The sequence below is a fragment of the Cimex lectularius genome, unplaced genomic scaffold, assembly GCF_000648675.2.
Source record: "Cimex lectularius strain Harlan isolate CLEC.00 unplaced genomic scaffold, Clec_2.1 scaffold47, whole genome shotgun sequence".
NCBI lineage: Eukaryota > Metazoa > Arthropoda > Insecta > Hemiptera > Cimicidae > Cimex > Cimex lectularius.
The window spans coordinates 2,069,212-2,279,046 of NW_019392686.1; the positions used below are offsets into that span (position 1 = coordinate 2,069,212).

Below are 209,835 nucleotides of genomic sequence, written 5' to 3' on the forward strand. Positions count from 1 at the left end.
TGTGAAACTGGGAGAAAAAAAACGCATACGCACAAATTTGTAAAACGGATTTTCATATGTACAAGCTACAAATTAACTTTTTTTTTTTTTAAATAAACAATCTTATCCCCATTGGCGACCATATCATTGGGTCGTGGTTAACAAAAACTAAATCATGCCCATGCTAAATAAAATCAATATAAAACATTTAATATAAAAATAAGGTTTTACATCATGTTGTTCTGGTAATAAAAATATATACATGCTTAACACAATCAATAATAATAATCACCTTTATTATTTGTATGTACTGTACAAAATCAGCTAACGCTGAGACTTATTTGGCATGCATTATTATATTTAATTTCCTTGAACCTAATTGCACACGTATTTATTTTTGAACGAATAATTTACTTTAGATTGTGAGATTTTTCTGCGTTGTCTGCGAGATGATGAACCTGAAATTTAGTCATTACCGATCATTTTGGCCTGCTTATCCACAGTGGATTGACTGTGATGCTTCCTCACTGAAGACAGCGAAACGCCGAAACGCTTCTGACCGACCAACCAAATTGAACGGTGACGACCAAATTTCTAACGTCATTTACCACAGTCGTCTTCGATAAACCTCCTGTTATTTCTGCACCTTGCCTGACAAAATCTGTAGAAAAGATATACATACAGTGAAACATTCAGACGAATCACTGAATAAAAAACCAGTATTTTTAAATGTAACATTCTGACCACAGACTGGTTTCCATGTTGTCTGCGGTAACCTGCAATTCGGTCGTTACCTATCATTTCGGTTTGCCTACTGTCTCCGGGATTACATTTTACTCAATGTCCAATATAACATCTACACACCGCAATATTCTTTGCACCACAATTCACCCAGCACTGTTGACATTCTTTTCCACTCTTTCCTGTCAGGTTGTTCCTCCACGCAGCTCGTTCATCTCCTCGTATCCATTCAATAATTCGTTTATACCATCGCTCGACACCTCTCTATATGACCTGCCCAATTCCATTTTCTTTAAGCTGAATCCTGAACGGAGTCTGCTTCTTGTCCACACGTTCGTTTTGCTCTCTTTTCTTGTCGTACCTTGTACCGCCCCACGTCCCTAACCGTGACGATTTATGTTTGTTTTTCCAAGTTCCGTGCCTTGCAGCTAGCAGTATCATAGTCCAGGCTTTGACAGAACGCCTACCACTGTATAGTTTTTGACACTAGGCAATTCATCGTCGGCGAATTCCAATTGGTTTAGCCATACCCTAACCACCTTAAAACCGCTACATACCAAGTCTAACAATAATAGCAATAAATAGTATCCATACTAAACATCATTAATATAAAACTTATTTTAGATAAAACATTCATTTTTTAAAATCTTATGTCATGGTAGCAAAAGTTAAACCATGTCAGTACAGAAGTTATTTGAGAAGTAAAACATACCATTTTTTTCAAGCTTATCTGGAACACATAACAAGGAACTTTCATTTCTAAGCTCATTTATTACATGGTGGGGGGAGGGGGTGTTGAGAGATTCATCTCAACGTTGGGTTTCTCTTCCAAAAGCCGTTCTAAGGAACTGAGAGATTTGCACAAAGTGGTATTTCTCCCCACGTCGGCAATTACAAGACGAACATTCCTCCCGTTCAACCTGCTGTAAGATTTAGAATTTAAACAAAGCCATCTCACCATCTCAGCTTGAAAAACCACAGTTAGAAAAAACAAAAACAAATTCGGTTTTTTGTCTTTAATAATTCGGTAGATTGTGAACATGGTAAGAAATAGGTCTTCTAGGCGAGGTTAAAACAATATTTAATTTGTATCAGTAAATAATCAAAATTAGAGACAGCTGTTATTTTTAATAACTTCACTAGTTTTCGTGGTCCGCTTGACCAATTAATACCTTTCAATTAATTAAGGTTTTTAGTTGAGATAAAAAAGTCAGTGTCACAAGCGGGATTCGAACCCACGACCTTCGGCTAAATACGCCGCTGCTCTACCACTTGATCTACCGTGACTTCGATCAACTCGGGCACTAACTTTCCATCTCAACCCCACCTTTTGAATTTTCCCTCCTTTTTGCCATTTTTCAAATATCGTGTAATCTATTTGATTCTCGGCGACGAATGAAATGGCCACGGAGAGCTTTAATGAAGATATACTTCGCTTAGCTTATTAAGTCACTAGTTTTCGTGATCCGCTTGACCAATTAATATCTTTCAATTAATTAAGGTTTTTAGTTGAGATAAAAAAGTCAGTGTCACGAGTGGGATTCGAACCCACGATCTTCGGCTAGATACGCCGCTGCTCTACCACTTGAGCTATCGTGACCTCGATCCTCTCGAACTCTAACTTCCCATCTCAAACCCACCTTTCGGATTTTTATCTCAGCCAATGCCTTACATAAAGATTAACTAATTGAAAGATGGTTTTTGGTCAATCGGACCACGAAATCTAATGGATTTAATAAGTTAAATGAAGTATATCTTCACTAAAAGCTCTCCGTAGCCATTTCATTTGTCGCCGAGAATCAAATAGATTACACGACATTTCAAAAATGGCAAAAATGAGGGAAAATGCGAAAGGTGGGGCTGAGACGAGAAGTTAGTGTCCGAGTGGATCGAAGTCACGATAGCTCAAGTGGAAGAGCAGCGGCGTATATAGCTGAAGGTCGTGGGTTCGAATCCCGCTCGTGACACTGACTTTTTTATCTCAACTAAAAACCTTAATTAATTGAAAGATTTTTATAACGCTTGAGCATTACTAAGCGAAAAGTCAGTTAAATTTGATAAGGTTCAACGATAAAAAAGTTTTGTCCACTAGCGTGTACCTAATCCAAGGTAGCTTAAGTTTAAATAGATCTAATCGCAATAAACTAACAATTTCCTGTTGGCTAGCTGTAACAAATTAAGGCAATGATAGCTGAGTTATATATTTTGAACGTTAAACAGCACAGTTCATTCATGTTCCGACACATTTAAGCATTTAGACAACTGGCCTATGTAGATTTTGCCACTTGGCCAACCTATAAAAACGACGTATAAACTGGCAGACGCACAAACCACTAAAGACTACTAAATCACCAGCTAAAATAATCCATAAATACGCGTTTGACAACACCAGCGAGAACGTGCAGGTTGATGTTTGTAAACGATCACCTCCAGACTTTTCATAAACCCAATAGAAAAATTTGAATGATTTATAATAGAAAGAACGTCCAGCCAACATAATAACAATACTAAACCATGGCAAAGCTAATCATAATGAACAAAATTCTTAATGTAAGCCTGTAATGGAATCTTAAATAATATTTAAACAGCTATCCCAAACCAAAAGCAAATATATTTAAAACTTAAATTAACAAATCTAGAAGCTCGAATGCGTAACAAGCAACCAAGTTCCAAACTATTAGGATGGTTTAAATAGTGGCATAGCCAGATTATTATACAATGATGATCAGACACTAAGATCAATGATGAAGAAATTATATATATTTTGCACATTTATAAATGCCGAATTATTATTTCAGTCGTCAGTTATTTCAGGCCGGTTGGACTCCCTGAAATATGAATAAAACATTAAAAAACTAATGTCGAACAGGCCCTGGGGTGCTTATTGGGTTCGTCCACACTCACGAGTGTGTTGAAGTGTTGAATTACTCAAAGGCGTTTCGGCATTGTTCCATCTTCAGTGAGAAACTGTTCCATTCATCGGTGATTTTCCAGTGTTTATGTCCTTTTCTAATGGTTCTAATGGTCAAACAAAACCCATAGTTTTTAATATGGTTTCGCAACATCCTGAGGGCATATGTTCTTTGCTGTTGATATACTCAAGGGAAACAGACTATTTAATGTATCAACAGCGTCTAAAAGAAAAAACAGATCCAATATGCATGGAATTTTAATAAACGAATAATCCATTACAGTTCGTTGTCCAGATTGACCAATTAACTTTTTTCAATTGATTAATCTTTATAAAAGGTAATGGTCGAGATAAGTCAGTGTCAAGAGCGGGATTCGAACCCACGATCTTCGGCTAAATACGCCGTTCCTCTACCATTTGAGCTATGGTGACTTCGGTCGACTTTCTACACCAATACTTTTCATAAAGATTACTTAATTGAAAAAGTTAATTGGTCAATCGGACCACGAACTGTAATAGATTTAATAATTAAACTGAAGTATATCTTCACGAAAGTTCTCCGTGACCAATTCATTTTCGCCGAGAATCAAATAGATTACGCGGCATTTGAAAAATAGCAAAAAGGATGTAAAGTTCGAGAGATGAGGTTGAGATGGGATGTTAGCGTCCAATTGAAGTCACGATAGCTCAAGTGGTAGAGCAGCCGAGTTTAGCCGAAGATCGTGGGTTCGAATCCCGCTCGTGACACTGAATTTTTTATCTCGACCAATACCTTTCATAAAGATTAATTGATTGAAAAAAACTAATAAATTTTGTTAGACCTTATTTCTTCTTAAGGGTGGCTAGCATTTTTAACTTGTAGACTGATAGTCTCCCTCATCCTGGTCCGCCTAATATCGCTGGTTTTGTCGGTCAGATGTGTTTCGCCGTTGTTAGTGGTTGGTTTGTAATTTTTCCCAGTCGATCATTTGATCGATTCCTATGCTCAATTAAAACCTTAACGCATTAAAGTCTGGTCTTCCTAATCTCATGATGTTCCCGTTTAAACATTTTCTGAATGGTTAGCCAATGCCGAATCGATAGTTTTCATACATTGAAACGTTGATTGTCCAAATTGAACGGTTGGTCTGTGCATTTTCTCTAGAGCAAGTCCTGTTCATAGGTTTAAAGCCACGGGGATCTCGCGCGTTTTCTCTGTCAGACTAGAATATCACTAGAGTGATATTTGGTGGTTGATTTGTGCTCTTCCACGTGGTTATGTCCTTTTTTGTTCAAATGATCAAGCAACAACTTCCCTCTTTAAAGATTCTGCATATTCTTGTTGGAGGAGCCTTTCTCTAGAACGTACTCACTAGGAAAACGCACAGGCCATCCACTGAATGTAGGAAACAGATGGAATAAGTCTGTAGTTTCAATATAGTTTTTGGTTTCTTAGATGCCCGTATAGCTAGTATACCTGTAGTTGATGGTCCCAGCTTACTCTGATCTGCCTTATGGTTTTATCTGTCATACGTGCGTGTCATTTTCCATGTGATTATGTAATATGTAAGCTTCACTCTTTAAAGTTTCTGTATATCCTCGCTGTTGTTGCCTTTTGGACCTTAGTGATATTTATTGGTTGATTTGTGCTTTGCCACGTGATTGTGTCCTTTTTTTTATTTAAATAGTCAAGCAAATCCTTCACTCTTTAAAGTCTGTATCTTCTCGATGATGTGGTCTTTCGCTAAGACATACTCACGAGGGAACGCACAGACTATCCACTGAATGTAAAAAAAACATACCTAAACGCGTCTTGGGGAAAACAGAACATGTTTGGAGTATCCACCAACATTTGTGGTCGGTTTATTATTATGTGAGAGACCGACTACTAAAGGAAAGATATCGAAACGGTTTAGACAAAACCAGTGAGGACGGGTTAATCAAACTATGAAGTGTTAAAAGACTAAAGATTATTTTCGGTTAAAATAGCTTTATTCTGCAGGTCAGCTTTTCTTGAAATATTGTAGATACTGTTTAAGCTCGTCATTTTTTATTTAATCGTTACAATTGCTCGAAAATCGTTTAAGTCAACCTCTTGCCAGGGGAAAAAACGTTTGTTCAGGACTTAAACAAGTTGGACTCGTTGAAGAGGCACTTAAGTAGCAGGGAGGCGCCAGGTATTCTTTGCCCAAGACACGAGTCATCACGGTCACGAAGATTCCCCAGCAGAGCAGTTATGGCCGCGTGTCGATCCGGCTCGGCGGAGGGCCATTTATAAATATTTGGGGTGTTAAATGGCCCGAGAAATAAACAAGTGCTTCGTGGGAAAGACGACCAGATTTACAAATGAGGGTTTGATTGAAAATTATGACTTATGGGCGAGAGGCACCCTGCGAAAACGGGGGCTCGGATCCCTTGCGGGTCTTTGTCGACTCATCGTTTGAATTAACCGACAAAAAGGGGAACTAATTTGATAATAGTCGTATTCAATGGCTCGAGATTAATCCGGCCTTACCAAGCTATCAATTATTGTTTTATCCATTTAAATAAAAAACCTCCAAACAAAACTGCAATGACTACACTACAACAAATTGATCTAGTGTTGATAGCCCAGCATCTTTAGCTGCATTAAATTAAAAATTAATTTTTCTTTAATATAGAAACATGCTGAAAAATAATCTTCAAGCTCGACAAAAATTCTAAATCGAGAGGGACACGAAAAGAAATTCATAGAGAAACCCACTCGCAAAACTTACGGGTAACAGAACTCCAGCTGCTATAGATTAATTAGTGAAGGCAGCTGGAACCATAAGGGAATAATATAGGTCACTCGAAAATTCTACATTTATTGAGTAAGGTCAACAACCAACTACTGGGCGTTAGCGATAAAACGGTGAAAACACCTTTAGGGAAAAAGCACTTTCAGGTAGTTACTCCCTGTGATTACAACTATAGTGCGGATGATGACCATCGTAGCCTAGACTGCTTCACCGATGACTCACTCATTAAGGAAAAGGGAAGCGGTGCTGGAATACACATACATAAATTAGGGATCAGCATCTCCTCCCCTCTTGGTAATAACACCTCAGTCTTTCAGGCGGAGGTCTGGGCCATCAATGTTTGCTGCAGAACACTCATGGATAACAAGATTAAGGGAAAAGATATTAGAATTTTTTCCGACAGTCAGGTCAGTCTTAAGTCATTACAAAAAGAGTTATCAACATCTAGGCTGGTAGAGGAAACCGTTGAACTTATTAATAGGATTACTACCAGGTACGAGAATAGGGTAACCCTCATATGGATACCAGCTCATAAGGGGCACTATGGCAATGAAGAGGGGGACAACCTGGCCAAAGAAGGCTCAAATACCGCGTTTGTCGGGCCACAACCGGTATTACCCCACTCTATAAGCACAGCGAAAGATAGTTGCTGGGGCATGAAACAATTCCTGAAAGAATGGAATCTGTCCCCCGGACATAGGCAATCGAAGGAGTTTCTGAAGGAAATCAAACCAAAAGAACCGAAATGGTTATTCTTTAACTCAAGGAGGGGAATTAGGAGGCTGATAGGTATCCTAACGGGCCATTGCCCCTTGAGAAGACACCTCTTCTTAATGGGTATTCTACCAGACCCCTTTTGCCGCTTCTGTGAAATAAAAGAAGAAACGGCTCAACACTACCTCGCAGAATGTGATAGGTATGCCAGGAATAGATTTGAAACTTTTGAAGGAGAGAACATTGACAAATCACTCCCCAAGATAAAATGGTCCAAAATCTTGGGGTTTGTAAACAGGTCCAAGAGGTTTATGCAGGGCTCGTGAGCCGACCAAGTCCCGGACCTTTTAGGGATGGGGTACGGGCCTACCTAGGCTTTTAACCCTATATATATATATATATATATACTGGTAACAGAAATAAAACTGGAAAGTCTCCAGATTGGACACTGAGATGACAAATGTACCAGATATGATGTACTGTCAGAAGAAACGTTGTGTAGATTTCTGCCACTAGGAGAGGAAAACATGCAAGCAGTCTCAAGTAAACCACTAGCCAAGCTATGGAACGTGATTAACAACCTAAAGCTTAATTTCAATTAATTATTCTTTTTATGTAAGGTCTTGGTTGAAATGAAAAAGTTAGCGTCACGTGCTGGATTCGAACCCATGAACTTCGGCTCAATACGCCACTTGAGCTGTCGTGACAATGGTTAGAGCAGCGACGTATTAAGTCGAAGGTCGAGGGTTCGAATCCCGTTCGTGACGCTAACTTTTTCATCTCAATAAATAATTAGTATGGTCAATTAGACCACTAAACATAAATGGATTAATATACTAAAGCTGAATATTGAGCTCTAACAAAAGTAGACGAGCACAATAGATTTATTTAGTGGAAGTGCAATAAGCTCTGTGGCCACCTCAAGGAGACATGACTTCATTACTAAAGATTTTTCACATTATAAGGAAGCACTTGAAATGAAATTAAAAATAACTTCAAGCTGGGCCTCGGGTCGACCCAAGCTGGAAAGCTTTCCGAATTGAAGTTTTACAATTCAGGACTCCTGTGTGTCTATTCGAAGCGCAATAATGATGGAAATCATTACGAAATAATTGGTGGATACGAAACATCATACGAAAAAACACCAAACTACTAGTTGGCAGTTAAGTGAGCGGAATACTTCGAGAGGCTTCGTAAAATGTGCTGGTCAAAAACTACTTTTCGACTGACTTTTGGTTTATGGAACTGGATCCGAATGAATAACGTATTAAGAAATAAGGTACATGAAAAAATAACATGCACACGTTAGCTGTACTTCAAGACTTTAAGTAATCAATGGGTTCATGTACAAAAATAGTACATCGTGAAACATGTTAGTGAGGTCTGCAATATACATGAAATTATCCTGTTTGCCAATTTTCTCCGTTTTGTGTCAGAAGCGTTTCGGCATTTTATTACCATTTACATTCAATCAGAAAGACATATCCACTGATAAATGCATAGAATAACCACTGAAAATGCCGAAACGAGACTGACAGATTTGGTGTCAGATCCTCATCAGTGCCAAAACTACCGATGTATGCGCTAAGTTACTCTAAAATTCTAAATATAATCGTTTTTTAAGTAGTAACTATTACAAATAACGAAAACTGGATAAGCAGTCCTGAAATAGTACGACCCTCTTGCCACGCCCTGTTTATAACCCTGACGTTGCGCTATATTTTTTTTTTTTTTCCTATCCGCCGGTATTTTGAGGTTATTTCAGATTGTACGGCTGTTGTCTCTGAGCTAAATAATCAACAGTTCAATAGCGTAAATAATTGTAAAACGAGAGGGAAAAGCAGGTGTGAAACAGCACGACCATCTTGCCACTCCCTGTTTATATCCCTGACGTTACGCTATTTTCCTGCAGAATTGTCCTTCCGCCGGTATTTTGAGGTTATTTGAGATTGTACGGCTGTTGACTCTGACTTGAATAATCAACAGTTCAATAACGTAAATAAATTTAAAACGAGAGGAAAAAGCAGTGGTGAAACAGCACGACCATTTCGCCACGCCCTGTTTATAACCCTGACATTGCGATAATTGATCCGGCAGCGGTATTTTAAGGTTATTTCAGATTGCTAGGTTGTTGATTCTGAGCTGAATATTCAACAGCTTAATTGTGTGTATGGAAATTAAAAGACAGTTCCACGACAGCACGAACTTCTCACCACACCCTGCTTATAACCCAAACGTCTCTCTATTTGGCCATATTATTTTCCTATTTCTCTTATTTTCCTATTGAAAAGTCTCCACATTATAAAGAATAAAAATGTGATATTACAATATTTTATCTCTTAAGAATTTTTGTAATAACCAAGGCACAATTATCCAGTACGGAAATAAAGTGGCTGCCGTTTGGGAAATCAAGTAGTGAACGCAGTTAATCATTGCTGGACCATCTCACGTAAACTTTTACGTTTCAGACTTTAACAGCTTTACCGAAATGGTGTTTTAAAAGTTGACTTGAAAGTAGAGAAGAGTTTAAATAGTGAGATTTAAGAGTTGATGAAGGTTGATGACCGTGGAAGAGTTTAGGTGAAGTTGGGCGTGAGTGGCGGCTCAAAGGGTGGCTCTATTAGGGGGTGAGTGTGGTCATTCGAGTGGCCCTCAACTAGGCGGATAGTTAGGCAGGTGATATCACACGCTCTACCGTATTATTGATAAATTGCTTAAAGGAAACCCTTTTCAACTATCTTCCGGGCGACCGGTCACCATTTTTTGCTAGTCAGTTTCAAAAAACAAAAATTCACGGAGCACGAACGGAAAAATTACGCCGCGAAATGTCTAAAATAGACATTCGTTGTTAAATAGACACGGCAAAGGATAAAAAGTCTGCTGACAGCTTGATCCTTTCCTATCATCGTCTATTCTCAATGACATTTTGTGGGCATTTCCCAGTGTGTACATACTTATTGTCTGTAAATTTTAAGTATGTGCAATGCCCGTCCTTTTTGCTCGTCTTGGAATTCATGGATGTTCTGTGTAAGGTATTTGACTTTTTTCTGCCTGTCTGACCGATGTATTGGCATATCCATACATCTTCATTCTTATAGTTTTCTGTGTCGTTTGGATTGTTTGGTTCAGCATGTATTATGGAATCTGTTGCTGTTGATTAAATCCGTATGTTAAATTTCGATTTTTTGACGGTTTTGATAATGGTTAGGTGAGAACACTATCCCAAGGGGCAATTTTAACAAAACAAAAGAACAAAAGAAAACAAAAGGCCGGAGGAATTAAAAACAACAACCTCGTCGGATATAAAGTCCTGAGCAGTTTGGGATTTCATCAGGGCTCTGTCATTGGGGATAACAACAAAATTATCCTTGAGGTCTTACTCCTGGGAGAGGAAAAGCCCAGGTCTAGAGGATACTCACGACAGCCTTATGCTTAACGAATACCTCTATGCAATAACGGAGATTGGACAATAGACCAATATTGGTCGCGGTGAGTAATGGTCCTAAAAAGGCAGCTCTCCTTAACCTTAGGTGACAAGGTGCATGCTATTATTTTTATGCAAATCAGGTCTGCTAGTACATTATATTTAGTATATCAACTTTTTTGGTGAATGTTGTCTCACGATCTCACTGAAGAGGTTTCCTCCAAAATTTTATGAGAATATCAATGGATAGTGCGTCTTTGCGTGTTTTTATCTTAGTCTGTTGTCCGACTGTGACCATGATACTTAAAGCAGACCTACCAGAAACTAACAAGCAACAAATTGTCTACGTGCATTTGAAATTCCAACTGCGACCAAGAAGCTTCAAGTAGCAGATGATCCATGGTTACAGTCTACGGGGGATGACCTGAGACTATCAAGCTTCAACTAGCCGACGTACAGTTGTGAACGACATACTTAAAGCAGTACACAATCCGGGCTTAAGTGTAGATCCATTCATCACCACCGACCTCCGAAATGCTTCCAATATTGTCCTCGACATTGAAGTGCGTTTCGGGCATCTAGACTACTTCAGTGGCTGATCTTTCCCAATGTTTTGCCGTTGGATAGGTTTAAAATGCCAAAACCAACGAAAATAAAAAGACCAAGATGACTGGAAAGTATCTCAGCAGATGGTCCCGGCTAACAGTCGAGAATAATTCAGCACCATTGATCTGTGAAAGGCTTCCAGTAGTGTGCTCAACATTGAAATGTTTGTGCGTTTCGGACATTTGCATGGAGTGGTATGTGTGTTTCCCAGTGTATTGGTCCTCTCGATAGGTTTTAAAATGCCTAAATCAATGAAAATAAACAGACCACGATGTCCGGAGGTATCAAGCTACCAACTGGCGGGGTACAACTGTTGCCGAGAGCATTAAAGTGGATGGAACTTGCTTACACTCTCGATTTATTCAGCATCATCGAACTCTGAAAGGATTTCCAATGTGTCATCCGCACTGAAATGCCAAAAACATACAGCTTTCGGACATTTAGACATCCCTATTGGTTGGTTTGTGTGTTCCGCAATGTGTTTGTCCTTTTTATAGGTTTTAATGCCAAACCTAGGGAGAATAAACAGGACAGGATGATCGAATACTATATGTTGACGTTTGAAGTACAGCTATGACCGAGATGCTTAAAGCAGCAGACAATCCGGGCTTGCATTCTTGATTAATGAAAGGCGAGAGGTATTGAAAAGTTGTATTCTTAGCATTGAAACGTCTGCGTCTTTAAGGCATTCACACATCTTCTGAGAATGGTATGTGTGTTTGTTTCCCAGTGCTTTTGACCTTTTTATAAATTGTAAAGCCAAAACCAGCGAGGTTATGCAGACAAGAATCACGAGAGATAGTGACGTTCTCTGACATTTAACAGTACATCTGAGTCCGATGAAGACAAAACGTCAGCATTAAAGATATGTACTGGGGGCGTCGGTTTAGCGTTGAAACGGCGCTCATCACTGTAAGGTAAAGGTCGGGTTCGAATCCAGCAGCCTGCATTCGAACGACATACCGACATACTTACAAATGGGCTTTCTTTCAAAAACCCGAGGGTTGATATAACCTCTGCTGTCGGGGATCCTCGTTAAAAAAGACATGAACTGCGACTTTTCAATTGTGTTCCTAGCATTGAAACGTTTTAATCAAAGCACACAAAAATTTTGAACATCCATAAACGGCTGGAAATAATCAATTACATAAAACTAATATTTGACTATGATTGGATATAGTTGACAATCACATGGGCGTTTGTGGAACATGTCTGAGAGTTGATTACCTGTACCTTGTTAGTTAATGAACACCATGAACTTCTTTCTCAGCCGTTTGGCAGTTTCGTCTAGGCATTCTACCATCTCCAAAGCATGGTCTGAGCATTTCCTCGTGTGTAGAGCAATTAATTAAAATAATACTAAGAAATCAAGGAGAAAAACTACGTATGTGCGCTAACCAAGTGAAAAACAGAATATAAACCTGGTTTCACTGAAGATAACTGAAAGTTTCTAACCCAGTCTGACAGAAAAATATAGTGGAAGTAGACGGACAAACTGAAGTAGAATACCCTGTGTGATTTATTCTTCTTCTCTCAAATATAATGCGTAGTTTACTCGTCCCCAATCATCGTGATCTGTCAATTCTCATTTATCTTGTTTGACAGACTCCTTTCGTAATTGTTCCATCTTCAGTGGTGGGAAGAAATTTTAGAACGAAAGTCAGCTTAATCCGAATTATGAAATTACTTTATCTACTTATCAAGCTATTATTTAATTAGTGTAATAAATGGCTGTCTGGCGGGCTTAATTTTCAACTGCCCAAATGGGATTTCGCTTGGTGACTAGGAAGATTCGCCCCGTTATCAATCAACTCTTTTCACCCTCAGGGGCCACTTTCCCGACATGGCTAAGCTTTCTTTCCCAGGGGCTTTTCGCGCTGGCAAACAGGCTTAATTCCGTTACGTCGCCTACGGATGAGAGGAAAAATGCATGGTCGGATGCATTTTTGAAAACCGGCGGAGCGTTCGGGTAAATTTTTATCCGGCCGAGTTTTTCGTCGTTTTTTTTTCACTTTTTTACGCAGTGATGCAACAGTGCATGACAGTCTGAATGCACCGGGACTCTACTTTGATTGAGTTTTTTTTTTAATTTTATTTATTTTCAAACGGGTTCAGATTTTTTATTTGTTTTATACTCCACCTCCCACGGTTTTAGAAGCACTGAAGTGAAAGCAACGTGAAACAAGTGGAGGTAGAAATTGTTAACAATATTTACCTTCCGATTTGAGTTTTTAAAGAAATATGCTTGTACAACTTAAAACTTAATTACAACAAAGTTTTCTTCTGTGCTGGATAGCTCATCAATGGAAGGTCTGGGGCGGGATCGGATCTCAGGATCTTGAATTTGATCCCGACCCCATTCAAAAATGAGTTTCTTCGAGGGAAGAACAACGGCACACTAAGGTCTCAATTCACACATGCGTTGCGACCCCCAGAAATGGAGCCAGGAAGAAATACAATAAGCTATAAAGAGCTGCAGGAGCTGCAGTGCTCAGAGGGACTCCTCCCACACAACCACACTATTTTTTAAAAAAGATTTAATTTAAAAAATGTTAAACTACAATAGAATACAGTTTTAATGGTAATATGGTGCGACGTTCGTAGTAAAAAATATACAACTTCACTGATTTTAGCGGGGAACATACTTACCCGATGCAACGCTATGCGACGCTACCTGATGCTACCCGACGCCTTGCCACGTTTTGGTGGGGTGTGCACATCTATGCGACGTCAATCGCCACGTACAGTCACACAGCATGTATCACAACAATCAGTATCGCAATCGCAACGCCTCTTTTGTTCTTAATACATTATTTTGAGAAAAACCATGTAACAATGGAATAAATTGTTTGTCAAACTTAATTATCTTAAATATACAATCAATTAAGGTTTTTAGTTGAGATGAAAAAAGTTAATGGCGCGAGCGGGATTCGAACCCACGATCTTCGGCTAGATACGTCGCTGCTCTACCACTTGAGCTATCGTGACCTCGATCCACTCGGACATCAACTTCCTATCTCAACATTTGAAAAATGGCAAAAAGGAGGGAAAACTCATAAGGTGGGGTTGAGATAGGAAGTTGATGTCCGAGTAGATCGAGGTCACGATAGCTCAAGTGGTAGAGCAGCGGCGTATCTAGCCGAAGATCGTGGGTTCGAATCCCGCTCGTGCCATTAACTTTTTTTCATCTCAACTAAACGCCTTAATTAATTGTAATGATTTAATTGGTCAAGCAGACCACGAAATTAGTGAATTGTCTTAAATATAGTTATTGCGGTGTTTTGTTTCTTTTTTTCAAATTTTCTTCCTAACCGTCATAATTAAATTTTTATAAAAACATGAATATTTGATCTCGATTCCATTAAATTAGGAATGTTGTAATTAATATAACGACAAAATTACATATACTTAGTTTGAAATATACTACAAAAATATGAGTGTCCAGTACTCGACGAAAATGGCGTAATTTTATGAGCCAAAGCATGAAATAAATTGTTAGTTAAATTTTACGAGCAAAACCATGAAATAAATTGTTAGTTAAATTTTATGAGCAAAACCATGAAATACATTGTTAGTTAAATTTTATGAGCAAAACCATGAAATAAATTGTTAGTTAAATTTTATGAGCAAAACCGTGTAATAAATTGTTAGTTAAATTCATTACATCAAAAAATGTTATTCCGGTGTTTGATCAATTTTCTACCAAACCATTTTAAAAAAAAAAATTGAAATAAAATCTAATGAATTTTTGATCTCGGTTGATTTGGTTTATATTAAAATAAGTATGTTGTAATTAATATAACGACAATAATACAAGTAGTTTGAATAAAAATATAAGTATCCAGTTCTTTTTGTCTTCGACTGTACTCGATGCTACCCGACGAAAATCTGGACAGTGGGGATCGCAGAGCGTAGAGTAGGGTAGCGTCGCATAGCATCGGGCAGATGTGCATGGGGGTAATGCAATCTTATGGAAAATTGGACTTTGGATTTTCGTCGGGTACAGTCGCGTGTATCACAAATCAGTATCGCAATGGCAACGCCTCTTTTGTTCTTAATGTGTCATTTTGAGCAAAACCATCTAATAAGTTGTTTGTTAACTTTTATGAGCAAAACCATGTAATAAATTGGGTAGCGTCGCATAGCGTTGCATCTGGTAAGTGTGTTCCCGGCTTAAGTGTTGAAAGTGTGCAAGGTTCTAAACTATAAAATAAACAAAAAAGACAGAAACACATCTATGATTGTTTATCAAGAAATATGAATAATTCAATAATAAATAAAATGTGAAAACATAAGATTTATTTACAGGAACTTCATTCTCAGTCATCCGTGCTGGTAAGGCTGGACAATAGCTTACAATTAAGGAGCCTAGTTCAGTCTTTTGTTGCGTTTCAAACACGAAACTTTCAACAACAAAGTTCACCTTGCCTCATTAAATTAATGGTAATAAAACTATCGCTAGAATCTAAAAATATTCATATAATACAAATTTATCATCGTCCTTTATTATCGTGCCGCACAGTGGGACCAAAACGCAAAAAGCGGGAAAAAATCAGTAGTACCCAAGCTATTTGAGTAAGTTCCCAAAAATTTGTACGTTTAGGTTTTTTGAATCCAATTTAAATTTAAACTTTTTCGAATCGATTGGACCACAGCCAACAGTCCAAAATTGTGGTCCAAAATCCAAAAGTAGAACAACTATCACCAATAATCATCATGGGTATCGTTTTCTATGTTTTTCTACACGGTGAATTCAACGAAACTATTCTCGAATCGATTGGACCATAGCAAGACGTCCAAAAATTGTGGACGGCAGACTGGTAGAATAGATGGTAGAAATAACTGCTACAAGTTGCAAAAAAATAATCTGGCGTATTGACTCAGATGGACTTACTCACAATAATTGTATCTGAATAACTATTATTTACACTGTTGAAACACAAACTGTAAAAAAAGATAAGAACAAATTCTCTCACAAAAAAACCTCTATTTTAATAGGAAATTAAACGCTGATCACGAATATAACCATGAAAAAGACATTAAGTCAAAAATCCCCTTTTGAAATAACCATTTCTGACTAAAAATCGTAAAATTGCGTTTAAAATAAAAGCTCTGCTTAAGAGCTTTCCAATGGTTATCTTTTTAATTGTTTTTACTATTTCTGTTAGAGTAGTAAATTGGCTTTTTTAGGTTTTTTAGGCATAGTGTCAGTTATTGTAAAAAATAGTTCAGGCCAAACCATGTATTCGATATTTGGCTAACCGTTAGAACCTATGAATAGGACATTTACATAGAAAAACGCACAGACCAATCCCCGAAGATGGCGAAATGGCAAAATGATTCTGATAGACAAACTAGGAACTCGGCATTTGGCTATCAGAACCTATGATATGACCAACTCTTAATTACCAAAACGCACCTGAAGTCTAGCACAACAAGGATAGGCAGACTAGGATGACGAACAACTACAAGGCTACAACAAGAAATATCACAATCATTACAATAATGAGAAATTCACTAATTCCGTGGTCCGCTTGACTAATTAATATCATCCAATTAATTAAGGTTTTTAGTTGAGATAAAAAAGTCAATGGCACGAGCAGGATTCCAACCCACGATCTTCGGATTGATACGCCGCTGCTCTACCACTTGAGCTATCGTGACCTCGATCCACTCGGAAACCAATTTCCCATCTCAATCGCAACTTTTGAATTTTCCCTCCTTTTTGCCATTTTTCAAATGTCGTGTACCATGTTGTGTCCTTGAAAAATGGCAAAAAGGAGGGGAAATTCAAAAGGTGTGGTTGAGATGGGAAGTTGGGGTCCGAGAGGATCGAGGTCACGATAGCTCAAGTGGTAGAGCAGCGGCGTATCTAGCCGAAGATCGTGGGTTCGAATCCCGCTCGTGCCATTGACTAATAATGAGAAATGTTAGTATTTTAATGAGTATACCCTCTGCCCTAAGGTTATCAGGACTCATTTTTCACATATTCGAAATTGTTTTTGAACCACGTTAAGAAACCACAATTTGTATCTGTTATTTCCTAGGATGTCAAAAAAATAAGAAAGATCAAAGATTATTAAGTTAAGCAATTACTTTCCAATCGAAATTTGGTCCATTAACGATCCTATTTTCGAGTTATTAAATAACGTTCCGTTTGTTATTTAGTAGACCCTTTCCCAAATGTGACACGTGGATTGTTACAGTCGTCTGCTAGTGCGAGTTATACTGATAGCACGTGGCCCGGTTCCAATTAGGGCCCACCCGCCGGCACCGCCACGCCACCCTGCATCTCGCTCATCCCTACGACTCTAATCCCGAGTTCTAATCAAATTTGTGCGTTTACAGGTCTGGTTCCAGAACCGAAGGGCCAAGTGGAGGAAGACTGAAAAGTGCTGGGGGAGGAGCACCATCATGGCAGAGTACGGCCTCTACGGTGCCATGGTCAGGCACTCGCTTCCCCTACCGGAGACCATCCTCAAAAGTGCTAAGGAGAACGAATGCGTGGCTCCCTGGCTCTTAGGTACTATATCTTCACATTTTAAACTATTTTTATTTCAATCGAAACTCAGAGAAAGAGAAGTAAAACAAAAACCATTAACGATGAGCAAGGAACTGACCATAAAACCTATCATAAAGATTGTAAAGTTTTGCTGAGTTTCTAGTGATTTACAATTTAACCTGAAGGTTAGAAAATCGATTTTCTTTTTAAATGTGGTCTAAGGAATAAATCTGGTCAGTCAGACGTGTTTCCGTCTATCGTCATATGAGACGATCTAGTTACACATTGACGCGTAATGGTTTCGTGTGAACTTTGAAGCCATTGAAAAGGAATAGCCCAAAACAACCACTAAAGACGGTGAAAATTGACTGACAGACAAAGCCTGCGAGATTGGGCAGACCAGGATGACTAAGGACTAGGAAAGATGGAAACAATCCAGCTACTAGTACATCACCTACAGGAAATTTTAAGCTTCTATAACTAGGCAACTATACCTTTTATTATAATATATTTTCGAGCAATTGTAACGAATAAATACACAAATTAGTTAGTTTCTCACTCGGCAATTGAACTAATAAAAAAGAACTTAATTCAGCGATATTGGGCGGACTATGATGAACTAGTAACATATTGACGCGTAATGGTTTTGTTTGAACTTTGAAGCCAACGAAAAGGAATAACACAAACCAACCACCAAAGATGGTGAAAACTGACTGACATACAAAACCTGCGAGATAGGGCAGACTAGAATGACCGGAGACGATCCAGGTCCATCACCCAAAGGGACATCTAAGAAACAACAGCTATATTAAAAGTTCATACATATTGTATCTATTTTTTTCATTCCCCATTTACCATACACACGTAGAAAAGAGCAGACTAACCATTATATCACTAAAGTCTGACAGACAAAACCTCAGAGATTGGGCAGACCTGGAAGACTGGCGCCGATCAAGTGACAGGTCCATCACCCACAATTAAAAGTTCATATATATTGTGTCTGTGTATTATTTCGACGTGTTCAGTCATTTTCCTATATACAGTGAATGATCGATCATTTCCTCGTGAGAATACCTGGCGACAGACATCAGCGAGAATATGCAAAATCTTAAAAGAGTGCTGTTTTGTTTGACCGTTGAAACTAAAATATAAGCACATAATTCCGTGGAATAGTACAAACCGACCACTAAAAATAACGAAAGGTTTCTGGCAGACAAAACCAAAAAGATTAGGAAGTCCAGGATGACCGGAAAAGATCCAGCTACTGGTACAGCAGCTACAAAGAAATCTAAGAAACAACTATATTGTATCCCCAAACATATTCTGTCTGCTTGGTCTTTCCGGTACTTTTGAACGTTTTCCTACATTCAGTGAATGCTCTGTGCGTTTTCTACATGAGTATGTCCTGGCGATAGACAACAACAGCGAGACAACAACTCTTTTACCAACTCAAATCATCATATCAAAGAGTGATGGTTTGTTTGTCCATCAAAACCTATAAAGTAACACTAAATATCACTAAATTCTAATCAGCGAGATTCTTCTGGCTATTAAACTTATGAACAAGACATAAACACAATAAATCATTTGATGTTGCGAAATACCAATGCCCTTCAGTCTGAAAACATTGTCGATTCGGCATTTGCTAACCATTAGAACCAAGAAACAGTCTAAGCACTTGGAAACGCTCAGACATTCACTGAAGATGACTTCACGTCTAAACTCTTCTCACAGAAGTACAGGAATTTTTTAAATTAGGTACATCAAGAAAGTAGTTGTTCCTTGTCAGGAACATATCCAATAAAGTTCTTAAGTTATTTCTTTTTTTTTTTTTTTTTTTTTTTTTCAAAAAGAAAGGAGCCCGGGATCATTAAACATCCCGAAACACGACCGCCTATTGCTAAATTAATTAAAAAGAGCAAGATTATTTTGCAGTTTCCTTCTATGTGTTGGTATGTCGAAGGGGTGGTTTTCGGCGGGTCGGTGAGCTTCTAGTATGAAGAAGTAGGGGTAATTCACCCCCTAGGCAAGGACTCTTTAATTAAGACCCCCCCTTTCTTTATCTCGGCACCCCGTCAACCATTCCATTGGCCTGGAGAATGGGGAGCACTTAGAACTTTTCCTTCGAAATAAGGGTCCCTTCGGGAAAATGGCCGTCACACCTTAATTTCAATCATTTGGAGATTTTTTCTGTATTAATTAATAATTAGTAATAATGTTAATACAGAAAAAAAATCCTGATAACGAGAAAATTAATAGAAACAAGATGATGTCCATTAAAGTATAAAATGTGCAGTAAAACTATTTTTAAGTTTTGCACAATCACGTTTCGACCTCAGTCAACTGCCCCATCATCTGTGGAAGATTGGAATTCTGGAGAATTGGGAATATGACCGTGGCAGTGGCTTGACCAGGAACATGTGATACTTCGTGTCCCCAAAGGTCGGGAGGAGAATTTTTCAAAAATTTTGTGCATAAACAAAAAACATTCAGCACTCGATAGTTAAGTTGCATGCATAAGGTCAAACAATATCCAAATTTAAAGCCGAAGGTAAAAAAAAAATGGTTCTCATTTTTGAGCCAAGAAGAACCAACAAATAAATAAAACTCACACCGCGACTTAGTCCCCACGGACTCTCACACGAGTTATGGCAAACCCACACGTTTTGCACAACCTAAGACCACAAAATAGATCATAGTTCTCATGAGTTAAAAAATTGACTACAGCTTAAACCATTTTAATTAAATATTTTGTTAATATAATTCAAGCATAGCTAGATCACGTCCGAACGTTTCAGCATTCACGTTCACTGGTTGGCCTGTGCGTTTTCCCGGGTTTATGTCTTTTTATACGTTTTACTTTATTTTGAAACTAGCTGACAAAGTTAACCAGAAAGAATATAACATAATATTGGCATTTAACCATCCAATATTTTTAAAACTTAATATGTCGAAACGGGCACATTAGAAATTATTTTAATTAAATTTTGTTTAATTTTTCTCTGCAAACTTTCATTTTGTATATATAGGTTGTCACCAGTATATTCGGGATGTTATTGGTTTAAAAAGTAAGTAAAATAGCATTTAAGATTTATAAAAATTAGAGGTACAATTAAGAAGTTCTAAGCTTAATTTTCGCCATTTTTTAGGGTACTTTTTTCTTATTGGGAAAAATGGATCGAAACGAATTAAAATGGCTTTTTTTATTTTAAAAAAAGCGGTGTGCTTTGATATACTTGTACTTTGTAATAAAGGTACTCCCTGAGTATCAGCTATGATATTTAAAAATCGCCAAAGGGGCAAAAATCTAGTAATATTTCTTTTGTATTTTCCATGTGCGGTATCGTAGCTGCCAAAACTCAGGGACACCTTTTCGATGACGGTACGTAGGACTTAATTTACATAATAACGAGTTCTCGCTTCTGCCAAATAATCGTAAATATCAAAATCGATTTAAAAAAAAAATTGGAATGCACGGGCTTAGCAAGAGTCAAAGGCTGGCTTTTTTAATTACTAATAAATCCACGGTCATTTTGAATAATTATTTTAAACCGTCAATTTGTAGTAGGTGCAATTATTATATTGTATAGTAATAAAATTGATTTTTTGTTTATATTTAAGGTGAGGATTTCATTTTTAAAAATGGCATTTCATTAATTTCCAGGTATGCACAGAAAGTCATTAGAGGCGGCGGACACGCTGAAGGAGGACACGATGACTTCCGGCGGAGGGTCTGAGCGAGACGAAGAGTCCGAAGGTTGCGGAGGCGGCGGAGGCGGGAGCGAAGACCCAGAACAGTTCAGGAACAAGAGCATAGCCTGCCTAAGGGCGAAAGCCCAAGAGCACTCGGCCAAAATCCTAGGCCTCGGGAGCGGGGGAGATTCCGGAGGCGGAGGCGAAGTTATGAGGCACCAGCAACAGCAGCAGCAGCAACAGCAGCAACAACAACCGCCCGACTCCAACGGCAACACAGTGCAGCACCACATATACTAAAAGCGAGGTTCATCCGACACCGTTCTGAAAACCGGGGTTTTTTTTGGTCTAGTCGCGTATATATCAATAAAAAGAACACACTTCGATTTTTATATAGTGTTTCAAGGCATCATTTCTTAATAATTCTCCCCAAAAGATTTTTTACTCAAATTTACGTACTTAACCATTTTCTTTTATAAATTTAACAATAGTTTTTGGTGTTTCTAGTATGATGTATGATGGGTCCGTCTAATTTCGCTGGTCCTCTCTCAAATCGGTCTAGACATGCATCGATGTAGCCTGAAACACTCTGTATTAATAGAAGTCGTGAATTCTCGCCGCCCTGGATTATTTTATGGAAACCGCGACCCCAGATTTTCAAAAAGGTGTTGCCCGATACCGCCTTGAGCAACAAAAGGTCAGCGATAGCAAAAAGTGCTCAAAATTTTATCCGACAGTGTTACCGAAGACGCCGATCATCAACATCGAACCCAGCAGTTCCGACAACGAAAACAACTCATGTGTACCTGTCAGTGTCCGCTCTAGAGACCTTTTGATCCTCAAGAACATAGAAATAAATAAATGTGGGTGGGAGGCAGTGTACAATTGTATATTTAAACAAAACACACACATAAAAAAATATAATTAATAATTTTTCAATGTGCAATATTTATATAATAATGTAAGACTACAAAAAAGAATTTTAAATATGTAAAAAAAATAATAATAAACATTGTTTTTATATTATTTTTTCGTCCGTTTTAAATGAGATTATTAATAATATTTGACAAATATTACCAATTTTTCTAAATTAAAAAAAATCCTTTAGGTCTGAGAGCTGTATGTAAAGTTTAGTGATAAGAATTTATTCATTATGAGTGATATAATGCTACTTTGTATAAACGTTGATTTTTGTATATATTTTGTAGAGCCGACAACGATGTGGGTGTTGGTAAAATATGTGACTCGTTATTTGTCTATTTTTTTTTTTTTTTCCATTCAGGGGAAGCCTCAGAATTATTTGGTGCTTTGATGGGCGGGCATGCTTTTTTTCAAATTGTAGACTTTCCCATTGGTCAAATTCATTATTAGGACGAACGTGCAATAAAATGGAGTCAAATTGTGATTAATGGGTACTTAAAAAAAAAATTGTAAATTGGACTAAAGTATATTGAAAATAAACTAGGGCCTTTCGATCCACTTTTTTGTTTTCTTTTTTGTAAATAGCGCTAAAAATTGACAAATTTGTACGAATGAGGAAAAATTGTTTAGTGAGCTTAAAGTATATTTAAAAAGAAAAAAATTATTGTAAATACTGTTTCTCCCAAAGAATTGTATAAAAGCAAACTGAAGAAAATGAATTTTTTTCCTTTTGAGAGAATAAACGTTTTGTATTTTTTAATTTTGAAATTTCCCTTTAATAATATTAAAAGAAAATTTTCGAGAAAAAAACGTAATGTATAATGTATTGTTTATGTCACTTTAACATAGATGTTTACCATTTGGGCAGATAAACAAAAATATAAAAAATACTATATAAACGAGAATCATGTTTACTTTTTCCATGGTTGTGTTTTTTAATCATTTTCTTTCTTTCAGAATAATAATTCACCGTTGTATTCAATAATGGATAAAAGGCAATAAGTGAAATTAAAAGCGTAGGAACATAAAACTTTAATATAGGGGGGTGATTCACGAATAATATATCAAATTTCAGGGGGGGTTTCTACACCCAAAAATCAACAAGAAAGTTTCTCTCCCTATCTGATTTTAAATAATAAGGGTGATATTTCTTATTTTGAATTTTTACAGGAAAACTCGTATTTCTACATAAAAATTCATATATTCTGAACCCTTGTTTCAATTTGAACACGCTTTGGAAAGGACTGACTAAATTTCCATTAAGAAAACATACCCAACTAGGTTCGATACATAGCAGAGACACTTAGCATATCTCATACAAGCGTTTCAATGCATCTGGGAAAATTCGTCGGAACGATTCATGGGTTCCGGACATGTTGACTGAGAAGAGAGGAAAATCCAGTGAAAAACGCAGCGACCCACCTTTAACAACTCCAAAAGCTGTATTTCATCCCAAGAAGGTTGTGCATTTGATGAGATTGGAAGAAGGTGTTTTATTTTGAGCTTTTCTGGCCAAATCGTTAATTGCACTGTAAACTGCACACAATTGGTGCGATTATAGCCAGCAATTAACAAACAAAAATCCGAGATGTGCCAGAAATCGTTGGAGCTTGGTGGTAGTATTTAGCCCCTTCTTATTTTCTTCTGAAGAAACATTGGCCAATGAGCCATTCCCCTAATATATTTTTGGTGACGAAGCATTCCCTCTTTTGCCCTCTTCCATACCCCAAAAGAGAGTTGAACGATAGAAAAGAATTTTCGACTTAGTAAAGAAAAATTTTGGAATGCGCCTTCATCATGCTCACATTAAAATTTCGAAATTTTTAAACGTCCAATCACTCGTAACGAGGAGTTGCAGCTTGCATCCTACATAAATTCTTTCCTTCCTGTGATAATGTACCATTGATGCTAGATGTTAAGGTTAAAAAGGAGTCGGCACCTTCACGGCCTTACCCGCCGCGACCAATATTGGTCAATCGAGCAATTTCCATTAAGTTTAAAGCGCCAAAACTTTATTAAGAGTTCCCGTGAGGTGGAATCTCAACCTGCATTTTGCACCAACAGAGGACATGTTCTGCCGTTTCTTCTTCTCCTGTAAATATCCTCACAGATTTGTTTCTGCTGCTCCGAGTCCTTATAGCCTCTACAGTCTGCAGTGTCCAGTCAGCAACCAACTATCATTTTACCACGTTCTACGTTTAGTATTTTGTCCGTTGGTTTCTGCGATAGTTCTTTGATGGACTTTTTCCTTGAATACAATCCTATTGAGCTGATGACCTATTCTTAATTGCCTCCTGGATCTACGTTTTTGGCAGTTTGGTATGCGGCAAATTGGTTCAGAATTTGCCTTGACAAATTTATTGTCCCTATTCCCTGGGTGCCCTGGTGCCCAAATAAGGGTTATTTTGTTGTGGTCCCCAATGTCGGAGGGCCTTGATGGAATCCAACGCTCTGAACTTTATTACCAATGAGGCTATCCGAGTGGATAGCAATTATTTTGTTGTAACACCCAGCCTTTTCATCTTCCTGGCACAGTATCCAACAGCCTGCTCTCCGCCTGAAAAAAAAGTGATATTTGCCCAAGGCTTATAGAATTCTAGTCCGTGGCTTACCATCTCCTGGCCCATGCTCGGTCTTAAAGCCATATCAGATATAGTCGGCATTAACCGGGATCCTTACAAGGAAACTTGTCTTCGGTTCACAGAGATTCTATTCAAGGAAGGAGGCATTTGAAGTTTATTCAGAGTCTATCTCACAGAAGTTAAGGGGAGAACTACTAAACCTAGGCTGGGTGGTCTAGAACAAAGCTGTCTGCTGGCTTGATACCACAGATTCCGAACGCTTATGTAAAACATAGAAGTAGCAAAAACAAGCCTGTACAGATATTGTCATGAAGAAGAAGGAACAGGGGAACATGTCCTCTGTTGAAGCAAAGACCCATGCAGTCTGAGAGTCCTACTCTTGGAAGAGGAAAAGCCAAGGCCTTAATAAAGTTTTTGGATCTTTAAAAAGCTTTAAGCTTAACGAAAAGCTATAGACAAAGAGTGCACAATAGAACAATACTGGTTGCGGTGCTTAAAGTCGTAAAGAGGTTAACTCCCTATTCATCCAAACCTAGTTTACATGAAGAAATTCCAGCTTTTACAAATTTTGCAAATGTTTGATTTCATGTGAGCGCTAGGACTGATGGAACAAAACTTTACAATTTGCTTGTTAATTAGTGGTTAAAGTTTGGTGGGAATTTTTGGTCATCAAGCAATCCAATTGAGGGTAAGTAAAACAATTCCTGTCATACAGGCTTTAACCCTTTATTGCCCAATGTTGTCTTAGAGGGAAATCCCATAAATTTGGTAACAGATGGTTCTCATCGAGATTGGCGCCAAATAAATCAGTGTTGCCGATACACGAGAAGAAGCAGAACAGGGACAAGACAGCGCCCGCCCTAAACTCACGGGATTTCCTGTTCACCTTAACGAAACTCCTAAAATTGGCATTTTTCTGAAGCAACTTTGAGCAAGAAAGGGTTAAGGTCCAACTCGCTGTTGAGAACCATGTTCGAAGGGTCAAGTAGTCAAATAGTCGTTTTATGATACATCTTATTTTTAATTAAAAAGACATGGGATGTCAGGAATAGAACCCAGAACCGCTACCGTGGGAAATACGACCGGACCCCTAACAACCGGCTTCCAACTGAAAATTGGCTTTTAGCACTAGGTATGTAGATTCATTACTGTTTTTCACTTTTTGAAAAGGGTGGACAACTTCATTATTTTTTTTTAATGGATTCGTTTTTTTTTTTTTTCTTTTTTACTGAAATTATTCGAACATTTGGCAGCTTTTGTAGGGGATGGACCTTAATTTTTGTTTAATAATTGGTTTTTGGTTGTTTCTAAGGGTCAGCTCTTCTACAAACTGAAAATTTTATTAACTTTCACGGACAACTATGCCTGTAGATTCTTGAAAATCTACATTTCTATGTGGTGTCCTCTGGACCAGTACTAAACTGTTAGGATCAACAAAGAATTTTTTAAGATTTGGAAGCCTTCCTAGATTATGGATGCCTCTGAAGAAAAAAAATACAATTTTTGCTTGTTGTACCAGTTCTTCTTCCAACTGAAAATTGACTTTTAGCACACTATGCCTTAAGATTCATTACTTTTTTTTTACTTTTTGAAAAGGATGGACAACTTTATTATATTTTAGAAGATTCATTATGTTCAGAGTTTGTTTCAAAGTTTCTTTCCCCGTATTTTGAATGTTCCTTAGCAAATTTTTATTTTACTTTTTTTAGAATTTCTTTAACGCATGTACTGAAAGATTGGTAATTTTATTAATTTAATTTTTAAATAGCTTAAAGAAGAAATGCATATTTGAGACAGTGAATGGTCCTTAGCTATGGGCCTGTGCGTTTTCACCATGTGTATGTTCTTTTTAAAGCTCCCAATGGTCAGCGATATGATGAAAAGAAGCTGTACAGTGAGTTATGCTAAATATGCCTTCAATTTCATATCTGGAAGATACATTTGTCAAATTTTCTCTCTGAAGTCACTGCCGTACTTATTTACTTTATGATTTTTTATATGCTTTTCTTGTGGAAATATTGGAGATCTGATGTTAAACTACTTGTCTTGATAACAAAATTTCAAATTCAAAACCTCAGTTCAGCGGATGTCAGTAGGAGAATAAAAATATAAGTAAATCATCCGACATTCCCAAACCACTCAATTCAGCAGATGTTTTCCAGTAATCGTACTGGAATTCGTTTCCCCCTTCACATTAAAGTTGGCCATTTTGTTCTTGAACTCTTAAACCATGAGAGCAAAAACCCACCATATTAACGGCATAGCATAAATTAACAACATGAGTTGAGAAAAATAAAATTTCATACTGGATTATTAGGAAAAGTGTAAAATACAGTTTCCTACTTCGCGCAGTAATACATGTCAGTGTGACGGTCAAACTATGCGAGCATGTATGTAAATGTGTGCACGTGTATATGAGAAGTATCGTGCTTGTTTTCTCATAAACCAGGACCAAATGGTTATCCTAATCAGCCCATAATTCCGAAACCCATTCTTGGATCTTTACGCCGGGAACATATTTACCCGATGCAACGCTACCCGATCTACCCGATGCTACCCGACGCAAATCCATGCACAACTGCCCGATGCTATGCGACGCTACCCTACTCTACGCTCTGCGATCCCCACTGTCCAGATTTTCGTCGGGTAGCATCGAGTACACTCGAAGACAAAAAGAACCAGACACTTATATTTTTATTCAAACTACGTGTATTATCGTCGTTATGTTAATTACAACATACTTATTTTAATATGAACCAAATTAACCGAGATCAAAAATTCATTAGTTTTTATTTCAAAAAAATTTTAATGGTTTGGTAGAAAATTGATCAAAACACCGGAATAACATTTGTTGATATAATGAATTTAACTAACAATTTATTTCATGGTTTTGCCGTTAAAATTACACCATTTTCGTCGAGCAGCGTCAGAACTGGACTCTCATATTTTTTGTAGTTTATTTCAAACTAAGTATATGTAATTTTGTTATATTGATTATAACTCACTACTTTCGTGGTCCGCTTGACCAATTAATACATGACAATTAATTAAGGTTTTTAGTTGAGATGAAAAAACGTTAATGGCACGAGCGGGATTCGAACCCACGATCTTCGGCTAGATACGCCGCTGCTCTACCACTTGAGCTATCGTGGCCTCGATCCACTCGGACATCAACTTCCTATCTCAACCCCACCTTATGAGTTTTCCCTCCTTTTTGCCATTTTTCAAATGTCGTGTAATCGGTTTTGATTCTCGACGACAATTGAAATGGCGACGGAGAGCTTTAGTGAAGTGTACTTCATTTTTTTAAATCATTAATTCACTACTTTCGTGGTCCGCTTGACCAATTAATACATGACAATTAATTAAGGTTATAATTAATTATAACATACTTATTTTAATATAAACCAAATTAACCGAGTTCAAAAATTCATTAGTTTTTTGTTTTTTTCATTAATTAATGATTTGGTATACAATTGTTCAAAAACACTGGAATACCATTTTTTGATATAATGAATTTAACTAACAATTTATTTCATGGTTTTGCTCACAAAATTACACCATTTACGTCGAGTAGCTTCAGAACAGGACACTCATATTTTTTGTAGTTTATTTCAAACTAACCAAATGTAATTTTATCGTTATATTAACTACAACATTCGTATTTTAATATAAACCAAATTAAACGAGATCAAAAATTCATGAGTTTTTATAAAAATTATTTAATTAAGAAGAGTAGGAAGAAAATTTATCAAAACACCGGATAACTTCACTTAAAACAATTAAATTCAACAAACATTTATTACATGGTTTTGCTCATAAAAGTTAACAAACAACTTATTAGATGGCTTTGCTCAAAATGATGCATTAAGAACAAAAGAGGCGTTGCCATTGCGATACTGATTTGTGATACACGCGACTGTACCCGACGAAAATCCAAAGTCCAATTTTCCATAAGATTGCATTACCCCCGTGCACATCTGCCCGATGCTATGCGACGCTACCCTACTCTACACTCTGCGATCCCCACTGTCCAGATTTACGTCGGGTAGCATCGAGTACAGTCGGAGGCAAAAAGAACTGGATACTTATATTTTTATTCAAACTACATGCATTATTGTCGTTATATTAATTACAACATACTTATTTTAATAAAAACCAAATCAACCGAGATCAAAAATTCATTAGATTTTATTTCAAAAAATTTGTTTAATGGTTTGGTAGAAAATTAATCAAAACACCGGAATACCATTTTTTGATATAATCAATTTAACTAACAATTTATTACACGGTTTTGCTCGTAAAATTTAACTAACAATTTATTTCATGGTTTGGCTCGTAAAATTTAAATAACAATTTATTTCATGCTTTGGCTCATAAAATTACGCCATTTTCGTCGAGTACTGGACCCTCATATTTTTTGTAGTTTATTTCAAACTAAGCAAATATTTTGGGGTTATATTAATTACAAAATTCCTATTTTAATGTAAACCAAATTAAACGAGATCAAAAATTCATGATTTTTTATAAAAATTATTTAATTATGATGGTTAGGCAGACAATTTATCAAAACACCGGATTAACTTTATTTACAACAATTAAATTAAGCGAACAATTTATTACATGGTTTTGCTCAAAATAATGCATTAAGAACAAAAGAGGCGTTGTGATTGCGATTCGCACAGGTACACTGACGTCGCATAGATGTGCACACCCTACCAAAACGTGACAAGACGTCGAGTAGAATCGAGTAGCGTTGCATCGGGTGTGTTCCCGGCTTTACTATTTTCCGTGTTTCTAAATGACCTTCCATTAGTTCTTAATTTGTCCCAATTTCATCGTTATGCCGATGACACTCAGTTTGACATTCAATGTCCTACAAGCAACATCTCTGAAGCTATCTCTCTGCTCAACCGTGATCTTCATAAGAAAGAAAAGAAAACAGGATTCTTTTAAACAAATCCCAATCCTTATTAATCTCGAATAAACCCATTACAGATTGCCTATCCCCTCATCATATCAACAGCTACCCTATTTTTGTCCTTAAGTTAAAAATCTCAGCGTTATTTTTAACTCAAAACTTACATGGCATGACCGTGTGAGCTCTATTATTAAAAAGATCTCGAGTCTCCATTCTCTTCGACGCCTTAGTTTTAGCCTCATAGGAAAAACTAGATTTCTTCTTATTAAATCCCTAAAATTCCTTTATTCTCATCCTGTAGCGCTATTTTGCCACTTTTTTTAGACTTTCAATCTGCTCATCGCCTTCAATTATCATTCCTGCATTAGATACTGTTATGACCTTAAACCAAGAGTTCTTCCTATATTAACCTTAACAACCTTAACATTCTGAGGCTGCTTCCTAGCTGGCATGTTTCAGGTTCATGGCATCTGAGTTTTTAAAAAGGACGAACCCATCTCCTTTTCTTCCCTCTTCACATCCTACAATTGTAAAATTTAAACAATGTTTATAAATCCCAGGCCCTGATGATGATCTCAATAAAGATCGAAACGTTGGCACGATAAAGAAAATGTTTTTCTAAAACCTACGTCACACTTGATCGCATCTCCAAATAATCATTCTAAGCACTCATAAACTTAGAGTTTTAATATATATAATTAAAATTTAATCAAATAAATGACCTCAATTTCTATCAACTTTTTCCCTCATCACATAACACTCCATTAAACCTTAAGCCTGGGGGCCTCGGTAGCCGAGTGGTTAAGGCGTCAGACTCTCGGCTAGTAGATCCCGCGATCGTGGGTTCGATCCCCACCGTCGCCTCTGGAATTTTTCTGACGCCTAAGGGGACCGGTGGGCGCAATTGAAAGAAATTGAAACAGCACTCATCAATGGAAGGAGCGAGATCAAAAAAAAAATTAGCCTTATAGCATTATAAGCCTTATATAGCATACAATTAATCAAGGTTTTAAGTTGAGATAAAAAAGTCAGTGTCACGAGCGGGATTCGAACCCACGACCTTCGGCTTGATACGCCGCTACTCTACCACTTGAGCATTCCTGACTTCGATCCCCTCGGGCACTAACTTCCCATCTCAGCCGCACCTTTTGAATTTTCCCTCCTTTTTGCCATTTTTCAAATGTCGTGTAATCGGATTGGATTCTCGACAATCAAATGAGATGGCCACGGAGAGCATTTGTGAAGTATACTTCATTTTAATTCATTAAGTTCAAGTTAAAAAGAAGTATACTTCACTATAGCTCTCCGTTGCTATTTCACTTGTCGCCGATAATCAAATAGATTACACATTTGAAAAATGGCAAAAAGGAGGGAAAATTCAAAAAGGTGCGGTTGAGATGGGAAGTTAGTGCCCGAGAGGATCGAAGTCACGATAGCTCAAGTGGAAGAGTAGCGGCGTATCAAGCCGAAGGTCGTGGGTTCGAATCCCCCTCGTGACACTGACTTTTTTATCTCAACTTAAAACCTTGATTAATTGTATGATATTAATTGGTCAAGCGGACCACGAAAAATAGTGAACCTATAAATAGCCTCATACTTCAAAATTGCAGGGTGAATTCTACGAACTTCTGCTTCCTAGCTGGCTTGTTTTAGGTCCTTGGCATCTGAGTTTTTAAAAATGACGAACCCATCTCTTTTTCTTCCCCCTTCCTTTTCTTTTCCCGTTTCCTTTTGTCTCTTTCCGATTTTCAAAAATTGTAGTTTTTTCGTGTTTCAAGTACATGTGGATATAGAACCAATTATGGCTTTATTTTCGCTGTTTTTTCAGGCAAAATCGTCAATGATTTCTTTCAGGATAGGCTGAAATTATTTTAACATTGACTCGATTTTTTTGGTTCGAAGTCGTTTATCCCCGTTTCAAGGGGGTTGAAATTTATTGCCCCGGCTCCGTAAAGCTGGGCGGAGATGAAAATTGGACATAGGGGGTGCCGTTCCGTCTGGGCGGGGCGGAAAGATGGGAAATAAAGACAAACAGCCCTCCTTCAGGAAAGACGGAAACCTCGGTTCCACGCAATTACCGGGCCGGGCATAAACCAGGAGTCCTGGCAGATAAATTGACAATTATGGCCTTGTTTCCCTCCGGCCCATACACCGCCCTGGCTCGGAGTTAAATGCGTCGGAAATCGGGAGTTACGGCCTTGAATTCTTCTTTATTTTCTTTATTTGTCTTTCTACTTTATTCTTTATTCTCTCTTTCTTTCGCCACGGCGAGACCAAGAGCCGGACCAATAAGACGCCAAGACACGACTGAAAAACAACCCCCTTCACCACTATTAACAGAATTGAAAAATACAACTTGCCCGCAAATTGAATTACTCGCCCTTTTTCCTTTAATTTTTCCCCTTTAGGATTTATTACTCTGCCAGTCTCAGCAGTAAAATCCTCTCTGTAATTCTCAATTTACATATTCTCGTACCCCCTTGCCCTGCAAATAAAATATAAAATCGAAGTCTACATAAAAATGCAAATAAATTATGTCAAAACACAAAATCTAGTTTGGTTTTTACTATTCTGGCCTATTGCCAAACATTCCCTGAAAAATTCTTGATCATTATAAATTTTCATAAATTTTTTAGACAAATATCGTCAATTTCTTAGCTTATAAACTTAGAAGAAATTTTAACCCTCATAAAATAAAAAATTTTCCTTTATTAATAAAACAAGAAGGGTTAAAAGAAAATAATTTATTATAACCCAACCCTAAAACAGAATGTTAATGATAAAAACAATGAAAAATCAGACACTCACCAAAACCAACCGTGAACTGTTAAAAACGGAAAGATATGGTCGCACTATGTTGAGCCAAAAAACTGAAAAAAATTTCATTTTGAACAGGATCTTTTTATTTCTTTATTTTTATTACAATGAGATAACCTGGAATTAAACAAATTTTACTGAAAGGAAAGATCTGGTGAACATTCTAACTTTAATGTAACGGTATACAGTGGTTACCTGAAATTTCATTGTCACCGGCCATTTTGTTCTGCCTGTCTTAGCTTTGCGCCATATTAAAAGATTGGTCTGCATGCTATTTTGTCCATCCTGTCCACAAATCCATCACTGAAGGAGGCATCTGAAAAATTAAAACAAGGATATTAGACAAGTATTGAAGACAATTCATGAAGATTATTAACGCCGCAAGAATCATGCAAAGAATAATATTTGAGCAGCTAAGGCCATAAGATTTTTTAAAATATAAAGTGGACCGATGTAGGTATAAATGTTAGCTTTCTAATCCTGGTCTACGGTCTACTTATTGTTGCGAATTTTTCGTTGTCAGATGTATTTTGGTGATTGTATGAGGGATGTTGGCTTGTGTATCTGTATTACAACCCAGGAAGTCTTACTCTCATATTTGCCATGTTAGCGGTTCTGGGTATAAATAACGGCATACACTTAGAATTTACTCTGGAGAAAAATTTACTTTCATAAAATTAAAATTTTTTGTATTAATAAAGCAAGAAGAGATATAGGAAAAAAATTTATTACAGCACAACATAAAACAGAATGTTAACGATGAAAACATTGAAAATCAGCTAATCACCAAAACAATTACTAACAATGAAAAGATATGATCACACTACAGGAAGACCAGAAAACTAAAACATTTTCATTTTAATCAAGAGCTTTTTATTGCTTAATTCTTATTACAAGAAGATAATCTGGACAACACATTCTGGATTAGTGTATCAAAAGATCTGTTGAACATTCAAATTTTTGAGATTGTGATTATATGTGGAGGTTATGAACATGTAAGTTTGTCATTACTCATCATTTTGTTCTTCCTGTACGTTCTGGTCTGTCTGACCATTTTATATGCCCGGTCCACAAACCGACACTGAAGAAGTTAAAAAGTTAAAACACATCTGGCAGGAAAAAACAGATAATTGTTGTGCTGTTATTGCTGTGCCAATGGTGCCTAGTATTGAGTAATAATAATAATTACAATTAATTAAGGTTTTTAGTTGAGATGAAAAAAAGCTAATGGCACGAGAGGGATTCGAACCCATGACCTTCGGCTTGATACGCCGCTGCTCTACCACCTGAGCTATCGTGACCTCGATCCACTCGGACATCAACTCCCCATCTCAACCCCACCTTATGAGTTTTCCCTTCTTAATTAATTAATTGTAATGTATTAATTGGTCAAGCGGACCATGAAATTAGTGAATTTAATAATAATAATTATGTGAACAACATAACAGCCAAGGTTGTAGGATTTTTCAATAAATAAAGCCAACTGATGTATTTATATATATATTAGCTTGATCATCCTGGCCTACGTATCCTTGTTTGTTTTCGTTATCAGATGTATTTCGGTCTTTAGATGCACGTGTTGGTGCGTACATTCACACTAGAACATAAGGGAATGCTGTGATTGAGTAATTGCAGAGTCTGACTCTAAAGTTAGTGGTTCTAGGTTCGAGACAAGCTTAGCCCTTGGAATTTTATTGGAGAAAAATTTGACAAAAGTATTGCAAAGTAATCAGACCCCTTATCCATAACACCCAAAGGCAATTGGATTGTACAACAGAAACTTTTTTACCTTTACTAATGAAGGGACCTAGAGGTACAGACCAACGTGGTGAAATGCATCTCACCGATGATAATATGCAGAATAGAATAGAAAAGGATATTTAATTTAAGACAATTAAGCTACATAATAATAATTTTATAGCATGGTTGTTTATTAAATTTTGGTCTGCCCATCTTTATTGTTCTGGTTTGTCAGGCAGCTTTTCGACATCATCTGTCATGTGCCTGTGTCTTTTCTAATGCCTATGTCTTACTGATAAGTTCTAACAATTCTAAATTGCTATTAAAAGTCATAAAAAGACTGGTTAAAAACTCAGACCAGTCACTACATCGACAACGTTTAAAATAAAATAAAAAATCGTATTTGACAAGAATCAATTCTTTCACAAGATAGAATATTTGAAGATGTGTTTCCCAATCAAAATAAGCATTTCAACAACTGTCAAAAAAAAAAATTTGAACTGTTGGGACTTTATCTAAGACAGCACATAGTGAAATCAGAACTGCAGCTATGAGAATGTCAGGCCAGAAAGCTGGACCGCATTTGAAATACCAAAACGGCGATAGGCAGACTAAAATGAACCACACCAAACCGTTTTACAGTTCTACATAAAGTCAAAAATATTGATCAGTTTATTAAAGTAAGTTAAATGAAACAAAACAATTTCAATAGGCATAGTAGATGGGTGAATATATCTATTCACTTTTTTTAAATGACGGTTCTAATTGCATATTAGTTGTTAGCAACTACAGTTGCTAACAACAAATCTGTGATTAGGGCCATCCTTTACGCACAAAAAAAATCAATTCCGCCTCTTTTACCCTGATTCTGTCAGTTAAAGATCACAAAATGTAAATAAAGTTCAGAGATTTCCTATTTTAGGGTTTTTTTTTGCTTTTCATTACTCAGTCACTTTTATATTTAAAGAAACAACATCGAAACATTGAAACATTGAAAAACGAACAATAATACTGCTTATTTAATTTAAAGCCTTATCTCACATCACTTGATGTATTGGTTTAATTAGAACGAATCAAATCAATACTATTAGTCTGCATGCTGGTATTGTCAAAAAGGGTAAGAAACTTTTTTTTGTTTTTACTTTGGATGTACAATTTACAAAAATGTATTCTATTTTATTGTTTGATTGTAATAAAATAACTGAAATTTTTTTTTAATCTCACAGGTTTTATTCTGTCTTAAATATCTCAATAAGCCAAGTTTTGACGACTTATAAAGGTTTATTTATACATAATTAATTTATAAAATTTATTGCAATGTATGCGTACTAAAATATATCTTTAAGGAGATGACAAAATTAGATAAAAAGTTTGGCCTTGTTATCTTGGCATTTCAATTAGCCATGATTATATGCTTTGCTAAAATAACAACTTACAATGATGATGATGAAGCTAAAAATTGCACTACACCAAATTATCAAAACAAAATGAACCACTATTACTCGAGTAAGCTCATATTGAATAAATCGATTTTACAGAAGAAAAAAATTTAGAAAAATTTTTAAAGTGTTTCAGGATGTGCAAATCATGATCCTGGTAGGGTTCGGCATGCTTATGACTTTTCTTAAGAAGTATTGCTACTCCGGCGTCAGCCTCAATTTTCTCATTTCTGCCGTTACATTCCAATACGCTATTATATGCTCGCGGATTGAAGGCCCAGTCAAGATTAATATAGAAACGTTGGATCTTTCAGTACCAATCTTTTATGTTTTGTCGGATCGAACCTTTTTGAATTTTTTTTATTTTACTTTGGTCGATGCTGATGTTTTGACAGCTGCAATTCTCATTTCACTAGGCGCCGTCTTAGGTAAAGTCACACCGCTTCAAATTCTTCTTATGGTAATCGTTGAAACGCCTATTTTGGTTGGGAACAAATACTTCTCTAATCTTCTTCAGGTATTCTAATTTTTGATCAAATTGATTTGTGTTAAATACAACTTTTTTATTTTAAAGGTTGTTGATGTAGGAGGGTCGATTACAATACATACTTTTGGAACTTACTTTGGACTTGCAGTTAGTAGAATAATAAGCAAACCAAAAAACACTAAATTAGAACTGTCTTCATATAACTCCGATATGTTTTCAATCATTGGTATGTTTAAAAATATTATTTTTTATGTTATTATACTCATGATTTTTACATTTAGGAGCATTGTTTCTATGGGTTTTTTGGCCTAGCTTCAACAGTATCTCAAGCAGCAGTGATAAAGCTTATGAACGGGCAATTTTAAACACTTACCTTTCTCTAACCGCATCGTGTATAATCTGTTTTGCTTTGTCCTCATTGACCGACGTCAAATACAAGTTCAACATGGTATTTAAGTAATGATTAATAAAATAATTACGGAAATGACGAATTGATAATTAATTTTAGAACCATGTACAAAATGCAACCCTGGCTGGGGGTGTAGCTATCGGCACAGTTGCAGATCTGAAAATACCTCCTTGGACATCAATTCTGATTGGTAGCATCGCCGGAGCTATTTGTGTAATCGGTTTCGTTTATATTCAGGTATATTTATTCATAATTAAAAAAGATTTGTAGCTTGATCGTTATGATCATCCTGGTCTGGCTATTCTCACAATTTACACAATAGGCACAAACTGAACCATTAAAGAGGGCAATAATAGACCAAGTTTCTTCTGTTTATAATTTTATAGGCAATTGTTATTATTGTGAGATTCTTTTTGAGGTTGTTTCTAATTGTTTTGGCCTACCTAACCTCCTATGTTTTCATAAGTCAGTTGTGATTCAGCATTTTATCTCTGAAATGGTCAGTGATCAGCCTTCAACATTATAATTTTATATTCAAAAACATTCAGAGGTGAGACCAATTAAAAAGACAAAATACTCAGTTCCTTTATTTTTAGCATTTTGCCATCTTCATTGGTTTGTTTTAACCTGTCTTTTTGTTGCTTTTAATGAAATGTTAAAATGGTTAGAACATATCAGAACATTATAAGAAAAATCAAAGTATTAAATAATGTGTGGTGATTAATGACCATTAATCGATGATTATTCAGAAATCATGAGATAGAATAGAATAAGATAAATATGAAGCCTGGTGACATTCATGTTACATACTAATTATTTAATACAATTATTCAGAAATTGTGAGATGTGGTCTGGTGTGATGTAGGTTTCAGAAAAACATTTTCTTTATTGTGTCGTTTCGATCTTTATTGAGATCATCTTCAGGGCCAGGAAAACAGCAATATCTGACTGGCCCTCTCAACACGACACGCAAGAATGGTACAATTACTCAGAAAACAAACGCTTTGAGTGAGTAGAAATACTTTGATTGAATATAAAAAATCTATTTTGCATTGTATAAATTCACTTTTTCCCACATCCTACATGTATTTGTAAAATTTAAACAATGTTTGTAAATCCCAGGCCCTGAAGATGATCTCAATAAAGATCGAAACATGGGCATGATAAAGAAAATATTCTTCTGAAACCTACATCACACCAGACCACATCTCACAATTTCTGAATAATTGTATTAAATAATTAGTATGTAACATGAATGTCACCAGGCTTCATATTTATCTTATTCTATTCTATCATTGTTGTATGTTTCATTGGTCAAATGCATTTCAACATTTCAACATTTTCAGTGTTTGGTCTATGCGTTTCTTTGTACTCTTTCATTAGATATAAGTAAAGTAATTCCACATACAGGAATGTTTAAAGTAAGTGGTCTGAATACTTTAAAATAATTTTGTCAAATTATTCGCAAATAAAATTCCAAGGGGTATGCCAGGATTTGAACCCAAAACTGCTAACCTAAGAGTTGGACTGCCTAATGTTAACCACCACAGTCGCTTAGGTTCTAATGTAGACTCACAACAACCCCTTATCTGAAGATCAAAATACATCTGACAACCAAAACAAGCTAATAACGGTCAAGCTAATATATACATACATTCGTCAATTTTGTTGAAAAATCTTCCAGCCTTGACTGCACAGATATTGTTTTTTGCGTGATTCCTGTGGTGTTAATAATTTACATACCTCAATACCAGGCACCATTGTCACACAAATCAGTACAACAATCTGCCAGATGTGTTTTAGCTTGGTGACTTCTTCAGTGTCGGGTTTGTGGACAGGACATACAAAATAACATGCAGACCAATCAATAAACATCGTAAAAAGTGTCTGACAGACCAAAATAGCACATTAAAAAATGACCAGTAATGACCAATTGCAGGTTCATTATCCCCGCACACAATTATAACCTTAAAAAATTTGAATGTTCAACTGTACTTTTGATGCAGTAATCCATATTAATAAAAATTGAGCAAAAAAGCCCCTGATTAAAATTAAACTTTTTTCCGTTTGTTTGGCCCCCCATAATGTGACCATATATTTTAATTTTTAAGAATTCACAGTTGGTTTTGGTGAGTAGTTCTTTTTTTCATTGTTTTCATCGTTAACATTCTATTTTACTGTAAGGCTCTAACGGATTATTTTCTTCTGTCATTCTTGCTTTATTAACAAAGAAAAATGTTTATTTATGAGTCAATTCCAAGAGTTGTGCCATGATTCGAACCCAGAAGCGCTAATGCACCAAACATGCGGTGAAATAAAAACATAACCAAAATACATCTGACAGCCAAAACGCACAGATTGATAAAAAGTAGACCAGGATGATCAAGCGAAATATGTTTTCTTTGGTTATTCAACTAAATAATTTTTTTATTCAAAAATCTTCCAGCCTTGGCTGCTCAAATATTGTTCTTTGCATGATACTTGTGGCATTAATAATCTACATGGAATGACCTCAATACTAGCCGCCGTTGTCGCAGCAATTACAGCAGGGCAAGCTTCAAAAGAACTTTACGGAGACGAGTAAAAAAAAAAAATTAATAATGCTTAAAGTAATTTAAAACAGTTCATGCCAATAATAAAACAGGTTTGAAGTATTATTTCCTGCAATGGGCTCCCATGGGAACAATGGCATTCTGGACGCTACGAACAGAACTGCCGGAATGCAGGCAGCGTATCAAATACTCGTCCTTGTTCTGACATTGATGATCGCCATTACAGGAGGGAGCATTGCTGGTGATTCTGGATTGAAATCATATTCTGTGCCAGTTTTCGGCTAATAGAAATAAATTTTCAGGTATTTTGATCAAACTTGGGACACAAGTCGTTGGATATGTTCCAGATGAGTTCATTTACGACGACAATTTCTTGTTCAGTGATGTTGACGACAATGAATCTTCCTTTAATAAAAGAATTTCAGCAGTAAACATCATCAGTGAAAGTATAAATTAAAAAACTACCAATAGTAGTCTAGTATATATTTTAGATATATTTTTAACCATTTAGCATTTTACAAACTGTAGAGTTAAAGGAAAATATATGTTTTATGCATAGAAGAATTATTCCTCACGTTTTTTTTTTTTTTTTTGTTAATTTTAGAGGATTTAAAAAGGTGGGTTTGAATGTAATAAAAAAAAAGCCATTAGCCTTTGGCCAGTTATGATAATATTTCATACTAATCAATTTCACAAATATATAATATTTTATTTTATTTATAAAATAAGAAAAGAGAAAATCTGATATATGAACAACAATACCAAAGTATTTGAACCTTAAAAATCAATGTGTCATTTTCTAGAAACACTTTCAATATAAAAAGAGTTGGTGGAAGTAAAAAACAAAGAGAAAAAAATTCGGAAAGACCGATTTAAGAATAATAGTTGTACCCTCCCCAGCTTTGGTTGCTGTTGTTGTAATTTGACTGAGAGTAATAATTTTGGTAAGAATTCTGGTCAGAAGCGCTGTAGCTGCTATTTTGACTGGGCTGGTTGTAGCTCTGCTGCGAGTACTGGCCGCTACCTTGGTATGAGGATGAGTAAGTTGTGGGAGGGTTGCTGTACGTGGACGAGCTGTAGCTGTTTGAGCTTAACTGGCTGTCTTTTTTCTTCTCGTCGGATTTTGCTTTGTCGTCGGACTTTTTGTGCCGCCTCGCCTCCTTGAGTTGTTTCATTATGCTGAAGTATTCAGTCTGTGCCTTCTGTACCGACTCGATGTCGAAACCGAAATCCTCGAGGAACTCGATCCGCCGTTGTGCAAATATTAGTTTGTCTTCGATATCGACGCTCTCCCGTTCTATGATCCTGTCAAACACCTTTATGCATTCGTTCTCATCAGAATTCGGCTCGAGCATAAGCAAGTCTAAGAGTTGTACATAAAGCCGTATGTCATCGGGGTTTTTGTCTATGGCTCTTTTCAAAACATCGACCCCTTTACTCGGATCGTTCAATATTTTCCAGCAGAACCTAGAATATTTAACTGATAGTGTGACAAAGACAGACCTGCTTTTTGTATTGGCTAAGTAATATTCGTAGAGTTGACCCGCCTCTTCTAAATTTCCTGAACGCCTTTCTAAGTTGATCCTCCTCAGATGGACTAACATCATGCTAGGGACTTCTTTTTCAATTTGAATCAAAACTCTTCTAGCACCTTCGACATTTTTATGGCATTCTTCAAAAGAAGCCCAATTGAGCGCCAGATACGGTTTCTTCGGGTGATGGATCAGACAAGCCCTCTGATAAACTTTGCGTATCTCTTCCTCTCGATTGCCAGGCAGGCTTTCCAGATATTTAATATACTTGACCCAAAACTCCTCGTAAAGAGCGCAAGCAATTAAACACCTTTCAAAAAGAACGACTGTCCTTTTTTCTGAGCCTACTCCAATTTCATAATCTAAATATTCTCTCCATGTGTTTAGCTGGCACCTTTCAAGCGGTTTGACATGAAAATAGGGCCGTTTTATTCCCTCTTCATAGTTCCACCTTGTAATTACTTCAGAAATAGTGTCTTTGAAAATTTTCTTGCCTATTGAAATAATTTTATCTCTCATGAGAGCAGTCTCTTCATCTGTGTGAGCGGATTTCGGTTCCTCCTCGCCGTCGCTTTCGTCTCCAGGAGGAGCTGCAGTCGGTTCCAGAATAGGAAGTCCTTTTTCTTTGATTTTCTGAACCACTTCAGATCTCAGTTCAAGAAACTCATCGACTTTGAGAATTTTATTAGGATGGTGTGACCGGACAAAATCCTCGTAAGATTCAAAATGTGTCTTGTATCCTTGTGTTGGAGTAGCTAAAAGACGGTGGTACAGTGCATAAGCATTCTGATAGTTTTTAACCTCCATTTCCCATTTGATGTAACAGTCCCAGAGCCTGTCGGATCGGAATTCGAGGCCGCATTGTTCAATCGCCCTCTCAAACTCAGCCCTGAGCTTCTCCTCATCGTCCTTCATCAGAGATTTGCAGAAGTTTAGGTAGTGGAGCCAAAGGTCCACACTGAGCGGGATGGCGTTGAGACCGCGCTCGAAAACCTTCTCACATCTGGTCAACTCCCCGCCTTTTCTCTTCTCGTAATCGGCGTACTTCCTCCAGTAGCCATAGCAGTACGGATAATGCTGGAGAAACTTGTCGTAGGCCTCACGGGCCGCATCGACATCATTCTCTTGATCCACATATTGCAGGAGGTATGTCCAACCTGTGAAGTCAGAAGGATCTTCTTTCACCGCCTTCCAATACTTATCAAGCTCGGGTAGCATCCTACTACTGGACAAGGAGCGTTCCTTTTCCTTCCTTGAAACAGGACTTTCACTGTCTCTGCTTCTCTTACTAGAATCTGGAATTTCAAAACTTAATGAAATACAACCAGACGTTCAAGATATAATTAATTTTTAAAAAATAAAATGTATTTCCTAATAGAATTAAAAAAATGTTACATTCACCTTTGTCCTTTTCTGGCTTAACTCGTTTGTCAGAATCGGAAGAGTGCCTTCGGTGTTTGCGCTTCTTCTTCACAGGTGGGAGTTCGTCCTCAGAAACGGCTTCAGTATCGAGCAGTTCAGCCTGTGTAGGCCCGGGCAGTTCCTCGTCAGAGACCGCCTCCGTATCAAGAGGTGCTTTCGGACCGTCTGACGGGAGCTCATCCTCAGAAACCATTTCCGTATCATGATGCTCAAGCATATCGTTCACCTCGCCCTCTTCAGAGTCAGGTTTATCACCACTTGGTCTTTCCTCTGAGACTTCCTGAAAGAAAACAGCAAACAAAATTAATCTCGTAGGTTAATTAATGTGAATAATTGTTGAATCGATTATATTTCAACATGAAATCAATTGAAAATAATTTTATAAATACACTTTTAGATATTTTTCTTTGTTAAGATGTTCGTTGCTACACTGAATATGAGAATTATATCCCAAATAAATGAGGAATTACAGCTTCTTGAAGTTATTCAGCATGCTTGAATACAAACCTTGATAATCTTTGTTTGGCATCTTAGTTTTGTTTACCTTTTTCAAATTATTTCAAAGCAACTATGAATAACTCTTGCCCTGTTTACAGTCTGTATTTGGCTTTTATTGTCAGAAGTTCTGTCTTTTTAAAAATGTATTCATGGATGACCAAGCATTGGAAAAAAGCAGCTATTTGGAGTGTTTCGAAAACTTACAAGATTAAAAGTTTTAGCAGTCTTGTTCCGAGGGTTATGACTAATCATGGCAAAAAGAATGTCTAGTAAATATGGAATTATTGTTGGATAATCCAGATTTCTTGCAAAAAAAAACACTGTGGACTGATGGGTGCAAATTTACAAATAATGGGATTATCAACCAATGGAATTTTGGTACATGAGCAGAGGAAAATCCTAGAATGGAATAACCCACCTCCAAACTTTTTCGTTAATATTTGGTATGCTTTGATTTATAATTAATCAATTGGTCCTTATTTTTAAGGAGCTCCAGACATGCGGTATTCGCCGAATGTTGATTGCCACCGAACATTTGCCAAGTCTCAAGATGCTAATCTTGGTATTCGCCAAATAAAGCGCTTATGTATACACACATTCAGGTTTTGTATATATATTATACAGGGTGAGTGACCAAGACCTGAGAGGTTAAATGCCTGGGTAGACTCGTACCCCATCCTTAAAAGGAGGACTTGGTCGGCTCGTGTGTCCTGCATAAATCTCTTGGACCTGTTCACAAACCCCAAGATTTTGGACCATTTTATCTCAGGGAGTGATTTGGTGATGTCCGCTCCTTCAAAGATTTCAAATCTGGACCTAGCATACCTATCACACTCTGTGAGGTAGTGCCTTGCCGTTTCTTCTTTTATTTCGCAAAAACGGCAAAAAGGATTTTGTGGAATACCCATTATGGAGAGATGTCTTCCCAGTGGGCAGTGGCCCATGAGAATACCTATCAGCCTCCTAATTCCCTTCCTTGAGTTAGAGAATAGCCATTTCGATTCTGCTAGTTTAATCACCTTAACGAACTCTTTCGATTGCTTGTGTCCGGGGGATAAATTCCACTCCCTAAGGAATTGTTTCATGCCCCAGTTGTTAATACTCTCTTTCGCTGTGCTCATAGAGTGAGGTCATACCGGTTGTGGCCCAACACAACTTGATAGCAAACATACGTCAGACTCAAGAAAGTGCCATGTACATGCACGAGAAATACAGAAAATTAAGCATGCCACGGAATACGGCAAATTGAACTCAGCACAACCAACTAGGCGTGAGCAAGCCCTAACTATGCAAATTGAAACTGAAAGTGCCATAATTACAACACCAATAAATGATGAACTCTGCACTAATTAACCAACACCACCTAACAGTGATGAATAATAAAGTGTCAGTATAAGTGTTCGTGTGTCAATCTAAGTGACAGCGCAATCAAAACAAATGAAAATACATTAACGACATATTAAATTTAATTGTACGTTAACATATTGTAAACATATATGTAGTTTATTGTATATGTGATAGTACGTACGAGGGATGCCCTTTCTCTCCTGGGCGGGGTTCAGTGTATGGGAAGATTAGGCACCCCTCATTAGCACATAAGAGTATTGTAAGCTGCAACCCTCATCGTATCCCAACCAGGCACCTCCCCGTGGTCCATCCTGGGCACGGCTGCAGCCGTGGCTAACGCCTGGTGAGGGTTGGGCCTTCAGGGGTATATGGTTGCACAACCATCCTGTGTAAGTCCGGAAACAGACATAGGTACAGGCAGCCTTAGACCTTTGAAGGTTTTGGCCCAACAAACGCAGTATTAGAATCTTTGGCCAGGCTATCCACTTCTTCATTGCCATGGTGTCCTTTATGTGCTGGTATCCAAATAAGGGTTACCTTGTTCTCAAACCTGGAAGAGATCCTATTGATAAGATCTACAGTTTCCTCCACCAGTCGTGAGGTTGACAAATCTTTTTGTAATGACCTAAGACTAGCCTGACTGTCAGAAAAAATTCTAATATCTTTTCCCTTGTTATATTTTCCATAAGTGTTCTACAACTACAATTCGGAGTTTGTACAACCACTCAGTTTGTACAGAAATAGCAAATATGTATTTGCCAAGAGCCATGAGAGTCCTCAACTTACTACCGATTGTGATGGACAACAGTGAAACTGTCACTCTGCAGCTGTCGCTACTGTTTTGTGTAGTGGTCAAATCAGTCACTGTGATTCGGAAGAGAAGCATTCCAAATTATTGGTTCAGCTTGGTACAGATGAAGTAACTCCCAGACTGATTGTTGGGCCAATCCAACAACTATTCCTAACCAACAGAAACAACCCTACATTCTTTCATTAATGAATCAGTGCTAATTAGTTATTGTTTATTATTGAAAAAGAAATACTGACTATTGATTGATTATTACAGTTGATATACAGTTCCCTAATGTCTGGAAGATTTGAGTTCAGTTAATTCACGAACACTTGTGCACTCACAAGAGGGCAAGAAAACTGACAATTAGCCAAACAAGGCTAGCACCGAATATTGTTGCATAAATCATGCGGCTTTAAACGATCTTTTGGGGCATCGGTGGTGATTAACACAGTGCTCATCACTGTAAGGTAAAGGTCACGGGTTCGAATCCAGCGGCCCTGAATTCAAACCCGACATACTTACGAATGGGCTTTTTTCCAAAACACTGGCACCCTGAGGGTTTATAAGACCTCTGCTGTTGCGAATCCTCGTTAAAAAAAAAATAATGGTCTTTCCTTGTCCGAGCACCAAAATTCTGGAACCCTCCTTCTAACTATCTGCAAAGCCGGGTTAAAGCAGTGGCGTATTGAGCTGAAAGTCGTGAGTTCGAATCCCTTCTTTTCATCTCAACCAAGACCTTATGTCCAAAATAATAATTGAAATTGGTATTAAAAGTAAAGTGAAAAGGAAAACTTGTATTTATTTTGCATCAACCTAAAACAGCTAGAATACGTTGCATTCAAACTGAAAAATCATGTAAAAACTTTACTTCTTTTTAATTTAGTTAAATTAATTAAGTGAGGAATGTACTAAATATAAAAAGCAAAATTAAGATTTAAAAAAACCTTTGTTTGGTTTGTGTCTGAAGTGAAGTGAGCTTCGTTGGGTCGGTCCTTTGCCGCCTGTGCAAGCATTTGAACATCGTCGGTGTCAGTGGGTTCCGGCATAGGTCCTTGAACGGGTTCCTCTTGAGTCGGTTCGTCCCGCATGGGGTCTTCTCCAAGAAAATCTTTTTCATTCATGCCAAGCCTTTCGGTCTCCATGGGGCCGAAGTCTTCTTGTAGGGGCTCCTCTTCTTCCGGTTCTTCTTCGACCGTGGCCTTCCGCTTGCTGCGGCCCCTTTTCGGCTTTCGGCCCCTCGGCAACTTCTTCTTCACCGGCTCATCTTCATCGTCGTCTTTGTGCTCATCTGCCGGCCGGCCTCTCCTCCCGCTACGGCGCAGGGCCGGCGCCTCGTCCTCGGCCCTTTCGACTTCGGCGTCCATCGTCTCGGTCGCTTCCTCTTCGCTCATCATGACAACTTTCTCGACGGTGATACGACGAAGAAGAGATGCCGAAACAAAACAAACCTTTGCCGCTGGAGGTTACTTTGCTGCATGGATCGAACGCTCTCCACCTAGCGCTGCCGTGAGCGAAGTATCCTCGGCCCTGTCATGCATCACCAAAGTCGACAGTTCATACTTATAATAATATATATTTTTCCAGAATTAATCCAATTTACAAAAAATGTTTAAATATAGAAATATAAATATAACAATATAAAAGAAAAAATAAAAACCACAGGAAAAATTACTTAAATATTAAACAATATGTCTATCTACATAATTCACTTGAATAGAATAAATTTTTATTTGTACATGTGCACAACAATATATACAATAATTTTAGAATGTAGGGAAAGTGAAAGTAACAGGGCACACAAAGAGCCTGATAAATTAGCCAAGGAAAGTTCGACGAGGACACCTATTGGCCCTGAACCCGTTTGTGGCATATCAAACTGCCAAAAACGCAGATCTTGCTAGGATCTATAGGATCTAGACTAATAGTTGTACTGCTGACTGGACACTACAGACTCCGTAGGCATATGTATACACTTGGAGTGGCAGAAACAAGCCTGGTTTTTTTTTTATATTTACCAGGAGATGGCACTTGTCCACCGCAACTGATGAAAGACATTATGGAACACAGCAAGTCTAAACACCTAGAACTAATCATAGGATGTAATGCGAATGCCCACCATATAGTATGGGGCAGTAAGATCATCATTACGAGAGGTGAATGCCTTTTTTCTTTACTGGAGAGGGTTTAGAAATAGCCAACCGTGGCTCAGAATTTTCCTTCGTCAACCGTAATAGGGAGGAAGTACTTGATGGTACACTAAGCAGTTGACGCGGTGACATACATTACGAATGGGCATGTGTCAAATGTGCCATCTTGCTCTGACCATAGACACTTAAGATTTGATCTTACTATTCCCCCTCTAATACTTGCAGCATACCATAATCCTAGAGAAACCAATTGAGTGGGCTATATAAAATCCCTCAAACACTCTCTTAGGGATGCTAAGGTTAAAATTTGAGGTAGGACCTTGACCTAGCAGTTTAGGAAGAAAATGATGGAATTCTGCAAGCTTTTGAAAGCAATTGCTCTGAAATGACAAGGAATAACAGAACCAAAACCATCTGGTGGAGCAAGAATCTGGAAAAAATGAGATGACAGGTAAGATGGCTGGAGAGGCAGAAGGCATTCTTGGAGGAAGTTCTGTCAGGAGGTCAGAAAAGCTCCTGACTGCACCAGAATTCATAGAGCGTTGCCCAAAGAAGGTACTGGAGACAGTTAGGCTTCATTCGAAGACCAAATGGAACTTTTTCAGAGACAACAGAAGAAATTCTATCCATGTTAATTAGTCAACACTTGCCAGGGTAAATAATAATATCCGGAGAGAAGCAGCCCACTAGTTCTCCAAAGAGGGCTGGAAGAATGCACCTAAAATAGTAATAGCCATATACTCAGACAGCCAGGCGGCACTGAAGGCAATTGCCGCAATGACGGTAAAGTCCAGAGTCGTTTGGAACTGCATTAGAGCCCTGTCAGACGTTGGACAAAATAACAAAATTACCCTTGTCTGGGTGCCAGGGCAAACATGGTAACGAAAAGGCCGATAAATTGGCCAAGAAAAAGAAGACACCTATTGGTCCTGAACCCTTTTGTGGCTTACCAAACTGGCAAAAGCTCGGATCTATTATACACTTGATTACTAGTAAGTCTTTCGCTCAATGGAAATGTAGCCCAGGACAGAGGCATGCGAAAAAATCATATCAATGGACCATTGCTGAACTACTTAATCTAGGACATGCTAGGACTAGAATAATAGTTGTACAACTGACTGGACACTGCAGACTCCGGAGGCATATGTATACACTCGGAGTGGCAGAAACAACCTGTGCAGATATTGCCAAGAAGAAGAAACAGCCAAACATGCCCTCTGTTGGCACAAAGGCCTATATAGGCTGAAAATCATAATGCTGGGAATAGAAAAGCCAGGGCCTGAAGGATGGGGGGTCTGGTAAAAAGCCGTAAGCTTAATGAGGAGCTCTAGATAAAAAAAATAGTGGAGATGCTCAATGGATCAATACTGGTCACAGTGCACAGGTCATAAAGAGAGCCGGCTCTACATTATCTAATCTATTAGGTATCGATGAGATCTTGCCTTCCTCTATGATCTTGAAGAGTTTTTAAATTTAGAAATTTAAGTCAGTCGATGGCTTTAATTTTTTTGGACGTTTTGGTGAACTGCAAGTTTAATGTATTTTTGAAAATAGGGGCTCCAAATACTGCTTGCAAACTCTGGTATGTGCTGAACGTAGGAATTTCAGGAGAAGGGACAGAAATGTGCATTCAACTTGGCAAGCTTTTTTTTTACAATGTCCAGGGTATGTTTATTTCACTTTGTCTTCTGATATTGTCATCCCCAAGTCTTACTGAAATGTAGAAGCCAAAGAAGCACCATGAAGTTTGTAAAATTTATAAGATCTAGATTTTCGAATTTTATTGTAAGGGTCTTTTTTTTGGGGTAAAAACCCGTCCATTTTTGGTCAAAAAATACTAAAAACAGTCCATTTCTCTTTATACGTTCTGAAACACTGTAAAATGAATTGAAAAAAGACCACTGGATAAGATAGAGAAGTCATAGGTCAGGAAGGATCTAGCAAGCCCCCTCCACAACTTTGGTCTCCCTCCACTGACCAATACGACTACAAAAGCTAAACAGCTTCTTCATTTTGTCTCTTCCTCGCTACGTTCAAAAATGCTGACCAGGGGTGCCTTTATCGTCGCCGTCTGCCTCGCCTTTGTGGCAGCAGAACAAGTCCAATTTCAATATTGTTCAACCAGGGGTGAGTTTAATCTATATATAATTTTGTTTAGTTTCCAATTTTTAAAAATTTAGTACATCTCGGGTTTTTCGACATTTTAAGTCGCTACCGCATGTAGTATATATCTCGAATGAAATCTCTGTATTTATATTATAAATAATCTGCATTTTTAAAAAAATCTACAGTCTGATCATTACTGTACGCAATTCTAAGGCAGTAAGTTTATTAATTCTGCTTAAATATTAACATATACAATATTTTTAAAAAGCCCGTTGATTAAGTTTTAGTAAATCCCTAAAAGAACATACGAAAACGAATGGAGTTCAAGCAATAAAAGGCTGATTTAAGAATTGGCGTCATTTTGAACAGCCATCCCTCCTCTTTCTTTCATTCCCACTCTCGAAAATACTTAATTCTAAAAAACACTACAACGTATTTGTACTTTGTTTTCTACAAATAAATTCTGTACGAAATGGTCTATTTTTAAACGGGCGAATTGTTTCGTCACTTTATTCTATGAAGGAATAGAGGGCATTTCGAAGGGACAAAATCGTTCGTGCTTCAAACACTTCGTGGTAGTTTTAACTGTTAACAGTCTTGGACAAATAAGCAGCACGGCTGCCATGGATCTGATTTATGCTTTTATTTACTGTTTCCTGCTTTGCATACTTTAAAAAAAAATCTAGATATGCCCTTTAATCCATTTACAAAGTAATGATGGCCCAGAGGAATATTTCACATAGATTCTCATATTATTTACAAATATCATCGATCCTTTGCCCAATTTATTCATATTAAACTGCGTTATTGTATGATGATTTAAGTCTTTATTAGCCTCCTGTGATTTACAGTAAACGATTTTGTCAATTTTGTTATTAAGGTTGTATTATTATTATTATTATTATCTGTTTTGTGAACATTTGATATTCTAAAAAATAAATTCTGTACAAAATGGTGTATTTTATAAATTTAATTGTTTCGTCACTTTCTTCTGTAAATTCTCGATGATACAGGCAGGTTCGAATTTTAAACACCTGTGACCAATTCAAGATAATTTTAAAAGAAAATTCATATCTTTTAATAATTTTTTTTTATATATTGTGGTTTACTCATGAAGGAATCGAAGGAATCGTATTTTTTTTTTTTTTAGATTTTCTGAGCTTCTGTTGCTTTGTCTATTGAATTTGTTTAAATTTACTACATGATTTCATGGTTTATATTTTTATGACTTTTCTGAGTTCCTAAGACTAGTTCAGGGTGGATTTGCCCATTTTTCTTGTTTTTTTATTTATCGAGCCCCTTTTAACTGACTTTGCTCATATTTTTTATATGATTTCTTCTCGATTTTCTGAGGAAAATCATTTATATTTTTTGTTTGTTTGTTTTTATTGTTGAGCTCCTGTTATTTCGTTAATTTAACTTCCCTATAATTATTATATTTATATCATTTCATTTCATTTCAATTTTCAAAGGATTGTTCATATACGTTAATAATTTTTTTTTTATATATTGTGGTTTACTCATGAAGGAATCGTAAATTTTTATAGATTTTCTGAGCTCATGTGAACTATGACCTGTTTTGGGTTGATTGTTTGCTAAGTTCCTGTGTCTTTGTTAATTTAATTTGATAATAATTATTATTAAATCCATTATATTTTTTGGTCTGATTGACTAAATAACTTCTTTCAATTAATTAATCTTTTTATGTAAGGTATTGGTTGAAATGAAAACCTAGTGTCACGAACAGGATTCGAACACACGACCTTCGTTGTTCTTATTTTCTGTTGTTCTTATTCTTAATGTTCTTATTTCTTAATATTTTTTTTCTTTTATGGTTTACTTATAATTTTTTTTCGGATTTTTTAACAGATTTTCTCAGCTCCTGTGACAAATTCAATTTCACCCATTTTTGTTCATATTTGATTATTGAGCTGTCCAATAATCAAATTATATTTCGATTTTCTATGTCTGGTACATTATATTTGTTAATGATTTTTTTTTTTTAATGTGTGGTGTTTAGTGACCGTTAGTTAATGATTATATGGAGATCGTGAGATGCGGTCTGGTGTGACGTAGTTTTAAGAAAAACATTTTCTTTATAGTGCCAACGTTTCGATCTTTATTGAGATCATCTTCAGGGCTCAAAGTTCGTTTTCCGTTTAGATGTCTCATTCTTCTGTGTCGTGTTGAGAGTGCCCAATGACACATCTACACGGAAAACACACTGAGCCCTGAAGATGTTCTCAATAAAGATCGAAACGTTGGCACGATAAAGAAAATGTTTTTCTAAAACCTACGTCGCACCAGACCGCATCTCACGATCTCCATACAATGTTTTTTTTTTAAATTTTGGTTCATTCCTAAAGATAACAACTCGCCAGTTTAATTTTCCGAGCTGGTGTGAATTGTGACCAGTTTTCTGGACTCCTGTTGCTATGTCAATTGAAGTTTATTAGATGATTTCGTTTAGATTTTCTGTATCTGGTCCATATTAGTTAATTTTTTTATTTTTTGTTTTGTGGTGTATTCGTGAAAGAATGGTCTATTTTTTAGATTTTCCGATTGGCTCGAAGGTTTAAGATGCTTTTGCCCATTTTTGTTCATTTTTAAACTTCCGTCAATTAAATTTGTTTATATTTATAAGAAAATTTTCAATTTGATTTTCTGCGTACGATCAATATTTATCTTAGCTCATGTGACCAGTTATCAAGAAATTTAAGTGATTTTGAGACCAATCACCAAATTCAACAATTTTGTTGTTTTCGTTCGTAGTTTTATAAAACGCTTGGGAAACAGATTTCTCAAGCTTGTCACATCCATTTTCTGACCTGTTTTTCTTCAAAAGAAGAAAGGTACCTGTACCTGCTTTTGGGTCTTCCTTTTGAAAAGGGACCCTCGCCATTGTTATCAGAACCTAGCCTTTTTACTTTTTGTGCATTTCTCAAGTTGTAAATCTTAATGGACACACCGTTTTCCTTTTCGTCGGAAAAAAATGTCTGGTTCATTATTTTCACGGATGAGGTCGAAATTGCGTTTCGCACAAACACTATCAGTCGAATTGTTAGATATAGCTAATTATCAAATGATTTAATCTCATCTCCGGTCTACACTCGGTTAGAAAACAATCTGACGGGAAAAATTTATGATTCTAAAAATCTTTATCGCCCTCGGCCCGCAGGAACGATTGTAGACAAACGGATCTTTTGTCCCGCCAGTTGACTCAATGGACACATCTTCCTTTTTTTTTTTGTCTGACCTTAGCACTTCCCCATTTATGATTTATCTCATGGGGGTCAAAAGCTAACACTCGCGTAGCGCATGAATTGCCATATTCTATTCAAAGACAGCCAAGAGCACAGACGTCATTTTTACAAGTTGATTTACAATCTATAATCGACTATTAAAGGAAAACGACCAGTTTTTAAAATTTAAAAACGTTTAAGATATTTATTACAAAAAGAATCTAAACCAATGTTCTGAGAGTACCAATTAACCTCAATCATAGCTTGAGACGTGTTGAGTATCTACATTTAAACAAGACCATATTTAAACCTAGGTTTTCTTGTGGAATGAATTTTTTTTTAGAATGAAAGTGCTATACCACCTACCATTTACTGATAATAAATTAATGATTTTATTAAAACAATGTCTCCATTTGGTCTAGGGACAAAACAATTTAGGTTAGGTATAAGTTTGGCTGATACATTGGCCAAAGAAAGTTCAGTCAGGACACTATTACCCCTGAACCTTTTTTGCACCGTACCAAATCGTCAAAAATGTACATCCATCAGACAATGCTTTAAGCAGTCATTGGTTCGATATAAATTCCAGAAGAGGCATGTATGTTCCGTGAAGGATCGTTGCAGAAACTAATGGCAGAACTATTAAACTTAGGACGTGTTAGAACTAGAGGAATATGTCCTCTATTCGTGCAAATGTTTATGTAGGCTGAGATTTGCTCTCCTTGGAAAGGAAAACCTAAGCCTGAAGAATACGCAAAGGATTGTGTCGACAACATAAAAATCGTTTCTTCAGGCTAAGAAGCTGAACATAGTTTCTTTGTTTAAAATCTTATATTTCTAAAATGCACAAATTTTATAGTTTACATTCTATTGTAGACATGAAGGAAACAACCCTATTATGGATTTTATGAGATCCTGCGACTAGTTCAGGATTCGTCAATGTTCGAATATTCATTAAGCTTCTCTGACTTTGTCAGTTAAATTTGTTTATTCATTATGAAATTTCAATTCAATTTTATGCAGATGGTCTATGCTTATTATTATTTTTTATATTGCGATTTACTCATGAACACATTTTCAGATCTTATGAGCTCCTGTAAGCTGTTAGTTCAGGATTGATTGGTTATTATTTGATTGTTTCCTGAGCTCCTGTGATTTGTCAATTGTGTTTACTAAACGATTTTCTGAATCTTGTCCAAATTTGCTAATAATTTTGGTTCTTTTATGGTTTACTCTTGGAGAAAATAACCAATTTGAGATTTTTCCTTCTCTTTTTGTGGGCTATTTCTCATCTGTATTATATAAGCTTTTCCTTTTTTTTTTTTTTTTTAAATTTTTGCTAGATGCTTTTCGAGGCTTCCTCTTCAGTACATTTTTATTTTGAGTTTCAACAGACAACTCTGACCTTTCACATTTATATATTCTAAGAACCCGTGAGTTGTGACCAGTTCAGGATTGATTGGTCAATGTTTCATCTTTTGCTAAGCTCCTTGTGACTAAGTTATTTACTGAATTTATTATAAGATTTCTTGACACTTTTTTTATTTAGATGACTTTCTGAGTATGAAGAAAAATTTAGGACGAATTGGTCTTTTTGTTATTCTTGAGCTCCTGTCACTTTCTTGCAATCAAATCAGTTTTTCTCAAGGATTTTAAGCTTATCATTTATTCAGGATTCATCTTTTTTTAAAGAGATTTTGAATTTCCTGTGATATTATGTTATGGTGATAAGTTAATCTTCAGTTTGCAAAGCAATAACAATACAAAGCAATAATTTTTTTTAGGTCAGGAACAATGTGAAATCAGCGATGTGCACATTGACCCTTGTGCAGAAGCTGAAAAAAATGAGCCGTGCAAACTCAAGCTTGGCAAGTCAGCGGGTATTTCATTCAAGTACAAGGCGAACTGGGATCAGGGCGAAAACGACCTGAAGACTCGTGCTTACTGGGCTTCCGTTCTTGACATTCCATTCTTAGGGATGAAGACCGATGGGTGTAGCATGACCAGCTGCCCGGTCAAAAAGGACCAGCTCGGACAGTACAACTTTACGCTCGACATCTCTGACAAGTTCCTCCCTGTAAGTGGCGAAAAGATAAAATTTATAAGTGCGTATATCTGAATTTTATTTTATCTAATTTTTTCCCCATGCAGAAACGGTACAACGTCAAGTTCAAGCTGTGGGAAGACAATGTTGAGGATCATGCTTGCTGCCTTTTGGTCAAGTTGAAATTGGTTTAAGGAAATGTGAATTTTTATGTTTTATTTAAAAATTATGTTTCACAAAATTGATTTTTGTAATGAAATATACGACAAAATGATTTTTTATAATAAAATGTGTACAAAAGTTTTTATGCTATTTGCCTAATGTGCCTAACAATCTAACTGTTCGTCGGTACAAAAAAATAAATAAATAAAAACAAAACTAACCGAATAAAATAATAATATTATCAATAAATTAAACACCATTATTCAACAATCAACAAAGGCTGTTACCAATCATTTTGGTCTGTCTATCCTGGTTGGTTTGATCGTTGATGTATTTAGACTTTTCACAGTCTTCACACACCCTGATTATCCCAGCAATGATAGGCAGGTGAATGATCAGTAATGACCAAATTGTAATCAATTAAAAAGAAAAATACAGGTATTCACTTAGAATTTTTGTTACCTGCAATAAAAATAAATTTATTGTTTTACTAGTTTACTTTTTCCAAGGATCAATTCATTGTTTATAATTAACCATCAGGTTATTTTCTGGACAATAATCTTAACAATTGTTCTTCGCAGGCATATTCTCACTGCTTTTGTCGGTCATGTTCCTACGTTTAATCATAATCTGAGGCTATTTTTTGTTTTTACCCTATGGATATTCTTTTTGTAGGCTATTGTTTAAAATTGTGGCAAGGTCTGAGATGTACAGGTTAGATCATCTCCGATCATCCTGGTCAGCCTTAGGTTGTATTGTGGTATTTCTAAATTTCACGCTATATTATTGGTTCTAACTTTTTGTGAAATGCCTACTGAAGCTATGCCATTGTTAAGATTGTGACAAGGTCTGTGAGATGAACAGGTTAGATCATCCTAGTCTGCCTTATTTTCACTTTTGTCCATTGTGTGTCTGCATTTTACCATATTTTGGTTTGGTCATGCTTTTTATTAGTTCTTTGAAAGAAACTGTCAAAAATGCAAGCCACGGTTAACTGACAGCATTCTTTAACTAATTTGTACTTATCATAATTATAATTACAGAAATGGTACGGTCTTCAAAGCACATTTATAAACAGTCAAAATGAAATTTTGATCTTATATCAGAATTAAAAGGTATCCCATTGTCAGATTCCAACCTTCCATATTTCTAAATAATTTATATGACAGGATGTCAATTCAGACAGATCCAAGATCAGTGATGTTGGGGCGTCGGTGGCAGCAACGGTTTAGGCATTGATACGGTGCTCATCACTGTAAGATGAAGGTCCGGGTTCGAATCCAGCGGCCCTGCATTTGAACCCGACATACTTACAAATGGGCTTTTTTTCAAAAACACCGGCACCCCGAGGGTTGATATAACCTAGATATATAGGGTTGTTGAGAACCCTCGTTAAAAAAAGAAATAAAATAAGATTGGTGAGGGTGAGGCCTGCGCCATGTTTAGTAAAGGTGCTCCTGCCACAATACAGTGTACATGATTTGCCAAGAGTTTGGGGTGAGTCAAGATGAGAAGGTCTCTTTGTCTACCTTGTTTGCACCAACTCCCTACCTGCTGGCATTAATCAAGCAATAAAGAATATGGTTTTAAAAAGTAATGGTGTCGGAAAACGAATCGGCAGAGCAGCTCCCACAATTCAAGACCAAGGTCGATATATGTTCCTCAGAGTATATTAATCGTAGAAGGATCATCCTAACCTGATCAAGAAAAGGACATGCTAGACTCTTACTTCCTTGGCTCCATACAGAGAGCATGCAGGAATACCATTATGAGAATTGTGTTTGAACACAACACCAAGCCGTTGGATCCCCTGTTCTAATTTTTGTAGTTAATAGGACTATTTTGATGTTTGTATTGGTAGATATCTCGTTTTCTGACTCTTTTGAGATTGAATGTATTTATTAGTGTGAATATATAGTGTAAGAGTTACAATTAATTAAGGTTTTTTGTTGAGATGAAAAAAAGTTAATGGCACAAGAGGGATTCGAACCCACGACCTTCGGCTAGATACGCCGCTGCTCTACCACCTGAGCTATCGTGACCTCGATCCACTCGGGCATCAACTACCCATCTCAACCCCACCTTATGAGTTTTCCCTCCTTTTGCCATTTATCAAATGTCGTGTAATCGGTTTGGATTTTCGACGACAATTGAAATGGCGACGGAGAGCTTTAGTGAAGTATACTTCATTTAATTCATCAAATTCACTAATTTCGTGGTCCGCTTGACCAATTGATACATTACAATTAATTAAGGTTTTTTGTTTAGATGAAAAAAAGTTAATGGCACGAGAGGGATTCGAACCCGCAACCTTCGGCTAGATACGCCGCTCCTCTACCACCTGAGCTATCGTGACCTCGATCCACTCGGACATCAAGTGTGTAGGTTCAATAGTGAAATTTTGAGAACCTCCACAATCTTATGTGACTGAATGGTATGTCAATAGGAAATAATCTCTTTGGGAATGAGTGAGTGCATATTTAAATATTCATGCTTTGGAGGCTGAAATGACCTAGTTATTAACCCTAACTTTGGAGGCTGAAATGACCTAGTTATTAACCCTAACTTTGGTGGCTGAACTTAAGACGAGGTATGCCCCCGACTGCCAAAACCTGAAGTACATGATCTCATATCTTGCCAAGAGAAGTCACAAGCTCTATTCTACAAAAATTTGTATGAATATTCAACCAGTAAAATGAAAATAGCATGGCTAAACAGGTGTAAAATATTTGTTGGACTGGTCAAAAAGCTTTTATCAAAAATTTGTAGAAATCACTCCTCGTAGTTCATCGTCATATTGACAAATCTAATCTATGTATGAATTGTACTTTTTTTTAATTGATTATTTTCTTATTCCTTTTTTTGTATATTTAGAAGAAATTGATAACGTATCAGTGGTTGCGTGATTACTCGATGCCAGGGATGACTTGCTATTATGATCAAACCAATTAAAACCTGAAATGTTCAATTACACAATTATTTTAATGTATTGATATATATTATTAAATAGTAGACTCTATTAGTAATAAATTATAAATAAATATAATATATTAATCAATTATTTTATAATAATTAATAAATTATATATAATATAATTTATAGATTATAAACTCTATTAATAACAGAACAATAAAATAAACTTATTCAACGTCAACAATTTTATTTGAATTAATGAGAAAAAAGATGTACAGTTCAACAAGAAAAAAAACGCACAAAATCATGTGTAAAAATAATGTGCTCTGTAAAAATGGTATAAAAATTAATGAGCTGGAACATATAAAATAAAGTAAACCAAACAAAACAAATATAAAGTCTGTCAAAAAAATTTACAGAATATATTGTAAAAGTCAAAGAAAACTCATCTAGAAAAAAAGACTAAGGTATGTACAGAAATACACTGTATAAAATGCTTCTTTTGAGCATTCATTTCCACTTTACAAATATAAGGATAAAATCATATTTTAAAAAACAACATTCTTAACTATTTTGTACAATATAATAATCATTGTATTAAAATCACAGCATTGAGAATGTCGCAAGAAGCGGGAAATGGTCTGATGGAGAAATGCGATTAGGCATTGGTTGGACAAAATTCTTACATTCGTCTACTGTCGGTAGTCGGAGCCTCGACAAAAGTCTGAGATTTCTGTAATTGATTTTTTTATTAAATTAATTTTTAAAAATTAAAAAAAAATATTTAAGAACACTTACGAGTAGAACATGTAATCAACTGTAACCCATTTATCATGGTGTGTCGTGGCAGTTCCATATTTCTCATCCTCTGTGAGATTGTAGACAGAGGAAAAGTTAAAATTATGACTTAACACTCCCCTGGAATCCAATTTAGTTGTAAAAAAGTCGGAGCTGTCGAAAAGTGCATACTTACGCTTCTAGCATTGCGTTTTTGTGAAGGGCCTCCCCAGGGCACTGGTCGAATTTTTTGACAAACGAAGGTGAGGCACGACAATTTGGTTGTTCGTTTGTTTTTTGGTGAAACGTATAGTCACTGTTATACAACTTAGGAAAAAAAAAAGATTTAAAAAAAGAAAAAAATGGGTAAATTTGTTTTGAAATATTCACCTTACTTTCTCCCAAGTGTGTGCAGTTGTTGAGAATGCCTAGGCTGAGTGGAAGCAGCTGGTCGTAGACGCGGACGAAACCAGATTCCAAAAAGCGTACAACAGGCGATCCCGGCCTTGAATTGAGGTCTCCCATTAAAAGAAGAGCGGGTGATGATGTTTTCGCCATCCTACAACAAAAAACGTTCAGACATTTCAAACTATAAAACAAAACCGTATTCGTTTACTTGATGATCCTGTGGAGTTCGGTGAGTAAAATTTGCGTCTGCGCCAAGCGTACTTTCCACCGTTTCGGATTGTAAAGAAGGTGAGTGTTGGCTAAAAACAATTCACCATTGCCTTGCCTGAGTTTCAGCCTCACGATCAAGCCAACATTTGGCCTAAAGTCAAAACCATCATCCTGATAATCACACAATTTTTATTTTTATTTGATTTATAATATACCTGTTCAGATATTCTATGCCAGGTTGATAATATTCAACAGAAGTCCAAAAGACCAAATCAAAAACATCAGTCTTATAATAAACAGCGACACCATCGGTGTTATTTTCTGTCCGCCGTTTAAAAACTCCCTTGTAACCTGCAAATATATTAAATGATATGAATGTTATAAATAAAATTACTGTTTAAAAAATTACCAATTTTCTCTAAGTCATTGTAAAACAACGGTATGTGCGATTGCTGGACCTCTTGCATTGCTAGAATCTATCAATATTTTTTTTTTTTTAATTTAAACCGGCAAATTGGAAAAAAAACATTACAAAATAAATTACATCTGGGTTTTGAGTTTTAATTTCGCCTATTAGCTTTTTCTTTCTGTTTTCCCACTTCAAGTCCTCAGGGTCTTGAGTCGGATAAAGACCCCTGTGATTCTCGATTAAATCTTGAGCAAGGACGTTGTAACTCATCACAGTGAACTTTTGCTCCCCTATAACAAAAGTCAGTTAAGCTAAACATAACAAATTTCATCGAACTTTACACCATAACATATAATTAGTACATAATACGTGTGTATTTTTTTAATATTGTGAAACATTTTTCTTGAACATCCCTGCAGTTTTTATTTGAGCAAAAAATATTTAAATAAATAAATCGGACACATTTAAATCAATGATATACCTGGTGTAATTTTATTTTTGTTGGTATAGGTCTCATTCGGTCTTCTTTCCGTTGCGAAAGGTCTGTTCGAACGGTGGAATTGGCTTTCCCATTTCCTTTCGAACATGATTATCCTTCGTTTTTTTCTCTTAGACCTTTTTCGCAATCTTTCTCGTTTCTGTTGTCTCCGTTGCTTTTTCTCCTTCTCCGACCTTTTGGGTGTCATTGTTTGCAATTCTAGCACAATGTTTTTCTTTCTTTTTCTTTTGGATAATTGTACTTTTTCATAGAATTGCCGAGTTTTATGTTTATGTTCTTCTAATGGTAATTTGTATTATAGCCTAAAAGTAAATTCCTAAACAAAATAATGTTATTACCAACTATTTAATGTGACTTGCGTTAAAGATTTTAAAGAAATAGACAAGACTGTCGTAAAGTAGCTTTCCACTTTACTTCCAAAGAGACAAATAAAAATTATTGTTATTATTACCACTATTCTATAGAACACTGTGACTTCAGCTTCACCTAACATACACATTATCATTTAAAAAAAATAAAAATAAAATATATAACTGTGGTTCCAGTGAAAACTGTTTTAAGTTCCAAAACCCTAACTTTCAGGAATTCAAGTTTAAGGTTTAATTAATCTTTATGGAAGGTATTAAAAACCAAATGAACTTTTCCTGTCATCTGCTAATAATAAAAATTCATGTGATAATGAGACTGCTCGATAGTCAGAAAGAGTTCCTGGAAGTTAAAAATATTTTTTCTGTGCAACAATGTTTTATTTGATGTTTCGTTTTGGAAGTTGTTGGTTTGTTTCACTGTTTCGTCATCTTTAGTGTGTCTGTATGTTTTATTATTAGTTCATTTCTAATTCATAAATTTGTAGTATGTACTGATATTTTTTTTTATCCTACATATTTTACTAAATTTATAAAGACAACATCATGAAAAAAGAGTCAAGCCCATTTTGTATTTTTCTGTTTTTCAAAGATACGAATAACAACCACTTAAAGAAGCTAACACTGACAGAATGGTAAAAGCCATATTCATGGGAAATTTTATCCACAACTTGATTTTTGGGAAAAACTTAAACCTTAAATTCATTAGATTTCGTGGTCAGATTGACCAAATAACATCTTTCAATTAATTAATCTTTATGGAAGGTATTAAAAACCAAATGAACTTTTCCTGTCATCTGCTAATAATAAAAATTCATGTGATAATGAGACTGCTCGATAGTCAGAAAGAGTTCCTGGAAGTTAAAAATATATTTTCTGTGCAACAATGTTTTATTTGATGTTCGGTTTTGGAAGTTGTTGGTTTGTTTCACTGTTTCGCCATCTTTAGTGTCTGTATGTTTTATTATTAGTTCATTTCTAATTCACATAAATATAATGTTAGCAGTTTGTAGTATGTACTGATATTAATGTTTTTTTTATTCTACTAAATTTATAAAGACAACATCAGGAAAAATGAGTCAAGCACATTTTGTATTTTTTTTTCTCCAAAGTTACAAGAATGGAATAACAACCACTTAAAGAAGCTAACACTGACAGAATCGTAAAAGCCATATTCATGGGAAATTTTATCCACTACTTGATTTTTGCTAAACACTTAAACTTTAAATTCATTAGATTTTGTGGTCAGATTGACCAAATAACATCTTTCAATTAATTAATCTTTATGTAAGGTATTGGTTGAGATAAAAAAGCCAGTGTCATGAGTAGTAAGTAATATAATAATACTAATTTAAAAAAAAATGGAAAAGGACTATTGATCATAACTGAATTCCCTAATTAGATCATGACGATACGACCAAGCCTGTCGTGCAAATCTGATCAATTGCAGACTGTTCCTGCCATTAAGGAATTCAATTATCTGGGCTCTGCTGAACCTGCTGTGACCTGTATGGGGATATATAAATTCTGAGAGGATGGGACATACACCCAAGAAATGGATCACATCCTCCCTTTCTCTAAGGTAACAAAGAGCACAGAGGGATTTCTTTCTCACCATGGAGTGTAGTTAAGATAGAGCAACTTGCCTCTTAATTTAAAAAAACCAGCTCAGCGGTAGGTACACAAGGTTATTACTGGGTTCCAGGACAAACAGGAATTGTGGGGAATGAAAAAGCAGATGTCCTTGTTAGAAAAGGGGCTGCTATCCTGCTAATAATTCTGAGCCTTATTGTGACATAGGGATCCACACTATCGATGAACATCTTAAACAAGAAGACAAGATGAAAATAAGGAAACAAATAACAAGATCTGGGAAAAAAGAGATAAGAGAATGTCTGTAGAGTTTCAATCTTCGTAGAGGACATTAGACAGGTGAAGAAAGAAGAAGACTAATTGTTGGATTCACCAAGCTTTTGGCAACTTATGGTGCCATCACCAGGGCATATTTATTAAAAATTAAAATAAATAATATACAATTGACAGTTATTATTTATTTTACTTTTTAATAAATAGGCCCTGATGATGGCACTATAAGTTGCCGAAAGCTTGGTGAACCCAACATTTAGTCTTCTTCTTTCTTCACTTGTCTAATGACCTCTACGAAGATTGAGACTCTACATAGATTATCTTCAGGTCGATCAACAAACATCATATCATCAGCAGTATACAAATCAGAATGGATTTTTACATCTTACATTTTAATGTAAATTGTAAATCACTGCTCGAAGTTGGTATCTGTAGGTTTCAGGAGCTATGACAAAATTAAGATTTGATGATATGGCAATTTTTATTTATTTATTTTTTTGTTTTTGTAACCAGTTGTTTAATAATTTGTTGGTGCCATGAGGAGTGGTCAAGAATGATTTATTATTTTGAAGATGGGGGACAACTTTTTTTTATTTTAACGGTACAATATCTTTTTATTTTAGTTGCTTCAATCGCTGACTCCGTATAGTATCATTTTGTCAGAAATATTTTAATTTTTTCCCCGCTTCTGCAAATGAATTGCGTTGCCAACTCCACCCTCCAACCACTACTAATATTTTTATTATATAAATACAATAAATTGGCATAATAAAAATGTGTTTTATTCCTACAACCTAGATCACCTTAACATTACAGCCTGAATCAGTTTATTAAATTGTTTTATAATATAATTAACTTTTGTAATTCTCAGCAAAATCAAGCAAAGAAGTGGCATGTACTAGTTTTTTCCAATTTGAAAAATATGTACCGGTTTTTAATTTTTTTAATCAGGCTTCCTGGAATCTGCACCAATTAACAGGCAGAATTTCCCACTTTTGTTAAATATAAATAATTTTTAAAAAAAGTTGGGTTGTTACGTTTTTTTTCCCGTTTTACCTATGCAACCATTCATGTTGGACTAGAAGGCACAACTGCTTGAAGGTTAAAGCACAATTTAACATATAGTCTGGTCGTTTTTCAACCTTTTATCCCAGCAGACCCAACAGAAAATGACAAAAATCTGTAAAGTATCTGGCAGATCTGCCCATTAAAGATAGGCGGACCAAAATGATCAGAAACGAATCGACTACAGGTTCATTACTCTGCAGGCTCCAATTTATTAATGTCTTCAAAAACGTTCACAGTTGGGATGAAGAAAACCTATATTCTTATATGTACATCTGCATACTAAATTCTAAGTTTATCATGGATTAATTTTCAACATGGCTAAAAAGTGTGATAGTGCGAATGGGTTTGGGTTTAGACAGCAATTGCATTTGGGGCTGAAACGACTTAGCTGTTGGTTGCCCCCTGGAGTCCTCGATGGCTGGACTGATAAGACCGAGGACTGCCAACACCCGGGGTGGGTGATTCTCAAGGTCTACAGGAAATTCATTGTAGAGTACAAAAGTTGGAATCATAGTGGTAAGCTCAACTCTGCACATATGTGTATGTGCTTATATAATCAGTAGTATAAATCAGTAGTTAATAATAGGTTTAAACCTATTTTAAGTTGTACAATTAAAAAAAAAAAAATAGTTCAATGATGCCGTTGAAAACACTAGTGTTGCCACAACTTTACAATTTTGCTGAATTTAAAGTTGAACGTGTAAAATACCTGCAGGTATTGGTGTTTTGTGCAGTTCTTCCACCTTTCGAATCTCTTGGAGTACGATGTTTGAGAACTGAGCTGAAACAAAGAGAAAAAAGAAAAATTTTCAGTATGCGTTTGTTGAATGATGATGATGGATGAATTTCTCATAGGACAAGTCAACGGAGCAGGGCGAGTCTTGGCGCTTGTACCTGCAAAGATCTGTCGCAGCTCTTCGACAATAGCCTGCTCCCTTCGGCCAATTTTACCGTGCATGTTACAACGGAAAAACTGGCCGTACTGCCTTCTCGTGATGACTGTTAATATGAATGAGCCGGATGTCGCTCGGAGCAAGCTGGCGAGCATTTTCAGACTTCATGGACAGGCGGGGGACAATGGGGCCTCTGAAAGTCCCATGATATCGCCTTTTTTTTTTTTTTTTTCAAAATTTCTTTTATCAAAATGATTTACCAATTACTGTTTGAAGAAGTGCAAAACAAAGCCAGTCCAACATCCTGACAAGGCTGTCAGGAGTCTTGAAAACAACTAAGACTGTCAACTATAATTCAGCACTGATGTGACCGACTAACTTATTACTTTACTATATTCTATAAATTCTACAAAACAAAAAGAAACTTTAATGGACTATTTTTTTTTTCTACCTTGGGTAACAGTACCTACCACCTAATATATACACGAAAGATTCCCTTTCATAATAATGACGTAATTTTTGGAGAAAAAATTCGAAAAGAATTATGTTTAATCTTCTTTACATAATCTGTATAAAATGTTTACAAACTTAAAAACATAATTTATAAACAATTAATGTGTAACTATTAAATGCCCATGGTGACTAAGCCATGACCTTTCTTTGAACGTTTTAGACAGATTTTTAGAACTTTGTGAATGATATAAACTTTACAATATTTAAAATTATAACTTTGTTAATTAATAAAATACACAATACACGAATATTGCAGTACAAAAAAAAAACAAAGAAGAAAGTGTTATAAACTAATCATTTATCATCTGCCATAGACAATATTTTTATTATAAACCAATTTTTAGCCAAATTAACAAGTCAATAGTTTTCCTTATGGACTTTTGTAGAGCCAAGTTCATAAGCTACAATTTGGTCGTTACAGATCATTTTGGCCTGCCATTCCTGGTTGTGTTCTGTTGGATGCGTTTTAGCAATTTGCCATCTTTAGGATTGCATCTGTATCCCATAGATAATATATAGACCTGAATCCCAGCTATGAACAATTTTGTAAGTCGTAATTACTTGTGGTCTTTCTTCAGATCACCATGGTTTGGTTTGCAGAATAATGAACCTGTAGCCTGGTCATTTCTAATCGTTTTGGTCTGCATTCCAAGTGACATTGGTCAATCAAATGTGTTTCAGCATTTCACCTCCTTTGGGATTGCAATGATATAGTATATAGCCATGTATTCTGGCTGTGAACAATTTTGTAAGTCATAATTAGTTGTGATCTTTCTTCAGATCACCATGTTTTGGTCTGGAGAATAATAAACCTGCAGCCTGGTCATTTTTTATTGTTTTGGTCTGCCATTCCTGGTCACATTGGTCAATCAAATGCATTTCACCTACTTTGGGTGGCATCTGTGTAATGTAATAGTTCTGATTCCAGCTGTGAACAATTGTGTAAGTCATAATTAGTTGTGATCTTTCTTCAGATCACCATGTTTTCGTCTGCTGAATAATAAACCTGCAGCCTGTTCATTTCTGATCATTTTGGTCTTCATTCCAAGTCACATTGGGCAGTCAAATGTGTTTCACCATTTCACCACCTTTGAGGTTACGTCTGTAAAATATATAGCCCTGTATCCAAGCAGTGAACAATTATTTATGTTATAATAAATTGTGACCTTTCTTCTTGGGGTCTGTAGGGTAATGAACCTGTAGTCAGGTCATAGACAGGCATTTTAGCGTTTCACCATCTTTAGGGTTGCAGTATGTCTTGCATGATTGAGAGTTTTGGGGTTTTAAAATATTTTTAAAAAAATGAAAACAGCACCATTTGCAAGTACAAGGATGATTCACATTTTCATTCAGTTAAACCAAAAAGCTAGCATTCCAATCACCTCTTTCGTCCCTTTCTCTGACTATCAGGGAGGTTCTCAATTTTCTATTTTAGCTTTATTACTTCTAAAGATTTGACCTTGCTGAGGTCACTAACCACCTCTTTGGCAGACCTTCTGTTACTCTCTGGATTTTTTATTATAATTATTTTAAGCAATCTTGCCAATGATAGGTGAAGTAATGTGTGAAATCCTGACTTCTATTTTAGGTTTATTCCTTTAAGATATAAGGCCCTACTGAATTCACCCAACCACCTCATTCTCAGCCTCTTTTTTAATCTCCTCATAACTATTTTTCGTTTGCTTTGGTCATTATCCTTTTAGATGTTCTTTTATTAGTCATGGACAGGAGTTCTTTGCATTTAGCACTTAACCTAACAAATGAAATAACATTGTGGTTCTAACTCTTCTATTTTAACTTTATTCGTTCCAGAGATCTTTGTGTTTGTAGCTAACGACCTCTTTGTACATTTCTCTGTAACTCTCTTCTCACCTAGCTTTCTGAATATAATCAATTTAAGCAATTTTGCCAATAACATTCTATGCACTTGAGTTATTTTCATTCAGTACTTTGCCTGACAGACAAAATAGTACATGAGAATCTGACTTTTCTATTATGACTTTATTCTAGAGATTTTGCTTTGCTAAAGTCACCCAGGCAAGTCAATCTCGTCCACTTTTTAAATATTTCTCACCTATTTGGTGATCATCTTTTTAAGCAATGTTGTCCCAGATATGCATATGAGTTGTTTTTTTTGTCAATTTAGTTAACATCTTGGTACTGTCTGTTCAGTCTTAAGACCTCAACTCCTCAGTGCAGGTCATCATACTCACAATTCTCCTGCAGTATTGTAGCACTGAAAATGAATATACTTTTGCTGTTCTTGTTATGGTTCCAAGTTTATTGTTGCTATGTACCTTGTAGTTTAAAATTCATGAAAATGCCATCATCGCAATTATGATACCCTTTTCTATTCAGTTCAATTTAGAAAGCCAACAATCACGAGAGCACAAATCCCCTCTTTCAACTCTTTCTCAGCTAATCAATTAGGTTTGGCTGTATTCCTTTCAGAAATAAGGCCTTGCAAAGGTCCTCAAACCTCATACATATGCACATGAGTTTTTTCGTTTAGTTAACATCTTGGTACTGTCTCTTCAGACTTGAGATTTCTACACCTCAGTGCACACCAAGGGTAGGTCTACATCACACCCTACCTCCTGCAGTACTGTAGCTTTGAAAACGAATGTACTTTTGCTGTTCTTGCTATGGCTCCAATTTTATTGTTATTATGTGCCTTGAAGTTTAAAATTTAGGAAAATACCATCATCGCACGTATGATACACTTTTTCCAGTTAGACCTAGGAAGCCAGCATTCATGAGGTCACCAATCACCTCTTTCCACTCTTTCTCAATCAATTCGTTAGGTTTAGCTTTATTCCTTCATTATGTGCCTTGAAGTTTAAAATTTATGAAAATGCCATCATTGCAAATATAATACACTTTTTTATCAAGTAAGACCTAGAAAACCAATAATCGTGAGATCAATACCCTCTTTCAACTCATCTCAATCAATTTGTTAGGTTTAGTCTTCCAGAAATAAGACTGTAAAGGTCCTCAAACCTCTTATGCATATGAGTTCTCTTCATTTAGTTAAATCTTGGTCCTGTCTCTTCAGGTTTGAGACCTCAACATCTCAGGCACGCCGAGAACAGGTCTGCAGGTTTCACATACTATGCTTCTGTAACATTTTGGCACTGAAAATCGATGTATTGTTGCTGTTCTTGCTACCAAGTTTATTGCTGCTGTGTACTTCGAAGTTTAAAATTGACGAAAATGGCGCCATATCAAATACAAGGATATTGCGCTTCTTTTTCCAGTCACTCCCAGAAAGAACAATGGGCCAGTTCTGGTTTAAGCAATCGTAGTTCTTCCCATCCTGTGAGGTCATGATACAGTCGCGGTAGCCTAACCATCACAAATGGCATACAGAGTTACGGACCGTTGTTTATCGATTGATAAGAAGTGACAGCCGAGTGGCAGGGAGTCGAGACTCGGAAAGGTGGCCGACGCCAGTCGTCAGTCGTGACTCGTCAGTCGTCAGTCGTGACCGGGAACATGGCGGCCGGCGACCCTGAGGGAGGATCCCGCGTCGAAACCCAATTCGACAGGCTCAGCATAGCGTCGGACGACTGCTCATTCAGGGCCGAGCAAGAGTGCTCATCGAAATACGACGAAGACTTCAACAGGAAGTGGGGCTTCAGGCTCAAAGAACTCTACTCCCTCGCTCTCACCTTCTACAAAGGTTACTCCCCCTTTACATCTTTACAAATTTAAATAACTATATTTTCTACCTGTATAACACTTCCAGTCTAGTTTTCTCCCATAATTTAAAACAAAGACGATAAGAATATGACCTTCAGTCATGGACATTAACAGGACAGAAAGTTTTCCAAATAGACATGGATTAACATTTCCATTTGATATAACAGTCTAAATTACTTAATAGCTCTTTTATTACTATAGTTCTATCATTTCCAAAAAAATCTGATTATCTTTGGTTTGACTAAAACAGAATAAATGATAGGTTCATCGCCCTACAGACTCTAAGAGTAAATCTATAGATAATTTTAATTAATTATTCTTTTAATCTAAGTACTTGGTCAAGATGAAAAAGCAAGTGTATTGAAAGGGATTCGAACCCACGACCTGTTCTACCACTTGAGCACTGTGACTTCTACGAAGTATTGAGCCGAAGGTCGTGGTTTCATGGAAGTCACGGTGCTCAAGAGATTAGAACAGGTTGTGGGTTCAAATCCTGCTCTTGACACTTCCTTTTTCATCTAAACCTATAGATCTAAATCTATAGATAATTTTAATTAATTATTCTTTTAATCTAAATACTTGGTGAAGATGAAAGAGCAAGTGTATTGAGCGGGATTTGAACCCACGACCTATTCTACCACTTGAGCTCTGTGACTTATAGGACGTATTGAGCCGAAGGTTGTGGTTTCATGGAAGTCAAGGTGCTCAAGTGATTAGAACAGGTTGTGGGTTCAAATCCTGCTTATGACACTTGCTTTTTTTATCTAAACCAAGTACTTAGATTGAAAGTATAATTAATAAAATAATTAATATGTTCAATTATGGCTGCTAAATACATGTTTGAATCTGTGGATAATGCTAAAACGGTAAAAAGAAATATGAATAAAGGCTTAACTCCGACAGCCTGTCAGTTATCATATATGAGTGCTAAATTGTAACTTAATTAATAAAATGTGAAGTCCTAAGATTTCAAGTTGAATCTGCAAGGTGAATTGTAACCTGATCTGATTGTCAAGTATCTTGGCTGGCAGGAAGAATCAATGGTAATCTTGATTTCTGTTGGTTTGGCATCGGATGAAGTACATATCAAAAAGAAATACCTGGTGTTTAGTACAAAACACATTGGATTAGTCAAAACAGCCTGAGGCTGACCCAGGCTGTTTGAAGAGAACGTGGATGACCAGTTAGGTTCAAGTGTGGTTAAAACAAGTTGAACGTTTTGTTTGCTTCAGTCTGCCCCTGGCACAATCAATCATTGCCTGTTGTTGTTTCATGAGTCCTAGTTTGCTTCAAACATTACATAACAAAAGTAGCATAATTACACCTCTATTTTTCAAGAAACGACCTGCTGCTGCTATGGACTGATTCATTTTCAGAACAAAGCCAAAGGAGACAGAAAATCTGGCATTGATTTTTTTTTAAGTTTAATTACAGGCAAAGATAAATTGTCAGATGTGAGGAAACGAAAATTTAAACAGACCGAGGACGCACCACGCATTCAACATTGCAGTACTGAATGTTGTTTATCCTGGAGCAGCCGATCTTTCAGAGGGATGTGCATGACGTGCCACTGCTATCATCCACATACCTCCCAGATCAGGGGTATATAAGCAGTATATAAGCAATTGGAAGAGCAAGAAATGTATGATGTGACCCTTCCAATGAAAAGCAACAGTTTATCAAAATATATTTGGTACATGATATATATTGTAATTTGTCACATAATCACACTGTACACTGAACAGGCGCCTTCACTACCATGGTTCATGAACGACTAAACTTGTTTTCATATTGAACCGGCACACGGGCACTACTGGGTCTGTCTTCACTCGCAGGTTTTTTGTTATTCAAACACGTTTCGGCATTACGCGATTTTCATTGAAAAACTAACAGATGGCCAGTAGTGCCCATGTGCCAGTTCAACATGAGTTCACCAACTCGCAGACCAAACCCCATCATCTACTATAAACTTGTTTTATCTGCAGTGTTAATTGACGTCGTCAGTCACAATCAAACATTTTGTTTCAATTTGCTTCGACCAAATTGACTAATCCACTGTTTTGAGCCTTAGCAAGTGTCGTAAAGACTCGGTGAAATGACTGAAGATGACATGCCAAAATGAATCTGAAATAACCAAGCCTTATAAGTAGACTAAGATGATCAGAAACAATCAAACTAAAATCCTTGATGTTTTTAATCTAATGAGCATAATCGCTTGGAGGATTTGATAGTTTCCAGCTTTTTTCACCCAACAATTAACTAAATTGATCAATGAAGGTCAAGATGACAAATTAGTCATAAGTGGGACTCCAAGCCACATCTGGATAGAAATTCCTGTGCTCTACCACTGAGCTACTGAGACCAACTCATCATCTCGACCTACAACTATATAAATTCCTCTTTTCTTAATATTAAACACTGCAATGCTTGAATAATTGTCTTGAGCGTAAAGAAAAACCAGCTACTGTCTTGAAGGGTAACTGGGGCGAATAGTGATTTAACAAGAAAACATGAAAGGATCATTTATGAAGATACTAGTGTACAATTTTTGAAATTTATTCAAGAACAATTGAACAGGCTAAACAGACCTGTGAGGGCAAGCAAATCAGAATGAAATGAGCAAATATTAAGTTGTGAGAAGTCTGCGAAGTGAATTGTAACTTCATCGCTTGTGATTATCCTGGCCCGTTTATACAAGTTGATTTTACTTACAAGAACCTGTCAAAAAGACAGACTTGCTGATAAAAACTGTCATGCACAAACACATGAACGAAGATGACTAAATGTCAAAATGAATATGCAAGATCAAAGCAGGCAGGGTTGACAGAACAAGTTGGTTAGAAATGAAGTCCTTTTTTTTTCAATCTAATTAACCTGATCGTTTCAAGCATCGAGATAGCTGCCAGCTTTTCTCATCCAATAATTAACACAGCAATATTTGATTATTTGCCTTGCACCTAGAGCAACAGGTTTTCAAATTAAACCATTTATCCAAGAGGAAATGCTCAGACTAAATAAAGCAGTGAGGATAAGTAAACCAGAATGATCAGAAACAAGCAGACTTAAACAAAATGATGGAGCGATGAAAATACAAGTCTTTGATCGTCCTGGTCTGACTATTCAACTGGCTTTGGGTCAGTCAAGGGCCAACGATCAAAAGAAAAAGACAGACTCACTGTTTGAAAATGTCATACAGACTCAGTGAAAATGCATAAACTCTTGCCAAAATGTCAAGCAAAAATAACAAGGCCGATCTAGATGATGAGGAACATCCAAACTGAAAATCCTTGATTTTTTTTTTTTACCTAATCAACTTAATCCTTGGGAGCATCAAGATAGCCAGCTTCTAGCACAACCAGTCGTGTTGAAAGTGATTGGCAAATGAATTACAGAAAGATAAAAGGATCATTTATCTGCCTACTCAAGCTGCTTTTGCATCAGATGAAGAACCTATAAAAAAAAACCACTGCTAGAAACTGTCTTAAAGGCTTAGAGAAAAATACACAAATCCATCGCTGAAGATGAAATTCCAGTGAATTGGAAAGACCAAACCAAGAAAGATGAGCAGACCAAAATGATCCTGAAAACAATAAAACTATAAAACCTTAGTGTTTTTAATCTATTCAGCTGAATCGTTGGGAGCTGCTGCCTTTTTTCATCCAGTAATTAAGTCCTTAAGTTTGCATATTTGCTTTGAACCTAGAGGAAAACCAGAATTGTTTTGAAGGGAACCGTGTGAACCATGAATTACAGAGGATCTAAAGGATCTTTCCTGAAGATTTTAGCAATTCACCTAACAGGAAATGTACAGACCCACCATTGAAGATGTTGAGAAACCGAAACATTCATGACACACAATGTGTAAATATTGAAATGATGAATGGTGGAGTGAGGGTGGTGTTCAATCCTTTTAAAAAGATAGTTTGTTACTTAGGTTTGGATGTCCGATTTGTATTTGTCACACTAGTGGTTCTGGGTTCGAATCCAGGCAGAGCCTTAGAATCAACAGAAACAGGGGACTGCGGTGGCCAAGTGGTTTGGATGTCCGATTTGTATTTGTCACACTAGTGGTTCTGGGTTCGAATCCAGGCAGAGCCTTAGAATTTTAATTGTGACTAATTATTGTAAAGTGGTTTGACCCCTCGTCTACAACACCCAGTGGGTTGGTCATATTATAAAGGATTATTTATGTGGCTTTTCGCAAAATTCGGCTACCTCTATCATATGGTCATGATTTTAGCATATGGTCCCTAAATCAAATACAACGAACTCATAAAATTAAAACATCGAACTTATTCAGCCCCAACAGAACATTAAAAAAATAAATAAATAAAAAGCTTTTCAAACAGCATTGAATTCAAAACTGATCAAATGAAGATTAGATTCTGCTGATGTAGTTTTGCTCATTGTTTCACATTGTGGTACAGTATGTGACTGGCCACTCCTGACCTTTTTTCAATTTTGGCTGAAATTTCTTTAAATCAGCATACCAGGTAAATACAGCTACAAATACGATATTGAACACAATAAACATTTTTAAAGATTTTTTTACTAATTAGCTATGTTTGGCTAAAACAGCTCGATTTTTCTCTTTCTTACCAATTCTCAAACAGATTGCAGTTAAAAATAGCAACTTCGCAAGTTGTTTCTAAACTAAAATTACAATACAAAATCTAAATATGAATTGTTACCTTAAAACTTCACTTTTCATTTATTTTCAAAATTTTGAATTCCCCTTACATAAAATTGGCAAAAATAACTGCATCGAAGTCATCAGGAATAAGATCGCCTGGTATGCCCAATTGCTTAGTCTGAGCTCAGTCCTCGCTTAACTTTTCCTTATTCAAAAGACTACCAATCTACAAAAGACACCCCCACACCTTATTTAATCTACAGAGAGAGAACCTTAATTCTCTTAGTCTTTCAAACTTAAGATGGCTACTAAAAACCTGTTGCGAGGCCCTTAACTTGAACTCTGCGCTTTGGTTGAGGGGCAAGGAGGGGTTATGTGCCCTTTGTAATTCTCAATCTGTGGAAACACTGCATTTTATGGCCGAATGTACAATATTGGGCGAGATAAGGTTTTGCACTGGGGATCTTTTACCCTCTCTAGAGGCACTCTCTTAAATCTGTTGGATGGCCCAGATCCATGGGTGCTCATGCAGTACGTCTGCCACACCTGGAAATATAGATTAGACCTAATTATGGAATTCAGTTTCTGACCCCTCCAATTCATTCACTCTATTTCCTTTATTTATTATATCCGATTTTTTGTCCCTTTACCATTAAGACTATTCTCCTTTGTTTCTTTTCTATTAGAAGTAGTTTTACTATTATGTTTAATCTTTTTTGATGGTGTACTAGCATGTAGCAAATAATGTTATAACCTCGCTTTAATTCTTATTTTATTTTTTTTTCCCCCGTTTATTCTTTTTCTCTTAACAACGACCTCCGGCAGACGGATTGTGATCCATGCCTGTATTATGCTTTGCTAATAATCATTGTTATACTCGTAGAAATAAAAAGCATATAAAATGTTACCTATTGAAGTGTAATATTTTTGGCTTTGATTTGCAGAAAAGGAAGGGAAAGCTGTGAGTCTTTGCTACCAGGACAGACTGAAGCTGGTCGCACTTACTAAACAAATAACAATTGGGAAATTCAATCTAAGCAATGCGCCACCTCTTGGAGTGTTAGATGTCATCGGCCGAGACAGGAGGTGACTCATCTTGAGTACAAATTTTCCGATATGATTATTTATTAAATAATTTTCAGACTGGCCTGGCAAGCCTTGGGTGACATGAGCGCAGAAGATGCCATGATTGAATTTGTAGAGCTTATCGATAACCGGTGCCCCATGTTTAGACCGTACGCTCAGGCACATAAGGCTGACAGAGAGAGTAGACTGTTGTTACAGTAAGGATTTATTGACTGTCTGCTATTAATTTTATTTGCAACTTTTTTAATGTATATTTAAGGAAACAAGAAGCTGAGAAGAAGGCAAAGGAAGCAGAAGCATCAAAGGAAAGCAATGGGCACCAAGAAGACCCAAAAAAGGAAGAAGAGGCGAATGGGCAGAGTTTGGAATTGCAAAAGCAGAACATCATGGAAGCCCTTAATCGTCAGACATACACGCAATTTAAAACCTACGTGGAACGGCATTTCCCAGGAAACATTGAACGGGTAATTTATCTCTTTTGTAATGGGGGGACAGGATGTGTCAAACTTTCTAACAATAGATTTGGGATAATTGATGAGTGGCTTTTGTTTGCTTTATAATTATTATTTTGATAAGAGACCGGAAACACTGTTATTTGACGAATTAAGGCTTCTTTTAATTCGTCGAGTTTTTCTTTTGTAGCAAGAAGTGCTGATGAAACAACTTCAAGAGCAGCATTACTATCAGTACATGGAACAGCTAATGTCACGCATCAAAACTGTTGGAGACCAGACGCAAGATTTATCATCGCCCAACGGCCACGTTATGAATGAACAAACCGAAAGTGATGAAGAAAGTTAGTATTATTTTATCAACCTTTTTATTTTAGAAGTAGAATGTTATTACAATGCCACATTTAGTGGAGAGTCGCTCCAATTCACACATGTATTTACATACATGCAAACATGTGCCAAGTTGAGCCTATTCATTTCTTATCGGGCAAGTCCAGCTTTTGCCATTAATAATCTACTCGCCAAGTCCATAGTCATCCAGATATCCACTAAACTTATAACGATGTAACAAACCGTCAAACTACTTTATTTTTTTAAAAGGCACAGAAGATGACCGAAATGTGTCTGACGAAATAAACGCCTATTGTGGAAAAGACAATTCATTTCTTACCAATCAAATTAAACTGCCGTCAGACTCTAGAATCCACCCAGTCTGGTCTTACCCGCCCAGCCACTGAGGTCAGGCTCTGGCTAATTGAGGGTTGATGGGGTACTCGATATTCCCCATCGATCCTCACTTCTTGCATTCATGCTAATAAATACATTCACTCACAAAACAAGCTAGGTATACACAACTATTATTACTATATTCAATGGAACAACCCTGATTCCTCCAGGACCTTAATACTCCCCATACTAAGCACAATTCTCAAATCGGGTGATATTCCTGCTCTATATGTAGACAAGGAATTGCACCCTTCAATTACGTGGACACTTTGAGCGACCTTACATGCGGGCTTTTGTCTAAAAATAAGTGTCCGTGTGTCAACCTCACATAGCCTATTCTTAATTGGGTGTGGATGACCCTTCTAAAAGTCAGATCCTCCACCCATTGCCTGATATGTGAGAGCTTCTCTATTGACCCAGCCCATTGATGCTGCCACCTTCTTTTAATCATGTTTTTGTTGCATTCTTAACATCAGAGGACCGGATCACAGTGGTTGAGTCCGGAGGTTGGGATGATCTTAGCATTAGCCGCCTCGTCTGACTTCATTACCCTCCAGACCAATGTGTCCAGATTTTGCCAAGACACTCAAGTTTGAGGTATCCCTCCAACCACACACTGAGACCCGTGCACGGACAGCAGTAACTGTGCTGAGGGAGTTGGTGCAGAGGTAGACAGAGCCACCATCATCTCAAATCATCCCAAGCGCATACAGTACAAAATCACATACAATACTGTCACATAAACGCCACATTGTGACAGGAGCAACCGCAAGTGCACCACCTTCGTCAGTCTTAAACCTGTCTGTAAAAAAAAAGCCAAAACCCAGCTTACCTCAATCTAAGCTCCAAGAACTTAGCTCAGTAAAGGTACAGCAGAGTATACAAAAACTAGAGAGATTGTATTCATACGCATTTATTGCTAACTTCTTTGAACGGTCTCAAAATTTATAATATTGTATATATTTATCTTTCGACTTTTCTACCAATGACTTCACTCAACTCCCCCTGGACTCAACATTCCTCTTCAGTTGACTCTCCTTACATTGGTACTCTCCTTGATAGTAAACTTCTACTTCGTGCTCTCGACTGCCTCTCTTGTGTCATGCCTATCCTCTTCTACCTTTCTCCTTGACTATTCACCATCTCATTACTTTTCCAATCCTCCCCTTTTATATTGATTCACAAAACAAGAGCGGAGGGAAGGACAAGCACATTCTTGAGACCTGACAGTCAACACTCTTTTTGTGAGGCTTGTTCATAATGACCTGGTTAGGGATGGTTAGGGTGTGGGTATGACCTGGTTATGGATGGTTAGGGTGTGGGTATGACCTGGTTAGGGATGGTTAGGGTGTGGGTATGACCTGGTTATGGATGGTTAGGGTTTGGGTATGACCTGGTTAGGGATGGTTAGGGTTTCAGATTTAATTTTTGATATTTTATTTTTTTAAAACATTCTGACATATAATTATTTTGGATTGTTTCTTAAAGAGGAAAATTCTAGATTACACGTTTCATAGTTGTGATTTTTTGAGAGAATCGGAGTATTGGTCCGATCCTGATGTTTCTAGTGTTGAAAGGTTTATATTTACAACTGATCCGATGTCAGATGCAACACTAGGTCATTTGGTCTTATCTGAATCATTGTTGGCTTCGAAGAACCTAATAGTTATCACACCCGACCGCATCTCACGATATCTGAATAACTATCGATTAACGGTCACTAATCTCTACACATTTCTAATAGTTTCTATATTACTTTCTTCTTTCCATTTCTTTGTTTTTCTTATTAAAAAAACCTATCAACCAGTTTAGTATATTTTTTAATGTATTTTTTATTCTAATTTTCTTCTGGTTGTCTCATCAGGCTTCTTTTGCAGTTAATATTGTAACTTTATATAATAGTTTGTCATTCAGACATTAATTTTGTTTTTTAAATTTAGAATTAATCAAAAAGATAAATACAAATTTAAATTTTTCTTCCAAATCCTTTAGCGATTCCAACAATGGCAGTCACTTCCGCTTCTCTTTGGACGAGGACGGATGTCAAAGAGTTCAAAGAATCTATCCGAAAGGAAGGCAGGGATGCTGTAATCAAAGTGGGCCATGGGGAAACAGTCACTGTAAGCAATATAACATTTTATTTTATTATTATTTTTATTAAAATATTCAATTCTAAATCAGGTGAGAGTGCCGACGAATGATGAAGGTACGTGTATATTTTGGGAGTTCGCCACTGATTATTACGACATAGGGTTTGGAGTATTTTTCGAATGGGCGAAATCACCGACGAACCAGGTGTCTGTACATATCTCAGAAAGCGAAGACGACGATGATTATGTCAATGATGAAGAAGACGATGACGATGATGATGAAGGTATTTGATTAATTATATTAAGCTTTTTTTTTTGTTATAATAAGTAAATTTTCCAGAGTTTGAAGGAATCAGAGTAGGCGATGTTGAAAGAGGGCTCAGAAAAGTGTCAGGAGTGGACCCGTGCAGGCCACCTACGAGCGAGATCGTCCCAGTTAGGAGGAGAGACTGCATGCAGCAAGTCTACGCCGGCTCTCACGTTTATCCAGGAACAGGTGTCTATCTCCTAAAGTTCGACAATACCTACTCAATCTGGCGGTCAAAAACACTCTACTACAAGGTCTTTTATGCGAGATAAACCTTGTAATTTGTAACCTTGTGTTTGTTTCTGTAACACGACTAACAAATTCTTTTTTTTTTTTTTTTAATTGATTAAAAATGTAACTTCCTGTTTCTCAAATGGCTGTCGATCCTGCTGTTTTTAGATTAAATTTATTTTTACTCTGTGTTTGTCAAATAAAAAGCTTCCTTCACCAATGGGAAAAAATGTTGGAGATTATATTATGTACAGTGTTTATAATGTAAAAATCTTATATATCTATTGGATATGTTGTTATTAAAAGCAACTGGTTGTATGCAATTATTTATTGTGAAAATAAATTATTCTTCCCAGTTTAAAGAATTTTACTTCTTATTTCCTCATTCTTTTTCTCACTAACTATATCAAACTCATAATATAATATGCAGGCAGTTTAACCATTTTAACTTGTTAATCCATAACACCGTTCTTTTTTTTTTCTTTTTTTTCCCCTGGGGGCTTCCAACGATAAAGGATCCTCTGTTCTGACTTTTGGAAGAAACAGTGTTGTTTTATATAGTTAATTTCACATTGTTTCCTTTTGTTTATAGATAGTGAATGTATTTATTAGAGTGAAGGTGTAGATTGTAGTGTGAAAGGGCCGATGGTGGAATATTGAGCCCCATTAACCTTCATTAGTTTCAATATCATTAATAGATCAGTAATTTTAAAAAATCAATTGGGAAAATTAAAGTTTATAAGCAAATATGTTTCAAGAGCACGGCCATGCGAGGTTGATACATAGACACTTCTAGTCCAAAGCCCACGTACATGTCCGACATGTAAAGTTGCTCAAGATGTCTTAATTGAAAGGTGCAGTTCCTTGGCTCCATATAGAGAGCACGTAGGAATACCAGCTGAAAAAAGAATTGTGTTTGAGTACGGCAGTGAGCATTTTGATCCACTGTTCTAATTTTTGGAGGAAATAGGGCTGTTCTATTGAATACAGTAATGACAGATATCTTATTTTGTGCTTATTGATTTTGAATGTATTGATTAGAGTGAATGTGTAGTAGTCCATTTTCTGCTCCTAAAGATAAACAATTTTTTATATGTGACAGTTCATTATGATGATGCATTATTTTGATTTTTAAATTTTTAAGCAGTTGATCATTTTTGCCTAGCTTGATTGTTTATAATCATCTTAAATAGCTTATTCATGCTGTACACAGATGTTTGGGGTACAATGGTTCTGGTCAGCGAGTCAGAATTTCGACTGGTAGACCTTACAATTATAGGTTCAATTCCCGTCGCCCCTGGTATTTTTTTTTCTTTTTTTCATGCACCCTTTCTCAAAAAATATAATGATTCAGTTAAGTAAGGATAAAAAACAAGGATAAAATAAAAAACAAAAAAAGTAGATTTTAAGAAGTTTTAGAAAAGTAGAAAGTAGATTTAGTAATGTATTTATTTTGGGATGGATTGAAAATGTTAACCAAACCACATTTCCAGGGAAAACCAAATTTAATTAAATACATTAAATAAATAAAAACTTTTATTACTTAACAATTTAAACATTTCATTCAAATGTACATAAAGGAACATATATTGTTTATCACTTATCACACTACAGAAAATAACATCACACAAACATAAACGCAAAGCATCATAGTCCCGAAGAGTGAAATGCTGATGTGAACAACTTGCCTGGCACTCAAAAGTGGAAGTCTTTTCGAGAGCGTGAGCTCAATTAGGGCTTTGATGATGTGCTCGCCGTCAAAAAAGAAACACGGTATTATGTTGAGAACGGCGAGCCCCGATGAGAATATCGTTAGAAACTGGCACAGTTTCGTGATGGCATCGGGTATCGCAGATGGGAAATAATCGGACAGGCTGATAAAATCGGATATCTGTACCGAATGGTAGATTTCGGCGGGGTTGCCGAGGAAGAGTACGTCGTCGCCCTTTTCCCGTTTGATGTGAACGAGTTTTGTTGAATTCTCGAGCGAAGGGCGAAAGCAGTGGTAAAAGTACGGACACTCTTTCGCTTTTACACAAGTCTTGAGCGATAATTGTATCACCCTTCGGGCAAAAAGGCAGGTATGCTGAGGAAGAGGCAGAGGTTCATCGTCAGAGCCGATGTACTCGAAACAAAGATGCCTTGGATTGTTGACTCCACAACACTCAATCACACTTTCTGATATGTGTTTAGCTGAAATAAAAATTAAACCAATTCTTTATTATTCCAAACTGTTATGCTAAGAATTTTTATACAAAAAGTAAATAATTGTGTTTTTGTTTAACACTGTTGTTACAGGTGTCATATTAGAATGACAAACTGTGACTCAAGTCATCAAGTCAATTATCATGATTCCAAAACCAAAATAAACCAAATCCAACATAGAGAAGTGTAGGCCTAGTAGCCTGCTACCTATATTAGGCAAACTACTTAAAAAGTGGATTAAAAAAAAAAGTACTCGTATGCAGAGGTCACATACTCACAGATTGGGTTTAAGGCTAAAACTAATGGTCAGACAAGGGGCGAAAAATCAGAAACACAATAGGGTTGTTGGTAAGGAAGGGTACAAGAAGCTATATGAATTAGTATCTTTCAATTAATTAAGGTTTTTAGTTGAGATAAAAAAATCAGTGCACGAGTAGGATTCGAACCACAACCTTCGGTTAAATATGGCACTGCTCTACCACTTGAGCAATCGTGACCTCGATCCACTCGGACACTAACTTCCCATCTCAATGAAATCTTTTGAATTTTCCCTCCTTTTTGTCATTTTTTAACGACTCGTGACACTGACTTTTTATCTCAACTAAAAGCCTTAATTAATTCAAAGATATTAGTGAATTTAAAAAGTTAAAATGAAGTATACCTTCACTAAAGCTCTCTGTGGCCATTTCATTTGTCACCGAGAATCAAATAGATTACATGACATTTGAAAAATGGCAAAAAGGAGGGAAAATTTGAGAGTTGAGGTTAAGATGGGAAGTTAGTGTCTGAGCGGATCGAAGTCACGATAGCACAAGTGGTAGAGCAGCGGTGTATCTAGCCGAAGATCGTGGGTTCAAATCCCACTCATAACACTGACTTTTTTATCTCAACTAAAAACCATAATTAATTGAAAGATATTAATTGGTCAAGTGGACCATGAAAACTAGTGAATTTATATGAATTAGGCTGAAGGACTTTTGTGTGAATGTGGCTACATTTGGTTCCTTTTGGGGGTCGCGTAGTCTTCAAAAGGACCATGAGGTTCTTTAGCATCTGCACCTAGTACAGCCTAATTTATCAGATGTTTAGTTTCTCAAGATAGGAGTGACGCACCTCCGCATACGACTGGATCTGTGTTATTCTCGTAAGGTTCAGTGTAGAAGCCACCCTGGGCTCTAATGACTAAGTTAACTTCTCCCACTTGCCCCTTCCGAGGGGGTTGGTCGTGTACTATTAGCATTGGACAACTAGTCACTAGGGTCTGAAAGGCATCGGCTAGGCTATACTCCTTAGAAAGAGATGGTAACTATCCCCCTGAGTGTGGGGGGCTCCGCCAGCATAAAAATTTTCAGATCCACTCTAGCAGCAGTTTTGCTTAAAGTGGAATTTCTACCCCTAGAGAAATCTGCCTTCAGGGGGAAGCCAACAACAGCTCCACTGAATAACAGGCCCAGTGAAATATCCTTCAATGCAGCAAGTATTGTGACCTATGTGGCTGCAAAAGACTAATGAGCAGCACACTACTATGGATGCACTCTGAAGAGCTATCCACACCAAAAGTTGTTTTACAACAAGGCCTCTCATCAAAGGCATCATGAGAAGTAAAAACTGATGAACAAAAAAATTAATATCTCACCCTGGACCATCCTAGTTCATGTTCAAAGTTCCGGTGGGGGCAGAGATGAACCATTAAACAAGAACAACAAGCCCTCTGGAATAACCCATTAGGTCCAGGGAGCAGAGAAGAAAAATGTGTCAGTTGGAAAGTAGGTAATTTCCAGTGAGATCATGGGCAAATGATTTTCCAGAAAAAGGAATGTCGCAATTTTTGTAAGCGAGAGAAACCAGATGGTGAACAGAAGAGGGAGAAAAGACTGGTTAGTTGGTAATGAAGATGGGAAGGGAAGAATGTGGGAGGTCTCCATTCACTACCAAACAAAGTGTCTACATATTGGATAAACCTCAGCTTGATAGATGCCATGAGTGGACACTCAGTTCCAACTAGGGTTACCAAAAGGGCATAAAAAAATCACGAGGATGAGATATACGAGCCCCAAAAATGTTAAAATCTACAACTTGATCATATATTTTAATAGGTGGAAACATTTTCCTTCAATGATTTTCATCCAGGAAACACACAGATTAGCCATTGAAGATAGCTAACTCCAAAAACGAACCTGATAGAAACCCGACCAATAGGGTCAGAAAGAATAAAACTTTACCTGGGATACTTTCATCATGTTCCCTTATAAAACTGTCTTGCAGGCAGAATCCGCTATGCGGTTCATGGAGCACACGTAATAAGCATTCCTGCCAGCTTGTGCTTCCTTGTACAGGACAGCCACTGAGATGTGTGATTTTGTCTCCTACGAGCAGACCACCTTCACCGGAAATGGAAGATCCCTTTAAGACAAAAAAGATTCAAACAAATCCATTGTGTAAATAAAAGAATCAAAATAATCACCAATTTGACAGATTGGACTTGAACGCCAGTACCAAAATTGAAGAAAGGATAAAAAAACCAAGGCAGAGTCGTAGCGATTACGGCTGCGACCAACGCCAGGAATATATTGTGCCATACACCTGCGCATAAAACACGGAGCTGTTTCAATGGTTGCAGGGAGTCCAGATTCTCCAAGTGTGTCATGACAACAGGGATGACAAAAAAAATCGTCATGCCGAATCCTCCCAAGTGAATACCTTCCCTAAAAATTTAGTATAAAGTTGATAATTAAACAAAAAAAATTCTGTTTTTCTAATATTTACCTCACAGCAGCCATTGCATGACCCATTTCATGAATCATGCTTGATATAAAAAGTGTCAAAAGATAATAACCAAAATCAGAGGAAGGCAAATTCCAACCCGGAACCTATAAAAAACAAAAAATTAAACAAAAAACCAATTAAAATATTAAAGCTTAAAACATCCTATAGAAATTACCAGAGGCTCAACGATCAGCATATTCCTCTCGACGTAATAAGAACTCCTCATTGTAACGTAAGTTGTATACATTATGAGGAGGAACGCCATGGGCATTATACAAATGGAAACCCAAGTGCCTGCCGTGAACCAAGCCGTTTGAAGCTTCGGGCGTTTCGAACTCCATTTCTGTATCTGTCGGTTGAAAGCCGTTGTAAACCAGTTTATCCTAAACGGCAGTATTTGTATGCCTGTCTTGGATAAAAAGTACAGGTACGGATAATGAGAGCAGCTCTAAAAAAAAGATAATTAACATTAGTAAATTACGAAGAAAAAATCTCCATTGTCAAACTGATGTGATAAAATTTATTATTTAAGATCAATGTACGATAAAAATCTACTTAATAAGTTAATTGATGTCAATTAAAAAACAGTTCTATGATGGAGCAATAAAATCAGGATTAAAAGGACGCGGTAGCTTTGGTGGGCCGGATCAACAAAGAGGCTCTCACAAATCAAGAGCATGGGTGGAATCAAAGAAGAGATGATTTCATCTATTTTCAACTCAACCAAGACCTTACATAAAAATAATAATTAATTGAAATAATTAATACGATCAATTGTAGCTACTAAACATAAATGGATTAATATAATAAGTAAAGAAATAATCACTTCACTAACAGCTCGCCGTGGCCATTTTCGTAAGACACTGAGAATTGAATCCTGATTACACGACATTTGAAAAATGGCAAAAAGAGGGAAAATTCTAACAGTTGTAGGTTGAGATGGAGAGTTGGTGTCTGAGAGGATCGAAGTCACAATAGCTCAAATGGTAGAACAGCGGCATTTTGAGCCAAAGATCGTCGGTTCAAATACTAACTTTTTCATCTCAACCAAGATCATATTTAAAATGAATAATTAATTGAATTAATTAATATGGTCAATTATGACCACTAAACATAAATGTTAGTTGTGTTACACACCCGAATAAGAATAGGCAATACTAGGTTAGCGCACAGGTACTTTTTACGCAAAGCTCATGTATGCATCCTTCTTAAAGATTGCTCAATGTGGCCCCTATAATTGAATGGTGACATTCCTTGGCTCCTTATAGAGAGCGTGTAGGAATGCTACCCGATACGAGAATTGCCCTTAAGCATGGCATCAAGAATTTTGGCCTCATGTTTTGAATTTTGGAGGAAACAGGGATGTTTTATTGTAATGTATACAGTAATTGATAGATATCGCCAGACAAGTAAGGAAGGGAACCAAAAAGCGAATGAGGTGGCTAAGGCCAGGGTCGTCTCAACCTATGGCCCTCTGATAATTGCATCACAATTGTATGTATTGTAGCCCAGTGGGAGGAATCATCAGAGCAGCTCCTACATTTCAACAACACGGTCAATCGATAACCCTCAGTAGATCTGATTCGTGGAAAAGAGATGATCCTTACCTGATTAAGAATAGGCATTTTTATTACATTATTTCGTATTTACATACCATTTACTCAAGTAGGGTGGTGAAGAACTAGATATTCCACCATCACTCTTTGCACATACTTTCTTTATCTAACTAATTTATTTGAGGTTCGATGGTGTATTCAATATTCCGGTACTGGCCATCTCGCACTACACATTCTTGCTAATAAATACATTTACTCTCAATACACACACAAGTAACACAAAACGGGATGTCAGTACTATTTACAATAAAACAGCCCAGTTTCAGAACGTAGGACTCAAATACTCACTTCCAAACTCACGGACAATTCTCATATCAGGTGGCATTCCTACACGCTCTCTATATGGAGCCAAGAATGCTATTTAATTATGGAACAATTTATCTCTACATGAAGGACACATGCGCGAGCTTTGTCCCAGAAGTATGTTCTGTGTCATAGTCATGTCAGATAGTATGTGCAAAGAGTGATGGTGGAATATCTAGTTCTCCACCACCCTATTTGAGTAAATGGTATGTAAATACGAAATAATGTAATAAAAATGGGTAAGAGTGTCTAGGTTTAAACTCCGCATGCATTGAGTCAGCCTTCAATGCATGCTGAGTTTGCAGCCAATGACCTAGCTGTTCACAGCCCCTAGAGCTTAACTTCAGCAGCAGTACATACTGAGGTTTGACCCCGGACACCAAAACATTGAAGCATGTCATAAACTCAATTCTGTTATATTAAGCAAAATTGAGCTTATATAAATCAATCGATCAATCATTCTACAATGGTTATGATCAAGCCACACATTCTCCTAACAAAAAATAATCATCAAAAACCCATATTTTAATATCTTCACACAAAAATTATGTACAGTTTAGGGTCAAACTGGGAAAGTGCATATTGATCATTCTTGATCATCATAGAAACATACATAGATAAACAGGTATGACAAGTTCAAGAGATATCAAATGTCATGTTTTGGTTATTTTGCATAAGTTTATGGTCTGTATACCCGTTTTTGGGAATAAAAGAATGAATTACCTTCAAATAACTTCAGATCACATGAAAGACAAGCAATGACCACATAAATGCAACAATTTTTAAAATTTGTCCAAAAAATTTAGCATTGTTTTTTTACATTTTTTTATAACAACCCACCTTGAAGACGACGTCGAAAAACAACAGGGATAAGTGCACGATCAGGGCAGCGATGAGGAAAACGAACAACTCATCCATGATCAATCATTTTACGACGATTTACATTTCAAAAGGGTCGGCAGTTGGAAAGCACTGATTGACTGACCGGCAAACAGCAACAGACGAGGTTTGCTGCTGATAAGACTGACGGCAAAGACAATCACTCAGCAACACGTGCGCTGTTGAGTTTAAAGCGGAGACGATTTTAAACAATAATTGGTGTTCCATTTTAAAGGGTGTTAATTATTTTTTAAACAATTACTCTAAGTTAATTAATCTAAAGTTAAGCTAAGTTTTGTAATCCTTCAAATAAAATTGCATTTGCAACAAAAACAGCATGTATCAAAGTGATCTTAATATTTTAATTTATTGTATTTGCATCTCTATTTTCTTCTTTAAGTTGTTCATTCAAGCAACCATTAATTAATCGTAAAAATAAATGGTTGATATTGTTTCCACTTGTTTAACTAGTCTGACCACCAATTAAATTATTGTATTATTCTGGAATTTTAGGTATATTATAACATTTGTAAAAACAAATTTTTTGATGTTCTTGCTTTGGGGTGACTTAGTAAAAAAAAGCCCTCAAAGTCCTTGGAAAATGATGACAAACTAATTTTGCAATCAGAATTTACGAACAACACTGCCATAAAAATTTAGCAAATTGGCAACTAAAAAAAAAAAATTATACTTTTATTTTATTTTTTAAATTTATTTATTTAAACGAGCGATGCCTAAAATACAGAAAAATTTGTCCATACTAAAAATTTAGAACTTAAATTAGACACTTGTAATAAACTACACATTTTGAAAAAGGTTAAACAAAAAGTAATTATTAAAAACATATTTATAGAGTGTAAACATCAACGTAAAAATTAGTCTGACCACCAATTAATTTATTGTATTATTCTTGAATTTTAGGTACATTTTAATGTTTGTAAAAGCAATTTTTTTGATGTTCAAGCATTGGCATGATGCGAGGTGATGTGATATCCTTGATTTTGTAAAACAAAGCCCTCAATGTCCTTTTGCTCAAACACTGACAAAGTAATATAGCAATTTGAGAATTTATGAGCAACACATCCGTAAAAATTTAGCAAATTGGCAACCAAAGAAAATTGTATCCTTTTATTTTATTTTTTAATTTATTTATTTTGTTTATGTTGAAAAAAATGATGGACTGATTAATTGGTCAAGCGGACCACGAAATCAGTGAAATTATGAACTGAGATAATTCAAAAGTAGAAGGGTTTATAATTTGAACAAAAAAATTATTGTCAATGCATGATGAGGAATTATGGTATATTCTAATTTGATGGTTTAAAAGACTTGTAATCCAAATATTGACAGGTCATATGTAGACCCTCTTGTCATGATCTTGTTAGTGAAATCTTTTTAATTAGAGCGCCTCAAAACTGTGGTGGTTGTCCTGGTCCCCGCACACACAGGTCTGGAGCTTGGCGAATAAGAAGACTAGTTAAGGCTGGGGCGGCACAAACTTCATGCTGACCACTGTCATCCTGACCATTTAAAAGGACATGGTAGCATCAATGGGCATATTGGCAGAAAAATACTCACTTATCAAGAGCACGGTCAACAGAAGGTCCTCAGTAGCTCTGAATCGTAGAAGAGGGATCATCCCCATCCGATTAAAAGAATAGGCCATGAGAAGATAGCACAGAACATACTTCTGGGCCAAAGTTCGCATGTGTGTCCTTCTTGTAGAGATAAATTGTTCCATAATTAAATGGCGTTCTTGGCTCCATATAGAGAGCGTGTAGGAATGCCACTTGATATGAGAATTGTGCTTGAATTTGGAAAGGAGTATTTGAGTCCTACGTTCAAATTTTTGGAGGAAACAGGGCTGTTTTATTGTAAATAGTACTAATAACCCGTTTGTGTTACTTGTGTGTGCATTGAAAGTAAATGTATTTATTAGCAAGAATGTGTAGTGTGAGATGGCCAGTACTAAAATATTGCCCCATCGACCCTCAAATAAATTAGTTAGATACAGATAGTATGTGCAAAGAGTGATATCTATCTCCACCACCCTACCTGAGTGAATGGTAGTAAATACGAAATAATGTAATTAAAATGGGTAAGTGTGTCTAGGTATAAAATCTGCATGCGTTGAGTCAGCCCTCAATGCTTGCAGTTTTCAGTCAGATTTCAGCCAATGACCTGCTGTTCAACACACGGTTGTTCAACACAAACATTAGATGTGTTCCGGTGTTTCTTCTTCCTCTTGGCAGTATCATCAAAGGCCACTCCGAGTCTATACTTATGGACTATGAAAAGTGATGGATACAACAGTATGTGTTGGGGTGATCTGCCATCCAGGTTTATGATGCAATGAGTCTTTATTTTTGTTCTTTAAGTTTTAACATGTCTATGCTACTTTTCATTGTATATATGTTTTTAATTTTAAATTGGATTTGACCAAAACAAAATGGCGTCTTTTGACAATTTCACTCTTGACTTGAGTAAATTTACACTTCGCCTGCAGACGAGGCCACATGGTGTCTTCGACCTTGAAAAAAAACAAGAAAACAAAGTCCCCGTTAAGTCCTTGCAAGTACGTACAACAACAAAACGAGGTTCTTTACAAAAAAAAAACCCTTTCCCCTATATCAATGTCCTGTGCTTACTTAGGATAAACACCTCGATATGAGCTCACACCGACGTCGAACCCGTTATCAATCCTCGTTACGAAACAGACGAGAGAATTAATCCCGCTAACCTTGTCATTTGACCCTGTTAAGAAGTGGGATAGAGTAAATATAATTAATCCGGCCATTATTTCGCAATTGCACAACCGGGAGGTAAAAAGGAAGGAGATGTCCTTTGTCCCCGATGACATCTCACGCAATGAACTCGAGAGCGCTCAACCTGCTTAGGTCCTTAACTAGAACCAATCAACTCAGATTCAGAAGAAGCGTGACTTCCCAAGTGAGTAAAATCGATTTAGTAAAAAAAATCAAAACATTTCTCCAAACCTGGATCGACGTTTTAGCATCCATTAACTCTTTTTTTTAATGAATGTAAATGTGTTTTAAGTTCCCAACATAGTCCCTCTTTATTTGTTTTTTAACTATACATAAATCGACAATTTAGAAAATGTTCTTTTTTGATGATATCATTGGTTAACATAAAATTAATTCAATTTTTTTTTTCAAAGTTTTGTTTAAGCCTCAAAACTGTGCATATTAATGTTAATGGTACAATTTTAGTTCTAAAGTAGGCTTTAGAGTTCAAAATGGCGGTTCTTTTGATACCAAGTTTTTGGACAAAAGTAAATCATTGGTTATGAATGTACTTTTCGATTAACAATCAAAATAATTATATTTTTATCTTTTAAAAACTGTAAATATTCAAACCGTGAACTGTCATTAAAAAATATTTTCTTAACTTTTTTTAAATTCACAAATAGACGTCCACTGATTATAATGGTCTTAAGCCTGAATTTAAAAAAAAAAAAATTTTTATTTTACAGGTCAAAAACCCATTTCTTAAAAAAAAATATATATACAAAAGTAAGGAGAAAAAAATATATACAATACAATGCTTATAACTAACTTAACATTAATAAAGAATAAAACACTAAACATGAATGAAAAAGACAATAAAATCCTTATAAAATAAAACAACATAAAGATTTAATTAAATACCCTATATATATAATTAATACGATTAGGAATAATCTCTATATATTAGAAACAATAGATATCTTTTCGAATCCCACACTATGTTTTACAGATGGCTCAAAAAATGATGTAGGGACAGATGCTGCTTTTTTCATTTATAATAATAATGCACAATATATGTTTACCCTACCACCTATATGTAGCAGCTACACCGCTGAGATTATAGCAATAGCAAAGTGCTTAACTACATTAGCCCCATCCAGGGAAACGATTGTCATCTTTACTGATTCTTTGTCGGCGCTGTTGGCTCTTAAAAACAACTTTTCTGTACATCCATTGATAAAAGACATCCTATTTACCATTGAAACTCTGCAAAATCAGGGAAATAGAGTAGTATTCATGTGGATTCCTGGACACTGCGGAATATTTGGTAATGAGAAGGTGGACCATTTGAAAAAGCAGGCTGACCTTAATGGAGTTAAAATTACAAAAACCCCAAAATCCGATGTGTCATGACAGCTTGGCATAAAAGAAAGTCTTGGCAGTTATGGCAAAGAGAATGGGAAACAACTTCTAATGTCAAACTTAGGGAGATAAAAAAACTGAGTAAAACCTTGGGCCTCACCTCGTACAGGTTACAGGCACGAAGAAGTTGTCCTTGCTAGGCTCAGAATTGGTCATTGTAGGCTTACTCGTTCTTATCTCATGGCAAAAAAAGGGACTCTGCTTTGTGATGTTTGTACAGAAAGAATAGCAGTGAAACACATTTTGACAAATTGCAAAAAATATGAAGGAGAAAGACATCGGCTGGAAATTCCAACCAACATCAAAGACTCGCTTGGTGATGACTCCGACCAAATAGACAAACTAGTAACTTTCCTTAAAAAAAACTAAACTAATTTCGGAAATATGAAGATAAAATGACAATAATTTAATACAAAAGAATATTCATTTTATGCGATAATCTGTATTTTACTCAATAGTTATTCAGATATCGTGAGATGCGGTCGGGTGTGATGTAGGTTTCAGAAAAACATTTTCTTTATCGTGCCAACGTTTCGATCTTTTATTGAGATCATCTTCAGGGCTCAAAGTGTTTGTCTTCTGTGTAATTGTGCCATCCTTGCATGTCGGGTTGAGAGTGCCACTCTGAGGGGGCACTCTCAACATGACACGCAAGGATGGCACAATTACACAGAAGACAAACACTTTGAGCCCTGAAGATGATCTCAATAAAAGATCGAAACGTTGGCACGATAAAGAAAATGTTTTTCTGAAACCTACATCACACCCGACCGCATTTCACGATATCTGAATAACTATCGATTAACGGTCACTAATCTGTACACATTTTACTCAATGTTGGGATGCAGTTTGGGTGCCTGTGATACTGCCAGGGCTTTGGTTTCCGCTGTCGGGGGGTTCCTGGGCTGTGACCCACTCACCACCCAGCTTGAAAGCTTTTAAGGCAGAAAATGACCCAATGCAGTTGATCGCTTTTTATAATAATAATAATAATAATGATTAGGAATTATAAAAAAGTATATATATATAAATAATTTAATAAAGCATTATAACAATATACATAGTACATTATTACCTTTTGTTAACTAAGTAAAATTATTATGCTTTAATAAATATTAATCATTTATATTAAGTAATCTAATTGGCTAAATTACTTATTTCAATTAATTATTCTTTTTATGTAAGGATTTGGGTGAGATGAAAATGTTAGTGTCATGAGCGGGATTCAAACCCACGATCTTCGGCTGTCACGTTGGCACAAGTAGTTTGAGCAGCGGCGTATTGAGCCGAAGGTCTTGGGTTCGAATCCCACTTGTGACACTAACTTTTTCATCTCAACCAAGACCTTACATAAAAAAGAATAATTAATTGAAATCATGCTTTAATAACTAACGTTTTAATGAGGAAACAGAAGTATTAAATAAATCAACAGTATTGCATATGTTGTCACATATCATCATGCGATGCATCGGGGAATGTTGTTAAAAAATTTTCCCTTTATATTCAATAAAAAATATTTTCTGATTTCTGAGATTGCAATGAGGTATATAAAATTGTTGTTTACCAAGGATTTCTGGGGAATCTGTACAATTTTTATTTAATTTGAAAATAAAAATAATCTCAAAATACTTTTGTCTGTGCTAAGATCAGGTATATTGAAGTAAGATTTAATGAGGGCATGAGAGGATTTATCGTTGTGACAGTTTAATTTCAAATGTAAGGTATTTATTTTGAACAGTTTGAAGTTTTATATTAGCATAGTAGTGCGAATTCCAGATGATTGAGACATATTCAAGATTAGATTGAACAAGTGAATTATATAGATGGACACAGCAAGAAGGATTTTTAAACTGTTTTAAACTGATAGGTACATCGGATGATGAAGCTAAGCATTTTAAAGGAGCCATTTTTGATTTCTTGTAAAAATATAATATTTATATATTGTGGTCAATTTATTACACTGGTAGAAAAATTTAACGCACCACTCAATTTATTTAGCTTAAAATTAAATCCATTATCTTTTTATATTAGTACACTGTCAATGGAGATATTATTTAGGAAGTCATGAAAATTTCTGATCTCGGTGTTATTTTCAACTGCAACGGTGATTTCCGAGAACACTTTGAAGCCATCACAAAAAAAGTCTATATGAATCTTGGCTACAGACTTCACCAATCCCTTCGCAATCCAATTCTTCTATCAGTCCCTTGATAGAAAAAATTTGGAGTAGGTCTGTATAGTTTGGTTTCCTGTGATGTGGATAGAGTTATGAGATTGCAACAAAGCGGTGCAATTTTAGTGTTCAAATCTGACAATCTTAGATCTTGTCTTACTGCGATAAACTTAAAGCTGTTGGACTGGATACTCTAAACCTGTATAGAGTGCTGGTTCGCTCATTTTTTTTCCCGGGGAGTTCTTAATGGTGTAACTGATGTGAATAAACTGTAAAGTATACAATGTTGGATTGATAAAATTTATATAAATGATTAATTTATTGTTGGTTAACACATTCAGCAGGTCAAGTTGGTTAAATTTACTTTTATGCCTAATTTTTAAACTTTTAATTTTTTTTCTATGCTTTAATGGCTGTCCTATTTTTGAGAATATATCCTCCCTGGACTTTGTATAAATAAATAAATTTGTGTTTATAAAGTTTCGTTTGATACGTAAAATAGAGCATCAAGGATTTTTTGTAAGATTAAGGATTGGGCAGTTTGGATGTGGTTCAGATGGTGAAATACAAATGACAAAGAAAAACCTGTTTGAATAGAATTATACTTTATACATTTTTAATCTTTTCTAATTGCAGGAAAATGTTATCCCAGAAGTCCAGGAGAATTTGCAAAATGACTACCTGACTGATAGTTTCGGACGTCGGCACACATACCTTCGGATATCACTCACAGAACGGTGCAATTTAAGATGTACAGATACAGTTTATTCATATTTACCATAACATAATCAAATGATTTACAAAAAACCCCTCTAATTTCAGGTCAATATTGCATGCCGGAGGAAGGTGTGAAACTGACCAAAAAATTAAAACTTCTGACAACCGATGAGATTCTACGACTCGCTGAACTGTTTGTTAAGCAAGGTGTTACAAAGATAAGATTGACTGGGGGAGAGCCTACTGTTCATAAAGATTTAATAACAATTATAAGTGAGTTTTTCTGTTTATAAGGCTTAGTTTTACTTTAAAAATAATTTTCTCTGTTTTTATTTAGGCTCTTTGAAAAGTATGCCAGGTCTGGAATCGGTTGCGATAACGACCAATGGGCTCACTCTGACCAGGCAGCTTGTCAGCATGCAGAAAGCAGGGCTTGATATCATCAACATAAGTCTTGATACGCTGAAAGAGGAAAAATATGAAAAAATAACAAGACGGAAGGGCTATCCGAGGGTCATCGCAGGCATAGACCTTGCCGTACAGCTCGGCTACTCCCCCGTGAAAGTCAACGTTGTAGCTATGAGGGGTTTCAACGATGATGAAATACTCGATTTCGTCGAGTTTACCAAGGATAGGAACGTCGATGTCAGATTTATTGAATACATGCCTTTTACAGGGAACAAGTGGGATACGGAAAAAATGGTGCCTTTTAACGAAATGAAAAAAGTTATAAAAGAGAAGTACCCTGACTTCGCACCTTTACCTAACAACCCAAACGATACATCAAAGGTGAATTAAAAATAAATAAATAAATTTTATAAGCGCTGTTTCAAGGTATTAAAAGATATTTTTAAAGGCATTTCATGTGCCTGGGTATAAAGGCCAGTTGGGGTTCATTACGTCGATGACACAGCATTTTTGCGGTTCGTGCAACAGGCTGCGTCTGATGGCTGATGGAAGTTTAAAGGTGTGCCTCTTCGGCAACGCAGAAATATCTTTAAGGGACGCAATACGAAGCGGCTGCAGTGAGGATGACCTGTTGGCCATGATCGGCGCTGCTGTCATGCGAAAAAAGAAACAGCACGCTGGTAACGAAACAAATTTTTCCCCGCCTAAATAAGAACAAACTTTACAAAAACAAATTTTTCAGGGATGCTCAATCTAGCGCAGATGCCCAACCGGCCGATGATTCTGATCGGTGGGTGACTCTTTAAGCAACACATATTAGGTAGCTTAAATGTCTGAATTTTTTTATAAACCAAGTGGGGCTAGATGTCATTTTGTCCGTCTAACATCGCCACATCAAATCATATAATTGCATGATGGGCATATGTGAGTCACTGCTTTTGATAATTGGCTTGATATAACATGAAAGTGTTTTGCATGCTACTTATTTGGATAAAATAAAAAACAAAGGGAAATAATGATCAATTAAAACAATTACCTTGATTACTTTATTCAGATTTTAAGGCTGCTTCATAAAATTATTATTATTATTAAATTCACATTTTGTGGTCCACTTGACCAATTAATTTCTTACAATTAATTAAGGTTTTCAGTTGAGATAAAAAAGTCAATGCCACGAGCGGGATTCAAAACCCACGATCTTCGGCTTGATACGCCGCTGCTCTACCACTTGAGCTATCGTGACCTCGATCCTCTCGGACACTAATTTCCCATTTCAACCACACCTTTTGAATTTTCCCTCCTTTTTGCCATTTTTCAAATGTTGTGTAATCTATTTGATTCTCCGCGACAAATGAAATGGCCACAGAGAGCTTTAGTGAAGGTATACTTCATTGTAAACTTATTAAATTCATTAGTTCGTGGTCCGCTTGACGAATTAATATCTTACAATTAATTAAGGTTTTCAGTTGAGATAAAAAGAGATGGGAAGTGTCCGAGTGGATCAAGATCACGATAGCTCAAGTGGTAGAGCAGCGGTGTGTCAAGCAGAAGATCATGGGTTCGAATCCCGCTTGTGCCTTTGAATTTTTTTATCTCAACTGAAACCTTAATTAATTGTAATTATTATTAAAACACAGTAACAAAAAAATAAGCCTTGAGTTATCCACATAACCCAAAACCGAGAGTAAATAGAAGTTTTGTTGGAAAACAGAATAACCTGAATGGACCATCATGTCATAAGACAGGTTTCTACTGGTGACCGTTATCCTACCATAATTATAAGTGTGGAAAGGGCGTTTTTCCACAAAACTAAGCATTTTCCTTGGTACTTTATTAAAAAGTCTTGAAAAGGTGATTTGGTTAAGTTTCAAAGTGGCATAACGGAGGCAACCGTGGAGTTGGTTTGGAAAAGCTTTTGGAAAACAATTTTTTGTTGAAATCTTGAGGAGCAGTAAGAATGAAAAAAAAAATTTGGATAACTCAATCTGTTCGTTTTTGTCAGGCAACAATATTAACAATTGACACTCTAAAAAATAGTCAAGTTTGTTAAGTCGGTCCTGCCATAATGACTGTACTAAACTGCTTCACAAAAAAAGTGGTGCACTGTGAAATTACGTTATTTTTTTATATCCTTGCCTTTTCAGTAATATTAACACCAATATTTTTATTTAAATTCAGGTATTTATTAAAAGATTTGGTTAGTGGGAAAATAAAAATATCAGAAATTAAATAGTTAAAAAACGATGAAATCACTTTTGTGTATGAACACAAAACATTATAAAACAAACTTAACCATCTTTAATAGGGTGGATTAAATGGTCCTGCCATAATGACTGTACTAAACTGCTTCACAAAAAAAGTGGTGCACTGTGAAATTACGTTATTTTTTTATATCCTTGCCTTTTCAGTAATATTAACACCAATATTTTTATTTAAATTCAGGTATTTATTAAAAGATTTGGTTAGTGGGAAAATAAAAATATCAGAAATTAAATAGTTAAAAAACGATGAAATCACTTTTGTGTATGAACATAAAACATTATAAAACAAACTTAACAATCTTTAATAGGGTGGATTATCTCCTCTTGCTCTTATTATATACTGTAAACTTCTCATCATGCTCTTAATTAAGTCTTTAACCACTTCTTGATAAATTTCATCCCAAATCTCAACTAACGTAACTTTTACCTGAGCTAAGGCTGAAGGAGGGTTATTTGTTCATACCAACGTCCGAGCTCATCCCAAAAATACTCAGTGGGGTTCAAATCAAGAATACAGGCTGGGCGTCTTAGGATGTCTTCATAACACTGGTGGCGACAGTTGGTCTTGCGTAAAAAAAATTGCTCGCCAATAAACGGAGTGAATGGCACAACATATTCCTCGAGAATTTCTGCATTATGTGACGTCCTATTAAAAATGTGTAACTACATTTTTACCTCTAAAGAAATTCCACTCCACATAGTAATTGAACCACCGGGGGCTGCGGTAGCTGAGTGGTTAAGGCTTCAGACTCTCGGCTAGTAGATCCCACGGTCGTAGGTTCGATCCTCACCGTCACCTCTGGACTTTTTCTGACACCTAAGGGAACCAGTGGCCTCAATTGAAAGAAATTGACACGGCATTCATCAATGGAAGGAGCAGGATCAGATCTCAGCGACCCTGAATTTGGTCCCAACCCCCTTCAAAAATGAGTTTCTTCGATGGAAGAACACCGGCACACCGGGGGTTCAAATTCACACTTGTGTTGCGAGCCCCCAAAAAAGGGAGCCAGGGATAAAGTACGATAACCTGTACAATAAAGCTGCAGTTATCAGGAGGGAACTCCTCCTGTTCCTGGTATCCATTGTAGAAAAAAAAAAATTGAACCACCGAATGACCCACATTTCTGGATTTCTGGCAATGTTGCATTGCTACCTGATAAACTTGAAGATGTCCTTCTAGTGAATGAAGAGAAAACTGGGATTCGTCTAAAAACAACATTCCTTCATTACTGTTTCCACTCAATGTCGGTGTCCCTTGCAAACTCTAAGCAGTCCCAACGATGGTCTCTGATAAGTGCTGGACCCGTTGGGATGTAGACTGACTTCAGCAAGCCTCCTTCTTACTGTTTCAGCACTATCAGACACCTCCCGCATATTTCAAGGTCTTTGAGACGTTTTAGAAGCAATGGAAAAGTGAAATATAATAAATTGGTCATCAGCTGGTCCTTTGGCTCTTGGGCGTCCCGATCCTGGTCTCTGAGCACACCTTGCCATTTCCTCGTACCACTGAATACACATCAATATCGTTTTAAACACTTGCAGCATAACGCTGCTTTCTTCCATCCTCAACAAGTGCAATGGCACGGGCAACTTGCTCGTTATTATGGGCATTTTTGTAATTGTTTTGTTTTGTGCCACCAATACAAATTGGATAAAGGGATTTTTAAAGGATTAAATGTCCTTGTTGATGATTTACATTGTGGAGATTTGTGTGGTGATTAGTGACCGTTAATCGATAATCATTCAGAAATCGTGAGATGCAGTATGGTGTGATGTAGGTTTCAGAAAAACATTTTCTTTATCGTGCCAACGTTTCGATCTTTATTGAGATCATCTTCAGGGCTCAAAGTGTTTGCTTTCTATGTAATTGTGCCATTCTTGCATGTCGTGTTGAGAGTATTTTGCTGTTTTATGTTTATATACGTTGGATTTACGTTGGCAAAACATTGGTACGATAAAGAAAATGTTTTTCTGAAACCTACATCACACCAGACCGCATCTCACGATTTCTCAATAATTATTGTGGAGATTTTAAATTAAATTATAAATAAAGCAGTTTTGCCTCTCTATCAGCAACAAAATAAGTACTTTCCGTCTAATTATGATTATTAAATCATTTTTAAAGTAGTAAAACAAAAAATATGGCCAAAACATTGTCAAATTAAAAAAGAAATTTCATAGTGCGCCACTTTTTTTTGTAAGGAAATAGTAGCGACCAGTGGTGACGGAGGAATTGAACCCACATCTGTGGGTCAACAGGTCATGGAAATATCATGCTGATCACTCGGCTACTGAGGTACCTCTCTCCCGCCTCCCAAAAGAATAAAATTTTAAAAAAATTCACAATGCTTTTGTGTTTTGTAGTTTGAAATTAGTGCATCAAGGCCATTTCATTACAAATTGTTGTTTGCATGAGGAAAATTAAATTAATAAACCAACAGTTATAAAACCATTCATAACACATAATAATTAACAAAGATTGTGGATGTATTGCATGATGTTTATTTCATTAAAAAAAAAAAAAAATGTCATTTGTAAGTTCATGAAATTTGAATGCATCCAGTTCATTATTTCATTAATCTCTTTATTATTGATTTTCAGATTTAGCGAACAAAGCCATATCAATTTTGCATAATAATTTAAAATTGGCCCACATGATAGGTGTGAGACGAAACAGATTAAATTTTTTTGATTTACAAACGCGCTTTAAGAGCACATTAACCCATGTCGACGAGAAAGGGAAAGCCGCCATGGTTGATGTCGGCCACAAGTCAAACACAGACAGGACAGCGGTGGCAAGAGGGATCGTGTATGTTGGCGGAGAAATCACCAATTTGATCAAGGAGAATCAAGTCAAAAAGGGCGATGTGCTAACCATGGCACAAATCGCCGGGATCATGGGAGCCAAGCAGACTCCCAGGCTTATACCACTCTGCCATGACATACTCCTCAACCACATCAATGTTGAGGCACAACTCGACGAAAAATCTGAATCTGTGGTTATAACGTGCACGGTGAAATGCAATGGAAAGACTGGCGTTGAGATGGAAGCCCTCACTGGTGTCGCAGTCGCAGCGCTTACTGTCTACGACATGTGCAAGGCTGTCACCCACAAAATGATCGTGAAAGAAATCCTGCTTGTAAAGAAGACTGGCGGCTATAGAGGGGTATATGATATAGATGATGAAGCACTATAAAACTTTGGCGCAGCGTAAATCAATTGTTAATCATATTTTAATAAAATATTGTTTTAATTTTGATATTTAGTATTTCATTTAATTTACAAACACTTTTTTCCTTAATAACAAAAAAATTTTAATTCTAATTTTTAGGAAATATAACGTAATAAAATTTTTCATGAAACAGCACAATTATTGCCATCTTCTGATGATAGCGACATCGTGAAATGGCCACCTTTTAGCACATTATTGACAATGGCTCTGGCAAAATAGCCTAGCGTAGTGGCTTCAGTTTCGGAAAAGAAGATCTTTACATCGTTACAATTTTCCCTGTTTGTATCCTAAAAATAAAATTTGCTTTTAACGTTTCCACTGAAAAGGTTGAACTTGTCACTAACTTTGCAGTATATGGCGAATGCTTCCATCACCAGATCGTCAAGATTGAGTTCGTTGTTGAAAGTCAATTCTGGATTTCTTTGCAAAATCGTGGAAACTATGCAAAGCAGCTGGAACAAAAGGAAATAATTTTTACCAATTTGTTTTTAAAAATTTATTTAATTTCATTTCCCCAAATAAAAAAAAAAGGTACTCAGTAATGTCCTGTTTGTCCAAACTGATTTGGATCAGGTCCTATTTGGATTAGCAAAAATTCAGATCCAACTAATACAGAAATAAACAGTAAAACAGGTCGAGTAAACACACTGGACCAGGCAGCAAATGCGTTCAATGAAAAATAGGTTGGAAGTTTTGAAAAAGCAGGATAAGAATGATAGTGTAGTTATCGTTTTTGATCATTTCCATGGTTTGCCAGGTCCAATTTGGCTTCTCACCAATAATAATTTTGGTTAAAACCAGGGATCGTAATAGCCAAGTGGTCAGCGTGATAGACTCTCAGCTCGTAGACCTCAGGATCGTAGGTTCGTTTCCCACAGTTGCCAAAAAAATGGCCAGCCATTTTTTTCACACAGCCCTTCCCCCCAACTATATATGATGAAATAATCAACAGAATCATACTATGGCTAATATGCAAGGTCATAAGCGGAAAAACAAAAAAACTGAAAATGATAACAAATCAAAACATGTCTGACAGACTAAAACATGAAGATAAGCAAAGGCAGACTAAAATGGCAAGTACCAAACTACAAGTTCATCACCACGCAGACTTCACAATTTTTAGATAAAAGTGCAGAAAAAAAATCGGCAGTACAGTTTAGAGTGGGGAAAGCTAAAATAAATATATTTTTAACAATAAAATTTACTACAGTTCAGATTAGATATAAATTCGTATTAACAGGACTGCACTATAAGACACTATATGTGGTGATTAGTGACCGTTAGTCGATGATTATTCAGAAATCGTAAGACTTTTTTTTCTTTTTGACGGGCTTCCGATTTAGGTCATTTCAGCCCCCAACTAAGTCTATATTCTATGTACCCTTTCAAACACTACATTCATACAAATAAATACATTCATACACTTAAATATATCCATACAGTACACTCATTCCGTTTGGTCGGTGGAGTACTTGATATTCCTCCACCAACCTATACACTAATAACTAATCTAGATTGGGGTCGATGGAGTACTTTTATAAATATTCCACCATCTACCCCGAACACACACTCTTACGCTCTCAACATTCAAGGGGCGATGATGACGTTATATTTCACCTTCACCCCTCGCCATTCACGCTAATAAATACATGCACTCAGACAAAACATAAAGACACAACACATAATACATATTATATACAATAAAAAACCCCAATTTCCCCTAAAAAGCGTAACAGGGGACTCTGAAACTCGCTATCGTGTTCGAGAACTCTTCTTAACTCCGGCGGCATGCCTACAAGCTCTATGTATGGAGCCAAGGCATGACACGCCTCTATTATGTGGGACACATCGAGCAACCTTTCTCTGCATCTGGGGCATCTACCTGCGCGGGCTTTGGCCCAAAAGCAGGTGCTCATGTGTCAACCGTTTATGGCCAATCCTCAGTCGGGTGAGGACGATCCCCCGTCTCCTGTTCAGGTTCTCTGAGGCCCATCTACCGGTCGTGCTCGCATAAGACACTATTATGAGCCTTACACTTTTTTTTCCTTTTTAAATATAATTTGCTTTGCATAATGTTTTTTTTAATAGAAATTCAATAACAAAAAGCTAAAAAATGAAATCAGCTTACTTCTACAATGATTTGCCTGTATTCTGGTTCTTGAATTTTGTTGAGAGCTTGCTCAATTAGAAGGGAGAACCTTAATTCCGAGCTCGTCATGTCGGAGAGCTCAGGCTGGTGAGGAAGTACGCAGCCCTTAACTTTGACACCCTGCAATGTCCTCGAAAGGATGCACCATACCCTCTGGTAAAACTTTTTTGGAACACGACACAGACATCCTTCAAGCCGCCTTCTTGCCAACGGGCACAATCTTAAAATAAACTTTCATTTAAAAAATTGAAGAAAATTAAAAAAAAAACTTACTGTTCTTTCGAAGCCCACTCACTCACAGATAGAATTTTAGAAAGAAGCTGTCTAACTTGGAACGGGCTTAAATTTTCAAGGGTCTCTTCATTCTGAGAAATTTCTAAGTAAATTTTCATAGCCTCGACAACCCATCTAAACAAGATTTATTGCACATAATAAAAATATACATTAAAATGATAAACCAGCTTTTTTTAAGTTTTAGAATATAAACTATATTGAACTGGCACTGGGTCTGTCTACGCCATCTTCAGTGAGGAACTAGGTGGTTCAAAGCTGAAACACACTTGACTAACATAAAAAAACCAACAGGTTTAGATGGACTTAGTGACTACTTGCCAGTTCAAAGATTAACGCCTCACCCAACTCTGATTTTGAGAATCCCTCTAAAGAGATGTGGACTAGTTGCTATGAGCCTGCCGCAATATAGAACAATCTCCTGCTGCAAAACCGCCTCGATGACACTGTGCGGGTGGATTGTTGAATAAATTATCGATTGGAACTCAGCAGGGGTCAACGGCTTTTCGAATACAGTCTCTTCCTGGCTGATTACACCAATAGTCAACTGTTTACCACTGACGAGAACAGCGGTGATAAAAGGGCCAATGCTGTCCACCGTGTGGTTCAACAAGCTACTGCAATACCGAACCACAGCCCAGTAATGATGACAACCTGCTTTACTGTGAAGGTCCTCCAAATGTTTTGTCACTGAACAAAATCATTAGTTTAAAGGTTAAAGTTTAAACTCAATGTTAAAATTTTGTTAAATGATTACCTGTCTTTCCTTGTACTTCGTAATTCGCTCCACATTTGTTCAAAAGATGGCCTAGAAGCTGTGCTTGGCTAAACATTCCTGGTGAGCTTCTCAATGCATCAATAATATCTGGGATCGATTTGTATTGGTAAGCCTGCATTAGTTAATTTAATTACCACAAGAAATATAGTTAGGCTAAGATACGCATTTAATTACTTTATAATCGACAAATTTTTCGTTATAACAAGTTGCCAATGGAATATCGGTCAAGCTTTGATATCCGATGTATTCGTGTTCTAATTGGTCAAACTGTTGAAAAGTGGTTTCACTCGGGTCCAGCATATTCACGAAATCCAAATGTTCTAAAATGGAAACATGTTAAAATTAACATTATAAAAAATATGTAAAAAAGTAATTCCTGTGCCACTAACATCCAACTACACATTAGGTGTCGGAACTTAGGATCAGAACGACTTTACAATACTTTTTTCTTATTATTCAAAATTGCAAAGCAAAAAATGACATTCTCTTAAAGTTCCTTCTGCACAAAACTTAAGTACTATTAAAATTTTCAACTGCTAATTCTCAAATACTATCCAAAACTTTAGGGTGTCTGTTAACATTGCTGTAAGGTAAAAGTCCCGGGTTTGAATGCAGGGCTGCTGGACATGCTTATAAATGGGCTTTTTCAAAAACCCTGGCACCCTGAGGGTTTGTTTAACCTCGTAATTGAAATATCTTCGTTTAAAAAAATTTTAAAAAAATCTTTTGGAAGACATCAAAAGTCATATTTCTAAAGAAAGCAAGGAAATCCCATGGTGCCCCATCAAGCCATCATTCTCTTAAGCTCCAGGCTAAACATTTTAATAAGTTCTTCTAACGAGCATGGAATATCACCCAATCTGTGAAAGAGAACAGTTCACCAATTTTTTTTACAACAGATACCAGGTACTGGAGGAGGAGGTCCCCCTGAGCTCTGCAGCTGTACAGCTTATTGTACTTTATTCCTGGCTCCATTTTTTGGGAGCTCGCAACAGTGAATTGAGCCCCCGGTGTGCCAGTGTTCTTCACCGAGACCAAATTCAGGGTCAGTGAGATCCGATCCTGCCCCAGACCTTCCATTGATGAGTGTCGTGTCAATTTCTTTCAATCGCAGCCACCGGTCCCCTTAGGCGTCAGAAAAAAAATTCAGAGGTGACGGTGGGGATCGAACCCACAACTGTGGGATTTACTAGCCAAGAGTCTGAGTCTTAACCACTTGGCTACCATTCCCCACAGTCATCACCCAATCTGGGAAAGAGCAACTCAGCACTCAGGGACAGTTTACCACTACTTGAAACTGTTTGGCACGAAGAAGCCATATACTTATTAATAAAATATAACTTTCCTGTTTATCAAATAAAAGTTATTCAGTCGTACAAAAACCAAAGATTTTCGTGTTTCACATATGACTCTCTGCTTCTCACATTGACGGCTGAAATTTCCCAAGGATGAATCCTGGACCCTGTTTTATTTATCATGTTCCTTAATGTCTTATCCCTACCCAAGAAGTGCAGAATGGTCTTCTATACTAATGACAGCATTGTTCTACACCATAAAGGCCAAGTGTTATAATCAAGAGACAACTAAAACGGGCAGTCGAAATGGGAAGTTTATGGCATGGGCGATCGAAGTCACAGTAGCTCAAGTGGTAGAGCAGCGGTGTATTTAGCCGAAAGTTGTGGGTTCGAATCCTACCTGTGACACAAATTTTTCATTTCGAAAAAATTGGGTATAATTAATTGAGCTTCTGAACTCAGATTTTTCCCATTGTGACAATAAACCATATATGATTAAAACGCATTTTTTCCTCCATTTTAAGTTAGCAAACACCTCATAGAAATAGAGATATTGAACAAAAACGAGTGTGTAAACGATAATGACTAAATAAAAATTGCATCAAAACAAAAAAGGGATTGTCAATTTAACTTTTTATATTCTTCTTCCCCCAAAAGGATGTTCATTCGAACAGACTTGTAATATTGTATAATAATAATTAATAATATCGCTTGTAAAATAGGAAGCATTTTACAAGCAATATTACAAGTCTGTTCGAGTGAACATCCTTTTGGGGGAAGAAGAATATTAAAGTTAACTTGACAGATTTCCTCTTGCGGCCTACGGGCTGATGAACTTGTAATTTGATCATTAGCGATCATTTTTATCTGCCTATTTTCACTGGTTGGTCTGTCTGACACAACATAACAAGCACATAACAATCAAATTGCAAGAATATAAAGTTCTTAAATACATTTTACAAACCAACACATGAAGATGAGATTAAATTTTGAAGCCTTCCAGTGCGCACTTTGATGCCCTCACAACAACCTTTCTTCAGCATTGCCATCAAGTCTAGCATCTCTTTAAACTGCGGATCTCTTAAAAAAATACAAAAATAAAAAGACGTAAGAACAATTTATATTGAAAAGATACCTCATGTGATCTTCTCGTATAAGAAGGCAAAACGTAGGCCGACCTGAGAGTCTCCAGTATCTAGATACAAACTGCAGCTCGGTTTTAATGTCTTCGATCAGTAATGCCATGTCTCTGTAGAGATAGAATTCAGAAACTTCAAATATAAGAGGGTAGCACAAGACAGTCGTTCCTGCCACTCTGTAGAACTGATACCTTAAGTTCATTTTAAATGAAATTTAAAAACAAAAAATTACCACCTTGCTCGTGCCGAGGGCACCGACTGGTCTAGGTGGTCTTCCTTTTAATCTAAGTTTCGAGTTGACGCCAAGGTTCTCATAGACTTTCACGAGTTGGTTTGAAGACCAGATCTGGATCGGCTCGACCTCATGCGGTGTCTGTGTCTGTATGCCGTAAGTGGCCATCATTGCTTGCAGGCGCATTGACTCAGCTATCAATACAATCTGGACTACTAAGTCTGTAGCAGTCCCCTAAAAAAAAAGCCAAAAATTTGAGAAACAAGCACATATTGAATCAATTCATTTAATGATAATCCAACTTTCTTGAAAGTAAAATCATGTGCTACCTGAAAAGCCGAATAGCGTCCATTCTTCCTTGGCCGCGAGAAGGATGGTAAGTGCCGCTTAACTGGATCAAGTTCATTGATATGAAGCAGTCCAGATGTGAGCAACTGAGAAATGACAAAAACGGCTTGATTCCACAGGAAAAGTGGGTTCTTATCACCTGAGCCTTCGACACTTGAAACCCTTTCCTGGCTTCCTGGGTTAGCCTTCTCTTCGGCAAGGTTTTCATTTTTTACATAAAAGTACATCGGGATTACTGGATCTAAAAATAATAAAAAGAAAGAATGTAACCCTTATTTTATTTATTTATTTTTTTATATGCTTTAAGAAACAGACCGAAGGAAAGAGAAACTTGGTACTTTCGACAAATATTAAGACATATAAAAAGGACATAGTCTAATGACTAAAGCTATGGAAAGTAATTCCTTTTAACACCCAACTACTTGGGTGTTGTGGATGAGCGGTCAAACCACTTTACGATAAATTTTTCATCCCATTATCAATTAAAAAGCAACCAGCTTTAGGATTCAAACCTAGAACCGATAGTGTGGCAGAGACGAGTCAGATGCCCTAACCGCTCAGCAACTATGGTCCTCCAACTAAAGTTATCTGAGTAGCAATACCAGCATGAATTGCATTATGGGGCACAGATGATGAAGGTAATGGTCGATAACCTTCAGACCTTGACGCACTATTTCAAAAGAGTTATAGAGGACCTCAGCATGTAGCATGAGATCTGAAATTGTTGTCCTGGGTGTATGTCTCCTTATCTTACATAGGAGACATACACCCAGGACAACTTTAGATAGTAAAAGGCTGAAACGAGATATACAAAACCAGCAGTAGACCAGGATGAACAAAGATAAGGTAGCTATCGATTGTTCACACTGCAGACCTCGTGTTCAGATTCTCTTGTGTCAGCCTACACTGCCTGTCACTGACTCCATCTCAGCTGTCACTGCACATGGCCTCAGCATCTGACTCCATCTCCACGATACTCATTCAGGTTCTGACTCTGAATGTCACTGACTTTCTCCGAGTAATGGCCTGTCTTATACCCTAGCTCAGCTTCAGATTAAGAACCTTGGATAGCGCGACTTTGGAGTGCATGGACCCCAGGACCTTGCTAATGAAGTTGTGACCTCAGATGGCAAAACTTCATAATATTAGCCTTGGATGATGTGTCTATTTATGAAGCTGTGGATGAGGGAGTAGACCCCTTGTCGGGTAGGCTTTGGATATGATGTGACAATATACCTTAGGACCTTGCCTAACAAATCTGATCTGATTGTACTAACTATGAATAATAATTGTAAAAAACCACACTGTACTACTTGTAAAAATAAGTATTTGATGAAGTTGAAGTTATCAACCTGCATCAATTAATCTTCAGGAGGTCAAATGACGCTGGATGCCTTATCTCCTGTTGCTCAACACCTTGCTCAAGCAATCATAACTTATATGGTTTATGTAAATTCGTCTTTCTTGGGGATGTAGGTATTCTAATGAATAATTTATGCTATTTTTTGTTCCTTATCAATTGTAATTTTGGATACTTATTTTACAAAATTGTATTATATTGTCAAAAAATTTATATGTACTGTTTTAATAAATCTAGGCCCTCAGGATATAAGTCACTGAAAGCTCGGATGAACCCGGAAGCTGTTATTTTTCTATTTGTTTCATCCGTCATTTGACCTCCCGAAGATCCAACTCGTAACATTAACAAGTACTCATTACAAAATAATTAAAAGGAAATGAAGTTATTGATGCCAGACCTATAATCGTAAATTATAGATGTTTGACATGTGCATAGATGTGAAGACCTCTTTAATTGTTTTACTAATAAAATACGTTATAAAATAAATAAATGTTTAAACCACTTACCACCATTACTGTCTTTTCGGAGGATTGACTTCAAAGTAGTTTGATATTCTTTAATCTGTTTATTATCTCCATGGTATACGCCATCGATAATCATGAACATTAGGAACAAAGGCCATTCACTTTCTATATTTTCAAATTCCTAAATAGATCTGTTGTTTAAAAAACTAATGGTCGAATAGTTATAAAAGAGGAATTACCTTGCTTTCGCTGACTTTGTAAAAGCGCCTTGAAGGGTCCTCAAGAACAGATTTGTAACCGTCTCGTATGAACCGTTTGAATCCGTATTTTCCTTTGAGCGAATGCAAATGTTTTTTGGTCTCTACGACCAAGGAGACCTCGTGCGTGGCGAAAGCCGGGAAGGAGACTGTCATTAACAGAGATGCATCTTCCGCCTTGGTGCTCGACTCCCTAGGAAGCAGGGTTTCAAATATGCTTCTGTTCCTGTTGTGTGCGTCGATGTCGACGTAGATAACAGACCAGGAGGCGCCCTTCTCACCAAACAGGTTGCAGCCGTTGATGGACTCCAGAGCGCTTTTTGCCATACCAATCGAACTGATGGATGAGACTTTGAGTTTATTTATGTTTTACAATACAATCAGGCTAATGTTAATCACCTCGCATGAATTTCTGGTGTACCGTCATTGTATTTTGTCCCTCTTTCCCACATTCCGAAGTCGGGCGTTCTGTACGCTCTTTCAACGTAGTAAACCAAATTTTGCACAAATGCAACCTCGTCTTGTGTATATATTATTTGCAGTCCTGATGAAATCATTTGGACTAAGAATATCAAATAAAGGGATACGTTGTCAATCTGGAAGTATATGGTGTAAGAACAATTTGAAAACTGATTGTTTGAATTTTAAAAAAATAAAAAACCTGGAGGTGGTTGTAGTCGCTGTCTTTTAGAATCTCATCGCCTGTTGTCAAGTTAAACTTGGAGTGTAGAGAAAATTTAAAATTTTGATTTCGTTTGAACTCCTCAACTCGGTCAGCTTGCTTGATCCAACATTGCAAAATGCCACGCATGCATTTCACCGCTGACTGGCCCAACTCATACGATTTTCCTCGGTCATCGTCAATCCGTCTGGATAAAGCAAGTCACATAAAACACAAATTCAAGTAAAACTGTCACAGATTGGAAATAACGATTTTACCATGACACGGTATTAACGAACAAAGAATAAATTATAATTTCAGAGCAATAAAGACAAAAGGATGTAATTTATTAGAGTTTTATCATTCCTCCTCTAGAGAAATAATCTTATCATTTCATGCTACTCATATATGAACAAGAGCTATACCAGTAGATGGTAAAATATAAATCTTAGGCATGCATTAAAAAATAACTAGCAGCCAAATGCAGCTCTCTGGGTCGCCAGGTCACATTTTCATGTACATTAACAAACAAAATACAGATACTGTACACACAGTCAAACAGCACCAAGGAACAAGGCTAAGGGCATCTTCCAGCATGACAAGGGTTTGTCATTGACTATAAAAATCATTACCATCAAATTGAATTTTAAAAAATCAGAACTTCAAAGAATATGAAAAAAGAATCATGAAAAAACTAATTTAATGAATTGAATTTGATTATAGTGAACCAAAATTTTAAACATAGTTTTGAATATGTTGTGCCAGTTAATATTTTTATTTGGCATATGGACAAGTTTTGTTTATGTTTAATTATTATATTTTTCTTCCTTTTCTACAGGAAACTATGTAAATTTGTTCAAAATCTGAATTTTTTTAATTCTTAGAAGGACAAACTGGAGGGAGAAGAAGGCAAGGGCTTTAATCCAAAGTGGACGAAAGTGGAGAACTTGCACCAGAGAATAGAACTTAAAATGATAGAATCTACGATGACAGAAAACTGCATCGTTCTTCAATAATTGTCTGCACAACCTGTTCAGACACACTGGTACTCACAACCTTCATGCACGCTGGAAATATCACAGAGTCAAAAATATCCTTCAGAAAGCCCAGCCAAGGAGACAACCTTAGACAAACAACTCCAACTGTGATATTTGTGATATTATATGTATATATGATTTTGATTTGATTTATTTAATTTTTCAACATTGCGATTCTGCTTCAGTAATGTGCTCATTTAAAAAATTTGTTCTATCAAACTTAGTGGTTTTCTTTTGTTAGTTATTTCCCTGTGATTGGCATGAAGGCCTCCTGTACAAAATAAAGCACATCCTATCAAATGCCCTCTACCTAACCAAACCTTCAGAATCTACGAAGTATCAGCCTACTCTGACTATTGACCTCTAGTGAGTACCTCAGGGCAGAATACTTAGACCGATCCTTTAACTCCTCTACACCGCAGACATCCCAACTTCACCCTCCACCTGCTGATGACATAGCTGCGCTATCCTTTCATTCCTACCCCATAATTGCTTCAGAGGAGCTCCTGAAAAACAGCCAAATGAAGAAAACATGACGGAAAAGCTTAATGAAAACAAAAGCACACATCTTTGAAAGAAAACCCCTCATACAATATTCCTCAATACACTCTCATCTCAAAAACAGACTGCGTCCGCCACCTTGGGTTCCATCTAGACTCAAGGCTAACCTGTAACCAACCCACAGGGCTAAAATATGGCAATAAACCAATGTGACATGACTACTCTACAGACTGTTGAGCAAATCTAACATTTCAATGAAAAACAAACTGACAATCTACATACAATACTAAAACCAATCTGGACATACGTACGAGAACTGTGGGGCACCGCCAAACTTTCCAACATCAAAAGAATATAGCCCTTACAATCCAAAGTGCTCAGAAACATAGTCAATGCTCCTTATGCTCCTTACTACACCTCTAACAACACCCTTTACACTCCTTTAGGGTCATCAGTGAGTGCAAACAGTTTAAGCGTTGACACGGAGCTCATCACTGTAAGGTAAAGGTCCCGGGTTCGAATCCAGCGACATACTTCCAAAGTTTTTTTTTTGCTTTTTTTCAAAAACACCGGCACCCTGAGGGTTTATATGACCTATGATGTTGTGAACCCTCATTTAAAAAATTTAAAAAAAATAAAAATTTTCACTTTCCATACTAAACTATCCTCTTACCCCAATCAAGTCGCCCAATCTTTGTCCTAGGAGTATTAGTCCTTGTGTATAGCGGTTGTTAACCCCCCTTCATGGTCCATGTCAATTGTAAATTTAACTCATTACATGTTGTAAATAATGTAACGATGAAACTAGATTATCAACCTGCTGGATACAAGAAGTCTTTTCAGAGGATCTTCGGAAGAGGTCAAAACAGAGAAAACTCCTTACGGTTTTCGCCGAGCTTTCGACAGTTTTATACTGTCATCTTCAGGGCATGTTTTATTATGATATAAACAAACAATTAAAACATGAAAAAACAATAATTACAATAATAATTGAATATCTTACTTTAAAACCTTAATAGGAAATTAAACAACATGGTGTTTTGGGCACAGAAGTACATTATGTTTTTTGGGGCTCAGCATCGAAACATTAATTTAAATTGAATACATTAATAATTAAAAATTATAGCTAAAATTACAGTAAAAATAAAAATTAAAAACGTGGTCGAGAAAGGTTACCTCATATAAGTCTAAAAAACAATAAAATCCTCCTTTTTTTTATTTTTCAGGTACATGTGATCACAGTATGTTTCTTAAATATATATGTACATATACAATTAACTTATTTTAAAATTTAAATAACAATAAAGTAGGATCACAGATCAAATCAATAAAAACCTTTCTCGACCACGTTTTTAATTTTTATTTTTACTGTAATTTTAGCTATAATTTTTAATTATTAATGTATTCAATTTAAATTAATGTTTCGATGCTGAGCCCCAAAAAACATAATGTACTTCTGTGCCCAAAACACCATGTTGTTTAATTTCCTATTAAGGTTTTAAAGTAAGATATTCAATTATTATTGTAATTATTGTTTTTTCATGTTTTAATTGTTTGTTTATATCATAATAAAACATGCCCTGAAGATGACAGTATAAAACTGTCGAAAGCTCGGCGAAAACCGTAAGGAGTTTTCTCTGTTTTGACCTCTTCCGAAGATCCTTTGAAAAGACTTGTTGTAAATAATGTTACAGATTGTAATAAATATATTAAATTTAAAAAAAAAAGGTTTTTCCCTGTCAAACGGATTTCCGACAAATAATTCTGTTAAATACTTTTATGAAATATGTACATTTGATAATTAATAAATAAATAACTCAACCAAATCAGGCAAAAAATGGAAATGTTATAATATTACTGATTAATTAGTGGACATAGATGACAAAAACTGGCAAAGAAAAAAAGATTCTTTTTATGTGATCGAGAGGTAGCGCAAACATCATCAGCTCAAAGGGCATAACGTAAAGTCAATAGATGATAAAATAGGGTACAATAAACCAAATAGGGAAATTAAGTAAACATAAGACTTGTAATAAATCAGTAAATGATTTCACAATGCAGAAAGAACAAAAACGAATAAAGAAACACTGAAATCCTCGACTATATCGGAAAACCGTGGCGCCAATGCACTGTTTAAAAAAGAATTTTTCATGCTTTTTAATTATTAAATCATGCAATTTTAACTTTTAAAAAACCATGATCGCACCAAAGTAAGCAAATTTAACAAAACATTGTAAGATTCAACGCTAAGTATATTTTTTAAAATTACATTTATGAACTACCAAATCTAATAACTGCACTAAATTTTCTATCAGTTCTCTGGTTATTTTTGTAAACCCACACCTATTGTTATTATTATTTTAGTTGAGTCAATTACTGATATGCTTGGTAAAGACTCCATATCGCCTTGGTGCAGTACAGGCTGTCTCGCACACTCCCTACGATCTTGTCGTCTGACAAGACTGGAAAAAGGCCTGATATGTAGTTCTGGTAGCGAAGCAGTTGCCTTTTGACTAAAAAAGTTTTATTACAAATTAATATAAAACTATCTTTCGCTTGATTTACCTATGCCGTAGAACAAATCCAGGCGGTAAACGGTATCTTTGTAATTTTCTATTTTGACATTGTGTTCTTCATCAGCCAACTCCTTTGATGGGTCCATCTTTTCCTTTTGACTGGTCTCAACTGGAAACCATTTGGCTTGGTACTCCTTGGTAATCTTGGTAATCTTGAGGTTACAAAGTGGTTCAAGGAGGTTTGGATGGGTCAGGGTGATGACAGAAAGACCCTGACCCTGGAATTCCTTGGTGAATGATAAAAGTGTTCACAAATATGAAGAACAAATAAATAAGATCATAAGATCACTATTAAATAAGAACAAAAATAACAAATAAAGTACTACATGTATGTTTATGAATTTATTTGGACTTTGTAATTTCATACTAATCTAAAAGCACTTTTTTGTAAATTACGGTTCTACTCAAAGATTTGTTTTTACAAGAAAGCGAGTCAACATACTCACCACACCTTTATTAATTTCTAATAATCTAACAGCATTTTTTACAAAAATAAAATATATTTACTATAAACAATTGTTATTTCAAGATAAGAAATTATATTGATATAGATTATAAAGTGTAAACAATTTTCTAAAAGATAATTTTTCAAAACAAGAAATATTTTACATTGAATTTTACTTTTGTAACTTTTATTAATGGTTGGTTAGTTTGAAAATATAATAAAATATAAAAAAATTAAATAATTTAAATGAAATGAGTGTTGTGGCAGTCAAGGGTCAGATTCAGTTTCTTCTTTTAATATACAAATCCAGCTTATCAATTTGATTTTGTGGAACACCACTCAACATGTCACCAAATATGTAAAATAAATGAAATCATAGCGATTTGAGGATAAAAGTCTCACAGTAGCTGCTTTTATTGACATTGATCTTCTAAAATCATCTTCACTGGCACACCACAAGGATCTGTCCCACCTCCCATCCTATTTAATATCTTCCTCTATGTTTTCCCAAATTCTGGAGAGCATGGCTGCTTATGCTGATGATTGATATATGCTACTGCAAAAATCACCAGAAAAGGTCAAATCTGCGTTCAGGTGGCCTTAGAGAAACGATCAACTTATACTGCTCAGACTGAAGACTCCACATAACCCCATTAAATGAGAAAGTAAGATTTTTACTCTACAAAGGACCCCAAACCATCGTGAACTAAATATTGAAGGAATAAACATCGCTTGGACAAAGACAGCCCAGTCGAGTATCAGGGAGTTTACCAAAAGTTTAAAAGCTGACTTGGAATACACATATAAACAAAAAGGAAAATGAAGGATATGTTTGACTAGGTATGCTTTACACCCTGATCAACAGGAAGTTTAAACTGAAGCCAGCAGTGACTCTTCTAATTTATAAAGCGCCTATCAGGCAACTAGTACTCTACAGGTGCAAAGTATGGGGTCTGCCTCTACCTCCAAAATAAGGTGACTCAAGGTACTGCAAAATAAGGTGCTGAGAATTGCTGTCAATGCTGAGTGGTATGTGCACAACTCTCAGTTACATTGGGAGCTGAATATACCTACCGTTAGGGAAATCATTGATCAAAGATTCTTTAAGTTCCACTCCAAACTCCCTTTGGTTAAGGAGCATCCACAAACTATGCAGGATAAGCAGGATATTGGTTGAAGTGGTCACAGTGATGAGGCTAAGGTTAAGATGTCCCATCCACCAAACCTATCACAGCCCTCTGATGCAAAAAATGTAATCAAAAATATGATCAAAAGGAAAGAGCAGCATCAGTGGGCCGAATCTGAAGTGAAGCCCCATTATCATGCAGTAGTCCGTACTCTGTCGTTCTCTCATACTTTGTCATCATGCTAATAAAAACACTCAACCCAATAGTAAATTTAACACAAAATACTATAAATTTATTATAATTTTAGCAAAGTCGAGAAGGCAGATTAAGCAGCTAATCCCAGGACGTCCCAACCTCCTGATGCTAAAAATACAATAAAAACTAAGTTTTAAAAAATGGCAGTATCAGTTGGTTGTATCTGAAGACAATCTCCTATGTATCAAGAGCACAGTCAATGCCTGAACCCAGGATGATCTGAGTCAGAAAAAAGATACTAAACTAAATTGTAATATTGGGTGGTATCGCTACTTGTTCTTTATATGGAGCCAAGAAGTGACCCCTTTCAATTATGTGGTACAGATCAAGTAACCTTTCTCTAAAAGTAAATGGCCATATTTCAATAATAATCCTCCATCATCTTGTACTCAATATTCAGTCATATTTCTTTCAAACTATTCTCCCATGCTAATAAATATACTCAACCCAATAATAGATTTAACTTAAAATAATTGCCTACAATTTTAGCTAAATAGAGAAAGCTCCAAGCCAGGACACTTAACCTCCTGACTTAACCATCATGGTTCACCCCCTCACATGCTAAAAATTATAAAATGGAAATAGCTACATCAATGGGTTGGATATGAAAAGAAGCTTCTATGTATCAAGAACATAGTAAATGGGTGGCTCTCAGAGGCCCTGAATGTTAGAATAGGAATCATCCTCATCTGATTAAGAAGAGGTCATGTGAGGATGACACATATATATTTACTTTTCATAGGCCAAAATTAACTATGTATGGCATGTAGAGAATTGTAATCATAATTGACGGGTGTCCTTGGCTCCATATAGGGAGCTTGTAGGAATACCAACTGACATAAGATTGTGCCTGAGCACGGTAGTGAGTATTTGGTTCTTCTGATCAGATGTTTGGATAGAACAAGACAGTTTGATTGTATAGTACTTGGTAGGTATCTCAAATATGGTTTAAGAGTGAATGTATTTATTAGAGTGAATATGGACTATTAGGGGCTGATGATGGAATGTTGTATACCCCATTAAGTCTCAATTAGGGGGACCGCGGTAACCAAGTGGTTAGCATGAGAGACTCTCACGCCGCAGTCGTGGGTTCGATTCCCACCGCCGCCTCTGGCCCTTTTTTCCCGATAACCCCCAATTTGAACAACATATATATAAGAATTCGTCATGGCTAATATGCAAAGATCATAAGGCAAAAAAAAAAAAGAAAAGTCAATTAGTTTTAATGGTGCTATTCAGTGAACAGTAATAAAAAAATATTAATTCAGATATCTGAAAAGCAGAAGGGCTTATAATTTAAACAAAAAATAATTATCAATGCAATCATGGCATATTATAGTTGTATGATCCATAAGATATTGTAATCCAAATATCGACAAGTTCATGACCCTCTAGTTGTGCTGTTATTAGTGAGATAAACTCATCTGTATCGTTTCTAATGGGTGGTGGTTGTTCTTACAATTGTTCTGGGGGGGTAATGAAAAAGCAGACAAGGTAGCTAATTCCGGGACATCTCAATGTATGGACCAAACCAATGCCATCCAGTCTTCTGATGCTAAAAATACAATAGGAACAAAGGAGATGGTAGCATCAAAGGTACACATTGGTAGAGAAGCTCTTGTTTTGTTTCCTCAGTAGATTTTTTTTTTAAGAAAAATTAATTTATTCTGGGACTGGTGCCCCCTAAGAATAATTTACATGAAATAAATAAAGGAAGTTCCTTCTATGAAATTAAGAGTAAAAACGATAGAAATCTTGGCACAATGTATACCAGTAAGGCAGGCCAGAAGAGAAAATTACAAGAATATTAAACAAAAATATAAAATGTTAACGTGAGGTCTATGCTTGGAGGGAGAGGAGGTGATTATACAGGTGGGATTTAAAGGAGGAAAAGGAGGCAGCATGACGAATAGAAAGGGGGAGGGAGTTGCAGAGTTTAGGGCCTCGGATCAGATAGGATCTTTCGAAGGTATGGGTTGTATGTTGCGGAAGGATAAGGTCGATTGGGGATGAGAGGGTGTTACGAGTGTGATGTGAGGAGTTGAAATGGAGGGATTGGGTGATGGAAGGTGGCCGCTGAATGTGGATGGACTGGACAAGAAAGCAACCTAGGAAATACTGTGCACGGAAGGAGGGGAATAGCCAGGAACGTTGGGAATACAACCCCGACACCTGGGATCCCTGTGGGGTGCCGTACAAAAATCTTAAGCAACAATTCATAATACGCTTCAATCGTGTGTTCCCCTCCTCTGAGAGACCACCATATGCCACACAGGTTGTAAGAGAAGGATCGTTCTCACTCAATTAAGTATAGACCATGTGAGGTTGACACACGGACAGTGACTTTTGGGATAAAACTGCTATGTGGCATGTAGAGAAAGATTGCTCAAAGTGTATCATTCTTTGGCTCTATATAAAGCAATTCCCGTCTTACAGGAGGGCTTAACGTCCAACTACCCATTGCATCCCATGGATGAGATACCTTAAAATACATTTTTCATACTATTTTCAATTAAAAAACCTTGGGTTACACCAGGACCACTAGCATGACAAAAACAAGTCAGTCACCCTAACAACTCAGCCACTGAGGTCCCCTACATTCCTTGGTTCCACAGAGAGCATGTAGGAATGCCATCCAATACAAGAATTCTGCATGAGCACAATAGAGATTAGTTTTGTCCTTTGTTTCAATTTTTGGAGGAATCATATTGTATATAAATAGTACTTGGTTATCTCATTTTGTGTTTATTGAGAGTGAATGTATTTATTAGCATGAATGTGGCAGAATATTGAGAACACCATCAACCCTCAGAGCAGAAGTTCGATTCTGTAGACTTGTGAATGTATGTATATGTATGTGAGTTGAGCTTTTATAAAAATCATAATTCTTAGTAGTTTTGGGAGTAAAATGCAATTCAAAAGTGAGAGATATAATAAGATTTTAAAAAAATAGTTGGTCTAATTTTTTAAGAATAGATATATTTACACAAAATTTACAAATTATTGATTTTTCAATGTACACGTCCAATTGCTTCATCGTGTTGTTTTAAGATTAATGTCGACTTTGGTCCTGTTTGCCATATGGCCCCTGTTTCATCAACTACGGCAGCTGTGACAGTCACAGTCGCTTGCACGCTACCAGAGCCGAGAGAGACAAGAAACTGCGCAGAGAAGAAATCTCTATGTGGCACCACAGTTTGTGTAAACATCAAGTTCATTTCTGGTGTCTGAAAAATCAAGAATCAGAAGCTTATTTAAGAAGCTAGCGAGTTTCAAAAATATCACCTTATCATTCGCATTAACGCGAGCAGTTCCCTGGCAGTTAAGCGTAACCATGACCTTTTCAACAGATCGAAATAACCCGGGTTTAGACGCGTGCTGTATCACGCCCTCGACCTTTACAGCGAGCTGTGTACCACTCGTCGCTATTATCCACTCCCCGCTGACCTTCGGCTGAGGAGAGACTGCCAACTAGAGACATAAATTTTAACCAATAAATAACTAAGCTTGTAAAAACACATTGAAATCACCTTAACGCTCGTCGATTGTAAAACTTGAAAGAAGAATCTCGGTAGGCAAAATGGGCTTGCAATGAGCAACTCGACTTGCTGAAGAAGACACTCTATATGCTATAACGTAACATAAAATATAAAATTATGGAATTAAAATATTGCAGATAGATAAAAACCTGATGTGTTATTGCTTTGACAGAATTATCGAATGTTTTATGAAGCAGGCTTGCAGCTTTGCAAGCATTCAACATCACTTGTGTCTCCAAACTGCTGTATTGATGACTGCAAAAATAGTAAAGTCTGTTATGCTACCAATTTTGGTCAAAATTTCTTTACAATTTTATCTCTAGTAAATGAGTTTTATATTTTTTAAAATAGCTATAATTACGAGAAATCCAAAGCCGGCTCTTCTCCTTGATAATTTAGCGTAGAGATAGATTCAATGCTGTAGGTCATCACCATGCACATATGCTGTAATCTATTGTTTAAAAATTAAGTTCATAATTTTTATACTGAGTATTTTAATTGTGAAGAATTATTTTTAGTTTTGACATAAACAAAAGCATACATTTGAATATTTGTGAGCGAAATTGGGTCAGCATCGAAAGCAGATTGATACAGTTTCCAAAACGCTTCGCCACAAGATCGAAACTCTTTTGCACATTTCCTCAACTGGTTTGTAATGTGGCCCGAGCATTGCAGATCATCACGGCTCGCGGTTACGATTGTCGCAGCTATCGCAGGCGGCGGGGAGAAACATAGGCTATGACAAGCGACGACCAATTGGTGAAAGCACTGCAGCAATTCACTTCTCAGTAGAGCATATTCGCACTGGAAGGACATATTGTGCGAAGGAATGCTTCCAGCCTAAAATAACAAAGCTGTACGAACAGGAATTTTCACTTTATTTTATCAAGATTATACCCTTAGTGAAGCGATTGCAGTGTTGTAATGAGCTATGGCTTGTCCGAGCCTTTCTGTGAGAGGGGCGTTTCCGACAAGCGCGGCCTCACCGTTGCTCAGATGTTCCAAAGCAATAATCCAAAAATGATGGTGCTCTGAGGAAACCTTACCCTTCAGTTTCAATATAATATCTCTGCAGATTCCAAAATGGCCGTATCTGGAATAATAATGTACAAAACGTATTGAAAATATTGGTTCTTGGATTAAAAAAAAAAAAAATACCTTGCAGCTGCACGTGCTATTTTATAATTTGCCCAAAGATCGGTATTTTCAATAATTGATGTGATTGCTTCTTGGTGAGTTGAATCCCAATCAGAAGGTCTAACTGTTTGAAAAACTAAAGTGCATAGCATACACTACACAAAAAATGACTTAATCACAATTAACAAATTAAGTTCATGTAACTACAGAATACAATCCAGACCAGACTTCTCAAAAATTTACCTTTGTTTTTATTTTTTCCGTTTGATTCGAATTTAATACTACTTCTTTTATCTTTTCTAAAATTTCTGGAAGGTATGCTTCCAAGGCTTGAGGTTCGAGGCCGCCTATTCCTGCCAACGCTTCGCATATCATGAAACAACTCTCTGGAAAATTTAAATAAAACAATGAATATGCCTTACGAGTAAAATGACGAGGAAAACATTACCTTTAGAGTAGGCCAATTGTGTGGCGACAAGGTCGATAAAACGGTCGGCCCAAGAGCGGTACAGTTTGCAGATTGTTATGGCGCATTGATAATTGCTCCTGTTAGTCTTGAGTATGAGCAGTGCCATCTCGACAAGGCTGATGTACTTTTCGACATCCGTGATAGGTTGGCCTTCCTCATAACTTAAAAAAAAAAAAAAAAATTGATGGATATTACATTTTAAAAAATTAGATCAGCGATGAGCAAAAAAATTACCAAAATTTGACCATGTGGGTTATTATTTTAACAGACTTTGCTGGGATCACCTCACTATGAGAAAAACATGTTGCTTGGCAAAGCTGCATCAATTCAGAATCTATGAGACAAAATATATTTCATAATAAAATAATATTTCGAATGCGTTAAATAAATACAACCAATACCTGATTCTACATATTCTTTGCAGATCACGGAAGATTGTGTCAGAACGATAAATATATCAAGAGCGAGCATGACGACCCCTTGACTTTTCGAATTTCTAGCCACTTGAATCGTTTCGGTCACGCATTTCTGCGGCCATAAGTGAGGGCCGACTTTGGCGAGTTGGTGTAGGCCCAGAAGTGAAGCCTTTTTCACCGGCCACCGCCGGTCCTTTGTTAAGTAGTGGAGTAACAGCTCTACCTGAAAAAAATCTATGTTCAATAATACTTCGAGAAAATATACAACCGACAAACCTGATTTGGAATGTCGACTAAAGTCGCCGCAGCAAGTTTTGTCAATGTGTTCAGTGTCGTTACAACGAAATCCTTCGCTGGGTATTTTGGTAAAAGATCCGTACAAACTTTTCGTACCTAGTAAACAATTTAGTTAAATTACAAAAAAAAAGTTTGTTATTGATAAAAACAAACCATGGCGGCTGAAGATGTGTCATGGTGCATGTACTGAAGAATTGGTATTAAAAGGAGTTTAAGATGTGCCGGTGTAGCTATTCCTTGGATCATATCCGATATCTTGTCACACATGCCAAGAGCGAATGACTTCGACTGGGCGGCAAACTGCATAGCGGCGTAGATTGCCGCTTCTACTTCAACGCTATCGTGAGAATCAAGGCATCGCCGGATATTGTGATGGACCTGCTGCCTGTTTGGAATCACACCGGCGATGCTGCCCAGTGTCTGCAACGTAAGCGCCCTCGCTACCTGAAATTTGTCCAACAATGAGATTCTGTCCTATTATCAAATTTAAGTATGTTTACTGGATCGTTGGAATGGATAACGCTGAAAATCCTCTTTACGAATTCATCGACGTTGAGTATTTTGTCAAGGTGTTTCTCACTCTGTTGGCACACCCTCAGAACCCACAGCCTCAAAAAATTATTACTAAAAATAATTTAATATATATATTTTAAATGGTTAAAAATAATATTGATATATAAAAGATCGTTTACCCGACTCGGAAGACATCTGCCAATTTAAGAAACGATGAATTTATAAGAATTGGAAATGGATATTTTTCAAAAAGGCGAGGAAACCTTACAATTGCTTCACACTGTTCTCCTACTTTACCAGACCTTAAGCCTGAAAAAAAAAATTTTATAAATGTTTTAGACAGATTTCTTTCCCTCCTAATTTTTGCCTAATTTGGAGAAAATTACCCACAAATTTTCAGATTTTTAAAGTTTAGAAAGTTTATATCCCTAATAAAAACCTAGATTATAAATGTGTGATGGTTAGTGAGTATTAATCGATAATTATTCAGAAATCATCTGGTGTGATGTAGGTTTCAGAAAAACATTTTCTTTATCGTGCCAACATTTCGATCTTTATTGAGATCATCTTCAGGGCTCAAAGTATTTGTCTTCTGTGTAATTGTGCCATTCTTGCGTGTCGTGTTGGGCAAGACAAACACTTTGAGCCCTGAAGATGATCTCAATAAAGATTGAAACGTTGGCACGATAATGAAAATGTTTTTCTGAAACCTACATCACATCAGACAGCATCTCACGATTTCTGAATAATTCTAGATTTTAAAGATTTATATATAAAATTACTGTTGGTTAAATTAATTAAAATTAAAAGGCAAGTGCCACATTGAAACAATTTAATTAATTTATTCAATACAAACAAAATAAATAGAATTGTTAGTAGAGTATGAACTTCGAAATAAGGGGACCGCGGTAGCCGAGTGGTTAGCATGAGAGACTCTCACGCCGCGGTCGTGGGTTCGATTCCCACCGTCGCCTCTGGCCCTTTTTTCCCGATAACCCTCAATATGATCACACAAGAATTCGTACTATGGCTAATATGCAAGATCATAAGGGCAATTTAAAAAAAAAAAAAAAACAGAAATGGTCAACATAATGTGGTAATTCAGAAAATATGAAGTAATTAAATTGAAATGTACAGCGACGATTTATTTGCACTTTCAGGTTTAAAATTACTTCAACATATTGGATACATGGTATGAACTTATTATGGAATGTGCAGAACTGCAACGATTAAAAGCAAGATGACAAAATAATGATCTGATATTTTCTTACAAACTCTTAAATAATATGATCGACTGTCCACAATTAATCAATTTTCATTCACTAATTTCGTTGTCCGCTTGACAAATTAATACATTACAATTAATTAATTGAAAAAATTTCAAAAAGGAGGGAAAATTCAAAAGGTGGGGTTGAGATGGGAAGTTAGTGTCTGAGTGGATCGAGGTCACGATAGCTCAAGTGGTAGAGCAGCGGCGTATCTAGCTGAAGATCGTGGGTTCGAATCCCGCTCGTGCCATTGACTTTTTAATCTCAACTAAAAACCTTAATTAATTGTAATTAATCAATTTGCTAAATTTCCATGTTCCACAGTGTAGCACCATTATAATACAAATTATTTAAAATTTAGTCCGATCCTCGACTTATGGAAACGAGTAATAAACTTCCTTTACATTGTGACACTTTTTACCTTTTCTTAAGTCGATTTAAAGAATTTTTTTTTGGGGGGGGGGCATGAGTGGCCACAATGGTTTAGGCATTGATGCGGTGCTCATCACTATAAGGTAAAGTCCTGGGTTTGAATCCAGTGGGCCTGCATTCAAACCCGATATACTTACATTTTTTTTTCAAAAACACCGGCACCCTGAGGGTTCAAATAATCTTGTAGTTGAAATATTCTCACAAAAAATTATTTTTAGATTTGGCTGCACGTGCATTGTTGGTGTGCAGATGGATAACAGGTACAAACTGGGTTTTTTTAGACCAGATATTCTGCTCCACATTTACATCATGATGGTGATACCGATCCTCATGTACGGTGAAATTACCTGGGCTAATAAAGTCAATAAAACTACAAATCAAATAGAACTAACAAAAATTCATTAAGATGTGCCAGTGTCACTATTCCTTGGATCATATCTGATATATTGTCACACATGCCAAGAGGGAATGACTTGGAAGGGTAGCAAACTGCATAGCGGCATAGATCGCCTAAACTTCAATGTATAATCATATGATAATAATGTATTATCACTGCACCGATGCGAACAAGTCCCATGGCTAATATGACAAAAAAATATTGAGTCTAATCCCCCACCTTGAGGACACCCCGAGAGTTCAAATATCCTCGTAGTTGAAAGACCCTCATTAAAAATATAAATAAAAAATTAATTAATTAATTTAAAAAATTACATATTGATAATGACCATTGTATTTAATTTGTTTATATATTTCTGTTGTTTAATTAAATTTTTATCATTCCTTCTCACTTCTTTTATATTTTAAAACATATGGGTGTTATGACAATACTTAAATATTTTATTTGCTATAATTAATTAAGGCTTTTAGTTGAGATAAAAAGTCAATGGCACGAGCGGGATTCGAACCCAAGATCTTCGGCTTGAAAAATGGCAAAAAGGAGGGAAAATTCAAAAGGTGCCGTTGAGATGGGAAGTTGGTGTCCGAGTGGATCCAGGTCTCGATAGCTCAAGTGGTAGAGCACCGGCGTATCAAGCCAAAGATCATGGGTTAGAATCCCGCTCGTGCCATTGAATTTTTTATCTCAACTAAAAACCTTAATTAATTGTAATATATTAATTAGTCAAGCGGACCACGAAATTAGTGTATTTTATTTGTGTTTGTTACATTGAATATGTTCATATTTTTAATTATTGTTATATAGATTTTTTTAAATTAATTAATTAATTTTTTTTTTAATGGCGGCCTGCCGACGGTGAAGTCATATCAGCCAATTCCCTGTGAAGACCAATGGGTACTTGATATTCCACCATCAGGCCTCTTCCTTGAATGAGCAACCATAAAACAACTTTATGACTATATACACAAATAAACAAATTTATATACAAATGAATACACTGTACAGCTACAAAATAATATTATATATTATATTTACAATATTTACAGATTAAGAAACACCCCCGCTTTCTTTAAAAATCTGAAAAGGATACCCAACAACCCACTCTCGTGTCCAATGTATGTCGGGTGCCATGCCTACTCGCTCCCTGTAAGGAGCCAAGGAGCAGCACTCCTCAAACCTTTCTCTGCAAGTGGGACACTGCACAGGGTTTGCCCCAAAAGCAGGTGTCCATGTATCAATTGAGTATGTCCTATACTCAAACAGGTGAGCTCGATGCCTTCCTTGCACTTCAGATCCTCGGTGGGCCATCACCCAAGTAGCAAGAGCTTCTTGGATGATCCAGCCCATTAGTATTTAAATTATTATTTATGTTTCAATTATTCATTATTACTTATATATTGTTAATTGTTATTATTACTTATATATTGTTGTTATATAGTAGTTTAAACTCTTAAAGAGCTTGTGATTGGGTACATTTACCCGTATAAATAAATTAATTAATTAAACGCATATTATTAGACAGCAAATAATAAAATTCAAATTGAAGGAGAAAACTTCAAACTTCTTCTCCGTGGGAATCTTCACTTCTTATTTTGGATGGTAAATGACAATTTTTTTATTGGTCAGACGACTCCTTTTCAGGATTTTAGGGTCACCACCCAGATCAACCCAACAGCTTCTGGATACATCCCACAGACTCTGGCTAAAGGCCATTTCAGTACAGGCAACCATTCATCTTTTAACAGAATGTGCTGTCCAATTTGCAGATTATGACTTTCGTTTAACATCTTTGTACACAACTGAAGATTGGGCAAGTATTCATGTGCCCATCCTTTCCAAAACGATAGGAACATTTACTGCATTTGTATGCACATTTATGACATCTTGGGAGTGTTGACTTGTTGGCTTCTTGATGATCTTCTTCAGCCCTATCAAGAAGTGAGCAAAAGTGAGACGTACCACGGTCTAGATGTGTTGAGATTTCTGTCGCCTTGCATAATCTAAACGAACAGCAGTTGATTTCAACTTTTCACAGATGCCTGTTTAGTCTTCAGACCTGTTAAAAGATTCTGAGTCTCTTCTGCTTCCTTTCTTAGTAGTTTCTTTCCTTTTAAATCTCGCAAGGATCTTCGAATTAAAATCCTCGTGCAAGGTGACAATACTCTATAAGGCCTGTCCATAGCTGTGATGATGCAGCCAGCTGGATAAAAACTTTTATAGACTCATAAGTCTGACATGCTGAAGCCGGACTCATGTTTCAGCATAAAAACTTTTATTGTGACTTAGATTTTGCTTTGGCCCAGTCTTTTGAACAACTTAAGAAAAGTTTTGATCAACAGTTAGTGCATTAACCGTGTAAAAAATTAAATAAATAAACCAATATTATATCAGATATCAACACAACAAATTTAATTATTGCTTAATTATACTTATTTCTTAATTAAGTCAAAAATGTAGAAAGAACCTTTGTCCAGTTCGGTCAACGCTGAATTGGCGTCCTGGTCCGGCTCGGTGGCATTCTCTGTGAATGAGGAAAATTTGAAAGTCGACATCACAAATTTTGCAGCCAGTTGCTGCACCAAAGTTGGAAGTCAACCGGCGAAATCGTTGTTTACGGTCAGGTTACTTCGTGGTTACCGTACTTAAGTTCAAAGCGCTCATTGGCACGTGGCTCATACCATGAGCAGTTAGGCTCAAAGGTGTGCTTTTTAAATAAAACAACTTTTTTTTTTTTTTTAATTAAAGAAAGTCTTCTATTCTGCTTTACTTCATCCTTTGTTTTCCACTCAAAACTGGTCAAGTTGTTGTTGAATTGGTGGAAAAATTTATAGATGAATGAAAAGTTTAAAATGTTTCATCGGGCAAAAAGAGATGCTAGGATTAATATTAATAATATGCAAAATACCAAGAGTTCCAAGTCTGTTTAATTATATTAAGTAAAGATTATCCCAGGCTTGAATTTATTTTGAAAGAAACTTATAAATTATACATTTCAGTCTACTGTTCAATAATGGAATTAATTAAGAGAAAAAAAATAGTACAAATAAGCTGGTAATCATTTAAGTATTGCAAGTTTTAGAAAATTCAGATGAATTATTGACTTTATAAAACCAAATTTTAGCTAGATTCTTATCTAAATTTGAACTGCACAAAGGACAATGTGTTTCGTCCAATTTCATAACAGTCTAAAGTTCCATAGATTATTTTTAAAAGTCAATAATTCAATGTAGTTTAATTTTTTGCTTATTAATACTGTACAATGTATATTTAGTCTGTTAGAGATCTGGAAATATAATAATTAATAAAAATTATACAGTGCATTAACATTAAAACTAAAAAAACGAAACAAAGATTTTTTTTAAATTTCTTCATCTATCTATTCCATTATGAAATATTTTTTATTACGTATACCTTTTTTTTAGTATATAAATCATTTACAATGCAAATATTTGAACAAATCTTCTGTGATTGTTGTTTCATCCGGCCTCATTATTGAAAAGAAAATAGAAAAGAAATGGACTATAATACTCACCACAAGAAATATAGATAGATTTTCAAAATAAATAGACATAAGAAGAGGTTAATAATGTAGCCCTGAATGACGAATAAAGAAATGTGGTTGACTGGCAAGATAAATAAGAATCAAATAATGTAGATAGATTGTTAATAAAAAAACTGGAGACAAGAAGAGGGCTAAGAGTGCATCCCGGTCTAACACCGAGATCGAATAATGTAGATAGTTTGTTAATAAAAAAATAGGGAATAGAAATAGGCTAGTAATTCATCCTTACCTATTTTCCAAGATAGAATAATTGGATAAATTATTAATGAAAAATAGAGAAAAGAAGTGGGATAAGAGTGTCCCGTAACACCAGAATCAAGAAATGTATGTAGATCCTCATGAAAAATAGGGAAAAGCAATAGGCTAATAATTTATCCTTGCCTAACACTAAGATCGAAAATGGATAGATTGTTAATAAAATATAGAGAAAAGAAGAGGGCTAAGGGTGCATCCTTGTCTAACACCAAGATTGAATAATGTACATAGTTTGTTAATAAAAAAATAGGGAGTAGTAATAGGCTAGTAATTCATCCTTACCTATTTACCTAGATAGAATAATTGCAGAATGTTAATGGAAAATAGAGAAAAGACGTGGGCTAAGAGTGCATCCCTGTCTAACACCAAGATCGGATAATGTAGACAAATTGTTAATAAAAAATAGGGAGTAGTAATAGGCTAGTAATTCATTCTTACCTATTTACCAAGATAGAATAATTTGATAGATTGTTAATGAAAAATAGAGAAAAGAAGTGGGCTATGAGTATCCCACAAACCCGGGATCAAGAAATGTATGTAGATCCTCATTAAAAATAGAGAAAAGAAATAGGCTTATAATTCATCCTTGCCTGAACCAAGACCAAATAAGATTGTTAATAAAAATTGGTCAAAGAAATTAGCTAATAATTCATCTTTGCCTAACACCAATATTGAATAATGTAAATAGAATGTTAATAAAAACTAGGAAAAGAAATAGGCTAAAAATTCATCCATGCCTTACAACAAGATCGATAATGTAGATAGATTGTTAATAACAAATAGGGAAAAGAAGTGGCTAAGAGTATCCCCACAACACCAGGGTCAAGAAAAATAGGGAAAAGAAATAAGCCCCTGATTTACACTAGGATGAAATAATATTGATTCATTTTTAATAACAAAATAGAGAAAACAAGAAGGCTAAGTGTATTATAGGCAAACTTGTGACTGCCTATGTTCTAAATTAAATGTTGCCCATTTTTAATCATGATTGGAAGCTCGGTGGGCCCAATTTAGAGCATCACCCCGAGTTCTGTGGTCTTGACAGGGGTAAGTCCAAAAACATTGAAAATGGACTTAAATCAGTGTTCAATTTTGACCATCAGTTCTTCTAAATCAAGTGGCACTAGTCCAGCTTCTTTCAAACTGATAATCGTGAGGAAAAATTTGTGTGCATTCTTAATTTTAATGAGGTTAAAAAATTGTCTCACTTAGAACAATACATCTAAAAGATCATAATTATAACAATACTATTTTCCCTTGACTTTTTTTTTTGTCAGGATCCAAATTTTAAATTTTCTATCCTTCTAAAAATTAGCATTTTGGACATAGGCCATTTGTGAACCAAATGTATCAAATACATATGATGAAATTATATTTAAAAAAAAATAATAATAAGGCCAGGCGGTAATCCAAAAACACATGATCAAATTCCAAATCTTTGTATTGTTTTCTTAGAGTAACACTTCGTTAATGTTGTTTTTCTTGTTGCTTTTGGAGAGTGTGGAGGTGTATTACATCCTAAAAAATAACAAGGCAGTAAGAGTAAGAAAGAATAAAAAAGAAAATCGTGCTGTAAAGAAACCCAAGGGCAAGAATAAATGATAGCACTGCAAGTTTATTGCTCAGCGAGGAGTAACTCCTCCAAAAAATATATTACAATGCAGGAGCCATAGGATTTTCACAATGGAAGGAAATACATTCGAGATACATCTAAAACAAGCAGCTGATGTTCTATAAAAAAAAATAAAAAATAAAAAAAAATAACTTTATTATGCATTCAGAATTAAACTTTGGGTAACAGAATGACTATTTTTTGTTCGATCTTTAATTAGTCAAAGACAAAGCTTCGTAAAGCTGACTTCAATGATAACGTCTTTACACTAAGGTAAAAATAATATAATGTTATTTTGAAAAGATCCCATTGTTCTTTTCCATAGAGTAGAAGCTTCGACGTCCTGGACACTATTTTCTTTCTATTATCTTCATAGATACATCGTATGCAATGGCGTGACATTATTAAAAATGACGACATTCTGAAAAAAAAATTCAAAAGTTAAATAATTTTTTTAAAAATTTTATGAAGAAAATTCTCATATTTAAAGTTTAATGGTAGATTGTTTACTATTCCAAGCTCCTCGCATTTAAAAGTTCACAATGAAAGTCCCACCCTTGATTTGATAATTTCAAAGAGATTATTGAGAACAAGAAGAAATTGGAAAACACGTGCTCTGGTGGCTTGGAAATTTAAGATAGGATCTCATTTAGCACCATTAATTTAATATGTGGTGTTTACTGACCGTTAGTCAATGATCACTTGAGATCGTCCACCAGACCACATCTCACCATCTTTGAATAACCATTTATTCATTTCAAAAATAAATACTAATAACAAAGTAAAATTACATACTACGATTTCATTTTGGCATTTTTGTAGCGGTAGTTTTGGTTTATCACAAACTTTATTTTTCCCCTACATGATAATTTCCCTGTTAACTGATAGTTGTGGCGATGAACTAGATTATCGACCTGCTGGAAACATGAAGTCTTTTCAGAGGATCTTCGGAAGAGGTCAAACAGAGAAAACTTCCTTACGGTTTTCGCCGAGCTTTCGACAGTTTTATATTGTCATCTTCAGGGCCTGTTTTATTATTAAGGTTTAAAGTAAGATATTCAATTTTTGTTGTAATTATTGTTTTTTCATGTTTTAATTGTTTGTTTATATGATAATAAAACAGGCCCTGTAGATGACAGTATAAAACTGTCGAAAGCTCGGTGAAAACTGTAAGGAAGTTTTCTCTGTTTGACCTCTTCCGAAGATCCTCTGAAAAGACTTGATAGTTGTGGGTGGGTTCGAGTCCCACTCGTCCACTAATTTTCATGTCAACCTTCTCTACATCATATTAAAGACTAGTTTAGATAACTAATAAATAAATAATGAAAATTTATTAGTTCACGATTCATTTACATAGTTATTTAATGTTTTTTTACCACAAAGGGAAAAGTGCTAGGAAAATTTTAGATGTCTACAGTGATGATGGTTTAGGAGAAAGTTGGTAAGTGATTTGCTCAGTTCAAAAGCAGAAATTTGATTTGGAAAATGCAAAGCGCTCTGATCTTCTTTTGACTGATGAAAAATTCAAGCTTTTGTCTCAAACATCACAAGATATCAAAGAGAACATCATATAAGCATTTCAATGCAAATGAGGGCAATAAATGTGTTCCTGACAAGCTGACTGAATTCTCGCATCTCCATCTGTGATTCCATCCCAAAATGCAATTTAAGTAACTCATTTTTGAAAAGATTGATAGCTGGAGATAAAAATGGTTCTTTGAAATAATGTTCAGAGAAGAAAATTCTGGAGAAAAGCGACACACCGTTAACAACTCTAAAAGTCGGAATACATCCCACATTTAGTGGGATTGGAGGGAGTGCTTTATTACGAGCTTCTTCCGCCAAACTGTTGTTAATTCTAGTGTACTGCCCACAATTGGAGCAATTATAGACAACAATTGACCAAAAATTACTGGCTAATCAAAAGAGAATGGTTTCCCACCAGGACAATGCTCTCACCATCGTTTTGGAGATGAGCCAGAAAAAATGTTGAAGCTTGGCTGGGATTTGCTACCCAACACTGTATTCTCCTCTTAAAATTTTCACTTATTCTGAGTTCTGATCAAAGAGTTCTTTGCTCAAAAACCAGAGAGGTTCTAGGAGGAGGGAATTACAAAATTACATGGAAAATGGAAACAGGCAGTAGAACAAAAAGGTTTTGGAATTTACCATGGTAAAAAAAGCTACTGATGACTTATTTTACAACCCATTTACACAGCTATAATGCTACACAATTATTTAAAAAAAAAATTATATATAATTACCTATTTTCAGTTTTCAATGTATACTCAATTCCCCTGAGTAAATCGTTAGTTTTTAATAACAGTAACATTTCTTTGTTGACAAGACTAAGAGTTTGCATGATTTGAGCCAGAAGCAAAGGCACACCTCTTTGGAAAAGTTCTTTCTAAAAGTTAAAAAATAATTATTAATGTAAATTATTATATTTTGTAATGTGATTTTTTTTTTCACCTCTTTTTCAGTATATTTTGTCTCAACTATTCCACTATCAATCGCCTGCTTTGAACGGGCAGTGACCATGCATGCAAAAAAATCCGAGTAATTTCCAACCCCAAGAGCTGAACAATGTTTTTTTATTCCTTCCTGGTCTTTGTTAAGTATACTGATCCAGAGGCCTGCGTATTCCCGTCGTACAAAGTCACTTACAACCTTAAAAAATGTATTTATTAATCGAATCAATCATTTGTGATGTTTTCCTGAACATACGGCATATAATCCGTGATCGAGAAGTATAATTTTGACTGTTCCATCTTCCTTCTTGACTAGAATGTTCCCGGGATGGGGGTCGCTATGGACGAAGCCTTTTTTGAAAATCATGCTGGAATAGAGTTTCCCAAGCTTATCTGACACTTCGAACAAGTCAATTGACTCACGTCTCATGTAGTCAACATCGTTGACGTTCCCGCCTTCGACGAACTCCATCACAAGGACACGCTCTGTGCTCAAATCGTTGTACACGTCAGGAATCTTAAAACAAATCAAATCATAAAGCATACATTTAATTTAGAATCACTAGAAGTAATACCTTCAGCCAGTTAAAATGGGAATAAAGCGACTTGACTTTGCGGATGTTTTCAGCCTCCTGCTTGAAATTCAGTTCTTTCGGGATATTCTTCTTTGTCTCCGCCACAAGCCAGTTGAACTTGAAATCGGGGAAAACCCACGAGGCGATTTCAACAAGAACCTTCGGACCATATAGCAAGTCGTTAGTTCTGGAAAATTGTCCTCTCAGTTATTTTTAAAACTATTTAATAGACTTTTGACAAATCACCTCCATTGTTCTCATGTCGATTAAAGTGTTTTTTCTAACGTATCCGTGCTGCACCTTCACAGCGACTAAGCGCCCATCTTTCATTTTTGCTTTGTGCACTTGCGCCAATGATGCTGTGCCCAAAGGCTCTGGGCTAAATTCACTAAATAATTCCAATGGCTGAAAAAAATATACAACTTTATGTTAGCTAAGGGTGATTCAACTTTTAACACTTTAGCTATGAAAAATAGAGATTGAAAGCCATGTGGCTTTTAATAAATTTAGGGAGTAAAGATTGAAACCAACATAGAATTTAAAAATTACTATCACAACTATTTTACTAATGAAAGTTTAGGATAATTTAGTCATTCTAAAGTGCTCTATTACTTGAATCTATACTCAATCCTCTCTCAGCTCAACTTTCTTCTAAACTCAATCCTCATTCAGCCCAAACATCTTCTTGGCACAAATGTCTTCTAAACTTAATCCTAATTCAGTTCAAATGTCCTCTCAGCCCAATGGTCTTCTATGCTCAATCCCCTCTCACTCAAATGTTCTCCCAGCTCAACTACTCTTTATACTCAATCCTCTCTCAGCTCAAATGGCCTCTTGGCCCAATGGTCTGCTGTACTTAATCCTCTATCGGCTGTTTGAGTACTCAATCTTCTCTCAGCTCAACTTTCTTCTAAACTAAATCCCCTCTCAGCTCGACTGTCTTCTAAACTTAATCCTCATTCAGTTCAAATGTCCTCTTAGCTCAGGTGTTGCTATACTCAAACCTCTTACAGCTCATCTTTCTTGTATAGTCAATCCTACCACAGATAAACTTTCTTGTATACTCAATCCTCCCTCAGATCAATTTTCTTGTATACTCAATCCTCATTCAGCTCAACTGTCTGCTAGACTCAATCCTCTCTCAGTTCAACAGTCTTCTAAACTCAATCCTTATTCAGCTCAAATGTCTCTTGGCAACTGCCTCCTACACTCAAGCCTCTCTCACTTAAATGTTCTGTTCGCACAATATCCAAACACTAAATCCTCCCTTAGCCCAAATGTCCTCTCAGCCCAACTGCCTCTTATGGTCAATCCTCTCTCAACTGAACCTCAGCTTTAGCGCTCTTCACTCACTTATTCACTTGACTTTCAGGAGTCAACTCCTAACTTTCACAATTTAACAGCCTCTTTCTGATAACTTGACCCTCTAAATTAAATTGGCCATCACAACTTGACTGGTTATACTGTTTTTTCAGCTTTATTTTTACTTGCTCAAGCGAGATGAAGTCCTCTGTCAACCTAAGATCATGGATACCAACATTAAGTAATTATGTTACACATAGTTGAGATGGTAATGATCTAGGGATTCATGCTAGGACAGCAGTTGTCCCTCCATTCCAACCAACATCCTATTTGACTCTTATTTGCTTCTGAACTTCTCAGAACCACCATGAGTATTACTCTATTGACTCATCATACTGATCTTTTCATGAATATTTCTTCAAATTTCCTAATATGACAGATTTTTCTTGGATACCTAGCCTGAATTCTATCTCGTATTTCAACAGATTTACACAATCCTTTAAAATTTTAAAAATAATGAAATGGTTAAAACTGGTCTAGCCAGGTATAACTTGAGAAATTAAATTTGGGGGAAGGGGGGATTTCCTTATATAATTGTAGTGAACAGTGTAAAAAAAAAAAGTTACGTCTTGCTTGAGATCTTCTCTGATGACATGGTATATCTCACTTAAAGGGGAACTCGGTGCACTTTGGTGCAACACTTTTAGAGTGTCGGTATATTCGGCCGGAAGGAGGTAGTTCAAGGCACCTAAGTGTTGGCCTACTTTGACAAAAACACCTTTATTTGCGCAGCAAAGGTCGAGAAGGTGTTGTGCACCTTCAAGGTGAATCTGCAAACAACAGTATATTGTTAATTCCAATTAATTATTATATATATAACATTTTTTGTTGAGATGAAAAAGCTAGTGTCACAAGCGGGATTCAAACCCACGACGTTCGGCTCAACACGCTGCTACTCTAACCACTTGAGCTATTGAAACATCGAACCACTCGGACACCAACTCCTCATCTCAACCTACAACTGTTTGCATTTTCGCCATATTTTCAATTCGTCTCAACCAAAAACCATCGATAAAAAGTATAATTAATTTGAATAGTTAATATGGCCAATTATGACCACATACATTGCTAATGTTAATTATTGTAATATAAATTATGATGTTCGGCCTTTTTCTATGCTGAAAAATAAGTTTTTAACATAAAAACAAGATAAAAATAACCTTTGATTTGAAAGTACGATATTCTTCTGAGGATGGATCCAGGTCAGGGATGTTCAGCTTCACTTTGTACAGATACGCAATAGAACATGCCTGCAATTTTCAACGTTCAACACTGTTTTTTTGCAAGACTTACAATAAAAAGTATATTACCGTCTTGGCAGCGCGTCCAAATCTAACGAGGCCTACATTTTCTACGTCGGGCCTACTAGCAGTCACACTAGCAAGGCCGCCGAGTGCCAAACAGCCTAACATACCATATTTCAGCAGCTTCCTTGAACTCAAAGACCACATTTCTTCTTTGATACATTAGATCTTCACCTAAAAGAAATATTTAATTATACTATTAGAAATGTAAAACTGGCATTCAATTCAACATACTCAGCACAGAATTTTTTTTTAACTCTTCAAACACCATCTTGGTAAAGTTACAATTTGCAATGTCGGATAACCCATTTTTTTTTTCCAATAATGAAATTTTTTAATTAGTTCCACGAGATGGAGAATAAACTACAGTTGAGGTTGAAACTTCTCAGAATCGATAAGAACAGAGAATTACAATTTTATTTCTGGATTGTTTCCTGGTGTTAGATCTATTGGTTAAAAGTTAGCATATCTACAACTTCATCTAGGCAAAGCTATATTGAATATTTCACTAAATTCTGGTCAAATTGGTACTGGCCGGTGGAATCTCAACAATTTCAGTCACAGTAGAAGAGTACTAAACTACTAACGATGACGTTGATATAAAAGTGTAAGAATCGATAAAAAGACAGGAATGAAATTTAATTTTTGGATTGTCCACTAGTGTTTGTGGTGGAGTCAGCCAAAATTATCTTAGTGGTGAAATCACTTTGATGAGCTGTACTTTTAGTTTAAACGAGTAGTTTTGATAATAAACAAAAACAGTATATTTTGTTTTATCATTACAAAAAATCCTAGGCAAAAACTGCTGATTGACCAGTATTGACAAATTATAATCATTATAACAAATAATACTATTTTGTGGTTATCAATCAATATTTTAAATATATTGAAAACTAAATGAGTTTTATATTTAATTTTTGTAAAATAGTTACCTTTGTGCAACAGTAAAAAAAAGCTCACATGTCTCTCAGATACACAGAACATAGATGAAACGACAGATAGAAAGAAAAATAGTAAGAAAACGAAGCAGACACACAGCATATATATAAAAAGCAGAGAGAAAATAAAAACAAACATTCAGACATAGAAAGAAAAAATGAAGAAAACAAACAAGGAGACACACATCACAACTATAAATGACAAATTAAGAGAAAATACAAGCGAACAGACACACAGAAAAATGAAAGGGGACAACAAACAAGCAGACATGCACAACGATAAAATGACAGATCTCTCTCTCTCTCTCTCTCTCTCTCTCTCTCTCTCTCTCTCTCTGTCTTACACACACACATTCTCAGACACACTAAATAGATAAAGACAGATAGATAAAAGAAACAAACAAATAGACAGAGAAAAAGGAAACAAAATCAGACGCACAGCAGATAGCTAAAATAACAGATATAGACAGATAGAAAAAGAGGAAGAGAAACAGACACTAGCACATAGCTAAAATGACAAATATAGAGAAAAAAAGCAGACAGACATACAGATAGAAATTTCTCTCTCTCTCTCTCTCTCTCTCTCTCTCTCTCTCTCTCTCTCAGACACAAAGTAAATAGATAAAGACAGACATATAGAAAAAAAACCAGACAGGTGGAGAAAGAAAACAAAAGCAGATACACAGCACATAGCGAAAATAACAGATGTAGACAAAATAGAAATACATAGAGAGGAAGAGAAACAAGCAAACACACAACACAGAAAAATTATGTCTGTTGTGTCTGTCACTGCTTTGCCCTTCTTCCTTTTTACTATTTAACAAGGGCTAGGGTCTGTGTAAAGGCCTATAATTTTTTAAATCCTGCCTGCTGAGAGAGGAGGTACTACACCATCCGTTTTGAGAGATTTATTAATCTCTTAGCTTGCCTAGCGCTTTTATCCAGTGCTTGAGTTTTTATTTCTCAAGACAATTTTCCAGTTCCAACTTTAGCCCACATTCTGGCGCGCATAGTTGTGGTTCCAGTCCTGGAACCCATTTTAAAGTAACTTAAAGTTCTGTTTCCTTGGGCCTTTCGGCAATTTAGACATTCCCAGACTAGATGTCGTGTCGACTAGTCTGCAGGTAAAACATATGCATTAATGCCTTTGTACTGCTTTTATTTATTTATTTATTTATTTTAATCAACTCCTGTGTACAAGTTGGATTGCATGGACCTCAGCTTGGAAGATAGTTGGAATATCTCAGGCTGGAAACTAAGCCTTTCTTCCAAAGATGTCTGTTATCTATGACCACTTAGAAGGGTCTGTCAAAGTTGAGTTTATTTTGGGTTTCTATGTGTAGTGTTTTTAGCCACCATACTAGAGCTTCATATGTCACCAGAGTATGGTTAGTAGTGCCTTGTTCTTATGTAGAATGTAGCCTATATGTTTTCTTGATTTGGCCTTGGGGGGGGGGGGCACAGTAGCCAAGTGATCAGCATAGCTAGACTCTCAGCTTGTAGATGCACCATCGCCCCTGGTCACTACTATTTCCAAATAGTCCAGTCATTATGGGAGGACCATTATGACAAAAAACACTACTTTTCAAAGCCAACAATTGTTAATCTTGTTGTCTGATAAAAATGAGCAGAAATCAGATGAAAAATGTGACTTTTCAGATAAAGTAAACTATTGTCTGGTGTTACAAGGAGTGAAAGCTAGACTAGACCCAACAAATCCCAGGCTCATGCTCATACAATCTAACTTTGCACATGAAGTTAATGAAGAAAATAAAAGGTGCATAGATCAATATACTTCAGAAAGTCAGGCAGATCTAAAAGCACTAAATGCTTATGTTTTTAGCTCCAAACTAGTTTGGGAATGCTTACATTGCTTAATGGCCCTAGGAAATGGAGGACAACGATCATCATTAGAAACCTGTCTTTTTGACATGATAGTCCATTTAGGTTATTTTGTGTTCCAATGTTACTGTGCGCTTTGGCTTATGTCGATAACTCAGTGCTTATTTTTTGTTATTGCTTGATTTTAAGTTTAATAATAATTTTATGAAGAAGCGTTAAAATCTGATTGAAGTAGTCAAGGTAATTGTTTTAATTTATCATTACAAAGGGCAAAATTTCCCTCAGTTTTTAATTTGATCTAAATAAGCAGCAGGCAAGTTTGCAGGTTAAACATTTTCATATTATATCAAGCAAATTATAAAATCAGAGATTCACCCATCATGCAATTATTTGACTTTTTTTGTTAAGTCCTGCATACAAAGTTGGATTGAACCTCAACTTCGAGATTGTTGGGACTTAACTTTCACCTATCTCCTTACAACACTAGACAACAGTTTATTTTCTGTAAAAAGTCACATTTTTCCAATTAAATTAAGTACTCTAGCAGACTAATGGATAGTGAATGAAATGACCTCAGAGAAGATTGTACTGCGCTGAGGAAGGAAAAACATACATGATTAATTTGTTTTTGCATTAATGCTTTGAAGAAAATAAATGCTGTTGCAAATGTATTATGGCTATTTATTAACTTATTTAAGCTTTTTTAAGCATTCACACTCATGGTTGTTGTTTTGTTACATTGTGCTGATTAATCATCTTGCAAATTATTAAAAAAAAAGTATATGTTTAGTTAAAGATGGGCGATTTTGAAGAATATTAAATGATAAATGTATGGTTTTTGAATCTTATTAATTTGATAAGTTTTTTAGATGTAGATTATAATCTTCAGAATCATCTCTTATGTTGGGACTTTGGGAGTGTGACTAGCGCCACGAGCGGCGAAGTCCCTTTGCTGGAAATCCAATGGATGGCCAATACTTTCGGCTTGGTACTTAGTTGATGATGATGATGATGACAGATCGGGAAGACATGGAGTGAGGCAGGTTCGCCGATTCGTGATATTTTCCAGTATTTTCCAGGCCGAGAGATTTTCCATCGGGCATCCGACAAGAAAGTGGCGTCCCTTTTCCAACGGCCGTCTCCCGGCTTTGACGAATCTGTTTCCAACCGGAGCGGACCTGGCGGTCCGACTGAATCCGGGTCGCGGACGAGCTTTTTATTATTGTAAAATATTCTTTTTAAAGAAAGCTTTCGCCTTTTCCCCGTCCGTGGATTCCTGTTTTCTCAAGGAAAATGAACCATTCTTGAAAAGAATATTTCTTGGTATGTGGACCATTTTGGCTTTATAGGCACATAAGTATGCTTCACACGCTCCTTTGCCTGCTTGACTTTCATCCTGAAATTCACACGCTTGAAATCGACCTTTTTTGCACGCATTTTCTTAGCAAAAAACTTTCATAAAAAACTACTCTGAAAAATTTGACACGTTGTACATAAAATTTTAATATATTTCAGTTAGTAATAAAAATACACCAGGTACTCCAGAAAGACCTGTATTTTTTGTTGTGCCAAAATAAGACAAAAAAAAAGGGTAAAATAATTTTAAGTGGTCTCTGAAACTCTGTGTGCTTAATGCTAAGCAATACGTATCATTCAGTGTATGAATTTATTACTTTTTATGCTCTGGAAGGTACGGTTTCAAGAATGCAATAAACTAGAGAGATATATTCATAAACATTTATTGTTACACTGGCCTGTCTTAATATGGTAACGAACAAATCAAACAATCAAGCAAGACAGTCACAATCCTGTAGATTTATTGGTCGGGGTGTAATGTACTGCGCCCTTTAAGAACTAAGCCCCTGTTCTGTTCCTAAAGCACACCGGTGAGTCCTATTTCATCAAGGAACGTGATTAGTATGCCTGGTGTCAGTGGTTGAATCTCTTCTATAGTCACATTGCACATCCCAAAGCACTTCCTCCTGTGGGAAAGTGTAGTACCACAGTGTTGGGTTATACCAATCTTCCTTAAATGTCTGTTTGCAGTATCTTGTTAGGATTCTCAGTTTTTCCTGTGCCTTTTGATAATTCTGTAACTTCTTTCCTTCCGAAATTTGTTAGGTGGTTCTTGGATTGTTTGTGTCCAATGAGTGAATTCCATTGTTCCTTCATTTTCTTTTTGTCCTTTGTATGAGGTACTCATTGATAGTGTGGGTTCCTATGCCACAGAAGGGTTTGGGTCCTATCAGCAATGCCTGCTTTCTTGTTGTTTTTTACTCCCACATGTCCTGGGAACCAGCAGAGGCTGATTGTTCCGCGTATCTAATATGTTTAATTTGGTTTTGCAGTCCAACACCATCTTTGACCTAATGATGTTTGAGCTTAGCGCTTTGATGGCTGCTTGGCTATCTGATATGATCTTGTTTTTGTTCCCTTTAGTCAAGTTGAATCGAGCACATCTTTCGATTGCCTAGACCTCAGCTTGGAACATACTACTATAGATAGGTGTACTTTCCCATAGTATTTGGTTCCAGGACCGAATATTTGGATGTTTTGATTAAATTCAAACATCGTGTTCATGCCGTCCCTTGAAGCCGTGAGTATCGGATGGTAAGGAAATGGGAGATTCAGAAATTATTGCAAACGTCAGATAGAAGGAACACGCTGATGGTTAATGAAGAGAGTGAACAGAAGAAATTGGGAAAATTTGAGATCTATTTAACAATGTAATGAAATTATAAACTGATCCTTTGATATCAATATTGAAAGGTTTTTCAAGCATCATGATCTACGGAATCGGATGGGTTCCTACGCCACAGAAGGGTTCGGGTCTTAGCGGTACAGCAGCCCCTTACCTTGCAAGGGTGTCCTCTTTCTCTTTACCTTCTACTACCATGTGTCCTGGGACCCAGCAGAGGCTGACCTTGTTCTGCGTACCTAATATGTTTAATTTGGTTTTGCAGTTCTGCATCATTCTTGAACTAATGATATTTGAACTGATGTTGTATTGGATCTTCTTGAGGTCTACATCTACAGGTGAATAAAGAACGTCACTATTGGGTTTCACCAAGCTTTCGGCGAATGTTCCGCCATCTTCAGGGCCTAATGTAGATTCATTTTCACCTTCATTTTAAAAAACCAACAAACATGTGCCATAAATTTAATTGTTCTAAAAACTGGGTAAAGTACGTAATTTTATTTTTATAATGTATGTATATATGATGTGTACTTCATGGTATCACTTGGTTCATGTAACTTTTTGTTTTCAATAAATTAGGCCCTGAACATGGCGGAACATTCGCCGAAAGCTTGGTGAAACCCAATAGTGATGTTCTTTATTCACCTGTAGAATGACCTCAAGAAGATCCAATACAACATCAGTTTAAACTACGGAGGTCGATCAATGTCAACTAGAATAATGATATTTGAGCATATTGCAGCTTGGCTATCTGACATGATAGCTCTGTTCTTGTTTTTGTACACTTTATTCAGGTTGAATTGAGTACGATTGCATGGACTTTAGCTTGGTAGATAATGGTGCGTTTTCCCAGGGGGTTTTGAGTATTTGGTTCCAGGACCAATCATACCCCTGAAAATTCTTGTGTTCTCGATCCATCTGTGTACAAAAAGATGGTGCCATTCTTAAACGAGGTGTTTTCCTCTTGTTCTCATTCTTTTTTGGTACTTAGGTTTATTTAGAAGGTTAAATTCAAACATCCTGTTCTTGTCGTCTCTTGGAGCCATGAATATCGGATGGACCTTCATTATTTTGTTGGTGTCTCTCCATTTTAGTTTTATTCCTTGTTTCTCTTTACTGATACTAATAATAGTTTTCTGTGCTGTCCTCATTATCATGTGGTGCCAAAACCCTAAGGCCTTTTTCACATAGAGGCGATTGGTATCGAGGAGACCATGTAACCATGTGAGACAGATATGGTCATTCAGACGGGGACCAATATGAGTGATTTTTAATCGCTTGGGATGTTTGGTTGCTTGGTACTTTTTCAGTACGAAGGCGACTAACGAGTCATTGCGCAACATGATGTCATTTACACAGTTGATAATGTATCGAGCAGTTCACTCCGTCTGAATTTTGTTTGCATAAGCCTTTGAAACTTACAAAAATGGATAGAAGTGACATTTTGCTTAAAGACAAACGAATTTCATTAGTTTAAACATATACCACGGTTTGGAATAACAGTGACCATGATTATGTGAATAAAGTTAAAATAGAAAATGCATGCCGAAATGTGGATGAACAATCCTGGCCCTGAGGACTGACTGAAAGAGGAACCTAGGCAAACAGTTAAAGCCATGCTTTCACAAATTTTTAACAAATATTTTTTTAAAAATTTTCTTTAGCTTGGATGTTTTGCCTTGGCAATCGTGTAACTTTTGATTTTGATTATGAAATGATAAGTTGGTCAACATGGAAATGTACAAAGAATGAAGTGCTTTATTTCCTCTCTTTTTATAAAAAACACACACACAATTATAACATACAATAATTTTGATTGAGTTGTTACAAAAAGTTGATTATTTCAGTGTTGTTTTATTATATTAGACAGTTTTTGTTTCTGCAGGTGAAGTAAGGTGAAGAAAGCTATGTGGTGTAAGAATTATGTATGGTATTTCGGATATAGACATGAAACCGGCGATGGAGGCAACGGAATCCTTGAAATCGCTGAATGAAAACAGCACAAAAACAAAGCGTTCGCGATCACACAACCACAGATCTTCTCATCGGAGTTATTCGCATAAGAACTCAAGGTAATTTAATCACCATCACACATTTTGTTTGTAAATATTGTCTAATATGTTGTTTCTAGGAACAGGGAAGACGAAAACATGGCACCTTTCCAAACAGCTGTCACAGTCGATGAGACGAGGAACGGCCAAGAGGTTATCGAGGTACAAATCCTCCCTCAGGACGACAATTGGGGCGAAAACACGACCGCAGTCACTGGCAATACTTCAGACCAGTCAGGCTCGGTCGAAGAGGTCAACTTATGGCCTAGCGAGCCTGATGCGGGCATCGGCTTCACCTGTAGTCGCTATGTCAGCACAGCTATAGCAATTCTGCTCTCATTTGTCGCTTTCGTCAGTCCTATTCTTATGCTTATACTTCCAAAGATTGGTACTTTTCATTTTTAATTTTGACACCTTTTAACTGAATTTTAAATTTTGCTGTTTTTTTTTCTTGAATATTATTTAATTTTTTGTTTAAGGGTTTTTTCCTTCCCTTGGTGCGAGCCTGAGTGCTGCTGAGAGGGCGCAATTGCTTTCTTGTGGCGCTGAATGCAAAGGTCTTTTGGTTTCGCTCTGCTTCAAATTATTGCTTCTAGCAGCTGGCGCTTGGGCGGTGTTCTTAAGAAAGTCGAGAGCAACATTGCCTTGTATATTCATGTTCCGCGCAGCAGTATTGCTTCTAGTATTTATATGTTGCTTTACTTACTGGCTGTTTTACATTGTGCAAATCACTGAAGGTATTTTTTCTTTTGTCTATTTTTTTTTTTTCTTCGATTTACATACAACACTCACAAAAGAAATTTTTCAGGTGCGAGGGAATCGGTGACGAGTAAAGAATCATTAGAGTACAGAGCTTTAGTGGCTTATGCGGCTAGTTTAACTGATACTTTACTGTTTATTCATTATTTGGCAGTCATTTTAATTGAAATTAGGCATTTACAACCGTCTTATTATGTCAAGGTAAGTAAAAACATGATTGACAAATGACCTTAAATAATTTACTTTATCGATTTTAGATTGTAAGAAGCCCGGATGGAGAAAGCAAATCTTATGCGATAGGCCAGTTAAGCATTCAAAGAGCTGCTGTGTGGATATTAGACAAGTATTATACCGAATTTCAAATCTACAATCCTTACCTGGAGAGGATACCTGTGTCTAAATCCAGGAAGCCGACATCTAGTTTCAAATACTATGAGGTCGATGGCGTCAACACTTCCACATTACAGGTAACATAATCTAAAACAAAAATAATTTATATAAAAAATTAATAGTTTTTAAAAATAATATGATTTATTGGGTCGGTGTAAAATCAATGCAGGTTTTGAAAATTTGTTTTATTTTTGTAATTGCTTGTCATGTAAACAAAGCTCAATCTGAAATCTTATTTATGGATTATAATAAATACTTTTAAATGTTTTATTTTTATTTATCAATTAAGGTTTTGGTTGAGATAAAAAGTCAGTGTCACGAGCGGGATTCGAACCCACGACCTTTGGCTAAATACACTGCTGCTCTACCACTTGAGCTATCATACTTCGATCCACTCGGACACTAACTTCCCACCCAACCCCACCTTTTGAATTTTTCCTCCTTTTTGCCATTTTTCAAATGTCGTCTAATCGGATTGGATTCTCGGCGACAAATGAAATGGCCACGGAGAGCTTTAGTGAAGTTTACTTCATTTTGCTTATTATATTTTATTTGTTCGTGGTCCGCTTGACCAAATAAATTCTTTTCAATTAAGTAAGGTTTTGGTTGAGATAAAAATGGCAAAAAGGAGATGGGGTTGAGATGGGAAGTTGATGTCTGAGTGGATCAAGGATACCTCAAGTGGTAGAGCAGCGGCGTATTTAGTCGTGGGTTTGAATCCCGCTTGTGACACTGACTTTTTTATCTCAACCAAAACCTTAATTAATTGAAAAGAATTTATTTGGTCAAGCGGACCACGAAACCTAATAAATTTTTTGTTTATATTGAATTTTATAAGAGTGAGGAAATGCGAAATAAATATGTCCAGATTAGATTTTCCTCAAATTTATTTGTACGATTTTAAACTTGGACAAAATGCGGCCCAAACCGTGCGCAACATCAATACAGTTTTGGGGGAGGAAGGCATTAGCGAATCCTCGGTGCAGCGATGGTTTCAGAGATTTCGATCTCGAAGACATGGAAGGTGTGGTAGGCCTTCGGTTATGGACGACAACCAACTCAATACATTGAGTGAAGAAATTCATCTAAAACAACAGGAAATTGCAGAAGAGCTTAGTGTTGACCGCTCAACCGTTCTTCACTGTCTGTAGCAAATGGGTAAAGCAAAGAAGCTCGACAAATGGGTACTGCAAAAACTAACCGAAGCCCAAAGAAATTGACGCTTTGAAATTTGCACGTCTCTTTCCCCATTAAAATGATCCATTTCTCAATTGAATCATCATGGGTGATGAGAAATGGATTATGCACAATAACAGGAGGTACAGGTCAAGGATGAAGTGCCTAAACACTTTTCGAAGCCTAATCTACACCCAAAAAAGGTTATGTGACTATTTGGTGCTGTATAGCTGGGGTTGTTAATTATTATTTTCTGAATTATGGTGGAACTATCAGAGAGAAATATTGCCAAGAAATTGATAAAAATGCACGGGAAACTGCAACGTCACATAGGCATTCACATTAATGCCAGGCCACATGTTGCAATGCCTGCCAACCCTGCGGAAACTTAAGGACTTGGGGTATGAAAGCTTACAGCACCCTCCTTATACTCCCGACCTCTTGCCTACAGACTTCCACTTTTTTAGGCATTTTGATCACTTCTTGAGGTATAAAATTTTTAGAGAACGCGTGAAGCTTAAAATGCCTTCCGAGATTTTATTACGAGAGAAGTCAGCAGAATAAAATTGTTTATTACACATTGGCAAAGTTGTTCAGATTGTGATGGAAAATATTTCGAATAAATTTTCTTTATTTTATAAAGATTAAAAATAGTTGCCTGCTGCCTTTTCAAAACCTGTATTATTTTTGTACTAGCCCAATAATTATTATTGTCATTTGTTTAGAAGAAAATTTCAGTATTGAAAATCGCAAAAATTTCTTTCTATCACTCGTTTCAGAACCAGAATAGAAGCGTTACTAATTCCCATGCCCGGAGAAGAGACTCGAGTCACAATGAGCGTTTTTATGAGGAGCACGATTATGAGCGTAGAGTGAAGAAACGACGTGCGAGGCTAATAACGGCTGCCGAAGAAGCGTTTACGCATATCAAGCGGCTGCACCATGAGCCGGGTGAGCATTTTTTTTTCCCATTCTGAAACATGTAAAAACATGCTAACGGTGATTTTTTCAGTCAACTATGTTCCCAACCATACAAGGCATCACAACTTGGAATGTGAGATTTATTTTATTCTACTGGTTGAAGCACTGTTTTTTGTAATCACTTGAAAGCATTTTAGAAATTGCTGTAGATTAGCACCTTTTCAGCCTGTTGAATACATTATTAAACTGTTAAATTGTGTAAAACGTGACGCATAAAAAAAAAAAAAAAAAAAGAGAGAGAGAGACAAGATTGACAAAATAACAACATAGACCGACTGCCAAATCTCTGAAAGAAGACAGTGTGATCAGATACCAAGCTACACTGAGAGGCAAAAAAGTAGCCACCCTTCATATTTTTAATTATTTGTTAGACAATCCTCTATTGATTATCTTACAACAATATTTCGTCCATTTTAAAGGATATATCATTTTTAAGTTTCAAATTTGTTTGAGTGATGGTTTTAAGTGAAACAGATTAGGTAATATTGTTGGAAGATGGAAGAAATCAAGCGTATGTGGCCAGGGTGCTTTTAACATTCCAAGAACAACTGTCTGAAGGGTCTAACGCCACTACCAAGATACTGTAGGTTACTCGAGAATACATCGATCAGGTTGCCATTGTGTCACATTTCAGAGAGAGATCAAGCAACGACTTCAACAAGTTAGAAATGTTAAAGTTAGTAAGGTGAAGACTTAAGGTGGCCATTCTCAATTGCTACAAATGGAACTGCGCCAAGCCATATAGCTCCATTTGGAGTGCCTGAAATTTGAGGGGGCATTTACGACCGCTCCACAGCCAGTCGCTCTGAATGTCATCTAGTGAATTACCTTCTCAAAATGGATGACGATCTATTGTGCTACGCTGCTGTTTGTTTATACATTAAAAGCAAAAAACCAAAGAGGAAATGGTGTAAGAAGTGGCTCCTGAACGAAAGCTGTAATACACACATCAATTTGATGAAAGATCTTTCCCTTGAACCCCCTGATTGGAGGAACTATTTAAGGATGGATGAAACGTCTTATTTATTCATTACATTTAATGTTCTATTGACCAAATTACTTCTTTCAATTAATTAATTTTTTTTTGTAAGGTTTTAGTTGAAATGAAAAAGCTAGTGCCATGAGCGGGATTTGAATCCATAACCTTCGGATAAAAATGTCACTGCTCTACCACTTGAGCTATTGTAACTTAGATCCTCTCGGACACCAAAAAATGGCAAAAAGAGGGAAAATTCGAAAGGTTGTAGGCTGAGATGGGAAGTTGGTGTCCGAGTGGATTGAACTATTGAAGTCACAATAGCTCAAGTGGTAGATCAGCGCGTATTTAGCCAAATGTCATGGACTCGAATCCCCTCGTGACACTATTTTTTTATTTCAACAAAACCTTACANCTCTCCGTTTGGACTGCTAGGAGCGGTCGTGAATGGCCACCTTTAAAAGCTGGATTATGTGTGACAAGGCCTGTACTTGTCCAGGAAAGGCACAGAATTGCTCGGTTAAGTTTTCCAAGAAATTGTATCAAACGGTCAGAGCAAGATTGGACTAAAATCTTCTTTTTGGAAGAGTCAGGGTTTTTGTTTGAAGTCTTCTGACGGCAAGAGAGTGGTTGCATAAAGGTGGCTCTAGACCTGCGGTATTCACCAAATGCCGATTGCCACTGAATATTTGCCAAAAAATGCTCCTACTTACATACACACAAAGGCTTGTACAATCACCTGGTTTGTGTGGGAACAGCGAATATTTGCTAAGTGCGGTGCGAGTCCTCAACTTACTACCAATTGTGATAGACAACGGTTACTGTGTTATGTATTGGCTACAAACTCAGTCACAAATCAGTGCTGTTGCCATATTTAGCGTCCTAATGCTCTGAGATCACACTACCAGGCCTCCTTTTGGCTGGCATTTCCAGTCTCTCGGAATTGGGCTAAAGCCTGGAACACCACGCTCTGAGAAACGCCAACTGCCTCAGCGATATCCACTTGCCAGTGACCTCGATGACTCATTCTTACAATAATATTGCGAACTTCTGGTTCAGAATGATGTCTTTCCATGGTTAAAGAGAATACAACTGGATTAAAATTGAGAAAAGACAAGAAAAGGTGTTTGTTTCCAAAATGAGTAATCATCATGTTTACTAGTCTTAAGTAAATAAAAAATGAGTATTAACAAATTTTTCGTTTTTGGTTTGTATTTTCTTTTTGTTTTATCCAACTAACAAGAAGGATTAAAATTGAGAAAGATGAGAAAAGTGTTTGTTTCCAAAATGAATATTCTTCATGTTTACTATTCTTAAGTAAATAAAAAATGAAGATTAACAAATTTTTTGTTTTTGGTTTTTGTTTTCTATTTTGCTTTATCCAAATAACAAGAAGGATTAAAATTGAGAAAAGACAAGAAAAGTGTTTGTATCCAAAATGAGTATTCTTCATGTTTACTATTCATAAGTAAATAAAAAATGAGTATTAACAAATTTTTTGTTTTTGGTTTGTATTTTCTATTTTGTTTTATCCAACTAACAAGAATATATTGGTGAATTTAATTAAAATTAATAGAATAAGAATAAATTACAAATATCCTTATCATTTTTGCACAATTTATTTATTTATTTAGATGAATGTTCTTTGGTGTGATAATGTCAAAATGCAAGGTTTTTATTTTTTAATATTTTTTTATTTTATTTCTGTTATTTTCACAATTTGTTTTGTGGTGCTTCAAATAATATAAATTGTTAGTATGCATTTAAATAATAAAAAAAAAATTCATTGTGTGATTTTAGCACCAGGGTTGCCAATGGACTCTCACGAAGCGGCACAAGCTGTATTTCCATCTTTGGCAAGAGCTTTACAGAAGTACCTTCGCGTGACAAGGCAGCAGCCTAGGCATAGTGTAGACTCGATTCTTCAGCATTTGGCGCAGTGCCTTAGCCACGACCTTTCCCCCAGGGCTTTCCTCGAGCGCTTTCTCCAGCCAGCTCCCGTCCTTCAGGTATTTGTTTTTTTATTATTCAACCATTAAAAAAATAATATATTTTATTTTTTTTTAAATTTGAAGAACGAAAAGGAACAGAAAGAAGTACAATCTTGGTCTCTCATCTGTGACGAGGCTCTTTCTCAGCCTGTGAAACCCGGCACAGTTTTCCAACTGCGCCAAAACGATGTCTCGCTCTTTTGCTCTATTCACATGCTCCCGCATTTTAACATTACAGAGGAGGTGATCGACCCAGCCAGCAACAGGTTTGTACTCAGGCTAAATTCAGAGACGTCAGTCTGACCTAAAGCGAACGACTGTCATACGAGGTTTATATGACAGCTAGTTTAATATGTGATAATTATAATACTCAATGTACTAAGCACATCTCATACTCGGAAGGCATTTTGGGGAAAACTACTTTTAGCTACTGTTCTTTAGACAAATTAACTCTTTCCTAGAGGTGCCTGAGATTACTTAGTTGATTTTTTATGTGTGTATGTAAATATTCTGTGTAGTGATAATTTAAAACTTAAGGCAACATTATTAAAGTAGGTTATTGTGTTCTTTGGGAGCTGTTAATTGAAAAAATTAGACTTTTTCCTACAATATTATGAAAAATCAAAAATTTATTTTAACTGGGAATCATCCAAAATATTCTGGAGGAAGCGAGAAAATTGAATTTGTATTCATTCCTGCCTGAAGAGAAGACTTTTGTTAACAACAATAAACCTTTCAGGCTTTGCACCAAAAATTTTTTTAAATTAACAAAAAAAATCAATATTGAAAATTGCTGTTTATTATCAGCAGATTAGTGAAAAATTATTTATTTGCTGGATTTATTTAGTGGGGCAATAAAGAAATGTGGCGCTTGAAAATGGGTCCCCGGGGGGTAAAAAATTTCAAATTTTTATTCCAGTCGGAGAAAGTTATGGTCTTGTACAGAATAATAATAATTGCCGTTATTTTTTAAATAAATATTTGATTGATGCTGATAAATAAATTGACAACAAAATTGAATATAACCGTATGGTTTTGTGGTCTAATAAACCGCCCTATCTATTTTAGTTTTAAATTTTAACATAATTAATTATGAATAAAAGTTCATAATTTAATGATTTGAGATTAAAACTTGATTTTTATGACCAGATCATGCTGTTTTATTGCTGTGGATAAACAGAAACAGTTAATTTTTTACCATATTGCCACAAAACTATATAGCAGTTTCTTTGGTGTAATAAACAGGAAGACCCTTCTTTGCATAAGACTGAATTAGCTGTAAGTTCAGCTTTTTCAGTATTGTGAAGCAGGGTGTTGGCTGTAATTTTTTAAAACTGTCTTTTTTCTTTTTCTCCTGGCATATCCGGTTCTGTCCATTAGGGTCACGAGGGCTGGCGTGGAGGATAAACTGTCTGTGATGGAGAAGTGTCTTATCTTAGAGTCGAGCTCTGAGAAGCTGCGACACTGACCTGCAGCAGTAACCTCTTGCTCTCCTCGTCGTATGCATTTATGGACAGTTGGTATTTGCACCGTTGTTCGAGCACTTCCCCCCTTTTAATATGTTGGTTGTAACACTGTTGATTGTTTTAAATGTATCCCTCATTTCCAGTGTTGACCCAACGTACCTTTTTTTATAGATAATTTCCGACACCTATTTAGAGTAGCCCTTTTCTTTTTTTATACCCCTTTAATTCCAGCATGTTATTAAGTTTTATATTTTGATCGTTTCTTCTTTTAGTTTTTATTTTAAAATCTATTCAGATGAGAAAACTAATTTAGTACCTTCTTTTTTTTTAAATAGTAGATTTTTCTTAGAGATCACAGGACAAAAATTATTAACCAGGTATGAAATGCCTTTAATCAATCACAATAAATAATAAATAATAAATTGAATATAATATCGTATTATTACAATTATCAAAGTTTTGCAAATTGTGAGAAAATATTTTTTAATGCATGAATAAAAGACTGTTGGTTTGGATATTAAATATTTAAGATGAAAATATTGCCTTTGTATAACTGGCAGCTTAGTATTCGCATTGTAAATGCTATAAAACAAAATTATTTATTTTTATTTTATTAATCAAATACGCAATTTTCTCTTTGTACATATTTACACGTTATTATTATTTTTTATAGTGTAAATAATTTTATATCAATGATAATTATTGAAAATAATTACAAACAAAGACAAAAAACTTAAAACATTCCAACAAAGACTTAATATTTATTAAATTATCGAACAAGAAGAAAGTGCCATTAAGCATGAATTCTTAAGCACAAGCAATTTTTAAAAAAAGTTGCTCTGAAAAATTTTTTTTTTGGTTGGGTTTCTAACCAACACTATTTTAAAATAGTACTTAAAAAACACAATTTAATAGAAATCAATTTTATGATAATCACAAACTTTGTACCTGAAAAAAGTTATTCAGAAATTTAAAAATCAGCACATTTTAGACATAAAAAATCATATACTTCATATAAAGTATAAATATACCAGTGCCAAAACCTGGAACATTAGTGCAATGATGGTATATTAAAAAAATTAAACCAAAGATTATATAAAAAAAAAATAAAAAAATGACAAGGAAAAATGTTTCAAACATTAAACGAATTTAACACTTTTATAATTTTTTAAATTAGGAGTTAGAATTGTATTATTTAATAGTTTTTATTTCTCCAGTGGATTATTATTGTGTTTGTTTTTTAATTTGATCTTTACTCGATTCAGTCTGCTTCGATTTTTGACTGATAGCCGGGAACTTCTAGCCATCATTGACTCGACGCATTGCACATTTCAAATAATGATGCCTGTTGGCTTAAAATTTGTTAGGATTGAACTTGCGACAGTCCAGGGTCCAAGAGCCGCTGCGCTTTCGTTTCAAATTCTGAAAACGTGGCCAAAAATCGACTGAACGCCTTTTCAGAATTTGTGAAAATGTGCAATTAGTTCGATGGGCTAGAATGGAGCCCGAGTGGATAAAATAAACGTTCCTTTAGAAAATGAAAGTTTCTGTTACAACTCTTGGCCATCACAATTCTTGAATATTTATTTCATTGTAAGGTAAAAAAAAAAAAAAATTGGTTGTGCCAAAACAAAACAAAAAACATTTGGCCATTTTTTAATTAGTTATTTGCTCAAATTTACTTTTGTGTTATTTCATAATATTCATGTTTTTAGCTCTTAAGCATTGTAAAATATATCATCTGTTTAATTTCAGTTTCTAATTATATACTATTGTCAAAATGAAACATATTAAAAAGCCAAAATTGGCTTTGACTTATAACTATAACAGGGAGTGAAATATTTATATTACTAAACAAATAAAAAAAAACCATATCTTCTTGATCTCAGAAAATTAAAATCATTTTATAATTATTGCACAATAAAAGCATATCATTCTAAAAGCTTGGAAGATATCTTCATACAAAATATTTACTATTTATCACATACAGTTATATTTGAATACAGAATTTAGCATTTGTAAAAGGAAAAGTTATATAATTACTAATCATTTGTGTGTTGGTGTGTGAGTGCGCTTGCGATTGGCCTTATCGGTAATGTAGTTTTTTTTTCAAATTTTGTGTCTCTTTTAATTTGACCAGTAATGAGTTGACATAGGCTAAGGTATATCGGTTAAGAACGTCTATTATTAATGCCTTGACACAGATGTGTATGTGTGAATACAGCTTCACAGTTGCAAATATATTTTTTTAAATATTAGTTCTAAAAGTGAGAAACAAAAAAATAAATGTATAAAATAACCAAATTATGCAAATTCGATATTACAAAATTGTCCATTTCACCTATTTGCACGATTATGACAACAGAGGAAAAATTGTACATATTAAAAAAAAATATATATATAAAAAAGGTGTTTATTAATTTTGGGTATATATACAAATTATTGGTATATTTTGTGATGAGTTGATTATATTGGTCCTTAGAGACACAATTGATATATTTTCAACCTGAATGTGTTTCATCCATACACGCAGACATTTCTGTGTATATCTGTTTTACCTTTAATTGAATTATGTATTTAAAAAAAAACAAAAAAACAAATTATAGTATTATCTGTTAAAAATTATGTATTTGAAAATGAAATTTAATTAAAACCAAGTTTGTAACCAACCTGTATTAAAGAACTGACACTTTTTTTTTAAACTTTGATTTTCATTATTTAACCCCCCTTTTAACCTTCAATTTGTATGGAAGTGTGTGCACTTCTTAATTATCAAAACGTAAATTATTGTGTTGTTTTTATTGGCTAAAATTTCAGAAGGGTGTAGGCTGTTCGATTGTAACAACATTTAAAAATATGACATTTTAGCATCTTTTGTGCTATAACTATGAAAAATAGATTTTCTAAATTTTTTATTGGCATTATTGTGAGATTTCTCTGTGTGGTCTGTGGATGGATTAACAAGTTATTGACTTATAATTAGTAATCTGTCTCACTTTTGTTTTTCTATCAGACGTGTTTCAGCATTTCGACATCTTCAGAGTTTAATATTATTATATTATGTTTCGGCTATTGTAAAAAAAAAAAAAAAAAAAAAAAAAAAAAAAAAAAAAAAAAAAAAAAAAAAAAAAAAAAAAAAAAAAAAAAAAAAAAAAAAAAAAAAAAAAAAAAAAAAAAAAAAAAAAAAAAAAAAAAAAAAAAAAAAAAAAAAAAAAAAAAAAAAAAAAAAAAAAAAAAAAAAAAAAAAAAAAAAAAAAAAAAAAAAAAAAAAAAAAAAAAAAAAAAAAAAAAAAAAAAAAAAAAAAAAAAAAAAAAAAAAAAAAAAAAAAAAAAAAAAAAAAAAAAAAAAAAAAAAAAAAAAAAAAAAAAAAAAAAAAAAAAAAAAAAAAAAAAAAAAAAAAAAAAAAAAAAAAAAAAAAAAAAAAAAAAAAAAAAAAAAAAAAAAAAAAAAAAAAAAAAAAAAAAAAAAAAAAAAAGAATTGGGTTCAGAGACTATCGGAAGCAGATCACGTTTTAGCCTGAACAATTGCACCAAGCTTCCTTCAGAGAATGATGGTTTTTGAATCAGCAAATCATTCCGTTTTTTGTTATTTTGATACCATTACGGCGATGTGCTTCTTTTTTTTTCATTTGTCATTAATTTTCAAGTCTTTTTTTTCAATAAATCTTTTTTTTTTGTGCTGGAGTGTGTGAAAATTTCCATTTGTTAATCGTATGAATTTTCTAAATTCCTTTGTTGTTTTTTATTGTTAGTCAAAATTTCAGAAGATGTAGTTTGAGTATAAATACGTTTTGTATTTGTGCATGTTTTGTGCCAGTCATGCAAAATTGATGTTCTGAATTTCTTTTGACATCATTATTATTATTTCATATGATAAATTATTGTATTGACTCCTTCGGAGGGTGCAGGTGATCATGAGCATTTCTGTCACAAAATTTATTTGGTGTATTTGATGTAAGATAAGAAAGATAATGATTTATATCAAGAGAATAAGCTCAACAAACCACAACATGTTCCATGGGCTTTCGACATCTAGGTCATATCAACCCTCGATGCATGTAGTTTTTAAATCTAGACCCACTCACACTCTCACTCTTAAGTACATTCTTTACTATTTACGTATTAGGGTGGTAGAGTATTTGATAAACCTCCATAACTCTTTAAACGCTGTAAATAATTTAATTGAGGGACTGTGGGGTCTCTTTCACGCTACTCATTCACTCTAATAAATACATTCAATCTCAATATACACACAAAATGTGTGTATCAAGTACTGTATGTAATAAAACAGATTTTCCTCTGAAAATCAGAATTGGGCACAATTCCCTTTGGTAAGGATGAACACCATTCAGTTATGTACGATAACAGGAGGTGTACAGGTCAGTGGTTGAATTAGGATGAAGTGCCAAAACACTTGCCGAAACCAAATCTTCACCCAAAAAGGGTTATGGTGGTGTACTGTAGTGGCTGACAGAGCAATCTAGCAAATTACACCAGGTACGTAAAACAATAGTTTCACGTTTTTTAACGTTTAATAATTGAATATTTGTCTAAAAAAGTAAAAATAAATGTAAATTGCTAAGGAAAAAAAAAAAAAAAGACGGACAGATAAAATTTGGTTTAATTTTATTTTCGGTTTTTAATTAAATTTCAATATCGCGTATTTCCTCCTCTTGTCTTAATTAGTTTTCGAAGACGCCTCGGCATACTTTCTACCTACCTGGAGATGTCTCTATGCTGGAGTTAGCCCATTCTTCACGAAGAGACCTTTCAAGATCGTGGAGTGTACCAGGAAGGGATGGAAGGGGGTTCAAGTCTGGAGAATGGGCGGCCAGGCTAAGACCCTGACGTTATGTTGTTGAAGGTACGTTTGTACGATGCGGACGGGCATTATCGTGGATTAGAATAGGATTGTCGCTGATTTCGTCAACACATGATCCAAAATTTTATGTTAGTGAGTGGCCGTCAAAGACCCTCCGCGAACAAGAACCAACTCAGTGCGACTCTCCATTGAAATTCCCGCCCACACCATCACTGAGCTACATTGAAAAGGTTGGCTCGGAAAAATTACAAGCTTCGCACCTTTCATTTCGCCTTCTCCACACTTTCACGCCCATCTAGAGATCGTAGAGCAAATTTACATTCATCTGTAAAAAGTACAGCAGACCAATAGTTCAAAGACCAATGGCTGTGCTCTCGAGCAAATGCGAGCCGTCCAGCTCTGTGTGATCTGGTCAATTCTGGCCCTCTTACGGGGCGAAAAGCCATCAGTCAATATTGATTTAATTTTCTTCGAGCAGTGCGTTCAGAAATTTGGACAGCTCGAACTTCCTGGAGCCGATGTATCGCTTGATCAACATAAGATGCCAGTTTCGTAAAATTATCAAAGTCAAAAAACGGTCATCATGTGGTTCTGTTACTCTAGGGCGTCTAGAATCAGAAGCGGGCCTTCTATGGTAGGACACACTTTTTCGAATACGTCTAACGGCGTCTCGCAGAGTTTCATAGGGAACTACGATGGCCGTAGCCGCATACCTGATGGAACGCCCATCATCAATAAGTGCCACACTACGCGCAAAATCTTCAGCACTTAGTGGCATTTTTAAGTTTAACGCAAACTTTTGGCGGGAAGGCTTCTGACCAACCTGATGGCGAGAAAATCAGAACTGGTTGGGAAAATATCCACCTTAACTCTCCTAACTTTGACACAAAAATACTGGGGAAAAAAGTCAATGCCTTTGTTAGCAGAGGTATTTACGGATATGGCACCAATACAAGTGAAGGTGGAGAAAAACAGTGTTCTGCCGGCATTCCAAGCGGAATATGTCACACATTTTAAAAGTCCCGATGTTCAATTTTGCCACAAATATAGCCAACACAAGCTAGCATAGCAAACCAACTGTGTTGGTCCGAATTAAAGGCCAGTTTTCCAAATGGACACATATTCACGGATGGTTCGGTTACAACAAAGAGAGTAGGCTGTGCTTTTTACGACCCCAAAGCAAATCTGAAACCAATGTTTCAACTGCCAGATAATCTGTCAATGAACTGCAGAATTGGTCGCAATATTAAAGGCACTAGAATACATGAAACAAAAACAAATTAGGCACACGGTGGTCTGCTCAGATGGTAAGAGCATAGTGAAAAAACTAAAAGGGAATGAGAAGGGTTTTATCACGGAACATTTACTAATGAGAATTCTCCAGTGCATCCAAGAAATACAGTCGGATGTACTGGAAGTTTCATTAGTGTGGATACAAGCGCAAGTGGGGATAAAAGGTAATAATATAACTGACAAATTAGCCAAAAAAGCAACTGAGTCTGGACTCACATTGGCCATACCAGTTCCAAAAAAAGACATAAAAAGATCCCTACATTTGACTCTTCTCGTGGACTGGCAATTGACGTATTCATCTGCAGGAGCAGGCCAATTTTTCAAGAGAATTTTCCCCTTGGAGGACGAGAGCCTTGGTACCGTGGAGATTACTACGACAGGGCGCAGACTACGACCATAAATTGACTGCTGACGAATCATGGGCTATGTGGCAGCTATCTCAATAAGATAGGGAAAAAGGATTCACCTCAATGCCAAGTGTGTTGAAGATCTCCAGCACATCATAATGAGATGCAAAAGATACGAAGAAGAAAGAAGTAGCATCTTAGGAGAAGTTATTAACTACGAAATTCTTCTTTCCTCATTCACCAAAACGACATACAATAAACTGAACGAATTCTTGTGCAGTGCAAAAATAAAAATATATCAAGGGAAAATAAGTTTTGTACATAAAGTTAACGTTGTAATAATTATTTTTTTCATAAATGGTTGTATATATTAATTATAAAAAAAAGGTTAAAAATTGAAATTAAAAAAACAAAGATAAAAACTAAACAGTGTATTCTTTCAGAATTCAAATGAGACTGAATAAACATTTTAAATTCTGTAAAAATTAAACATTGAAAAATACTTTTCTTTGCTTTGGATTGACTTAATTTTAAAAACAAAATCATTTAAACGCTAAAGTTACATTTTATTTACTAGAAGGGTTACTATGTTTTTCGTTCATTTTGTTGTGAATGTTAAAAAAGAGATAAATTATGTATGGTTGTTGTAAGTTCTTGTAGAAAGTAAGGAAATTGATCAGTTAGAATTTTAAAAGGGTAGGAATTTTCCGACTCGTCTCCAATCAATAATTTCCAATCTCATTACGTGCCCTTCGTCACATAAAAGGTATTGCATGCCCTGAGGACGAACGGGGACCGTTGTTGAATATCTATTAGACGTAATGGAATTGGGGAGACAGATGCTTTAATTGAAAACACCCCACAAAAGGCCCTCTCCTCGTATTCTTCAGCTTCCTTTGTCGAGGGGAGGACCTTTTTGATTGTATGATTTTATTTTCCCGGGAAACCCTTTTGTCGAGATTGTGGAGAGGAGGGAAAACGTACTTTTTTGAAAGGAGGAAGGACCACGATTTACCCGGGACCGAGGTCAGCCCATTACATTAAATTCCAAAAAAGGATGTTCTCACTGGGTTCTGGCTTGTTAGGAGGACCGAAATGGATGAAACGTTTCAAATTACTATCATGATGAAGGTGGGTTGAGTGTGTAGATTAACATTTTGTAAATGATGGTTCTACTCAGATTTGTTGTTTACAACGATTTCAAGCATTAAACGGTCATCATCAGTTTGAAGGAATTACAAACACTTCTCTCGACATGAATTGTCGCTCAATTTTGAACGTAGAAAAAAAAAGTGAATTTGTTTGTCAAATATTATTTAGGTATATGTTTAAAATAGAAAGTAAATCAAAATCTATTATATTATTTACGCATGTTAAATTTTTACATATTTTAATTTCAAATTTCTCAAACCAATCTAATACCCCCCCTTTGTCGAAATTATGTAACACTGTTGTATTTAAATTTAAATTGTGTTTTGTTTACAACGATCCGGATTCAAGCATTAAACGGTCATCATCAGTGAAGGAGTTACTTGTTCTATTTAGGCAAGTGTTCTTCAACTGTCGTTTTAATATCTCTGCATCTTTATTTTATAAATTTCACATCGGGATCATTAGAATTAAGGTGGTAAACCCAGCTTTTTGACAAGTCAACCTTGTTTTTAGGTTTTGAGAGGATGTTTCTAAGTGAACACGTACTTAAAGCTACTGTAAAATCTTAATTTTTAAGAATTTTGCCTACTTTTTCTGATAGTTCACCAATGTATGGCAAGCAACGAAAACCTAATGATTATTTTTGGCAGGTTGGCTGAGTCCGATTGTTGCTCCTTTTAACGTTAATTTTTTTCCCTTTTACTAGCAACCTATCGATAAATATTTCTACATATCCATTATTTTTAGCCAAGGTTTTAATTGTTTGTAATTATTTTTTATAATTAGAAGGTGTTAGTAGAAGTTTCAACAAACGTTCTATGAACCAAATGAATCCAGCTGCTTTTTGGGTCTATAGGTGAGACGAATCTGCCAGTATCACAGTGTCTGTAGTTGTGGGTTTTCTATATATGTCTATTTCAATTAGCTTATTTATTATGGGCAGTTTCAAGTCTAAAAAGTTTAAACTATGTAAACTTTATGTATTTCCGGTGTAAAATGTATCCTAGAATCTAATGAATTATTTAATTGGAGGATTCTTTTAGATCCTCCAGCGTCCACGACCATATACCTAAAATATCGTCTACATAGCGTTTTTTAAAAAAGGACAGATTTAATTGATTTGTTAATACATTTGAATTGAAAGTAAGAGGGCAGGTCGTTAACATAGAGCAGAAACAATAGGGTACCTGATATGCACCCTTGAGCCACTGCCATAATATCGCTTTGGAGCATCAACACAAGGTCAAATTATCTCTACCTAACATCCCACTTCAATTTTTGAGCATTCTAGTTTATACTCAGGTCAAAATGTACAATAAAAAGTGTGAACTAATTGCATTTAAAAAAACAAACAGGATTTTAAGAGAAAATAAATATAGAGCATAACTTGCTCCTTGAACTAGATCTCTAGGTCATTTATGAATTATCTTTTTTTTTTTTTTTTTAACTTTTTATTTGTTTTTTACAACTGCATTCTTCGACGCAACAAGTAAAACGGATAGTATTTACATATAAAATTATTAACGGTAGCGTGAAAGCTTGAACAATTACCATCCAGTGATGGTAGCCGTTAGTTAATCAATACGATGAGCGAGATGTACTCCATCGTAGGAGACCGATGTCAATTGTTAAGGTTGTCGCGGGGCCACCGACGCTTCAGTCTTCTGTTGGGATTATTAGGTAATGTGGTGGATGACAGGTTTTGGACGAAAGGGTTCGGATGATGGAGTAGTTTGGAATGGTACGTTTTGTAGCGGGATTGGGCTAGCTCGGTAACAAAAGGGACATTTAGGTCGGTATGGATGGTGTGATTGGATACATAGAAAGGGGCTTGTACTATTGTTCTGAGGATTTTAGATTGAAGGGATTGGATTCGATTGAGGTTGGAACGCGTAGCAGTACCGTAAAGTTCAAGACCGTATGTCCAAATGGGGGCCAGGAGGGCAATGTAAAGTTTTCTTTTGTTTATTAGTGAGAGTTTTGATCGTCTGTCGAGTAGTCGTTTAAGCATGAAAAATCGTATATTACAGTCTGTGCGTTTAAGTCGTGTATGGGGGTTCCACGTCAGTCGTTTGTCCAGGTAGAGTCCGAGGTATCGTACATGGTTCGCAATTGGGATGGGGACGTTGTTGAGGTATACTGGTGGGAGTGTTTTCTTGTTTAGAGTAAATATTATGTTCGTTGATTTGGTTTCGTTGATCTTGATTCTCCACCGACGGAGCCAGCATTCTAGGGTGTTTAGGTGATTTTGAAGATTACGGGAAGCAGTGACAGGATCTTTATCAGGAGAAAGGATTGCGGTATCATCGGCAAAGGTGAAGGTGATAGTGTTAGGTTGCGTAGGTAGGTCAGAGGTATAAATTGAATAAAGTAAAGGAGCGAGCACGCTGCCCTGTGGGACACCTGCAAGAATAGGATGGATAGGAGACAATGAATTTTTGTGGGATACTTGGAAGAAACGATCGTTAAGATAGGATTTTAGGATAAGGTAATAGGTTGCTGGGAGGATGTTCTTGAGCTTCCACAGCAGCCCAGAATGCCATACTCGGTCAAAGGCTTGGTGTATATCCAAGAACACACCCGGACAATACTGTTTTAGCTCAAGGGATGTGGAAATAACGTCGATTATGCGATTTGCTTGTTGTACAGTTGAGTGGCAACTCCGAAAGCCGAATTGGTGATGGGGAATTGTGTTTGTAGGAATTTCCTTGGTCAAGCGGTTCAATAGGAGCTTTTCCAGTATTTTGCCAATTATCTAAGTTAGAATTCTAAGTATTATTATTTTAAAAACAATACAATTATGTATTATGACACTTTTATGCTAAATATAAACTGTTTTTGCCTTTTTCAAAAGTTTTTTTAAATTGATTTGTTAATACTCGTAGCATGGTATAATGTGATGATTCGTTGTAATAACAAGTGGATACTGGGCTTTAGACTTAGGTACTTTTCCCACGAGTTACTTTAGGAAATTTTATTGTGCATTTTAATTAGAAGCATACGGAAGTGGGTGTCTTGAAGTTTTCAGAATATACGACGAGTTAAGTTCCTTGTAGATGTAGATGTATTAGTCAGGGTGTGTAATATACTGCGCCCGTTAAGAGCTGTTACCCCGTTCTGTGCCTATAGCATACCGGAGTACTACCCATGAAGCAATTTGAATAGGCCTGGTTTCTGCGAATTTCTTCTCTGGTCACATTGTACGTCCCAAAGACTTCCTTTGAAGGGAAAGAACCTCCTGTGGGCAAGTGTAGCGCCACAGTTCCTTAATAGGTGTCTAGGTGTCTCCTTCCTGAATCTGGGTTATGCCAATCTTCTTTAAATGTCCGTTTAGTTTGCTGTATGGATCCTGTTAGGATTCGCAGTTTTTCCTGCTTCCTTTGATACATTCTATTACTTCTTTCCTTCTGAAATTTGTTAGGAGGTTCTTGGATTGTTTGTGTCCAATGAGTCCCTTGTTCCCTCATTTTCTTTTTATCCTTCTGTCTGAGGTACTCATTGATAGTGTGGGTTCCTATGCCACAGAAGGATTCGGGTCCTATCAGCGGTGTAGCAGACAGTTGCAAGGGTGTAGGAACGTTCCTTAGAATAACAAGTAAGTATGGCAGACATTTACAAAAATTCACCTTCTATTTTTGCAATGCTTAAAGAATCAATTGAAAGTAAATATGTATTGTAGTATGCTTCTACTTTAAAAATTCAAAAGAAACGGATTTGAGCTCGTCAAGGTATCAAGGACTCGAACTTTACTGATGATGCTGCAAGATCCCTATTTTATATACTGTTTCATGTCGAAAAGACGCTTTTTTTTCCCCAGCGAGTGACGTTAGGAAATTTCAGTGTGCGTTTCAAGTGGAAGCATCCGCAAGCACTCGTCGAATGTTTCCTTTTGTTGAAAAGTGACGGGCACTTTTTCTTTCGTCATCCTTCCAATTCACAAACAAATTAACGAAACAAATACAGTTCTTTTGAGTGGAGTTTGATTTATACACTTTCCTTTTAAAGGACACTCGTGCCGAGTCCGTACGTTTTCGACGGGCTTGGTTCCGGCTGAGTAAGCCCTGCCTGTATAATTATTTCTTTTAAATTTGCATGCTTGTAAGTCCGGTGGGTTTAAACTGTCTGAGAGAGATTTCTAAACAGTAAAATAGGGAAAATAACTAAAATTTTTATGAATTTTGCGACTGTGAACAATTTAATAAGCCCTAATAAAATTGTGATTTTGGATTTCCGCTATACTTCAAAATCTGCCACAAATGGCCATAGTTTTCTTAACCACAGTATATAATGCCATCCTACGAACCACCCACTTTCCTCTCTTATGGAAATATTTCCTCGTTATTCCCATTCCTAAAGCTCACAAACCACCCAACCACATCAGCCTTCTTACATCAATGATCAAAATCCTTGAAAGACTAAAGCGTTTAATACCCATCCTAGATACTCATAAAATCATCCCTTATGTCCAATTCGGCTTCTTTTCGCATCATTCCGTGTTCCAAGATGAATGGTCGACACTATCACCCGGGCTCTAGAAAATAAATAGTAGTACTTGGGTGCGTTCCTAGATAGGGACTGGCACCCGAGCGTGCTTTATAAACTTAAACGCTTCCCACCCGTATTACCTAATCCAGAAATCCTGTCTATCCGACCGCCGCTTTAGAGTGAAGTTCGGCAACTTCTCGGAAGTCAGGCGGATACAAGCCTGCATCCCACAAGGGAGAATTCTTGCTCCCATTCTTTATATCATTTATACTGACCTATCTATACACATCATCACCACGTACTCGCAATTTTTTCCTTTATATCTATACTATTCAAGCAACCTCCAACAATAAAAGGACACCACATATCATACACTGGTACAAAAAATGAAGGACAAGACTGAATGAAGAAAAATGTGTCAAATTGAAGAAAACAATCTTGCCCTCCACTGTATATCAACAACAAAGTGATATTGATTTCCATGTAAGTTAAATGACTGCAGACTGAGTGGAATCTCAACATAAGACATAAGAGGCAACAACTTAAGAAGTCTTGGGCAACTGCAAAGACTTCTAGGACCAGGAGAAATTACTGCGACCAATTTGGACATAAATTAGTGTTGTTCGTTTTACCAAGCCATCCAACATCCATCGCATCCAATTTCTAATCAAAAGTTGTCAGACGAATGTCCTTACTTCGTCACTAACTATTCACAACTTCCTCAACATTTGTTTTGTCAAAGAATTGATCTGTTCCCGATTCTAAAAGTTTAACACCAACTTTTCAATCCATCCTAACCTCTCGAGCCCTTTCTACATATTCGCATACAACCACACCATTCAAAAGTAAAAGGTTTTTGTTGGTTGTTTGTCTTTTGAAATTTGTATATTGTCTTAAATGATGTGTATGAGGTGTTGTTTTAGGTTTTTGTCCGGCTTTAGGACAGCCAATCCTGGAAACAGACAATCCAACCGAAACGATATGAGAGTAATAACGATGCTACAATATTATTTGTAAATTAATCGTTCCGGTTCATTTTGGTATCTTCTCGTCATATTCAGTGGTTCGATCTGTGTGATTTCTTCGTAAGTAAAACTCCTTTTGTACGTTTGTAATATTTGGAAAGATTGTGTCGATGTTACCTTGGACTGTCGGTGTCTTTCACGGATAAAATCTTAGGTTTTTATTGTCCGTGATTTCTTTTACTTTTTAATTGGTGTAATGACGTTAATAATGTCTCTTTGTTGTTATTATATCATGAATTTAAGTGTTCATTGCCATAAAAAAGTATTAAAAGGAAAAAAAACAGGAAAAAGAAATATTTTTCTCGAACTTAATTTTTGAAGTTTCATGATTATATGAGGTGCATGACCTCTTGGTTTAGGTTTTTATCCGGCCATATAACCTATATAAAGGACATAAATACGGGAAAACAGACAGTCCAATCAGTGATACTGGTTGAAACGCTTATTACAGAAATAACGTTGATACAATATTTTTATAAATTGATCGTTCCGGTTCATTTTGGTATCTTCTCGTCATATTCGGTGGTTCGATCTGTGATTTCTGATTTCCTTAAGTAGAACTCGTGTACGTTTGTAATAAATGGAAAGATTGTGTCGATGTTGGGCCTGTCGGTGTCATTTACGGATTAAATCTGACGTTTTTATTGTTGGTAGTTTCTTTTTTCTAATTGGTTTAATGACTAAAATAATGTCACAATAAATATGTGAGGGCTGTTATTAAATCATGAATTCCACAAATTAGGTGTTCATGGGTATAAAACATTATTAAAAGTAGAAAACAGCAAAAAAACGTGTTTATCTCGTACTTAATTTTTTAAACAGATCATCTAAGTGCCGTGCCACTGGTCATCAAATTGGCCATGTTACAATTGGAACTTTTTTTATGTAACAAATATAGGGGATATGACATCCACAGTTTCAATAATCTTTCAAAGTATAAAATATTTAAAGAAGAAATTTACAATGCATAATTTCTGGTAAGCTTGGATTTGCTCGTTGATTTTATCAACACAAAATCGTTGGAAAATTATTCCTTCTCTTTCTTTCTTTAATTAATGAATTCTCATGATTAGATGGACTATTGACATATGTTGATAAAAAAACCCACCTATGTGCCACCCAGACTACAAATATTTTCCCATTTAAGGGTACAATTGAACTATGTAATTTCGTTTTTCAAAAAAATATGAGGAAAGTGTGGACTCAAGTAATTGCAAGTGTTACATTGTAAGCCAAATAATAAGTCTTTAAAGTCAGTAGATAACACGTTAAAAGGAGAAATTAAAAATGGATCAACTCTGGTCCGGCTGGTTTCGCTGTTTGTCAATTTCCTTCTCGAACGATTATAGAACTAATAGATTATCTCTGGTCCTCCTGAACCTTCTCTGTTAGTTTGTCGGTTTCTTTCACGGATTTATGTTCAGGTTTTTTTAAAAAATTGTTCGTTTGTTCTTTGTCAGTTTTTATTTGTATATTATTTTAATGCGTGTGAGCTGTTGTTCAACTTTTGCGTGTGTTGACTGTCTTGTGTTTGTTTCTATGATTTTAAGTATTTCGATGGTTACCTTTTTGTACGTTATGCTGTAATTTAAAGTTGAAGGTTTGTGGGGTGNAGGGGATATGACATCCACAGTTTCAATAATCTTTCAAAGTATAAAATATTTAAAGAAGAAATTTACAATGCATAATTTCTGGTAAGCTTGGATTTGCTCGTTGATTTTATCAACACAAAATCGTTGGAAAATTATTCCTTCTCTTTCTTTCTTTCTTTAATTAATGAATTCTCATGATTAGATGGACTATTGACATATGTTGATAAAAAAACCCACCTATGTGCCACCCAGACTACAAATATTTTCCCATTTAAGGGTACAATTGAACTATGTAATTTCGTTTTTCAAAAAAATATGAGGAAAGTGTGGACTCAACTAATTGCAAGTGTTACATTGTAAGCCAAATAATAAGTCTTTAAAGTCAGTAGATAACACGTTAAAAGGAGAAATTAAAAATGGATCAACTCTGGTCCGGCTGGTTTCGCTGTTTGTCAATTTCCTTCTCGAACGATTATAGAACTAATAGATTATCTCTGGTCCTCCTGAACCTTCTCTGTTAGTTTGTCGGTTTCTTTCACGGATTTATGTTCAGGTTTTTTTAAAAAATTGTTCGTTTGTTCTTTGTCAGTTTTTATTTGTACATTATTTTAATGCGTGTGAGCTGTTGTTCAACTTTTGCGTGTGTTGACTGTCTTGTGTTTGTTTCTATGATTTTAAGTATTTCGATGGTTACCTTTTTGTACGTTATGCTGTAATTTAAAGTTGAAGGTTTGTGGGGTATTTTTGTGAATTTTATTTTTTGTTTCGTTCGATGTTTTTTCTCAGGTGTATATACCAATGATGTTGGGTCTTGTCGATATTTTGTCTTAGTAGTTTTCTAATTTTTATTCTTTAGTTTTATGCCTAATATTATTAAATAGACTAGTTTATACATTTATTTTCTCCTGCTTGTTAATTTTATCCATTTAATGAATGTTTTTCTGTGAGTCTTGTCCACTAGTTTGTTGATTTTGTTTGCGCTGCAGTCCTTGTTTTGTACTTTATTTTTTTGGGGGTTTTAGTTTGTCTTTCTACTTTTCATTGCTTAAGAGTATTGTTTTTAGCCTGCTTGTCAAGTTCTGTCATTTTGTATCGGTGAAAGTGGTTTGAGTCAAGTCCTATGGTGTTATCAGTTGCCATGTTGTTATCATTTTGTTGTCTACTTTGACAACGACCGATCGATTCGTATCATTCTAGTCTGCCTATTATCGCTGGTTTTGTCATCTTTTCGTCATTAATAATTAATCAGGTTTTTTTAACGTGTTCGTTTGTTCTTTGTCAGTTTTTATTTGTATATTATTTTTATGCGTGTGAGCTGTTGTCCAACTTTTGTGTGTGTTGACTGTCTTGTGTTTGTTTCTATGATTTTAAGTATTTCGATGGTTACCTTTTTGTACGTTATGCTGTAATTTAAAGTTGAGGGTTTGTGGGGTATTTTTGTGAATTTTATCGTTTCAGTAGAATTGTCAAGTCGACCAGTTTACAAAGGCGATGTTCATTAAGGTTTGAAATAGTGCCCGAGTGGATCGAAGTCACGATAGCTCAAGTGGTTAGAGCAGCGACGTATCTAGCCGAAGATCGTGGGTTCGAATCCCGCCCGTGACACTGACATTTTTATCTCAACTAAAAACCTTAATTAATTGAAAGATATTAATTGGTCAACTAGAGAGTTTGAAATAGTCTCGAACAGGAGTTTTCCCCTCACATTTAATTTATGAAGTTTCATGATTAGATGAATTGCTGACATGTGTAGATCAAAACAGATCATCTATACCACCTGACCTCAAATATTTTACCATGTTACAGTTAAAATGGCACGAATTTTATTTTTCAAGCGAGATGGGTTGTTGTTAGATCAGATTTTAAACCTAATTAAAAGTAGGTATACACAGTAATTAAGAAGTATTTATGATGGATCAAATCTGATTCACTTTTTGCCAGTTTCTTTGTTCCAATGAGCAGTATACATAGTTAAACAACAGTTCGAGAGTTTTGGCTGTTTATCTTGACGAGTAGCAGAAGAATTGACAAATCGACTAGTTTATAAAGAAAGATAGGTTAAGGTTTGAAATAGTCGAGAACAGGAGGCAGCCCGAAACAGAAGACAACAGCGTGTTAGGCAAGTTAAAAAGGGAAAACATATTGGAAAAGATTGTCATTAAGCCAATATTTCCCGAGGTGAGGAAAAGCTGGATCCTTCCTGTTCACCGGTAAATGGTGGTTTACATGTCAGCGTCTGTGATTTTGGGGAGGTGTAGTCATGACAGCGGAGAGCCATGGCAACCGCCCCGCCCAGCCTCAACATATCGACCTATCATCCCCCTCATTATGGAGCCCTGGCCCAAAATGGAGAATACACCCCCTGAGGTATACCCCCTATCCACGTTACACCCTGCTCCAGCTCCTTCAACCCTTTTAAACTCCACCCCGAAAACCGAGACCCCCCGCTTCGCCTAACTCGCTCCCTCGCAAATAATTTCGCCCTCTTTGGAATCCATATTCCGAATGATTCGGAAAGAAGAAAAAAATTCTTATCTTTTAAAAGTTTACATAATTATTTAATACAAAATCTATTTTATTTAAACAATACCTAATAATGTTGCTGTTTGCTCATTTTCGGAAATTTTGGTCTGCTTATTTGATTTAGTCTGTCAGAAGCGTTTTGCCTTCGGTGCTGGGTCTGGTCATTTTCACAATTTTTAAACTGATAAATGGTACACAAATATCTTATGTAATCATCATGTCAAGATCATGCTCTCCCCATTCATCAGAAACCCTTTAAGCTGTGTTGATCTAGGTCCAAGGCGATTAATTATTAATGACGAAAAGATGACAAAACCAGCGATAATAGGCAGACTAGAATGATCCGAATCGATCGGTCGTTGTCAAAGTAGACAACAAAATGATAACAACGTGGCAACTGATAACACCATAGGACTTGACTCAAACCACTTTCACCGATACAAAATGACAGAACTTGACAAGCAGGCTAAAAACAATACTCTTAAGCAATGAAAAGTAGAAAGACGAACCAAAACCCAACAAAAAATAAAGTACAAATCAAGGACTACAGCGCAAACAAAATCAACAAACTAGTGGACAAGAGTCACAGAAAAACATTCATTAAATGGATAAAATTAACAAGCATGAGAAAATAAATGTATAAGCTAGTCTATTTAATAAAATTAGGCATAAAACTAAAGAATGAAAATTAGAAACCTACTAAGACAAAATATCGACAAGACCCAACATAATTGGTATGGAACAGAGAGAAAAACATCGGACGAAACGAAAAATAAAATTCACAAAAATGCACTACGAACTCTCAACTTTAAATTATAGCACGACGTACCAAAAGGAAAAAATCGAAATAACAACAAATACAACAACCGCTCACACGCATTAAATAATATAAAAATAAAAATAGAAAGAAAACAAACGAACAACAAAAACAAAAACAAAAAACCCTCAAGATTAATCCATGAAATTCACCAACAAACTAACAGAGCAGGTTCAGGAGGACCAGAGATAATCTATATTTAAATACTCAATTAATTATACACAATTTTTTTTTCGAAATGAAACATTGTGTATAATTAATTGAGTATTTATATATTTAATAGAAGCTGATAAAATTTAGTATTATCTAGAATCACACCTATGAATCGTACACTGTCCCGCTAATCTAGTACAATCGTTAATAAAAAGTGTTTCTATATGAAGCCGCGATTTGCTTACAATTAGAATAAAATCGGGGAGTCGAAATGAGAAGTTTGTGGCATGGGCGATCGAAGTCACTGTAGCTCAAGTGGTAGAGCAGCGGCGTATTTAGCCGAAAGTCGTGGGTTCGAATCCCGCCTGTAACACAAATTTTTCATTTCGAAAAAAAATTGTGTATAATTAATTGAGTATTTATGTATTTAACAGAAGCTGATAAAATTTATTAATAATCTATATTTGTTCTGCTATCGTTCGTGAAGGGAATTGTCAAACAGCGAATCCAGGCGGACCAGAGTTGATCCATTTTAAATTTCTCCATTTAACCTTTTATCTACTGACTTTAAAAGCTTATAATTTGGTTTAAAATGTAATACTTGTAATAACTTGAGTCGACACTTTCCCGATATTTGTTTTGAAAAAAGAAATTACATAATTCAATTGTACCTGTAAATGGGAAAGTATTGTATATAGTATATAAAAGGCAGACGACACGTAGGTGATTTTTTTATCTACATATGTCAATATTCCATCTAATCATGAAAATTCATTAATTAAATAAAGAAAGAAAAGAGAAGGAACAATTTTCCAACGATTTTGTGTTGATAAAACCAACGAGCAAATCCAAGCTTACCAGAGGTGATCCATTTTAAATTTCTTCTTTAAATATTTTATGCGTAAAAGATTAATGAAACTGTGGATGTCATCTGCCCTATATTTGATACATAAAAAAAAGTTCCAATTGTAACAAGGCCAATTTGATGACCAGTGGCACTGGCACTTAGATGATCTGTTGAAATCAGCAATTCATCTAATCATGAAACTTGAAAAATTAAGTTCAAGCAAAACATGTTTTTTTGCTGTTTTCTACTTTTTATAATGTTTTATACCCAAGAACACCTAATTTGTGGAATTCATGATTTAATAACAGCCCTCACATATTTATTGTGACATTATTTTAGTCATTAAACCAATTAGAAAAAAGAAACTACCAACAATAAAAACGTCAGATTTAATCCGTAAATGACACCGACAGGCCCAACATCGACACAATCTTTCCATTTATTACAAACGTACAGGAGTTCTACTTAAGGAAATCAGAAATCACAGATCGAACCACCGAATATGACGAGAAGATACCAAAATGAACCGGAACGATCAATTTATAAAAATATTGTATCAACGTTATTTCTGTAATAAGCGTTTCAGCCAGTATCACTGATTGGACTGTCTGTTTTCCCGTATTTATGTCCTTTATATAGGTTATATGGCCGGATAAACCTAAAACAACAGGTCACACACATCATTTAAAAGAATATAGAAATCAAAAAGGCAAAGAACCACGAAAAAACACACAAAAACAACTCAAGTTTAATCCGTGAAATACACTGCAGAAATTACACAGATCCGCCACTGAAGATGAGGAGAAGGAAAACAGACCAACCAAAACCACCGAATTTCAAATTATACTGTAACTTGATCAGCCCCTTTTCATCCTGGTCACGGTTTTCTCCATTGTTATTTCTGACTACGCGAATCATTCTGTATCAATGGTTGGACTGTCTGTTTCCTCGTGCTTATGTTCTTTATATACAGGCTGAATAAAAAACTGACAATATCTAGGCTAGGGTGCCAGGCACAACGGAATTCTGGGTAATGATAAGCATAAAAACTAGCCAGAGTAGGATTTGCAAGACCATAGGTTCATAACATACGCATACTTGAGATAACCAAATACTCTTCCATCTCATTATGGATCCACGGAAAAAATGTGCCAGATACAGTAAACTCATGATTAAAGAACCCTAACCAAAATTGGCAAGCACATTGCCATAGTAAGAAGACATACTCCGAAATAATCGGTGAGTGCATCCAAAACCTGGGAAAACGTAACAACCTGACGTTTCGTGGTTACCAGGGCACAAAGGAATGAAAAATGAACAAGAAGACGAACTGGCCAAATGAGGATCTGCAAGGCTAACAAGGTCAAACAGTCTCCTCCATCCCCGAGTGGGTCCACACAAAGTAAAAGAAAAAAAAAAGACGAACCCTAAAAGAACCAGACACAGTAAGCTCATGATTAAACAACACTCACCAAAACTGGCAAGCACAATTATACAGAAAAACAGGGTGAAACTCGGCAGAATGATAGACCTATAACTGGCCACTGGCCTACAAAACAAGGATATATTTAATAATGAATCCGTGTATAGGTTATGTAGTACCAAAAACCCGATTCTTAATATCCTCATCATCTTCATCATCAAGGCCAGACAATACTGGTGCAAATAGGCAGATCATCATGATCGGATTCCATCAAGCTCATCAAACCTTACCATAATGTTTCACGATTTAACATTACTAATTCTGTTTAAGGAGTTACGTACTCTTTTGTTTTGATTGTTTGTTAAGTTTTATATTTACATTGCACCAAATAAAACCGGTGTATATTCAGATTTTGTTGGCTCCTCCTCGCCATTTACATAAAGCTTCTCATTGAACTGCTTAAGGCGTAATCAGTACTTTAAAGTTTAATTCAATACTAAGCAGGCTTAGTTGCGTAGCTCGAGGGTGTAGCTTCATGAATATTCAAGTCTTAACCTAAATTTTTCTCTGTTACGATGGTTTTGTACACTTTGTACGAATGTTTAGTGGTCGATTGTGAAAGTTTGCCAGTTTGAACGACTCCTGCTATCCTGCCACACCTAGTCTCGCCTGGTTAGTTAGCTCTATTAGCTGATGAGTCTTCTAGCGAGAAAATATTACAATAAATGGAAAAAGTAAAGGGCATTAAAAGTAGAAAAATATCTTTGCGTTGGGTTTCGATGGTTTTGCCTGTCAAAAAGGTTTCCGCCATTTTAGTCTGTTAGCACATACTCAAGATATTCAATCGCCAAAATAATCATAACCAGTATGGGGCGATCAAGATAAATATCCACTCCGTTGTACTTTTAACATTTTAAGATAAGAGGAGAAAGGCAAACCATTCTTTTAAGTTGCAAAAATCCATTATTGGTGATGGACTTACGTTCAATTTCAGGAAGTAAAGCAGACGAGGAAGATTGTTCTTTTCTTAACACTTTAAAAGGTAAGAGGGTGTAGGGTTAACATTCTGTTAGTTTTCGAATATACATCATCTGATTGATTTCAAGATAAGAGGCATTTTTTCATGAGGTCTTCTGTTGATGTGCTTATAGATTGGTCTTTTCCGACCAAATGCAGCAAAGAAGCAACATCAACAATCAAGAAATATATTTTTTTCTGTTCTTTTCTTAAAATTTTAAGAGATTATGAAAAAGGATCACGATAAATAGCCTAATGTTTCTCAAAAATCTATTATTTCCAATTGACTTCAAGATTAGCGATATTAAATTCACTAATTTCGTGGTCCGCTTGACCTATTAATATCTTACAATTAATTAAGGTTTTTAGTTGAGATAAAAAAGTCAATGGCACGAGCGGGATTCGAACCCACGATCTTCGGCTAGATACGCCGCTGCTCTACCACTTGAGCTATCGTGACCTCGATCCACTCGGACACCAACTTCCTATCTCAACCCCACCTTTTTGTCATTTTTCGTATCCCGCTCGTGCCATTGACTTCTTTTATCTCAACTAAAAACCTTAATTAATTGTAATTAGCGATATTTTTCCTGAGGTCTCCGGGGTAAAGAATAATTGGTCGTTTCCAAGCAAATCCAGCAAGAAGAAGCAGACGAAAAAGATCGTAAACCATCCAAACACGTATTTATTCTCTTATTTTCTTACTATTTTATGAAATCACGAGATAGAGTGCGGGTTAACAAATTTTTTGGCCCTCACAGATCTGTAATTTATGGTGGTTTTTAAGATGATCTAGATTTCTTCCTGGGGTCAGTGGGGGTGAAAAAGCAGGTATCTCGGTTGTTTCCGATCAAATCTATTAAGTAGAAGCAGACGAACATGATTATGATCGATCAAGATGTATATTAATTATCTGCTCTTCGTAATATTTTAAGAGATTATAAGAAAGTGTACAGGGAAAATACTGTATTCTTAAAACTACATGATTTCTGATTGACTTCAAGTTTAGAAAATTTGCACCTCGGTTCAAGCTGAAATGTATGCCATGAACGCCTTGTGCCTTAGAAAATCTTAGCAGAGGTTACACTAATAAAAAATCTTCATAAAATCGGATAGCAAAACAGCTATTAAATCAATTATACTTTATTTGGATTACGTATTAACGCCACAACGATTGTTGGCAATAAAAACTGTCATGATTCATCATTATTGTCTTTCGTTTCTCCAAGACTTAAGCGAAAACACAAAACTCCAAAAATCCAGCTGTACTAACCCTAAAAACTATCCCTTTTTTGGATTGTGTCATTTTTCCTGCAGCGTCACACACCCGACTAAATAAAAAAACTAAATAATCAGGTTTTTATAATTTGTTCGACTTGGGTCACTTTTCTTTTGGGTGTGCGATATAGGCCCTGAATCTACTCTTTAGAATAACAAAAATATACATAGAATCCTTTATCACAGAATGGATTAAAAAAATTCAAAATGTGAGGTGGATAAACTCTAGAGGTACACGGTAAGGTGCTAAAGTAACATTTATCAAGATTGGCAAACTACTAAAGTTTAGAGAGGGCTAAACTCAGAGGAGTGATAGGACTAAATACGGTCACTGGCATCTGAGAAAACATGTTCATAACATTGGATATATTCAATGATGACCCTTGTAGGTTATGCAGTGAGGAGGAAGAAACAGTCACGGATATCATTTTCGAATGCGAAGCAACCGCTCAATAGAGGAGACATAACCTTGGATACAAAGAAAAAACAGGGAAAAATTGTAGCAACGACAATCAATCGAGTCGATTACATTGAACTGAGGAACTAGGAAAGTCGGCTGCAGTGCTTGGGGGAACAAAAAACTCCGACTTCTTCGTATACATCATCATCATCAACATAGGCGTCTGCGGGGTAAAGAACAGAAGATTGGCCAAACCGATCATTTTAGTTTGTTCTTCTTTTCCATCAACAATTTAAAATCAAATTACATTTTGGGAGATGAACGTGTAGCTTGGTTGTTTGGGCTGTCTAACCTCCCTGCAGAAAATCAAGATAAATATCGGATAAAGGATTTTTCAGTGTTTGCTTTTAACGGAATTTAACATGTTTATTCTTTATCGTTATCTTTGTTTTCTTAATTTCAATTTTTAAACGTAAAAATGCCTCTTAGTGCTGAGGATGTTGCGCGTGGTGTGGCACTTATTGAAGATGGACGTTCCATCAGGTATGCGGCTACTGCCATCGTAGTTCCCTATGAAACTCTGCGAGACGCCGTTAGACGTTTTCGAAAAAGTGTGTCCTACCATAGAAGGCCCGCTTCTGGTTCTAGACGCCCCAGGGTAACAGAACCTCATGATGACCGTTTTTTGACTTTGATAATTTTGCGAAACCGGCACCTTACTGTTGATCAAGCGATACATCGGCTCCAGGAAGTTCGAGGTGTCCAAATTTCTGAACGCACTGCTCGAAGAAGGCTCGCATTTGCTCGAGAGCACAGCCATTGGTCTTTGGACGATTATTCTGCTGTACTTTTTACAGATGAGTGTAGATTTGCTCTACGATCTCCAGATGGGAGTTAAAGAGTGCAGGCGAAATGAAAGATACGAAGCCAGTAATTTTTCCCAGAGCCAACCTCTTCACCGTAGGTCAGTGATGGTGTGGGCGGGAATTTCAATGGAGAGTCGCACAGAGTTGGATGTTGTTCGTGGAGGATCTTTGAGGCCACTCTCTAAGATGAAATTTTGGAACATCGTTGCCTATCCTCGATGAAATCAGCGACAATCCTATTCTAATGCCCGTCCGCATATCGCTTGCATGGTACAATCGTACCTTCAACAGTATAACATCAAGGTCATAGCCTGGCCGCCCAATCTCCAGACTTGAACTCCATCGAACATTTATGTGATAACCTCAAAAACAAATTAGAGCACGTCCATCACTTCCTGATACATCCACCATGTTGAAAAGACTCTTCGTGAAGAATGGGCTAACCTCCAGCAAAGAGACATATCCAGTCTGGTAGAAGAGGAGGAAATACGCGATATTGAAATGTTAAGTAAATCTAAAACAAAATTAAAACCAATTTTATCTGTCCGTCTTTTTAATTTTTTTTCCGTTTTCTATAGTAATTTACCTTTTTTTAGTCAAAGACTCAGAATATTAGACGTTCAAAAACTTGAAACTTTGATTAAAGTATAAAAATATATACAAATCAAGTTATATTATAAGTGCAGAATTTTTTGCCTGTCAGTGTAGTTTAAGAATGGAAGTAAGTTCTCTTGTAGTTTTCAAAAATGCATAATTTCTGATAGACTTCAGCGAGCTTTCTTCTTAAGGTCTTTATGAATATAAACCTGTAATTTTGTCGTTTGTGATCAAATTCAGTCAAATTTTTAACAAACCATTCCCGTATAAACATTTTATTTGGTTCATTTATGCAATGATTTTGCTATTTATTTGAGGTAATTCACTAAAATCATGATACAGCTTTGATGAAGGCCTGGTGGTTGTTTTGCTTAGATACTCCTTGTGTGGCTTATCTTCAACCGGCCTGTATGAATTGATATCGACGGAATATCTGTAACGGTTTCTGAATACCATAAAGTCGATATTTTGGAGGTAGACCCGGCAGAAACCCCGGGGTGAGGTACATAATGAGGACGTGAACAATGGCCGGCAGTGGGCGGGACTCCATCGTTGCACAATCGGCCGCGTTAAAGCTCCGCTCGGGTTGCAAAGGAAAGCAGAAAGGGGATCCGGTTCCGTCCACAATCATATCTCGGCTCGCTTTAACATAATCTTCCCAGGAAATCTGCTCATTGTCACGGCGAGACAAACTTTCTCACCCGCAGCCCATTGTGCGGTCAAGAGGGAGGCGTCGAGTCTCTTTGTCCACGTCTTCCTTGACGAGGGGACTCGACAAAGGGGGGAATTTCTCGTTACTTTACACACTTTTTGCCAGCCTGTTGACAGGGTTTTTGCTTTTATAAGGGAAAGAAATAATCCCAAGATTCTATTGTATGATACGCGAAACCACTAGACCACGCTTGGGGAGAACGGAAACCATGAAAGCCATAGGAGGAGCATCCTGATTGAACAAGTCAGCTCTTATCATTTTGTTTTCATTATACCAAATATTATATGGTGGGATAAGATGTCGTATTCAAAATGCAATTTATATATACTTAAAGATCATTTGTGAACTGCTTTTGTCAAAACTGAATTATTAAACCTTCCATGGTTCCAAGGGAAAACAGCTTCAAGTGAAAATGAATTGTTCATTGCCAAAATGGTTAACACAAAATGGAGTGTCCCATGGTTTATTGTTTTTAGGAGGGAGGATAAAAATTCCAAACCTTTTCTCATCACGGTACTCGATGGCCACAACAGTCGATAGTTGGGCATTATCGATAGGCCGATACTATCGTTAAAAATTATTGATGCTATGGATAGTTTTTCGATGGCATCTTAAAGATTGCTTGAGTGGACGGAATAGAAATTGAAGGACTTGGTCAGAGCGGAAGTGATAACATGAGACAACAAATACAAAATTTTAAACATGAACCAGCTTAATAGGCTTTCCATAGGTAGATTACCTACGCTGCCTACCTATTCAATAAAAAGTTTCAAGTAATTGAATTTAATTTCCTATTACTTGATACGTGCAGGATTAGGTACATTGTAACGGAAAGATGAAAAATCAATTTATTTGAATTTTAAAAAATTAGTTAGAACTAACAAACCAAGAAAAAAAGCCTCAGAAAAGACGAAAATGCCGAAATAGTTCAAGTGTGTTTCTTGAGGCATATCTTACATGTACAATTTAATCAATGTTTATAGATCCCAGGCCCTGAAGATGATCTCAGTAAAGGCCGGAACGTTGGCATAATAAAGAAAATGTTTTTCTAGACCTACATCACACCAGACCGCATCTCACGATCTCTAAATATTCATTAATTAACGGTCACTAAATACTAGTATAGCAAATTTTTAAAAAATTTAGACGAAGAACCACCAATTCCTTCCTTCTTGTCTATTTAGAAAAAAGAGAGAAGGTAAATAAGAGGAAGAGGTAGAAAGAGACCATACCGCGAATTTCTTTTGTTTGCACAAGTGCCTGACTGTGATTACGTGGGTATGGTACCTCCATAATCATCTTCAAAACTCGCGGAAAAATAAAAAGCTATCGATAGTCATGACCTATCGATATATCGATAGTAACTATCGAGTATCGCCCATCCCTCTTACGGGTATACCCGATAAACAATATCAAATTCAAAACCTATCAGTTTAGTAACGTGGGAGAGTAGTTGCTGGGTAAAAGGTGTGGGATTATTCACGAGCTTTTTGGCCAAATCAGCAACTCGAGGAGGGAAGAAATTAGTAATAAATGTTCCTGCTGATGGCATTCGGAGCGCAATTTGGCTGGAGATAAAAAAGAAATAGCAACGTGCGTACGAAGCGTCAGAAAAGGGACGGTATTATCAGTGTCTTCCAACAATATTTTGATTAGTTCTTACATGCTATTATTATTATTATTATTATTATTAATTACTTTTGTAAATAGTGTCATGTCAGTTTAAGTGGGAAGACATCTTCAATGATGTATATATCTTTTTTTTGCCATTTGGCTCCCCCCTGTAATAGCTATTATTATTATTAATTACTTTTGTAAATAGTCTCATGTCAATTTAAGTTGGAAGACATCTTCAATGATGTATATATCTTTTTTTTGCCATTTAGCTCCTCCCTGTAATAGCTATTATTATTATTATTATTATTAATTACTTTTGTAAATAGTGTCATGTCAATTTAAGTTGGAAGACATCTTCAATGTTGTATATATCTTTTTTTGCCATTTGGCTCCCCCCTGTAATAGCTATTATTATTATTATTATTATTATTATTATTAATTACTTTTGTAGATTAATACTATATCTATCTATCATTTTCTTACACCATTATTCTACAATATTTAGGGCGTTTTGCATCTGTTTTGACAGTGTCCTCAAATTTTCTCTTTATAATTGTTTCCAGGTCGTCTGCGAAACCTGTAGTATGGTATCCTAAGCTATTAAGCTATTTCATGAGATCTTCTACTACTGGCATAGAAGTGACCATAGCACCTTTTTTGGGGGGAATGTGCTGCTATTTGTATTATCTGACCAAGTTCTGCGCTTGGTTCGTTATTTGCTATTTCTTTGAATTATGTTGATGCGATGATAGTTGAAATGTTTGGTTGAACTCCGTATATCGATGCGGTACGTCCAAATGGGAGTCTTGTAAATCAATCGTTTGTTGTGAAGGAGCAATAGGAGCATATGCTGATACGTTAATGAACGAAGCAGCGGTTGCAATGGCATATGGTGCTGCAGCAGAGGATATACATAGAATTTGTCACTCTCACCCTGATATAAACGAAGCTTTCCCCACGCGTGTATCATTGCCTTCTTTAAAAAGTAACCTTGGTTCAATCATTGAAAATTGGTATGAATGGCTGAGATGCAATAGATCTTACTCAGCTAAAACTTTAGAATCATATATGAGAGACCTAAAGCATCTTATAAGTTTCCTCATCGCTCACATTGGTGGAAAAGTAAAAATGTTAGTTCCTTAGAAAAACTGAGCATATCTGAGCTAAGAAGCTGGCTTAGTTTCCGTTATGCAAGAGGCGTAAATGCAAGGTCTAACACTCGCGCACTGTCAGCAGTCAGAAACTTTTTCAAGTACATAAAAAACAACTATGAAATAAATAATGAGGCTGTATTTTCCTTGTCAAAGCCAATTCAGAGAAAAACTTTGCCTAAAGCATTATCAATATCAGATATAAAAACTCTACTGAAAGAAATGAAATTATCTGATTTAGGTGAGCTTTGGGTAATAAAAAGAGAAGTTGCGGTTATTGTTCTATTATATGGCACAGGCTTAAGAATTAGTGAATCGCTAAGTCTTAGGATTAGTGATGTAAGTGGCGAAAATTTAATAATTACAGGTAAGGGAAACAAACAAAGGCAGGTATTTATTCTTCCGGTAGTAAAAAAGTGCATACAAGAATATATAAAAGCTTGTCCTTACCTTGGCATTGACGATGAATCTCTTTGTGGGAGTAAGAGGAAAAAAATTGGGAAGAACTTACGTCGCTAATCGTTTGCAGAAGATAAGGAGAACGTTAAATTTGCCAGAAATTCTATCTCCACACGCATTCCGTCACAGTTTCGCCACAACAACTACTTGGCCACTCAAGCCTGGAAACTGCCCAAGTTTACACTCACCTAAATTATCAAGATGTTTTTAATATGTACAAAAATTTTCAGCAGAATTTGGAGAAGAAATAAAAATACTTGTAACTTGAGGATTATCGGTAGCACTACCAGGTCCTATGTCTTTTTCATCCCCTTTGTATAAAAAATACCCTATAAAAAAAGACCCAGCGCATCTGCAGCAAGACCAGCACTTATCTCTGGATAATCCACTATCGTTAAACACGCACCAACAACAAATGTTCCCGACAATATAAAAAATGTAAGAGCGTAGTTGTTTTGTTTTCCGCCTGGAGAATTTGCTCGTCCATCACTTTTTCGATGAATCCTCTCATTTGACTCTTCTCTTGTATTGTTCAGTTTTCTATCCTTTGTAGGTTGAGCTTTTATCAGTAGAATCCACTGGTATATTATTCATGCCCCCTCAGTCTCGATTGTCTAGAAGTCGTGAGACTGTTTTGTAACGTCTAGCTAGTTCCGGTTTTTTAGTACTGTATGTGTTAGTTATGTTAGTCTTTTATCTATGTACTGCCCAAGTTGTGTTACCCATAGGTCTTAGATTTACTTTTAACTAAAGCTTCATCATGTCTGATATATATGCAATCATCTTCGTCTGCTGGATTTGATCGGAAACGACCAACCTGTTTTTCACCCCGTTGGCCCCAAGAAGAAACATAAAAAATATTGTGTCAACAGAAATCCACCACTGAAGAAGTACAAAAGCTGAAACTCGCTGACGGATCTAAACAGCGAGGATAGACAAGCCAAAATGTTCAGCAACGACCAAATTTCATCTTCCAAAATGTAATTTGGCCATAAAAAATTAAAGATTAAACCTCCAGCCAAGTGCAAAAGAAGAATAAACAGACCAAAATGATCTGAAACGTTAAGCTAACTGTTTCTATACTGTATCATTTTTCAATCTGTTAAAATATTAAGAAAATGAGAGAAAAAATATATTGATCGTTCATGCTTTGTTCCTTTGATTTTTCTTGTTGAATTTGATCGGAAAAGACAATCTACAAGGTCATAACCGAATGTTCTGAGATTTCTCAATTGATGCTCATCTTGATGACATCCAGAAATAATGAATTTTCGAGGAACAAAATTTGTCTATCCTGCTCCCTTTCTCATCTATTTTGATCATTCGTGATCTTTGTTTGCTTTTGACTTGCTGAATTCGATCAGAAACGCAAAACTATATGTTTATAACCATGAAGACTTGAAGAAGATATCTCGCTGATTTTGAAGCCTCCCAGAAATAATGGGTTTTTGAAAATTGCAAGAGACATTTGTCCTATCTCTTAAAATATCGAGAATAGAACAGTGTCGATATTTATTTGATGGTTCTATACGGTTAGGAGACTATCGGCATTTCTCCATCTTTGTCCGTGGGTACGTGCTAACGGACCAAAATGGCGGAAACGCTTCTGACAAAAAACCATCTAGAAAAGGCAGACCAGGATGACCGTAGAGGAAAATGACATGTAATTTCCTTCCACGTGAACTGCACCTCTCTTAAGGCCTCAGTCGAAACGTCAGTTCATAAATAAACAAGACCAATATTTGCATTCATCGAATACAAATATTCAAATTCAACAATTTAAGTCCGGGGGCGTGTGACGTTTTAATTTCAGAATAGGTGTTGCTTACACTATCGGCTATCTCCTGTCACTCCATCCTGTCAGGGAATCCTATTAACCTTTCTCAGGAGTGAATGGTCCCTGTCAGTCCAGATAGGCTCCGAGATAGGCTCCAGTCATTAGGGGCCTTCTAAATACCAGTAGTTAGATGTTATCCCCACCGGACACTCGCCAGGCTAAAAACAAACCATTGTTCGACTTATCTACATTACAAACAAGTAATTTAATAGAGTAAATAATTAAAAGCTTTTAATACCAACATTTTTACATGGATTAACATAAAACATAATTGTCCTTTTACAAAGATAACGATCGCTTTGAAAGTTGTCTAATCCAATAATTTTAAGCACTTATTCTGGTTTATTAACCATTAGGAAGGTTATTTAAATAATATAATTAATAAATAATTTTGTTCATATAAGTAACCTAGTAAGTAATCATATAAGTAACTTTTTCACATTACCCGCTTATATACGAGTACGAAGCATAAAATTGCTTCTGATTGATTATGCAAACAAGAGAACACTATTTACTTAACCATTCGTTAAACCTTTTTATTTAGATTATGGATTTTCAATGTTTTCGTAGATACAATACAAATCTGATTTCCTTGAAGCTGATGTTCTTCGAAATAATGAGAGTTCGTACGATTAGGCATATTGTTGTATGGACTTATTAACAAAAATAAAATAAAAATAATTGTTTTGCATCCACGGCTTCCCAATTTTCTCTCCCAAAATCCCAAATAAGGCTGAAAATCGTTACAAGAGACGAAAAGTGATTATTGTTGAAATAATAAATCGTGTGCTTTATGATCGAAGTTACGATTTCGTGAAGCTGCATCGATATCTGTCGTTCGGTTGCCGAAATGGAACGTGGCAGCGACTTGATTCACCCTGCTTGTATCCCAGACATCACGCTATGGACTTTTATTATTATTTACTAAACACATATTTACATTTTTTACGTACAAAACATCGTTTATGGGGTATAAATATAAGAGAGAGAGAGAGAGAGAGAGAGAGAGAGAGAGAGAGAGAAGAGAGAGAGAAGAGAGAGAGAAGAGAGAGAGAGAAGGCGAGAAGAAGAAGGTGAAGGGAGAATGAGAAAAAGAGGGATGAGGATGAGAGAAGGAGAGAAAGAGAACAAAGGGATAAAGACGGTGAGAGTGAGAGAGAGAGAGAGAGAGAGAGAGTAAAGAAAAAGAGAGAGTGCGAAAGAGAGTAAACAAAAAAAAAGAGAGAGAGAAGGCGAGAAGAGGAAGGTGAAGGGAGAAAGAGAAAAAGAGGGATGAGGATGCGAGAAAGAGAGAAAGAGAACAAGGGATAAAGACGGTGAGAGTGGGAGAGAGGACGAAGAGAAAAGGAGAGGAAAAGAAAGAGGAAGGAAGTAAGTGAGAAGGAGAGAGAGAGAGAGAGAGAGAGTAAAGAAAAAGAGAGAGAGTGCGAAAGAGAGTAAACAAAAAAAAGAGAGAGAGAGAAGGCGAGAAGAAGAAGGTGAAGGGAGAAAGAGAAAAAGAGGGATGAGGATGAGAGAAGGAGAGAAAGGGAACAAAGGGATAAAGACGGTGAGAGTGAGAGAGAGGATGAAGAGAAAAGGAGAGGAAAAGAAATAGGAAGGAAGTAAGTGAGAAGGAGAGAGAGAGAGAGAGAGAGAGAGAGAGAGAGAGAGAGAGAGCGAGAGATGCGAAAGAGAGAGAGAGAGAATGCGAAAGAGAGTAAAAAAGAAGAGAGAGAAAGAGAAGGGGCGAGAAGCAGAAAGAGAAAGGGCGAAAGAGGGGTGGAGAGTGAGAGAGGACTTGAGAGAGAATTGAATTGAACATTTTATTTATAAAAACTCGCAAAAGTATAATAGTACATACAAATAAGGTTTATATAATTCAAAATACAAAATAGTATAATAAAAACATAATTTTTTACTTCCTTTTTTTTACTTAAAAATAATTGATGTACAGAGTATGATTGAACCAAATCTGATGAGCAAAAATTTTATAGATATTTCTTATAAATATTTTTAGATTTTCATGATTTTATAACATTGGGTAAATTATTGTAAACTTCTATCAATTTAGGAATGAATGAATTACAGAAACAGTGTGTATGACATAACGACATTTTAATGCTTTTTGAGAACGGGTAAAAGTAGTTTTTTAAAACTTTAAAATGAGAAACATACAAATTCATACACACAAATAAGTTTTACATAATTCAAAACATAAAATATTATAATCCAAACATAATTTTTTAATGCCTGCATATATTTTTAAACATAATTGATGTTACAGAGAGTGTGATTGAACAAAATCTAATGAGTGAAAATTTTATAGATATTTCTTATAAATATTTTTAGATTTATATGATTTTATAACATTGGGTAAATTATTGTAAACTTCTATCTATTTTGGAATGAATGAATAACAAAATCAATGCGTATGACATAACGACATTTTAATGCTTTTTGAGAACGTGTAAAAGTAGTTTTTTTTAACCTTAAAATGAGTAACAATATCAAATAGGTATAATGATATTTGTATTATTGTAAGGAAAAAAAAGTTAACAATCATTAATTTTAAAAATGGATACATTTCAAAATGTTTGTTATAAATTCTAGAATCAAAGTTTAGATTACAGAAATAACGAATACACATATTTCTAATAATATATAACTTATGAAGAATTACAGAAAGAGAAAGAGAAGGAGAGAGAGAGAGTGAGAGAGAGTGAGAGAGAAGAGAGAGACTGTCTGACAGACATGTAGAGCTTGATGAAAAAAACAAACAAAAAAACTGGAAAAATGGTCTATCTGTTGTTAGACTTTCTTGGAAATGTTTTGGTTTTCTCTAAAATTATTTCCAATTTAAAATAGAAAGAATTAATATCAAAAACTCTTATCAATAATGTATTTTGTGAGCAATGAGAGTAAAAGTGTGTCTCCTAAATTCAAAAAACGTTGTTATTGAATATTCTTAAAGTAGGAAATATTTATGAATGTAAGGCACATCCAGCCTGAATTAACACTCGATTAATTAACTAATTCTAGAAATTTATTATTCAGAATAATTTCCCATAGATCCTTTACTCCAAGAGTGAGTATTAAAACGGGGGAGAAATTAGGAGGCAGGGAACGAACAGAAAGAAAATACAAGATAATTCCTCAAATTTGGCCGAAAGCGGGCCACCGCCTGGGATGCAAATCCTCAAAATTAACATTCACGGCCAACTTTGTACGATTAGACGGCGAACGGTCTTTTCTCGAAATGTTAAACAAGCTGACCGGCCTTTTTTCCTATTCTTTTGTTCGGGTTTATTTCTTTAAAAGCCTGGGGCTAAAGTCGATGCCAATATAGAAAAAGACCGGCAGTTAAAACAATAAACATAAATATTTATTAAATTCACTAATTTCGTGGTCCGCTTGACTAATTAATACATTACAATTAATTAAGGTTTTTAGTTGAGATGAAACAATTTGAAAAATGGCAAAAAGGAGGGAAAACTCATAAGGTGGGGTTGAGATAGGAAGTTGATGTCCGAGTGGTCCGAGTCCCGAAGATCGTGGGTTCGAATCCCGCTCGTGCCATTAACTTTTTTTCGTCTCAACTAAAAACCTTAATTAATTGTAATAAATATTTATCATATTTTCTTGGGCCAACCATGACAAACAGTGTTTGATTAAAAACGTTTCGAAAGAGTTGGCTTGTTGGTTCAATATTTATGAAAATGCATATGTTTGATGGTAGTGTGCTTTGATCTTTTTTATTTCTTTTCTTTTCTGGACATGATGATGGGTTTGGTATCCCCAAATCACTATGAGCCTTGTGGCTTATTGTATTTTCCTAGTTACTCAGTTCAATTGATTTGATCCTTCTTTTAAGAAGTTGCAGGTGGCTTTTTGGTTTCCTACTTAAGTACTTCATTGTTTAAAAGATCTTATGATGAACCTATCTAATTTCTAATAAAAATATATCAAGTTTTTTTGCTAAGGGTCTCTTTGATGACAAAACTTTTCCTACTTGATTTGCACAGAATAATGATCAAATTTTAAAGCTAAATTTTATTCTTATAATAAGGTCTCAGTGGTTTTGAAAAACAGTTCTACCGTACATTGTCCCTCGGGATCGTTAATAGACATAATTTGATTTAGGGGTTGGTGAAACCGGTCTAAAAGTGACGGAAACAAAAGGACCAGACACTTCTCGGAAGGGCGAGTGGGCAGGCTTATTTTATAAGTCAAGGGCCCTCTTGAGATAAGTTAATGAGAAGCCGGGGAATATAGCGAGGGGCGCTAAGGAGCTTACGTCAGAGTGGCACAATGGGACGAGGGCATACTAAGCGGATTTTACCGTTCATTAAATATCGTTTTATTATGACACACGTATGCAAAGACAAACAGGGTTAATTGTGGATTTCCTTTAATTGGGTGTTATTTCTACAGAAAGACTGCATTGGTGGACGTTTCAAACTGCAAAAGACGGAAAATTGAATTATGCATAACTAGGTTAATCATCGAGTTGTCCAAAAGATTTTGGTCATCTATTATTAGAAACAAATCCTTAGATTGATCGACTACATCGATATTTTTTATCTGGTCTGCCTATTCGAGCCCGGCTTCTTGGCTGCCTGAAGACATTCGTTACAGTGGTTTTTCATGCGTTCTTCATGTCTTAGTACTTTTGGTAGGTTTATAGGTTCAAGATGGCTCCAAGATCTAGAGCAGGCCAGGAGTAGGTCTCTCTATGAAAGTAAACCAAGGACTAAATTAACAAAAACTTTGGGCAATATGCCACTGTCTTTCAGGTGGAGACTTTTGTTATTGACCACCTGCCAGGTAGATCAAAAGGCTGGGTACCATCCTAGCTACAAGGACACCCAAGCAACTGCCTAATCCGTAGTAAAGTCCAGAGTCGTTCGGTACTGCATCAAGACGCTGTCTGACATTGGTGATAACAAAAAATAGCTTTTCTTAGGTACCTAGGGCATTCAGGGCTTTGGGCGACCAGGAGGCCAAGGAAGGCTCAAGGAGGACGCCATCGGCCCTGAACTCTTTTGCGCCATACCAAACTGCCAAAAACTTAATGAGTTAAGAATAAGTCCATAGATCAATGGGGATGTGTGATATTATAGTTCACTAAAGGACCATAGAGAAATTACTAACGGCAGAACTAGGACGTGTTAGGAGTAGAATGATAGGACTGCTGTCTGGAGTATGCAAAGACTAGGAGCAGCTGGAATAAGCCTGTCCAAGTATTGCAAGAAGTACAAATAGCGGAACATTTCCTCTGTTGGTGTGAAGGCTATGCAGAGTTATTCCTGGACGAGGAAAAGCCAAAGGTTGACGGTACACTCGGGCGCTTTTTACACAACTTTGGATCTGTAAAAAGTCATAAGCTTAACGAAGAGCTCTTGACAGTGAAATCAATATTAATCGCAGTGTGCAAGGTCGAAAACCTCAACCTAAACCAATCAAAAATATAAATACCAGGTGCACGCAGCTAACACTCCTCAAGACACACTGACCTTTGCAGATAACTCTGAGTCACTAGAAAGTTTCAGCAACACTTCACACAACTTAATGTGAAAAGAAAATAATAAAATCTACCCACATTACCTGCATTCTCCGCGAAAAGATCCATCCTCCATTTTATCTCAATAATATTCCCTTCCGATTATGGACAAGGTGCGGTGCTTAGGTCTGTACATCGAAAAATGTCTATGTGGAATCTCCATACACGCCTAGAACGTGAGAAAGTTATTTCACTATTTCTTTATAAACGCTGAAATAAAATAATTAATTAAATTAATAAAAGCTTTATAACAGCTTGGTGAAGCCTATATGGACCACAGTTGGATCCAAACTGCCCAATCCGCAATCTTCAGAAAAATCCTTGATGCTCCATTTAATGTATCCAACGGAACTATCTATCATAAAGGCAAATATTATTTTGTCCAAGAGGTAAATCCAGTTTTATAAAACCAACCCATAAATCCTTAAATCCAGAAACTCTCCTCCCGATGGACGGTGAATACAAGTTGGACTGATACTGGGTCACTTACATAGAGACATAGGCAGCAACAACTTTCGGATCCCACAGTATATAAGAACCTACATGGACAAACCAAACATTCAGTTTCCTCACTGATGGTGAGTCAAAGCCGAAATGTCGGTGAACACAAATAGAACCGGCATTGGGTCAATTACATAGGGCCATAAGTAGCGAAACTGCCGGATCCTACTGTTTATAAGAACCTACATGGGCAAACCAAATAGTCAGTGTCAGTACCCTCACTGATGATGACTCAAAGCCGAAACTCTCGGTGAACACAAATAGAACCGGCATTGGGTCAATTACATAGGGCCATAAGTAGTGAAACTGCCGGATCCTACTGTTTATAAGAACCTACATGGTCAAACCAAATAGTCAGTGTCAGTACCCTCACTGATGATGGCTCAAAGCCGATACGCTCGATGAACACAAGATGAAACGGCACTTTGAATTTGTCTTTGTTATGTACTGAAAATGAAAAACTACAGACTGTGCGTTTCCTCCGAATTTGTCCTTTTTATATGTTCTGATGGTTGGAGGAGTAGGAAGAGATCGAGCTATCGGTAGGGTTGGATTATTCAAGTGTGTTTTTTGTTCAAATAGATGTAGCGATGTTAAATCATTTAACTGGGAACTTATTAACATTTGAATTCACTCGTTTTATTTGATAAGCAAACATTGTATTATCAATATAACATGTGAACCATTATTTTTATAAAAATCGAATTAAGTGAGAATTTTTTTCTTTTCCATGGAGTGCAGCACAGTTGAAAATATAATAGATTATTATACGGTCAAACAACTAGGTTCGTCCCTTTCCCAGCTATCAAGTTGAGGGTCGGTTGGCGCCACACAAACCCACGAGTCATTCCAATTGATACACACTAATTGCTTGAGATAGCTCTCCCTTGTCTACAAAATGTCAACATAATTATGCTCGGGACCGGGCCGTCTCCCCCTGTGTGAGAGGCCCGGTGATCCTTCAGGCCGTTTTACACAATATAGAGCCCAGTGGAATCGAATTTTCAGGACGAGATGACAGGTATGGGGCGATGTTTACCATGACTGTATATCGTATTTCACCCTCATGAAAGGGTTAACGTTACATCTGGAAAGATGGAAATGAGGTTTTATTGTGCCAAAGGGTATCGTAAACACAAGATGAAAGCCTTCAACATTTATGTAACCGGCTGCTACAAATTTTCTAAATGGTTACAATAACAAGCAAAGACACGATTTAACCTTTCTTTGCAAAATAAATCCATTTAATTGGTTTTTTATGAGCTAACTTTTAAAGATTCGTGTTTTGTTTGTTGTTATGTGTTGAAATATGGCACGTTGCTAATTTTTATATTACCCAGTGTATCATTTGTTTGTTGTTAAAGTTGTCCAGTTAATATGGAAGATTATGGGTTGTGAGAATTTGGTAACAATCTTTGTAGGATATTTTTCATTTTTGACATTTTTGACTCGCACCATTATTATTTTTTGTCAAATAATTCGTTGAGTTCTGCCAGACAGTTTTCAGTATTTAAAAATCTGCGTTTGCAAGTAAAATAAAATAATTCCTGTTATGCAGAAGGGCTTAACGTCATTGGGCATCATCCCTGGCTGCGCCGAGATTTGAACCCTGAACCGCTAGGCTGACACACTAACTATCGTGGCCTCATCATTTTTAATATAAATCTGAGTTTTTCTTACCTTTAGAAGTCCTATAAAAATAAAGTGCGCGGAGAAACGCACAGACTTCTGCATATATGAAAATACGTCTAACAGACAAAATCAGCGGGAATAGGTTGACTGTGAACGCAATATTAATCAGCTCCTAGGTGAATAGTATCATAATGAAGAAAACTTTGTCGTTGGTTTGGAAGGTTTTCCTCAGAAGCTAACAATAAGACCGAAGTAAGCCATCCTTGAAGGCTTAGCATAGTCGATAACAAACTTCTTAATGGAACTGTAAGAAAATATCAATCAAACCGTCAGAAAACTAGAGGCACATCTTAATACTAACAGAACAGTCTCCAGACACTTAAAATTATTCGGAAAGATTAAATAGATCGTAGGAGTGTCAAGCATGAGCCGTATGAACAGCTAAAAAGTCAGGATATTTGGGATTCTGTACCTCTACATACAAACGGTCATATGGTAATGACATAATGGCACATGATAATATGGTAATTGTATGACAATAGAAGATAGGTTGAAGAATCAAGAAATAGCATTAGGGTTTTTCTTGGGTGCTGAAGAATCAATTTGACAACACACTTGTTTAATGGTCACACCTCTAAGACAGGATATACTGCTGTAGAAGTATATGAGCTGTGCCAGAAAGCACGAAAGCACAGGTCTCCATGTTCCACGTAAAAGTTGAAGCAATAGTAGCGAGGGTGTCCGTAGGGAGGAGTTTCTTTCGCTACAATAAGCCAACAACTTATTGGGATAACAAGATCAAACCTTTTCTCCCTTAGAAATGTTCCACCATATAGCCAGCAAATTGTGGTTATCTTGATAATGAGGATGAGAATATTAGGAAGCAGGGATTGGTATTCCAAAACCCTGCAGTCTTGTTCCTAGTTACTCAGTGCAGTTCAGTTGACATGATCCTTCTTTTAAGAAGCAGTAGGCCATTGGGTCATCTTGAACTGTAGGTTATATATTTATTCAGTGGTTGTTACGCTCGGGTGGCAGTTTCTTTCCATAACCTACAAATGGGGTCATCATTAATGTCCCCATACTGTTAACGTGTTTTCTCAGATGATGGTGATCAGCAGGCCACTAGTAGAGTCGTGATAATAATAACTAAATAGAAACTGTATAGTGCGGCCAATTTCTTTCTTACAACAACAAGACAGGTATAGGCAGAATGCGTCAAAATTTGACCAAAAACATCACTGGTCTTAGTTTCACAACCCACAGGTACACCTTCCTTGTGGGCCCAGGGAAAGACCATCAACCCTGGTGCCTGGGGGTAACCAATGATGGAGACAAATTTCCCCTTTTACCTTCCCATACCCTTCCTTTCCTAATTTTCCTTTCCTTTCCTTATCCCCGTCTGCTTTGGCAGAGGCCTCCTGGGTTATTGAACAAGCACCCCTCAGGAAGCGGGTGCATCAGTTGGGGGTTCGTATGAACTCCCGGGTACCTTAAAAATAATACTGAACCACGAGAGTAGAGTATCCAAGAGGCTCTACTAATTGAGGTTGGACTCGTGGTGGTCGTGGTTTGTAAACAAATTGTACCTTAGCTGGAGGGTACCTGCCAACCGGAGACGGTGATAGAGTGCCTTCTCTATCTCTCCGGGAGTGGTGAAAGGCCTTGCCGGAAACCACAAAACTGCTTTCTTCAAGGCACATATGGATATGCCCTTTTCTTTACCCCGCTGGCCAAGGGATGTGACAAGTCCATGCATGTAAAATCTTCCTGGTGTCCTTTTTGAGAAGTCCCCCCGGGGATAAGTTCGGACGTTAAAGATCCTCATGGGTCACAACACCCATGAGTAAAGATGGGAATGTATGGTCTTAGTTTCAATCCTGTTGCCCGACGATGCCTGACCATGTTTCATACAAGCTGTAAACAAAATACAGCAGCTTGACTGTAAACAAGCTCAGTCAACTTTACTTCGAGGAATGTCTTTTCCCAATTAATCTGAGATCTTATTAAATTTTTTCATTTATTGATCAAAACTCCTGATATTTTATTTATAGCAGACAACCAAATATGTTAAATGAATGTAATTTTCAAAAATATTACAGTGCATTAAAATAAATAATAAAGTTTTCTTTCTGGCTTGATTTGTTCATCAAGAGAAAAAGGAAAAAAGCTTGAACTAAGTTTTAAGGGGGACCGTTAAATTCGTCAAATTTGTAAAGTCTTTCTTCCTCGGTGTATTAAGGGATGCGCCTCTTCGGCCCCTTAAGAGTTGAAGGACTCCAAGTCGATCATAATTATCAAGAGCCTTTGCGTCAACAACAAGTAATTATTTGTTTGAGGAGACTTGAGACTCGTTATAATCCACTTCTTTCGCTCCTCTCTACTTAAATTATGTTTTGATTGACAAATTGGTGATTGACAGCCGTGCCCCTGCGGCCTTCGACGGGCTCGGTCGCTCCCGAATCCGTTATTCCATCATCTCTTCGATACTCGGTTAAACTATTATCTAGTCAAAACGATTTGCACTAAACAACTGTTTCATATCATTTTTAGAATTAGTCAAAATATTTCTTTATGAAAAGAAAGCTAAGAGTACTACTTGACTGCATTCCTAGACACGGATCAGGCTTTCAGGTTCTGTCTTCCAGAATTCCACTCTAAACTCACACTGTTTCTACCCCATATTATTTTATCCTTCATTCCTAGCTGATATGTTGTTCAGAATGATATGTGTCTAAACCAATACTAGCCGGCGAACCACAAGGGAGCACTCTTAGTCCCTTCTTGTTTACCATTTATAGAAATGTCTTATCCACACCTTTAATGAGGTTAAGTTACGTCATGTAACACTTATTAAATGATGAACGTCATGCTCAACAGCTAATGCATAACCTTGGTGTACCATTTTTTTTCATCTTTTTGTCAAACCTTTCCTTCCTTCTGAAATTAATATTAACAAATCCCCAAGGAGAAATTCTATAGACATATGCAGAACTAATTTTTATCTCTTATGAAGATTAGATCATTACAAGCTGGCTTCCCACAAGGGAGCATTCTTGGTCCCATCATGTTTCTATTGCTGAATTTCCTATAAATCACAATACCGTCATTGCTATCTACGCGGACGTTACTACAAAATTTTCTAAAGTAACAGCAATTTGCTTTATTTCAAAGAATATTGTTCTGAACGTCACGGTTGGTTAGTTTACAATGTGCTTTACCGAATCGCAGACCTACAAGCTCCAATAACTTTATCAAGTACTAAGTGGAAGACAAACCTGAACGTGGAAAAATGCGCACAGTCTTGAAAGAAAACATACTTGCCCACTACTGAATAAACATCAAGAGAGACCATCACTGACTAATAGAAATTTAGAATCATCCGTAGGCAGATGCCGAGAAGTCCTCACAGAAAACTTAAGATACTAGAAGTTAAAATTTTAATTAGATGAGTTTATCAATTACAAAAACCTCTAGGACCTAAATGTGTACTCACTTTACAAAAGGTCTCCGTTGTGATCATTCTGGTCTACCGATCTTTGGTTTTGGTATTTCGTCAACCTTTGGAACCGATAAAATGGGCATAGGCACTGCGAATCTCCAAGTTCGACTACAGAAAAAGGAAACAAGGGTCTGACCAGGAATATCCAGAGAAAACCCAGGTGTCAGACTCGATCGAAAGCATGACATCGAGAAAGCCTCACGAGCGGCATTTCTTCTAAAGGGAGGATGCGATGATGTCAACAATGCAATGGCACTGTTGAACAACGGAATCGATGACGCCTAAATCCAAATTGATAGTCGGGGATGGATGATTCAAGGTGTGATGATCGTTCTTAAGATAGGAATCTGCATTATAGAAGAGAAGGGACGATCGTAGAAAATACATTGAGAGGAGGAGATAATGGCCAATCCTGAAAGTAGTACACTGCTAGAAGGATATATTAAATTTTAATTTTTGTGCCACAGTGAGAAAGTTAAGATATACAGGGTGTTCGGCTACTCGTGTTACAAACTTTCCCAGTAGATTCTATATTCAAAATGGAACGAAAAAGTCCTAATTAACTATCATCTGAATCTCAATAGTTTCGGAGTTATTCCTCTTTTTTTGATTTTTTAAGATTTCACGACGTTACCTCAAATAAACGATGATACCTCCACAAACTAAAAGGTTTTGGACAAATCCGTTGACATCATTGAAAACTAGGTTAAATTTCTAACAAGATGTGTTAAATACTAAACTTTTAAACGTTGGTGAAATAGGTTTTTCACTACCCAGAACTTTTTTTTTCAAAATTGAGTAATTGTAACAAATACATTTAGGATGTGGAAAAGTGAATTGATACAATGCAAAATATATTTTTTATTACATTCACTAATTTCGTGGTCCGCTTGACCAATTAATATATTACGATTAATTAAGGTTTTTAGTTGAAATAAAAAAGTCAATGGCACGAGCGGGATTCGAACCCACGACCTTAGGCTAGATACGCCGCTACTCTACCACTTGAGCTATCGTGACCTCGATCCACTCGGACACCAACTTCCCATCTCAACCCGGCGTATCTAGCCGAAGGTCGTGGGTTCGAATCCCGCTCGTGCCATTGACTTTTTTTATCTCAACTAAAAACCTTAATTAATCGTAATATATTTTTTATAATCAATCAAAGTATTTCTACTTACTCAACTCAGAGTTATTTCACTTTTTCTGATTTTTTAAGGTTTCACGACTTTGCTTCAAACAAACGATGATACCTCCACAAACTAAAAGGTTTTGGACAAATCCGTTGATGCCACTGAAAACTAAGTTAAATTTCCAAAAAGGTGTGATCTCTAAACTTGTAAACGTTGGTGAAATAAGCATTTTAGTAGCCAGAACTTTGAAAAATACTTCTTTCTCAATGTTGAAAAACTTACTATAGTCATTCTAAACTGCTATTTCCAACTTCCAAGCAAATTTCAGAAAACGTACTCCATTTAATATCCTTTTTAGTGGTGTTATTGCTTTTGTAATTACTTTTTTCAAAGATGAAGAAATTGATGAAGGAAAGGAAAAAACCGTGGTTGAAGGATTGGTAAGGTGGAAAATTAAAAAAAGAAAGTAAAAAATTACGGAAATTTTGAATGATTTTATTAAGAGTTTTGTAATTTGGATTGGAAACAGAAATAGTGCAAGTTTACTTATTTACCAACATAACTGCAACTTTGATTAAAGTTTAAAGCTTCACAACGTTTTTTGCTAATTCATTCAAAATTTCCTTAAGCTTTTACATTTTTTAATATTTTTGTAATTATTATTTTTTAAATTTTCCTCCTTACCAATCTGTAAACCACGGTTTTTTCCTTTCCTTCATCAATTTCTTCATCTTTGAAAAAAGAAATTAAACAACACCATTAAAAACGATATTAAATGAAGTACGTTTTCTGAATTTTGCTGGTCCGTAGGTTTGGAAATAGAGTTTAGAATAGAAATTTAACCATAATAAGTTTTTCAATTTTGAAAACAAAAGTTCTGGGTAGTGAAAAACCTATTTCATTAACGTTTAAAAATTTAGTATTTATCACATATTATTGGAAATTTAAGGTGGTTTTCAATGGTATCAACGGATTTGTCCAAAACCCTTGAATTTTTGGAGTTATCATCGTTTATTTGAAGCAAGGTCGTGAAACCTTAAAAAATCAGAAAAATCAGGAAAACACCTTCGAAACTGTTGAGATTCGGATCATAATTAATTAGGACTTTTTCGTTCCATTTTGAATGTAGAATCTACCGGCAAAGTTTGTAACACAAGTAGCCGAACACCCTGTATATGTGTGTGTATATAATATAAATTTGGTTAATTTTGACTTTTTAAAATTTAATCTCTGATTATTGCCTTGTAAAAATGATTATTGTTTTATAAGAGAACGAAAAATTATCTTACATTGTAAATACTTTAGTTTGATCCATACAAGAAGAACCTTTGTTTTAATGTATTATTTTGCTTATGGTGTATATATTCATTTTTATTATACAAGATCCAGCCCCACAAAGGATGGGGTGTATTATTACTATATTTATTTTTTTAGTCACGGTTTGATCACTCTCTTGATCTACATATTCTCACTGTTTAGACCAATATATAGAAATTCGTAGAAAATACAGTTTTAAAAAAAAATATTTCTAGTTTTTTTTTTAAAGAAATAAATGTGAAAAGAGTGGGCTGAGTTATGCACGTTATGAAGACATCATCATCAAAGCAGGTCGCAGGATAACCAATAAATTTGTGTTATTAGTTATTTTAGAAATACAATAAGTCAAATGCAATTCGACTATGTTGAAAATTTGGGGGTGGTTTTTTTTAGTGAACAGACAATTCTAGTCGATAAATAATGGAGGCTCTGATCGTCCATGTGGACTCCATTGGCACATCTGCAACCGTGATTTTCGCATTGGTGGGGATCACCTCGGGCTAAACGGGTTTCACAAATAAAACTCAAACGGATTATAAAGTCAAGCACGTTCCCATTTGGAATTTGACCTCGGGCGTACCTGTTAGGGTAAGTGGGAGTATGAATCGGGATAACAGTCGGATTGGGAGTCGGACAATGTAGACAGCCGGAGCAATCATGTAATTACAACAACACGGCATGAATAGTCGACGTTGGTGACAATGTATTCCAAGATGGCCGTCGTGTTTTTAATCAGGCTAAAGGGGGTGGCAGATGGTAATGAGAGAGGGTATTATCATGACAAAAGGGAGGACGGCATAAGCCGCCATTGTGTGGCCCCTTAGTATTCCCCCTTGGCAGTGTGTTCCCGACAATGCCTCCGTCTCCGGCAAGTCCCATAATGGGCACCCGCACCTACTAATAAAATGAAAAGCTTCTTTGAATCGGCTTTCAACTCCTTCGCACCGCTCCTCCGCAGTTGAATTTCAACTCAATACCCTCAACCGTTCTACAACGTTTCTCAGATCTTAAAAAACTTCCTTTGCCTTTCCCCCTACTATTTCCTGTAACATTACGTACCTCCTGTCATTCCAATGGTGGGGGTTAATTGTAAGATTGCCACCTATGTTCGTTCCAATTTTCATACGCAGTAAACGGACTAATTCCCTAAAATCAAGAAATAGTTAACTTATTATTGTAAATTTAAAAAAATGAACAAAACATAAATTGAGAGGTTTCTTCTCGAGATCTGTGGGATGATGAACCAATAGTTTGGTCTTATCTCATGCCAAGATTAAATATTGTATCATATCCATTTATGTTTAGTGGTCTAATTGACCAAATTACTTATTTCAATTAATTATTCTTTTTATGTAAGGTCTTGGTTGAGTTGAAAAGTTAGTGCCACGAGCGGGATTCGAACCCGAAGTTGGTGTCTGAGTACATCGAAGATAAGATAGCTTAAATGGTTAGAGCAGCGGCGTATTCAGCCGAAGGTCGTGGGTTCGAATCCCGCTCGTGATACTAACATTTTCATCTCAACCAAGACCTTACATAAAAAGAATAATTAATTGAAATTGTATCGAATTTAGGAATCTGAATAGATTCGATGTTTTGTCATACTCTGGCACGGTACCTATAATTTATGTAAAATGTGTTGAATTACCAAACCCTTTGCGAGGAAAGAAAAAGAGCCCTAGGTAGTTACATAATGAAAAATCAAGTTTTGGTTTAAAGAACTTCAGGAACTTTGCAATAAAATAAGGCATAACAAGATCGAAAGCCAAAACTGCCGTCGAGTAATGAATTACTTAATTTAATAAAAAGTGCTTAATAAAGAGGCCGAGCTTAATTTAAAAAATATGATAGTGTAAAATAGTATACATTTTATTAGCACCATGCTAAAGGTAGGTTTGTTGGGATTAAATTATCCAAGATGTACATTAGGATGTGGTCCAGTGGTCGAGACTATTATACTTTCCAAAGCTTTCGGATGTATTTCGTCTTCCTCGCACTACGACTGGTAAACAAGATTTTTCCTATTAATATTACCACGTACTACAACAAAAATTGCAACATTTCCATACAATTTATGAAAAAACTAAAATATATAATAGACCCCATATTGGCCTGTTTGTTGTTTTTGAAAAAAAAAAGCCCATTTGTAAATGCCACTGACCCTCCCCCCATGGCATTATATTAAAATGAATAACATATTTATTGCTGCTAAAATAAGCACTGCATTATTATTATTATTCCCCCGAAATTATAGGGGTACCTAAAACCGTTTCTCTATCACGAAATCCAGAGTTTTTTTGTCTTACTTGGGTTTGCAACAGTAGAGGTCATATCAACCCACAGGGAGCCGGTGTTATTGAAAAACTGGCTTTTTGTAAGTACGTTTAGTCAAAATTCAAGACTGCTGAGATTCGAACCAGGGACCCTTAGAACACGTGCACAAGGAGCCATTTAAAAGAAACGGAACTACTTAATACAAAGCGTATCCACACACGAAGCTACTAAAAAAGTTCCAAATCACTAGTTTTTTCAGTGAAATCATAAAAAGAACATCATCCCAATATTTGTTCGTTGACAGTGACGTGATGATTGAACGACGAACCTGTCAGATTTGTTTATTTTTAATTCTGCTTTTAGGACAAGCGCTCTGNCGAACAAAGTATTTCTACTCACTCAAAGTGTTTGTCTTCTGTGTAATTAATTTACATTAACAATGGGTAATAATTATTAACTATAAGTTATGCAATATAAAGCAAAAACACAACAGTTTATAACCTTAAAAATTAAGCAATCAATTCATTTTTATAATTTTTGAAATACACTTTTTGAATTTGTTACTAGAATTAAAATCAAAGAACTTAAAATTATTTTTTTGAGTGAATCGTATTGCTGTTACCTGAATGATTGTAATAAAAATCAGTTTTAATGATTGATAACTTTTTTATTATTTTGGAAACTCTATTTATCTAAATGAGTAAGGTATAATATACATATGGGTGTAATTAATACGAAAAATAAAATACATATTCTACTAAACGGCATGGTAATAAACCGTCTGTCGGGAACTCCAAATTAACCTTATTATTAAACGTAGTAAAATATATTGTATTTGTGTAAGGGATATTAGTTTTAAATATATGGACATCAAAAAATAAGTAAAAAGTTGTTTTACATACGGAAAAAATTATTTAAAAAATTGTACAAAATTCTAAGTTCGTCTTTGATGTAAGATAATTGTTGTTTTGTATGAAAGACAAGAATGTTTCTAAGAGTGCTAAATTTGAATTAAAGCCTTCTATGTTTGTTTGTAAGTTGGTTGATGTGAGTTTCTAAGTGTACGTTTTTATCCAAAGTAATTTCAAGATATTTACACATGTCAACAAATTTAATTCTACCACAATCCAGGTACCGTTTGTTTACCAAATTCTGCATGAAAGGTAAAGTGATTTGAAAGGTTTAATTTATAATAGGGATGATTTTTAGAAAATTTTTTCTTATAATAATTGATAAATGGTTTGATACAAATAAATTTTTTATTAAATTATAATCGTCATAATATTACATAGGACTTAAAGTAATGGATTGTCAAACTCAAGTACTGTATCATCTGCATAACAACAAAGCTTGTGATTTAAGAGGAAATTTAAAGAAGTCACGAATATATAGTAAAAAGAGAATAGGTCCCAAAACTGAACCTTGAGAAACTCTAACTTTTAGATTTAATTCAGAACGTTTATGTACACGAACTGTTTTCGTTTAGTTAAATAGACTTCAAAAAGCTTTAAAGGTATTCCTTTAATGCTATATTTGTCTAATTTTTCTCTTTTCTCATTGGAACGTTGGCGGTTCAGTCTTACAGTTCATGTCTAGAGACATGTTTGTAATTGATCCAACCTGATGATGAGTGGTTAATGCTTGAAATCCAGACATAAACAACAAATCTATGAGTACAGTTACAAAAAGTGAATGTACATACTCACCCCGCCTTTATGATTTCCAGAAAATTAGGTTTTCTGATTGAGATGTTGATGAGTAGAAAATAATACCCCAGAAAGAATGATCTTCAAGGAAAACAGGACAAAAATGAGCTTTCTTTTTAAATGTGATTAGTGACCGTTAATCGATATTTATTTAGAAATCGTGAGAACATTTCCTAAACATTTCTCTTAAAATCTATAAGCACCGTTGAAATCCCCGTTAATTTTTCAATAAGAAGATGAAGGTGGCAAAACGTTTGGGTCTTTCTTCCTTGACCTTCTAGCTGTTTGTAAACTTCTTAAGCATTACATACTAAATGGGCATTAAATTAAATTAAAAAATTTCAATGGAATTATGATTTTGATTCTCTCTAAAAATTAACGGGGATTTCAACGGTGCTTATAGATTTTAAGAGAAATGTTTAGATTAAAAGATATCACGATTTNCATGTATTTGTTAAATTTAAACAATGTTTGTAAATCCCTGGCCCTGAAGATGATCTCAATAAAGATCGAAACGTTGGCACGATAAAGAAAATGTTTTTCTGAAACCTACATCACACTAGACCGCATCTCACGATTTCTGAATAATTTTCTTAAAAAACAAAAAAATTATTGATTTAAGTTCTAATTTGTTAACGGATAATGAAAAGTAACAATAATTCTAAATTGTAATAGAAAATATAAATAAAGGCTTGATTTATTTACGCAGTTATGTGAAGTATCTGAAGGTTATTATAAAGGAGGTATATTACATCGAAGTTTAATAGAGCAGTCTTATCATTTTAATTGAAATATCTTTATGGATGCGTACGTTTTGAGAGGAGGGATATTAGGTGTAATTATGACGTAAAGTGAATGAGGTAACATTGAATTTGTTCAAAGAGAGCCTGTTAATCCGTCAAAGTGAAGATTCTTTTGAGAGGGAGTGTCAGGCGTAAAAGCTGATTTGGCCTATCAGAAGTTCGAGAGGTGTAGACGAAATGACTGTAATAGCCTGGCAAAGGGGGAGCATGGCTCAATGTATTTCTCATTAGAACCATGGCGTAGGGTGGGCAGTATTGTGGGACGCTATTGACTTCGGAGGGGTGCTTGACTCATGTGTAAATCCGACGAGAGGATTCCATAACTGTATTACCGGCTCAATACCGTTCCCTCTCGAACGAGCACTTGCAACACAACGGATAACGGTCCTAACCCAATTCCGAAATGGCCCGGGGCCGGCCAATTATCTCACAGAGACTCATTTCTGAATAAACGGAGGTGCTGTTACACTAACGAGCGATGACGCACCGGTTTCAAATGATTCGTATCTGACACGTTCCTCCGTCCAAGGATCGATATCCGATTTAACCCATTCCACTTCTAACTGCTTCATTATACATTCCCTCCTCTCGGGCTTCGACATTTGACGGCTGCTGTGACGAGTACGGACGTTTAACATTTAAGTACATCGACTGCACTTTCCAATCAGAAGCTGCTGGTTTTTAATGCCGTCCAATTTTGAACTAAATATTATCATAATAAATACAATAAAAAAAATTTAAGTTAGTGATTAATTTGTATGTCAAATATTATTTCGGTACATGTTTAAAATAGGAAGTAAATCAAAATCTATTTTAATATTTATTTTCAATTAATTAAGGTTTTGGTTGAGATAAAAAAGTCAGTGCCACAAGCGGGATTCGAACCCACGACCTTCGGCTAAATACGCCGCTACTCTACCACTGGAGCTATCGTGACCTCTATCCACTCGGACACTAACTTCCCATCTCAACCCCAAACTTTTGAATTTTCCTTCCTTTTTGTCAAATGTCGTGTAATCTATTTGATTCTCGCCGACAAATGAAATGGCCACGGAGAGCTTTAGTTACTTCATTTTGCTTACTACATTTTATTAGGTTTCGAGGTGTCCGCTTGACCAAATGAATTATTTTCAATTAATTAAGGTTTTGATTGAGATATAACATGACTTCCCATCTCAACCCAACTTTTCGAATTTTCCCACCTTTTTGCCATTTTTTATCTCAACCAATATCTTACATAAAGATTACTTAATTGAAAGATATTATTTGGTCAATCGGACCACAAAATCTAATAGATTTAATAAGTTAAATGAAATATATCTTCACTAAAGCTCTCCGTGGCCATTTCGTTTGTCGCCGAGAATCAAATAGATTACACGACATTTGAAAAATGGCAGAAAGGAGGATCTAAGTCACGATACTCAAGTGGTAGAGCAGCGGTGTATTTAGCCGAAGGTCGTGGGTTCGAATCACGCTCGTGACACTGACTTTTTTCTCCCCATCGAGTCTACGGATTCATGAACCTGTTTGTCGTTAAAGATCATCTTTAGTCGTTAAAGATCGTTTATAGCCTGCCAGATGCGTTTCGATTTTTTGGCCTTCTTCAATACTGACCAAAACATCGAGTATGGGCAGACCAAAAAATATCAGTAAAACCCAAACAATGGAATCGATATTGAGAGATTTTGAGAGATGTATCTGTAGTTAAGGTTCAATTTTGCCCTACCATACGCATTTCGGCTTTTGGCCATCTTCAGTGCTGCCTGAAGAACTTCAGAACAAAATTCCGGAGTCTGTTTCAATCACCGTCTGACGACCAAAACAGCGTGGTTAGTCAGACCAAAAAATATCAGTAAAACCCAAACCAGAGAATCGATTTGAGAGATTTTGAGTGATGAACCTGTAGTTAAGGTTCAATTTTGTCCTACCATACGCATTTCGACTTTTGGCCATCTTCAGCGCTGTCTGAAGAACTTTGGAAGAAAATTCCGAAGTCTGTTTCAATTCACCGTCTGACAACCAAAACAGCGAGTATGAGCCGACCAAAAAATATCAGTAAAACCCAAACATCGATAATGAGAAGAAGAAGAAAAATTCCGAAGGAAAAAAGAAAAAAGGAATTCGGAAGAAAATTCCGAAGTCTGTGCCATAATGCGAACCAAGAACCCAGGAAAATATAATCAATATTGTTTAATTTCTGACTTCAAAATGCACATTCCGATATAATTTCCTATGTATTTTTGAATTTTTAGGTGTAATGACATTTTCATTAAATTTTTAAAAACAAATTTAGATATTACTGGCATCTGTAAGAGTATTTTATTGAATAAGGATTTGGCAGTCGACATAAATAGGTTGAACTAATTGAAATTGATTACTTCCTTGCTGAAGATGGAGACGGATCCTGTAAAGTGATCAAGTGGAACATAAACCGCCAATGTAAGTACAGAGAACTAAGTATTAATTTAAAGTCTGTTACCGAATCACAAGTTTGCTTGTGTATGATGGTATCTCGTTAAATAGATCTTTAACAACATTGTAAACTATATAATCTATTCGTAGTAAGTATTCTTTTTGTATAAATTGAGGATTAGATTGTTTAAAAAAAATCAACTCTGGAAGGAGCCGGTTGCCATCGCGTTTACCCACCGAGGGGGTGCGAATAGCTTAATACACCCGATATTTTAGGGGCTGATTGCTTTTTCGGTTTTTCACCCTCCTCGCCGAGAAGGCCCGGATAAAAGAAGAGCCGACAATACAAATTGTAACGATGGCTGATAGGGCATGGCCCCCAATTACAGAGGGCCGACATTTGCCGAACAAGCAGACAATATCAATAGATCCGGCTGACGTCATCGCCCTTCCGGGGATCAGTGCGTATGACACTTTAATATACCCCGCTACAACCCCCCATCGTCCCCCAGTACGCATAATCAAACCAGAAATTGTTTAACAAGGGCCGTTATGCCGCCCCATGAATCTAAATGAGAACCTAAGGGGCTGATAAAAATCTATTTGTTTCAGTCAAACAACTAGGTCTTTTGCAACTGTGAATCACATCGAAATACATTCTCGTTTATAAGTAGAATGGCAGTGAAACTGTTTTAGTTAAATGTATGCCAGGTGCTCAATTCCCTGGGAGTAAAATTTCTCGGATTTTGATTGAAAAGTCTACAATCTAGTTTTTAACGTTTTAAAAGTTTTTCCTTTGAGGATATATACCTGGGGGACAAAGGTCACGAATCTTGATCATTTTATACCTAGTATGTTCACAAATATGGAACTGGGTGGTGTCTTGGTGAAACAAAACTTCACAAAACAAAAACCTAATCCCTTACAATTATCGGTACCAATTTTTATTACTGCTTGCATGTAGGTAGTCTGAAGGAGTAAGGTCAGAACTTGCTATTCTAGAAAATTGGTTTTATTCAATTTATAAAGTGTGTGCTTTGTATGCCTGGATATTGTTAACTTCCTTGTTCAAAGTGTCTCATTGCCATTAAAAATCTTAAGGAATGTAGCTCGTGAAGCAAGTAGCTCGGATGGCATGATCGTCTGATGGAGCAATGTCAGGAATTGGTGTTAGAAGATTGGTTTTATTCAATTCATTAGTTTTCATCTTTGTATGTCAGACTATTGTTGTAACGTTCTTCGTAAAAACCTTGTGCAATTAAGTTCTAATGAAGTTGGACTCATCTCGGTAGAGAAGATAGTCTGATGAAGTAAGGTTAGGTCTTGGTGTTTTAGAATATTTGGTTTTTTGTCCATTTCGTTTAGTTATTCATTTGTATGGCAGGATATTTCTTTACAAAGCCTTCTTCTTCAATGTCTGGTGTTGTCATTAAAAATCTTAAGGAAGTGGGCCGTTGCTCGTAAGACATGATAGCTTCAGGGAACAATGTCAGGACTTGCTCTTATAGAAGATTGGCTTTATCCAATTTATAAAATTTGTGCTTTGTATATCTGGAAATTGTTAAAACGTCCTTGTTCAAAGTGTGATATTGTCATTGAAAACCTTAAGGAAGTGGGCCGTAGGTCGGATGGCATGATGTTCTAAAGGAGCAAGGTCAGGACTTGCTTTTATAGAAGATTAGTCTTACCCAATAAATTAATTTTGACCTTTGTAGGTAAAGGTGTCGTCGTAACATTCTTCGTAAAAACCTTGTGCAATTAAGTCCTAATGAAGTTGGGCACATCTCGGTAGAGAAGATAGTCTGATGAAGTAAGGTTAGGTTTTGGTGATTTAGAATATTTGGTTTTTTGTCTATTTCGTTTAGTTATTCATTTGTATGGCAGGATATTTCTATACAAAGCCTTGTTTTTTAATGTCTGGTGTCATTACAAATCTTAAGGAATGTATCCGAGGCCGTAGCTCGGAAGGCATGATCGTCTTTCTTCAGGAACAAGATCAGGACTTGCTCTTATGGAAGATTGGTTTTATACAATTTATAAAGTTTGTGTTTTGTATGCCTGGATATTGTTAAAACTTCCTTGTTCAAAGGTTGATATTGCCGTTGAAAATCTTACGGAAGTGAGCCGTAGCTCGGATGGCATGATCATCTGAAGGAGCAATGTCAGGTGTTCTAGAAGATTTGTTTTATCCAATTCATTAATTTTCAGCTTCGTAAGTCAGGCTATTGTTGTGACATTCTTCGTAAAAACCCCGTGCAATTACAAGTCCTAATAAAGTTGGACTCATCTAGATAGAGAAGATAGTCTGATGAAGTAAGGTAAAATTTAGTTATTTCCATATCTTAAAGTTTTTGGTTTGTATGTCGGGATATTTTGACACAAGCCCTTCTTCTTCAATGTCTGGTGTTGTCCGCAAATCTTAAGGAATTGGAGCTCGAAAAAGATGCTAGTCTGAAGGTGGATTCAGACTTGGTGTTCTACATGATTTGGTTTCATCCAACTGATAAAGTTTTTGTTTAGTAATTCAGGATATTGTTGTAACTTCCTTCATCGAACCCTAGTTTTGCCATTACAAATTCTAAGAAAACGTGTTGCACCTCGGAAGACTAGGTTGCCAGAAGGAGCAACGTCAAGACTGGGAAATGGGAATGGAATCGACTCTATGATGACCTAACCTTTCCTTGATTCGAAGGAAAGTTTATAGTCTATTATTATCTAAATACACCTTTACGTTAACTTTATGTTTGTTTATGGTTTAACAAAGTAAGTTAAAGTTAAGTATAAATGAAGGCTGGACGTGAAGGATGATACCGAGATTAGAATTATCTGGATGACTAAACTACAATGTTATTATGTACGATGTAATTAATTGCTTTATCTGACATAATATTGAATGACTAGTAAATCCTGTTGTATAAAGCTTTTCGACGCTTTTTGTTTAGGAGAGACAGTTCACATCGTCTAGATCCCGTCTCAAACATTTGTTTGTTTTTTTCTTTCAGCTCAGAAAGTGAATATAAAATCCTTGTTTTTCTCTCGGTCCTCATCTAGGACCGGGTATCTTAATATTACTTGTTAGTCAATAAAATGGGATGGAAGCCGGATGACATGAGATTTCAGTCTGAAAGCCGGGGCGACACCTACCCTCGAATCACGTTCCTTGACGAAGGGCAATTTGCCCGCCAGACGTATCAATTTGGAGGAGTAATGGCCTCCTGTCTCCGCTCCCTGTTTTATATTCAAATAACCCCCAATACCCATCCTCCCGGATACAATCTCCGCTCCTCACTCTTTCTCTTTCTAGCCTTTATCTTTTTTTTCAATAGCACGGCCCTTTTTTTCTATCTCTCTCGCACCGATTCCCCCCTTCTTTCAAAAGAAGTCCCGGAGAAAATACTCGATCGGTTTTCCAGGATCGATACAGCCAAGGAAGGCTTAGTAGAGGTTGAAGTTTTTTTTTCTACTAAATGTCGAGTAAAAGGGCCTTTTCAGAACGATTTTGGTTTTATGTTACCAAGGTTATTAAGGTTTTATGTTATTGTTGGTCCTCCTCCGACAAAATACAGTGGACGCCGCTTGTATGACACGCGGATATAAGGTTCAGTCGCCAGAAACCGTCCGGACGTATCCGAATTAAAGAAAACTCGGTTACAAGACTCACCACTTTTGATATAAGACTCAGTTTACACAGCTCACAATGTAAATTTGATTTTGAAAAACATCAAACTAGTTTTCTTACCTGCGTCACTGATGACCAAGGAATCATTCGAACCTTTAAAGCATATGACAGGTCCAAAATGACAAAAAACCTTATCGCTCCTATTGACGAAACCTTGGAATCTCAGTCAATTTCATCTTCGAATTCGACTTTGAAGGCTAACGACCTCACCAAGAAAATCAACAATCTCGAGACTTTACACCTGCCAACGAAGCGTGGAATAACGTTAGTGATGTGACCATTCGAAACTGCTTTCGGCACGGAGGTTTTGTCAAAACTGATTAAGAGCTGGGGAGGAGGGAAATAGTTGCCCTATTGAGACGCCAGAAGAGGCTGTCTACGAGGATTGGATGGATATCTACCACTATCTCGACTTCCTTTCTCACCCCTTCAAAATCCAACATATATAAACATAAAACAGCAATATCTCACTGGCTCTCTCAACACGACACGCAAGGATGGCACAATTACACAGAAGACAAACATTTTGAGTGAGTATAAATACTTTGATTGAATATAAAAAAATATATTTTGCATTGTATAAATTCACTTTTTTCCACATCCTACATGTATTTGTTAAATTTCAACAATGTTTGTAAATTCCAGGCCCTGAAGATGATCTCAATAAAGATCGAAACGTTGGCACTATAAAGAAAATGTTTTTGTAAAACCTACGCCACATCAGACCGCATCTCACGATTTCTGAATAATCACCACAATCTTCAAACCTCTGAAGCGTACTCTGAGGACCAAATCTGTCTGTCCGTCCCGATCGAAGCCAGCAGCAGCACATCGGATGCTAGGAACGATGACGATGTAGACGAGGAAGAGACCGATGAAGTCGAAGTTCCACCTTCAAACTCAGAGGTTCTACAGGCTCTAGGCGTGTTGAGGAGAGCTGACCAGCACCTGGGGACTAATTTTCAACGATTATGAGCTACTATTATGAGCAGTATATTATTGAAATGATGGAAAATAACAAAAACAAACAAAAGTAACCAATTTCTTTAAACCATCTTAAATTTTGAATTGATTATGTATGGACGTATTTTATAGGTGAATGGCGCGCTTTGTCTATATGTATTGACAGGAAAAATAAAGTTTGTATATTACCTACATTCTAAAATCTTGTTTCCTTCGCTTATGTACATGCAATGCAAGAAAAAGAATAAAAAGCGCCACTTTGAATAAAAGACGTATACACATCTGCTTTGGGTGTGCCTTAATGACTACTGCTATTCATTTTCGTCATTGTCTTAGTTTTTAGAATATCACATTGGTTACCATATGTAGCTGATTGTATCAAACGTAAATGCATAGATTAAAAAAAAAAATAGTTTTGATAGTATTTGAGTAACCAGATCCATGCTCTTGTGTGACAATCAAGTGAGGTTTCTATTCGTGTAAGAGTTTAATGTGTAAGAGGGCACATATAATGCGCATCTTGTCATCAGCTGCCACATCTTGACACCTTTCATCATCCGCGGGTTCAACAATACTGTTTTCCTTTTTTACCATCTGCCAGTCGATTACCATCTGGGGCACCGGGATTGTCTGAAACGAATTCCGAGATTCTCACCTCTGGCTCGACCTGGGTCTCTTGAATCACATAACGATTCCTTTTGTGGATTCAGACGAATTTACAAAACGTAAACAGTTGTACATGCCAAAATATGGATCCATAAAATTATTTTTCTGCCACTTAATTTGTATCAAGTCATCTTACTCGTTAAAGCTTCAGTTAATATAAACTAAGCATTCTCTTTAACACACCTTATCTGAGTACATGTGTAAGCAGTTAAGTCGTCTACTAAAAATAGCAAAATTTTAACACAAAAGTTTTTAACGAGAAGATATTCCAAAAAATAAAGGTTCTTTTTCGAAATTTTCCTACGATATGACTGCGACTTCAGGCGTTCCCCAGGGTTCTCACCTAGGTCCAACGCTATTTATCCTGTCCTTTTCAGAAATTCTCTTGAACCAGTGACGTTATTTAAAAGACAGTGTCTACGCCAATCATAACCCAGCAACCTCAATCGAAGAATTGCGGCTAAGGATAAAAAATGCTTGTCAATTCTTCTCCCCCGACTCTATCGCTGTGAGCACAGGTGAAGAGTGGTTAAAAAGAGCAAATCATTGCACCTTTTTGCTAGGCACGCAGTTCGAATACGAAATGTGCTTAATAAATAGAAAACCAAATTACTACTTTTTCCTCAAACTTTTTGCGGAATAATTTTGTCATTTTTTGACGAATTTAAAATTCGATTGTACCATTGTCTTCATCTTACAATGTCCTTTAAAATGAAGTATCAGGTTGTGTAGGGTCGTATTTGAAATTTTGAAGTTGAAATGAGCCTGATATATCTGTATCATTTTTTCCAAAAAAGGGCCAAATTTTGAAACTAGCCTAAAAATATTAAACACGTATTTTTTGTTTTTATGAAAAGTCATTTTTTCAAGAGAAATTCAGCCGGGCCATCTAGAAGGACGCCCTGTATGGTATTTTAATGATCTTTCAAGATGCATGTTATTAGCTTTAGTCGTTCATTAATATATTAAATTTTGTTGTAATATATTTAGTCATAATATATCTCGTATAAACAGATCTGTGATTTTGGTGTCCTTTTGTACAACCTTTTCGGTTAAAAGTCTTTATTTCGCACTAGTCCAGAGTAATATGGTTTATGTAAGTACTGTGACTGTATGCTAATAGTACTTATGTTTTTGAACATTTTAATAAAATAATTGATTTGTTAATTGAGCACTTGGTTCACATCAGAGGTGATTATTCCGTTAAATCCTTAGATTTTTGACTTTATCGTTTCTCACTATTGCCTTCAGGATCCAGAATGGATTTAATGGCAGTTGTTTGGAAATTGTTATGACAACACTGACAGTCCAGCACTGTCGGATTTGGTAAGTTACCACATACCTGACAATAGAATACGAACTAAAGCACGTGTTATTGTGTCTTTTCAGATGACAAGCTATGATCAAAAAATAACACTTTACAACTTATTACACAAGCTGTCAACAGTGAATTCCTTTTGCCAAATCTATAGACATTCACAACATCCCTCACTCTAAAATATTAAAAAACAAAATGATCAGGGTGCTTAGTAAATTAAGTAGTTGAGTAACTGTCTTACTCCGTGTATTTGCATTGATGTGTTTCAGCAAATGAATGTGGCCAATTCAACTTGATCCAGTCGCAGGCCAACCAATATGTCCGGTCTGACCAGCTTATCTGACTGGAGTCTTACTTGTATCGGCCGTGACATTTCCTCCTCCGGTACAGTTAGTCGTTGGATCATTGTGGTCTGATTTTGCTGGACATCTCACCGCAGATAACACGGAGAAACGCCAGATCGATCGTACTGTTCTTTGGTGGCTCTGGGATTCAATTCCAGTATGGCTTTTAGAATTTTCACGTTTTTCAACGGATATCAAACGATCAAGGAGTCGTACTGGCCAATTTATAAAAAATAACGGGATGTCGTAGAGGTTATGAGGTATGATAAGCTACTACCTTACCCAGGTGATAGATAAATGGCAGATCATATATGAAAAACTGTTGCCCTGTTCAATTTCTGTAATATTTTAAACTTGTTTCCTTGAACAAAATGGTCAAGTATTGAAAAATGGAATATTAAGACGGATTGAGGTCTGGGGTATGTGGTAGGTATGTCAGGAGTTCGATCTAATTGTCAAACTTTTCTTACGCCTACGTCATTTCGGTTTGCCTATCCTTTTTGTTTGGTTTGTCAGACGCGTCTCAACTTCTCGTCATCTTCAGTGGTGGGTCTGATTATGATTTTCATTATTCCTTCTTATTTTTAAGTATTATATGGATAAATATAATCAATTTCATCATTTAGTATTTATTATTTGATGAATTTATTCCTCTCTTGCTATGGTGACGTATTCACGGGTTCTCTTGGCCTTTATTCATTTTAAATAATACGGCTACAATGAAAATGTCGAGTGTGCTAGTAGTTAATGTTGTGGTCTTTGTTAATAGGGCCCGAAATGAAAATACGGGCGAGTCAATGGGCGTGCATAGCGCAATATTTGCCCCGGCGCGGTCGTGCATGAGGAGTCTAAAGGCGTTGTCGAGTTGATGGGATTTGGAAGCTCAATTGACCACCAGCTGCCAATCCACTCAGGACGAGATCCCTCCGTCTCCTCCGTTCACCATTATCCACGGCCCATTGCCGATCGTGGGGCCCATTGTCGCCCCTCTCTTTGTATAAAACCGTGAAAATAAAAGGACTCCTGGAGGGCGAACGGGAGTTTCCATCGGTTGCTATACGTCCGACGGTACTTCCTCTGATTGCCCTCGGATAATGTAACAACGCGCACTCTACTTTCACGGTGATTACATGATTTGAATCAATTTTACACTAATTTTTCTGTACGTTTTTACCAAACCTTTAGTAGTAGCACAAAGTAGAAAAAGAGGTATTTTAGCCATGTCTTCTTTCAGAAAGCAACTTTATTCCTTCAAATCGGCATCTTATTTACAAAAATAATAGAATTTAAAAAAAATATAGTTAGATTATTCTAGATTAGATAGGAGCCAGCCTCTTTTTGACCTGTACACTAGGGTTGCCTATTGTGCATCTCCATTTTTTGGATTTAGTTAATTCTGCCGTTACTTTCTGAGATGATGCTTTGATAAACCTTTTCGCATGCTTCTGTCCTGGGCTATATTCTCATTAATTATTAATCCATTGTCTAATCGATCCGCGCTTTTGGCAGTTTGGTAAGGGTTCAGGGTCAATAGGTGTCCTCATTGCTTTCCTTGGCCAATTTATCTTAGTTGCCGCTCTGCCCTGTGTGCCGTGGTATCCAGACAAGGGAAATTTTGTTATTTTTCCCAATTTTGACTGACTTAGCTCTAACGCTGTCTGGACTTTATCGCCGATGCGGCAATTGCCTCCAGTGCCGCAAATTCTATTCTAAGTCCACTTCCAAGCTCATGAAACGCAACCGTCCTGGTTGAACATCTCAGCGTTAAATATGTTTTTCATTTAACTTCCTACCACACCTCTACATTCCATATTTAAGATTTTAAGAAGAAGAAAATAAACTTTATTCAGGTTAAACCCCCCTTGAATGACAAAACAACTCATAATACAACTGTACTCTTTCTCAACACAAATACAAAAGAACAATTATAATTACAAAGTTACAAACATTAAAAACATATACAAAATATAGTGTATAAAATTAAAAATGGTAATTATGATTAGTAATACGTATTGCAACTGGTGCTATGTTGCAATGGCAGGAAGTAATCAACAAATAGACGGGACTTAAAGATGGCAAACAAAAACAATAAAGGCAATTAATGTTTAGTGAAGAAGCAAATTATTGGAATTAACCACGAAACAAACGAAATGCGTTTTTTCAAACTTTTTGCCATCACTTTATAATTTTTTTGCCAATTTAAAATCCAATGCACCATTGTTTTCAGCGTAAAAGCTACTTTAAAACGATGTGTCAGGATGTATAGGGTCGTATTTGAAATTTTGAAGTTGAACTAGGCCTGAAGTACCCTGCATAATTTTTCTCTAAAAAAAGTGAAAATTTGAAATGAGACTAAAAAATATTGAACACATATTTTTGGTTTTTATGATAACATTATTTTTTATAACAACTGCCCTTTTATCCATATACAGGATACAAATAAATAATTGAAAATTTATATATTTTAGAAAAGGATTAAAGCTTGTTTTGCTTCAACGTGTATGAAAATTTTACCATATAATCGTTTGTGGATCTTAAAAGATTAATAAGTCCACAGGGGCGTCGGTGGCCGCAACGGTTTAGGCGTTTTTGAAGTCTATTTAACTAAACGAAAACAGTTCCTTTACATAAACGTTCTGAATTCATTCTAAAAATTCAAGTTTCTCAAGGTTCAGTTTTGGGACCTATTCTCTTTTTACTATATATTCGTGACTTCTTTAAAATTCCTCTTAAATTACAAATTTTTTGTTACGCAGAAATGTATGTAGCACTTGTATTTGACAATCCATTACTTTAAGTCCTATGTAATATTATGACGATTATAATTTAATAAATATTTGTTTGATCAAACCATGTATCAATTATTGTAAGTAAAACTTTTCTCAAAATCATCCCAATTATAAATTAAACCTTTCAAATCACTTTACCTTTCATGCAGAATTTGGTAAACAAACGTTAACTGTGATTGTTTAGATTTGTAATAAATATCTTGAAATTACTTTGGATAAATATGTACACATAGAAACTCTCATCAACTAACTCACAAGCAAACTGGAAGGCTTTAATTCAAGTTTAGCTTTCAAGTTTAGAATAGAAATAGTCTTGACTTTCATACCATAAAAATGGCTCATTTTGAACGTTCCTTCTGACATACGGAATCGTTCCATGGGATTCTGCTAAAAAAAAAATTCAAGTTGCAAAATATAACAACATTTATCTTACATAAAAGACGAACTTATAATTTTGTACGATTTTTTAAAATAAATTTCTCCGTATGTAAAACAACTTTTTACTTGTATTTCTATTGTCTTCTATTCTATTTAAAACTAATATCCCTTACACAAATACAATGTATTTTACTAGGTTTAATGATAATGTTAATTCACTACTTTCGTGGTCCGCTTGACCAATTAACACATGACAATTAATTAAGGTTTTTAGTTGAGATGAAAAAAAGCTAATGGCACGAGAG

At 36.0% G+C, this 209,835-nt stretch overlaps 12 protein-coding genes and 1 long non-coding RNA gene across 28 annotated transcripts in view; 7 read left to right on the plus strand and 6 right to left on the minus strand.

The window, feature by feature from the left end:
• LOC106660994 (visual system homeobox 2-like) overlaps window positions 1–22,227 on the plus strand; it is a 151,974-nt gene extending 129,747 nt beyond the window's left edge. Inside the window, exons 5-7 of one of the 2 annotated variants that reach the window (XM_024225784.1) lie at window positions 17,483–17,657; window positions 20,986–21,018; window positions 21,301–22,227. In XM_024225784.1, the coding sequence (XP_024081552.1) occupies window positions 17,483–17,657; window positions 20,986–21,018; window positions 21,301–21,629 (537 nt within the window). In that variant the 3' untranslated portion in view covers window positions 21,630–22,227. The remainder of the gene's footprint in view (window positions 1–17,482; window positions 17,658–20,985; window positions 21,019–21,300) is intronic. The other variant, XM_024225785.1, reaches the window with a different exon arrangement.
• Window positions 22,228–35,268: 13,041 nt separating this feature from the next.
• LOC106661152 (ammonium transporter Rh type A) lies at window positions 35,269–39,752 on the plus strand. Of its 2 annotated transcripts, none has more exons than XM_014384377.1 (10): window positions 35,269–35,427; window positions 35,537–35,589; window positions 35,657–35,816; window positions 35,878–36,266; window positions 36,324–36,462; window positions 36,518–36,684; window positions 36,745–36,882; window positions 39,092–39,225; window positions 39,290–39,438; window positions 39,500–39,752. In XM_014384377.1, exons 3-10 carry the CDS (start codon window positions 35,660–35,662, stop codon window positions 39,652–39,654), a joined length of 1,428 nt encoding a protein of 475 aa, XP_014239863.1. In that variant the 5' UTR covers window positions 35,269–35,427; window positions 35,537–35,589; window positions 35,657–35,659; the 3' UTR covers window positions 39,655–39,752. The 2 variants fall into 2 exon arrangements, with proteins under 2 accessions (XP_014239863.1, XP_014239864.1); XM_014384378.1 differs by having other exon boundaries at window positions 35,660–35,816.
• A 185-nt stretch (window positions 39,753–39,937) lies between these two features.
• Window positions 39,938–46,284, minus strand: LOC106661151 (pre-mRNA-processing factor 39). The gene is made up of 3 exons (XM_014384376.2): window positions 45,734–46,284; window positions 42,131–42,431; window positions 39,938–42,024 (listed from the first exon to the last, which is right to left on the minus strand). The coding sequence occupies exons 1-3, from the start codon at window positions 46,181–46,183 to the stop codon at window positions 40,070–40,072; spliced, it is 2,706 nt and encodes a 901-aa protein (XP_014239862.1). The 5' UTR covers window positions 46,184–46,284; the 3' UTR covers window positions 39,938–40,069.
• A 2,644-nt stretch (window positions 46,285–48,928) lies between these two features.
• On the plus strand, window positions 48,929–54,618 carry LOC106661234 (mite group 2 allergen Tyr p 2-like). The gene is made up of 3 exons (XM_014384504.2): window positions 48,929–49,063; window positions 54,069–54,361; window positions 54,436–54,618. Exons 1-3 carry the CDS (start codon window positions 48,976–48,978, stop codon window positions 54,520–54,522), a joined length of 468 nt encoding a protein of 155 aa, XP_014239990.1. The 5' UTR covers window positions 48,929–48,975; the 3' UTR covers window positions 54,523–54,618.
• A 3,179-nt stretch (window positions 54,619–57,797) lies between these two features.
• LOC106661197 (protein angel homolog 2) lies at window positions 57,798–64,370 on the minus strand. 6 transcript variants are annotated; one of them, XM_014384449.2, is made up of 11 exons: window positions 64,159–64,370; window positions 63,715–63,786; window positions 59,689–60,022; window positions 59,343–59,497; window positions 59,208–59,274; window positions 59,014–59,149; window positions 58,797–58,949; window positions 58,571–58,739; window positions 58,377–58,507; window positions 58,202–58,321; window positions 57,798–58,136 (listed from the first exon to the last, which is right to left on the minus strand). In XM_014384449.2, exons 3-11 carry the CDS (start codon window positions 59,891–59,893, stop codon window positions 58,007–58,009), a joined length of 1,266 nt encoding a protein of 421 aa, XP_014239935.1. In that variant the 5' UTR covers window positions 59,894–60,022; window positions 63,715–63,786; window positions 64,159–64,370; the 3' UTR covers window positions 57,798–58,006. The 6 variants fall into 6 exon arrangements, with proteins under 6 accessions (XP_014239935.1, XP_014239933.1, XP_014239932.1 ...); XM_014384447.2 differs by lacking the exon at window positions 59,689–60,022 and adding an exon at window positions 63,900–64,091; XM_014384446.2 differs by lacking the exon at window positions 59,689–60,022 and adding an exon at window positions 63,900–64,112.
• Window positions 64,371–67,689: 3,319 nt separating this feature from the next.
• On the plus strand, window positions 67,690–77,964 carry LOC106661202 (Golgi resident protein GCP60). Its single transcript, XM_014384456.2, has 8 exons — window positions 67,690–68,093; window positions 73,691–73,832; window positions 73,889–74,029; window positions 74,092–74,296; window positions 74,475–74,628; window positions 77,003–77,130; window positions 77,192–77,384; window positions 77,441–77,964. The coding sequence occupies exons 1-8, from the start codon at window positions 67,907–67,909 to the stop codon at window positions 77,677–77,679; spliced, it is 1,389 nt and encodes a 462-aa protein (XP_014239942.1). The 5' UTR covers window positions 67,690–67,906; the 3' UTR covers window positions 77,680–77,964.
• A 1,192-nt stretch (window positions 77,965–79,156) lies between these two features.
• LOC106661245 (membrane-bound transcription factor site-2 protease) lies at window positions 79,157–85,553 on the minus strand. The gene is made up of 6 exons (XM_014384524.2): window positions 85,369–85,553; window positions 82,785–83,057; window positions 82,610–82,713; window positions 82,308–82,548; window positions 82,066–82,246; window positions 79,157–79,831 (listed from the first exon to the last, which is right to left on the minus strand). Exons 1-6 carry the CDS (start codon window positions 85,444–85,446, stop codon window positions 79,242–79,244), a joined length of 1,467 nt encoding a protein of 488 aa, XP_014240010.1. The 5' UTR covers window positions 85,447–85,553; the 3' UTR covers window positions 79,157–79,241.
• Window positions 85,554–87,985: 2,432 nt separating this feature from the next.
• On the plus strand, window positions 87,986–98,397 carry LOC106661189 (molybdenum cofactor biosynthesis protein 1). Of its 2 annotated transcripts, none has more exons than XM_014384433.2 (7): window positions 87,986–88,356; window positions 92,386–92,500; window positions 92,572–92,739; window positions 92,804–93,255; window positions 93,323–93,554; window positions 93,617–93,664; window positions 97,737–98,397. In XM_014384433.2, the coding sequence occupies exons 1-7, from the start codon at window positions 88,261–88,263 to the stop codon at window positions 98,330–98,332; spliced, it is 1,707 nt and encodes a 568-aa protein (XP_014239919.1). In that variant the 5' UTR covers window positions 87,986–88,260; the 3' UTR covers window positions 98,333–98,397. The 2 variants fall into 2 exon arrangements, with proteins under 2 accessions (XP_014239919.1, XP_014239920.1); XM_014384434.2 differs by having other exon boundaries at window positions 87,987–88,356; window positions 93,617–93,694; window positions 97,737–98,170.
• Window positions 97,132–97,646, plus strand: LOC112126522. The gene is made up of 2 exons (XR_002910015.1): window positions 97,132–97,431; window positions 97,500–97,646. It is a non-coding gene; the product is annotated as an uncharacterized LOC112126522 (long non-coding RNA).
• A 22-nt stretch (window positions 98,398–98,419) lies between the features above and the next one.
• On the minus strand, window positions 98,420–111,741 carry LOC106661193 (probable phosphorylase b kinase regulatory subunit beta). 3 transcript variants are annotated; one of them, XM_014384439.2, is made up of 17 exons: window positions 111,446–111,717; window positions 111,258–111,393; window positions 107,343–107,550; window positions 107,081–107,277; window positions 106,664–107,018; window positions 106,467–106,605; window positions 104,582–104,841; window positions 104,256–104,486; window positions 104,017–104,204; window positions 103,846–103,961; window positions 101,761–101,906; window positions 101,566–101,698; window positions 101,153–101,498; window positions 100,791–100,925; window positions 100,497–100,737; window positions 98,713–98,820; window positions 98,420–98,655 (listed from the first exon to the last, which is right to left on the minus strand). In XM_014384439.2, exons 1-17 carry the CDS (start codon window positions 111,540–111,542, stop codon window positions 98,491–98,493), a joined length of 3,201 nt encoding a protein of 1,066 aa, XP_014239925.1. In that variant the 5' UTR covers window positions 111,543–111,717; the 3' UTR covers window positions 98,420–98,490. The 3 variants fall into 3 exon arrangements, with proteins under 3 accessions (XP_014239925.1, XP_014239926.1, XP_014239927.1); XM_014384440.2 differs by lacking the exon at window positions 111,258–111,393 and having other exon boundaries at window positions 111,446–111,535; XM_014384441.2 differs by lacking the exons at window positions 98,420–98,655; window positions 98,713–98,820; window positions 100,497–100,737; ... (3 more) ...; window positions 101,761–101,906; window positions 103,846–103,961 and having other exon boundaries at window positions 104,059–104,196; window positions 111,446–111,741.
• Window positions 111,742–116,240: 4,499 nt separating this feature from the next.
• LOC106661235 (integrator complex subunit 7) lies at window positions 116,241–124,397 on the minus strand. The gene is made up of 17 exons (XM_014384506.2): window positions 124,216–124,397; window positions 119,834–119,963; window positions 119,642–119,765; window positions 119,295–119,585; window positions 119,121–119,237; window positions 118,830–119,067; window positions 118,663–118,762; window positions 118,408–118,589; window positions 118,203–118,345; window positions 117,981–118,114; window positions 117,720–117,915; window positions 117,364–117,662; window positions 117,184–117,273; window positions 116,972–117,077; window positions 116,814–116,912; window positions 116,569–116,754; window positions 116,241–116,510 (listed from the first exon to the last, which is right to left on the minus strand). Exons 1-17 carry the CDS (start codon window positions 124,301–124,303, stop codon window positions 116,295–116,297), a joined length of 2,739 nt encoding a protein of 912 aa, XP_014239992.1. The 5' UTR covers window positions 124,304–124,397; the 3' UTR covers window positions 116,241–116,294.
• Window positions 124,398–127,163: 2,766 nt separating this feature from the next.
• LOC106661199 (uncharacterized aarF domain-containing protein kinase 1) lies at window positions 127,164–133,475 on the minus strand. The gene is made up of 10 exons (XM_014384452.2): window positions 133,127–133,475; window positions 132,899–133,066; window positions 132,749–132,838; window positions 132,155–132,358; window positions 130,473–130,631; window positions 130,227–130,385; window positions 129,908–130,168; window positions 129,653–129,850; window positions 129,445–129,587; window positions 127,164–127,601 (listed from the first exon to the last, which is right to left on the minus strand). The coding sequence occupies exons 2-10, from the start codon at window positions 133,037–133,039 to the stop codon at window positions 127,397–127,399; spliced, it is 1,560 nt and encodes a 519-aa protein (XP_014239938.1). The 5' UTR covers window positions 133,040–133,066; window positions 133,127–133,475; the 3' UTR covers window positions 127,164–127,396.
• A 2,933-nt stretch (window positions 133,476–136,408) lies between these two features.
• Window positions 136,409–149,032, plus strand: LOC106661209 (vang-like protein 2). Of its 6 annotated transcripts, none has more exons than XM_014384468.2 (11): window positions 136,409–136,995; window positions 140,256–140,442; window positions 140,502–140,809; window positions 140,901–141,158; window positions 141,230–141,381; window positions 141,438–141,647; window positions 143,526–143,697; window positions 143,759–143,800; window positions 146,504–146,712; window positions 146,779–146,960; window positions 148,075–149,032. In XM_014384468.2, the coding sequence occupies exons 2-11, from the start codon at window positions 140,294–140,296 to the stop codon at window positions 148,160–148,162; spliced, it is 1,770 nt and encodes a 589-aa protein (XP_014239954.1). In that variant the 5' UTR covers window positions 136,409–136,995; window positions 140,256–140,293; the 3' UTR covers window positions 148,163–149,032. The 6 variants fall into 6 exon arrangements, with proteins under 6 accessions (XP_014239954.1, XP_024081548.1, XP_024081549.1 ...); XM_024225780.1 differs by having other exon boundaries at window positions 136,409–136,715; XM_024225781.1 differs by having other exon boundaries at window positions 136,409–136,711.
• The last annotated feature ends 60,803 nt before the right edge of the window (window positions 149,033–209,835 follow it).

Bases quoted from the DNA above. Each gene is read 5' to 3' on its own strand.
- LOC106661152 (XM_014384377.1), top strand. From the start codon at position 35,660: ATGACAAAATTAGATAAAAAGTTTGGCCTTGTTATCTTGGCATTTCAA. The intron at 35,817-35,877 runs GTAAGCTCATAT...AAATTTTTAAAG, and splicing joins AATGAACCACTATTACTCGA to TGTTTCAGGATGTGCAAATC. The intron at 36,267-36,323 runs GTATTCTAATTT...TTTATTTTAAAG, and splicing joins ACTTCTCTAATCTTCTTCAG to GTTGTTGATGTAGGAGGGTC.
- LOC106661151 (XM_014384376.2), bottom strand. From the start codon at position 46,183: ATGATGAGCGAAGAGGAAGCGACCGAGACGATGGACGCCGAAGTCGAA. The intron at 42,432-45,733 runs GTTTTTTTAAAT...GTTTTCTTTCAG, and splicing joins CAGACACAAACCAAACAAAG to GAAGTCTCAGAGGAAAGACC. The intron at 42,025-42,130 runs GTGAATGTAACA...TTGAAATTCCAG, and splicing joins TAAGCCAGAAAAGGACAAAG to ATTCTAGTAAGAGAAGCAGA.
- LOC106661234 (XM_014384504.2), top strand. From the start codon at position 48,976: ATGCTGACCAGGGGTGCCTTTATCGTCGCCGTCTGCCTCGCCTTTGTG. The intron at 49,064-54,068 runs GTGAGTTTAATC...AATTTTTTTTAG, and splicing joins TCAATATTGTTCAACCAGGG to GTCAGGAACAATGTGAAATC. The intron at 54,362-54,435 runs GTAAGTGGCGAA...TTCCCCATGCAG, and splicing joins TCTCTGACAAGTTCCTCCCT to AAACGGTACAACGTCAAGTT.
- LOC106661197 (XM_014384447.2), bottom strand. From the start codon at position 64,053: ATGCTCGCCAGCTTGCTCCGAGCGACATCCGGCTCATTCATATTAACA. The intron at 59,275-59,342 runs GTAATTTATTTT...AAATATTGATAG, and splicing joins TTAAAACTCAAAACCCAGAT to ATTCTAGCAATGCAAGAGGT. The intron at 58,740-58,796 runs GTAAACGAATAC...TTTTTGTTGTAG, and splicing joins GAACTCCACAGGATCATCAA to GATGGCGAAAACATCATCAC.
- LOC106661202 (XM_014384456.2), top strand. From the start codon at position 67,907: ATGGCGGCCGGCGACCCTGAGGGAGGATCCCGCGTCGAAACCCAATTC. The intron at 74,030-74,091 runs GTAAGGATTTAT...TGTATATTTAAG, and splicing joins GAGAGTAGACTGTTGTTACA to GAAACAAGAAGCTGAGAAGA. The intron at 77,131-77,191 runs GTAAGCAATATA...ATTCTAAATCAG, and splicing joins GCCATGGGGAAACAGTCACT to GTGAGAGTGCCGACGAATGA.
- LOC106661245 (XM_014384524.2), bottom strand. From the start codon at position 85,446: ATGGATGAGTTGTTCGTTTTCCTCATCGCTGCCCTGATCGTGCACTTA. The intron at 82,714-82,784 runs GTAATTTCTATA...TGTTTTTTATAG, and splicing joins TGCTGATCGTTGAGCCTCTG to GTTCCGGGTTGGAATTTGCC. The intron at 82,549-82,609 runs GTAAATATTAGA...CTAAATTTTTAG, and splicing joins CATGCAATGGCTGCTGTGAG to GGAAGGTATTCACTTGGGAG.
- LOC106661189 (XM_014384433.2), top strand. From the start codon at position 88,261: ATGACATCTCACGCAATGAACTCGAGAGCGCTCAACCTGCTTAGGTCC. The intron at 88,357-92,385 runs GTGAGTAAAATC...TTCTAATTGCAG, and splicing joins GAAGAAGCGTGACTTCCCAA to GAAAATGTTATCCCAGAAGT. The intron at 92,740-92,803 runs GTGAGTTTTTCT...GTTTTTATTTAG, and splicing joins AGATTTAATAACAATTATAA to GCTCTTTGAAAAGTATGCCA.
- LOC106661193 (XM_014384439.2), bottom strand. From the start codon at position 111,542: ATGGACCCATCAAAGGAGTTGGCTGATGAAGAACACAATGTCAAAATA. The intron at 104,205-104,255 runs GTGGTAATTTTT...TTAAGGTATCAG, and splicing joins GTGCCCTCGGCACGAGCAAG to TTCTACAGAGTGGCAGGAAC. The intron at 98,821-100,496 runs GTAAGCTGATTT...CTTTTGTTCCAG, and splicing joins ACAGGCAAATCATTGTAGAA to CTGCTTTGCATAGTTTCCAC.
- LOC106661235 (XM_014384506.2), bottom strand. From the start codon at position 124,303: ATGTCGACTTTCAAATTTTCCTCATTCACAGAGAATGCCACCGAGCCG. The intron at 119,068-119,120 runs GTTTGTCGGTTG...GATTTTTTTCAG, and splicing joins TAGTCGACATTCCAAATCAG to GTAGAGCTGTTACTCCACTA. The intron at 117,916-117,980 runs GTATTTTTTTTT...TTATTATTCCAG, and splicing joins ATAGCACGTGCAGCTGCAAG to ATACGGCCATTTTGGAATCT.
- LOC106661199 (XM_014384452.2), bottom strand. From the start codon at position 133,039: ATGTGGTCTTTGAGTTCAAGGAAGCTGCTGAAATATGGTATGTTAGGC. The intron at 132,359-132,748 runs GTTATTTTTATC...TGTTGTTTGCAG, and splicing joins ATCGTACTTTCAAATCAAAG to ATTCACCTTGAAGGTGCACA. The intron at 130,632-132,154 runs GTAACTTTTTTT...TATTTTTTTCAG, and splicing joins GAGAAGATCTCAAGCAAGAC to CCATTGGAATTATTTAGTGA.
- LOC106661209 (XM_014384468.2), top strand. From the start codon at position 140,294: ATGTATGGTATTTCGGATATAGACATGAAACCGGCGATGGAGGCAACG. The intron at 141,159-141,229 runs GTATTTTTTCTT...GAAATTTTTCAG, and splicing joins CATTGTGCAAATCACTGAAG to GTGCGAGGGAATCGGTGACG. The intron at 141,648-143,525 runs GTAACATAATCT...CACTCGTTTCAG, and splicing joins TCAACACTTCCACATTACAG to AACCAGAATAGAAGCGTTAC.